Genomic DNA, 209,722 nt, shown 5'->3' with positions numbered 1-209,722 from the left:
CCAGAACAATTTAGCTCTTCATGAAAATCAAGATAACACTGTAAATATTTTACCAGAAACATCTGAATTTTTTTTTAAAGTTTTGGCCATGTAGTTTGAAATAGATTTCAGAAATTCATGTCAAATGCAGAAACTTTCCAAAACAATCTATTTTCCCCCATTCTTTTTTTCTACTTCTTTTTTAAAGAAGTATTTGTTGAGACTTATGAAAAAGTTTGTATAATAATTCAAAATCCACTATAAGTGCTTGAACAGCTATGCTGCTGCTCACAATTACATCCTTTTCAGAATTTTTTTTTCAGAAGATCACAACAGCCGTATTGCTACAATTGAACTAACATTCAATACTTCATCATATAGTTTATAGGCACAAAGCCAAAAGGATGGACAAAAGCTCCTCAAAAAAATGTGTTCTTCATCATATTCTATTCACACACCTTTAAATTGCAATGATTTATCCAGAGGAAGGGTTGACAGAACTAGGACAATTCTGCTTTAAGGACCATTATTCTACCACATCTTTGCAAGGGGCTTAAGAGGTCTTACTCCTTAGCTCTGCCTTTTCAGTTAGGCTGTAACCATTCTGGTTCCCCTTGATGTCACAAGACACTTGTCTGAGCTCTCTGTCCCCCTTGTTGGAGCAGTCAGCTCTTGTCTTTGCCCATGAGAAGGATGATATGTATATGTTGTTATTCTGAAATAATAGGCCTTTTTTCCTCTGTCTTTGAGAGCCTGCAGCAGTTTCAAGCAGCACTCACTGTTTTGAGGGGAGGTCATTTCATGTTTTCCACACATTCTTGTGCCTCTAGACCCATTATATTTGGAGCAAGTCTTTAGAGAGATGTTAGCATGGACACTGCCCTGGCAATCCCAACCACTTTGCAAGCAAATGCCACTGACTGTGAGGAAACAGAAAGCATGACTTACATTCAACAGTCTGATAGCCCTCCTGCTGAAACAATTAATCAAAATAGAGGTCTCAGAAGAAAAAGAGGATTTAGGTGTAGAAAGCAATTCTTACTACAGATTCTTATCTGGCTGTTAAATACCAAATGTCCTATGGCCCTCTTTCTCCAGTGCATTGATTCCTGCAAGGATAATTGGCTGTTCCTTTCACAACAAGTATCTAATTTCTAAACCCTTCAATAATTTCTGACATAGAGTGAGAGCATGAGTATGCTCCATCATTCTCCCTTGCCTCAAGAGTTTCTGAAGGAGTATTTCCCACCAGTACTGCAGACCATGTACCATGTCCAACGAAAGACTATACACCAGTTCTGGATCTCCACTAGTCTCTTCTTCAGGCATTCCTTCAATGTTCTTCCTGAACAATCCCACATGTTTGGAGAAGTTCAATGGTCTCCTGCCCTAAAACTGACTCCCCATCAATCAAGATTTAGTGGAACCAGTTCTCCTTTCTTGAAAGTAAATCCTTTGATTCTGGTGTCTCTTTCCTGTTGCTATACTCGTCTATAAAATCAACCTTCCCAGTATCTTAATTTCTGAAAGACACTAAATACTTCCTTTTAGCATTTGTAAATGAGTAATCCTTGTAATTATTCATAGCACAAATAGACATAAACCTCTTCCTCAAGGTGTATAGTCTATTTGTACCTTTATAACTCTTTGTCATATGCCTCTCCCTGAAAATCCAGTCTAACTTGTAGATTTGATCATTGAAAGGAAACAAGACAACTTGGAGGAAAGAAGAAATTTGATACACTGCTTATGGATACAGGGAAAAACCATTCAATTCTTGTGCAGAAAAAGCTACATTGCAATTGTATCTATGGACAGCCTAAATAACTGTTATTGTCAAGTATTCAGTCTTCTAGACAAATTGCCTAGAACAATATATTTAATCATAAATTCATTCTGTATTTCCAAGAGAGGATGGTATCATTATTCTATCATTATCATTATTACCTTAAAGCTGAAAGTAAGAAACAGGACTGGCAGCAACTTCAAATTTTTTGCTGTGAATTTTGTGTACTATACAGCTATCAAAAGCAGAGAACAGGAAGGAAAAGAGCAGAACACACAAGGGCAACTATCTTTGGCAATTCCTGTTATTGAAAGGTGAGTACATTTAATTTTGTCTTTGTGTGCTTATTCCTGTATACATTTCATTCCATTAAAGATGGAGATCAGTACCATAACATTGTTGCTGTAGAAATCTAGCACAGGACTGCACATAACTCATATTGAGTATTCAAGCCTAAGTAATTTCTCTAATCAAGTCTTCTGCAGGATTAAAAGAGGTCTGGCCAATGAAGACTGGGGTACATTTCATCCTGTTCTAGAGTTGCTGTCATTAGCACATCAGATTAGCAACAACCTTGTATTGTATCTCTTCATAAAAGGTGTGAGATGATTATCATAAATACCTACATTGTTAATGCCTTGGCATAGAGTAAATGAATCACACCTTGAATGAGTGCTCTACTAAAATTAGCATCTTAGATACTGCACTATGTCATGTTTTATAAAAATAGATCCATAAACACTGGCTGCAGCCTTACATTCACTAAGGCAGAGATGTTTTTAATGGAAATACTAGAAATTGTATGAGGCTGTTTTAAAATGTCCTGACATTTAAAGTCACTGATGTTTTAGGTTACTTAAATGTAAATATCATTCTTACATATATATTCTCTGAGTAGAAATAGTATCATTCATTTGCTTATTAAAGGAGACAAATATGTCAAGAATCTTTTTTGAATACACAAACACTTGTTCTAAGATAAAAAAGTGTGGTCCTTACATCATCTAACAAACAGAAATTGTTTTATTTCCATGTTAATTCTGATTTCGTTCTCAAATCACAGATGAAAAAGGCTAAGTAAATCAAGTAAATAACTTGATTAATCCAGGAAAATAATCAGTTCATTATATACAAGATGTTAAAATGAAGCAATGTTGAGGGGAGAAGGAAAGCATATCTATATGATACAGGAACTGTGGGCTCCCACTTACACTTCAAATGCCCATAATTAGGACAGCTTTCATTACAGCAATATATTAAAAAGCCAGGACAGAACTTAGAAAAAATGAAGCTACTACAGAATCATAGAGTGACTTGAGTTGGAGGGGACTTTAAAGAACATCTGGTTCTGTCCCTCTGCAGGGACAACTTCCACTAGCCCAGGCTGTTCAGAGCCCCCTCCAGCCTGGCCTTGAACGCTTCCAGGGATGGGGCATCCACAACTTTTTTGGGCAACATGCTGCCCACCATGTACCTCACCACACTCAGAGTAAGGGTTTTTCCCAGTACCTGATCTAAGCCTGCTTCCTTTCAGTTTGAAGCCATTTCCCCTTGTCCTGTCCCTACATGCCCTTGTAAGCAGTGTGGGTGCACCATGGCCAGCACTATTTACTCTCTTTACTGCAGGGGCTATGACAAGCTCTTTGGTGAACATTGGCACCACACTTTTTTCTTTCTAGGCACTCTTTCCCCAGGATTAACTTCTTCTTACCTTCCCCTTTACATATATGACATTTTCTACAGCTTTCATTTTGGATTTATCAATGTGCTTGCTTATTGTAGAAACTTTTCAGTCATTCTTTGATATACATATATTTGATACTGTTGTAAAGCAATAAATCATTCCCATGTTGTTCAACAAACAAACAAACAAACAAAAAACAAATAAAAATTTTGTACACGTTCCAAGGGAAGAGTAGGAAAAGGCACTATGGAATTATGACAGATTTCTCTATCCATCAGATGAATTCCTAATCTAAATTAAGTTTTCCCAGGATTTTCTTTTGGATAGCTCTACAGAAGATTTATCTATATGTATCCGTCTATTTGTCACTGTAAAAGGAGATGAATTGTTAAAGATCAGAGTTATTTACATATCTGCTGAATCAAAAACAACTTAGACACTACTCCTTATGCATATTAGAGTTGTGAATTACAGTTCTGGATGCTAATACTTTCCTGTTCAGCTTGTTAATGAAGCATACAGCAATCTAGTTTTGCAGATGTTTATAATTTCATTTCCTACAATTTTCTGAGGAGCTTGATAAATAATCTGAAACTTGGTTGCTCACTTTGTGCTTGTATGTAGACATTTGAAGTCTTTCCTCTGAAGATATGATTATTCCTCCTGGCTCTCATTTCCACACTGCTACCTATGAGACTTTAGCTGTAGAAAAAAATGTATGTGATTTCCATCTAAGAATATTTCATTTCAAAATGAAAATAAATTTCAAAATATCTTTCAAAATTTCTCTATAAGTGCTTGGGGAAAATTGAAATGCTAGAAGTAATTTCTGTGATTGAACTTTAACATCAGTTTCCTTTGGGTTCATGATGAAAGGTGTGTATTTTCTTCTTTATTACTCTATTCTATAAATCAACAATTTTTCTTCCTATGGCCATGTCTTTAATTTGCCACATGATGGCCACATTTGTTCAGAAAATGTCTACACTGATTTGCATTATCTTTTTTTTCTTTTTACTTCTTCATGGATGTCTTGTTCTACTCAGTATATGCAGTATTCTTCTAACCTAAACAGCAATGTTCTCTTCCCTGCCTGAGGGATTAGCACATCACATTTGATGTGCATGACATTCACTGCTGCCATGTCCTTTAAAGTCAGAATTCCTAAGACCTAGACTAAGGCAGTAGACACTAACTGCTCTTCCCAGCTTCCACTATGTCAAGCAGACCTGCTGGAGGCAATCCAGGATGGTAGATAAAGTTTATCTCCACATTCAAATCAAAGGCCTTTCATTTATTCTTCCTAATTTAATCTAATTTGTCACAAAACCTATTAAGATAAAGGAGGAGGATAAAGAAGAATCTTCCCATGTAAAAAGTACTTCAGAGTATTACAAGAACAAAGAGGTTTTCATTTAGTCTGGATAATTTGATTCCAGATACAGAGTTTGAGTTACATTTTTTTGAGTGACTTGCTTCTTTAAGAAAAATTTCATTCAACACCACTATCATCCTACACTGAATTTCACATGACCTCTGAATTTTACAGAACTGATATAGGAATTTACAAAATAGGGTATTAAAATGCCACATTTATATTGAAGTGAAACTGTTCACCTGTGAGACAACAGGCATTTTACCACCAACATCAATGTTTTATACTAGGTGAATTTAGTACTGCCTGTTAATAAAAGATAAAAGCATTTCACAGTACCTTGATTTTGCAGCTGTGGACAGGAAATTCAATGTTTGGTTCTATTCAATATTGAACATTAAAACAGATGTTCAATGCACTTTCATATGACCTAAATGAAAAAAATTTCTAAATCATTTAACTGTCTAATTGGTTAAACGGGCTGCAATGAGGACACAGAGATGGTTTATTGCATTACACTGAGAAAATTCTGTTTCTAGGATGAGATTGCTTCACAAGAAGAAAATAATTCTCAATTACACAACAATGACACACATTGTGGGTGAATATGTATGTGTCCAGTAGCAGAAGGAGAAGTGATGAGTCCAATTTCATCTGAACATGAGAAAAAAGTTTATTATTGCGAGGGGGGACGAGCACTGGCACATGTTGCTTAGAGAAGTTGTGGAGTTTACATTCAGATATCCAAAACTAAAATAGTTATGGCCCCAAACTACTTGTCCTACTTGGCCCTGCTTTAGCAAGGCTTTGAACTAGACAGTCTCCAGAGGTGCCTGCCAACTTCAGCCATTCTCTTTTTCTATGCATGAAAAATCGTGGTCAACCATGTGGCTCCAACCCATTAAATATATCCACTCCATATGGTGGCTTTCAGTATGTCAACACCATTCAATACATCACAAATGTATTAAGAAGTAAATAATTATGAAGAAATGCTTGAACAGAACTTCATAGACTTCTGCACAAAGAGTACATAAAGGTCTCCCATGCCTCAAAGATGACTATAACGCAACAAAAGGAATGTTATAGAAATACTTCATGCCTCTGCTGAAAGCCTGAGGCAAGCAATCAGACTTGGGTTGTGTCTGCCAAAGGAGAAAGAGGGTTGTTCTCTCACTCTTACCAACATGCCATCATCTCTAAAAGGACATTGTTTTGACACCTGACAGTAAGCCATGACTTTATTCAGTGTAAGCCAGGGACTGGCAAATCTTTGTTGTTAGGAATTGCAAATAATTAATTACAGGACAGCCACAGGCAGCTGGAGAGTGGATGCTCAGGTACTGCCATGGCTGCTTCTCTCTGCTCTTGGGAGAGCAGCTTTCCCCTCCCCTCTGCCTCCTCATTCTACTGCATTGCTGTAAGACCCTCAAAGGCCACCCTGAGAACTCATAATGAAAGGAAAACACTGAGTTCCTCCAAGTGTTAATGTTCCTCACATTATCAAACCTCATTCTGATCAATTTTTTTTGTTTAATTTTTTTAGCTTTTGTCCCTTCTCAACCAATCCTCTCAAACTCTAAAAGACACCACTGATTTTCTAGATATAAATACAGCCATCCATTAAACTAATTCTAGAGAGAAAATACAGCATAATTTAAAGCTTATTGTAAAACTCTGTGGCAATTTTTTTCTTTATTGGTACATCAGTGAATAATTATTCTAAGATATTTTCCTTACACTCTGATGGGAGAGCTGGAGGAAGGAATAACCAAGTAATAGGAAATTTTTCAGTCGAGTCATGGCTGTTCTTTTTTGTAATAGAGATCTTAAGTGAATGTTCTCTGAAGTTTATTCTAATATTTTGTTAATCTTATTACAAATATTTCACAGAACAGTAGGAATTCAAGTTTTGTTGCATCTTTGAGCTAACATCATTTTATGAGTGAGGGAGCACGTTGCATTTTCCCACCCTAATACCTGTCTGTGCCAGATCACTTGTACTCTTCCTCCATGCCCACATCTTTCCCTCCTCACTGTCCCCTTGCATTCCCCAGTTCTGCACTCCACTGTTCCTTGCACTCCCATTTTGCCACCAGGCCTCCTTGATTTGTAGCCTGGTTTCTCTTCTTCCTGCCACAACTTTCCAGCTCATCCTTTTCCCCCTGATGCTTTCCCTCCTCTGTCAGTGGGTCAGGACCACAGCAGGGTGAGGCACAGTCCAATGCAGAAATCACTGCTGCACATCTCGCTCTGAGGGGACCCTGGGGAGGGATCTCTCACAGCTGGCTTCTTTCAGTGTCATCTCCAAGATTAAAGAAAGAATAGGGAGAAAAGTGCAATGCTAATTCAGATGGTGGCTACCTTTTTCATGGCATTTAGAGTTGGTTTTACACAAGGCTGGAAATTGACACTTGTGATTCTGGCCTTCAGTCCTGTTATGGAATTCTCATCAGGTCTCCATTCAAAGATATGAAAAACATATGAGTTTTCAATAAAATGGTGAGCCATATCTTCTATAATCCCATCTGGTGTCTGTAAGATTTAAAAATACAATCTGTCTCTTAGTGAATCTAGATCTTGTGATATAGGTGTGAATAGCTGCATGATGACACTGGTGCAACTGAAGAACAGCAGTGCCTCCAGCATGGAGTCAGATTATAATCCTGCAAAGTTTCCACATGTCAGCTGTTTTTATAACAGTGGCTAAAGAGATTTTTCATTTTTCTAATATATTTTTGCTGTTGATTTTTTTCTTTTCATTTCTTTTCAGTAGTTTAAAAAAGCATCACAAAGCATGTACAGATGGAGTCCCTTTCTTAAAGAGAATATGGTCTTACAGACCTCATAAACCCAGTGAGAATTACAAACTAAAAGGACAGGTACATGGCAAAAGATCCCCAAGTAAAACACTAAAATACCAAGGTCATGCACATGTGTTTATTTGCATTACATTATGAAGCACCAGTCTTGCCATATTTTTGATCTTTTATCGAAATATCAACAGCATAACCACAAAGCCCAGCAAGTTTTGAAACTCAGAATTCAATAACAACTGTTGCCCACAGAGAACATGTTCCATCTCTTTTTGCTCCAGCTGCCACTGTTACAAGATCTGCTAAGGAGCAACTTTGGGTACCTTCACCAGGCTGCCCAGCTCAACACAGCATCTCTCTTTGGCCCCCCAGTGCTGCTCATTACTCCCATAAGTGATTATCCCTTCTACCTGCCCATCCTCAAGGCACTGCTTGCCAGCCACTTCCTGCCATGAGTGCACTAAACCTGATGTAAGTTTTTCCTCATGGCTCAGAAACAGAAAGACTTTCCCTGTTATTGAGACCAGGACTTGTTTTTGTAGAAAACAAGTGTATGACCTGAGCTTTTTAACTCCACTGCTTCAGGAAGTGTATTCTACATGTTTGAAGATTGAACATGTATTTCCAACAAAATAGAAGCACAGTTTCTGTACATTAATTTATTCCTGGACCAGCAGTGAGCCTTTGCTTTAGTAGCTCCCTCCTATGGGTTTACTTCCCTGTGCTGTTTATAGAAATAATCCTAGATTCTCTCAGATGGCATTTTGCTAGGGAACCAAATTAAGTCATTTTGGTTTTCTCATACAGTATAGGTTTTCACTGATCAAATTTTTTTTCATTTTCTCATATTGTATTTCACATAATTATGGTTCATCTGCTTCTCTTTTTACTGCTCTCCAATATAATTTACTTAATTCTGTAAGATATTCTGGTATTCTTTTGTCCTGGTCTTCTCACTGGTTTTCTCTACTGATCCTCTCAGTTTTGTACCATCAGAAAATTTCATAATCATGAGTATTGTTTGCATGCCCAAGTCATTAATTTAAGTAAGAGCAATAAATCCCAAGACTGAGTGAAGAATTAATGTTGTCAGTTCCCTTGGGTATTATTACATCTCCATGCTGAACACCTCTGTCTTGCTTCAAACTCTTTTTTACCCTACTGTTCTTTTATTACTTCACAACTATTGTTTAATAATTTAACTCATGGCTTTAGGATAAATTGGCATTAATAAAGTCCCAATGGATTATTTTTACTGGGTCTAGCCTCTATAGAAAAAAAAAAAAAAGAGTATCAAAGAAAAATAATTGGGTTAATTCTTTGCTTCCCTAACTCATTACATAATTTATTGCCATTTTTTCAGACTGTTATTTTCTTTAGGATTTGTTTGCAAGCATCCTCTGCTGTTTTTGTAGAGATATAAGTGCAATTTCTCAGGTTACTGTTTCTGTTGTAACAGTTCAGCCCCATGTCTCTATCCACAGTTTGAAAATAATCACTAAAAATCTTTGATACTGAACCAGTATAACGTTGACCAGGTTATTCAATACTCTGGAATAAAGAGTTCATGATCACCATGAGAAGCACTTTCCTTCCTTGCCATTTTTCCTTTCAGGTCAGATGTGGTAATTAAGATACCCCAAATCACATTTGTTACCCTGCTTTTGGCATCATGCACTTTTGTGGGGTATTTTACTGAAAGTTAAGGCTGGGTGACAGTTTCAAGGCCATCCCTGGTGCTATTATAATCTCAATGATTTTTCATTTCCAAGACTCATTAAATGAAAACCCATTGTTGCAGATCTTTTCTCTGTGTGTTCATCTGTAATTACAGGAAGATAAAATTGCTCAGTATATCACAAGTGTGGAGAGGCAGTCAATACATTTTCTTCTACTCTTAGCAAGATCTTTCTTGGGCTTGGATTACTGTGTACAAAAATATTTTATACATCTGCAATGTATTTCAAGGGAAATTTATACATATACACAATGAAAGAAAGGATAATTTCTTGTATGTGCCGGGGTTTTTTGTGTTTGTTTTTTTTCTTCTTTTCAGGTACCAAAAACCAGAAGATGTCATACTGCTGTCAAACAGACTGCTATCAAACAGGCTATATCAGCCAACATCTCTATGGGTATTGCTTTCTTTTTGATACATAAATCATAGATCTTGGCCTTCGGGTATGGAATCATTGTGATACTTTCTAATTTTAATAGAGTTCACAATCCCAAGATTCTTCTGCTTGATGAGACAGCATCAGCTTTGGATACTGAGAGTGACCCAGCAGGGAAGGCAGCACTGGGCCAGGTCAGCATTGGTCAGTGTTGAAGTGCCTTTGCAGTGCCCATGGAATTCAGTTAATGATGTTTTGGGCAGGACTGACCAGCAGCAGGCTCCCCAGACAAGCTCAATGTGTGCTGAGACCTAAATATCCACAAGCAGTTTTGGGGATCCCTGTGGTTTGTGCTCTTATAAACACCCAGAAAAGTAATAGAAAAACAGCTCAGGGGTTTCTGCTAGAGCAGCTGCTACATGCTGACTGCTGTCTAGACCTAACTTGTACTCCTCACTGACAGTTCAAAGCAAAGCCAATCCTGTATTTCTTGCTGTCTGCTCTAAGCATGTCTGTGAGCCATTTACAAAAGTCCCCAGTCTGATCATTTGTTGATTTATTCCCTCCTGTGTTTCTCTACCTTACTGTGCACCTATGCTTATGCTCTGGATGAAGTCAAATTCTCACCATTGCATAAACACTTTCAGCAATGATCACAGCTTCTCTGTGGACAAAATGTTCAGAGAACATTTTTCACAATACACTGTCACAGCAGAAGTACCTAATCTACCTTCTCATTGTCAAAGATCTTTTAACCCCACATGTCTGCTTTGAAACCTAATTGCCATTAATTTCAGCAAAATTTGACTCTGTCCAGTAGTTCTAATTCCTGATAATTCTCACTACTTTGTGAAGCTCAGCTCACTGGCACACTGAGGGACCTTTCTCCCGACCTGTGAAGTGAATCCCAGAGACAGCAGGGCAGAGAGCTGCTGGTGGAGACACATTTGGTGGGATTCCCAACTAAGTGCTGCAATATAAAATTTACAGAGCTTGTTTAAACAAGACACTTAGGCTCTCACCTCCCCCACATAGCTTTGAAATATGTTTTCCTATTGACATTTCTGGCAGAGCATGACAGAAAGGCTTGTTGGGACTAGACTAGCTCTGATTGCTGATGTTGAGCAAGACAAGGCTAACCTGTTGTCTGTCAAGCATTCATTTGTCCTCCTCTTGCCTATTTTTTCTCTTCCTCACTTGCTGACCATGTACCTCCACAGAAGGTCTACATCCAATGCAGACTAGACTCTTTTCCCTGCAGCCTTTACCAAACCTCTGAGGAATCTCTGCTCAATGTTTTTGTGAATGGGATGTTCTGCTTCTTGAAATTAAGGATCTTAACTTGATTTTCTTCTGCATTTTGGTGTGATTTTAACTTTTTAGTATCAGCTCAGACTACCAAGAAAGATCACACATTTTTTATAGGATGGTTTGAATGGCTGTCATTCCCAGTTCTTAAGACCATGTTCCAATACAAAGAGATCAGGTTTATCTAGAAATTCATGGACAACATCCCATACATTACAATTTAATCTTTTATTTTCTGATTCTAAAACACATATTAAAACACTTATATTCCAGCAGTTCAAAATGTTCAGTGAAGATTTTTAAACTGAATTATATAAAGTTTGTATTAATTTCTTGGATCATTGAATATTAATACAAAGTCATCCCAGCAGACACCATGCCTGTAAATACATCTTTGTTGTGACAAACTACATACTTCTAAGATTCATTTTACTATTTTTTTAGTAATTTAAAAGATGGAAAAAACAATATGAGTAACAGAAGTATGACTTTAAGTACAATTTTAGATAAGTATTTTAAACTAATTCAAATTAGTCCTTTAGGGTAAGTAATATTGTTAAGTGATAATATATTCTGTATTTTTGAATTGTTCTGAAATAGAAATATCATGAATTAATGGTAGTCTTTTTTCCAGTGAAAACTCAACACCTACCTGGAGATGATATTCAAGGGGAAGCTCAAAAGTATAACCTTTAGATATTTGTACTTAGAAAGTAATGGGGCATGAAAAAAACAGAGTACCTTAACATATATTTCCATTGAAACTGTATTTTGAAGTATCTGATTAAACTTACATTATTGCTTTAGTCTACCTTGAAGAAACCTGAAACTATTGTGAAGTTCAAATTTCTCAGCTGCCCATTTTGATTTTTACCAGAATACTGTTTTAAAATATTTTGTTCAACTCTAATATGAAGAGAGGAAGTATTATATACTATTATATTATAATAAGTATTATACTATAGTAAGTATAATACTATTATATTATTATATTATATTACCTGAACATTTTTTATCTGGAGCCACAATTTCAGTGTTTCCAGGTCAGCAAAGGATGATACATGTAGCTCAATGGCTCATAATGCAGATTTTATAGCTGCACTTGAAAATTGTGTCATCACAGAATAAGTTCATAATGAATTAATGGAAAAGAATGGAGTTTATTACAAGCTTGTCAATATGCACATAGATTTTCTCATAGCTTTTATCATATTGTGTACCATTGACCTAACTGGATTGAATTGCTCCCAATGGTACTTCCAGTTTTCAAGTGTTTTCTCAGTGAAAAAACTCCAAGGGGAAAAAAGTTCCCTAGAAGAGTGCTAAACTTCAGATTAAGAAAAATTCATATTAAGTAAAATGTTCAAGTCTAATTCAAAGCTGTATATTACAGGAACTCTAAGCAATTTTTTCCCCAGAAAGCATGACATTAAAAATAATGTATTGTGTAGGTAAAAGTTAAGTTTGTAGGTAAAATTAACGTGTAGGTAAAAATTAAGTTTGTGGCAAAAATGAAGTTGATTGCATCTCAGACTACTTTTCCAAATCATAGGATGATTAAAGATTATTAAATTACTCAGGTTGGAAATGCCTGTCTAATCCAAGCCCTGCTGAAGGCAGGGTGCACGCTGAGGCCAGGGCAGAGTGCTCAGGGCTGTGTCCTGTTGACTTTGAAATACTTCCAAAGATGGAGACTCCACACCCTCCTCAAGCCCTTTGCCCCAGTGCCTCCCTTCCTCATTATGAAAATTCAAAATCTTTTATGCAAGTAGCTATTCAAATCCACAGCATCTTAGTGATTCAGGCTCCTGAAGTTTTGTCAATCAGACAGGGTTTATAGTCACTATCTTTATTATCTCCCAAGCTACTTTCTGAACTCCTCAAGCAATTTCTCTCAGGCCTACACTTCAAATAGCTTTAAGCTTCATTTCCTATTCTTCTTGGCTCCCTCCTTACACTTAAAGTTCTTCTCATTGACTTTCTGATTCTCTTTTGAGTGCTTTTTATATAATTATTGCCTTTTAAAGAGACTTTCTGGCAGGTCTCTTCAGTTAACTTAGTTCTGTATATTTCCATAAGAGTTTAACATAATAAAATAATGAGAAAAAAAAAAAATCTGTGGCTAAAAACACACCTACCCCTACCCCCTACACACCCCACTTATGAGTGTCAGTGTAATGTTAAGGTTTTCACCAAATGGACAGAAGACTTATTCAAACTCAGTACTTGATTGAGCTGTGCAAAAATACTCACCTCTTGCCAATCTTTCTTCTTCTTGACAGGAACTGTGGTTTTTATTTAGAATTGTTCATCATCTATCTTATCATACAGGATAAGATATAATCATAGAATTACAGAAAGTTTTGGGTTTGAAGTGACCTCAGAGATCACCTATTTCCAAGGCCCCTGCCATGGGCAGGGACACCTTCCACTAGACCAGGTTGCTCAGAGTCCCCTCCAAGCTGGTCTTGAACACTTCCAGAGATGGGCCAGCCACAGCCTCTCTGGGCAACCTGTGCCAGTGCCTCACCTCAGTTTTCTTCCTACAAATCTACTCTGTACAAATCTACTCTGTTTCACTTTAAAACTGTTACTGCCCATCCCATACCTACACTCCCTCTCCAGCTTTCTTGTAGCCCCCTTTAGCTACTGGAAGGCTCCTACAGGGTCTTTCTACCTTCTCTTCTACAGGCTGAACACAATCAATTTTACCAGTCTTTCCTCATAAGAGAGAGGTTCCAGCCCTCTGATCATGTTTTTGGCCTCCTTTGGATTTATGCAACAGGTCCGTGTCCTTATGCTGGATGCAGGGTTCCAGGTGGGGTCTCACGGGGGCAGAGCAGGGAGCAGAATTCCCTCCCTCCCTGCTGGCCACGCTGCTTTCAGTGCAGCCCAGGCTTCCAGAGCTGCAAGGGCACATTTCTGGGTCTTACCAAGCTTCTTATCAACCACCACCTGCAAGTCCTTCTCCCAGCTGCTCTCAGCCCATTCCCTACCCAGCCCTTATCCATGCTGGATTACCTCAGGGCAGGTGCAGGACCTTGCACTTGGCCTTGCACTGAGCTCCATGAGGTTTGCAGGGGCCCACCTTGAGCCCACCAAGGTCCCAGGATGACATTGTTGAGTCAGGGATGGGAAGAAATGACTCCAGCCTTCAGAAGGTGAATCAGAAACTGTTTAATGAAAGTAGTGAGTCTTTTATAATGTCACTTGCGAAGGTGAGACTTGATTGGTCTCAAAGTAAAAACCTCACACTACTGGTTAACTATGGATAGCACACTCTGGAGAATCATATCTATAAACAACGGCTACAGAAAGAGATAATAATTGTTTTAATTCTTTCTCTGATCTTTCTCACAGCTTCCCAGGGAAACCCTGGGACAGCTATGTCTCTCTCTGTTCAGAGGATATGTGATTACCACATCTCTGGATAGCAGCAAACAACTTTTAGCCCATAATGTGTTTTGTTTCAGGCATCAGCAGCTGAGGATCAGTTACAGAAAGAAGTCAGTGGATCAGCTGTCTCAAGACAAAGCACAGAAGGGATCAATACTGGCTGGACAAAAGCCACCATCCACTCAGAAAAGCACAAAAAGGTTCAGAAAACAGCATCATGACCTTGATGTAAAATCTTATATCTCTGTATTCATACCTGCCTGTGTTTTCCATAACTAATGGGTTAAAAAAGAAAACAAATCCCACTTGAGAGGATGTAACTTTTAAACAAAATGTGTGAAGGCATCCTGTGGGTCTGGGTAAGAACTCATGAATTGACATCATCCTACTAGAGTGCTGTGGAAATGCCCTTTCCTCTGAAGCTAAAATGTTTTGTTGTGATGCTTAAAATAGTTTGATTAATATTTTGAAGCAAAAATACTTTAATATGAGAATAGCCTAAGTAGCAAGTTAATTAATTTAATTATAGAACAGAACCAAAACCATGTAATTAGTCATACAACTGAAATAACACACCCTGAATAGAGAATAATTACTATTTTTGTCTAAATGTTTTGATATCTGTTGTCTAAAATGCCTGTGTTAGCAACTAGATTCCTGGAAATCAAGATATAATTATCAAGCTGTCTAAGGAACTAAACTTGCAAGAGATCATATTCAGCAACAAGAAAGAAAAAATTCTCTCAATATTCAATACTACCAAATGCAAAAAGTGGTTTAAATTCTCAACTTCTATGTCTGGATAGTTCCATGAAAGGTAAGTGACTTAATGTACATCTCATTTATATTTGCTAATTTTTTGTTTATTGCTCAGCTACTTTTTCTAGCCCAAGACTGTAGAGTTGTGAACAACACTTTGCTTCCTTCTGCCTGATGTCTCGAAGAAAATGGTGCCTTTTCAGAAAAGACTTCCAACCCCTGCCCTCTCTTCAGGCAGAAACAGCCTCAAAATTCCCAGTTCTGTGATGCCCTTGGAAAAGAAAAGAAGATGCTGGTACAGCATATCCATAGGTATCTTGTGTTACAGATAATGTCTGTCTGCCTCCCTCATCTCATATCTCATCTCATCTCATCTCATCTCATCTCATCTCATCTCATCTCATCTCATCTCATCTCATCCTCATCTCAATCTCCTCTCCTCTCCTCTCTCTGTACTCTGGCCCTGCACAGCCCTGCCCAGGAGTGAGACATTCACCAGCACCTCCTCGTGCACACAGAGCTGGGCTGTGGTCACTATCTGAGCAGGGTCAGGGGCTTCCTCTAGAAAATCATCAGCAGCACTGTGGGTTTTGATTGTAAGGTCTCAGAGAGAGAGAGAGAGGGAGAAGTCCTTGGTATTTGTACAGTGCCTAAAATGAGCACAGGATCTGGTGGGGCCTGAAGACTGCTACATGATATATTTTATTTCTTAATCTTTACCTTATAGGTGCTAAATTTAGGTTTTAGAAAGTTGGATTACTTCAGTTACAGCTTGAATATTCTTTACATGGTAATATTATTTCTTAATTGTATGCACATAGTCACTTTACTTATCTGAAAAAAAACCCAAAAATATGATAAGGTAATAAAAAAGCCTTTTTTTTTTCCCTCAAACAGGATTTCACATTAGGCAAAACTGGAGAAATCCTTACAATGAGGCTTTGATCCATAGTATTTAAAGCACTTCTGAGTCAGGTAAAAGTATTATATATTTCATTTTCTGGAGCTTTAGAAATGCTTGTTTGTTTATGTGACATAAATTGTCTTTGTGTTTAATTAACCTGTGATCCTAACCATAAAGATAGCACACTGATTCCTTTAGCTCAGTTTAGAAACCAGCTGTGCTCAATCTTCAGAACAGGTCCAGGCAGATATTTAGAATGGGTTTAAAATGTAACTGTAAGTCAAGTGTAGAAAAGCTCAAAGGTAATTGTGGTGTTTATTTAGGTGTTTTAATAAAATCAAAGCACCTTTGGACAGAGGACCAGAGAAAGTAGACTGTCCTCTAAAAGACTGAATCTGAAATTCTGATCAGCCTTCAAGGACAGCTAATTCCATGTACAGACTAGGATCCACAAAAACTTACTAGGGAAGAGTACAGGACCTGGATATGTGACTAACTGCACCCACTGATCTGTGGCTGCTCCTCTGTAGCAGGCACAAAGAGGGTCACAGCAGGGATCGGGGCTAGAAGCAGGGCTCTGCTGTCTGCAGAACAGTCAGCAACACAGGAAATCTGGAAGTCCTCAGCCTGACATGAAGCAGGGCTGACTCCAGTTGCTATGCAGTGAGTAGAACACTGAGACTCCCAAAAGAGTGTGCAACCAGCCCTGGCACTGCTGCTGGAGCTTGACATGGGCTGCTTCCTGCAGCTGCTGCAGTGGTGAGCTGCTCCAGGCCCCTACAGAACCCAGTGGAAACTGCTAAACCCTACCTGGGAGGCACAGCCTGCACTGGTACCTGCCCTGAGGACTGCACACTGCTTATATTTTAGCACAGCTGGAACTAATTCAAATATTTTTATCCTTTTTCTGTTGCCATTCCTACCCTTACCAGTTGACACTCTAACAAGCATTCTTTTTAAGTCATCACGTATTTTAGGGAAATGTTAGTATTCAGCATCTTATTATCAATCCACAGCATAACTTCAATCCTCCTCTGAATTTCTATTAAATTTTACTTTCACCTGACACATTTATAGGCATGTTTGTGACCCCTGAAGCAGCAGAAAGCAGAGCAATGTGATACGAGACCGGTCGCCTCCCTCCCTTGTCATCCTCTCATTACAGACAGTGGTTTATCCCAGCCATGCCAGTCTCACACATCCACAACCCCACCACTCACCAGCCCATGCAGCTGAGTGAAGCTCTCCTGGCCTCCAGAGAGGGTCATTTTCTCCCTGAGAGGTTCCCAGAGCCAACCTGGGTCACATCAGCTTTGTTTGTTAACCCTCTTCCCTGGTGCCCCAGATGGCCCCTCTTTCCAGTTTACATGGGAAGGGATTATAGGTCACCTCCTTGGAAACTAAGTCCCATGAGACTTCTTTGAGCAGCCCAGGAGGAAAGTGAGGTCTCTCAGACCATGCTGAATCTCAACAAAAACTTGAGATTATTTCATGGCAGTGACATTTTAGTTTTGATATTTTGAAAATCTGAGGAAAGATAGAATGAATATTATATGTTTGCTTCCTGGATTTAAATAAGACAAATGTCTTACATTTACTTCAGACACTTCAGTTGTCAAAGATGTATTTTAAAGTCACTAATTAATTGCTCCCTCGGACCAATTAATTTGAATTGCTAATGAGATAGAAAAGTATGTAATTGACAAGACATTTTCCCCCTAAAAATAGTATCTTCCAGATGAGGAAGAGGTGGTGTTGAGAAATCTCCCAGCACTGCACAATATTTCACATATGTGTTCTCAGATGCCACACAGATTTTGCAGCAACCCTCAGAAACACTTCACAGCAGTTACGGTTCTCACAGTACTTGTAACTCACAGAGAATGAAGATTTATTTCTAGTTTTATAACAGGAGAAAGTATCTTGTTTAGTAATCTTTGCAGATGCATGTTATACATCCAAGTAATTGTCCCTGATTGGCAACTTCCATGGCACTATTTACTGAGCATCTGGTTGTCAAAACCATGTTAAATCCACAAGAAAAAATTCTTGTAAAGCTACATTTAATATGACATAATGTGGTTGTGCTGCTGTAAAAAGGAGCTTTATGTTCCTGTATCTTTATTAAACGTTTAGAGGTATTGCATTTATTATTACATGCAATGAAAACCATACTATGTGTGTCATCCTGTTGTAACCTGAAGTGTTTAAGTTCTCTTATGTAACCTAATTAAGTAATGTGCAGACTGAAGTTGTTTTATTAATTAATAATTTATTAAATTTTTATCCAAGTAATATTTATTTGTGTCACAAAAATATATTTTATATATCATTTCCTTCTAGTTCATAATGTTCAATCCAGGTATCACTAGTATGAATGAGTCATCCAAGGAGGATGTTGACCTTAAGTTATTTGTCCAATCTGCTTATATGTGTAGACAGCATTGTGATTTCATGCTAAACATTGCAATTATTAAAAATATTCACAAAATGCTTAATTGTATGCCTCAAAATGGGGATTGTTCTCTTTGCAGCACTGTTTCTCCTCTGTTTAAAGTGGTCACAGAAAAAAAACAGTAATCTCAGACTCCAAGTAAGGAAATGCCATGTTTAAAGTCATGGTTCTACATATTGAAAAAAATGAGATTTATGAAATGCCATTGTGTTTTCTTGCTAAAACCTAAGAACATGGACTGCAAGTCTGAGTGAATATACAGAAGCAGAGGAGGAATACTAGACAAGATTCAGAAGGCTGGAGGGAAACATCTGTACAACTGACAAAAGACAAAGCATCCAATTCTGCAGAATATTTAGGCCAGATTAAGCACTTTCAGATGGCCTCTGGTGAATAAATCTCAATTGTCTAGTAACAAATATTTCCTGTTTAGTTTTCAAATAAACTAAAGTAATTTACAATGGTTTCATTCATTACCAGGCTACAGGTTCCAGACTAGCATTAATTGCCCAAACTGTAGCTATTCCTGGGACTGGGATGTTTTGTTGCTGATTCGTGGCTAGCAGATGATTACTTTGCTTATAGACATTGTGCAAATTATTGCAGTAACAGTAATGACTCAAATGAAGATGCCTGCTGGACATGGGAAAAAAAGATAAGAAGGAACTGTAAATAACAAGAAAAGTAGGTTCTGTGGCATTTTTAGGTTTTTATGTTGTACTAAACTGTGCTGCTTTATAGGGACATTGCTGATGGATGAAGAATATACCCCTCAAACAAGTCAAAGTCCACCTTGTTCTAGTATTATGACAAAGTGGAGACATAGCAAATATGAAGCTGAAATTTGAAAACATGAGTTACTCATTTGTGTCCTCAACGAGTTTGTAGCATACTAAGCATTTTAAAAGTACTGGTTCCCTCATGCCTGTGCCAAACCTGCATCTGAGCTCCCTAGTGGTTTCCAGCACTCTGTTTTCCTTTCTTGTCTTTATTTTTTCAGTTTGCTCCCTTTCAGAGCACCTCACTTCTACCTCTCTTTCTTTCACCTTGCAGTTGTCTGTGGGTTTAAGATGAAAAAACACTGTATAGAAACCATCAGTAACAAGGATGAAAATATGAGAGGGTGAAAATGAGACAGTGTAAAAAAACCATCAGTAACAAGCATGAAAATGAGACAGTGTAGCTGACCATGCCCTGCAATTTCTTGCTCTGATTTTCATTCCTTCCTCTCAGCCAGGAAGAGAAGCAGGAGCCTGGGAACCTGCTTCAAAGGAAAATCCTGAAAGGATTTTAGTGAGGTAGGAATCGGCCTTTCCTCCCACGTAACAAGTGAGAGGACAAGAGGAAAATTAACTCAAGTTGCCACAGGAGAGGTAAAGAATCAGAATCACAGAATTATTAAACGATTTGGATTGGAAGGGACCTTAAAGATTATCCAGTTCCAACCCCTCTGCCATTGGGGAGCACACCTTTCATTCCACCAAATTGCTTCAAGCCCCATCCAACCTGGCCTTAAATACCTCCAGGGATGGGGTATCCACAGCTTTTCTGGGCAACCTGTTCCAGTGCCTCACCATCCTCACGGAATCTTTTCCTCGTATCTAATTTAAACATACTTTTCTTCAGGTTGAAGCCATTCCCCTTCATGCTGTCACTACATGCTCTTGTAAAAAGTCCCTCTCCATCTTTCATGAAGGTTTTCTTCAGGTATTGGAAAGCTGCAATTAGGCCACCCCTCAGCCACCCCTTCCAGGCTGCACAAACCCAATTCTCTCCACCTTTCCTCACAGGAGAGGCTCCCCAGCACTCTGACCATCTCAGTGGCCCTGCTCTGGACCCACTGCAACAGGTCCATGTCCTTCCTGTGCTGGGACCCCAGAGCTGGGTGCCGTGTTCCAGGTGGGGTCTCTCACCCCAGAGCAGAGCAGAGGGACAAAACCTCCCTGTCCTGCTGCCCACGCTGCTCTTGGTGCAGCCCAGGGCACGTTTGGCTCTCTGGGCTCCGAGTGCACATGGCTGGGCCATGTCCAGCCTCTCATCCACCAGCACCCCCAGCTCCTTCTGGGCAGGGCTGCTCTCAATCCCTTCATCCCCAGCCTGTGCTGATACTGGGGGTGACCCCAGCCCAGGTGCAGCACCTTGCACTTGGTCTTGTTGAATCTCGTGAGATTCCCATGGGCCACTTCTTGAGCTTGTCCAGGTCCCTCTGGATGGCATCCAGGTGTCCTTCAGGTGTGTCAGCTGCACCACTCAGCTTGGTGCACCACTGCACTTGTTGAGGGTGCACTCGATGACACTGTGTCATGAATGAAGATATTCAATGACACTGGTACAAATACAGACCCCTGAGGGGCACTGCTGGTCTCCGATTTCCAAAAGGACTGAGCCCTTGGCCACTGCCCTCTTGGATGCATCCATCCAATCAATTTCTTATCCACTTATCCTCTCATCAAATCCATGTCTTGCCAATTTAGAGAGAAGAATGTTTTGGGGGGGTGTGGGGGGTGTGTCTCAAAGGTTTCAGAAGTTCAAATTAATGACATCTGTAGCCCTTTCCTCATCCACTGATGCAACCTCCCCATCCTAAATGGCCACTAGACTGGATAATGGGGAACATTTCTTCACTGAGATTGTTATTGATCATTGGAACAGGCTTCTAACAGAAGTAGTTGAGTCACCAACCCTGAAAGTGTTCAAAACAAATGCAGATGTGAGACTGAGGCATGGTTTAGTGGTGAAAATGGCAATGCTGATTACACCGTTGAACTCAATGACCTCAGAGGTCTTTTCCAACCTTAATTATTCTGTGATTCTATTAGTCTGTTGTGTTTTTTATTTGTAGATTGTCTAAGCATTTGTTCTACTTCTTATGTAGAAGTAGTGATGTGGAAAAAAGGATTTACTAACTGCATGGGTTAAGTTTTTGGAGGTTAGCTCACATATTTAGAGCTTCTCAGCTTTTCCTTCTTCTTACTGAGTTGAAGGTTGAGTCATGTTTACTTCCAAGCTGTTTTTACATTTACAGTAAGGGCTGATGATTCACAAGCCTACAGGTGTTCTGTCACACATTAAAATAAGAAGTTAGAAAGTTTTATTTTTATAAGAATATGTGTTAAAAAAAATAAACATATTCTTCTTTACATGATAGGGTAACAAAGAAAAAAAATTCATAACACTGTCTCTAATTATTCACAAAGTTTTGCCAAATTAGTAACCTTGTTGAGTGCATTCTAATGCACTGAAATATGTCAAAGTTATTTGATAGCCACGTTGTTTACAGCTGATTATCATCTCAGGCCAACTGCCTTGGAGAGTATTTGTAAGAAGAGTAACATGACTGTTAAGCAGTGACCTGAATATCTGGTTTTGGCAGACTATATCAATCAAAACAATTTTTTGCAGATCATCAGTTTCTGGCAATATTTAAAACATGTCTTTCCATAGCAATTCAGCAAAATGTTTTACTCCCAGTATATCAAGCAAACTTGAAGGAAAACAAGTCTCAAGCATCTATTTTTAGCTCTAGGTAGAAATCTACTTTTTCAAAAGTAAGGTTCTTACTGGAATACTGCCTCTCAAGAAATTCCATCTTCACACACCAGAGGGTAAAAATAAACTACTCTCATTAAAAGGCAGTGATGAAAAGACATATTTAAAACAGAGTAAATTAATTTCATGCCTTCTTTATGAGCACCAAATTTGTCATACACTTCTCTGATAAGTATCTCCTGGTACAATCCATGAGCAGCAATTCAGAGGGGTACAGACACTCCGGGGAGCTTCTGTGAAGGCACTGGGATTCCATAGTGCACAAGTCTGACACGGCTGGCAGAAAGTGAGAAAGAATTGAGCTTCAGTCCCACATCCTGACTGGTTTTCTAGATATATCTAGTGATATATTCACATATCCAGTGGATAATTTTTAATTTTCTTCTCCCACAAAACTAGTACTTTGAAACTAAATTACAAGCTGTAGTGAATTTAGTGCTTAATGAATATACTGTACAAAAACTGATTTCCAAGATGCTTTACATATTGAGTTTTGATTGCTAGATTCCTGACCAAGGCTAAACCAACTGCTGCTATTATAAGACTTACTGTTGATATTAATTAGCTGAAAGATTATCTTACTATTTAGGAGCATTAAGAAAATTAAGACATGAACTTCCTCTAGTTTTCAATCATGACTGAGTACCTAGCTTAAAATATTAATAATTTTTGAGAACTCCTACTATTTTTCTTCTATGCAAAACAGGAAGATTTTCAAAGATATAAAATGAATAGGGATTAGATGCCAAACTGCTGTATGAGCCAGGAAAATGTGTCTCTACATTTTAAGGAATGAACAGTGGTTCTCCTTTAGGTGTTTTAAATGGCACTGGATTTAGAATTTCTCCTTTAGGAGTTTGGAAAAACTCCTGATTTCCAAAAAATGCTGAGAATATACCCTGTGAAAGATAATTTCTTTACCCAAATAACTCCAAACCACTGGCTGCTTTTCACAATGTAGGATGTATGTTTACCCTGCAGTTCCAAAAGCCTTTGCAGGTGATGTGGGCTTGTTCAGTGCATCCCAGAGCACTGACAGCCCCATGGCATTATCCTCATGACAGATCACAAAAGACCAATGGAAAATAAGCTCTCATTGCTAAAATGTGTGCTGTCTCCACTTCAATGCTGTAATTCAGTCTAATTAGATATATTGAATAGCAGCATATCCACAAATGTTGTGACTACGCTCTCAACAGGATGCAGACATACTTACACTGCAGTTATCCATTGGATTATGTCTAAAAATATCCATTAAATTATTTCTCTTGTAATAAATTATCTGCTCCCAGACACTGACTGCTTCAGCAGCCATGGAAAATACTTGAATTGTTGTTACTTTGAATCAGGAAAAAAAAATTAGCTTGTATCTGGACAAAGTTTGCAAGCATCATACAGAATGCTTCTTAAAGGTACTGAATGCTTCTTAAAAAATTATTGAAATATTCTTTTTAAAAATTAACATAAACAGCAATAAACTGAGGTCCTGACTGGGTGTTAAGTGTGTATATCGAGTACATCCTTTCTTAGTGCTTAAGACTGAAATACAAAATTATCCAGCATGTTATTTGATTATACGGAACTCTTTGGTAGATTAAGTTGCAATTATTTGGGATTTGGGTTGCAATGAGTGGGACTGAACTTGGAGCAGTTTGTCATGTTGCTAAAAGTGAGCCAGAAAGTGCATGACTTGTCAAATTTGTTTAGGACAATTTCTAAAACTAATCAATTAAGATCTGCTTCAGCAGAAAAGAAGGGTCAGGCTGTGACCCTGGAAAAGTCTGTTTGACCTGATTTCTGGGGCAAATGAAAATACAGTGAGCACTGTCTCCTGTCCCGCAACCCAGATGTACAAACAGGGACCTGAACTAGTCATCAGGATAAAGTTTTTCACTTCCAAGGCCATAGAAGCACCACCTCTGTCATTGCTCTATCACAGATAACAGACTAGAGGCACCACAGGTGAGAACAGCTGCTGTACTAGTTTTTAATTCACCTGTTATTGTGCAGACTGTCAGGAACTGTCAGATAAAGACAGTAAAAGTCACACATGAATCATGACAGCTCACCACCTCTCCACCAGCCAAAAAGCAGACAAGACTGCTGTGGTTCAGAGTGCAAAGTTGCAGAGCAGGAGAATCAGCAGCAGCCCTGGACTGAAAAAATGCACCTATTCTTCTCTGGCCAATGCTCAAAGTGGGAATGAAATGCATGAGAGTGGGCAGTACCAGCTGCTGAAGTGCAGCAACACAGCAGGTTCAGTCTTTTAGATAAAGACTGATAAAGATGTTTTCAATACGTGTGGGTTTGGTACAATTCCATAAACAGTTTTCTAAAAACTCATAACTAATAATGAGGAACATTTGCTTTAAGAATCCAACCCTCTTCCACCAGCACAAAATTCATAGTTCTTCAAATTAAAGAGTACAAAGCAGTCCTGAAAAAGCCTCACTGACTTGCCAAACTGAAAGCTAAGGGCTGGGTGGAGAGCTCCAGGCACTGAGATCAGCACTGCAGCACAGAGCATCTGTGCTCATGGAGAAGGGCACAAAAACAGGGAGGCTTTGAGGGCAGAGGCACTGGAGATGAAATGCTTTACACAACAAGGAAATTAATACCACATTCAAGAATTCATGCTTCCAGAGCACATAACAAGCAGCTCTAACAACTCACAGAATTTACATTTGTTCTCCCTGAATAGTCTTCTGGCTTCAGTTTCTCTAGGCAAGGCTCAGACTGTGTCAGCTGAACAGGAAATTCTGGTTATGCTGGTGATTAAATGCCATTTTCTCAATGATTCATTTACTGAAAAAGTTGTGCTTTTTCTGTATTTCTGTCGGGATTTCTATGTTCCCAGAAATCCTCAGAAAAGCAGGAGTAGGTGTATGGAAAATAAATGCAAATAAATGCAAAATTACACACTGCAGGCTGTTTTGAATGAATGTTCAAAGTAAACTGTCCTTATCACAACTGCAACCAAGTTTACTAACCCAGTTGAAGGGTGAAAGTTTGTGACTATCAGACAGAACTTAATAAAATAAAGAATAAAAATAGTCATGCATAGCTCGATCCAAATTCCTAATCTATCTTACAGAAATCACAGCATCATAAAGACACTGCCCATGAGATTTCAGAAGGTAATTTCAGAAGGTCATTTAGCTCTGAGAAAGAGGCTGGGCTGTTATAAGTATTGCAGAACAGCAATGGATTCTTTCTCTATGTGAGTTTTGGAAAATCTCAAACTATTAAACACTGAATGATTGTCAGATGTAATTGAGACAAGACATACAGGTAGGTCAGGAAAGGCAAGGAAAACAAAGGCAGAAATGAGAAGACCATTTTTTGAGGCAACAAAACACAGTGTAACACACCCTGGACTGCAGAGATGTGTCAGGCATTGAGGGAGGAAACCAAAAGATGGAGTGTTCCTAATACTGTGGACAAAAAGTGTGCAACAGAGCTTCCAGAGGGCAAAGAGAGTGGTTCCATGTTAGCTAAAAATTGAGTTGTTTCTGTAAAATACATAATAGTCCTTGATCTCCCTGAAACTTTAAAAGCTAGAGGAAAAACAATGAGAACTTTAGAATCTCTGTTTCAAATTCACCTGTCACCAAGATCATCTTCCTCTCACAATGTCGCGACACTATGTTAAACAGTCCAACCATAAATTAATTAAGACAAGGTTGATTTTTGGAAAATTTTATTTCTATAACAGGAAAATACAAAGTTGCTCAGAGAAATCAAGTATTAAAATCCTGAGAACTGTATCAAACTGTATTCAGTGCTTAGTTTTATTGTGCATTATTAGTGTAAAGCAGCAGATATTCACAGTTCACTAGAGAACAAAAATTGAAAAATCTGAAACTCGTGCTGCTTTCTGTCTATATTATTGAGTGATTCTTTTTCAAAATACTTCAAACTGTAGTGCTCTCATACTACAAATGTAGTGGGAACATCCCCCTTCATGGATACAATATTTATTTGGTATAATCCTGATAGCAAAAAATGAAAGGGAACTTATAAAATACCACATAACCTGATGGAGGCTTTCTGTTTCATTAACCACTCTGAATAGGAAGCATAATCACATAAGAGGAGAGTGTGGTTACTTTTAAGTACACAATTAAGTGCTGAACTGGCATAAACACTATCAGTAGATTACAAACTATTCTACGTGTGACGACTAAGGTCATAAATACAGGTCTCCCACAATTTCCCACTACAGCATCCCATCCCTAAGTATGTTTGCATTGTTGTGGCATATTTTAATATTGCATAGTTCTAAACAGATAAGGTACTACTGCTTGCATTGCTGTTGCAAATGGCTACATTATTCTTAAATGGGTACTGTTACCCCAGTAAATCTCACAATAATAGATACATGTCACATAGATCATTAAATGCCTTGAATTTAACAGTACTCTTGAGTAGCATTTCGTTTTTAAGTACTACCTACAACTTGTGAGCTTGCAAAGCCTCTTACATTGTTACCAAGCTTACAGCTGAGCTGTAAGTGTTAGCTGCAGCACATCATGGAAACACTGGAACAGAGTTCTGCACAGCACTTCTGCATCAGTCTCTGGACAGGATTTCCAAGAAGAACAGGTAGCAACGATCCTACCAATATAGAAAACAGTGAAGTCACTGTGCTTAATTGTCAAGGTCTAGAATAAAGTTTAATTGTCCTGAAATGTGGAATTATTGACATAAATTCTGAAGTAAATTATTGACATAAATTCTGAAATAAAAATTGTCACTGTCTCAACACTAAAAGATGACTCAGATCCTTAGTGCCTTCAGTAAGCAATAATGTTGACAGATCTTGAAATCAAATATTTTGATTTAAGTACCTGTTAGTACATTGTTACAGTGACAGAGTTACAGTGTTACTACAGTTACAGTGACACAACTTTTCTCCTTATATTTGAAAATGCTGTGAATGATATTTCTTCTTTTTCTACAATTAGTTTAAAGTTTTAGGTACTTTTTTCTATTTATCTAATAAAAGGTATATCTTGATCTAGTTTTATTTATTTAAAGAGAGCCATAGATCAAAGTATTAATGGCTTGTATTCTCAAACTGATTTGAATGGGCACACAAGCCCTGCCTAGCTTTAGGAAGAAGTCATTTGAATTACACCTAAACTAGCAATTTATCTCTACACATTCTAACCCAAATGGTTTTAGATTTCATAAAACAGCAGTAATTTTTTTCCATAAGACCAGTTAAGTCAAAGTTCAATCTTTTCAAATAAAAATTAATTTCAAATCAAAATTAATTTCAAATCAAAATCAATGGAGAAGTGAAGCGAAATGTTTTAGCCTCTCAAGATGTGTGTCACTGCCAAGAATGATGGGCAGTATGCTCACCTGTCCTCTTATCTGCTCTAGCTCAGCCAAAAAAAAATCTTTACATGTTACAAAATGATCCTAAAATGACAGCCTATTTTAAAGTTAACTTATTTTAAAGTCCTTTTGTTGCTCCCTTCTTTCACTTTCCCTACTCGTTATTTCTGCTTATTGTCAGTATCTTGGTACTCACTGCCCTCCACCACTTCCTCCCACGTGTGCTTTCCCAGAATGCCAATGCCTCTACTCTCATGTACCTCACTTCTCAATCTCTTCTGACACATTCAGCTGTATTTCTTCAGTATTTTCCTTTCCTCATTCTACCTGTTAGCTGCCTTTTCCTCTGTGTCAAATGCAGAGCCATATTCAAAAGGAAATTATATCCTTACCTGTCATCTCTAATTGAATAAAAAAAGCCATAGCCATGTTGTACCATAGGGACTGCAGATCCACTAAACCTAGTGTAGCCAGTCAGACTAGTTGAAAGGACAAAATTCCCACCTCCTCCACTGTGAAACAACACAAAACAAAAGCAGCACTGTTGAAAGTAATTTAAAACAAAGTGAACTTTATGAAAGTTATTTTGTCATAGAGATCAAGACATCAGCACACATAGGCCAATGTAGCAAAGGCCTTGGAATCAAGGGATACAACTTCCCATGGGACAAGAATATGAATTACCTGGCTGTGAAGGCCTTATCCCCATACAGTTCTGGCACTGGCAGTCCTTGCTCCTGTGCTATGAGCAGGAGACCCAGAAGATGACGATCAAAGCCTGTCAAAAAAAATGCAAATACTGAATCGTTAACAGCAGCACTCCCAGTTCTTCTGCTTCTTCTGGTCTGGATGGCTAGGAGCTCAAATAGCAGCTGAAGGACAGAAAAACAACAGAATCATATTGTAGCATCCAAAAATATTTTCCACATATTTGATCTAAGAGGTCTTCAACACCTTCAACTTCCAGCACTGAGCTCAAAAGCAAATTACTTCAGTAACAGAGATGCAGCACAGTCCCTGTGGAAAACAAAACCCATGAAAACTCCCACTTCAGTCAAGGAGGAAGAGCTCCTCACAGTGGAAGTGGTCCATGGGCAATTACATCAACACAGTGAAAAGGCTTTCAGGGCCATGACTGCTCCGAGTTGTGATAACACACCAAGAAGGCTGGAGAGTATGGCGTCTACCAGGTTCATTTCCCAGCTGCTCTTTCTTATTCACAGAATAGTGTACAGCACTAACACAGCTAGGTTATAATCTCACCCTAATCTCTCCTGTGTCCTAAGGACCACCCTTTTCACTTTTCAGCCAAGCACATATTTGACTGGAAGGTATTCCAAAGTAATGATTAGCTGGGCAGAAAAACAGAATAAATATTCCAAGTGAACATATTTTTGGGATACAAGGATTGGTACAAGGAACAGGTTTTAGCTCTTCTCCCCAAAATTAAAGTATAAAATGTTAAGTGGTAGTTTTTATTCAGGTTAAATAAGCAGACAAAGAAAATGTACTAGCACACAATGATATTCCCTTTCCACCCACATGAAAAAGACCAAAAATTTTGATCCTAGAGTACCTTTTCCATTTTCGCACTCTTTCCTCATTTTATTGTGCTTTGCAAATGCCTTATGCATCAGTTGTAGCCGTTGGTAATTCTGTAAAGTAGGGCAGGATTAAAAAAAAAAGAAAAAAGAAAAAGAAAATTCAATCCAAATGAGTAACAAGTCAGCAATCACAGATCAGCAGGTTTTCCCTTTCATAGTTCCTAACAATTTTATATAGAAGAAAATGGATGAACTTGAAAGGTACATAAGAACCTCTCTCAAACCCTTTTTCTCAAACCCAAATTCCCTTTTCAGAAAAATGTACTTGTTTGTTTCTTGTATCTCTGTTCTCTTACTCAGATCACTTTTGAACTGAACAGTATTCTAAACCTCATGCTCTTTCCCAAATAATCTGAAACAATGGAAAGGAGCCAGTGTGAACTAGAGTGATCAAACCCAATTTCTACAATACCTTTTATTCAGAAGGACATCAGCTCCTACCAGGTGCATTCCCATATTTTCTCTGCTGATTGCCAATTCTGCCCAACATTACGGTTTTTCCAAGTTTTAATATAAACTTATATAGTAAGTCAGAAAGAATACAAATAACATGGTTTTGGTAAAGGAGACCTTGAGAAACAGTTGTAGATGCTCAAGATCTTGACTTCCAAGACCTTAGATCTTGATATCTCTTTGACTACTTAAGAAGGACTACTTATCCTTTTATTCATCACACAAGAGGCTGCAGCAGAGAATGTGAAACAAGGACAGAAGTCACTTGATTTGGATAAAAATCAAGTTATCAAGCTGACAAGGGGCAAAAGAAAATTTAAGACAAAAGGATTATTTCAAATCATCTGACTTTAAGGTATTAAAAATTACATAAACAAAGACTTTTAAGCACATTAATTTCAATACTATTGAACAGGTTTTTTAAGCTCCAGGAATTAGTATTTAAAAAAAAAACCAAACCAAACAAGGCAACAATAGGGAGATATTTGGAGATGCTATTTAACATTACAAACAAAAAAAGGCTACAGTTAGGGTACACAAAAAGTTACACACTAGTAGTAGTAGTGTAACCACAGAAGCCTGATAATTGGATAGAAGGTAACTGAGGAGCAGGGAAATAATAGAAATCCATATTTGGAATAGGAAAGCACATTTGGAAGATGGCCAGAAAACTGAGTTTTAAAACTGCTGTACATGCCAAAAGAAGCCAGTGAAGACCAGGAAAATGTGCTCTTTAAAGCCAAAATTATTAATCACGCATGCTTTCTGGCAGCAGTCTTCTTCTATGTTTTTTAGATGCATTAATAATATAGAACTTTTGATTATTCAAAAGATGTGTAGCCCTTTGTCTCAGAAACTTTCTCCTTGCTTAATTTCTCAGGCTCTGAGAAATGTACAGTGAGGGCAAGAGAAAGAGCTCTTGCTTGGCAAGCAAGGCATGACCTGCTTTGCCAGCCAAGCACCAGAGGGTAGCTGCTGGGAAAAGAAAAGGTCTCCAGTTCAGCTACTCAGACACAAACTCTGGAATATACCCCTGTTACTGCTAGGACACAAACATCTTTCAATCTTGCTCTCAAATGCAACTGATAAACATTTCCTGATTTCACTTGAAAATTTAAACAACAGAACAACTGCATAGCACAATATTTTGGCTCCAACCCATTAACTTTTTGAGGTGTGAAATTAATCAGTGTGAATGTAATTTGAGACAGTTACATTCTTGAAACCAAAAGGTAAATAGGACACAAAATCAAGCAAGCCCACACATGACAGCACATCTCAGTGACAATGACCAGAATCAGAATTCAAGCAACCCAACATTTAAAATTTGCCTCCCTGCACAGATGCCAATCAATGAGACAACACAAAAACAAGTTTGAAGTGGTTCAGATGACAGGCCTTCTAAATACATAGTAATTGAAGTAGGATTTCAGTATTTACACTGTCAGAAGGATCCAGCATGGACTTGCACCATTCCGCTGCTTCCACAGTACAAGGTCTTATGGTCTCTGTGCGGCCATGATAGAAACGCCTGGTCATGGCAGTTTCGTAACAGCAGCCCGGACTAAGAACAAAAATTAGGGAAGAGTGTCTCATTAACTTAAAACTATTTGCTGTCTCAAGGGCACATCAAGCTCAGTTACATGTACCAGTACCACTAATTTTCTTTAAGTTATGTTTCTGAGAAAGAGCCACAAAGCAACTCTATGTGCTATTATGGAACAGATGACTGAAAAAAGCACCAGTACTATACTCATACCTTGAGAAGACTGCACTGCCATGGATATTTTCTGCAGACTACAGATCTACTAGCCTCTGGCAAAAACAGCTGACATTACACAAGCTTCAGTTTCACCATGTACTTCCACCTACACCATCTAAACCCTCATAAATTAAGAGACACATTTGAAATGAGCAGTGTGTTCCAAAACATTTAGAGGGAAAGGTCAAAACTTTCTCTGCTCTATACTGACATCCATCCAGCTTTTACATGGGGCAACTCCACCTCTACTACAGTCTATCACTTAATATACAACCTACATGAATATACTTGCATGTTTACAACAGACCAAGGCTATTTTAGTCAGATAATTAATGTCCTGATGTTCAGCAAACCAAGATCTACCAACCTTTGTTATGATGAGCTACATCTCAACAGTGACAAAACATCACACTCCTATGATGAAACCCTCCTCTTTCTGAAGCAAGCAATACTCTGCTGGTCAGTAATTACTTACAAAAGCCATAATGAGTGCTAGTTAGCAAAGAGAAATTTGGGAACACCAGTAACAAGAAGAATGACACCTTTGAATCAATAATACAAAATTAAATGTCACATCCAGAAATGCAGAGGCAGGCACTTGAAGGGTCACTATCTTCATCTCTATTATTCTGCCCAAACCTTCACACCCAATATTGTTAAAAAAAGTGAGACACTGAAGTTTGTGAGGCCTTTTACAGGCTTAGAAGACTAAACATTTTACTGGTGGCTGTCACATGCTACAGACAAAACTCTTGTTCTACATTTGAGCAACTATTTGACATTAGAGAATCCTGACCCACTGTGCATTTCGTGTTTGCCCGTGTTTCCTTTGTATGGCCCAAGTTCAAGTTTTCACAGACTGTACTCTACCATCTACTCCATAATATGTATGTGTACTATCCCTATGGGCACAAGAACACAATTTTTCTGAAGCAAGTATGGCTCTATGCAACTGTTACTGTAAAAACACCTTAGTTATTCATTCTTACACCCCCATGGCAAACTGAATACTAGTGTTGCAAAGCCACTGCACACCCCTACTCAAGAAACTAGTTTTTTATTCCTAAGCTGGTATTTTCTTACCGTCCATGGCATTTGTAATAAGCAAGCTGAAGGGCAAGCTGCACAAATGTATCGGGATGAAGTTTCCTCTTTCTAATCAATGCTTTGCCAAAGGATGTGAAGGCATAAGACACCAGCTGCAAGTCAGACACCTGTCATACCATAGGAGAAAAACAACAGAAGTCAAGAAATAGCACAACTTCAACCACTGCAAATAAAACACACTCAACATAAATCACAATGTAACAAATTTAACCATGGTGTTAAATTAATCAATTAATCAGGAACTTATTCATTACTGTTCTCCAGCATGAAAAAAGACCAATTAAAGACATGCAAATAGAATGAAAAAAAAAAATAGTATCATTAACAACTGAGAGAACCAGGAGTAAATTTCACCTTCTTATAATATAATTCTTTAGTATGTCCGATTTCATTCATAATTTTTGAATCCACTGTGAATACAAGTTCCTCTGGCCATGGAATATCCCTCACATTATCTGATCCCTGGGAAGATGAAGACAGAAAGATGCAAAACCAGAAAATGTTATCCATAAGAAAAGATACGTTAACTGATAAGCTTGGAAGTTTATAAAAGATAGATACCTTCCATTTTCCCTCATTTTCAATGATCTTCTTTTCAGCATAAGATAACATGGTAATTAAAGCCATGGCATCAAAAGGAGAATGCTAGAATCAGATAAGAGAAGATATTACATTTCTTTGCATAACAGCAAGAAGATCAAACTCTTCTGCTTTTTTCCCTATCCTGCTCTTTTCCCTGTTGACTAGCAGCTTTACTGGCCAGTGTTGGACTTGTTTTACAGTTCTGCAATAAATACAGGAGTATTTTAAGTCCACCCACCATTTTAACTGTTCTGCAGCTGGACAGGGAGGTACAATGTACTACTGCCATGAAAAGGCAGATTTAAGGAAAAATATAAGCCCTTCTGGCCATGCAATGAGTTTAAAATAACATAGTTTAAAAAACACAGCTACTTAAATGGATACATCAAACAAAGAGTTAATTTAAAGCCTTCTTGCATATTCTATTTCTTCCTTTGGAACTTGTAATTAAATACTTTCAGAAATAAGATTATGACTTCAGATCCTGTTGTTAATTCAAGTATGGATTAATAGTAAACACCATGAGAGAGCAGACTGCTTTTGGAAACTTACCAGACCAGGTGCCAGATAAACAAGGCTATACTAGAGTAACACATTAAGCACATAAAATAATATTCTGAAGGGGAAAATTCAGTAAATAAGTACTCAGAAGATGGAAAAAAAAATTAACTTACATCACAGAATGCACTAGAGGTTCCATTGGAAAAGAATATGCTATTGTAGGATTTATCTCCCCAGCGCACAGTCGGATCACCTGCTAGTCCCAGCCTTGTAAGCTAAAGCAGAAGAAACATATTGTGAAGTCTAAAAAACACCAAGAACACTGCCAGTCTTTGTAAGCTAAACCTAGTCTACATTAAGACGGCAAGACCTCCCTGACAGATGACATTTTCATCCAGTTCAAGATGAAACATGACTAGGGCCAACTTATTAATTAGAAGTGTGATAAAAAGTTAATGACCCTGAAGGATAGAGGACTAAAATGTTATGAAGGTAGATTTCAGCCATTCCCAGTTCCAATGACCTAACAATTAAAATTATTTAAGTTTTCCTATGGATCGAAAAAGCACATTTTTTTAATATTTATCTGCTTTTTTTACTGTTCTGAAAGAGCAAGATGTGCTACTTCTGTATATATGCAGGAGAAATTTTTATGTAACGATTATCAGATATGAATCAAAAATTCTTAGCTACCTCGGTGTAGTCCTCAGGAGTTGCATGAGGACTACAATCATCAAGGCCAACCACAAACAAACTTCTCTGAATTTTTTCCAGAAGAGTTAAGTTCTTTGGATCAAGATGAATCAAATATTCCCGTAACTAGAAGGCATAAAAAGACAAGGCTAAGTGAAATAATGTTCTTCCAGTGATCACAATGCTTTTCCCAGGAACCAGCTGCTGAAGTATTCCTACCTCTGCCCATTTGGTCCTTTCATTGCTTGTTAGGGCTGCCAGTCCTGGTCCATCTGGCTCACTGTAACATTTCTCCTGTATATACCTAAGTTGCCTTTAAGAAGATTTCAAAAACTGAAGTTAACAACAGATGGAGAGAAGGCAAAAGTCACCTTGTGTCTCTCTCTCTTTTTTGCAAAGCTGGAATTTTGGTTCAACATTCACAAGCCAGTGTGAATTTTCAGGAAGCATGAATCAGCTCCCCTAGATTCTAAGGACAATTGAACACCTGCTCAGGTTTCAGTCACTCAGCATCTATGAGCCCAATACAAACACACATAAAAAATTATAGTGCTAAAACACTATTACACACTTAATTTAAAACTAGATTTAAGACTTCAACAGTGCAGGCTGAGACTTCAGAGCAGCAGACATCTGCCATACTGCAGCTTTACAGCTTCTACAGCAGCTCATCACACACAGGGCAAATCTTCCCCTCAAGATAAACCTTAAAGCAGAACACTTGCTACAGTACAGCCTGAATGTAGATTCTGAACTATGCAAGAGCAATTACCTTCCTGCCTCTTCCTTTAGAAGAAAAATTAACAGAGGGGTAAGTTTCAGTTCACAAATTCAGTTTTGCACGCTGTTCTCCATGTTAAAGAAACTCCACAAATTACAAGCACTTAATCTGGCTTGCTCTTTGTTCTAGCACACTTGCCTATTAAATATCACTATTGATCACTAGTTACATAGTATCAAAAACATAAGACACCCATGATGACCTTACAAAAATAAAGCCAAACAAAAAAAGCTCCCCCCAACCAAACCCAACCTTCCCTTCCTATAGACAACAGATTCAGGGGGTTTTGCCTGTATTCCAAGTGTTCATTTCTTTGTTACTGGCTTAACAGGTACAACTACAAAAATTACGAATGCATATGTTAAAATATTAAAAAATATTAAAGTATTAAAAAGTGATTTTTAGCTTCTCTTAGGTTTGTCTTGTCTGAGGAATTTGGCCATCCACTTTTTGCCAATTTTAATTGCAAGCCTTCTGCTGTGCACTCTAAGAGCACTTTGACAATTGCATTAAGTTATTCCCTGGAAAAATTAACAACCCTTTTTTAGTAAGGAAATGCATATAGATACTAAATAAGTCACAAGAGACTTATGCTGAAACTACATCTGTGTGTAACAAGAGAGTTCAACACATCAGAGTGCTTCAACTTTGATAATGATTAAGTAGCAACACATTTTGTACCTGGAAGGAATTATGATAGCTGTAATCCTACTATTTCCATGTAAAGAAACGATAAAAAATGGTATTTCCCACTGAAGTCTCTTCTTTCAGCCCTTTTGTATGATGCTCTACAGATGTATCACAATAGTACACAGAAAGAAAATGCCATCCACTGAACAAGGATTTACTCAAATCTGAAATTTTCAGCTAAAGGAGAAGCTGCAGTCTCCTTCACACCTAATTCTTTGAGGTCAAGGGAATAGAAAAAAAATTCTCTTTTGCACGTAGTTTAAATAAGACAGTTCATTTAAAATAAGCATTCTGAAAACCTGGAAATCTCTGGAGGAGTCAGCATGCTGCCTTCATGCATAGCATCAAATGCAAACACTCGACCTCGACACAGGACTATCAAGTGAGATGGACATTCACCTTCAGCCTCTATAATGAAAAACAGGAATAAATGAAAATCCAACCTTGGGGATAAACTGACAAATACAGAAAAAACTCATCAAGTCCTACAGACTCTTTTTTGTTCAATTCTGCAAACCTGAAGACATTTTAAAAGTCAACAGAGATCACACATAACTTTCACTGTTATAAACTGCTTCAAGTCATTTTCATTATCTAACAAAAAATTTCATTTATTTGTGTCTCTTGTAGGCAGGAACTTCCTCTGCTGAAATGAGTGCTCCTTGCGGAATGCACACATACTTAACTCACAGAATTTGTCTTTCATAAATTCTTAATGCTGGCATATTTATTATAGGCATCAGGTTGGTTATACACAATTTGAAGAAGAGCTTTCTTTTACTCTAATTTGATAAGGAGTAAATATTGGACCAAAAAGATGAGACACCTTCTTTGCTTCATTATATGAACACTCTACAACCAGTAGCTGATTTAGCACTCAAGAAAGCAAGAATTTTATGGTTAAACTGACCACTCCTTTAGCATATTAATAAACATCATTTGCTTATATTAATCCCCAATTTTTATTTGTTTACCAGTTTTAAAATAACTGTCAAGAGAGTCTCTGGTAAGTCCAGGAATTTTGCAAGTGCAGAAGAGCATTCGAAATTGGTTCATGTCCAGAACAGTATTCCCAGATCTCTCTATGGCAACCTTCTCTCTGTAGTAACAAACACAGCAACATTAAGCAAGAGAAATTAAAATGATGGAATTAAATCAAGGTAAGAAAAACCTGGCTATTACAGCAAAGAATGCATGCCAGTGGACATGAACACACATATGCAATTAAGGGATACAGAGACTATCAATATTTATGATCAGTAATTTTTTTTTAAAGTCTTACGCTCGTAGCAGATCCCAGTATTTCAGGGTGTGCCATATATTCAGACAGGCTCTGTCTATCTGAGTGCCCTCTTTTGGTGGCCAGTAGTGCTCAATATAGGGACCAGGGCCTCCCATATTACAGTGTATTTGTGTTGAGATACGAAGATCAAGATAAGCCACATTCAGCCACCAGTCCTCCAGCTGAAATGAAAAATGTTTAATATCAGAACTTATTGTTATTCATTAATTCTTTAATAATTATGTGACTGTTCAACTGCCTGCTTTTTACTATTTTATTTTAATGCTCTGTATAGTAGGTCCTATATAACACAAGGCAGGACAGTGGTTCAAAACTAACTGATGAAGATAAGGACACATTTAACGCTTCTGCTTTCAAGCTTGAAATAAAATTCAATGTTGCTTAAGAATATTAAACTGTCAATTATGATATTTCTTTCCTGATACTCATAATCTTAGATTCTTGCTGATGTCAGTTGTGGCTGCTGTGAATATCACAGACTACTCCATGAAGAATTGAAGGAGACCAAACTTGTGTTGAGAAGGGATCTGAGAAAGACAGTTCGTAATGCACATTTTCTGCCGCCATCTGAAAATCCTCACTCTGGAGTGTGTCTTTTAGGATTTAAAAAGCCCTCATAAATTCCACTTGGTAATGACCTTCCTTGTATCTCTTTCTCTGTTGAAAGACTACTTTAAAATGCTACCACATAGTTTCCTTCTGGGAAGAAAGAAAGCAAAATCTAAATTCCAGGGTTGGTTTTTTTGTGGTTTTGTTTTTGTTGTTGTTGTTTTTGTTTTTTCCCAGGGTGGAGTGAGAAGGGAGAGATATCAAAGAAAGAGAGACGGTCAGATACAGCATCCAAAAACTGGATTTATTTAAATAACTTTAAATTTCAGTTAGTGAGCTCTCTTAGCCACTCAGCTTTGAAAAAAACAAATGACACATATGCAAGTGAATGAGTTCATATCCACAGGTCAAGTGGCAGATGTAAGGAAGATGAAGATTTTAAAAAGTGAAATCATTCTTTAAGTTACATCCTGAATAACCAACTTTCCAACAGTTGAATTAAGATTCCTTACACGGAATTATGATGTCTCACATATCTAAATACGCACCCAATTCCTTCTCATTTTAGCTCTTTCCAGTAATTTCTGATGCAACTCTTTTCCAATGCCATTTTCAAATTTTTTAACTATATCCTCGGTTCTTTGATATTCTTCTTCATTAAGAAACGGCTTCACTGTAAAAAGAACGTGTTTTTATTTTAAAGACAACTGAATACTAAGATTTATTCCAAGATTCAGATATTCACAGGCAAGGAAGTGAATGAGAATTAATTTTTCTAAAACAAGTATTTGAAGGGAAAACACCTTTTAAACATCTCTCAAAAGTCTGTAAATAAAACAGTATGTTCTAATAAAACATAAATACATACTTTTAAATAAATACAAATGATAGCAGACTAAAGCAATTGCTGAAAACCTGAAATACCTAACAGATAACTAAATCAAATATATTTACATCTGTAAATACTATGCAGTTCTTCCAAGTAATTAAATTTACAGGAACTTTGTAAATTAACACATTGAGCACACATCTGCCACCCTGCTGCAGCAACTACAAGCTACTTGTCTGTATTTTCAAGTCTATTCATGGTCTACAAGCCACTTGCCCATCAATTCTCATTCACTGTCCCTGTGTTATTGGGACAATCACCTTTGATTGACAGCAAATGCAGTTACTGGTAGACCGTTTTTCTGTTTTTAAATCCTTTTGGGTTTCTCTCAGATCATGTGCATTACAGGCTGAAGTCCTCCACAAACAGCTGCAAAACTAGCCATTATTTTAATCTAAACACCCCTTAAAGACTTTTTACCATGAAATCTCTGGTCAGTAATGGGCACTGCTGATGTAATTTTCCATTCAGGCACATCTCATTTTTTTTCTATACTCTACCTGGTATATAATGTATTTTCTGTTTTATTTATGCTTAGACTGTGAAGTCAGTGGGAAACAGAATGGAAGGCTGTGTGTGAGGTGTGCTTCTGGTGATTCAACGCCTACACAATGAGACCCAAGTAATTTTTGAGGTCACTGGACACTATCATTAGTTAATTCTTGTTTGTCTTGCTACTGGCAAGTAACAAGTAACCCTGTAATTGACTTGTAGCTGCAAAGAAACAAAGAAAGATACACAATTACAAAAATTTAAACAAGTATCTGCATCATCTCTCATCTTGCTTTTGTGAGCAACCAGCGATTTTCAGCAGGGCAAGGTCTCAAATACTTAGTTAACCCAAGTATTAAATCTTAACTCCATCTTGCTGCAATCACATCTGCTTGCCTGCAACCACTATTTTTCTCTTCTTCACAAATCTAGAGATCATCTTGTCCAACACTTCATCTCTGTAGGGTCAGTTGCAGTAACTTGCTTAGGACTGTGTTGGGTTTTAAGTATCTCCAAGGACAAAGACTCTACAATACCTATTCACTGCTTGACCACAGCTTCAATAAGAGGAGTTTTCTTATGTTTAAAAGAAATTTCTTGTATTTCAGTTTGTGCCCATCACCTCTTATTCTGTCACTGGATATTACTATGATGTCTGGCTCCATCTCCTCCACAACAAGTACTCACACATATATCAAAGATCTGAACAATCCTAGCTTTCTCTGTCTCTTCCTATATGTCAGATAATCCAAGACCTTAATCGCTGTCACAGCCCCTCTCTGGGCTCACTTCACTATGTCCCTATCCCACCTGTACAGGGAGCCCAGAAACAGACACAGAACTGCAGATGTGTCCTCCCCAGCACTGAACCAAGGGCAAGGATCACTTCTCTGTGCCTGCTGGCAACCTTCCTTCCATACAGGGAGCCCTGGAGACTACTGAGATGCCTTGCTGCAAGGCCACATGCTGGTTCATGCTCAACTTCATGTCTACCAGACCCCAGGGCTCCTCTGTATCCAGGCACTAGGCCCCAGCTTGTGCTGCTGTGGCAAGTTATTCTCTCCAGGGTGAATGACTTGGCATTTCCCTGTGTTTGTTGAGCTTCATGAGGCTCCTGTTAGCCTGTTCCTCCAGCCTATCAAGCTCCCTCTGATGGCATAACAACCATCTGGTGTATTAGCTACTCCTTCCAGCTTTGGAAGCTCCCAAACCCAGAGTACAGTCTGTCCCATCATGCATGTCCCATCACCACCAATGACCATATAAAAAATTACTGGAGCCCTGGTGTATACCATCAGACACTGGCCTACAGCTGGCATATGTGTTGCTGATCACACACCTTTGAGCCCAGCAGATGATACAGTTTCCAGCCCATCTGATTGTTCTCTACCTAGCCCATACTTTATTAGTTTCTCTATGAAGATATTTTTAAAAAGCTATTGATATGCCAGAAGCCTTCCTGAAGTCAATATAAACAATATCCACTCTTCTTCCATCATCCATTGAGACAGTCACCTCATCATAAAAGGTGACCATGTTGGTCAAGCAAAATTGGCTCTTCAGAGACCATACTGCCCATTCCCAATCACCGTCTTGTCCTTCATATGCTCAGAAATGGTTTTCATTATTATTTGCCAGGAATTCCCAGGAATTAAAGCAAGATTGATCAGTCTTATCTTTCCTGAAGACAACAGTATCATCTGCTTTCTTCCTTTCCTCAGGAACCTTCACCAGTAATCATGATTTCCCAAAGATTATCAGAAGTGGCCTTTCCAAGACAAAGACCAGCTCCCTCAGCACTCATGGGCACATCTCAACAGGACCCACAGTTTTTCATGTCCAATCTGTTCAGTGCTGATCCTCTTCTATCAAGGGTAAGTCATCCTCACTCATTTTCAAAATAATTCCATTTTAATCCTAATTATATAAGGCATTTCAGTATTTTGCACTACCTGTCCTAAAGTGAAAAGATAAGGATCAATTTTCAAATACATCCTGGTCTCCTTAAGGCACTCCACAACAATAATGCAAGTCCTAGTGATATTTTTTTCTATTCCACAGGACAAACATAGAGAGTGAGGGCCAAATGTTACCTACAAATGTGGTTTTAAGCACATTCTGACAACCTCAGGCAGCAAGACAGAACATCTACTTTCAAGTATTACCATGCAATGCTTGTGTTTAAATTGCATTGGGACCTCCAAAAATTCCACTACAACACCATTGCAACTGGAAAGGTACCAGCATTCCCCTTACACCTCCACCACAGATGATCAGCTTGGACATTCACATAGTGCCTACACACCTAGAACTCATCTTGATGCAGCTTGAATTGCACACCATCAGTTGTGAACACAAATGAAAAAAGAAATAACAGCAACAGAGCCATTCACCTTTATCCTTTTGCAGATTACCATTTTCATCCTGAAGTTGAAAGCCTTCCCTGACTGAGGGTAGTGCAACACTCAGGTTTCCCAGAAAATGACCTTATTATCACACACTATTGAAAGGGAGGATGATTAGCCTCTGTTACTCAGGTTACAACGTCATTACAGAGCAATATTCAAGTAGAAAATGAAAACTAAGAAAAATTATTTGGTTCTGGTCTCAATTCATGGAATCATTTAGGCTGGAAAAGATCTGCCATTAATTTAGTTGAACCATTAAAGGGGTGACTAAGATTGTGAGGGGACTGGAATGCAGAATGAGATGAGGCTGAGAACTGTGTTTGTTGAGCTTATGAAGACAAAGGGAAGACCTGGCTGCCCTCTTCAACTGAATGGAAAGTCCTGGTGAAGATAAAGTATGGTTCCTCTCAGAGATGGAAAGAATTAGGATAAGAGAAAATGGAATAAAGGTGGAATACAGAAAATTTCTCACATGGAAAATGTGAAGTTCTTTGGGTTTTTTTTGGTCATTGCTGGTTTTTTTCATTTGTTGTTTTTCTTCCCCCTCCCACAATCACGAGTGTGATCAAACACCAAAACAGGTTACAACGAAACAGTCTCCACCCTTGTAAGTAAACAAAACCTGGCTAAGCAGGGCCTGAGCAACATGCTGTAGTTGGGCCAGCTTTGAGCAGAAATTTGATCCAGATTGACTCCTCCCAATCTACATGATTCTATGACCACAGGGTCTCTTTCCATTTAAAAACCATGATTGTAGAAGCAGCACTGTTAAGGAGCAGAACTTGGCCTCTTTCTCACCAGAGTTCAGTGAAACACCTCTTGCATTTCTTCAGCCCACAGATCTTGTCTTTTTTTCTGATTAGGGAATCAGCTCTGCCCATGAACAAGAAGTATCCCATGAAAGACACCTTCCGTTGCATAATTAAGGAATCCTCTGGGAAGCTGGAAGTTTGAGTTTTCATACTTTCATGTTGAGTCTATGCTTCTGAATCTCAGCCTCTGGGCTGGAAGGCTAAATAACATGGCTATGGCCACCTTCTCTGCTCAAGGCTTACTTTCAAAACAGGGTTACTCCTTGAAAAGTAGTAACTGTAAAGCCTTAAATAAGGTATATTCTGACACATACTTTGTCCAGCTTTTCTAGTTAGCTGGCTCTAAACAGGCAAGTGCTTCACTAGCAGGCGCCCTGACTAATGTCAACTGCCTGGAATCCTCCTCCAACCAATGGAAGGTTTCCCAGGACTAATTTATAGCCTCTATGAAGAATCATTTAGAGGTTCTGAATTGTTCTTCTGAAGCATCTCCTTTCCTTCACTCACATTTACAGACTAAAATGTCTAGAACTGTGCCCTGCACCCTTTGACTTTAATATATTTGTACAGGGGAAGACTGGCAAATACTGGGCTAACTTTTCTCCACCACCAGTGAGACTAAAGAAGAGCAACAGTGATCAAAATTATGGAATGATTTTGTACACGGAACAGTAAGCAGCAACTAACTTCAGCATGAAAAAGAAAGGGACATGTGATAAGGTTATTTATGAAAACCGATCAGAATCAGAAAACAAGAGCAAACAAATTCACTGTCAGATTTTCTCACTCCATGAGAGAGTTATTTATTAACCTGGAGAGACAGATGAGTTTAAAAAACTAAACAGCAATTTTGTTATTGCAGGTTCTAGTCTCGCAGCACAAGCTTAGTTAATCTGCATTACAGCAAAAAGACAGTGCATTATTTTAGACACACAACCCACTTCAACATTCTGCATCAAAAAACATTTATGTAAAGAACACCAAAGCAGGCCATTTCCAGTACTCAGAATAAATAGGAACTCAAGAGTAAACTTCAGGAATTCTATTTTGGGAAAGGAAAAATTTGGTGTAGTATGTTTCTGCTAAGAAGAGAACTCCAAGTCTTACTTTGTTAGCATTTCTGTAATTCCTGTAAGATGGTAAGATACAAAGTAGATGTTCCAGAAAAAACTCCATGTCTCAGAGTTCTGAAAATTATTGCAGAAATAGAGAAAAGTAATCTCAAGGTACTTCATAATGCATTTTTGCCATTCCCAATACATAATAAAAAATTAACCAGCCATTTCTTCTTTATAAACTATATATTTTAAAAACTAGATACATGTACATGGATGTTGTTTTCAAAACTTTTCTGTGATGTTCTTTAGATTAGTCAACATGTCAAGGCAGAAAGTATCCAAGCTAAATTATGTAAAAATGCTCACCACTGCTTTTGCCTACTACTGTATAGTTAATAAGTGCTCTTTCTCACCAATATTAAGTATTAAAAGTTTTTAAAAGTCTTAAATAACTGTTCTTGTAAAAAGATCCTCTGCAAACACAGTTATAAACAAGGAGTTATGTAAACCAAACTTTTTAAGTGAAGTATCTTTCACTGGACAAGCTTTTTTTTTTTTTTTTGAGAAGAAAAAAAAAAAAAATCCACTCTCAAACCAAAAAGTTAACCAAGTGCCAAATTCCCTTGAAGAAAGGTAATTAGGGATAAATAAGAAACTTTTACTCAAGTTTCTCTGGGCACTTAATTTCCAGTTTAGAGCCTGAAAGAGATCCTTTGGCACACTGAGCTTGTCTGTATTCCACGCCCCAATTACAGTACAAGCTGTGTCTACTTAGCAAACATCTTCAGATTAGCCTGGTTACAACAGCACATGACATGCTACCATTACAACATTAAGTCATTACCTGCATCAAGATATTTACTCAAAGATTCATCAAGAGGAGGTACTGGCAGGGAAGGCAGAGAATCCTGGTACTGAAACGTTCGCTCCTCTGAGGATTCAAGCAGTTGCTTTTCCATGTTGCAGACCTGCAGCACAACCAGACTATTCACCAAGCCCACGTCCGATGACCAATCTCCCCACACTGTTCTCTCCCTCGCTCCGGCCTCCTGCCATTTACACGGAAAAAGACAGAGATCAGGAAACGTTCCCCGACAAAGCACAGACCGAGGGTTTCTTGCTGGCTCGCAGCCATGAGAGGCACACACACAGCAGGGGGAAACGAAGACCAGGCTGCTATTGATGCTTTTCCCCAGCACGGCGCGAATAACCAGCTCGAAGCCTGTCGCTTTCTCTCCCAAGCAGTAACCAGTCAGCCCTGGAACACCCGCCCCAGACTAGAGGATACCTGGGGAAGGGGGAATCACCCCCCAGCCCGGCTGGCGGCCCCTCCGAACCCCCCCGCAGACCCTCCCAAGGTCCCGGCCCGAGCCCCGACCCCAGCGCTCCCCGAGCCGGGCCGGGCGCAAGGCCCGCGACAGCGCAGCAGAGTTTACAGCGGCTGAGGGCCCACATCGAGGAGAGCCCGGGAGAGCCCACGGCGGATGAGGCCTGGGTGCAAGGAGACAGCCCAGCCGAGCACACCCCCGAGGAACGAGAACGGCGAAGACCACCAGTCCCACCCCCTGCCCACCTCCCCGGCCGCCGCCTTTGCTTCTGTCCCACTTCCCAGCGGCTCCGGAAGCGGCGCGGGGCGGGGCGGAGGCGGGAGGGGAGCGGCCTCGCCGTCCCCTGCGCTCCGGAGGCGGCGGTGGAGTTAAAAGGGCAGTGGGTAGAGGTGGCGACTCCCTCAGGGCAGACGAGTTTTGCAGAGAGACCTGGGCCAAAAGGAGGGCTGAGCATTCGCCACTGTGTGAAGTTTTATAAGGGCAAGTGCTGGTCTGCGCCTGGGAGAGGGTAACTCTCGACGTACGTACAGACTGGGGAAGGAGAGGCTGGAGACCTCATTTCCATGATTTATAACCACTGCTGATTTATAACCAATTTTCCTCGCTGATGGAAAATTGGTTATAAATCAGCAGTGCCCTGGCAGGCAGGAGGGCCAGGCATGTATTGTGGGGCATCAGGCCCAGCATCACCAGCCGGCAAGGGAGAGGATTGTCCTGCTCTGCTCTGCACTGGGGTGGCCTCACCTCGAGTGCTGGGGGCAGTTCTGGGTGCTACAATACAAAAAAGGCATTAAACTATTAGAGAGCTTCTAAAGGAGAGCTACGAAAATAGACAAGGGTCTGGAGGGGAAGCCACATGAGGAGCGGCTGAGGTGACCTGGTCTGTTCACCCTGGGGGAGACTGAGGGGAGACGTCACTGCAGTTACAGCTTCATCATGGGGGCAAGCAGAGGGGCAGACACTGATCTCTGCAGTGCACAGTGACAGAAAACAAGGGAATGGCCTGAGGTTGTGTCAGGAGTGTTTTAGGCTGGATATTAGGAAAATGTTTTTTCCCCAGTGAGTGACTGAGCACTGGAGCAGGTTCCCCAGGAACCTGCTCACAGCACCAAGCCTGCTAGAATTCAAGAAGCATTTGGAAGGTGCTCTCTGGCACATGGTGTGATTCTTGGGATGTCCTGTGCAGGCTCAGGAGCTGGACTTCAGTGATCCTTAGAACTCAGTATCTGTGACATGGGGAGAAAGTGCAGCTGGGGCTGCATTGGAGGCAGGGGCTCTTCACAGCTGCTGTTCCTCATGGGCTGTGCTCTTAACTCCTGTGGTGTCCTTAGCAGGACTGAGGCCAGATGCAAGCCCTGGCTGGCCCAGGGGACTCCTCACCCAGGGTACGTGGCCCAGCTGCTTTGTGGGTGGGCAATGGCACAGGAATCTCAAGGGTGTTTCTGTGGAGCAGGTCTGGGCTGGTGGGTTTCTGTGCTGTCTGTTAAAATGTTATGTGGAAGAAATGCTGTGGGATGTGACTTGCAGCTCCACAGGAGTAGGAGTAAGCAGTGGCCAGAGTGATTGGGTGGCATTTGGAGCAGTCTTCACATGCTGGAGCAAACATTTCAACCCATGGTGAAGCTCCACTTGTACTGGGGAGGGCATATGAAGCCCAGTGTAGTGCACAAGCCCTACAAGGAACAACTGAGGGAGCTGGAGTTGTTTAGCCTGGAGAAGAGGAGACTCAGAGGTGACCTTATCAGTCTGTACAACTCCCTGAAAGGTGGTTGTGGTCAGGTGGGGGTCACTCTCTTTCTCCAGGCAACTGACAGAAACACAGGATGCAGTCTTAAGCCACAACGAGGGAAATACAGGTTGGATATTAGGAAAAAGTTTTATACAGAAAGGGTGATACAGTATTGGAATGGTTTGCCTGGGTGGTGGTGGTGTCATTATCTCTGGATGTGCTTAAAAAAAGACTGGATGTGGCACTTGGAGCCATGGTTTAGTTAAGATGTTAGGGCTGGGTTGGGCTCAATGATCTTGAAGGTCTCTTCCAACCTAGTGATTCTGTTCTTTCCTCTTTGCATCTGCAGTAGTGTTTGTTGCTTCTGTCTGTCTTTGTTACTCTGCCTTTGCTGCCAGAATGGCTTCCCATTGCCTACTGTTGTGGTTTAACTCCAGCCAGCAACCAAGCCCCATGCAACAACCTTTCACTCACTCGCCTACCAGTGGGATCAGGGAGAGGATCAGATGAGTAAAAGTTAGAAATCTCGTGTGTAGGGAAATCAAAAGCTACACAGAAAAGCAAATCAAAACAAGGAATTAATTTGCTATTTCCCATGGTCAGGTGTTCAGCCATCCCAAGGAAAGTAGAGCTATGTCATGCAACAACTGCTTGGGAAGACAAACACCCATCACTTAAAACGTCCCTCCATTCCACCTTATTCCCTCCACTTCATATACTGACCTCTTCCTGAAGCCTATAGTGCTGCATGGGGTTATTTTGACCCTGGAGCAAGAATCAGCACTTGGTCTTCTTGAATCTCATATATTGGCCTTGGACCATTGATCCACCCAGTCCAGATCCCTCTGCAGACTCTTTCTGACATCCAGCACATCAACCTCCCACCCAGTTTGGTGTTGTCTGAGAATTTACCGAGGGTGCACTCAATCCCCTCATCCAGATTATCAATAAAGATACTAAACAGGAGGTTGCAATCTCCCAACTTATTTTTTCCCTTGAGATGGTAATTATATTTCCACACTCACATTTCCTCTTGATTGTTGAGCTACTTGCCTAGCGCCATCCCTGTACGCCAGCCTTTATCTCCAATTTCATCTCTCTTACCTTTCACAATTCAACTCTATGGACTGCTTTAGAGCTCTTCTTCTCAACTGAATGATTTCCTCAAACATCTGAGCAAAGGTTAGGTGGTTCTACCGTAGCAGAACTCAGATGACAGCAGCAGTAGGAAAGGAAGGGAGATTATACTGCTCCTTGTATTTGTTTTTGCAGCATCCACATGGTCTGTATATTTGGCAGTTTCAACACCCTGGAAGGTCCAAGTAGTAAAGTCCATGTTGAGAATGCATGTTGTGTGACTTTAATATTTATTTCAAGAATTTTGCATCTGATAAGCTCAAAGCATCCCTAATGCAAGTGTTCCACAAATAATTTATGTCCTAGATTTTTTTTCAAGATGAAGTAAAGGGATGGGTAAACAGCTTTCTGGAGGACATGATTTCAGTTGGTAATGACACAAATTTGTTTTCATCAGCAGCTTTTAGATGTTAGCAATGACATTAACCAATTTCAATTATAGTCTACTGAAAATGTAGCCATGAGATATATGTTATTGGGAAAAATATGACTAATAAGATGGATATGCTCCATACCTTTTTTCCCCCATTAATTTACAGCATCTAGGTTTAAAGGCAAAAAAATTCCCAAAGTCTTTATTTTTCAAGAAGCAAACATCAGTATTTTCCTGAACTCAGGAGCTACTGAGATATGGCTTCCCACTTTTTTTTTTTTCCTGTGGTTTATGCATTTACCTGATTCTTAAATGGAAGATCACACCACTGCTTTTGCTGAGTAAGAAAACTTAGGGATAGAAATCCTCTTTTCATAAATGTGTAATTTTCCAGAAAGTTTAAATGCCTACCCTGAAAAACATATTTTTAAACTTTTTAAAAAATTATTTGAATAATGAATGTAGCCAAATGTATGTGATACAGTAATACATGAGGTACTGATACAGATGCAGAAATAAAAAATTTCAACTGTGTTACAATATTTAGAACACCGAGACGTTGGTGTCTATCAGTTACACAAACTGTGTTTCTCTTGTGAAGATAAAATCAGTAGAGGATTACATTGCCTGTCCTACAGCCTGACAGCTCTGTTATTACAGGATTGCAGATACCGAGTGGTCAATGCCCAGCCAGGTGTCTCAGATACATGCCTAGCTGTGAGCAATCCAGCAGCTTTGATAACAGACTCCATACCTACCATGAAGTTGATAATTTGACTGCCAGGCTCACTATTTTAATTCTGTGCTTGTTGCTGGGAGGTGAATGGACTACCTTAAATCTAAATTTTATGAGATTTTTAGACTTGAATTTACTTGCCACCTGGGAAAGGGTTGCTTTTTCCTTGGCTTCCAGAATCTGCAGACAAGGGGTTAACTCATGTATGTGCAAATGACACAGGTCTCCTAGGTAGGGTTTGCAAGTTCCTGAATACTGGAGAGGCCTCTTAGGTCCTGGACTGCCCTACTGGCAAATACCACACTCCTGAAGTTCACAAAGGTTTCTTCCACAGATTTTTAGACTGTGTGCTATAGGATATATTTTCCTTGGGGAAATATCTTGCAGCCCTGTGCTGCAAGCCCTTGGTGTTTCTTTACCTTTGGCTTTCTGTTCCCTGCAGGGTGGGGCTGTTGGTCCATTTGTCCTGGCAGCTGGTCAGTGTGAAAGCAGTTTTGTTGTTGCTTGTGTTTTCAATTGTGCTTTTCAATTAACGCTTGTCCACCTAGTATGAGGTGATGCCATGACAATAAATAAAGCTCATGTAAAAAGTTTGTAATGCCCTGAAAGCCTGTGTCAAAAACATGTTTGAAAAAGAATCCAAAATTTCTTTCTGGGTCCGTTTTGAATTATGTTGTGTTTGAAGGATATTGAGATTCTGAAGTGAACATGGCACAGTCCCCTGTGATTGTGACTGGAGTGGGTGGTGTACAGGAGAGTCTGAGACAATTGGTTTTGTCTTAAGAGGGGAGTGCCAAATGAAGATGTCTTCACCAGCCTAACAGAAAGATGGGCAGAGCTGGGCTATTCTTGGCTGTACTCAGCAAAAAGAAGACTTGTAGATACAAGGGACAACAAGCATATGGATAGAAAAGTATCCTCACTATGAGCTGTGATTGAACACTGGAGCATGGTTACCAAGGGAGATTGTAGTCTCCATCCTTGGAGATACTCAACACCTAACAAGAGAAGATTTGAACTGCATGATCTCTAAAAGTCCCCTTCAGCCTAAGTTGTTCTGTGATTTAAATCTTAAATCTCTAAATCTTTAAATCTCTTTTAATCTTTTATACAGCTCTCTGTCAAAGTAGAATTTTATTTTCAGCTTATTCTACACGTGAAGAGAAAAAAACCAGGAAATACTTTCTTAAAATTCAATGGATTTTCTTTTTTTCACTGACTGAGCCATTTCTTTGCTGATAGTTCAAGAAATAAACATTATTTTTGATTGTGAACACTGTAAAGTAGATTTTTCTGCCATTAATTCATCAGATCATGCATCTGACTTGAAATTTATAGGGAATAAAATAAAAGCTTGTTTCTCTTGAAAAGCTTACAATCTAGGAAAATCTTGATTTTGCAGAATTCTTATATATCCTCTCTTTGTTATAATAGGGTCAAAGTTAGATCTCAGGTATAAGGCCAATAGGTGGAAGTAGATGAAAATATAAAGACAGTTTGGAAATAATAATAATTTTTTTAAATTGTCTTGTCTTGTAAAAAAAAAAAAAAAGAGAGAAAAAAGACATTTCCCTAACCAGATCTGCTTAGATTTCAAGTAAATTGAGATTCAACTGTACTCCAAAGATTATGTATTAATGTAATAGTTCTTTCTTGTTTGTGACCTTTTTTTTTTTTGTGAATGAAAATTAGATTGGCTGAATGTACCTTTCAAACCAGTAAGACAGACTCTGCAGGTTCTTTATTTCAGGGAGAGTTGTAAAATAATCCTTAAAGGCAAATTACTCCATTAGGTTAGCACAGATGTGTCATTTGCATCCAAACTTTGTGGCTGTGTATGTAATATCAGCATGCACCTGTCCAGCTGGATGAAGTGTGTAAAAGCTTCCAAAAAGGTCATAAAAGGCTCCTTTCATTTTCAACAGGAGGATGGTGAAGCTCATGCAGGTGAAAAGTAAGCTACAGGATTAGTTTACAGCTTGATAAACAATGTGCTCTTCCTACACAGCTATGTAGTTGCTATTGCTGAGTAAAAGAGTGGGTAGAGCATTATGCTCCCAGAAGCTGGGAAGGGACAGATTGTCTCCTCAGCAGCAGATCAGACACAGCTGGTGATGAGTCTGCATCTCAGTTACAGCCTTGACTTAGGTTACTCTCGGAGGCACTAAAACCAAAAAAGGGATTCATTCTTCATGCATCAGACAGTGATGCTGTGCAACTCATTGCAAGAGGATCTTATGGATGCCAACTGTTCAAGGGGAGACTGGAAAAATACATGAAGAGTAATTCATAGACATTTTATATATATACAGAAATGACATCCTACTGTGACTGACATCTGTTTTACCACTGTGATAGAGAGAACATTGAACTAGGTGGTCCTTATGTTTTCTAAGTTCTTCAGATGGACCTTTTATTTTTGTGTATATCCTAAGAGCATATGTTTTGAAATGATCTTCCTAAAATCTCTTAGCAATTTATTTTACTGCTTGTAATGTTTGTTGTGATCAGTGACTGAGCAAATATTAACTAAGGGTATTGCCCAATACTGTTCTACCATCATTTATAAAAGCAGAACTGATTTACAGTGTTGCAGGAAGATTATCTCATATCTAGCAGATAGTTTTTGTAACACAAACAGTTTTGATGACAGAGACCATTGCACCCTGTTGTTTCAATTTAGACTTAATTCACTCTAATTTTCCTAAATCTGAAGAGTCTTGTTCTAGAATGATGGGGTTTTTTGGTTGTTTTTGTTTTGTTTTGGTTTTTTTTTTCTTTTTAAGAAATGGAAAAGCTGGTTGCTTGTGTACAAAAAAAGCCAGATGCTCTTTGTAGACTGATTTGCTTTCCATGGGCTGGAAGTGGAACTTCACAACTTGCTCAATGGGGCAGACTCTTCAACGACTCAATTGAAGGTTAGTCATTTTGTAGTTACAGGAGAAGTTAAGCAATTCTGAAATACACATTAGCCAAAATTTTTAATGGAATATAAGTCTTGAGAGCACCACAATCATTATCCAATGTGTCTTCTCCAGAAAGGAAGGAACTAGCATTCATTAGGAACTAGCATTTCCACTAGGGTACATTTTCTGTACCACCTTGAATCAAATTATATTCGATTGGGTGAAAAAATTATATTCTCAGAGCTATATTTCACAAGATTATAGTGTGCTTGACTGCTTCAGACACTACTGGTATGATTCAGAAACAGAAGTGCACTGAATATTGTTGATAAGCCAGTCTTCAGCAAGGTTAACAGTAAAGATATGAAAACTATTTTTAATTTTGAGAGGCTGAAGAATATCTCTTATCCAGTGTTTGTACTTCTTGTATCAAAACTAAAATTTAATCTATGAATTTTATAACAGTGAAATGATGTTTAGTTACACTATGAAGTAATTCTCATTGCTCACAAGATATATCAGCACTAAAAAGATCTATGCTTGACCTATTTGAAGAGGAACCAAGGCCATTTTCAAAACCTTCCACAAAGAAAAAAGTTTCATATTCGTGAGCATTGCCATTGCAGTTTTACCAGTCCTCTAAATGGAAGTGTACTTTCTGGTAAGCAGTTGAACATTGAGTTTTCCTTGAAATTAGGGGAAAAAAAAAAGAAGAAAGAAAAAGGTTTTGCCCACTGGAACTACTTCCAAGAAAGTTACTAAGGAAATGGCCTAGCACCAAGTGCAGACGCAGATGAATAAAGTCAGGGCACACAGCATGTTCTTTCAGGGATGGTTTCTGCAGAAAGTATAGAAGATGCAAACTTTTCTGTACTGGTATCTATGGTATTAGGTTGTGGTTTAGTCTGTCTCTTCTAGAAGAGTCTGTCTCTTTGTGTCTGACCCATTACCTCTACATAACTAGCAGTATCATGATGTCAAGGAGATTTAAAAAAAAAAAAAAAAACCAACATTTTTTTCTGATCTATTCATTCCTATTACTAAACAGTGAGAAGAAAATCCTCAGTCTTGAAAGGAAAATAGTAAAAGCACGTCAATTTTCTTCTCTATACATAACTATAAATGTAACTATAAACATCTACCAATTTGCACTATGATTCCGGGTTTTCCAATGTGCAGTGCTGAAGAGCTGACAAAGAAGAAAATAGGGATTATACAACTCAAATATAGTTTCACTTACTAATGCTGCCCTTGAAGGGATATATTTTTACACAGCCCTCAAACTTACTATTATTGAAGTTAATGAATTTGTGGTTGTTATTAAAACTTATAACAATAAAGTTGCTTTCAAATCTCAGCTGAAATCAGGATCTTGTGGATTCTGACCCAAGGCATTTATCAATCAGATCAGCTGGAGGAGCAACATTTGAGATTAAATGAAGGGTGGAAACCTAATCTCTTGCAGGATTAAATCACAGTAGCAGCAATAGCAAGCAAGTGCACAACTGTACATCAACTGTAAGAAGGATTAATTAAAATAGTATGTGTATTCTGCAGAATAATTAAAAAAATAAAATTCTTTTACTGTATCTATTTGGAATAACTATAATTCTTTTCCCTCTCTTCCTTCATCTCTTCTGCAGTGTTCTGTATAAGGCTTCCTGGAAGAGAAACTCGTCTTGGGGAGCCTTTTGCAAAAGACATGACAAGTGTAGTTAATGAAATTACAAGTGTTTTGTTAAAAGAATTGAAAGAAAAACCATTTGCATTTTTTGGTCACAGGTAAAAATATATACATTTTTAGATACCCTGGTGAAGGAGCTTCTATTTCTGAGCTCTAGCAGTAGAGAGTTACTTGTTTTTATTTGCAAAGCCTATAGGAAAAATATGCTTCTGCAAGGATCTTCTGTCAAGTCATCCTAAAACATGCAGTTGCATTCAAAGACTCTATTTATTTATTTATACCTTCAGGTGCAACATCTGAACATGTGTTTCTAATCAATTATAATTGCATTTATTGTTAATATTTGTGCCTGTGCTTGATGTATATGAATGCAGGGGGTGAACCATTCATGAAACACAGATTCTAAAGATTGCTGAGTCTCAAGTATTCAAAATAACTGTTCTTATTGAAAATTAAGGAGACTATTAAAAGAAAGAGAATATGAAAAGGTCTTATTTGCAAAATTAGACTGTGTAGGAATTAATGTCAATAAACTAATATCATTATAATCTGCATGTCATATACTGTTTCAGCAATTGTTCAAGATAGCCAGTTAGCACTGAAATTAAAATAATGTTTATATTTTCCATTTTTTATGTATGTGTTTACTTACTTTGCTTTAATTTCTTGTTTTGCTACAGTTTTGGAACTTACACGAGTTTTGCCGTTGCACTTCATTTGAAAGAAAAGTACGGACTGGAGCCAGTCCATCTTTTCATGTCAGCAGCACATTCCCCAAATGTAAGCCACGGAGTCATTAACATTATGAAACAGAACCATAAATTAGCTACTAAGAATAAGAATAATATTTTGCAGTATAGTATGCAGAGTAGTTTTAATTTTTAAAAAAATTAACATTTCTTCAGAATCTATGGAGTGAAAAGTGTTCTGAGGTAGATGCAGAATATGTAATATTCACTGCTGCTAACCTTAGCCTTGGAAGAACAATCTCCTTAAACTAATGCTGGAACTAATTAATGCTTAAACTAACTAATCCTTAAACTAAACTTTTTTGAATATTGTGTTATTTAGTATGGCCATTGGCTTAACACTCAAAAATAATCAAACCAAAATTCTAAGTGGTCCTCCTTACTGTGTAATGTGTCAAGTAACTGTCTTTACCTAGTCTTTCATAAACCTGCTGCATCAGCCCTCAACACATTTGTCCAATTTTTTTTCTCTCTCCTCATTCTTTGTAGGATTTTTAATCAGTTTTTTTCTGAGGTTCTGCTCGTTCTGCTAGTCTTTCTCAGAAAAATAGTAGTGGAGTGGCATTTTTTCAGTCCTGTCCTCAGTCAGCATTTTCTATTTCTGTTCTTCAGTTTCTAAGGCTTTTTAGCCCTGACTATGAGCTAGTGATTAATGGAAGCAATTGTTATTCCCACAAATTTCCATAATCAGTTGGTTTCTTCAATCCTACATTAGCCAGGTTTATGTCCAGTGCTAGTTTTTTCTTTCTCTTAGATTATTTTATTAGTTGTATTTCAATAGTAAGAGTCAAGCTTGAACACAATAATATTAACAGTTACAAGTTTCAGAAGTACAGAGTACTTGGCTCACTCACAGTTTGTAATTTCAGAAAGCACAGTCTACTAACCCCTTCCATGAAGTGTTCTCTGTGAATGTTAAACGAATCAGCCATCGTATTCTAGAGATGGAAAATTATTTGTACTTTTTAGTAAAATAATTTTAATGAAAAAGTTATTTAAAGTATATTATATACAACATCTGATCTGCTTTGTTTGGTACTCACAGTCTGCAGCATATCTTGCCGTCCAAAGCATAGTCCTACCTGATGGAAGCAATGATCTTCTTGCAATTATGGAGATTCTAGGAGGAAATTTTGAGCTCCCACTTGATAAAGACATTTGGAGAGATACGGCGCTTACTTTCAAAGAAGACGCTAGACTTTTTCAGACATTTTCGTAAGTTTTACAACTTTGCATTACTTCTGTATTTGTATTTTATATTTTTATTTCTGTCTGATCATGTTAAGTTTTCTTTTTTCTTTCTTAGTAACTTGTTCTCATTTCTGTTATAAAAAGAATAAGAAACAGTAAACATAGTTTTTTAGCTTTGTGTGCCTTTCTATTTGTTTTCCAGTATTTAAGCCCTAGATGAAACACTGCGTACTACAGCAATCACAACTGTTACTGCAGTAGTGAACCTGTCATGGCAGAATTACAGTTCTACCTATCATCTAAAGTTAGCAGCTACTAAAAGAATATTCTTGTGTCTTTTATTGTTTTCTGAGATTAACAACCTCAGCTTATCATGCTTCAGGAACACTGCATGCAGCCTCCAGATATAAGGTCCTCTAGCCTAACCAGAAAAAAGAATCCCTGTGTTCTGGGCACCCAGACAGCAACCAGCTTCCTGTGTCCTAACTGTGGTCCCCACTAGACATTACATGACAGTCCACGTAGCTGAGTGGTTAAGGCTTCTTACCTTGGCAAAAACAAGGAAACTCTTGGATGTGGGACCCATTTTGGTCTTAGGAATCTGACACTGAAAGATGCTGAAATGTTAGAACTTGTATATAAGTAGGTAATGTCATTATTTATTGTAGGTAAGAATTTTTATTGCAGGATGAAGCTCTTTTTTTTCCCTAACTATTGGGTCATTCTTTCTTTACAATGCTATATCTAATTGCAGTAAGGTAAGGAGCTAAGAAACTTCCAGAGCATTTTCTTTTCCTGATGTTCTGTATAATCTAACTCCTGAAATTTGCTAAGTTTTGGAGAAGAACAAAAAACCTTTTTTGTATGTGTAAGCAAATTTCAAATATACATATCTTATGGTGTTCTATGACTACTTTTATGTTCACAGATTTGAGAAGACAGAAATGAATACCCCCTTCTCTTGTGATATTACCTACTTTTGTGGGTCTGATGATAAAATATATGATGCAAAAGGTACTTTGCTTAAATGGTTTTCCTCTTATACTTACACATTTTCTTGCTGTATTACATCCATTAATTATAATTTTCTAGAGTCTACCTCCTTCTTATAGGAAATAAATCAACAGAGCAGTTTCAATATATGAACCAAAAAGTTGATACGGGATTTAAAATAATTACTAAATTCTAGCTTTTAAATAGTTATAAAAAATGATCACAATAGTTGACATTTCTCTGACACTTTAAATATCTTTTTTAGGTTGGCGAGAATTCACGAGTGGTGATACTTCCTTTTATGAGCTTCCTGGAGATCACCTTTATCTGCTGAAACCATCTAATGAAAGCTTCTTGATAAAACACATCACAAGAAGCATAGAAAATGTTCTATGAGTATTTCCCTCAATTTTAATTAGCAGAATGTGTAAGGTTAGTCCACAGCAATTTGTAATAAGTCACTTCTTTCTCTACATTGCATCAAGTTATGCCTCAAAGTTGTTCTGTTCCTCATCTGTAATTCTTTATAAAGGGGAGTTTTCCTGATGTTTTGAAAACAAACATTGGCTTTGGATCTTAAAAAAATGTTTCATCTTTTCCTTTCATCTTCTTCTCTTGCACATGTACAAACTCTTCACTTAATTCCATAACCTTCTTGGCAAAAATATTAAGTCTATGTTATTTTACTGTTAGAGCTTCTCTGTTTGTCTGCTCCTGTCAAAATGCTAAATATAATTTAATACCCACAAAAATCCATAATTCTCAAAGAAAGCTTCATTTATTCAGTTCAAATTTATTTAGATTAATATACAAGCTAAAAATAGATTGTATATGTAAATACCCTTTACAGTTAAACAGCTTATGCTTAAAAGATATTAGTGTCAGACCTCACAATAAGGAGTTAGTATTGCATTTTTCTCAACAGAGTTAGTTCATTAGCTACTGAAGGGTTAAGTATTAGTGGGAATTATTTTGAATATTCTAGATCCCATATTTTTCTACCATTGCTCTTGCTTTAGAGATATAGGCATTCATGGCATCCTCCTTTGATAAACCTGCAAAGGAAAGTAGGAGTCATTATCTTTCCTCATTTGTCATCCTATAAACTTGACTACAGGATGTAAATTTAATTGGTTTAACACCTTTTTTCAGGTTCCAAGCCTCCCATTTGGCTTTGCCTTTCAAATCTAGCATTCCTGGACATTCTGCCAAAATAAATGCATAACTTTGGTTATCATACAGATTTGCATAACATTAGATTGATTTTATCAAGATATGAGAGTAAATGTGAAGTATACATAGTAATACCAATATTAATATCTCCAACAGTAGCCTGTTTGTAGAATCCATATAGTTCCTTCAGTTCTTCATCAGTTGGTCGTGTTTTTAATTTCTTTACATCTTCTGCAGCACCATCAAAGTCAGCCTGATGAAAGAACAGAAAGGGTTCTCCTCTCAAGGGGTGTTTTTAAAACATGACTTACAAGACACAGCAGTATCATTAGATATTCTCAAGGAATCACTTGAGTTTAGCAATCAGACAAGGCTTCTTCCCATGAAAGAAGCTTCATAAATGTGTACATTGTTAGAAAGGGATATAGGCTTGTATGGCTGATAGGGGCAGCCTCCACAATTTATGTGATGTATATATACAGTCACATTGCAGGTATGAAGCCATTCACTGAACTTTACATCCTACAGTAATCTCTGTATGTTTTGACCCTGCCTACACTGTGTTGGCTCAAGTGGTGGAGCTCAAATCCCCTCTGAGTGGTACTGCCCAATCCACCCTCCATTTCCTCTGCTCTGCTGACAGGGAAGTAGGTACCAACAGCTGGCACAGAGGTAACTCATGGAGATGAGCTACTGCCAGGACCATCTTCCACAGCCAGCTCTGAAACACAGGAGAGCACCAGAGTAAAGTGTAAATTTACTCCTTTCATCACTGTGAATCTCAGGCTAAGAGACACTGTTTCATGCCCGGAACATTTCAGAGAGAGATAAATTTTGTAGAGTGACGACAGACTCATCAGGTCACCTCACTCCTCTAATGCAGAATAATACAAGCATTTTAACATGCTATATGCTGGTTTCAACAATTATTTTAGCTTTTGAGTTGGATCTGCATTTATAGAAGCACAGTATATCCTGCACAAACATTTAAAATGTACAAAACCAGGTGTATTGGTTTTGCATGGCCTGCTTTTTGGAAAGTGGGGTGGGATGGGTGGGAGCTAAAAGGGTGGCTTCCATGAGAAGCTGACCCAATTCCGGGCAACTCCAGAGATGGATGTGCTGCTGGGCAAGGCCAGGCCGATTAGAAATGGTGGTAACACCTCTGTGGTAATAGATTTAAGAAGGACAATAAACAAGAAGTGGTTGCACAGCTGTAGCTACGGCCAGAGAAGAGCACAGTGAGAAGGTGAGAGGAGCAGCCCTGCAGACACCACGGGCAGCACAGGAGGGGCAGGAGATGCTCCAGGCCTGGGGCCGAGATTCCCCTCAGGCCGTGGAGCAGCTGTGGCCCTGCAGCCCATGGAGGCCATGGGGATGCAGGGATCCACCACAGCCCGTGCAGGAGCCCCAGGTTGGAGTACGTGGATGCCTGGGAGGAGGCTGTGATCCTGTGGGAGACCCGAGGAGAGGGGCCCTGCTCCCAGGCTGGAGCTGCCTGTCCTTGAAGGACTGCACCCCGAGGAGGAGTGACCCACACCGCAGCAGTGTGGGGAGGACTGTTCCCCATGGGATGGACTCACATGGCAGCAGGTCACAGGGAGCTGCTGCTCCTGAGATGAGCTCACGCTGGAGAGGTTCACAGAGAACTGTCTCCTGTGCCACCCCACGGTGCAGCAGGGGAATGACTCCTCTCCTGAGCAGCAGGAGAAGCCACAGGTGATGGATTGACCACAACCCCCATTCCCTGTTCCCTTGCACTGCTGGGGTAGGGGGTAGAGCTGAGAAGGGAGGAAGGTGTTTATAAGGGCTTGTTTTATTTCTCATTGTCCTGCTCTGATTTTGTTAGAAATAAATTCACTTTATGTCTCTAAGTTGAGGTTTTGCCCTCAATGGTATTTGATGAGCCATCTCTCTCCTGGTCCTTATCTCAACTCATGAACTGTTTGTAACATTTCCTCTCCTCTGTCCAGCTGCAGAAGAGAGTGAGTGAGTGGCTTTGGTGGTGCCTGGCATCTGGCCAGCATCAACACACTATTTCACCTTAAAAGTTTGTGTAAAAGGCAGCAGTGATTTCAGCATGAGTATGAAAGATTTGATTTTTTTTTTTAAAGAAAACCTAATGCATGTTTGTCTCCTTAATTGATGCCTTTCTCCTTGGCAAGTGACTGTGCTGGGTGGACCAGGTGATGAAAATAAGCGAATACGAATGAGAGGCAAGTTCACTACAGCATTCTGTATTTAAATGGAGAGAAAGTACAAGAGAAAGGTTATTTCTTTTTTTAAATTTCAGGAGGAAAGATGAGTAGTAATTTAATTAGAGAGTGATGTTAAAGCATCTTTCCTCACAGAAAGGCCCCTCTCTGGAATAATGAAACTACATATTCATTGACATAAGGATATGCCAGCTGGTGGCTGCATTAAGGCAGGAACAGCTGGCAAAACAGGATAAGGACAGGTAGCTGTGTGCACTGCAGTTTCCTGCACAGAAACTTGGCCACTCTTCACCAAGTGAGTCATCTCTGCCTCCTGAGATGGAATTCACTTTTTATTTTGGTCTCGAAATTTGGTTTGGTTAATGAGATTTGCCAGATACAAACTTCTGAGGAATTTCTAATTTTTGCAAATTTTGAATTGCTGTATGAAACCCACAAAGGGAAAGCACAAGCCTTCTAAGAACAGAAGTGCTCGCCACAGGAGGATGTACATCTGTAACAACAGTGTTGCAACAAGGAACAGCAGGCAGAGAGGTGCATTTAAAAGGAATGTTTCAAAAAAAATCGTGATGTGTGATTAAAAAGGTGATTCTAGTTCCCTGCAAAACAGCAATTAAATCTTGAATATTCTTTAAACTGTGCCTGTAAATTCACAAAACATTAGATGGAAAGGATTCATGATGACAAAACACATCTCTAGGTCTGTCAGTTCATACCACCCTTGAAGTGAAATGAAAGGAAAATACCAAAATCCTGCAACAATGCAGATTTATCCAACAGTGCTTGGATAAATGACAAGCAGAAGTGTCTGGGAGATACCCACCAAGGCCTCCCTGAACCAACTGCCCAGTAGTGGATGGAGGAGTACAGAGAAGAATTGGTGTGCTGAAATTGATAATGACTCTTTTAGTTTGACAAGTGCTCCTGTTTATTTTGAATACAACCGTTCTTCTGAGAATTAGAGAGATTCCAAGTGCCATTTGTCTTCTTAAAGATCTGACACTTGGTCATTCAATAAAGTATATGATTTGGCAGTTTCTGCACTAAATTCTAGATTAAATTACTTCCAAATTATATTTTTAAATCTAAAACTTTATGTTCTAAAACATGTAATTACTTACGTAGTTTGTTTCTGTTTTAATAAAAATAATTTTCAATGTTACTAAGATGCAACTATACCATAGAACCATAGAAAAACATGAAGCTTTAAGTCCAACTTTTTGTGTCTGATTTCTCTTAAGAAAATCTGTAGATTTTTTTCCCCAAACAAGTATTTGAGAGTCCTGCAAAACAAGTACAAGATTTTTCTAAACCAAATGGCTCAGAATACGTTCATATGCTATGTATATACGTTATATGTAATTTAGATAAACCAAAACTGTGTGCTCTAGAGTACATATAAAAGCTGAATCAAAAATGTTGAAATAGCCTTACAGCATCCCTTCTCAGCTTTTTGGGTTTTTTGTAATATTAATATTTGCTTTTGTGAAAATCTTGAAATCTTATTTTTTCTTCGTATGCTGTATTGTCCCTTGGTCTCCTTCTGCACAGCAACTGTACCTGGATTTGCTACAACCACCTGAAATGCTTCAACAAGTTCAGATGTTATGCTCAGTTTTAATTTTTCACAAAAAATTGCTGAGACCCATAATAAGTAAGTAAATAACGCTGTTGTTCCTTTCAGCAGCAAACCCAGACTGGTGCCTCCATGTGTTTGAGGCCAGGAAGTCACACCAGCACAGGCAGAGAATTTGGGGTCTGGGGCAGAAGCACCTTGCCCTGTGTCTTAGGCACAGCATGAGTGCCTTCAGCCTGGGAGCAGGGATGGGACAGACACACTGCCACAAGCAGGAGTCTGAACTCACACTCCCTGTGAGACTGCTCATTGGGCTTTTTTTGACAGTCAGGTGCCTTACCCTTCCATGAAAACAGGCCTGTTCCACTTGTGCTCACCTCGGGGAAGAGGCAAGGACATGGGGATTGCAGAGGAACTCACATGCTCTGAGTTTACATCCCAGCCAAGCCCTGAGTCTCTCCAGCTGTGCCACACTGCTGGGCAGTGTTCCAGGCACTGCAGCATTAGGATATCAGGGAGTTTTGTACTAAGGTAGCAAGGCAAGTCTAGTTACACAAAATCTCTTATGCACTTTAGTAGATGTACAGCATTTATAATGGAGAAGCATTTAATGAGGGGAAACAAAATCAGCAAAGCATACACCTTACCAAGGAATTAAAAATAATGCTTCAAAGAAACTGGAACTGTACATATTTGATGCTCTTCAAAGCAAAGCATTTAAAGTCACACTATTGGTACAGATGTATAAAAGGGATGGGCATTCACTTATGAAAATAAATGTGATGACCTACTGCTCAAGGGTTTTTTTCAATAGGTACAATTTTATTAAAATAAATATTTCATTATTAATCCAAATATCAGAAATGTGACATTCTTAACTATAACTACGACTGCCTCCTCCATTGCAGACATCTCTTAATATTATCCACACGTGCAAACAAAAGCAGGACTCTGTTAACTGTAAGATTTAAAATTGGTATCAATAATAAACCATAACTAGGTTGCCATATTGTTTAAAGTTTAAATAAGTTACTACTGCATGTGAGCTTCTGCCAGCACTGATGTACAAGGACCATTCAAATCTGTGAAAATCTTTCACAAGTCTGGAATTGTTTTCTGATCTAAACTTCTGTCCTGGTTTTGTCTGAAGTATAGTTGATTTTCTCCCTAGTACCTGCTACAGGACAGTGTTTTGGATGCAGGATAAGAATAATGTTGAATTATTATTTATTGTTGTTTATTTATTTAAAACTGATGTTTTGCTGAGTAGTGCTTGCACTGAGTCAAGGACTTTTCAGTGTCTCACACTCTGAATGTGAGGAGCTACACAAGAATCTGGGGAATTGGGGGGAACACCTCTGGGACAGCTGACCAAACTGGCCAAAGGGATGTTCCACACCACAGAACATCCATGTCCAGTGTAGAAACTGGGAGAAGCTGGCCAAAATGGACTGATTGCTGCTCAGGGATGGGCTTAGCCTTGGTCAATGGGTAGTGATCAATCTGTGCATCACTTGCTTCTCCTGGGTTTAATGGCACACGCACTGTCTCCCTCTCTCATTACTATTCTCACAGGGCTATATTTTACTTCTTAAAAAAAATTATTAAACTATTCTTATCTCAGCCCATGAGTTTTTGCTTTCTTCCCCTTTTCCCCAGCGCCAATTCTCCTCCCCATGCCACTGTAGGCGAAGCAGGTGAGCAAGTGAACTGCATGGCAATTATTTGCTGGGTAGTGTTAAACCACGACAGCGTCACAGTAAGAATGAACCAGAAGCCCTGGTCAATTGTACGAGACAAAAGATAAAAAAGTAAGTTAAGGAAACCATTAAGTTAATAGCCTTATTTTCCTATAATTTTATTCTATTTGCATCTATAGGCAACTATCACAAGATAGTTTAAATATTTGCAAAGGAATGTCTTACAGAGCAAGAAAGGTGCAGAAATGAAATCTAAATACTAAACCTTTTGTTCTTTATCCCCCTCTAGCCAATCATTCTGCACAGACTGTTGCTTAGGATTTGCCTGCTTACACAACATGCTTATGAGCAGCCTGTAAAAACATAATTTCCTTTTAATCATGTGCCGATAAAATTCCCTTTAACTCCTCAAATAAAAAGCATAAAAATATATACAGGCATAAACAAGCACATGGGTCTTAAAGATAAAAGCACAAATTGTCAGACCATTATCAAACACTGCCTTTTTGCAAAGAAAAAAGCTTGAATGAATTCTTCATTTACAGCGGAATATTTTACCATTTTGCAAAACTTATAAATATTTTTCAGCCTCACAAAATAGAACATTATTTTATTCATTTGTCCTCATTCCCATACAGCCAGATTCAGTAAAGTTATGGATATGGTTGGTAACTGACAACCAAACCAATGTGGACAAAAAAGCTCTAGAATGTATAATGCAGAATGTGTACAGCATCTTAAAATTTCAACCACTGATTTTTATGTGAAAGTGTAACTGTATGCAGCTATGGAACAGCATATATACTGCATTCAGCTCTTTCTTATCATAATTTATGGCTCATTGCTTAATCATCAGGCTTCTAAATTCACTTTCTAGACTGAGTTTGAGGCAGAATAAAACAAGCTATAGTTTCAGTATTTATTAATTATGCAAAGGTGGTGTTATGTTTGGGATTTGGCAGTTTTGATCCACTGAAGAAAGAGATTTCTTCTTAGCTGTAACACAGCACAATGAAACCTCTGTGCTGTTCAGCATAATTGCAGCTCAGAAGAAAATTGCTAAGTTGCTGGCAGTGCACTCCCTGTATCTAGGTCAGAGCATTGTGCTGCTCACTCTTTGCAAAATGCACACTAACTAAGCTGAGACAGACATAATGAGACAGGGATAGAAGAGCTTGCAAATCTTGAAAGTGAAAGGGATAATAGGAAAGCCTAAAGAAGAAAATCAGCTTAATCCATCAGGACATGGCCAAGACAAGGGAAGTATTCATAGCTTCCCACAAAGGTAGGAGGCTAAAATCCAGCAATAAAGATAATTTCCTCAACAGCTATTTAAAGCCACTATCAGAGAGTACCTAAAAGGAAGCTCTCTCTCTAGCCAGAAGGTAAGAAAGTAGAAGCTCTCCTACCAAAACACAAACCTATCAAAATGTAGCAGTCCAAAGATACATACACTCTAAAAAATACACACAACTTCCTTAAAAATTATTTACACTTCCCAAATGCACATATAACACTGTCTCAGTGTTAGAAATTTCCCTCCTCCTTTAACAGCTCCAAGCAACCAGCTAGATCCTAAAAACATAAATATGTACCTGCCTTTCCCTCCTAGCAAATTCAGATGCACACCTGAAGAAACATAATTCATGCATACTCTGAAGAGGTAAAATTACATGACCCATTAAAAAAATCCAAAATATTACATGACCCATGAAACAGTTCAAATTAACCAGCTTGCTTCTCATCCTCCACTTGTGAAAACTAATGCACTATTTAACCTCCAAGGGTTGAGGCAGATTTCCCTCGCCACAAGGTAACCTTGATTTTGCAGTAAAAATCCTTATGCGGAAGAAATTCCTCAGTCTCCAGCACGGCATTACACAGAGGCACAGCGCATCCCCCTCCTGTGTCTCCCCAGATGCAGAAGCGCGTACCTGAAGGGTCATGATGCTGCGGGGATGCGCAGGGAACGGCCTCGCTCCTTCTCCGCCGGGGACGCGCCGCGTCTGCCAGCGGGCTCGGGCGGCGCTGGGATGGTGCCCGTGAGCTCGGCCGGGCACGGAGCAGGCTGGCAGCACACCGGGACTCGCTGCCACCGCGCCCCTCGCACCCGCCGGGACAACGGAGCGGCGACAGCGCCGGGAAGGGGCGCGGGGGCGGGAGCAGAGCCCCCAGTGGTTTCCGCTGGAAGCCTGAGCTCCGGCAATGCCACTGAGGATCAGGGCGCCAGGCTGAGAGCAGTGATACAGCAAGATTCCCAAGCCGTTTGCTTCACAAAGGAATTTCTTGAGCGATTTGAACTGCAACCAGTCCAGTTACTGGAACTGTTCCTTCTGCCGCAGTCCCTGCCCATGCCCGTGTCCAGCCAACCTGGGACTCGCATCCTGCAGCTGCAGCTCCGAAAAACACGTGGGTCATCCCAAGGATACCTTACACAAGGGCTACACACACAAAATACTCCGTGAATGCTGGTTTTTAATATGCTCTACTAAGTACAGAATAAAAAGAATATTAAATTAATTGATAAACTACCCTACAAGTGTAACCACTGAAGAAAAAAAAAAATCGATCCCTCTTGTATCAACGAATTATTTATATTCATGCCTCTGTACATTTATGTACATCATTCCCTAAGCACAGTATGATCTCTGGTAGGTACTTCTGCATTTTTTAGCTGCTAACTTCCATAAAACCATAACAAAAAAGTCATTAAGGGGAAACAAATCCAGGTTAAACTAAGTAAGGAATTAACAAGGAAACAATTCATGTAAATGTAAGTAAGTAGGAGATTTTAAAAATGGAAGAATTTCTGAATCACTGGTGCCCTAGCGAAGAAGCTCTGCTCTTTCAGGGCCAAGAAGCTGTGCTTAACCATGCTGTGCACTACGGGAAATGTGGAAAATGAACGCACTTGTGAAGATTTGTTATAGGCTGAGGGCACATTGCTGCAAACACTGAATGGAACCACTCCTTCCTGTCACCTTGGTCACAGCACACCATGTCCGTGCACAGCACGGCGCACACCGCACTGCAGGGAGGGACTCCCCCGCGGCTGTGAAGTCGCTTTGAAGCACCGGGTGACCTGGCCCTGACTGGCTTAGCTGACATGCGACTAAGGAAGTTTGCCATCGCCTATGCGGCAACCTTCGGGAGCGCTCGAGCCCTGGGAACGCCAGCAGTGAGCCTACGGTGAGACCCGCCAAGGGCGGGCCGCCAGCACCAGCACTCACGGCTCTGCATCACCGCTACGGCCGCTGCGCCGTGCGGCCTCGAGCGCAGCGCGGGCACCGCCCGCCGAGCCGCCACCGCAGCGCACACACTGCCCCTGCTAGGCCCGCTCCCGGCTGGGCCCGCTCTCTGCTAGGCTCATTCCCGGCTAGGCCCGCTCCCTGCTAGACCCGCTCCCGGCTGGGCCGGCTGCCTGCTAGGCTCATTCCCGGCTAGGCCCGCTCCCTGCTAGGCCGGCTTGCCGCCCCGCCGCGGAGAGACTCGCCCCGGCGCGCCCGGGGGCGGAGCGGGGCCGGGGGCGGAGCGGGGCCGGGGGCGGAGCGGGGCCGGGGGCGGAGCGGGGCCGGGGGCGGAGCGGGGCCGGGTTGCATCCCGCGGCGTGCTCCTGGAGCGCGGGATGGCTGAGGTAGGACTGGCTTTGCGCCGCCGGGTGCGGAGCAGCTGCGGCCGGGGCCCCGCGGTCGGGCAGCCGGAGGCCGCTCCGCTCCCCGGGCCCGGGCCGGCCCGCAGTGCTTGGCGGGTGAGGGGCGGCGGCCCGCGATGCTGCGGTCCGGGAAGAGGGTGCTGCGGTCTCGGAGCCCCCGCCCCACAGGGCCCCGCAGCGCGCTGTGCCGGGGCCGTGCTCAGCCCGCGCTCCCCGTCGCCGGGAGCGGAGGAGCCCGCGGGCGCGCCGCAGCGGAAGCGGCCGGGCGGGCTCCTGGCGGAGGCGCTGGCGGGCGGCGTTTGTCCATCTCCCTTCCGCCGGAAGCGAGGGGCCGCCACCCTGGTGCCAGGTGGAGGAGCGGTGTTCGTTTGTTCACTCGTTGCTCTGTTTCCTTTTTCCTGCACGCTTGTTTTCCTCAGGAATGCCCATTTTGAAAGGAAAGATGTAATCTTTGAACTGTGAACATGTTCCGTGGTTTTTTTTTCTTCTACATGTCTGTTGCTGATTTTGCTTGTCCAAAGTCATCAGAGCATCCCTAATTGAAAGCTTTAAAAAGTGATAACCCAGAGCTCATTTTTTAAAGGCAATCACAAGCTGCCATTCTAACTGAGTCACACATAAGAATTCTTGTGGTCATTTCCATTTTTTAGTTGTGTTCACTTTTTGGTTGTTGCTACTGTGATGGTAAGCAAAAGGGATTAGATAACTGCACGAATGATAGCTCCATGAAGGACTAATAGGTTAAATCGGCACATCTTTATTCTTCCATCCCAGATGCAGCCATTCTGGGTGCTTGGGAGCTGAGGGGAATGCCAGTCCTGTCCTCCCCAGGTGGTTTCTCGTTTCCACTGTTGCAGCAGATGACTGGATTGGATGGACCATTGCTGATGTGGCCTAGAGTATTCCATAGATTATTCTGACAGTACTGAAGAGTGCCCCAGTGCTTTGTTTTGTATTTTGGAATTCTCTGTTTTACTGTTCTCTGAAAATGCCTTCAGTGGTTTTGACTTTCATTTTGGGTAACAATTCACATTGCACTGATACAGCTGTTCAAGGTGGAATCATAGACCATCCTCAGTTGGACAGAATTCACAAGGATCATCAAATCCAGCTCCTGACCTTTTCAGTCCAACTCGTGGACTGCCCCCAATGTCAGACCATGTGCATCTTTCTCCTGCTGTCCTCCAGACTAGAGTTTAACTGAGTGAAAATCTATCCAGATAGATGTTGCTTGATGGCAGTAGACTTGGGTGAAGATGGTATTTGTCTTTTTATGTCAAGGTAGCTCACTACCAGTACACAGAGAACTGGTATGACTAGTAAAATGGTATCTTTTGGGTGGCAGCTTTTAGGTGTTCATGAGCTGTACATAAATGCAATCTGTATGCCTGCCTGGGTAACTAGGAAACCAAGGAGGGAGTCATGTCATGGTTCCCCTAATTAGAAACTTGAGCTGTGCTTATTCTGTGAGCTTGCCTTTGTAACAGTGGAGATGTTCCCAAGCAGGAGCATGAGAGCTTTGCAATTTACCAGGGACTGTCATCAGGCTTGACCTCATGTATTCACTGATACTCTGGACTAGATCAATCAGAGCAAGAGCAATTACACTTCCTCTGCTCCTGTTCAGTTCTTCTCACCCCTGAAGGCATTGTCCAGGTGAACAAAAGACCCCTTCTGAACTTTTGGAGGCATGCAGGGGATTGCCTTCCTTCCCTGAAAGCATCAACTGTTAAAGAGTCTGCAAGTTTTTAACGTATCTTCCAAATACAGAAAAAATACAAAGGCATGGACTAAAGGTTGAAAAAACAGATGTATAAAATTCCTAAATAAATTCAGGAACTTGTTTTTTCATGTTGTGATTCAGTTTTTGCCTTTTTTTTTTCCCCTCCCATGTCACGGGGGGCAATGCAGCTGTGCAACAGTGAAAATGGAGTGGTCCTTCAACCTGTGATTCTGGGGATGGGCTGTTGTTTGGTTGGGCTTGTGGTTTTTTTACATCTGTAATACCTCCAGCTGCTTTTTTTCTGCTTTAGAAGGGTCTGTTGTCACTGCTGTTGCCATACTGTCCTGTCCAGCTTTTTTTATTTCTTAAAAAAAAACCCAGCTCCACACCTGCCCTGTGGAAGATGTGTGAGGTTGATAGATGCCAGTGTCACTGACATGCAGTGTTTCTCTTCTGCATTCCCAGAAGCAGCTTCTGGTAACAATGTCCACAGCAGACAGTACAGTATTTGAACTAATGTTTTGCTCTTCTTCCCAGGGTGACGAAACACAAAATGACCTCAGGATTTCTGTAATTCAGCAAGGGACGGCAACACTTCGGAAAGCAAAGAAAACCACTGTAAAAACATGTCTAGATAACCCTTTTGTTTTCCAGTGGAAAACCATAGATGGAGAAGATATGCATTTTATACTAGAGACCTTAGAAGAAAGGATTAAACACATTGGACTTAAAAAGATTGAGAGTCCAAGAAAGAAAAAACGTTCCCTTACAAAAAAACAAACAGAAGGAAAGTGTGATGCTGGCACCAATGATTTCCCTAAAGAGGAAGCAGAAAGCCACCAACAAAAACCAGGATGGACTGACATAAGTATCAGAAGACAGCTTGCTATTGGAGTTAATGAAGTTACAAAAGCATTGGAAAAAAATGAACTTCTTCTCTTGCTGGTGTGCAAGTCTGCCAAACCCGCCATGATCACGTCGCACCTGATCGAGCTGAGCGCGAGCCGCGCCACGCCGGCAGGGCAGGTGCCGCGGCTCAGCGACACCGTCGCGCCCCTCCTCGGCCTGACGTCCATCTTAGCACTCGGCTTCAAAAAGCACTCTGACAAATTCACTGAGGCAATAGCAGCCATAATTCCAAAGATACCGGCCTTGGAAGTGCCCTGGTTCCAGTACAGAACTGAAGAACCCGTGGCTTATGCAGATACAGATTCTTCAGACAATCTGGAACCTGAAGAGCTTGCAGAGGTGCTGGAGGATAAGCTCACAAGTCAGAAGCGGAAGCATAAGGAAAGCAATCAGCCTGATCTTTCAAATGTAATTTTGCAGCCTTTGAAAATCAAGAAACTTGTCCCAAATCCCAATAAGATAAAGAAACCACCTCGCAAAAAGAAAAAGGCCTTTTCAGCATAACTGAGTTTGGTTCTTTCTATTAAATAGAGTTTTAAATGCTGGATGGAGTACAGTTCTAACAGTTCTTTTAGGCTTTACAGTGTAAAGGTCTTGAATACAAGGTAAACTTCATGTTGCACTTGAGGTACTTTCTGCTTTAATAAAAAATATTCCTCAGACTTGAGTGTTAGTCTTTACTGGGGGTAAATATTTTCATTTGCAGCTGGAGATCAGAGTTAAAGCCGGTAATGAACATGCCAAAGTAATTTTAAGACATAATTTATACTTCTTTGGAATGAATACAAAGCATTAAATGAACTTTGTCTTTTTACACAGATGAACATGCTTTAAGCAAGAGATTTAAGTATAATTACTCAAACAAATAAATACCAAAAGTGAAAGTTTATTTAAACAAAGGTCCATGCCAGTATAAGTCTCTTAAAGCTGGGTTCAAGTAAATAGCACAGGCAGACTTCCCTTCTGAACTCTTATTATAGTTTGCTCTGCTGAACAACTTGTTTTTGGTCTCAAATGTATGCAGACTTGGGTTCCACCTGATACCTGGTGCATGGTATGCTGAAGGAAAAGCTGTTTCCAAATACAAAACCAAATTACTACTGCTGCGGTATTAAAAAAAATACTTCCATATGCAAACTATTAACACATATCCTGTGAGAAAATGTAAACCTAAACTCCATTAGATCTCTAAATGAAATCTAAAATTATTTCCCAGGAAATTGACATAAGCCATATACTGTTTTATATAAAGTAGATGAGAACTGTTACTGCTACAAGACTGAACATGTAATTTCTGAGTTTCCTTTAATTTTATTGGGGACCATGAACAATTCCCTAATGAGGGAGCTGGGTTGTAGGAAGGAAGGGAGATAGCACTGCAATTCAGGCAATCAACAGCCTAGGAATTTACTTGTAGAAGAAAGCGTAAATAAAATACCTCAACTGACTAACTTTTGTTGTTCCTTAAAAGATATAATTTACATGTATTTTTCAGAGATTTATTAATCCAGACTTCCACTGGATACAGCTCATCTGTATTTTGAATTTATTTAGAGATTACTTTAGTTCATGATACCAATGATGAAGGCAGGCAGTAGCAATGAGCAGTGATTGTGCTTCAAGTTTAAATACAGCATTTAATGCTACAATTTTTGTCCACGTCTGAGAGTGCAAGAAGAGGTGAAATTTCTTTGCCTTAGTTCATAGTCCTTTATACATGGCATTTTTTCTGGATTTCTGTGCATAAAACTTGGAAGGCATGCTAGCAACTAGTGTGTTTCATTCCCAGGCTGGCTAACCATAGCATAAGATCATAGCATTTAGACAGAGCATAAGGATTAGCTTTGGTAAAAAACAAGCACAGCAATCATCTTTCAAGCACTTCACTGCCTACCCAGGTCTATCTCAGTCTTCAGGGATTTGGGTTCCCGCTGCAGACAGGAAGTTACTTTGGGAAAGAAATAACAAATGTTTAAAAAGCCAGGTGGGAATGGTGGTAGAGCAAGCTTTACATTTGCCAATCCTTTGCAAACACCAATTAGGTTCTCAGGAGTCTTACCTTCACAGCAGGACTAATGCACACAGGTTCAACCTTGGAAACAAGAGAAGGGTCTCCTACTGAGCTCCTGACAGTGGCCCCACATAGATCACACAGATATTCACCTTATGTTTAGTACCTGCTTAGGTAGTCAAAGTGAGTTGCCACAATTTTCACCTCTGTAGTCTTATTATGGGGGTGCAAGCTGGGACACCTTCAAGTTCTCTTGATGCTGTGATACTTCAGCAAAACACTACAAGTGAAGAGCACACAGCAGGAGCAGAAGAGGCCACACTTGACACACTCAAGTCCATGAACAGAACTCTTCAAGAGCAGCCCCAACACTCAGGCTTAGATGCCTGCTTCCCTCATGCTCTGGCTGATAAATTTTCTCTCAGCTACAGTGCTGCACAGCTTCTACAGGAGCATGTCTTTGCCCTCCAGCCCCCTAGTGAACATGCAGAGGGAGCCAGACATTACAGTTTAACCCCTGGATTCAGAAGCAAATGGCACTATTTTACTAGAAGAGAGCAAGACTGGCCATGCTTCTTCCTTCATGTGCCCTAACCTGAAGATTTAGCAGAAGCCAGGCTCCAGGAAACCCATGTTCAAGTCTGTCTTCTACCTGGACATACTTGGTCCTATCACGGCCTCAGTTTTACAAAGGACAATACTTGGGAGGATCTGCATTCTGATTTCAGAGGAGAAAAGAAACCATCTGCCTTAACATTTCTTCCACTCACAATTTTTTGAGGGGAAGGAAGGCAGAGAACATGAACATATCCTTCACCTGGGCTGTGATCACTTGGGCTGTAAGGAAGTATCTTAGCCATGAGGACAGAGCTATGTCCTGCTGCCCCACCTCACCTCCGGCTGAGTGAGGACTGCTGAGGCTCTGCCTTTAAGAGTGGAAGCAGAACACAATGAGCTCCTTGGTGAACCTCATCCCACAGCGCTCCAGGAAAATGCCTCCCAAGGGGGCACCATCTTGTCTTCTAGGGGTTAAAAACTGAAGTCTTTGATGGGGTCAAGATTAAATCCTTCTTGTTACTTCAGGTATCACTACAATCAATTACATTTTCAGGCACTTAATTCTGCTCAGGCCTCACACAGAGTCCAAACTGTCTCTGCACCACCTGTTTTGACTGCTACTAGTAGGGAGGTATCAAGAGTGGCCAGAGATGTAAAGCCCAACTGCACCATGAGATTTCCTGTGAAATCCTTTTAAATTCATGAGGTCCTGAGCTGGTGCACAACCAGGGATCAAACAAACCACGTTCAGTCCCTTCCTTTGTTTGAAGGAGGTCGAATGCTTTAATCAGCTGTAACGCAGTAAGGGAAAGTATTTATCACTGTTTCTAGGGCAGAATCCTCTCACCACAATTCAACAAGAAAAAGAAACCAAGCCACAAACCATTCACACAGTGGAAAAGGAGCGTGAAGAAAGAAAAACCCCACTGCTACAAGGTAGTGGGTAGGGCTAACAGTTATGAAGAACAGACAAATTTATCTTCATGTACAGAATTAAACTTTCAGCAAAATCTGCTGTCAGAATTACAGGCATGTTTAAAAGGAAAGTTAGACATTTGCATTTCATGAGATATTCAAGTCACATTCAAAAGATGCTCACAGCACAGAGGCTTCACTACCACAATTTGGCACTTTCAGCTAGAACAGTTTCTTAACACAGATTTTCTCAGTGCTCACGCTGCTGCAGCATCCATGAGCTGACAGAACTGCTATCATCTCTAGCTATGACGCTATGCTGGAATGCATATAAAGTGCTTCAGAAGCCACTCCCATTGCCGAGCATTCAAGAGGGAATTAAAACAGCTCCACCCAACAACAAAGATCAGCCCTTCTACATTTCAGGAAGTGCAGTACAGAGACTTCCAAGGACTGAGGGCAGAGCATTTCTCTCCTGCTAACCAGCCACATATATAGCAAAACTTCTTGTTCCAAAGTCAGGATAAAAACACTACCAGGAACAATTTATGAGTACATATTTACACAAGGTACTTTTCATTAGAATTACAGACTTCATAGGAAATCAGAGTAGACAAAGGAATATGTGCAATTTCGCAGAAGCGTTGAAAACATTCAAACTATAAATATCCTGATAGCACTACTAAAATTCTTAGTTTTACACACAGGCTGATGTTATTCTACTGAGGAAAACTAAGGTATTGTGCCACAACTGTAAATTAAGTACAGTAATGTATTATCATTCTGGCAACATAGATAACACCTGCACTGAACAGTGCGATACTGTTAAATCAATCCACTGATCTATTGAAGATCAAAGTACAAATCTGTATTTTTTATTGATTTGGCAGCGTTGCTTATGGAGAAACAAATGCACTAGTTAAACCAGTACACTGTCATACTGCTCCAGTTACAAAAACATCCAGGACTTTCATATAGCTACAAAGGTATCATACTTCATGATTTTCCCCCAAAGGATATCCATGTTCAGTAAATAAGCAAAGATACTCCAGTTTGTATCCTTCATTCTGTTACACTGACATACATACATCACCACTTAATAAATAGAAATGCAGCAGTTCATCCACATAATAGCAAATATTTTTGTACCCTAATCCACCACTGAAGTTCAGTTTATACAAAACAGTCTTTTCTACAGAGTGGAAAAAATACCTTCTTCTCATCCAGGTGCAAGCTAAGCTTTGAAACTTAAATGAATGTGCTTTTTATTCTTTTCATGGACAATAGGAGACTTTCATGAACCGTCTGATCTATCTGAAAATGCATAAATTTGGTCACATGTGGATGTCTTCGTTGATCAGCTTTAATGGACTATTTCAGTATCACTGACGTTGTGCTTTTACTCCTCTTGAACAATACCATTTCAAGAGTTATGGAGATCAAATTAACTCAAACGATGACCTCAAGAGTTCTAGAAACATAAGGGTTCTCATTGTAATACAAGACCAACCTAAAGGAAGAAGAAAAATATATTATTTTAGTTCAAGTATGGCAGTAAACCTAAACATCAACAGTCTTCTGCATCTCAATTATGGATCATAAACAGGGCCAATTACATTATTTTTAAAACTTCTGCCCATTGTTGGCCAGTGTAAATTAATGTACCATTACATATAACAGAATTCAGGAACTCATTTTTCTCCCTTACCTTTTCAGATTCCATGCCTGGACATCTCCAGTTGTACAAGTAATACTGCAAATTTCCATCTCCAATCCCAAACTTGAGTTTTTCCAGGAATGTCTTGTTTTCCATTAAGTCTAGTGCATTGAACACATCAAATCCTTTCTGGCAACAGCAAAACATTTTTAAAATTTTACTTTTGAAATTTTCAAATGACACATAAATGATACTTTACAGAGTGGCATACGGTATCCAAGAGACTTAGGCTAATTAAAAGGAAAAAACACAAGGGAATAAATCCTGCCTTTTAATTAGGTACACACACGAAGACATTTTCTCAATAAAAATGAAAATATAATGCACAACTGTTCTTGAACATTAGCTCCAACAGGGTATGAATTTTAAGGCCATTTTAAGGGCCTAATGTCCAAAGAGTCCCTAAAGCATTTCCCATTGTTTTATCCTTACAGACATGTATTTTTTACAGTCACACACAGTGTTTTTACACATACGGCCTATTCTAGTTGAAGCTGCATAAATACAGTTACTGTGTTTTTCAGCAATTTATCATTCTGTTAATGATAAATGTATTTTTGTGATTTAGTCCTTTTCTGAAATGCCGTTCTCTTTAGAACTCAAATCTTTCATGTGATTCTCCCTCCCTTACCTATGCACCCTCTACCAACTCCTCTTTTCATAAATGTCCCAAATTCACCACAAAGAGACATTTTTGTCTCAGAAGAGTCACACAGCAAAATCAGTCTCCAGAGTTTTTTCTCCATAAAAACACTCAAATCCTTTCTCCTCACTGGGAACTCTTAACAAGCAACCTAAATGCCAGGTCTGGTAAGCCATTGCAGCAATAACCATCATGTATGAAGAGCTGAATTTGCTCAGGGGTGTAGATATAAAATCCATTTATTTGCAATTTACTTATTAATTAATTACATGGGAGTCTGACCTAAGCTCCTGGAGTCTTAATAGCACAAAGGTACAGCACCAGCAGGACATGATACACTTTTAAGACAAAAGGTACAAAACAATAATGCTCCATTACTTAAGCACAAAAAGATGGGGTATGGAACATTCTTTACTCAGTAAAAAATTAGAAAAAAGGGGTTTGAAGAAAAAGAGCACTTAAGCTCTTCATAAGGACTATTTAAAATAAAGTTGAAAAGCACAGTTTAGTAAGGCTTCCTGCTACCTTACACAAAGATCATTCTGTGCCGATGACTCCATGCTAAGTTAAATGTGCTGTGAAAAACACGCAGAGATAAGACAAATGAGGTGATAGAATTTGACATTTGGCATTGAAAGTAAATTTTGAAACATTCCAAGTTAGTAACAGTAACAGCAATCTCAGAAGGCAGGAAGTGTGGGGAGAATAGAGACACACTCTAGATACAAGCACATCTACAGATGTAGTTTTAATTCAATATCTAAATATCAGCAGATTAGTTTCAGGTTAGTATCTTCGGAGAGGAATAAAAAGGTTTCTGTTTAAAGGTACTTTCTCCACAGCTCTGACATACCACTTAAGCAGACTCAGAAGAGAATTTCTCCCCTGTATTCCAGATCTAGAAACTTTGTGTCAGCTTCAGCAATAAAATATGCAGGGTTTTAGAGGGATTATGCTGATGCAAAATCTCACTCTCCCTCCATGCAGAATATATAGAACATAAGTTAATAACTCCAAATTTCAGATTTTACTTTGAAGATCAGGTGTTTTGTCCTGTAACTACCAAACTAAGTCTAAATGAATTTTATATAGTGTGATATGAAGATAAAAATAAACATTAGCTGGCATGCAAACCATTAAAGCAATTTGCTGAGCTGAATTTGTACCTCCAAAACCCAAGATTTGGAGACAAAGTATGGAAAGGAGAATGTGGTGGTCTGACAAGAGCCAAATACCCACACAGCCTTTGCTTTACTCCTCTCCCACAGGATGGGGAGAAAATAGAAGGAAGGCAACACGTTTTGTGAATTGAAGTAATGACAGTTTAATAGGGAAAGCAAAAGCTGAAGGTACAAGGGAAGCAAAAATAAGAATACATTCACTACTTCCCACTGCCAGACAGATGCCAAATGACTTCCTGGGAAGCAAGATCTCAGTATGCATCATGATTGTTAGGGAACACAAATGCTATCACTGGAAGCATCTTCCCTTCCTCCTCCTTTCCTTCAGCCTTTACTGTGGAGCAGAACATCATATGGTGTGGAACATCTCTTTGGTCAGCTGGGGTCACCTGTCCTGGCTATGTTCCCTCCCAACTTCTTGTCCACCCTCAGCCTCCTCACTGCAGGGGAAAGAGAAAGCCTTGAAGCTGTGCAAGCACTGCTCAGTAACAACCAAAACACTGCTGCGTTATCAGCCCTGCTTCAGTAACCATATGGGCTGCAGGGAACAAAGTTAACCCCATCCCAGCCAGACTCAGTATGTTTGTAAACAAAGGCTGTGAATAGGACTGCAGTATCACCTCTCCTCTGTTGCTTTACCTCTCCTCATATAAAACTCAACTGCCAGGTCTGCAACTGCAATTAGGCATCTAATGATGCATTACAGGCCCAGCAGGTACTTAAGAAATCCACAACAGGTATCAAAATCCCAGTATTGCTAGGGATATGGGATGATCCACTCAAAAGGAAAAAGCTGCATGTCACATTGAGAGAGAAATGTATGCAGGCCAAGGTGCAAAGCCTTGGGGTCAGACCATGGAACTGCCTCCTCACCTGTCCCACCCACAGCCTAGAGAATGGCCAGACACACAGCTTCCTGTGCCAGACTTCTAACTCAGACCAACCTTTTTTCCCCTTAACTTTTAAGAATAATTACCAGTATTTTTAGCCATTCCTGAAAAATATACTGGCTCCTCAAAGTCTGTCTCTGAACTTCCTTTTGGAACACTCTGGAGCCTGAATAACCGTATTTCCTGTAACAATCCAGGAGTTTTCCCTGACAAATAGTTACTGAACTGCTTCTAGGTTAACAAGCTTCAGCAAGCAGTTCCCATCACAGATGGCAGCTGAGCTGCAGTGCTGCATGAACATGGCTGGGACAGACAGGCTGAAGATTGTGTGGCTGCTTTCATGCAGCCAGAAGTTTGAACAGATACAGCCTTTTCAGACCATCAGTGGCTTCATCCAGAAGCAGCACAGAAACCCCTGTGGCAGGTGCAGGCAGCTCCGAGCAGGGCCTGCCTGAGCCTCCCCAGGAGGCTGTAACACCAGCAGCAGTGGGGGAAGGAGGAGCAGAAAACATGCCTGTGCCTGCAGCCTGCTGGGAATGGTGGCAGAGTGGGTGCCCTGGACCACATGAAGCTTGAGCAGTGCTTTGAACCACCCAGGGCAAACAGGTGTTAGCAAATTCATTCAGAGTGCTGGCATGTGCCATTGGTGTTAGCACCGCACTCCCATAAAATCACAGTCCCTAAGAGCTGAGAGACAGATTTTCATTAGACAGTACTAAACTCTCAAAATTCTTCTGTTTAAGAACTTCATTTATAGTCTTTTCCCTTCCAATCAACCAAACACCTATCAGTATAATTCCATTCCTAAGAGTATGCTTAAAAGCTACACCATGACATCATCTACCGAGCTTTACACAGAGCAATGATAAAATGATAAAGCTCACATAAATAAATTTCTCAATTTTTTAGGAATAAATTAATTTTAAAAAGCCAAATGAATTTGACAGCAATTATTAATTAATCTCCAAGGGAAATTATTTTAGTGACACTTTTCATTCTTCTGATACGTAGTGACTATGGTCATCAGTGTGCTCTTGGGTGTATCCACAGTTCAAGCTATTGCAAATACTTTATGCATTTGTCATTCCCCAGCATCACTCAAAGTAAAAAGGAAAAACAAGCATACTGCTTTAAATTTTTATATATGTATTGTATATGTCTCATCAACTGCACTCTGTGCTGTAAATGCACAGGAGCATGGATAAATTACTCCAGTTCTTATCTTGCCACTATTCCTAAGAATCCTTTTGTGAATGAGGCAGAAAAAACTCAACCTACAACTTACCAATTTAGCTATAATGAGTGCATCATTCATTAAGTCCAACAGGGGAGTCTCTGTATGAATATTGTAAAAGGAATAGGCAGCTTTGAGGCTTTTATGAACAGGATGATGCATCACTGTTGAAGGTAATGTGTAGAAACTGAGGAAGTCTGTTAAAATACCATTTGAACCCTATAAAAAACCAAACCAAAACAAAAAAGTCCATTAATAAGTAATCAGTTACTGGTTAGGCTAATGTGACAGTTCTACAGAAAGCAATAAATGCAGCAAGGTTTGTGTACTGTAAGTACTATGGTACAGCAGCTAGTCTTAGCTAAGACGAAACAAACATTTAGATTTTTCTAGTCTATTACAACACTAACATTTTGACAAACAATTGTCAAAGCAGTAGTTTTCTACAGACAAAGCTAACAAAGAACACTTCCACTGAAAGTATTGAAGTTTTTTCTGACTGAACTAATTTTTAATAAAATATTCTTAAAATATCACAGACATTTTAAAAACCTGATGACATTCACATCAAAGAATATTTTTCTCATCTTTCTAAAACCAGAGAAAAAAAATAGTGTGCTGGTATACGAAGTATATTAATAAAAACTCCCCAGAGTATCTCCAAGAAAACAAGGTAAAGGAGACACACAAATACTTCTTGCTTGTTTGCTTTGCTTTTCAATGACTAGTAACCACTAATTAGAGTTCAATGAAGGACCTCACATGGCTCCCTAAATTAATAGTACTTCTACAGTAAAATGTAAAACAGTTGAACATACCACATGCAAAAAATCTTTTTCTTAGAGCAGGTACAGATTCTGTAGTAGAGTAATACTAACTACAAGGAACAGAAAAGTTATTGAGTCACTCACTAAATTTAGCAAGGATAATGAAAATATTAACTCATAAATTATACAGAGTAGTTTAAGGTCTTAGATCTGCACATACAAAGACGACTTAGAAGTCTGACAGTTGCTTCTCCAGGTCACACAGGTCTTAAAAGATTTTAAGCACTAACAAACCTACATTTTGTATAGTAAAAAACTAGTCCAAGAGACAGCATAAAACAAGTGAAGACTGTGCTGCTGAGTTAATATGGCACTGTTAATGTCACATTCATGCTAGTCCTGGTGCTTGTGAATTCTCCTGGAGGCTTCAACTCACAAAGCAAGCCAAAAACCAACTCAGGGATCAGGGCAGAGAGAAGAGGGAGTGGAGAAAGAAGATGGGGCTATAAATTAGACCAATGAAAAGTCCAATGAGCACTAGACCTACTACAAAGCAGAAAGTTAAGTTGGGACAATAAAAACTGATGGGCAGGACCACTCATCTCCAGCAGCTCTAGGTTTCCTAATTCAGCTGAGGCTCCTGCACAAATTCAGGTTATAGTGTGAGAATGCAGAGCTTCACAACCTAGGGCTTGTCTATGAGGAGAAGGTGTAGGGATGTTAGTCCTGATCATTTTAAAATAATGTTATCACTTAAATAAAGTAATACACTGTCTAAATATGCTGTTGACAACTGATGTAGTATGGACTCAAAGAGAAGGGTGTATCTTTCCACTAGCTTTAGTGCACCTATTCCAAACATGTCTGGGAGATTTCCAATCCAGATGCTAATCTAATCTCTTCCTGCACTCCTTATTTTGAGAGAGGCATGACCAACTCTCTTCAGGGTGGTAGATGTGTGTGTGTATATATATATATATATATATATATATATATATATATATATATACACACATGTGCAAATTCATACATATACACATTCTTTAACTGGGAAAAAACACTTTACCAGTGTGTAAAAAAGACCAAACAATCAAAAAACATAACTCCCCCAGCAGGTGCCTCTAAAATTAGTTTTTTTAAAACAGAATTTTTTAATGGTGTATGACAGAAACATGTACACCTGGGAGAATGATAGCCAACTCAAACCAAATCATTGTCTCAGTCATGGTATCATTTTTCCATTTTTCTAGAAAAGGAGGTTTGAAGACCACTGCTTAGTATCATGTCATACCTCTGTAAAAAAGAATCAAGAAATGCAGGTGGAAAAGTTGATCTTAAGACATGTAGGGCTCTTGTCAAGATAGTGATGTTTTGATATTTCAGAATTCTTCTTTAAGATATTGTATTATAAGAGCACTGCAGTTTATCACACGCAAACACTTTTAAATTAACACAATGTAATACAAAGGACAAAGCTTGTACTCATGGTATCAAATTCTATCTGTAACACACATATTTCATATTGCCTGCATTTCAAAACTTGATGCTGATAAGAATTACTGTCTGGCACTCTGAGTGCAGAGTGCTCTGAACTACTGAGTGACACTCACTCACATTAATATACGTTAGTGCATATTTTACCTCCACCACATAAGTGTCAATAATATGATCCCGAGGCAGGAACCAGTGAGCCACCTCTTCTTCATCCATCACAGGAGCAAGATGAAACTGTTTCAAGTAAGTATTGATTAATTCTTGTACTGCTTTAGTATCTTTTTGTTCCATTGGTCTCAAACCTGAAGTCTTTGTGGCCTTAGTGAAAAAAAAAAGTAAAAGAAATGTTAGGATGTTAAAAGGTAAACTGCACACACAGCAAAGGCTGAAAGTAGGTTGCACAGTCACTCCACTTGCTATAATGCATTCATTATTAGCCTACTTTATCCCAGCCACCTAATTCATTATGCTATTTTACAAACTGCTTTCAATCAGAATTCCCTCTCTTCTAATTATTGGGACAGTCTGGGGCACTTCAATCTTTTAATTTCATTATTGAAACAGCTTCATTTCTCCAGAGAAAGACATACCATCGCCAACTGCCTACATTTTGTGCTGTTCATATTTTTTACTTTTTTTAGGTCAATCTATTTATCTTCTTCTAAACTACCTGGGGGCCCAGACACGGAAACCAAACAAAGAAAAATTGCACATCAGAAGTTATCTCAAGCAAACTTATGGAAATTACAGTCAAGCTATACATCAATGCCAGCTGATTAAGTTTAATTATAAATTATTTAACAAAAAAGATTCTACCTATTTTTAGCACTTGTAAACCTCTTTGCTAACAACCTTCTATACAGGCACAACTGCTATTCTGGTGACAAGAAAGATTCTCATAACTTACAGCTCTCTGAAATTAGAGACCTATTTTAACAAATATTTTTCTGACTTTAAACATCAGAAATGGAAAAAAAATACTTTCTAGTATTAGGCAATTATTAAAGTTTTAATTTAATTTAAGTTTAAATTCTGCAACCAATAAAGTTTTCTTCCCATCTTTTGCCAGCCTTCCTGGATAACTCCTTTTGGGGAGGCTAATGCTTGCTGTCTTCAGTGCTCATTTCTCCTGCCTCATCTGTCTGAGCTACATACTTGGGCACGTACCACATTAATCACAGCGAAGTCGATTGCAAGAGCAGCCAGGTAGAGACTTGATTACTGGAAGCCTGAAATTAGTGTAGCTGATTATGCTTTGCCCAAAAGGCATTATTCTGGGGGAGATGTTTATTCACACGCTCTGGGAGCCAGCAGCCAGATGAGAAATCAAGGCACATTTTGTCACAGCTCTGGCCTGTGCATTACATTTCAGTCTTCCTGTTTTTCTAGGCAGGTTTGACTCCACAACAGCACATCATCTGTATTTTTAAATGCTCCCATTCCAGAAGGCTGTACACTTGACATACAGGAAGAATGGAGGAAAAGCAGCTGGGGTGGAAGATCTTTTTCCCCCCAATAATGCTCAGAATCACCATCAGTAAGTGACTATTTGCAATCCCAGAGGTGAGGGAAAGTGTACAGAACTGTGCTAAAATTTGTTTCTCTGGGCACGTAATCATGTGACTGTCCAGCATCAGGATCTCAGCTAGTCAGGAAAAGACAACAGAGACAAACATACTCTTGTCTAAATACTAAATACTCTGAATACTGACAAATTTTACTTCTTCCAGAAAACTCCTTGCTCAAGAAATTAAATACATAGGAAAAAAATGCTTTTATTTTTTTGGGTCTATAGGTACATGCACAGCCTTTAGGGAGGGTGATATTTGTTAATTACAGTAGTTATTTCACCTGAAAACATTTTTAATTTAGGCTGTTCAAGTGATTAGCAATGATTAATTCTCTTAAAGGGAGATGAGCTCCTAGTGGCAATGATATTCCAAGGACATTAAGAAAAGAGATTAAAATGCAAGAAACAGTGTTTGGTGCAGAGGAACATGATAGCATGGACAAATTTGTTTGACAGTAGTGTTTATAACTGCCTGAAACTGAGGAGAAAAACCCTCAAGAGCACTTAATCCCTTTCTCAGGGAAAAAAACCAAAAAAAAATCAAAGCACAAGACCTAAAGAGAAAACATTAGAACAAAGACTAAATCTTTATTTTCCACTGAGAAGCTCCCAAATCCAACCTAAAACTAGCAAAAATTCTGATATATATGGACTCCTCCATCACTTAGCTTTAAAAGCTGATAATGAATGCACTTATTTTCAATTTGTGCTTCTATCTACAGTGTATGGTTGCCTTAGCTATATTTTATGGATGAGATAATGATATATTACTTATTTTCCATAATTCACTTCTCTGTTGAAACTTGGTTTTATGATAAAGGAAAATGATCAGGATACAACTGCTATTTCTAACGATTCTCTGTAGTTACACCTCTGGTACTACAAGTAAGATCCTTATGTTTTAATCACTTCCTCAGTTGTTTCCATAAGCAATGTTACTAGAGTTGCCACCAAAACCTACACTTGAAATTGTATATTACACTCTTCAGACTGTTAAAAATGCCTTCAAGATTTGACGGAAGCTATATTTAGCTGCTCAAGATTACAACCCAATTAATTTGGTTATTAATTCTTAAGCTCTGCAAAGTGCTGCCTGCCCTGCACGCAAGGGAGAAGCTGCATGTGCAGGCACAGGTGGCACCAGGCGGGGCAGGAAACGAGAATCTCCGACAGCAGCAGGAGGACAGATCAAGGCATGGCATGTGCACAATTCCAAGGGCTGCTCAGCCTACTGCTCACATATCTGGGCACTAAGAGAATCTGCAGCATCAAGTCAAATATAGCAACAGACACAATTCTCCAAAATCAGAGAAATCATTATAAATACTGTGAGTGAGGAAAAAAGTATTGTTTTTAACCGAAAGAGAGGGTTTGTTTAAATAAAGAGAGGTTTACTGATAAGGTCCAGGTAAGGAATACTCTGCAATCCCTTCAAAAAAGGTAGCTTTTACAAGCAAATGAACTGTTTTCAGCCATAAAGTTCAGACTAAATTCTAAAGGCTAATAATTACAGCAATGAGAATTTTTAACAGTACACAGCATTTACAGTGACTTGCCCTGTCATGGAAATGCACCCTAAGCCTTTTTGCAAGCTTAACTATTAGCTGAAAATATGAGAAAAAAAAATTTACTAACCTAGCTATGCCAGAATACTTGCTTTTTACTAGACCATGCAAAGTAACAGTGCACAACATTCTGAAGTGGCTTTTACTGAGACTGCTCAATGCAGAACAACACTCTCTGACAGTACAGAAAAAATGTGAATTAGAGTGGAATCAACAATACATCTGTATTCAGCCAAGTTGCTGATGGACTTCTCTGAGAATTTTATGACATGAACTGTTGATTTTCTGTTCCAGTAATCTCTTATCAGATTAAACATACCGAGGATAGTCTTATGCATCTTCAACTCAATCCCATATGTTTGTGAAGTCAAGCTTTCTGGTTTTTTTTCCTTTGCTTAAGGATTTTAGGTTAAAATTTGTATTTTCTCCATAGAGATCCAAATTTCCAGCAATAGTCTCTTCTGTATAGTACAGCTCTTAAGGTCTTTTTCATCAACCAGAGATTATTTTTCTAATGTCCTGCATGCACTGCCTTTACACAGAAAAGCCTGTGCTGTCAGAGACAGATGGAAGGTTATTTTGGGCCTCACAATAACTGTGGGGATTCTCTAGAAGTCATACTGCTTACATCAGGAAGTCTGTAGAGCTTCATTGTTCTTTGTAGAGTCATGTTTCTACTCAAATGTGAAAATTTCACCTCCACCAATTTTCTGGGATTTAGTGATCGATGCCAATACCTGGAAATACAACCAAATCAGGAATTTAAATAGTATTTTAAGTGTCAGTGTCACTTGCATCCATTGCCCTGCTTTCTTGCTTTTTCCTTTTCTACTCTCCAAATTTGTTTCTAAGCAAGCCTGTACTACATCTATAAGAAGGCTGATTAACAAAAAAAAAAAAAAAAAAAAAAAAAGAAAAAAAAAAAAGAAAAGCTATAGCCAAGCAATAGGTTTTAAAACAAGCTTGCTATCACAGTATTTTCAATCTAAGCAAATGCTTTTTGATACAGAATGAATAAGCACAGGGCTACACATTTTAGCATTTGTCACAGCCCTGAAAAATTCACCATACATACACAGCAACATTTATTTTCTTGTGCAGACAGGACCCTCTGCTCATGTCTGAGCTTTTTTTTTTTGAAGGAGCTCTCCCCTTTCCTGGGAAGTCACTGTGCAACTGAGCATCTCGGGTTATTCTAACACAGCACTGCTTTTTATTTCCCCCACCCCCCACATCATTCCTTACAGAAACTCACAGGATCTTTAGTGTTGATAGGTACAAAACAATTTCAAATCAAAAGGTACTCTGTCCTCCAGAAGTCTAAACAGCTGGACTAAAAGTGCAGGAACTGAACTTTTCCAAGTAGAAATAAAATCCATTCCAAGCAAATGAAATTATATTTGACTGTAACTCTTCCTACATGGTAGTGTTCCTGTATTTATCAAATGCCAATAATGTCCTTCTTTCTCTCAGAAAGATGAAAGTATTTCAAAAAAGGAAATCATACAATTACCAGAATCGCTCTGCCATCTCTGGCAAGCAACCAGGTTAACAGGGAAGTGTCCCAGCAGGGACACAGGCCACTTGAAAAACACAGGTATACAATGTTGTCATTGGTAGCATGGCTGCCACCAGAAAGTCAACAGAAACATCTGTTAGCCTATTTAAAGTATGCTAAACAAACCACAAATTAAATTTTAGTCCGAGAAGCTGTTTTATCCGAGGCACTGGGAGGGAAGGGGGATAAAAAACCCCAACACCAAAAATACCAACAGTGACAAACACTCAGGCCTTCAGGTTAGTCAAGGCCACAATAGCTTTGAATTTTATGCTTTTACTGTTTTTAGACAATTACGTTATATTTTCTCTAAAATTACTGTTACAGGAACCAATAATATTAAGAACATCACCTAGGTTACCTGCAAGTGGCCACAGGTTTGGGAAGTACCACTCCAGCAGTGTAAACAGCCTGAAAAATTCCTTCCAAGTTTACTCTTCTGGTTATTTCCCGAATCAATACAGGTGCCACCCGTTTAGACCTCAGTTTCTTATGGACACACAGAAAATTGATTTCTACCATTTTCTTCACACTAAAAAGACATTAAGTAGTGGAAAAATTAAAGAGAGTTACACACTGCATGTTTCCATTTTTTATAATTACAGTTTTCCATATTGTGACAGAAGAATTTGAAGTAAAATAAACTTGCCTGTGACAAAGTACATCTGCAAGGAACACTGATCTATGCCTATGTGACTGCAATGACAAACTGTGCAATATACAAGCTATCTCTAAGAGTTTTGCAATATTCCTTTACCAAAACTCTATCAAGACTTTACTGATTGCTTTACTTTAAGATGCAGTACAGCATCCAAGCAATGCTACGTGGAGTCACAATGTTTTATGTTTGTCAGTGTATGAAGACTTGGCCAAGAATCCCAGTTGATCAACTATAAATACTTTTCAGCAGGGTCAGAAAATTGTATGGCATTATCTGTATCATCAATCACTAAAAAAACTCCTTAAATAAATATTGGTGCTTTTCACCTTGTTCTCCCTTTTTAAGTTCTCTAGAGCTATGAATACCAGTTTAAGGTTTGTTTTGTGGCATTATTCTTTAACAAATACAAAAGAATTGGTGTATTTTACCTTTCATAAATACGAATATTTGCAGGGATGGCACTTATGAATCCTACCAGTTTTTTGTTTGAAGACACTCTAACCCCGCAGTGCCATTGCGGTAACCAGCCCGGAGGACGCAATGCCCTAGAAGTGATGACAGAAATAATTACAAATTACTGCCTAAGAAGATGTAATAAAAACACCCTTCATTGCACTCCAGCCAGAACAGAATGTGGAACTTGCTACTCACCACAGAAGAAATTCAGGTGAATAATCAAACCTAAACATATTATCATCATCTTCTACGTAATTCTCATTTAATAGTGTGTATAACTCCTTCAGCTGAAAACATACACAAAAAAATCCAAAGACTTATCCACATATCAATCAGAAAAAACTTGAATTATTTTAGATACATATAAAAATTGTTCTACTTACAACTTCAGCATTGCTAAGATCCAATGTGTCCCACATAAAACCTTGTGGCAAAGAATATGGCTCTAGGCGGACATTGTCCTTATCTGGTTCAATTGCACCATGTGAAGTTATAACTTCATCTTTTGAGGCAGGAGGAGGAAAAAAAAAACAAACAAACCAAAATACTGTTACATTGCTAGCTTTTCTGATAGTTCTGTAAACTGCATTTAATTCACATCATGTATTTCCTCATAATTATGTAAATGGAACAAGAAGCTTTTAAAAAATGCTGAAAAAATTAGTATTATTAGTTTACACTACTTCTCATTCTCATAAACCACATTCAGACTAATGACTGTCTCATCATAATATTTATAGATATGCACAGACCACTCCATCTCAACTGATATCCTGCATTTCGTAACACAAGAGACAGCAACTTATCAGCACATGCACAGCATTTAGCCAGGCGTAAGATCCACAGCCTCATCATGAGAACATGTACTCACAGCTAACGAGCTATGGCTCAGATCCTGTTTACCACTGACTTGAACAGACCTGAACTCAACAGGATTACTCAGGAGCAGTAACACAGCAAAGCCAGGGCATTTAAGAGATACTGTTGGCATGTCAAATGTATTCCTAAAATGCTACTTGAAAGCATGTTTTCTTCTCCTCCCTTACTTTACAGCACTAGTCCTTAGCATACACTAATAAACTGCAGCTGTTCCTCTTCTAAGAAGCAGCTAAATCACAGAATCATTTAGATTGGAAAAGACCTGTAAGATCAGTCCAATCACTAACCTTACGCTGCCAACCCCACCACTAAAACATGTCCACAGGCATATTTACATATCTTTTCAATACCTCCAGGAATGGTGACCCCACTACTTCCCGAGGGAGCCTCTTCTAATTCTCAGCCATCCATCAGTGAACAGATTTTTCCTAACATCCCATCTTAATCTCCCCTGGCACAGCTCCCCTTGAGGTAGTTTCCCCCTGTCCTAGTGCTTGTTAGCTCTGAGAAGAGGCTGACCCCCAGACGGCCACGACCTCATTTCAGGTAGTTGTAGAGTGATAAGGTCTCCCCTGAGACTCCTTTTCTCCAGGCTAAACAACCCCAGCTCCCTCAGCCACTCCTCATCACACTTGTTTTCCAGATCCTTCACCAGGTTTGTTGTCCTCCCCTGGACTCAGTCCAGCACCTCAATGTCTTTCTTGTAGCATTGTCCATTAAGTCAGATCACACTGTAAGGCTTTGGATCTCCTGATTTTCTCCCTGCATAACCTCAGCATCCTTGCAGTCCCTTTGGTGGTGCATCTCTCCATCCATCCTTGGGCCTGCTCTATGATCTCGAGTTCCTGGTAAGCCTTGACCAAACCAGCTGGGCAGTGAAATGTCCCTTGACTGTTAACAGGAGCTCCTGCACAGTAAAGGCAGGAGTGACACTAACTGTATCAGGATCATCATTCGCCTGAAGAAGGTGGGGAACAAGGGATAATCAGTGATTACCAAATAATCAACTATTCCCTGACAGCCCTGGAACACCATTTACTTGAACTGTAGCCCAAGTGAAATGGTACCATTGTTACAGGATGGGATTTTTCAGCTTTTTTTTTTTTTTTTTTTTCAAAAAGCAGTTACCAATGCTGGTTACCACCAGGATGGAAACTTACTAATGATTAAAGCCAATTATTTGGCAATCCTCTGAAGAGTGGTCCTAAGTCAGGCCCTTTACAATGCCCTGGACCACAGTGGGCTGCACCAGCTCCTCCCTCTGAGAGGGATGTCTTGCATACCCTCAAGTCTGTGATGCTCTGAAGACTTGCTGAGCATGAGGCCTACACTGACACCCTCCACTCCTCAAAGCTCAACCCTTGCCTGCTGAGAAACGCAAGGGACTCAAGGTATGTCACTGGGCTCAAGAGGAATTTTTAACAGGCACCTTTGAACACAGTAGCATGTAAACAACTCTGTGCCTGTGTGCATGTGCATGAGTTGAGCATAGCAGGAATGCTGTTATCTAGAATCTATAATTAAGTCACTTGTAATTGTAGCAAATCCTACGTACGTTGAAGTCCTGATGAGAACAACAGCTAGTGATTGTGAGACTTCTGCCAGATGTTTAAAGAATATTTCCTTTGCCTCTCCATCCTGGCTGGGAAGTCTAGAACTGACTCACACCATGGTATCTGCCCTGTTGTCCTTCCCCCTGATTCTTACCTGTAAACACTCAACAGTATTGTCAGCCATCATCAAACTAGACAGTCAAATGTTCCTTTGAGTATGAATTTTTCCACATGATGCACAATCCTGACTAATAGTTATGGCCTGCCATCCAGTTTGGAAGGTCATAATTGTTAGCATTTTTATGCAAACTTTGAAAAGTATCAACAGCCCAAACATTACTGCCACTAAAGGGCAGGTGTAGCATAACTAAAGGACCTATTGCTAATAATTTTAACTTGAAGGCCAAAGGATTCTGAAGTAAGTTTAATGTAAAGATCCCTACAACATTTTCTTGAACTGACAGATTATTTTTTCCACCTAAACACATAAAGCATATCAACTAGTGATGACTTCCCAATCTGTTAATTCAGCAGATAAAGAAAAGCAAATCTGCGGGATTAAGAAGAAATTCAGAGACACTGTTGGACAAAACCTCACCGATCAAATTCCATGAAACATATTTCTACTGAACAACACTAACAAATCATTTTCTGAGCCACTGTATGGGCCTTTTTAGACTGGCAAGCAACAGACTCTCCTCTCTAAGTGCTGTAAAATACATTTATTAGCCTGAACTGAACTGAACTCCTGGCACTACTGCACAGACACCTGAACTAGCTCTGGAATAGCTTGATTATGGCCAGAGCATTTTTTGACTTACACTTTAACTTATTTTGGCTAGGGTCCTTCTCCCCTTAGGCTGGATTGCTGGTGAGGATTACTACCATAACTTTATGCAGGTATTTGGACAGAGTTTGCACAGAGAAAAGCCATGGCAGGTCAATTCAACCCAATCCAGAGGAAAATACTGTATCCAGGAACTCTGCTCTGGACTTCTCTACGCAAGAAAAGTCAGGAAGAAATGAGCTTGCTGCAGATTAAGCCATAGCCATGGATTAATGTGAAAAGCTGCCTGTGGAGAGAGAGTGAGCAGAGTGCTCCTGTGCTTTAGACTCTACTTTTTTTCTGCTTATTCTATACCAGTCTCCAGTGCAATGGAGAGAAACCTGCAGGACAGAGCAGCACCAGCTACTGTGCTGAGAATGTTTTATTTGTGGGGCCCTTAAGATATGTTCACACAGAAAAGCTGTCACTGCTTATCTTGAAGATAATGAAAGCAGAAAAAGAAGGTTCAGAAAGCAACACAGAAGCAACTACTTTCTCCAACAATGAGAAGATTTACCAACTGCATTATCAGGGATCAGATTAATATAAAAATAATTTGTCAAATTCAGTATAAATTTAAAGGCAAGGAGAGATCATATCATCTCACTTGGCATCAAGAACAGAGAACAGAATCTGAGAAAGCATGTCTTCAAGGTAGTGTACGTTGTGGAGAACATGAACACACAACAGAAAAAGACTCTGTGTATCAGGCAAGTGCCACTGTCTACTTAAAGCTGTATTAAAACAGTGCAACCTATGGCACTGGAGAGTCATTATTTCTGTGGTAGCAAATCCACTTATTGAAAAAAAAATGTAAGGAAATAGAAATAAATAAACAAAACAAATACTACTAATAAAAAAATTAAAGTTTACTCTGTCACCACTTAAGAGTTCTTACTTCTCCTAAAGTGAAAAAGACTTCTACGTTCTATTGTTCAATATTTCAGACCTAAAATACACAAAAGAATGCTATTTCAATAGCATTTCTCATTTTTACAGAGGACATCAGATTGAAATTTATTAACATTGTTATCTTGCATATTATCTGCAGGGAAACCAACCACTTCCCTGGAAAACATCAAGAATTCCACATAAACTACACAAAAGACTAAGGATCCCTACCACATACAGTCCAACTTTATACCCGTTTTAGAGAACATCCCACAGAGCTAGCACACTTCTTTAGTGATCATAAGACAGCACTTTCACACAGATCCAGTTGAACTTACTAAGTTTAGGTACAGGTTGTGTGTCCCAAAACTGGTATTTACGTTTGCTAGCCTCATCAATATTCTTTGCTGGGCCTTGGCATGCAGAGAGCAGCTCCATTGCTCTCTGGATGTCTTGAAGCTTCTGCATTGGAATGGCTGGATTCTGCATAAACAGACAAACAGAGCAGGAAGCTTATTGAGTACATTTACTTCATAAATAGCTGTACAAACATGTTAATTTCTTTTACTGTTACCTATTCTTACAGCTACTCTTCTCATCATGGTTCGTTTAGGTACAACATTTGTAAATAGGAGGGTGGAAATAAGTTAGGTGGGCAACAGGTAAACAAAACAGTTGTCAACAGTACTTTCATTTAACCAAGAAACATCAACATTTTTAACACAAATACAGCAGTATTAAGACAGGAAACTGTATCACAATAAAAAATGTCTCTTATATTCCCTGTTCCTCTGGTAAAACACAATAAAATACCAAGAAAAGGGGTCAGTTTAGGTATTTAACAAAAAAGGCATCATTGGTACATGGAGTTTTTTGATCACTCTTGAGTAAATGTAACAGGAATAAGAATTTTTCCTCCAAAGGACAGTGCAATGGAATAATGGCAACAGGCCTCTAAATCTAAATGGATATTTCCCTCTCTCTTTTTAAATCTCTTTGTTTTGTTATCTTCCTAGTAGTAAGTCCTGTTCTGAGGCATACCAACAGCATGCTTGTGCTCAGGTTTCCCTAGACTGCAGTGCAATAATGCATCTGAAAGAACAGTCTCAAATGTACTGGAAAATTTTAAGCAATTCTGCACAGAGATTTCAAGCCAGACTTTTTTTTTTTTTAACTGAATAGCAAGGGACTACTATTTCCATATTTTGCTTTCTTTCTAGGATTTGTATGTTGAAAAACCACCATAATATAAATGTAAAAATTAAGGTAAAGCTTAATTTGGGTGACCAGGCTCTGGTATCCTCAATCACAAAAAAAGCAAAACTTTGTGCCTGGAGCTCATGCAGCCCATCATTTACTATTTATAATAAACACTTTTATCTAAATTAATGAAACAAAATGAATGCCTAATGTTTAAGTATTGCAAATTTCACCTGTAAGTGTGCCTTAAACACCTGTCAACCGAGTAACTGTGAATTAACATGTTTATAAACCTTAGAACAACACTGTTCCAGCCTAAAAAGCCACCTTATTTCTAGATCAGGATAACAGAGACATAATTAGACATTACTAATACCACTAGATAAATTCTGAAATCTCATCAGTACATCATGAAATCATACATAAATGCTGACACACACTGTAATTTATTCTGTATATTTATTTAAAGTCTATAATATGTCTTCTGCATTAAAAAAGCAGAAAAATCTAAAAAATAAAAGTTCCTAAGAAAGATCTTATTAGCATAATATTAAGTAAGAAATTAATGTTCAGGTACTAAATAGACCATGGCTATGGACATCACAAGGAATCCCTTTCATTTCAAAACACTCAGAGATCGGAAGTTTACTTTAAATACTTTTTGTTTTCCTTCAATAGAAAGCAAGGAAAACCTACACAAAACTTCACAAGAATTAGAAAAACAAAAACCAGCTCTTTTGTTTAATTTCAGTTAAGGGCAAACATCTCATCAGAACACAAGACAGCCCTGTCATGCAAGGGGGTGAGGTAGGAAATGCTGTTTTTGCATCAGTTTTGTTTATGACCTCAGGCTTTTGATGTCCCTGTGCACTGTAGCAGTCTGAGAGAAAGTCAGGGACTGTTGAGCAAACTAATCATGCACAGGTCCCTGAAAACAGACCAAATGCATGTAAGGATGCTAAGGGAGCTGGATGATGCTAGTGCATCTATTAAGTTTAAAATAGTAATTGGTGGAAGTTTCCTATAAATGGATAAAGGAAAATTGTCACACCCATTTTCAAGAATGCAAGGGGGAGGACTCAGGGGTCAACACTGTTTAATGACCTGGACTTGACAAAGAGTACTTTCTCTGCAAGTGAACAGATGATACCTAGAAGAAGAATTTCTAGAACTGTTGATATGCTGAACCACAGAGCAGCTATTCAAAGCTACTTTGACAAGCTGGAAAAAGAAATTTAATCAAGTCTGACAAAGGCAAAAGCAAAGTCCTCCATCTGGGTTAGAAAAAGCCCATTCCAAGGCAGAGGCCAGTATGGACTGGCTAGGAAGCAGCTTGCAGAAAAAAACTTGGGAGGGCCAGGTGGGCAGAGGGCTGGACATGAGCCAGCAGATTGCTGGCCTGCAAAGGACAGCTGCATACTAGGCAGTCCCAGTAACACTGGCCAGGAAGTCTTCCCCTTTATGTGGCATCCCTGAGGTCACACCTTATAGCTTGGGGCTCTCCATTACAAGGAGAACATTGGCAGTGTTATGAGTTCTCTGGAGGGCACCAAGATAAGAGGGGGCTGAAGCACATCACACACAAGAAGAGGATGAGAGACCTTGCTTTGTTCAGCCTTAAGAATGAAGGTTGAGGGAGTAGGAGAAATCTTATTACCGCCTAATGGGAGGATATAAAGAAAGCTAAGCCAAATCTTTTCAGAGGAACAGTGATAGGACAAGAAACAAAGAAGACTAGTTGCAAACCAGCAAAATCCATTTAGATATAAGGAATTACTTTTTTTTTTTTTTACTGAAAACTGTGGTCAAACACCGGAATACATTACCCACAAAGACTGAGGAGCCTCCATTCTTGGAGACCAAGCAACCTGATCTACCTGGACTTGCTCTAAGCAGCAGGCTGGTCAAAACACCTTCAGATGTCCCCTCCAATCTATTATTCTGTGACCAGGTTGTGTAGGCCACCAGTGACTACAATAATGACTGATGAGATTGCAGATATGGCAGGCTTTCTTCGTGTCAGTGTGGACAGCCTACATCACTGGAACTTGTAATAGGAAGAGATGGAAGTCTTGTGAGATGGGCAGTGAAGCGTCCTCAAGGTCACCATAAGCAGACCATAAGCATACAATGCTAATAATCATTTACTGCTATGATTACACTCACACCAGAGTTCAAAAGGTCTACTATCACTACCATCACCTATAAGGAAGGCAGAAGCCAAGGAGACTCATTGTTCTGCTTTACTCATCTCCAGACTGACAGACCTGTTTACAAACTCACGTGACCTCAAAATCCTTCTTCAAAATCCTTTTCAATGAGTTCAAGAGCCCCAATGAGTTCTATCTGATGATCTTGCATATAGTCTCTTAGAGGTAAGGTCTACAATGTCATTCTCCTCTAAAATAAACTCTTTTCAACCAAGAGCAAGCAAACACTAAAAGCCTGTTTTCTATATTAAATTTCATACAGCACATGAACACAAAATCTAACTATTACTTGAGCAGCAGACAAAATAAATATACTTTTCCACACTGATCCAGATCAGCAGTCTAAGATGCTTTCAAAAAATCTGTAACAGAATAGCTGTCTAAGACAGACCTGCAACATAGCAGAGAAGGCAAAATAAGCCCCCAGGCAATGTTGATGCATTTGTAACTAGAGAAAAGTGAAAGCCATAAAAGAAAAGTAAAGTGGTTTAGCTGCTTAGAGTTTGAAAGAAAGACTTACATAAGGACTTTTTCTTTATGCCAATAAAATAGAAAATTTTGTGAGATTGCTAATGAACTGACTAAACTTGTGTCAGTAAAATAATCATGAACAGTGCCACTCTAAGCACACAACTTGGAACAAGGACAGGCTTCCGCATTTGCACCACACATCACATGGTGTGGTGTGAATGTGGATAGGCTTCCACACACACCACGCAGAGAAATGGTGCGCAAGGCTGCAAGGTGCAGGACTAAAATCTTGCACACAAAAGGAAAAAAAAACCATGAAGTAGCTTTCTTTTAATGCAATTAGAGGCAACACATGGAACAATAATCTTGGTCAGCAGAAAATCAAGGAACCCATGGGATACTATAGCAATTAACTATGCCTTTAATTTAACACAAAATTTACCTCATGCCAGCTGTAGGAGTGTGAAGTTACTTGTGCATGATTTGCCAACAGTCTTCCTGTACTAGCAGTTCATTACATGTTTTACAGAAATGCAGTATCAAAACATGTGGCAAAGTACTTAAGATCTCCCTACATATTATAAAGTGTCCCCTGTGCCAAATATGCCCATGCAAAGCAATCAAGGCAGCATGGGACAACATGATCTAAAGGGACAACACAAAAATCTATCACTATGCTAATGAGCCAGAACACAATCTTTTCCCCCTAAAATTACGTGGTAGCCCCAATGTACTTGACAAATCTTACAGGACAAAGATTCCTGTTGGTACAATGGTGTAAGGTTCCCTACAATAATCAGATAAAGCAAAAAAAAAAAAAAAACCTCAATATGCTCAACAGTCCATAAACTTTCTTAGTTTTACAAACTTTAGTTCTTGGACTTAGATTTCTCTTGGGATAAAAGCTGTATGCTAAAAAGGCACCACATCATGTTATTCACTGTTCATTCAGAACACGATCAACAAAAGCACACACAGACAATGCTATTTTATCAGAAAATCCACAATGACTGTACATTCTCCCAAGCAATTCTTAATTATAGTAGAGGCCCTTCTGACAGCAAAATTTTTCTTCAGCCTTTATCTCCATGTTTGAGATTACTGCATTTTATGTACAAATACATGCTGCTTGCTTGCCCTAAAGAGACTCTGTAGCACAGCAGGCCCACCTTCCCTCCTGCTGCTGCTGCTGAGAGAGCTTCATGCTGCACAAGTGACCAAAACTGCACTAAGCCAAGTTAGATGGTGACTAAAAACTAAAGGCAATTCATCAAATATAAAATCTATTTAAAAGCATTACCATCACAGATTATGATTCTATGCAATGAGGTTGCCACTAGCCCAAGCTCTAAGTGCTCAAAGAGAAAGACAAAACTCCTCCTCTGCCTTTCTCACAGTACACCACCGTGGTGGTGACAGCAGCTCTGAAAACACCAGTTCTCGGCTTGCTTCTCTCTGTTCAGGACAGGAAACATTTGCTTAATTTTCACACACTAAAGCAGAACTACCAACTCACTTTAACAACAAGTGACATGCAAATTAAAATTAAATTAGAAAGCACGCACAAATTAAAACAGAACCAGGCTCTCACTTTTGAAGGTTGTTGAATTTTAATTTCCTGGGAGTCAGATGCAGAATCTGATTTGGTGCCTCCAGAATTTGGTTTCTCCTTTTTTCTCTTCTGCTTCTTTTTCTTCTTCTTCGCTCCCAAATCCCCGCCAGGACTTCTGCCAGAGATTCAAAGAATGTGCAATAAGAAAAATCAATACCACTGCGCCTCAAATTTAAAAAAAGTTAAATATGGAAAAGCCAGCATTTTGATATGAAAAATCTAACAGCGTTTTGAATGTAAAGAAAAGGCAGTGGAAAGAAAGCAAGGAAGGGGGGAACTGACAGGATTGATGAAAAACTTCCTGCAAGTGCTGTCTCATTTGTTTAATGCTCTGACACCAGGACAACCAGGCATTCTGACATACTCATGTCAAATTGTGACACTACATAGAGACCAGTGCTCTTCTCCGGACTATTACCCAGCAAAAAAACAAAACTACCACATTCAACAGTTTGGAGAAACACAAGAAAGTATGGGAACTGAGGAAAGTAACCTCCTTGGAAACTCAGTTACTATTAGTGACCCAACACTTTTTCTCCTTCATGCTCAACCATAAGACACATCTGAATTTGAGAAGAATCCAGATGAAACATTCTGTTTTCTGGAAATTTTGTTTCTAACTTAAGCCATAATGAGAGTCTTGCTGAAATCCCAGTAAGAGACAACATAAAACTAACCAAACATTTGTGCTTTAAAACAATAAGCACAATGGGGTCAACTTTAATTAAAAAGCTCCACCCAGCAACAAAGTAAAAATTGCATTTGAAGATTCTGATATATTTTGATTATTGATAACATAAGTTATTCTTAATGGAGATTTTTATTTTAAAAATAATTAAGATATAGAATCAAGATTAGATTAGAATTTGCAAAGTGTGGGATGAGCTCTCAGACAAAATGAAAATACAGAGGCAATGAGTCAATTAACACTAAATTGTCTTCAAGAGGCTAATCTCTCAAAACCATATGTGCATAATGGAACAGAAGACAGATATCAGAGTTTGAGGGGCTTGGGTGTTTTTCACTGGAAAAGAAAAAATGTCAATGCAACAAACAATTGTTTCTTTTAATTCTGCAGGGGGAAAACCCCCAGGTACCATACCGACAAACAAAACGAAAGAAAACTCACAAGAACATAACTAAAGTTATTCCCATCAACGTATTTGCAAGGGATGTATTATTTGCTGTAACATGCTCAATTTTAAGATTATGATGACCAGTCTTAGCATCTATACCTTGCCTGAGCTGGTGTTGTCAAGTAAACACCTTCCCTGCAATTAACCAAACAATACAACTCAGCAAAGACTGATTTTTGTGAGATCCTTACTGTACTTTAGAATAGTCTTTAGAAAGTAGTGAAAGATCAATCTCAAGAATCAATCTCAAGAAGTTCATAACATTCCAAGTTACACTGGGTTATGCTCCCAAAACAAAAGCATTGTAAATGCCGCAGCCTCTAGAACAGGACCAAGCTGCTACTCAATGGACAACAGTAGAGCAGATCAAACACAACGGAGAGACAAGAGAGTTTGAAGCATTTACTCGAAGGCTGCAGAAACAAAAGATGGACTTGTGTAAGTGACGCTGGGAGAAAATCTTTTGTTGCAGAATGAACATACTGCCAGATCACCTACATGATCCACAATGAATCACAATTTTATTCAATCACAGCACGTAGGTTGGAAAACACCTTTAAGATCATTGAGCCCAGCATTAACCCAAGTCCACCACTAAACTATATCCCTCAGTACCACATCGACACATGTTTTCAATACCCACAAGGACGGTGACTCAGCCACTCCCCTGGGGAGCCCCTACCAATACTCAACAACCCCTTTGGTGAAAAGATTTTTCATCACATCCAATCTAAATCTCCCCTGATGCAAGCTGAGGCCATTTTCTCTTGTCCTGTAATTTGTTACCTGGGAGAAGAGGCCGACCCCCACTTGGCTAAAACCTCCTTTCAGGTAGTTCTACAGAGTAACAAGATCCTCCCTGAATCTCCTTTTCTCCAGGTTAAACAACCCCACTTCCCTCAGCCACTCCTCACAGGACTTACTCTTCAGCCCCTTCACAGCTTTGCTGCGGTTCTCTGGATGTGCTCCAGCTCTAGTTTTGAGGCCAGTGAAGGGCTCAAAACAGACTCAAGGTGTGGCTTCACCAGTCCAAGTACAAGGGTATGATCACTGCTCTGGTCCTGCTGGCCACACTCTGTCTGATACAAGCCAGGATGCCACCGGCTTCCTTGGCCACCTGGGCAGCACAGTGTCAACTCATTTAAAATAATAAAATTTAAATCTATCTGAAGGCCTGTATACCAAGCTGACATTTTGTACAGAATTTAAACACAGAACAGACCTAAAAGACACACAAGTGGTTGTAAATATAAAACAGTAAAACCTCACACATGTGTACAAGACCTAAGACTTCACCACCTCTATCTGGCAAAACTGAGATAAAAATACTAGGGGAAGTCATTTCACCTTTGCTGAGATTCATTTAATGAAGTATTTTTTTTACTTTGTGCAGCTCTCCACAAGCTTGTTCTTCCCTGTACCACCTCACATACAGCAAACAAATGATGCCTGTGTGTCCCTGAGCTGGCTCCCAAGGGTTTGTGTGCTGAACACCAGGCTATTTGGAGCTTCAGCAAACACTGTTCTTGAACAGGCATCGAGCCCTGAACAGCACCAGCGCAGCTCACTTGTCTTCTTGTCTTTCAGGAGGATCCAGCGTCACATACACCACAGGGGAATTTTGCTCTCTAGAATTACCTGAGGGTCAATGTTTTATTTAGTTTGGTGAAATAATGAACAATTGAACTAAAAAAAAGCTTAGCAGCTATGGAGAAAAATCAGCTTTGCCAAGCTTTACTAATGTTATCCCCAGTCAAACTGTACTTTTACCAGGACAACTGTAGTTTGTACTTTGACCAATTACAGATCTTTTTCATTTAGAAATGTATAGTCTTCAGCTTGGAAAGAAGGAAGACAGAAGCAAATTGCTGTAAAATATATGTGGCATTTAAAACTACACTACTAGTTTTTAATTTTTTTTTAATGTTCCAAAATCCCAGTCCGTGGTTTATGACCTTCAGGTTTAAATCTTTCACACTGTCTGTTGCAAAATAAATACTGGTATTTTTGTCTGGCAGGTTATCCAGGGATCATTCTGAGCAGTTGTTTATGCAGTCTCCTACTTGGGTCAGTTCATTTTTTACTGTTACAGTCCGCACAATGTAAAAAGAGGATTTAAGTAGATTTCTACTCATCCTACTATTTAGGCACGCCTGCAACCCAGATATTTGGCAGCAGGCAGCACACAGAAACTTTACTCAGTAAACAGGTTTGTCCAACACAAGTTACAACCAGAGATACCAAGCAAATCAGGCCAGAAGCAAAACAAAAACATCACAGGATTTGTTGTCCTTCTCATGCTCTGCCTTGAGAGAGCTGACAGGCTCTAAAACTGGGAGTGAGAATGGCTGGGAAGGGAGGAACTTGGTTGCTCAACTTGTAGTAATTCTGCTGGACTTGACAGCACAAAGGATATGCAAAGGTAACAAGATTGAAACCAAAGGCTGCTGTTAAAAGCTTTTCTCTGACATTCTTGTGTGCTGACTAAGATCTGAATTCTCCTCTATCTGGTTAGATACACCTATATAATGACACATTGAATTATATCTCACACTTAGAATCTGGGACGAAGAAAGTTTCCATTTATATGAAAGTTGACCTTTAACCGTGAAATCTTTTTTTCCAAACTACCCTGCACCTGTAAAGTGACACAACTCCGAGCTCAGGTCCTATGTGGGAAGCAGACAAACCACACAGAGCTCAGGGTGCTGCCATGTCAAGCTGGCAGGTCAGGAAACGCGACCTTTTCACACATCAGATCAACACATCTGCCCCACTCCAGCCTGACACACAGACCACAACAGATGATGCAAATAAAAGCATTCAATGTTAAGACTTCTGGAAGATTTTGCCTATGTCAGTCTAGTGGAGACACACTCATACCAGGAGAACTTTAATGACAGGAGGGCAAGTCTACACACTGAGGTTCAGCTGTATCTAAGTACAGACGCAGTCTAAGATATTTTTAACTGCACCCACAATGACAATTTTGTCAGCCTGATGAATGAGAAAAGGGTGAGGCCAGCATAAAAGTGACATGCAAATGAAATTTCAGTTGAGGCAGAAGAAGGGTCAAAAGACCTTATTCTCCCCCAAAATGACTTAACCTTGCCCCAGAAACAGGCTGTGGACAGGACTCCGAGGTAATCACATAGGCCTACAGTTTTATGATTTTGTCTGCAAGTCACAAATGCAAGCCCATGATCCCACCCACATACCTTTCCACTTATGTACACACATCTGGTGTTTTGCATAGATGTGGGAAAAAATACTTTTGCTTCTCCCTGCATGTGGTGGTGTTTTGGTTGGACTGAGTTTTTTTAAACTGAAAAAATGGGAATACTTGGTGCATTTGGGGAGAAGTGTGGCAAGGGTGGAAAAACTTACTTTATGAGGCTCAGAGCAAATCCATGAAAAGCTGAGATGGAAAAATCCAGAGGAGTATGACAATTACCCTGTTCGGGTGGTCAAACTCTTTTGGTTCCCTTAGTTTGAGATTATCTTTCTCACTGACCAATTGTCATTATTATTTTAATTTCCTTTTTGAACACTAAATTCTGCTTTAGCAGAAACAGACTTTTGTAATGTCAACATCTGTTTTATGTTACACGGAATGGTAATTTTAAGTTAGCAATTTCTCAAATTTAAAACCAAACATGTGCTTCAGATGTTTATTTTTAAACTGCAAAGGCCTGTGTGGGGTTCTTGCCTTCACAGTACTTCTCTCTCTGTGAGTAAGTGAGGTTGCAAAGCTGTCTTTCTGAAGATGTTACACACATCTTTTTGATCACAAAAATCAAGTCTCATGTATATGGGCAAGACTTCAAAAAATTTTAAAGCAGTATTATTTATACTAGGGCTGTCACTGGTTCATAAAGAAAATGGAGGTTTAGGTACAAAGGGCTTTCTCACTGCTGTGAAAAACTACCACCACTCCAAGACAACATAGAAAGGTCTTGACCAGAAGGGTCTATGCCCTTCAAATTCCACTTACTAACAAACTGTCATTACAAAGCATCTATATGCATGAAGATTTAATTTCCATACATTTCAATACTTGATAATGCAAGGTTTTTAGCATGAAAACCTAGCAGCAATACCTTAAACCCTAACCCAAGAGTATTCCTCAGAGCTGCATGTCTCCTCTGCCTCACCCTTCAAGTCTGTAATCTGTACTCTGAGACATAAAACCCACCTGCTAAAACCAAGCACTGCTCCCACTACCTTAAAAATATTTGCTTCTTTTTTAAATCTAGAAGTAGTATTCATTACAAAGCTGGCCTTTTTAAACAATAATCATAGGGGTATACTACTAAAACATTCAAAGCAAATAATTTGTGAGGGCTGGGGGAGTTGTTTAAAGGTCATACCTTTTTCTCATTTGTTTACTAAATGTTTTGTGCCCAAGGCCTTTCTGGCAATGAGCATAAGGAGCTATTTAGAATGTGAGAGACCTTATAAGGCTGGGCTTAGCAGGGTGGATCCAGGTGCAACAAATACACTTTTTTCTACATACACACTAACAAAGATATTTTGAAAACCACACTTTATTACAACAGAGAACAAATACAGCATAATGCGTCTAGCAGGAGCAAACTACAGAACAGGAAAACAGCAATGAGTCACACAACATACATAATCCTGCCTCTAAAAAACAGGAGCAGAATCAGAGGACAAAGACATTTTCACAGTTGAGAGCTACAAAATGGTTATTTTCTGCTGCACTCATTCAGTGCTCAGGCACAAAACACCCTGTAAATTTAAAAAAAAAAAAAAACCACAAAAAAAAAACAAAGAAAAAAGTCGTATCTATCTAAAAATCACGTTTTCCTGTCGGCAATATTGTAAGGACTTATTTTCAAATCTTAAGAAACATCCTGAAAATAAGTTACATGGCAATCCAATAGAGACTGACATACAATATTCTGCCTCTTTCTAAAAAAGCGCAGGTTAAAACAGAATGAGTTTAAATACTCATCAGCACTAATGGAGACCACACAGCATTTAGCAAGTCAGTTGACACAGTCATAGTCTCAACTAGTTGGACTGCTCATAAATTGCTTAAGTATATAAAACCTAATCTAAAACCTTGAAGCAAACTTTAAAGTTACCTCAAGAATTAACATACAATGACAGGGAGAAAACAGGGATTAACTAGGCTCCTATTACTATAGGCTAATCTCTCAGATCAAGAGTAGATCTTGCATGCTCTACTGCGAGATTTTTTCCTTTCTCTTGCTGGAATTTGTTTGAGTATTTCAGCCTGCAGACAAAGAGTAGCAAGCAAGATTTTTCAAGGATTACAGGAAAATAAAGTAATTCAAGAGTCAATATGAGACTTCATGAAGCAGATACTAATACTTAAGAGGCTTTTTGTACTGGAATTATCTACTACTAATTTAACTAAACTTAAAAAACACTCATTAAAATACATCTGGGATATTCAACAGAGACCAGTTTTTTACTGTTACAGTCCGCAGTAGAAGGTAGAAACCACAGAGGCTACAGCTGGTGTCCCTTAGAGAGCAGTGCTGGAGCAGAGCAGCAAGTTGTGACTCAGAACACACTGAAGTGCAATTCTTTGTTCCCTGGTTGCTCCTCACACACTGCACTTGCTGTCACAGCAGCCCAAGCACAGCCACACACAGAGCTACACTGCAGAGGGCAGCTACAGCCTGGACACGCACACAGACAGGAGAGGAAACTGAAGTAGGAATACAATCCAAACAAATTCTGGACAGGCATTACCTGAATCAAACCTGAATCATTACACGGTTATCATTAACTGAATCATTACCTGGCTATCAAACAATCCCAACCAGGATGCCAAGTCAGTTCCTATGAAGAACAATAAATAACAACTCTCTGCTCTTAGGACTTTAGTTTCATGTATTTGGGAATCACCAACTGTGACACATTTACTGAAGGAAATGTAACAAAACCTCCAAAATACCAAAACACTATTTTGTCCCTTTTAATATCCCTGGTTTATATTACTGCAATTATTTCTAACACAATTAGTTTAGTGTGCGTGCCATTAACTCAATGACAGAGCAGCAAGCATCAAAGTTTTCCCCCTTTCTGCCTTCTAGACAAGTCAGCCCCCCAAAGTCCCTTAGATTTCTCTTGCTACATTTAAGATTTCTGTCAACCAAATTCTAGAAGAAGACAACAAACAGTACATCCTCAAACATCCATCACCTACAGAAAAGCTCTCAAGCAGATCAATCACAAACTCACGAGGAAGATATTTGTGTAGCACTGTATAGATTAACCTAGTTCTATTTTAGGTTACTCCAGCCACTCCTGGCTGCGACAACAAAGCTCCTTCTCTGCAATCACGTTTTTAACCCCTCAAAAAAGAAAAAAAATATTAAATGAAACCGACTTTTGAAACACATTCCTCCCACTCCCCTACCCCAAAAGCCTTCAGAGCAAGCTGGAGCCTTGGCACCTCGTGCCTGAACGGAGTCATACTGCACCGGCCGGGTGGCAGGGGCCGTAGCTATGCTGGCCGCCTCTCCCATCAGCTCCCCAGGCAACTGGAAACACCGCCTGATCCTCAGCGTGGGAAGATCTGAGACGCGAGATTAGCGGAGAAGGAACTCCAACCACACAACAGCGTCTGCCCCGGCTACTGCCGCGCTAAAACACGCGCTCTGCTCCCCACAGCGTGTGGCTGCGGAGGTAACATCTCTGGGAGGACAATGGGTGAGGAGGAGTGTCTGCAGGACAGGCTGACACGGCCGAAGCCCGCACCGGAGCCGGGCCGGCAGGGCACGGGCGCTGGGTGTGGATGAGCGCGGCTCGGCCCGCGGGAGCCGCTCAGCCGGAACCGGCGGGAGGACACGGGGGCATCTCCCCGCTACAGGGCACTTCCTGACGGCCAGAAATACGCACAAACGCCCCCAAGCCCTAAAAGCGCCAACAACAAGGCAGGATTTACCCTCGCTTATACAGCATGATTTCAAGGCCGGTGTCCGGCGGGTAAGTGCCAGCCCCGCCGCCCCCTTACCTCGGGCCGGGCCCGGGCTCCCGCCTCTCCCCTTACGGGCAGAAGGGTGCGGGGCTCCGGGCCGGGCGGCAGGGCCGTTCCACGCCCGCATGCTGCGGCGGGAGGCGGCCCGGGCTGGGGCCGCTCGGCCGCCGGCGGCCCGGCGCAGGCGCCGCGGATGAGCCGGGCCGGGCCGCGCAGGCCGCCCGCCGGCGGGCAGGAGCGCCCAGCACACCCGCCCCGCCGAGGGACCTCGCCGGGCACCGGGGGAGCCCGGCCCGGGCACCTCCAGCCCGGCCTCAGCCGCGGCGGAGGACACGGAGCTGCCTCCCCGAGCCATGCGCGCTCCCCAAGCGCGCCCCTACCCCTTGGCGTGCTCGGTCTCCTCCTCATTGTCGCCGTCTATGCCGCAGGTGTCCTGGTCATCCAGCTCCAGGCTCTGCTGGCTGGCCGCGGACTCGCTGTCCTCCGCCATCACGGGGGAAGGAGGAGGGAGGGAAGGGGCGGGGGAGCCTGTGAAAGAACCGGGGCGCACGGGCAGACGCGGTCCGGAGCAGCTCCCTCTAGCTGCGGTCCTTCCCCGCGCCAAGCCGGGGAACGAGGAGGCGGCGGCCGCCGGGGCTGCCCGGCCGCTCCCGCCACCCGCGGGGAGCGGGGCGGGGCCGTGCGGGGAGCGCTCCGCGCCCTGTCCCGCCCGGCCCTGCCCTGCCCTGCCCTGCCCGGCCCTGCCCAGCCCAGCCCGGCTCTGCCCAGCCCGGTACACTCGGGCGGGGCGCTCCTGGGCCCGGCCCTACACCGATCCCCTCATGCCGAATCCGCGCTGCCTCGCCGGCCCTCTGCGGCCTGGGGATCCCGTCCGTGGGCGCTGCCCCCGAGCCGCGGGAGAGCCGAGCGCAGCCCGGTGTGTCCGTCCCGCGGAGCCCCTCGGGCTGGGCCTGCAGCCGCCGGGCCTCGGCCGCAGCGAGGCGCGTTCTGCCGGCTTCCCGTGTTTCCTTCGCACATCCTAAACACTCGGACGCCCAAGTGATTTTCATAGGGCTGCCCGGCCGCTGTCATAGACTCCTTAGAGCTTTAGTAGTGATTCTAGCTGTGCTGCTAGATGTAGACAAAATACCCAGCTGCTTATGGCAACAAATTGGAAGAAAGGAAGAGAGAAAAGCAAATAAATTGCTTCAGATCTAGCTCTGCCTTGTTGCTCCCGCTAAAGTCAGCCACCAAAGAACAGAGCAGTGTGTAGGGGACCCACCACACCACCATAAATCTCAGCTTTCTGGCTCTTTCCCCATTCTGCCTTCCAGGTTGTGTCTCTCCCAGTTCTCCATAAGAGTGGCAGTCCAGGTTCTGTCATGGCTACACAAAATTAACCAGTGTCTAGAATTCAGAGATGCTTTTGAGCCACCTCAAACACATGTATGAGCATAGGTCCAGCAGCACCAATGGACTTTGCCATTGCTGTGTTTAACTTTTTCCTAGCTGACTCCCAGAAGAAGCTCCAGGACTCAAAATGAAGCTCTATGAACAAAATTTGCTGCTGATGGAGGCTGCTGAGGCCGCCAGGACAATCCCAGTACTGTGGATGGTGGGCACTCACGGCACTTGCTCTTTTCCTAATGCCTTTTGTATTTCTACAAGCTCCATGCTAGAAAACCTGGAATTTAATGGTAATGATTTATACCCAGGAAAACAAATAAAGAGCACCTTGTGTTAAGTATTTGAACTGTCATTTCCAGGGTCATATCAAGCTTTCTGGATGAGATCCAGAATTTCTAAGTTCTTGGTTTGGCAGTGCTGCCAAACACCCCATTAAAACATAAGAATAGGGTGCATCAGTTGTAATTTCTCCTTATCTTTGCACCCGTGAAAGCAATTGACTGTGAGGAAGCTATTGCTTCTGCCCTATTTAAGGTTTGATCTGGATTACTTTTTTCCGTTTTTGATTTGAAGTGACATCATATTTTGCTCTGTCGTGTATTGCAGGTGACATGTCAAGTAAAAGATCTTGCTGGCCAAACAGAAGAAAGCTAAATGTCCTTCTAGCTGTCAGACTCTGATCCTCTGTGTACTGAGCACTAGCCTGAAGGGGCTGCCCTTCATCCCACTGCAGTTGGTTCTTTACAACTTGTGAGTTGCCACAAGAACTTGTAATTCAAACATATGAAATGGAATCTGTAATTTACACTTGGCCAAGTAGGACCTCCCAGTGTCAAGCCCATCGCTGTAGTTTAGAGGGAAAATGTATCTATCATGTCACTCCACTTTGAAATGACCTTTAGGAGTAAACCTTCATTCAGTTGTAATGCACAGGAGAGAAATCTCAAAACAAAGGCACAATTCCCAATAGTTTTCAATAACAAAAAGCAATTGTAAAGTTGTCCTGTAGCCTGGAGAGAAGTTAATCCAGTGATTATGAATTATTTTTTTCCCCCTCATAATAATGTGTAAGAGGAAGTGAAGAACAGTAGGTCAATGACTAAACTGCTGTATTGAATCACTCTGTTGGAGAAGCTGTAAAATTCTCTGTCTTCTTTCCTTTACCACAATTTTCCTCATTTCGTTGAGACAAATGGAGTAGAAGAGGCCTGGATCCTGACTCTCCTGGCATTTCATACTGTCATTTAAAGAGGCAATATGAATTTCTCCCAGCAAGCTGCCCTGCTAGGCATTCTCCCTGGAAGGGGGACTATAGCTGCAGAATGGCTGCTGTTCTGTACTTTGTAGCATGTGTGAAGTGAAGAATAACCTTAAGCATAGTGCATTTGATATCCTGAGATTATTATCCAGGTTTGACCATTGCAAGGTCAAAGGATAGCACTGGATTGTGCTTTGCATTCCATGAAAATGTAACTTTTGCTTATAACACAAGTAGAGAAGTTCACCAAAAGTGAGAGTTAAGCATCTGTCCTGCGCTGTGGATATCTGAGGTAGCTTTGCATTTCTGAAATGATGAGACATATTCCCAGAGCATTTAAATTCACTCTGCAGACACTGCTCAGCAGTTACATTACTTGACACATGCTGGCTGTCACATGTGTAGTTGTCCTCTGAAAATAGAGCAGCAAAGTAAAAAAATGTATCTTTGAATTTCAGGACCCCAGATGCTCAGCCACAGAGAATTTTTGTAGTATAAAACATCAGGACAACAAGCAGCAAACATGGTACCTGCAGTGCCCAAAAAGGCTCCCTGTGGGCATCTGTACTTCCAACATCTTTGCTGTTGCTCGTGGGTATATCCAGGAACTCCCCAAAATGCTGCATGCCAGTACTGCAGACAACCCACAGACTCACACCAGTCTAAGCAGACATCAAAAACCATCAGAAATGTTTAAACTTAACCAGGTAAAGAGCTTGTGTTTTTAAAGGTGCAAACTTACTGTTTTTAATTGATAAAAAAGACCTCTTCCTAGATGTACAGGGAAGGCAAAAGCCTTTTATTTTATGAAGATTGAAAAGAAGAAAGCACAGTCATTTTGCACAAAAGCTGAAAAGTTATTAACAAAGGAAAATAGACTTCTTTTGCAGGAGATACACTTCACTTAATACTAAATGGTATATCATGAAATCAGTTAAAATATTTGTGGCATGTCATGAAGTATTCATCAGTTGGGTATTTTCGTAGGTCTCATTAGAGCTTTAGTAGTGATTCTAGCTGTGCTGCTAGATGTAGACAAAATACCCAGCTGCTTATGGCAACAAATTGGAAGAAAGGAAGACGGAAAAGCAAATAAATTACTTCAGATCTAGCTCTGCCTTGTTGCTCCCACTAAAGTCAGCCAGCAAAGAACAGAGCAGTGTGTAGGGGACCCACCACACCACCATAAATCTCAGCTTTCTGGCTCTTTCCCCATTCTACCTTCCAGGTTTTCTGTCTCTCCCAGTTCTCCATAAGAGTGGCAGTCCAGGTTCTGTCATGGCTACACAAAATTAACCAGTGTCTACAATTCAGAGATGCTTTTGAGCCACCTCAAACACATGTATGAGCATAGGTCCAGCAGCACCAATGGACTTTGCCATTGCTGTGTTTAACTTTTTCCTAGCTGACTCCCAGAGGAAACTCCAGGACTCAAAATGAAACCCTACAAGCACTCAAATACTTTGGGCATCTTGGTGGCCAGCATGAGTTCACAAGAACCCCAGGTCACTGAGGGAGGAGCCATCTCTGCTTGGCAGTAAGAAATACTGGGAATAGGGAAGCCTAAATTCCCAGTACAGGGACTGGATGAACCATCAGGTGAGACTGTGCAGTGTGTGGGCAGGGTTTAGCATGCTTCTCCTTGCTCTTCTGTGACTGAATAAAGCCAGCCAGGCACAGGTATTGTTTCCCTCAAGCAGCCAGGCATAACCCAGACTTGTTTACCTGCCTAGCACCACATCAATTACATCCAGTGAGCTGGTGATATATAATCCAGCATTCAGGCTATTGGCATCATCTGGTTAGTCTATGTGTTTTGATTATTAAACACTGCAAAAGAAAAGTATCTAAAATTTTCATGCAGTCATAGGACTGCTCCTGCCTTTACACACAACATTGAAATATTCATGGCATTTATAATTTTAAATGGATTTGCATTGCAAGTAACAACTTGGTGTTAACATTTTTAATCTTGTAAATTGGAAGAAAATAGGTCCAATTTGAAAATTAGCTGGTATTTTAGTGTTTCCCCTGTTTTTCTAATTAACATTAAAAAAGTTATTGAACAAACATTTATTTAGACTTTGGTTCATTCAAGTGTCTACTAGTACTACCTCATATTTTTTTTTCTAATTGGCTGCTCTTTATGGTAAAACTTAAATACTGTCTTCCTCAATTCTGAATGAGAGGCAAGTGTAAAAGAATAAGATTGAAAAGAAACAGAAAAAATGCACCAAAACACTCTGCATAGTTGTTACAGTTAACAACAGCAGAAATGGTTAGGGAAGGAAATGAGCTTGTGATCCCACATTTTGCACACCTGTATCCATGTGAGATCACACTTCTATATTTATGGTTTGTCTCACCCACTCTACCTCTTTCAGCCCCCCTGCCTACCCTGCCTGGGGAGCTGCAGACTTGCCTGTTTCCACAGCCTGCTTGCTGCTGGCCTGTATTGGCTGCAGTGCTCAAACTGGGGACAAGCATTCTCAAAGCATCCCATTCTTTCTGCTGCACTCTCTTTCAACTTTATAAAATTCTATTTTCAAATGCAGCTCGTACCTTATCCCTTCTATTTTACAGCTTACCTTTGCACAGAACCATCTACTTCTCCATGCTGGTGTCTGCATTGGCAAGGGCTGGGGGCTCCACAGTACTGAAGAGGGTTAGGTATTCACATGCATAGTGAAAACATAGCAGAGCATTAAAAAATGTGAATGATAAATACAAACCTTTGTGCTTAAAGGTATGAGTGGTAAGGATAGAAAGACTGTTATTATTGCCAGTAGAGATTTCAATTCTCCAAACCATCTGTTTTTGGTGATTGTTGGAAGCAGGATGTAAGACTTACATCAAACACAGGTTCAGACTGGTTCCAGCACTGCTCAGTTCCTCAGATCCTAGAGTCTCAAGACCCAAAAAGTAGAAAAATCCAATAATAAGAGCCGACAATTAAATAATTATTCCAAATATATAAATATTTTGCCTTTTTATGTCTATTTTTATTCTGAGACCCTTCTCAAACTATGTATGGGAATGAGAATTAGTGGTGACAGAATTTTTAATAAAGACAGTGTTGACACAGGTACTGCAGGAGCTCTGACTGATACTCAGCAATTACTTCTGCCCATCCAATCTCCAAATCAATCCAATTTACTCCCATCAGCTCTGCAATCAGTTCTCCCACTAGCCTTTTACACTTCCCCTATCAATGTGCCTGCTGTTTCCTTTTCTTTGCAGGGAGGCTGCAGGTACAGCCAGGATGCTTTATTTCCCTCATTCTGAATGAAGGGAGTGACACATACATTAATTTTTCTTTATCTCTTGACCATTTCAATAGTTTTTTCAAAACTTATATTTTTAGAGTTTTCTTTTTGCCTGTTTCAGATAGTTGTTTACCCACGAACAAAAATAACTTCCTGTGACAGATGTGCCTTCTGGGTGGTTAGAAACAGATTAACAGCATGTTTCAGGATGCACACCTATGGCATGGAGAATTACACTGAATTAGGAAGTGTCTTATAGACATAGCGTCTTCCCTATGAAAACCATGAAAAATCAGACTCTATTATAACTCTTCAATTTCTATGCAGAGTTATTTTGCATTTTACAGTAAGATTTTACCCTTCAGAATTTTACAACTTTGCACAAAAGACTCTGTCAAATGTGCAACAACTGCAGAGTAACTTACTTAAAATATAGATTCTAGACAAGCTTTAATCACAAAATTTATACATCAGGTCTAGGCTAGAAGGCAAGTGTGAATAAATCTCTTGGAAGTTGGAGGTACAGCAGAAACTCAGCATCAAGCATGGTTTTCACCCTGCAATATCAGACCACAAGGACAATTAAGTTAATTAATACAAGCCTTTATGGGCTCTCATGCTGGTTCTTCCAGTCAGTCTGGGCGAGCAACCCTCACTCTGTCATTACTTGATGTTGAAATGGTGAAAATAGTATTTAAGCCAGCTTTTATATCCAGTGCACTTATATACATACATGTGAATGTGTATCCATGCATGCACACACACACTTATCTAAGCATACTTTCAAGGATTTCAAGGAACGAAAGACCAATCCAGCTGTCAAGAAAAATACACTTCGCATTGGGGGAACCTGGCTATCATGTTTTGCTTCTCTCATTTTTATTTTATTATTTAATGCAGGATTGCAAGGTGTTAAATACGAGTTACAGCAAATAGCATAGATAGAAAGCAAGCTTGCCCTCACCAAAACCTAGAAGTAGTTTCACTGAAAAGTCTAATCTTAGGATGTCACATTGTATGTCCCACTGATGTGTGGCCTCACAGCATGGCACAAAACTTAAAGCAGAATCGGAGAGTTGGGTTTATAGAAGGGGCATTCCGTGAAGAGAGAGGAGACAGAAGCCGAGGCCCATAGCTTCTCTCATCTCCAGCTTTTTAAACTTCCTACAACCAGTAACTCAATAAAACCCCTTAAAAAACAGTGCTTGTAACAGGACCCACTTTAAATAAATTCTTTCAGTTTTGATGCCCAACCTCTCTTGCAGCAGGACCAGTCGTTCCTTTGAAAGCAGCATTATTTTAAGAACCTTTTTATCCCTTTATAATATAAAACTGTCAGGAGCATTCCTCTGTTTGGTTTATTGAGGAGTCTGTCTTTCTAGTCATGTGAACACGAAGTCCTTCTCTACAGAATTACAAAAATAACCTGTAAACAAGTATTTCATTTGTACCTCCCTGTTGTCATCGCATTTTCCTTCCCTGTGCCTGTAAGTTTCTAAGGCAGAATAGCTATTTAATGATCAAACAAACTAACTGGCATTGTTCATTGCTAGAAGAAAAGCACATCAATAAAACAAGAAATAGTTCTGTGATAATAGACCAGGTGCCACAGTTTGCAAAGTAATTACCTGTGGATACCAGGGGACTGCAGCTGAAAAGAACTAGATACCCTTTCTGCTATTACTGACAAATAGAAGACAGTACCTGGTCTCAATTTAACAGCTGGAATTACATGAGTAAATGTAATAAAAAATACTCTATTCTGAAAATTGCACTTGACAGCTGCCTGTTTGTTCACCTGAAGCTCCAATTCCAATTGATTTACAGCATGGAAATGAAAACAGCACATATGATGAAAATATAGTGTATGTATGTATCAATCATGGCGTATGATATAACACACTATTATATATATTATAAATCATGTGTGAATGTGTGTGTATATATACACACAGACACAGAGAACAATAGTAAGGTTAGCATTATGAAGCATTAGTGTTGAACCTGCCAGTTTTTCTGTCTGTTAGCAGAGGAACAGGAAAGAATAATGGAGGTGCTCCTATTTTCCTCAACTTTGGAAACAGCAGTTAAATTTGGTTTTATTTTATTTATTCTAAAGCTAAGGTGCTATTCACAAGGCAGAATACAGAACCATCAGTGATGATGAATTTTGATTTGAATGGAGATGTCATAAGCTGAATACTCTCCCAGCAAAGAGGCTGGGCAAGGTGTCTCAGCTGACAGGGATCTCTGCACTTGGACTGACAGCAGGCCCAGGAAACTACTGATGATTCTGTTCCAGCTGCCTACTGGTGTTACTGAAGTTGTTAACTGTGCTTTTATTGAAATTATAAACTTCCTCACACACAGCACGACTGGAGAAGCAGTTCACCACCAGGTGGCAGATACCACAACATGAATTTCAAATGCTGGAGAGACCAAACGGCAGCACTGATTCAGAGAAACCCTATTTGTTGCACATGTATTTTAGAAAAGTAAACAAACACTCTCCTTCTTTGACCAAGTCCAAGGTTGTACTGCATGGACTCTACTATGCTCCAAGTTACAGACTACTGATAGCTGATTACTGTGTTACAATAAATTTTAATTCCCAGATGAATCTTGTTAAGAAAAAAAGCCTTTTTGGTTCACTACAGACCTTCCTAGAGTAAGAGTAAGTATCTCATCCAACACTTGCTCATTTATACCTGTACTATTTATAGGCTAAAGTCTACATAGGATATTTGATTTCTTACCAATTTCAAACATATTGGTTCAGAATAGTGAGATAAAATTGGTCCCTGAGAGCATTCATGAATAGAATGAAGGGCAGAAAATTAAAATATTGCCAAGGCATTTCAAGAGTTCTTAATTCACTCTACTAAAGCTACTCAGTCCTCCCTGTAACAAAGAAAAGTATTATGAGCCATTTCCAAATGCTGCACCTTCCTTTGTCATCTGTTCATCTCAGATCAGAAGCACAAGTTTCTATAATTTGTCTAATATGTTAGACTGCAAATGCTCCGAGGCAGTAACCAGTTTTTGTCCCTGTATTTGCAGAGGGTTTAGCATGCTGGCACCCTGACAAAGCACTTAATCAAATAGTAAGAAGTCATTATCACAGTAAGTCAAGGTGCTCTAGAGATAGTTTAATAAGCTTTGAGAAGCAAGTATTTGAGCAGGAAGAGAGTGGGTGCTGAGGGACAACCATGAATGAGTGTATTAACTCCCAACAGGGCTAAGATTGTCTGTGATATAAATGAACTTGAAATTTCAACATTTGTTTCTAGTATTTTTTTAAGACAAACATATTTTCATTATTTTTGTAAGCTTTGTCATTACAAACTTGCATTTTTTCCCTACTAATATCTGCCATCATAAAATAAGAAAACAATTGCTTTTCTAGTTTATCTTCTATAGACTTGGAGCTGCTGATGCCAAGACCTATTCAAGTTATACTTTGTTGTTTGTGTTTATAAGCTTTATTAGTACTTGCTTCACTGTGCAAGTACAACATAAAGCAAGAAAATGTCTTTGTATTTTACTGATGTATCTGCGTCAGTAAGTTTTTGAAAATTAAAACACAGAATTTATCACTGGACTTTTAGATTAGGCACAACATACTCTAATCTTAATCTGTTACCTGAACTGCTTTAACTCTGTTCCAGCTTCATTTAGCATATGGCCCAGGTGTGGATATAGAGAACTTCACTTCATAAACTATGTATTTTGCAAAATTAAACTATCACACCAATTAAAAAATGCTATTTTAAAGAAGATTTGAAACATACCCACATTGTGTTTGTTCAAGTATATTTGCTGTATTAGAACCACAAATCATCAAATGAACATAAAACCAACACAATTAAAGAAACAAACCACTGCAATTTAATAGCAACAATCTCACTTTACAAGATAGCAATGATGGAAACTTTGCAAAGGAATGTGAAAAAATAATGTAATTAAAAATGACAGATTTAAGACAACATAAAACTGGAAATTAAATAGCACAATAATTCTAGTATGCGGAAATTTTATTCAGAATGTTTACTTATGCAGCATTCTGATTAATAAGTGACACTGTATTACCAGCACTTACTGACATCTGATAAATACTATGCCCTTAAACTTGTATTTTTCTGTTTAGTGACCTTGCACAAACTGACAATAAGTAAGCCAGAGCCCAAAACCAGTTCACAGGTGGTCAGTACAAAATTCCTAAACAGAACAGGAAAGGACCTGCCACATACACAATGAGTAAAATGTAATTTAGTGCTAATATGGTGGTTTCAATATTCAGTGCACTCCACAATATTTCAGATTCCTTTTACAACATATACCACTTTCAAACATGAACCAAAGCAAAAGGTGATCTGGCTTTGTGGATGAAAAGGAGCATTGACCTGGGAACTAGGAAATCTGGATTCAACTCCTGACTAGAGATCAGGTTCCCAGGTAAGACATAGAGTAATATGGAAATTACAAGACTCACTTTCTATGAAAACCTTGCAATTTACTGAAAATAAAGCAATGAATGTGAGTTGGGGCTTAGAATTACAAATTAAATAGGAACTATATAGCACTTAAATTACTTTGGAGATTACGTATTAACTTTAGTAAGCATGACTGCTGCTAATCTGCATAAAAATAACTGAATGAAACATGATAAACTGAATGCATATGAAGGATTCCACAAAAGTGGAAGTCACATACTTCCTCTTCTTTGAACCCAATTCATGAAAAAGTGAGAAGAGTGCAGTAAGTGTGAGTACCCACAGAAATCTCAGAAAGAAAACTGGCCCACAGGAAGTGTGACTCCACAGGAAATTTTGGTGATACCAGGATTTCATTTCTAATGTCTTCAGTGATACTTAAGCAAATTATTACGTATTTATCAAGATAATGATAAATATGCAGGATGCTTTTCTGAAAAGGGGTCCAAATTTAATTATTGACTGAAGCTCATGAGACCTGCAAAAAAAAGTAAGTCACATGAGCATAAATATGCACAGGAAAAATGAAACCAAAGTATTTTTCTTTTTAAATACCATAAAATAATGTGATGACCACTTAGAGAGGAAAAAAATCCACAAATATACTTTTTGCAGTTTATTTTCAATTATAATTTTTGGATAACCAAGCAGCTCTGTATGGAAAAAGCACAGAAGAGTAATTCTGGCACTTTTGGATAGTACATTTGTTTTTACCCCAAATTTTTCTAGACACATTCAGTCCACTTGCTCGGTCGATAGTCCATTTTATATGAGCATGATTAGCTCATGGGATTCCAGAGGAAACTAACAATATATACAGTCAATGAAACTATCTTCTTGGCTACTCCGGGCCCTTTAAAATGTCTTCTAAGTCTATCCTGGCTAAACAGAATCCACAATATACATGATAGCTACAGAATACACTGTATTGAAATGAGAAATGCTCAGCACAAAATGGGACTCTTGGCATGCAGCTTAAAATAAAAGGTAGAAGTTCAGAAGTTTATAAAATCTCAAATGGGGTCAATTAAAAGGACTTAGCAAAAGAAGGGACTGTTCATTGTTACTGTAAAAAAGGCACTTTGAGAAAATGGTACCAGAATTGGAGGAATCTTAGTTGACACAAAGTTCAGTTTGGTTTCATAAAAAGGCTTCAATGCTAAGGGATGCTACTCAAGTTTCCTGCAGTTGTACATTAAAATAAATTGCTGAGTAGTTTATAATAAAGGACATAATATGTTTACAACCAACTCGTAAAATTAAGAAAAGCATAGTATAAGCAAAATATTACTAAAAGCAGCAATGCATAGCCTTTCATTGAGATAATGCACAATTTTGGACACCATGTGTCAAACTCCTGTTTTTAAGATACTTTCAGTAGCATTATCAACATAAAATTGGCCTACAAAACAAAAGCTTTACCAGCTCCCATTCATAAGGAGATTGAGGTCATAAACCAACCAAAACAATTTGTCAGTATTTTCAACATCCTGGATGACCAATATCAAGTATATGGAATAACAATCACACTCTTTGTTCAGCTATCTCACTGGAGGCAGCTGTTAAATCAGAGGAATGATTTTAATTCTTTTCTAACATTTACACAGTAATGCATTTAAGTTCTTTCAAATGTTGCTCACCACAGTTTGTTTTTCTCTTTTCTCTCCACAATATAAAAAAAAAAGAAGAAGAAAAAAAGAAAAAAAATATCAAGCACTTCCACAGAAAGGATATTTGGCAATTTTATACTCCACTGAAGGGTGGATTTTCATAATAGCTCATTTTAGATTGAAAGTCATTAGTGGTCTTTCCTCTCGTTTCTGCCAAGGACTCTTCTTATCTTCACCTTGGTCATCTTCCTCATCCTCCTCATCTTCATCATCATCATCTTGAACGGATGTTCCATGTTCAGGACTAGTTAATGGCTCTGGTTTGGTATCCACAGTTCTGGTTTCCTCCTGCAGGCTGGGCAGCTGCACACCACTTCTCTTACTGGTGCCTTCTAGGAGGCATCGGAGAGCATTGTCCTCAGGGCTGCAAACTGCTGTTCCACACTCGCTGCCACTTTGGTCCATATCATCCAAGTACACGAGCTGTGTGTAAGCTGTGCTGTCTGAAACCTTCCGCTCTCTCTGCTGGTGCTCCTGCACTGGGGGGTGACTCTGTGGCGCAGACAGATGATCTCCTCTTCCCTTTCGGGCAGATTTCGGTTCATTCATGTCAACGCCAGAGTCCAAACTGGCATCGTTACTCCCGTTCCTACCAGCTCTTTGGAGATCAATGTATGAATGTCTAACGTGAGCATTTGAACGCCCATCTAGAGAGACAAACCATGCTCGAGGATGAGGCAGTGGCTTTCCACCTCCTAATTCCATCAAAGCCTTTTCTGTAAGAAGCTGCACTTCACTATTCATCTGAGCCAGGGATGCATCGTTAAGAGAGGCAGGAATGGAAATAGATTCAGACATGGAAGCATTTTGCTGACTCCACTCAGCCGCACCTGCATCTTGCAAATGTTGCTGAGATATTGCTTGGGATGCCAACTGCTGGGGCTGCAGCTGCTGGGCAGGGTGTGGGAAAAGCCGTGCGTGAGGGTTAGGAAGCTCAGCCTGAAGTCTTTCCAGATCAATCTGCTGGTCAGCTGGGACAACCAGGGGCTGGCTAACGAAAGGGTGCTCTCCGGGCAGCTTCATGTAATGACCTGGGATGACCAGTGCAGGCAAAACCTTTCTGTAAACACTGTCATTGACTTGGTCAACAGAATTGCAGCAGATTAACTGACCTGGTCGAGGGAAAGACGTAGGTCTTTCAAGGTGATCAACTGAACGGGACATCATACAATCAGTAGGTCTGCAGTCCAGCAGCTCTTTTTCAGGGGCTGAAGGTGTGGGGTATATTTGTTCCTGAATATTGTATTTACTTCCAGTAGCAATATGGTTCATAGATACTTGAATTTCTCTCTCTTGCTTTTCAAATAAAGGCTGAGACAGCATAGCATTGTAACTTCTCCTATACTCATCTTTGATAGGGGACTCATAGCCTTCAGCTGTTTCTGTAGATTTTCTTGTCTTTAGAGGAAAACTATCTGCTGACTTATGGTAGTCTTTTCTTAGAGACCCACTGGGAGTCAGGTCATCCAAGGAAATTCTGCTCTTGTCTTTCTCCTTGTCAGAGAGCAGTTCCTCTCGGGAGCTAAACTCCTGGGAAGTACTGAAGGAGTGTTTGAGCATAGGTGTATGCATATCTGCTTCTCCAGTAGGTGATACCATCTCCATGTGGACAGCACTGATTAATTCCTTTGCCCCTGAGTTTTCAGCGTGTCCATTGCTAGCAACAGACAATCCACCTGGAAATTCTGACTCACGACGTGAAAATATTAAATTTATATGGGACATTGAGGTTGCTTGATCCTTCTTAGAAGTGTCCAGTGCTGTCGAAAGTTGCAGTTTCTTATGATGTTGACGTGGTCTGAGACATTTTCTTCTATAAAAGCCAGTAACAAAAGAAGTTATACATTTATGAATGTTGTACACAGAAACAAGAGAAGCAAGTGTGTCTTAACAGAAGACTTTTTAAGCAGTGATTAGTATTAGGGGAATTGAACTTTTATTACATAATCTAAAAATTAAAAGCTTATCTCAGCAGCGAAGATAAAATTAAAGAATAACTAATGTCATTTGGGAAATATCTCAAGTACCAATTACAAACTGGAGTAAATGTCTAGAGAAGGCAAGTATAAAATCACTCATTAGTAGGCATTTGCTGACAATTTAACATTCATTTTAATACCACGCCAATAGAAAGATCATTTGCAAATGCGTAACAGGTAGAGAGATCTTGAACCTGTGCCATGTTTGATAGGAAATTACATGGAGAACACAGGTACAGATGTGTGTGATTCACTCAACTACCATCCTCCCAAAGGCAGGGATTTATACGCTGCATGTAACCAGGAACACAGGAAATTTGATCTCACTGTTTCTTTCTTTTTCAAGTGTTTGCTTGCCTTTCTTTCCCCCCAGAAGGAAAAATGTTTCAATACAGAAGTTTTTAATTTCAAAAGCACAAAAAAGCTTGTATTTTCAACATGCACTAAGTAACCAGATTGGTGAATCTTACCTGCAATAATACAAAAGCAGACACAGCAAGACTAGAAGTATGAGAGCCATGCCTCCTAAAATTGCCAAAAGAAACATTGTGTGATAGCTGGTAATGTCGTGTGTTACAACGGGACCTGGAAGGCCAGAAAAGAGAATTTAGACATGTAATAATTTGTAAATAGGAACAACAGTTGAACAATGAGAGGGACACTTTCCCCTACTATGAGAGTGCTAATCAAGTGCTGCTCATAGCCCTGGTGCCTACTGAACAGACCATCTCTGGACAAGGGAGCAAGCTGTGGAGAAAGCATGTGCTGGTTTTCATGACTGCAAGTCCAGCTAGCTCATTCTGTGGAAAAGCAGTTAGTTTCAATGGGAGCATGCATCAGTGACTGCTGCTTTCCAGGTCCTAAAGCTGACACTGTGTGCCAAAAAGCTCTCACCACTGGAGCAAATCCATCTCAGCATCTCCCAGCACTGTAATGCACAAAGCAACACCGTGGGCAACAACTGCTCTCTAACATCTGTGGCCCTTCACACCAAACAGTGCAGACAGTGCAGTACAGGATTTGCTGGAAGATGTGTTGGTGCTCTGAAGTCTACATCAAGCCAAGCCAAGCAGATCTTCAGTAGCTTTAATGAACAGGCCACTAGTGAAACAGTGTTGTAACTCCGGGTTTAAATAACACTTAGTAAATGTTCTAACACACAAAGGAATGCACACATGTGGACAACATCTGTTCACAATTATGCATGTGTGACCCAGTTGGTTTGTAAAATCCTTATAATGATTTTGAAATAAAGACCCAAATTTTTATCTGCAGGCAAGGAGGTACAGCACCAGCTGGCAGACTAACATGCATGTACTGTGAAGGATAGCAGACTTGGCCAACTTAGAGGGTCCAGGTCATAAAGTTTGCAAAACCTCATTTGTGGGTCTTGAGTGGTCTGTAGAGCCACAGCTAGGAAAACAAAGATCATTTTTGTCCATTTTTGAGACAAGAAATCAAATAGATTCAATTAGGAGATAAAATATGCAAAAATACATTAACTCATTAAAAGTAACATAAATTATATTGCATTTGGGAAATCTAAATATTTATACATTCTGTCCCACCACTACCATTACATAATTGATTTTACTGTTGCTTTAGGACATTAAGCAAAAAGAAGACATGATAAATCACTTGAATTTTTCATGAAAATGTTGTTCCCATTGCAACAGAGTTTTAGAAACTCAGATCTAGCCCTAGAAGGAAGGAAAAGTAAAATTCAAGCAACTCTGCCATACAAGGTAAATCACAAGGACAAATAAGCCTTCTCTTGTTAAGAGTTACAGGCCTTGTAACCTCAGAGTTACAAGCACAATTCCATGTCTAGTGTAACTTCCTTGCAATCTGGGACAGAGCTGTACTGGGAAATGTCTGGCTCATAGCAGTTTCTTTTTCTTCAAGAATAATTATTTTGTAAAATTCTATTAAATTTAATATGATAGCCTATTCAGATCTGCACTTGCCTCTAAATTTTGTTCAGCAATGAATCAGCTGAATAACCCAGCATTTAATTTCTATAATTTAATAGAACCTCAAATAAAAAGCTCACATATTATGAAACAACTTAATGATATGTATGAGTAAACTCTAAAACCTGTCCTCATGTGAGAGTTTGGTTTTGCTGGTTATATTTAGTTTATTGAGCCTGCACAGCCAAGGCATGCATGTTTTCATTTCTACTGCATTAAATTTTTATCAGGAAAACCTAATAAAATCTGTAAGGAGTTCTGGGTTGGGTTGGTTTTTTTTGGTTGGGTGTTTGGTTTTTTTTGGGTTTTTTTTTTTTTGATTGATTGATTGACTGACTGGCTCTTTTTTACACAGAGGTATCTCAGATTATTGGTGACTGAAGAGCTACTACCAAGAAATCTGAGGCAGCTACAGACAGAAAAAAAGGAACCAGAAGTTGCAGTATTAATAATCTCCAAAGCACATATAATTAATGCCTACTTCAAAGTCATTTTTACAGTTATGCCAAGAGGTTTGCAGATGGCAACCAATCAGCTCTGTACTAATGCCACTCTAAAATACCTCCTAGAACTTCTAAGCTAAGTTACTCACAGTGTAAATTAATCAGTCACCAAGATGATGCAAAGCACAACTCAGGGCAAAATGGGCATCTTCAGTGCAAAAGGAACAAAGTGTCAATCCACCCATCCATCAACTAAGTGTCTAACCCAGGATAATGCTGGTTTTAGGTGAATTCATATCTCTGTGAGTTTCTGTAAGAAACTTCACAGCACCTGTTCTTCTACCTGCTGGAACACCAACACACTGATGCTGTGACTCCCATCATTCTCTAGCAATGGCTCTACCAGGCAGTGGTGACACAAATGCATCAAAGCAGGAACACTTTGAAATGTTCCCCATTGAAATGATGCAGATATTTTGAGCACCAGGGTTGACCCACACAATCCTGAAAAGATTTAACCCTTTACTTTCAGAGTTCTGATTTCTAATAATCCATTATTGATCAAGCTGTGGCATCTCAGATGAGGTCATTCTGAAAAATATAAACATTATATATAAATAACTAATTACCCAGTGCTGCAAATAAATCTGAATCCATTTTACCTGGGATAGTAGGTGACATAGCTGCAACCCAGTAGCCCAGCTGAGGTGCAATATAAGTCCAAGTTAACTGATTTCCTTCTTGTTGTACAATGCCCAAACTACTCTTCAGCCATGTCCCTGTAAATGTAGAAGTTGTAGGAAGATGTTACAGATATTCACACATTCCTCTGCAAACAAGAGGAAAATCAAGCAGTAACAAAACCTATCCATGTGCAGTAGGGACTGTGTATGTTGCTGTGAAGTGGGAAGTTGTGCCTTCTGGCCACTGGCATTTGAGAGCACCCACAGCTTTCTCAGAAGCAAAAAACCCAAAACCTTCAAGATTAAATAAAACTAGTAAATCTTCAAAATCTGTCATTATCATATTGGGTTCCCCTGTTTTGAAGATGGATATTCCTGAAGCTGATTATATGCAGACAGCCCACTTAAAAAATGTAGTTCAAGGGACATCACATCTCTCTGACCACACTTGAGTTCTACACAGAACCTTTCTATCAGCCCTGGCTGTCAACTTCTAGAAGACACAGGAAAATGTTTCATCAAAACAGCTTTTCTATACAGAAAGCAAGCTTAGTTACTGCCAATGACCAGAATTACATTGCACCATTGCTGTGATTAACTCCAATAATCATTCAGTATCTGTAGAATACCCCCAAGGAATACTCTTTGGTAACAAAATACTTTTTTATGAATTATGAAATTATAATTTCAAAAGAAGTGAAATTTTGAAAGCAATGTGTTTAAGTCCAGGTTGACAATCTGCACTAGTTGGGAGTGTATCTACTTCATGAAGATTACTTTTATTCCAAGAGTTAGGTTATGAAGGCCTTTAGAACTGAACCAGCTGAATATCTTTTTGTAATTCATTAAGATCCCCGATTCTGGGGCTGTCACCTTAGTTTCTGATGTAATAAATACCCAGAATGGCTTTTAGACTGCTCCTGTATTCATCCTCTTTGAATGAAACTGCTTGCCTTGACATGAAGAGCAATCACTGAGAGGCCACCCTTGGTGCCAGGCAGTGTTTCCCAGACCTGCAGTCCTGGCTTGGCACCTCCAGTGGGTGCCATAACAGAGGGCTTGGCCTCCTTAAGGCCTCACGTGTTTTGATGGCCACTACCAGGATGCTGATCTGTGTTCAGAGAAGGGATAAACTCCTCTGCATTTCTGTAGTGCAGTTCTCTATTTCTGTGCTGAAGGAAGAAGAATGCTGTATTTCCCTTACCCAGCTTCAAACGCTCACTTGAAAGGAAAGCTGCATCATGTACTTGTGATTCCCCTGCCTTTAAATAAGTCTGCTTGTAATTTCAAAAATCGTGCTTTTCATTAGATATCACTTAGGATTAAGCAACAGCATTTTGGATGACAGTCATCTGAACACTCAGAAGTAAGTACAGAACACACTGAAGAGGTGCTGTGGCTGGGTTTGTTGTTTTTATAACACATTAAAGATCCTGATGATTTATTCTGTGTTCCTTAGATTATCCACCTGTGCAAATCGTCTACACATAAGAATGGCTTTTTTGAGTATTTACTTCCTCCCTACTACTGATTTTTCCTATGTAAGACCACCGTCTTAGACTAATATTAAATACACCTGAATACAGTGAAAGTTTTAGAAGAATACATGGTTGAGAGGATTTCTAAATCTAGATGACTACTACTGCCAGATGCCAACTGTATTTGCAACCAAACTGAATTTGTTCAGGGTAAAGGAATTACTGATGTAATTATCAGTTTTCCAAGTATCATTTGCAGTCTGTAGAGGTAGCAATAATATGTTATTTTACAAAGAAAATCACACAAGACAAGTAATTTTGATTTACACACTAAAAGGACCAAAATCTGTGTACACAGATTTGCATATGTGGCATTTATAACTGCTGTAGCAGAACATCTTCATGTAGTCATTAATTTACCTCTCTTAGGGAAACATTTTCAGGAAAAATAGAATGGAATTGTCCACAGTTCTGTGGAGTTTCTGGAAAATCTAGGAAAAGTAGATTTATTTTTCTCCACTAACATGGCCACTAACCCTTCAGATTCTCTATCCATGCTCTTTCAGGGAAGATGTCATACCAATAGCCCTGAAGATGAAAAACAGTCATTAAGGTCACAAATTGCTTTTATCTTGTCTCTAAAAATGCCACTTGGTTAAAAAAATCTGTAACCTTGAATCTTATCATTTTTCTTTTTCTGCAAGATCTGGATGATGAGAATATGCACCAACTACTGAAATACACAACAATGTGAAATAAAACTTCAACAGAGATATAAAGGGCTGATTAAAAATAAAAGGAAGGACCAGGGTGATGAATACATTAAGTTTCCCATATTTTCTTATATTCTCCAACCCCTTTATATTCACACACCAGCAGAGTGCAGACGTATGTAACGCAGCCAAGTTCAGTACCTCCCATGTCTATTTCTACAGCTGCCTCCTTGAGCAGAAGCTGTTGCTGATCCCCTCACTAGGGGGAACTTGTGTCCAGCATGCTCTACCCACACGATGCTGCAGGCCAAGGAAGGCAGCCCTGCTGCCTCCCCAAAAGCCTTTTGCTCAGAAATACTCTGCATAATGCAGCCATCAAGAAGCTCAGAGACGCTGCAGGCTCATTGCCATGAGCAGAGCTCATGTCCTGCCAAACGAGCAGCAGCTCAGATTGCTCACATTTTAGCAAGATCAGGAATCCCCTATTTGCAATGGAGGCAAAAAAGAGTCCATTGCACAAGCCTCAGACAGGTTCCACACTTGTCTGCTGCTCCCTTAGTTCACCCGTTCTTGGTAATCACTGGACATACTCCAGGCAATGTGCTGGTCTGCATAAATTAAGAAGAAATGTAATTCCATCTCTCTGTTATGGATAGTTCAGGTATTTCAGGTATTTCAAATCCATAAAAGATTGGTCATCTTTAAACAAAAGTGATGCAGCTTTTGTTGACCACACCCTACAAATTGGTGTATTATGACAGAAAATAGTAACTTTTAAATGGCACCACCCCATGTTCCTTCATCAGGATGACACCAAGTGTGGGTTCCTGTGAACCATGAGTGCACAATCTCATTGCCAGCCCTTTTTTAATGCTTTTATTGTCCAACATTTCAGTGCTTAATTTGCCTCGTAAAGTTTCACCAGTAGTCTACTAATAAAACAGAGCATCCTCCCACATCATGGGCTGAAAAAAGCAAAGAATTCCATCCTTCACAACAGCAGGAACAAAACAGGTTTGAGTGGAAACAGCTGAAAACACGAAGTCCTGTATTGTTTCTTTTGTGATCAAATAGCTGAAAGCCAACCTGGAGGGAACTCACATACCTCCAGTATTCTGCAAATCCATCAGCATTTCCAGGTCTCTCATATTTCATCCTTTATAGGTTCTAATTTCCTGGTTGCTTTTCAAGTATAATTAAACAAGCAGTGTTCTTGCAGCTCCTTACATGCAATCCCTGCTGTAATGACTAATGTTGGACCTTCTATTGAGCAAAACCCAATTGCTTTAGGTCGTGACTGGCTGTGCTCCTGCCATTTCACACTGCCACGTGACCAGGAGTTCACTGCTGTGCAGCCTTGAGAACGAATTCCCTATCCTGCCTCAGATTCTTCCTTGGAGTGGAAAACAAGATGTTTTCCTGTTCTAAAAATGAAGCTAATTACCCTCTATGTCCTCACACACTCGCTGCTGTAAGCAAGGGAGCACACTGGGGCAGTCAGTAAAGATCTCTGTCCATTTTTCTATCGATTCCTATGTGGTAGCCTGCAAATGGAAGAAGAGCAAGCAGCATTCATTCTTTCTGTGTTGTCAGGATTACAACTGCAGAACTAAGCAGAAGGATTTAGAAAGGAAGAGAGGTCTTACCTCCCTGTATGCTTTGTTCTAATAATTTAATTTATTTTCCAAATATCCTGTAACATCTATTTCTTCCCCCCACCCAAGTCAGCAAAATCAATGAGCTTCACTACTTATCAATATTTATACTTGATTTGTAATAATTGTTAAGTAACAAGCAATACAGGATTATTTTTAAAAAACCCACAACCAAACCAGTAAAAAGAGCTAGATGTAATAGAAGTAATCACTTTTGTTCAAGACTGTGTCGTTCCAAAGAAAACTTGTCCATGCCTCTTTGGAGCAGAAACAGCAAGCTCAGTATCGTTTGTAAGCACTGCATGATTTGGGCCAATTCACCATTAATTCTTAAAGACTTTCTGGTGCTTCATGGAAAACTTCTATATATAGAGACATTCTTGCTTACAGATCATTTTTACATTTCTCTTCCTCTTTTTCCTCTCTTACTGCTCAGTGGAGCCAACACGCTGATCCAAGATTCAAGTCAGGGGAGCTGTCTTCTGGCTCAAACTAACAGCAGGGGGAGAACCTAGACACTTAATGCTTTTCTCACCAAAATTATACTGCCTGTTACTGACTTTTTGGAATAAATGGTGTAACTTAACAAATTTATTCTTAATTTCTTCTTAAAAAGCTTTAGAAGCATCTACCCATCACTCACATACGGAACTCAAAAGCAAGGTAAGAGAACACAGCAAAGAATATAAAAATCAGAGTTCTATAAAGATACACAAATCAAAAAATGATCAGATAGAGAAAGCTGATGTCCATCTGACTGCAAAAATATCAGAGAAGTTCAAGATTTCAGCAGAGTAGGAGAGATAAATTCTGCTAGAGAGAAGCATCTTAATATTTTGCAGTAACTTTGATTGTGATGAACACACTCATTTATCTCAGGCAGCTTTTAGGACTTGCCAATGAAGGCCAAAGAGCAGTTATCATGAACAAATTTAAGAAAAAATGTTTGCACATTAAATTCCTATTTCAAGATACATTCAGCATTAAACAGCATCTTTTTGTAATTTAATTTGGTTTACTTCTGAATCAGACTGAAGGATGGTACTTTCAGCAAGGAGTGCCCAGATGGGCAGCTATTGCAGAGAAGCCACTGAAGAACAGCTGTTCTAGACTGTCCTCCTGCACAGTCAGGTCACTGCAGGTATGGCTGGTTTGCCCAGAAAAGAGACCTCCTGCTGTCTTCAAAGACATCAACTATTCGAAGTGACAGCTTGCTGGAACCAGGCAGCATGAACGGATACGTGATACCTCTGAGTAAGACATTGCTTCCGTATTTTAAAGCTAGGCCTTATTATTTTAAATTGTGAAATCCAGGGAATTGTATGTCCCTCTGGCTTCCAGGTGTGACTGTACATGCTGACAATCCCCTGCTGCTCTAACTCAAGCAAATGACAAACTTCCCACTGGCCTTGGTGAGGCAGGAGTGCCCCACAGCACCATCTGCTCTAGGGAGAGATGCAAGGGACTCTTGCTACAGCCAAGGAGAAGGAGGACAACCTCCCCTCCTGTGATCTGGCTGCAAGGGGAGTTCTCTTGCTGGCACCTCAGCACAGAGCTTGGCTCTCTGGGAGGATGTATAATGCTGCTGGCTTCAGCTTTAACTTCCCAAGCTGACCACTTCAGAGCCTTCCAGATCACCACTGCTGCAGGGACTTCTGCTGACTTTAACTGTGTGTTCTTTCTATCACTGACCAAAATGGTTCTAGTAAATGACTGTCAGATGGGTGTGCTGCAGCCAGCAGCTTCCCTCAAGGACAGCCTAAATATTGCTTGTGTTTAAATATGATGGTTCATTTCCATAAATTATTTTTACATGTGAGCTTTTGATAGAAAATTCTTCCATTGATCAAATACTGTTTGCTTTTCATTTTGTTGCTTTTAACTGGCAATAGTATCATCCAATCCCACTCAAGCAGGGAACCAAAACTGTGTGATTTACAACATGAATTATTTCCATCCAAGAGGTTTGACAAATAAGAGGATTTAATTAGTAAGAGAACAAATTAAACATAATCCCATACAGTATGAATTTATTTTTAGTTACAAGATTATCTTTCCTGGGAAAAAAAGCACTTTGGAAAGAAAGGAAAGGTACTTTCAACTGTACTGCTTAATATCATAGATGTTTTAAATAAATATTCCTTAATGAGAAGCACTTTTCCTTCAGCATGGATCTCTTTTGTGCTGTCTACGATGTCTCATAAGATTGCCCTGCTTAGGCAGAGATTCACAGTTAAACAGAGATCTATGTGTCAAAAGGAATGAAGCAGGTTGTTACCTGACAGTGTAGGACAGCAAAGGATATTCAAAACATACTAAAAGTGCTTCTAGAAGTAATTGATTTAGACACTGCAAATGGCAGTGTTATTATGAAGAGTTTATCAAGGGCAAGTTTGTGAAAAGAACTTCCTAAATCATGTTATGACATACATAAATTGTAGCTTTTCGTTCTACCAGTTGAAAGCTGCTTATCAGATTTCTTCTTCCAACTGAAAATCACCTCTAATCTGCGTCAGGAGGGGAAGTTGTACTTGAGAGGGATGGGATTTTTGGTTTTACTTTTGTTCATTTTCTAAAAAGCTAAAAGCCTGAAATGGAAGTTGAAAATTCCTTCCTGAATATTGCTGGAGCTTACTCTCCTCCTCACCTTCCCCCCAATACACATGGGTTTAAAAATTCACAGTATTTAAGTTAATATTACAATTTTGTTTTCAGGGTTGCTAGGCAACATCAAAAAATAAACGTCCCTGCTCTGAGAGCCCAATACCCTCATTATTCTTCCACTCTTACAGAATTTGTTACACAACCCTTCCAGGGCTAAATCCTGCTCCTGTTCTAGCAGCACCACCATTATTTCGTTAACTAAAAGGGAAATGCTTTTACCATTCTACCTTGAAGATTTTGGCAAGGAAATCAACAAATTCAATTTATTGTTTGTGCCTGAGAAGCTCTGTGGGTTTTTCCATCTCTTCTCATTTTCCCCCTTAAATCACCTGTCAAGTGTTTAACAAAAGAACACACCAGTTTTCATTATTTAATAATGTTAATTATATCTGGGCAGAAGGCAGGGCACATTGTACACAGAACTGCTCACATTGCTTTGGTCCCCTTGGAGTATTTCCTTCTAGAACGCCAGAACAGAAATGACTTATTAAAGAAAATTACTTCCATACATAATTACTGGTTAATAATTGTATTTCAAAAGGAAAAGCTTAGTTATGCCTGTTGGACCACTAGCTACAGGTATACATGAAAGATACTGCCTTTAGAATTTGCTTTACCACATTATTAATCATATTCAGTCATTTACTGACAAAATTATTAGAATGTGTAATAAATAAATGCACATGCACAAAACACTGCATGCCTTTTCCTTCCTTCAGCCTCACATCCAGTTTCTATTTTTCAAACTGGAAGTGGAAGCAGAGGCACACTGGGATTTGATCAAACATTGCACGGCTGCAGAGGGAGGGATTCCCAGGTCCTCAGCCTCTCCAGCCCCATCCCAGCACTGCCCACACCTGCCTGGATTCCTACCAATCTCCAGGTCTTCTTCAACTGAGGCAGTTGCATAAGCACAAAGGTGTTTTCTCCATTTCTGGAGTTTTGATGCCTGCCTCTTCCCACCTTCTCCTGCCATGGCTTCTATAGGTGGAGCTGTAGGGCTGTCTACATGACACTACATTATTAAAACCTGCTCCCAGAAGCCAGGGATCTGTTTCCAGTTTTATTTCCTTGACTACATATTTGTAGATTATTTGCACAAAGATCACTATATTTTGGCACCAACGTGATTCCTTCAAGGTTCCCTTAAGCATCCCCTTCATGCCATACCTCATCTGCTCTGCTGTAAATGCAGCTCACAGGCTGTACTAGGTGGGCAGATGATTAAACAACCCATTCATGCCCTTTCATATGTGTGAGCCACAACATCCATTTTGAAAACACACACTAATAAATAAGCACAACTGTCTCCTATGATTCTCTCCAGAGGAATCATGAGAGTGAGAACATACCTCAGTGAGCTACATTGTGAAGCATCAGAGGAAGAGCTTCTTTTCCTTTCAATGCTGAGGTCTGTCTCATACTCTAAAATGGTATCTGCACCTATTATGTAGACACTGTACATGGTAAAAAGCTGGGTTTGGTAGCTGCCATTTCTATGGCAACATAGAAAATATGAAATTCTTTCAGAGCAGTTAGTTAAGAACCTGTATTTAGTCTTTAAAAATAAGTGCATTTAGTCTTTAAGAATAATTTAAGCTTTCCAGCTGAGATTAAAAAGGACGTAAAATCAAATAGTCAAGGAATTTTTAAATTACAAAAATAGCTTAACCTTGAAATTCTGTGATTTCAAGGTTAAGCTATTTTTCTCCATATCACCACTGAATGTGGTCTAGAACCACGTGTTCTGGATCTGATTATACTAAGCTGAAACCTTTGGGGATGAGAAATGTGATTTCCTGAGCACGTCCATTTCTCATGCATAGGAAACCCACTAAAACTCATGGAGAAGGGTATGAAGTCCCAGGCCATGTGTGCAGCTGCATGCACTCCAACTGCAGACCAAGGTCAGAGGCACAAACTCACACCCAGTGTCAGATCAAGTGACAGGCTGCAAATGTTTCTGTTAAATTTTTATTTTCTGTCAGTCACACAGGGTTATGAATGTGGTGGCAGTCAGAAATTGATCAAATTCACAAAAAAAAGAAATGTTATATTTTTAAACTAAAAGGCAATATTTTTTTGGGGGTGGATTATCACTGCTACCACATGGGAAGCTTAAATCCGAGATTTTAATAAATCATCTTATTTGCAAACAATGCACAGTCAACTAGACCAGTAGATGTACAGTAATCTGCTTACATTTTCTGCCTGACAGTAGCTGTCACTCTCTCCCTATAAACACTATGAACAGAAAACAACCATAAGTTTACCTCTATGAAACTGTAGTCAAGTAGGCACCAATACTGCTTACACATAAGTATATCCTCATGACTTTTTTGAGCACAGAAAACATTATCTTGATTTTGCTGAGGAAGGAACATCTGGAAATTCTGGTTCTACAAAAATCAATACAAATTTTACCACTGAAAGCAGAACGTTACCCAGAAAAAAAAAGCATCAGACTTTTAAATGCATTTAGAAATCTATTTTTATGGCATTAAATGCAGTCAGAAAGCAGCAGCCAAGAAGAGGGGAGTACATAAAGCATTGTTTTTTATGAAGTTACAAGGATTTCCCCAAGATACTTTTCTCCATATTCTGCCATCATTTTACACGAACACATGGCTGAAATTTCAGGCACTGGGGAAAGATCCTCCTCTGCAAAGAAGCCAGTCATTGAAAGACAACAAGGGCACGTCCAAGATGTACAACCAAGTGTTTGGGGAGAAGGGGGAGAAGGAAGAACAGAGACACGGTATTCTGAACTTCATTTACATATAGTGCACAAGAAGTAACATATTTTAAGGAGGATGAACCAAAGGATTAAGGATTAACCCTTGCACTCCAGAGTCCTTTGCCACACAACTGAAAACAGTGTTGAAAATATTTTCCTTTTATTGGATGGGAATAATTAACTAGCAGCTGCATCATATTAGTAAATCTCATTTTCATATTATGCACACTGGAATATTTGGTAGAATTTTGAAGTCCTTCATACAGCTCCAGATGTGGATCTAGAGGTCTAGGTGCAACATAATGCTGTCATACCACATGGAATGAAACAGGGGACTTAAAATGAGAATGCTGGACTTAACAGTTTTGCTCCCTGAATCCAATGAAAACCAGACACCTTAACATAAAACATAAACCATTAAAATGGGGGCTGAGGAGAATACAGCTGAGCAAGTGCTGTGTTATTCAGTCCAGCTGGTGGGAGCTGGAGATGACACAGGAGGCAGAAAGTTTCATTTCTACTGGGATCTGTGGTATTTCTGACTTAAGAGTACAAGGCTAGAAAGAAGTTTTTAACAGAAATTTGGTGTCCAAGAATAGAGAGATTAATTATACTGCTGTAAATCCTACTGACATCAAGGCAAATATACATGGAAGAAGTCATGATCCCAACCATCTGTTTAGAGATAAAGAAAAAATGATTTTTTCAGCCCCCTCAGATTTTGCAAAATCCAACACAGCACTTGTTGGGGGAAAAAAAACAAACCCAAACCCCAGAAAACCCCACTGAGCACTCCTGATTATAGAAATGAGAATCCCTGTCTCTGTGTTGAAACCTTTTAAGTGCATTCCATGAAATGAAACCACTGTCCCACAGTAGTGTGAAACACAAGACGTGGGCATGTCCATAGCATGGAGGGATTAAGTTGCATTTCAGCATGTAATGTCTCTGTAAAATCAATGCATCTGTGTTTATTAATGCCAACACTCAGAAATGCTGCAGGAAACAGTGGTGGACCAACACAAGAACAAGGTTACATGTATTTGCTTACCCTTAAAACACCTCCAGGGCATTGACAGCTGATCTTCATTTTATTAACTATCCAAAATGGTATTATTGCTTTAATTTGCTTGCTGTGCACACAAGGCAGTACGTTTGTTTCATAATGAAAAATCTCATTTGGAACAGTATGAAATAGATGCAGCAGATTGTCTTGTTTTGATGTCAGCCTGTTTTTTCTGGCTGCTTGTTTCATCAGTGTCAGTGGAGCCACTCTCAGCCTTAAGCAGACTATGCTGCTTCTCCTGCTTCTCTCCCAAGGATAGAAAATGGTCATGAAAATACAGATTGTTTATGGTAAACATCCTAAAAAGCCATTAGTTATTTTTGGCTGCCATAAGATGCAAATACGCCTCATTTTTGTGGGAACTACGAAAATTTCTGCACTTCCAGTCAGATGCTCTGGGTTCATATTAGTTCATCATGAGTTCAGCAAAATGTATGAGATACTAAGGATTAAAATATCTCTGTAGTATTTCTGCCACTTCTCTGCATCCTCTAGAAGTGAGAAGTACTTCTGCTTTTTAGAGCAGAAATTGTATTCCATGCAGTAATGATGACAACCACATGGACCCTAAACAAAAGCAATGGCTTGCACGAACAAGTGTCCTCTGTATTGCTAATCCACGAGAGAGAAGTGCTGTAAGTGCCTGGTAAGATAGTCACAGTTTTCTGTCTGTGGCATTTCCTCACTGTTCAGATAAAAGCATGAAAATTTAAGCCACTGGAAATCTATTAAGGAGAGACCAAAACATAACCAGCACTGAAAAAAGCAGCCACGAATGAAAGACAGAATCAGAATAATAAAGCTAGAGGTCCTGTGCTGACGAGGCACAGATCTGGCAGTGCAAATGGGTTACAACAACTTATCTGCCACTAAGGATTTCTCCAGAACGGAGCCATCCCAGTCAGTATCCACCCATCTCCCTTCACAATCCAAGCACAACAGGGATGTGGAATGACAGGATACCACCATGTTCATGCTACATACGGCTAGTTTGACAGAGCTTAGGGTGTTAAAGTAGCTTGCACGAGATAGTGTGGCTGCTCTACTTATTAAATTAAGCTACTCTAAATTGGTTGGGATGTGGCCAAAATTCTACTAGAATTGGCACGCTGCAGTCAGGGCTTAAAATGCATCTTTGTTCAACATCTTTGGTTGCACAGAAAGATGCTTACTTCAGCTGAAGTGTGAGCTGGGGCCTGAGCATATCATCTTCAATACCTTGCTCTCCACCGCTTTGTGAAGCCAAGTGGCCTGACAAAGATGCATTTTGTTTAGCAGTCCTCATGCCTCCTCCTCCCAATAACACAAGTGCTCCCATAGTTTGTCATGAATCAAGCAAGGCTGGACTTGTCTCAAGATTGGGAGCCTCAAGCCTGCAACACTAATTAACTACCTATATTGCTTTATACTAATATATATACTGCACACAATAAGGTAACTAGCTCTTTATATACAAAATTAAAAACTGTATTCCATACCAAGAGAGAGCTTTTGTGGCTTCACTGCAGGGGCATGGAAATTTGACCATAAATAAGAAAGCTACATAATCAAAATCAGAACCATTTACTTGCAATGAGTAACTAGCAATGAGGCAGGCTGCAGCTCTAGCACAGCTGACAGGAAGAACTGGGGAAGGACTGCTTCTTATGGGGAAAATAAACTCAATCTTCCCTGCTTTGTTTTTTTTTGTTTTGTTTTTTTTTTTTTTTTAACAAAGGAAAACAAAATAGTTTCCATAAGAATTATTCCGTTTCAGGAAAAATGTAGTGAAATTTATTGCCAGGTCAGCACAAGAGACGTGTAATTTCCACAGTTAAGGGAAAAGCCAAATCTATTCAAATCCATTCATTGCACTCTTTTTCTATTATTCTACTTTATATCATATTCAAATTTACTCTTCACTAAATCGTACTGCTTTATCCTCTAATACAGGCAACTTCTGACAGAAGATTCATAGGCATGCTGTTGAAAATACGTCCTTTTATTCAGCAAACAGAGGAAGGTAATAAACGAAACCATTATTTCCCCCTTCACCTCTCTCTTCCTTCCTTCCTCCAACATGCTGCTTTCATGCCTGTTCTTCTACTTCTAGGTGTGGTCATCAACTGGCTCAAAACATTTTCTTGCAGGACAAACCCCCCCTGACTGTCTACACAGACCCATATTTCTGGCTCCTTTTTGTCTCAGCATCTACCTTTCCCACCTTCCATTCCCCTTTTTCTTAAAAACCATCTGGTACATACTTCAGAAGGCACAGTACAATAACTGAAGGGGGATCACCCAGACCAAGACATGGGCACCCCTTTGCCCTTAAAAATCTGAAGCTGTAAAGAAGGCCAGTGCAGAGTACCAGCTAGCAACAAAATAAAGAAAATAAATTTTAAAAAGAGCTTAAAACATGTATTTCTGGGAAAAATCCTGTTCAAAATGGCAAACACTATTCTGTAATACTTGAGTCCATTGTACAAATTTCACTAATTACTCATTCTGTCTTTTCAAAATATTTCTTTAGTTTTTCTTTAAAGAAAATTAATTTAAATAATTTACATGTACTTTCCTGTCAGTATTAGAAAATCTCAAAGTGATTTAAAAAGAAATCTGTACTGTATTTCCTATCTGGCAGTCAGGAAACAGAGCCTGAGCCAAGAGGAGGACCCAAGGTCAGACAGCTGGCTGCTGGCAAAGATAAGGCAAGTTTCCATTTGTACACACTTCCAGTTCAATGCTGTACTGAATACGTCTCTCTTCTTCTCAGTCTGTGGGTGAAATGCAGTTCTCTCAAGTTTTTAAATAAAATATTTACTAATTGAAAAATGGTACATCTACAAAAACTTTTGGCTAAAATTGGCAAACAATGCTAAGTATATTTGCATATACACCGTATATTACTTGATCAGTAAAACTCAATTGTCTCTTTTAGGTAGAAAACAAAAGCCATCTAGGGAGCCACAATGAGATGTTACCTACCAAATTTTTGGTCAAACCTCCACGCTGGAACGTGTGCATTGTGTTTCAAGTTGCTGTTTGCTGGCAGAGGCACTGTTACGTAGATGGGGCCGTTGACGGGGACGGGGGTGCCGTCGCTGCTGAGCAGGTGGACGCTGACGGCAGTGACAGGGGTGAGGTCATACCTGGTGCTGTTTCCTAATGAGAGAGTGAAGGACACTGTGACTACAGAATGCACAGAATTGAAGGGATACCTGTGTGGTTCCACACCGCAGGACTGCATCAGTGTAACTCTCAAGGGATGGGAGCAGCAATTTCCTCCCTTCCTTATAAAAGAATTTTAAACCAACCAACCAGCCAGCCAACCAACAACCCTCCCCCTGCCAAAAAGACCAAACCCAAGCCACAAAATTGAAGGAAGATATATATGACTATATATTTCACCAAACTTCACATATTTTTCACCTAATATTGGAAAAACATGAAGAAAAAACCTAAAAATGTAAAAAAGTGTAAAAATCTCCACACAGATTTTTTTCATGTTAATTAATCTTAAATAAACCTGTACGAGTAACACAGTTTCATGGCAAAAATAATTATTTTACAAGTCTTTATTATAACCTCAAATGCCCATATTGTTAACTAACAAAGACCAAAATAACCAGTGGCACCTCACAATTGATCAGTCACATGTTTAAGAATGCCAAGTTGCATTTTCTTTGGCCTTTCACTGAAAACACCCATGCTAAATGGATCATTAGCATATACTCTTTATGTTTAAACTGGGTGCTAATGAATGTTACTTCATGACAATATACTTCTAAAAAGCATTATAACCCTTCAATGATTTAACCAAATGAATCAACGACAGGGATAAATGTCACAGATATATATACACAGGTGAAAAAGATCTTCTTCAGTTTTAAAACCGAGATCTGGAGCCAAAGCAATAGCAAGGTCAAACTGGAAGAGATGGAGCTTCCAGTTTTGCAAGGGGCTTGAGCCCCACAGGCCCAGGCAGATGCCAAGAGCACCATCCCTGCTGCCTCTGTTGGGCTGGCTCCGGGGCTCTGCAGCTGCTCTTCCTGCCAGGGAAGGATCAGGGAGATCAGGGAGAAGGAAGAGGGATGTCTGGCTGGCAGGAATGGGGTAAGCCTGGTGCCTGAGGCTGCACATTGCCTCTGAGGGCATACTCACACCCAGCTGTGGTGGCACACCATGTGGCCTTTGGGTATCCTTAGGTAGCCCAGTAACAGTGCACAGCAGGATGAGTACATTTGAGGGGATGGTGGGAAAGCATTCAGACCTTTATGATTTCTCATAACTCTGGTCAAATCTCAAGGAATGGCATTCATTCAATTTTATGTCTGAGTAACAGCTCACCAAATAAAGAGATCACCTGGAAATGGGTTGGGAAGTGGTAAAACAAAGGGGAAAAAAGGTGACAAAACTTTGACGAATTTTAAATTCCTTGGATTTTGCAAGACTGCCAAACTGAAGAAATGGAAAATAACCAGAAGTAATGTTGCATGTGGCTCATTTATGAAAGCATCTAGTCTGATGCACACTTTGCCCAGATTTCCAGGTGAGTGTCACTGTTACACAGCTGATGTGCAAGGGACACACATGCTGCCTTCACTGACTGTGAACAGAGGGGCAGATGCTGACCTTACAGAGGGATTAAAGTATTGAGAAAACAGGCACTCTGAAGGTGGCCATGTAGGAGAGACACGGAGCTAACAGACTAAAAACAGACAAGTAAGCTTTGAAAATTCAACTAGGGTATAGGGGAAGGTTGCCAGCCTACCCATGCATCTGTACATATAGGCTCCAATGATAAACAATATTGTCCCCTTAACACTTTAGAATAAAAAACAGCAAGACACAGGAACGAATTGGTGAGGGAAAATTTATTTCTTTATTCCTGATCATTCATTACACTGCCTGTGCCATGCTCCTATAACTCTGTCAGATTGATGTTTGACCCCAGGACTTAGGCCACTAATGGTACCAGAGAAATTCCTCTTGCCAAGTACTGTGTCCTGATGACACTCAAGAAACCCCAAACGAAAGATGGTATAAGTTCAGATTTAAGATTCATATAAAGGATTAAATAATGTTTTATATTTTGCATCTTTTTAGATATTGAAAATTTTGAATTTTTCTTTTATTACTGTCTTGATATAGCATACATCTGTAAAAATTACTTTTCAGTCCTAGAAAAAACATTTGGATGGTGAAATACAATTTTTAATTAAGATGCACTAATACTTTGCTCAGCACTGGACTGAACAATTTGTATTAGAAGATGAAAAAATTTCTGAAATCCACTGACCTCCAGCAAGAAGAAACAATTTTCCAGTTTGCCACCTTGTACAGTATGTTAATGCTCATTAAAAAGATAAAATGTTTCTCTTTTTTGTTGTGAAGGCAAATTCAAATCAATGCCTATAAAACTCTTGCATGCTATAAAACTGATAAGCACACACACTGATTAAAGGGGAATGGACTTGGATAAATGTCAGCTTTCATTTATTTCTTGTCATTTTTGACATCTGGTGACCTGGAAAGAGCTTTAAAAATAATCAGATAAAATTCATTGTCAGTTCAAACATGACACTTTATAAAGAAACAAGCAGCCACAAAAAGCAAGAGGAGTAATGGTTATCAGTCATTGGTCCATTGAGGCCAGATGATGGAAAGTTTTGTTTAGTTGGGTTGAAAGGACAAGATTTTGTGAAACCAAGCTCCTGCTCTCCAGCTGGTGATTAATATGAACAATAAGCTAACACTATACAGGCTTGTCAGAACTTGCAGTGAAATTCTTCAAATTTTTATGTTTACAACATGCTGATTCATGCAATGCATTTTCACTGCTCTGTATTACTAATTCAACACCCAGTTGGGATTTTATGAAAAATGCTGAACTCCTAGAGAGTAGTTTTTAGCTAAAACTACTACAAAAGCCACTCTGGACAAATACTGAGGGACCTAACTGGAGGGAACTCACCAAAATGCTACAGACATGTAAATAAACTGTGGAAGAACAGAGAAGTAATTGTAGGGGAAGGAGAGGAAGGAGAGAGGGAAGAGACAGTATTCTGCAGAATTCCAAAATTTTCCATACAAATCAATGCTAAGCTTTTCTAGAATTCTAAAATTTGTAAATATTCTTTTTCTTTTGAGAACAAAATATTTAAAAAATCTTCAGCAGGTGTTGACCTCATTTTTTATGCTTTCAGAAGTCTTCCAGGCCAAGTCTTCACCAAGACACTTGTAGATGTAGAAAAGGATATCAATTCAACTTCAGGATTTTAAAGTTTCATGTTTCCACATCAGGAGAGGCTTCTACTACAGACAGAGAACATTTCACTTCTGCTGTACTGCATAATAAAATACATTGCATTTGCAGTCTGTGTTACACTATACTGAATACCACAGTATTCAGGAAACAAGGCTCTTCTCAGTCTCTTAAACACCATTTCCCATTGCCAATTATTTGGTCTTTTACAACACAGTTTTACCTGAAAACTGAAAGTCAAATCCAGGGTCCCTGTGCTCAAGCAGAAAAGTTTCTGTCATGCAAGAATACAGAAGACTGAAAAACCTAAGGCTGCACTAATCTGTTTTATAGGGAGATAGGAGGTAAAATAGGAGAAAGAAAATACCCCGGTTGTGCAGTTGTTGTGCAGTTCTCATGAAATGGCATCATCTGAAGGCTTGGCAAGACCTGTGATCACTAAATAAATCAAGAATGGGAAGTTGGGTTGCTGAGTACTCAGGTAAGATTTAGAAAAGAGGAATCCCACACACTGCCAGCAGTTTGTTCACTTGGTTTACAGATAAAAACAAAGGAGATGAGGAAGTAGACAAATGAGGGAGATCAAATGCATTCCTTCATTTAAAAAAAGATAAAGAGGTTTTGATCATGTCTGAGTACGAAAAGTCAGAGAAAACTGAAGCTTGAAGATGAGATTAGGAAAATGACAGGGAGGTAGAATGAGATAGGATAAGATGTACTCACTGGAGCAGACAGAAGGACTGGAGTAAGGTTGCAGACACATTTCTTGTTGTAATAGAAAAGGAGATGTGCAGATTTGTACAAAGGGAAGAAGGGGGAAGCTAGCAAGCTACCGTTTACACACATGACCTAGCATTCAAAGTCACTTAGATCAACACATCACAAGTAAATGCATCCTGAGAAACAGCAGGGAGAGACCTCAAGGGGATATTCAGGCCGCTTCAAAGCAGGCTCAGCTATGCCTCTGCCATCCTCACAGGTGACTGTCTAACTCTGTCCAACACCCTCAAACAAGTAATTCTACAGCTTAAACTACCCTCACCAGAGCAAGGTTTTCCTATCACTAGTCTGAATCTCTCTTGATACACTGCATGGCCACTGATATCTTTCTAACCCATTACAGGCACAGAAAACAAATTACTCTGCTTTTCACACCAGCCTTTTAAGAATTTGAAGGCTTCTGCTCTTTATTCTGCTATTCTTCTCTTACCTATGAAACACCAATTATTTCACTCAGGACTGAATGAAAAGTGGAAAAAGACTAGCAGGCAGTTGCAGTCTTAAAAATGTATTGCAACTTTGAATTTAACAGTGATTATGCTTCTACTATGAATATTTATTGTTTTGTCTTTGGTGCTAGACAAATTTACACATTTTGGCTACATTCAAAAGCATCTACAAAGCCATTGAAACAACACAGTATTAAATTCTTGATATCTAGGCATTTTATTTATTTTTAGAAAAAAAAAAGATTAAGAATTTTATTGCATCTTCAGGTTAAATTCTCTCTTGTTCCTTCACATTAATTTCCATCTTTTGTGTGCACATGCAGCGCATTTGGACACTCAGCTCTGAACTAAATGTGTGATCAACTCGTCTGATCTCCCAAGGCCAAGGAGTTTTCATCTTTGTTATTCAGTGGCCCCATTTAAGGGATAGGAAACCTTGCCCTCTTGCTCACTGGAACAGCACATTGCTAGGGAAGTTGAAAATATCATGTCACCCAAATTTGAAAGAATGTTCGCTGGAATGGGGGAAAAAAATATAGGATCAAAAGTCAAGCCCTGGACCAATATGAAATCAGAGCAAAACCAAAGTAGTGGGTTACCTGTTCCATTTCCATCTAATCCCTGCAAATAAGGGAAACTGTCCACTTCCCAGGGTGAACTGGCTGCAGTCAGATATGCTGTCAAATCACTGTAGCTAGTGTTCTCTGGCAATTTCACAGATCTTCTCTGAAAGTGAACTTGTGGCTGAGTCCGTGCACCTAAAAATATTAAAAGTGACTTTATATCCAAGGTGGGCAGAATATTTAGGTGTTCATATTTATGGAAGCAATTTTACATTTTTTTATTATAAATTGCAGTAGCTTGAGAAGGACAGAGACATCAGAAGGCTATTATGAAAGACGGAAAAACAGTATTTTTACATTTATTTTGCAGTTGCCATTATTCCTCTTCAAGTATGCCAGAGCAAAATTGTGGAGGCACCTACTGTCAAGAGCTTTTCTGGCTATATTGTTCCTCCTCCACTTCCACTGTATGCCTCTTTTAATTAGTATAACTGAAACTAAGTTCAGAGGTAGAGTATGTAAAAGCTTAGGAAAGCATCCAGTTCACTACGTTTGTTCAAATTTTGTTTTCCCTGTAATAGCAAGATAAATGCAGTTTATACTTTTTAAAATTATTTTCTAAGAGAGACACTTCTATCTGTAATCTCAATTAAGTTATGTAACTTCTGTAAAGCTTTGGCCATGAAAAGTAACTCTAGAACTGAGACCGGTCACTACTGAAATCACTGGACAAAAATATTCACTTGACAAACCTTGGGTGAAAAGATTTTCCATATTTTCCCATGCAAAGAACACATCTAAAAAGAACCAGATTACTGGCATGTAAGATTTCTCTCTTTTTCTCTGTTTTGTACAGTGTTAGTGTTTCTCTCAAGCTCCCTAGATGTTAATTGAGGGGTCTTTGCTGCAACGTGACTTAAGACTGTTTCATGTACTATGACATTTCATGTCTCATTTAAATCCCAGCTTATAAAGTCAATAGTCTTTTTCAAAGGATACTCACCATTAATACTGTTTAGCAACACACAGCAAGACTCCATCTGCAAGTTTGTGTGCACAACATGCAAATTAATTTTTAAATCAAAAGCTATTGTATTCTCCAGAGCTCATTTTGAATACACACAGAACACTTCCCACACAGCACAAAATCAAGAGGCAAGCAGTTTTCTTCTTAATTCACATTGGACTATGTGATTCAAAGATGTCAACTCAAAACAATTTTGCATCTTTTACCCCATTAGTCTCTGGCAGCACTTTTAGGTTACATGTAGCTTCACTGTGAAAAAGAATAATGAGATTGACTTCCTCCTAAGCTTTGTAACTGCTAGTGTCATTAACCTAGAGACTGGAATCTTTCTTGCATAATTTTCCAGCAAGAGCTCGAGCTGTGAGAAAACAAAACTCAACAGAGCAAAATGTTGTATTGGCTAAGAAAAATGACTGTGTACAGGAGTAAGCACCTCCAAAGAGCTGATCGCTGTTCAGCTGTAATTTCTTTGGTAATTCTGCAAGAAAAAAAGCTATAAAATTGCTTTTATTTTTTAATTTCTGGAACATTTTAGTGTTTACAGAAGGCACTCAAGACTGGCGGTATCCTTAAGTGTTTAATGTAGTCATTATCACCTATGTGAAATGGGAAGAAATCTCCCTAATCTGATTTTTAAGCATAAATGGAAAATTATATAAAAGATTAAGTAAATTGACTGGAACAAACTCAGGCAGGATTTATCTTCTGTGTGCTGTGCAAGTAGCAGTTTGCTGTACCTGATGTGCTCAGGCACTTTGGAACCCTCTGACTGCTCTGCTGAGTGAGTTCCTACAGTCCCTGGGTAGACATATACACAGGAAAAAACAGGAAAAAAAACCCACAACAAAGAAACTAGCTTTAGAATTATCACCAATAGCTCAATGTAAAATTGTAGGATTTTCTGTTGTCTAAATCTCTGGTTAAGATGCATTATTCAAGTTGCCAAGAACTGGGCTTTTATTTCCTAAGATACAAACTAAGCAAAAATTAGAAACCAAGTAACTATTGTTCAGTCTGCAATACAGTAGTTTATGGATTTTCTATGAAAAAAAAAATGATGGATTTTAGCACTGAGAGAGCCATGAGCTGCCAAATTTTAACTAGATAAGGAGGACTCAGAAAGCCAACCTCAGTTCCTTCAATCCTACAAGCAGTACAAAGCCTTCTTATGGCTGAGCCCAAAACCTGGCAGAAAACCTGCACAACCATGGACTCAGCTGTAAGCTTTGAGGGTGAAGAAACAGCCTCCTCTGTGGCAGTGCACACACAGACACTGAATAAATCAGTGCAGAGCAGTTAATTCACACCCTAGAAAAACAAATTCCTCCATATTGATCCTCCAAAAACCTGCCACTCACCCTGACTCTCCCCTCAGTTCCTCAGTTGGGTCTCCTACACCTGGCAAGAGACTCCAAAGGGGCAGAAGATTGGGAGCTTCCAGAGAAAGGCTTGTGAGGGAAGCAGCTACCAAGGCTTTCACCTTCTGTCACCACCTTGCTGGAAGATAATCCAATGTTCTCCTTTATCAGACGCCATAGTGGATTTTGGGGCATATGTCTGGGTACAGATTTATTAAGGAAATTGGAAGTGGTAGAAACTTGTGCTGACCAGACTCTTAAGAGAATTTTTCAACAAGTCATCACTCATCACTGGGGGTGGGATATTAGTATTGCTTCTATTACTGAAGATATATATATATATATATTACTTATAAGATCCAGTTTTTACTTAAAAAACCCAAGCACATTCGAGTTTAAAATGTGCATGTGAGCTCCTCCCACATGATGTGTGCAATGAGGTTAAGACTGCTGAGCACTGATCTTACCTTCTTTAAACAGCCTCTTGTCAACACATCAGCAAGATTTAAACGCTGTCAGCTCCAGTTTGCAAGTACACTCCTGAGGAAGTAACCTCAAGAAGTCCCTGTAAGGCACCTCTTGTCACACTGCATATGTGACATGTGGCACCACACCAGCATTTGAGGTTTAATCTCTGTGAAGTAACATCTGAAGTCTCGCCAGTTCATGCTCTGATTGCTCATGGGTCAGAGACAGAGTCCCCATACAGCCTCCATTCACTGTACACTGAAATTCAGCCCATCACTGTGCTGGCATTAAATAACCTAAATGACCCAGGGGCTGGCAAGCCCCATCCCTCACAATTACTGACAGCACAGCAGTGGATTGTAATGCCATCCTGAAAATTAAGCTGCCTACATCAACTCAAACTTCTCAACTGCATAATACACTGCTTGCTTGATTAATTATTCAAATGCAATTGGTAACTTGGTGTACCAAGACAGGCCTTTCTTTCCCTTTGACTGGTGCTTCAAATACCAGTGTTCCCAGTCTGTTCCTGGTATAATGAGTTCTGGTTTGCTCTCATTTTTGCACTAAGGTAACTCCTGATCAGCTCTTTTGAAACAGTGAGGTTACTGGGAAGTAAATTAGAGAAATAACAGAGAAAAACTAGGTCACAAGGATTTTGGATGGAGACTAGAGAGGCTCTATTCAAATACTGGAACAATGTCTAGGCTGTCTTTCTTTTCGGCTTCATCACAAGAGAAGTCCCCAGAAAAGAGGACTGAACCCATAAAACAGATTTTACTGGGCAAGACTGCAAGTTCAAATCCCAATCCTTAGCATACTCCAGGTACCTCTTTCTTCCTTTATTCTTTTTTCCTGCTATCCCAGTAGAAGCAGTTACATTATTCTAATTCACATATATTGTTAACGTGTTGGATCAATTCACTGAAGGAAAGAATTATGTTGAAAATATTTATGAGTCTCACTCAGCTTTTAAATGTCCCTCTAGTCCTTTAGCATCCCTTGTTTCTTTAAAGGAAGCTGTGAACATGAAAATACTGTTCTTTTCAGTTAATTGCATAATATTAGCAAATTTGCATAAGAATAAGAGTATTTAATGCAGCATGATAGTGGAATATTGTTGGTAAACAATGTTTCATGTCTTGTCTAATGGAATCCCTCGTGTTTTAACACAGTTCACCATCCATCTAATTTACCCCATTAGACAATGTCCAGCTCTCAAACTGCAGAATATACGTACAGCAGCTCTTTCTCCAGCTCCTTCTGAGCATTCCATCAGCCACCTAATTTGTTTAATGCATTTTCAGCTCCAGCCATATCCAGTGCTATCACTAATGAAAAGCCTATTGTGTCTGGATGGATTCTAACTAAAAAATATGTCAGGAAGGCATAACTGTATTATATTCTCTCAGATAAAACAAGGTTATCTTGGAATACTATTGAGGGCACTATTTCCTTGTTTATTAACTATACAGCAGAGTTTAAAATGATGGCAAGCATAAGACTTACTGTGAATAAGAACACCATTTATGCACAATAAGACTGCCCAAAGGAAGGATATGCCTCTGCTCTGGTTCCAAGTATCTTTAAAAACCTCTGTTCTTTTATTAATAGACTTACCTCAGCTGGCACATCAGTTGTACTAATTTATGTCAGACCCCTAAGTCAAATGAACCTTTTATTCTTCACTGTGAAGTTCAGAAAACACTGTTTCTCTAACTGATACTACAGTTACTTTAACATCTGTGTTTGGCCCTACAAAAAGGTTATTACAACTTTATTTTTATAATACAGCGGGTTTCAATGTGTAGGACTTAGGTTTGCAGGCAGTCTGACAAGGGGTCCACAGGAAAAGCGAGTTTATACAGGGTATACAACAATGCAGATACGAGAAATTTTCAGGTTTTTTATGCCCTAAACATCTAAGTCATTCACACTAGGAAGCAAGAAACAGAACCAGAGAAAAATCTTAGACGTTAATAACACCAGAAAATGTCTCCTTCAAGGATGGTTAAATGAGGCTAGATGAAAAGACATCCAACAGATAGTGTAAGAAATTTAATCTCTAGCTCTCAAATGGCACACTAAAGTCCAAACTCATTTATTACCGTGTAACTTGAATTCCCTAGTCACAGCAGTCAGGGATGAATTCAGCTATTAATTTGGTAAAACAATCCCACAGAGAAGCATTCCTCAGGGAACTCAGAACTCCCCACAGAATACCAGTCTCACTCACAGGACAGAGTTCAGAAAGCACTGGGCTGTCAGACTTTTTCTTTAGTGTCCCTCAGATTTCAATTCTGACTTCCCAAAGCCAGCATACCTTGAAATCCTGAGACTATCTGGACTACATCATCATAGACCATCAGAGTAGCTGAGCGTTCAGGAAGAAGGCCGAGGCTCAGTGAAGAGAACACTGTGGGAGAGAAGTGGTTTAAGTGGCATATATTTAAATTCTTATAACATAATCCAATAACAACAGCGCTTACTTTCTTCACATTTTTGCAAAAGCAGGCCACCCAAACTATTAAAATCATATTGTATACATGACAGAAACCACATGCATTTTCTGAACCAAACAGTGAAATTGCCAGAGTAACTACTGAACTAAACAAAATGTTCTATGCTTTGACTCCTGCACGTCACGCATGGTAGCTCAAAGCACTGGAGAGTGCAGTGTAAAGCAGGGTTTCATGAAGCAATTCCCAGCTCCACAGAAAGACAAGAGATACACAAAGAGAACTGAAATGCTTACTCAGTCTGGCTGAGTTATTTTTCTGTGCAACAGCTATACTTCTTACCTCAGGAATAATTTAATGAAATTTAAGTTTTAAGTACTTTGAGATGCTTACGTAAGTTATTCAGAAAGGCAAAGTATGATGATTAAGTCTGAATAATTTGCTTTAAAATGCAGTATGTGCTTACTGAGTCACCACCTACACCAGGAAAATGCTATTTATAGCAGAACTACTGTCATCCTACCAGTGGTGTGAAAGGGGACAGATAGATGGTATTTGCTGCAAGAAGTCTACCTGCAAGGACCTCCCTTCCCACTGGGTACTGACACTCCTTACAGGGGGCTGTGTCAGTATGCACACACATCTCTGCAGGGTGAAAAACAGGATATAATTTAATGCCAAGTTCTTCAGTCCCAGAAGACCCAAAATATGGAAGGAATTAGCCACAGAGCCCACCTGCCTCTTGCAGCTATAAAAACAGTAAGGAGCACGACTGCCTGCAGTCCACATGTGGCTTTCAAAGATGGAAGAAGAGAAGACTAATGCACACTAGTTATTTTTGGTAATAACCTGTTACTACTATTAATAACTAGTAATAACTGGGCAGCATCCCATACCTGGAGAGAACTCATCCTAGTCTGAAGTAAATGCAGCCTAAGGATGGCATTCTCAGAAACAGTCAACAGAAGAAGAACGCAAACTCTTCTGATTTTCTGGAATTTTATTAATTTCCTCTAAATTAATATACATTAATTAATCCAAGAGACCATATAGATGTTAGCTACCAACAGGAAGACTACACCATTTCTGCTTTAAGAAATATATTCTCCTTTTAAAGATCAGAAATTTTAGTGTTTGGGAGAAGTACAGGAGAAAGAAGAAAAAACTACAAGAAACACACTGAAAAAAACCACCATCTGAAAGATGGTCTTAACGATATATATAAACATTAAAATTAAAAAATAAAAATTACATATAATGTTATTACAAGTACAGCTGGGCATTTTCTTTCCAATGCCCAAATGTGAAACAGATCTACACATTAGGCAACATAAGTAAGAAAGCCTAGTGCAAGTAGCACTAAGGCCACACAATTACAAAATTTGTCTTTACTCCAATAACTTAATTTGTATGAAGAAAGCTAATATAATTTAGACACCCTGGGGAGCTCAATACAATCAACCATGCCAACATCTTCTTCCATATGTGCCAGACTATAACGAATATATAACCTCTAAACTTCCCTTGGGTTTTTCTGCACAATCCTTTCTCAGCATGACAATGACAAAGACACAGCTTTTAAGGCCAGAAGGATGACAGTGATGATCCAGCCTTATTCCTGTATAACTACAGCCTTCCCTGAATTAATTATTGCTGCAGATTCAATAGCTGTACCAAAACTTGAAAACATGTTGTAGAAAAACTGCAGTTATATTTTACAGCATCCAGTGTGAAGAAAACAACACAACATCCACGTTCTAATAAATAATTATGAGGGCAGTTAAACAATGTGCCTCTTTACCCATCAAAATTTATAGAGGTTCGATTTCCAGCCATTTGATCTTCTTTTTATACAGACCTGCCAGACAGAAGAATTCTCTTACCCGTTTCCTGTTCTCTATGAGGGTATTGATGGACTATGATCAAATTACCCCATGAACTTTCTCGCTAATGAACAAAATAAATTAGGCACTTCCAAGTCTTTCCCTGTAAACTGCATTTTCCAATCTTTTAATCACCCCTGATAAAAGTCCACAGTTTTAAACATTCTTCTTGAAGAATGGATCCACAGCTGGACATACATTTCCCTGAATGGCTATGCCAAGGACAAGTCCCGAAATACTATACTCTGCTTTCCCAGTTTTTAACCTTATTTTACAGGTAAACGATTCCAGATGAGCTCTCCTCTCCCAGAAATACTATAACCATCATCCTCTGCTCCTAAAACTGCATTCCACCACAGTGAATACCTTAGTTTTCTTTGACTGACTATCCTGGTTTCAGCCAGGATGCAGCTGTTTTGTTCTCTGCTGCTGGTACAGGGCAGTATTCTGGATTCGGATGACAATAATGTCAGTAACACACTGATGGTGTGGGTGCTGCTGAGGAGTGCTTACCCTAAGTCAAGGACTTTGCAGTTTTTCATACCTTGTCAGTGACAAGCTTCAGAAGAAGCTGGGAGGGAGAACAGCCAGGACAGTTGACCCAGACTAGCCAAAGGGAAATTTCATGCCATAGAATATTATAGCCAGTATATAAACTGGGGAGAGTTGTTTGGCAGGGGTCAACTGCTGCTCAGGGATTGACTGGTCACTTGCATTGTGCATCACTTGCTTTAACTGGGTTTTACTCCCCATTCTCTTTTTGTTAAGTCTCATTCTTCTTCTTATTATTATAAAATTTTACTTTATTTCAATTATTATACTGTTCTTATCTCAACCCAGAGTTTTTACCTTTTTGATTCTCCTCCCCACCCCACGGAGGCTGGGGGGGAGGAAGCAGATGGTGGTACTTAGCTGACAAATGGAGTTAAACCATGACACTGCTTCTACCAAAGAATTCTGAACTGTGCTGTCTCAGCAACTCCCTCTCTTCATTGCATACACTGCTCCAATAGAAGTGTCCTTTTAAATAAGGACTACCAAATGTTTTCTTCCAAATTTTTTACAAAGAAAAATCTAAGCTTAGTTAAGAGCAGACAGATGAGCATATCTTCCATCATGAGCACTTCAACAACTCAAGTGATGCTAAATTTATGAACTGTTAATAAGTAGAGTCATGGCTCTGCTGATAAATATTTTAATGGAAGAAGAGATCTTAAATCTTTTCCTCCTACCATTTATCACTATGTAAATAAATAATCCTCCTGCTTAAGCAGTAAAGAGATAGCAATTATTTTCATTAATACAGAAGTTAATTTCTGCCAAATTATAAGAACAGAAAACCCTTGATGTCTACTCCTTGAAGCTACTACAACAGTATCACAAGTTCAGTGGCTGTACAGCTTTTCAGCATAACACTATTACTAATGCATATTGCCTGTGATGGAGGAATCCTGATCCTTTGGCCAAGTTCTGCTACAGCACATTACCACCCTTTAGCTTTCAAACCTACTCCCTGCTCATGGGTATCATTTTCCCATTTGAGGTAAATATGGCCATAGTTCATTTACCACAGCACACAGGATGGCACATCAGCTTAAACACTGCCCTGGGAGGAATGCTTCTCAGAGTGGGGGATCTGCTCTGTGGGGGACAGCTCCTAGGACTGTTAACAAGCATTTTTGGGAAATGAGGAGGCAGCTGTATGGGTGTGCCCAGACTGCACACTGCAGAATGAAGATTGAGATATGCTGCCTGTTCCCCATCATTCAAACCAGCTTAAAAATAACAACAAAACAACTTCACATTTTTCCAAAGTTCTATACCGTGCTAGTTAAAAGCATGATATGCATTTCAACACAGGGAATTTAAATACAAACAGTTCTTAGAAAGTTTTTTAAAGACTACAAGCATCTTAGTCAATGCAAAATATAAAAGCTGAAGTATTTTAACTTGTATGTGATGTACCTTTTCAGGACTAAGTCAAAGAACAAACCTATTAAATCTACATAGGGCATATCAAGTTGTAACTTGTTTCTTTAATGAAAGAAAGGATTAAGTACAAGGTACAGAAAGCAAAATAAAGGACTCTACTTCAAATTAAATCAATGACAAACTATCTACCAGTTTCAGTGGGGGACGATCAAAGGTGAAAGGAATCTACTTTCAGAGCTAAGCTCACATTTCAGCCATGGAAAGAAAGATTTTGTGGAGCGTATACAATTACTGCTCTTTAACTTCAATGATTTACTAAAACAAAAATGCCCCGTTTCATTCCCTCCCCTCAATCAGTATTTAAGAAAAACAACCAGCAAAAAACTAACCAAACAAACTCCAGGCTATGGAAGAGTACATCTCATTCAAAAGACCTAGGGTATAAGTCAGAAAGAGGCAAGACACAAGGCAAGGTTATTGCATACTTTCATGATTTAAAAGCACATGAAGTATCCTGAGAAAGCTGCACTTCCTCTTATTTAAAGAGAACAAAACTCAAAGGAAATTTCTAAACAGAATCACACAACAATTATGGCTGGAAGGGACCTCTGGATGTCACCTCTTTCTCCAGGCAGGGGCTGTCCAGCTGAATTCTGAATGTCTTTAAAGGTGGACATTTCACAACCTTTCTGCATGACCTATTCCCATTTTGCTGCTTGTAACGTGGAAGGGTGGGTAAGGACAGACAGACACACAACCCTGTGGCAATAGCAAGACCTTTATTGTTTGAACCCAGCTTTATACAGCAGGTTTGAAACATCCCAGTCTATAATGCTCTTTGGTTTGCTCTTAACACCTCCCAGTTTCCTGACCAGTGAGATGTCTGCAGCTTAGAAAGTTTGTGGGGTAATTTGATCATAGTCCATTGGTGATTGGTTGAAGTCCCTGTGTGTCAGCCCAGGGGCTGGGTTTCTTATTTACAACTGAATTAATTGCTCAGCCACAGGCCAGCTGTGACAGCTGCTGCTGTAATGAATTGTTGCCTTTTACTTATTTGAAACTCTCCTGGCTGCAACTCTTTTCAGTTGCTTCTTATTCTTTCACCACACCCCAAGAGCTTGACTTAGTCTTTGCTGTTAGCTCCATTACGTAGATGGAAAACATGGTGGAATTCAGTACAGAAAATGTGGAAGAAGGCACTCCTATCTTATCTGAAGCAAGTGAAAGCAGATAAGTAAACAGCACATTGAAATGCCTGAAGCATAATTCTGGGTTTGAAGAGATTCACTTTCCTTTCCCCTTCTGAAAATGCATTTGCTACTCGACCTTGCAGCAAGTCACGCAGCCCTTCTGGCTATGTTGATATTAATAAATAAAATGGAGCCAAGGCATGGAATTCAACACTGCCCTGGGAACATATACACTATTTACATATTAGTGCACTTAAAACCTCCCATGGCTTTGGTCCAGGCTAATTATCAAACCTGAGGCGTGGTTTTTAGGTGTGATTTGGGTATAATACAAGCCTGGGACCATTCCCAAATCACATGGACTCTAATTGTAGCTGAGGATTACAAGAAAGGCAGATGAAACCTGGGATATGATCTTCATATAGATGTTACATCTCAAGGTTTGAAAGCCACCCTCAATCTGTTCTTTTCAGCAGCACAGAAATTTCTCCTCTTGTATAACTAATGTAAGGTTCTGAGGCATTCTGATAAAAACTAACATGCAAGTATTATTGTTATACTTGTTTGCCTGTGGAAGAAGCAAAGCCATACTAATTAAGTTAGTAAAAATCCTTACATCTGGATAACACAACTGCAAATAAAACCATTTTATTGACATGGTTAAGAACTAAAAGACCAGGACATTTTTGGACACTACAGCCTATGGTGCAACAATTGTTGCTACACCTTGGAAGAGAAGCAAGAATACACCAACAGCTGCTGAATAAGAAAAAAATCTGGAATAGATTTATATTTTCTATGGAGCTGTAGGAGCACCAACAGTTGTTTGAAAACTGATGCAGCACTGTATCGAGGACCTCCAGAAGGAGAGTGAATCTCTGCTCAGCCTTGATGCTGCAGTTTAACTGAGGAAGAAATGTTACTATTTTGAAATGTGCAGATGTTTCCCCTCCCACCCAGGATCTTAATCAAGCATTAAAACACATCATACAAAACTGTGTAGCTTCCTTTAGATGCAATATCTTACCTCAGAACAAAAATAAAGATCTCTTACCAGGCAATCTTACAGGTTTCCATGGTGCAGAATTTGGCACATATGCATGTTTACTAGCAGTCACTATCAGCTGATTGCCCAACTTATACTGAAACTTGAGGAAGGCAGTGCCATCTGCTCCTGAGGTTCCAGATGCAATGGAGATCTGGTTGGTAAAAATCTCAATGAAGGCTTCAGTTACTGGCTGATGGGTGCTGGCATCGCTTACATGGACCTTCAGCGTTACTTCTGTAATGACAAACAACCACAGTGATTATTGTCTGCAAAGCTTCTGTGGGAGGCAGCAGTTAGAGCATGCTGACACACCAGTGACTGAAAAGACACCAGCTCTGACATTTTGGTGCCATGTACAACTTATACTGGCCTGAAGCTCTCCACCTCAGGCAGTCACTCTTCAGAGACACTGCAGATTCTGCTACAAGCCAGACCAGGTTCTGAATTATTGCCCGACAGCTAATTTCAGCTGTGGAGGCATCTCTATCTCCACCTGGGACCCACATGCAGCTGGGTAGCACATCTCCAGGGCAGGCAACACTCCCTTTGAGGGGCAACATGTCAATCACAGAGTACTGCTGCACTATGGCAATTCTAAATGTGTGCTATCAAACATCCTCTGTTAGTCACAGACAGCAGGGCAAGGAAACTCTCTGTAAGGTCCCTGCCTTGCCATGCCTCTGCTCCACCCAGCCTTCTCCAGCAGCAGTGAGGAGAGGAAAGGCTGCAAGTGGGGTATGCTCCTCACTCTTTCCCAAAGCAATTCTCTCTGTGTATTAGTGGAATGGAGGAAATCTGCTGTGATGGAAGCCAAGGAAGAAAGCGGGAAATAGAGCAGGCTGTGCTACAGTTGGGTATTTTCAGCTCTGGTGGGAGACAGTACCCCAGCTGGCACAGGACTTCCCTGGTGATGTCTAACCAAGGTGGAGAATTCCCACAGGATCATGTTCATGTCCTCAAAGCACAGGATAACCAGGTGGGATGCAGAGAGCTAGCAGTGACAGCAGCAGTTTGACACCAGGGTATCACCTCTCCCCACACAGTAATGGTGAGAAGTAAAGAAGTGATGATTAAGGCAGTCAGGAGAATCATACATCCTGCAGATATGCAGTCTGAAGCCAACACAATGGACTACATTTTTCTTGAGTAATTTGCCATTTTTCCAGAAAATAATTACTACTTTAAATGTTTCCAGATGTACAATATTTGTCCACTCTGGGCACTCCTATGACTAAACCATGCATTGTGTCACCAGGCTTTTATTACATAAAATGGAGTGGCTTGTGCAAGACAGTCCCTCTGGAAGGCATTCTTCTGTATCTATGATTATTTTTCTGTGCCTACAATAGTTCAATTGCCTCATGTTCTAAAGCAGCAGCTGTTGCCTTTCTGCAACATGACTTAAATGCAATGCTGTGTTGAAGGACCCAGCAATGATCTACTGCTTCCACCAAGACATTCCTTGGGTTCTTTTCACTTCCAGTTGCCTCTTCCTCTTAAATGAACACCTCCCTCCCTCTTTTCTCTCCAACTCTCCCCTTTCTCTCATTCCCATCCCAATATCTGGAAATTCTGTTGTTCTTGCATGAAGTTCCCTATCTCAGCTTACTCCATTCCCTAAGGTAGTAGATGGTATTTTGCAAACTCCCTTTTTGTGTCAGGAAGCTTCAGCCTCTCACAAGCAAGATCCTCTCCTCCCGCTCCATGTGTAAACATTTCTTCATGTGACGTCCGGGAAAGAGGGCATTACCTCCTGTTCACATATATTTTAAAACATTACAGATTTCTACAGAACACTACTGGTGGTACAGTTCTGTTCTATTACTAATGACTTAAAAGACCTTATTTTGGTTTAAGCTCTGACCCAGCAAGACATGACACCAAGAAGGCAACACAGAATTTAACAAAATCTTTGTGGCGAGTTTCAATAGTGAAATGACACAAATGAGTAAGGGGAGAAACACACTCTAACAACCTAGAAGTTTAAAAGGACATGAGAACCTAATACAAAAGTATCAGCACATCTGTCCTAAGGGCATTTCAGCCAGAAAGATCAGTATCTTGGGCCCTTTCATAAGCAGAGACCTTCTCTCTGAATCCTACAGTACTGAAAACACCAATATCAAGCAGCCCTGAACAAAAATCCCATTAGAGAAATTCATCATCATCACAGCCATTCCTTTAGAACTTGGCAATGGAGGGTGCCAATTTAGATGGGATCAGCATGAAATATATTCCAGCTATTAAAGATTCTGGACTTCTTCCCAGTTTTGCATTTAGTAGTCAAAGGAAGCAATGTGCATTGAAGAGCAGTGTCCACATACCCTGGTGTCCAGTACAGAGTGCCTCCTTAGAAACCTTGCCTTGACTATCAAGCAACTTGTGAAATCTTGGTATGCAAAAGGCAGCCACATTAATCAATGAAGGAAAATATATATATTCATGTATTTGCAAACATGAGGTCAACAAACAGTGTAAATTTTAATTTTCAAAGTGGAGGGATATGCTTAGATCTGAAGCCAGATAGCTGCACTCTTTGCATTTCCCACTTTGAATTTCCTAGCAAAGAATGCAAGAATAGATGAAGTTAAGAATAATGGGTGGTGCATTAAAGAAAAAGTAAGAAAATAGGACAAGCTGAACATTGCTGTTACCAATTTCATTAACATGGAAGTTCAGCCTTCTCCAAAAACAACCACATATAAGGAACAAGGCAGCTCTGGAATATTAAATACAAATTAAGGAAAGGGTAAGAAAACAACAAAAGGATCATATCAATTTAATTCCTTACATACATTCAAAATTCTAGAAAGAGATTACTACTAAAATTGATCATGAGAAAAAAAAAAGTATTTTCCTGTATTCACAAATCCATCTTTCTCTTCCCAAATCAGAGAGCTAGCCATCGGTATCTCCAATAGGAAATGTCTTTATCTCCCACTCCATAGCTATGTATGGGCTTCTGTCTGCATGCTTCTCTCTTTCTGCATCTCTCTCTCCTTCTGATAAGGAAGAACAGGGGCTTCCAAATTCCTTCTTCTAAACAGAAATGACAAAGGCAATCACCCAAGACAGAATACTGATGTCCTGAAAGGCAGCAGACTGGAACTGCTATTCCAAACCACACAGTCCCTAGATCAGACACTGGGCTTGTTTTCTCCTTTTAGATATTTAACATGTTTTTTCTGAGCAGATAGAGAAAACCCTAGCAGCCTGAACAATCCTAATTCCCTTTTCATGTGTTATCTTCTCTGACAAACATGTGAAACGTATACAACTTGCTTAATTCAGGGCTCTCTCCCACGCGACAGCTCCTTTTTCTTATCTAATGCAGCAGTGAAGTCACGAACACCAAACCTACGTTATCACTGTAATTTCCACAGCAACTGAAAAGCTTAACACTGGAAAGAAATTGTTGAAGAAAACATCCTCTCAAACAGTGACGTGATGAGAACAACCTATAAAAAGAGACAGTAAGTTTCAGAATTGCTAGGATATATTCAGGCACTTCTTGAGGATCGGGGGAACTGGAGAAGGGAAATAAGACAGCAGAGTAAGGACAACAAGTGACCCAAGATCAGTCTGATCTCAGATTAATAGGGAAGTCTTAGATCAAAAGACTAGGTATACTGGATGAAATAAATTAGAAGCTGTTTACTTTTAGTTTTGCTTAAAGCTGACTTACTTTAAACTAAGGAATAGAATATTTAAAATATCTGGCAAACTTTTTAGTTGGAACTCTCAGCAAACAGTGGGAATAAAACAGGTACATTATTCCTGAGTTTTGCAGCCTACCACAGCAAGGAGCTCGCCCAGAATTAAAGACACATGGACTCAGAGAAGAAGCACAGCTGCAGATGAAGGCAGGGAACTGAAAGCACAGGAAAGCCAAGCCTGCTTCATTCTCACACTATTTTATGTACTTAGGAGTATTTCCTAAGTTCTGGAGGAGCTTTGTTCTGTGCTACTAGTGAGATCCTGGAAATGGGACATAAGGGTGAAGAGTGTGGATGCTTCCTCATTTAGGAGCAAAGCAGAGATGGCTGAGATGATAGCTCCTGGGCTGAGGAACTCACCCAGGGCAGCTGTGGTCTCTCTCACTTCCCCAGACAAGCCAGCCAGACAGGACAGGCTGTGCTTGAGCCATAACCCTGTCTGACCCACCTGGCTCCTGACTGGTGTGGTGGGAATGTGTCTCTTTCAGACCTCATCTGTCTGGCATGTACTTCCCTGTTGGCTGGTAGCACTGGCAGGCACAGGTACAGAGCCACTAGTGTGTGTCCTGCCATTATATTCTGACAGAAAAGATTCAAGTCCAAAACAAGAACCACTTAGGATAACTGCCATTTTCAGGAGATAAACCACAGGCAAAAACACCCTTTCTGGAAGGGCAAAAAGCCTGTGTCTCCCTCTCTAGAAAAGCAGGTTGGAATGGACCATTTGCAGATGTTAAATAGTGCAACCCCTCATCTTGCTTCAAGAATCCCAAAGCAAAGTGGGAAAAGAAAGTGAGAAAAGAACAAATAAAACCTGCAAATGCAGGGCTAAATTCCACAAAAAGATCAAGGCTGATGTATAGGTATGCTCAAGCAGGTCTAGTGTAAATCTGTTCTCTTATAGTCCTTTGTCTTCTTTTAAACACTAAACCTCCTACTTGTTCTTCAAATTAAGAACATTCTTCAAACGAGTGCAAACCAAAACTACTAGTTATTGTGAAAACAGCTGCTTAAGTGCAGAACCCTCCCAGTTTTCTAGTACTAAATTTACTGTAAGCTGTATAAAAAACTCCAGCATCTTCAAGGTTATAATTTCGGAAAGTGAAAAAAGACCAAAAAAAAATCCCTAAATGGTAGCATTCCAATCCAGAATCCCATCTGTCTTCTTAATCTGATTTTTGAGATTTTACTAAGTTTAAACTTTCTCTGAGCAATCCTTCCTGTGCCATCTGCTCTATAGCCCTACTGCCTCTCCTGAAATACAATTAACCTTAAGAAAACCATTTTTTCACTTGTAACCCCTTCTTATACTCACAACTGCTCTTTACATTGCTGAGAACTCTCAGTTTGGGAATGGTTTCCTACAGAACTGCTGTCATCACTGCTGTCTTCTGTAACGGAACTCTTGAAAAGTGAAAAGCACTGGTTTTATGTGGTTTGGGGCTTTGTTTGTTTGTTCGGTTGTTTTTCTTTTAAAGTCAGTAATATAACACAGAAAATAAAATCCTGAGTGACCTGAGCAAAGACAAACTGTCAGATTACACATACTGGAACAAACAGAGAAAAGTTATGACACAGATTGAAAATCAAAGATCACAATCCTATTTAGATCCCAAGCCTGCAATTTGGTTTCTGTGCACACACCCCTCTGTCAGGCAGACTCCTGCTGACGTCTGCTGGACAGATGATCTCTTTTGGGAACAGGCAGCTGTGATCACTTAGCTTTTCCTTTGGGGGTCCCTTATCCATGGACAATGTCAGGATATTACCAAAGAAAGAGATATTTAAATTATCTAGGTTTTGATTAGAAAAAGAAAGCTTCCTGCTCATTTAAAAAAAGCCATTATGAACTTTATGTAAAACTGTGTCCTCTGCTCTGATTGAGCTTACTGGCAACATGCCTAGCTTTGAATCCTACGTGCCAAATGGATAAGCCTTTCTGTCTCTTAACCTTTTGCCCATGTGTGAGGTCAATCCTCAGCCAAACAATAGGATTTTCATTTATCTAAAGGAAAACATTTTCCTAGAAAAAGGAGTGTTCTCCATGCTTTAGCCACAGATGCCAACTCCAGCATTTACATATTGTATCTTCCTAATGTGCTGCATCAAGAAGGCTCTACTGATAATCACACTTCAAAACAGCAGCAGACTAAGTTTGTATGAAGAAAAGGAAATGTGTACGTAACATCCCTCCACAAGCACACAGACTCTGCTCTTCACTGATGTTGTCAGCTGAAAGTAAGTTCTCAAGTAGCACCTCAAACAGCAAACTACACGTGCTTGAACAAGATTCACAGTGAGTATGATGACATCCTCTATTCAGAACCGGCTCTGGCCCTCATTACAGGAAAATCAATAGTGCTACACAACTCTCCCCTCCACCACAGGTGACTCAGGTTTCAGCTGGGCTGAATGTCCAGCACTAATTTCCAGGGAACCCAACCATGCGGAGGATGGGACACAGGAGGTCTGCTCAGTGCCTGTTCAGCAAGTGGGGAATGATACCAAGGCTACTGTTCTCCCTGATATCAAGAAAAAAGTTCCTTACTACACTAGTCAGAAGTAAGGACTACACAACACAGCTTGGTTCTCAGACCCAGATTCCAAAGGGATTTAGAAAGCAGAGGGGTTCAGAGAAGAGACAAATAAAAACCCAGGAGACAGTGAAGCAGCCTTGAGACTGGCCATCTGAAGAGCATGACCTGCTCTTCCTGCAAGAGAAGGCTGGATCACTGTGCATAACAATGGAACTGCAAAAGATCAAGTCAGCTGAGGACCTTTAGTATTGCTGAGAGACTCAGCCAACAGCTGTACCCTGAACCTAAACAAATTCAGGTGTCATTTCTTGGCAACAAGAGAACAGCTTACCAGATAGTAGACTCACTTAGGCTGTGAGAAAAAAAATGGGGTTAACAGCTTTAATTTTAGTTCTAGGTGTTTAATTAAGGCTTACAAAAGAGTTAAGAGAATTAATGTTTGATTCTAGAACATTCATGAAGCCAGCCCAAGTGGTTGCTTGGGGCGCTTCTTTTTAGCACTGCAATCTGAATTTGCTGAACACTTTGTACTTTAGAGGTCAAGGGGATGACTGTCAGTAGGGTCCTCCACACACTGAGTACTTGCAGTGTGATGACCCCACACCTAAGAAGTCAAGCAGGAACTTTCTTCCTCACATGCACAACTGATGGATTTCTGACTTTTTCTTTTATTCCTCTCTCTTGCTCTTCCTCAGAAACAGCAGAGTGCAATAAGAACTGCATATTACACACTTGGCTAACACAGAGAAGTCCCCACATGATGCCTGATCAGAGCTCACCTCACCTTTGCAGACAATCGGGATCCAGGATTGTGGAGGAAGCTACACCCAGGTAGCACTTGAGACTTTTTCACTCTTCTCTGCAGCTCAAGTTGATTCATCAGTATTTCTCATCTAACAATCCTTGCTGCTCCAAGCGCCTCAGGCATTGCTGGCACTGTGGCTGTTTCCCCTAGTGCACAGGAATTTAATTTCCAGGGGATTGAAATAATTTATCTTAACTAAAATAATTAATCTTAATCCTCAGTCTTCAAATACAGCACAGTTGACTGTGATATGAAGGTCAGACAGGTGCCCTACTTACCTCTTCAGTTTTAAAATCCATTAAACAAAGTGTTCATAAACTAAAATGATAAATACATTAATCTCACAATGCATTATGTTCAAAGGACAATGCACACAATTTTTTAGTAACATGTCACAAAAAGAATTCCACTATATGAACTAGAGCAATTTATGGCACATACAAGGAAAACCAGGCTGCTATCCAACCCCTGCTACTATCCAACCCCTGTATTCAAAGGGGAGGGAGGGGCAGTTACAGGATAATAAAATAAAGACATTAATCATGCAACAGTCCAACATGTAAAAGAAGATTTGCATATCCTGACCTGCTAGAGCCTAGAGCATTACCATCAAAATTAATTTCTTGGGAAAAAAGGTAGGAATTTGCTTTAATTAAAAAAAGTGGGAGCCATATGCATTATGCCCAGATGAGACTCCGATACCCTATTGTTAAGTGATTAAACAAGCATTTATAATTAACTTGAAACTCACACGGCTATGAAACTCATGAATAGCAATAGTTGCATTAACAGGTCTGCCTTTGATCTCTACAGGAACTGTGCATGACACAAACTAATTTCATTTCCAAACCTTGTCTCTTAGACATGGAATTAAATAAAATACTGTCATGGAGCGCAGATGGAAGTTGAGTTTCAAAGCTCTAGTTTGCCACACGCATAATGTATTCTTTACAAGACATGAAAAAGTAATCCCTACTTAAACCCCTCTTTTTTTTTCTTTTTTTTTTTTGTAATAGAGTTCTTTGAAACTGTTTGGGGATCAATATGGAATGAGAAGTTAATGCACTGACATTTTCCAGTTGCTCAGCATTAGAGTTCTCCACTGACTCAAGCCCCCAGCTGATTTTGTGACATCAGCTCTGAGGATAACACCACACTGAGCTCAGTGAGCTCAGCCGCTTGGGGTTTTAAGCCAACTTTATACCTACTGCACCATCAGTCTAGTTTGGGGGAGGGTAGAAAGGGAAACCTTGGATTTGCTGAGCCACAAAGGCACATGTTACATTTTCTCAGAACAACTTTATCCTGAGTCTATTAATAAAAGTATGCATCTGATGAAAGTAGTTTAAAGCAGATATATTCTATATTCAATCCAATGTATGTTCAATGGGGTAGTGAGGAGACTTTTTTCCCCCTCATTTTCAAGCAGCTTTATTCTTAGGTTTAATCTCTAATTTCCAAAGCCTGTTGTGAAAGCAAAGCTAGATATTACTTTGGAAGAGGGTATTTTTACTTGGATTGTTTGTTTTTAAACAAACCACTGTAACAATTCAAACAAACCCATCTCAAGAGCTTCTCTACTTTCCCACTGCAGCCTGCAGTGCAAACTTCCACTTTCATCTCAGTAATCCACTGACGTAAGCTCATGCACACACAGAGGTGAACTATTGCGCTGAAATTTTATCTAGGCACTTGCAAATAACTGGGCAGTCAATTTAGAATTGCTTCATTCCTTGAAGAGATTATCCCCAGCTGGCAGACAGGAAAATTAAATCGTAGGTGAAGCTGCACATGGTAACCATCTCAATCCTCCAACCCAGCCAGCCTGAGCAGAGAGCTCTGCAGAGTGATGAGGAGTGCAGCACTCCTGTTCAGTTACTCCACAGTAAACCCAGGAGCAACCCTTCCCTCCCCACCTCTTTGGCCTGGCTGTGGACTCTTACTCCTTCTCTTGGGCTACCCCACTTCTCTTGGACCTGCTGCAGCTTTGGTTGCATTTACTAAACCAGCACTGCACCAGCTAACAAACCGAGTGGCTCAATGCCAGGTTATCAGGCTGAACTGCTGAAGCAACCCAGCCCCCCGTGCCAAAATCAGCAGAACAGGCAGGTGTGGGGGTGGAGAGTGGTGGCCAAGTGCAACACTGGCAGAGGAAAAGCAAGGATTTGGGACCACCCCTGCTGGTTCACAGGCATTTCAGTCAGCTCTGTTGCATCCCTTTGGCAGAGTACCTGCCCGTCTCCTGACCTAGGCAAGCTTAAGGTCAGTATTTGGCATGTACAGTTCTAGTAAATCTTTATTCTGCATTGATTCCAAATCCCATACTGATTCTCCAATAACTTCCCAACCTCTACTGCTGCATACTGGCACCACAGCAGTAAAATCTCCTGGCTCCATAACTACAGGATGCGTGTGACAATGCCAGGAAAGGGTTGGTGTGGAGCAGTAAGGATTTTTGCACAGGCATTACCGACTGTTTACAACAGCTCTTGAACACCCAGAAATCTCTACAGTCAGTTGGTATTTGCTGGGTGGATGGAGGAGGTTACTGTTGCTTCCTCTCAACCCTAAAAAGCTTCCTTTTATTAACATCTCTACATGACACTTCCTGCGACTTCTGTCACAACAGCACCAAGATTAAATGCCACCCAACTTGTCTATATTGAAATGTTCCTATCCTCCAAAATTATTTATTTCCAAGTTTTTGAGATTTTTCTGCTCAAAATAATATTTATATTTCCTCATTTGGAGTAATGTAAAAACTTAAATAACCTGTGATCTAGGTCTTCTTCTAGATAATGAATAAAAACTTTAATTAAAATAGGACCCATTACAGTTCCCTTTATCCTAACACTGTAACCTCAGCTTAATACATGGCCACTCATCACTGCACTTTGCTTCCTCTTTTATCCAATCTCAGTCACAGAGAAGCCAAGTCAATTAACTTTTCAATCAATATTTTTGAACCAGGCTGCTGTACTGTCTATACTTCAGCTATGATGACTGCATATATATGCAGAGCATACATAACTGACTCAGCAACCAAAACTTGTGTCAGTTTAAATTACTGTAATAGCCATGGTGATCTAAATTCTTGGCAGGGGATTATTTTTAAGGACCATTATGATATCATGAGAAAAAAAAATCTAATCAGATTGAAACTGTGAATTTTGAAAAATTACTTTCTATTCCCCTGCCCTGGAAGTCAATTATGTAGATCAGAAATTATTGACTCTTCCACAAATTCACAATCATAATGGAAAGGTACAGTTACACTGGCAACATTCATCTTTCTTAGACTCACTGTATATAAAAACCATAATGTGATAACAAGGGTTTGACATGCTGCTCACACCCCTTATCTTGCCTTCCAAGATGGGAAGAGCACTGGAAAATACCTTTGTGTTTCTTGGTCGCGTTGCAGCTCTGATTTCCATAGCTGCTTATCACAGTCACATGATTACCACTGTAGCTGGAAATGAAGGTTTGGAGGTCCACAATCCAGGCTTTGGGAACGGGTGAATAACTTGGGAGTAGCCTGTTTGTTTAGGTCGTATATATAATTGCTTATCTAAGAGGACATCTGAAAGGGATAACACTCCACTGAAGGACTCATGGGGTTCACAAATCAAAATGATAAAAACCAACAAATCACAGCTGATCAAATAGATCAGTGAATTATCTGTGCTATTTAAAGATCAATCTTGATGTAAAATGCTGTGACTGGCCAATAAATGGCAGAAGAAGGCTGAGTGGAGATGGGAAAGGACTATGTGCCCTGAAGCTCAGGAAATAATGCAGGGTGGGACTGAGCACAGCTGCTGCAAACAGGGCTGACTGTATCTCAACACAAATGGCACCTGAGGGTGGCCTTTGTATTAGATAAGCAGCTATGTCATTTGAGTGAATCAATTGACTACACCACCGCTGAGTGGATCAAATATTTCTCCAGGTTCATTAAAAAAGTGAGAACATCTCCCAGACTAGCACAGGAAAGGCATATATACATGGCTCAGACTAGCAAAGCATGTAAGAATTGAACATTTAGCAACATTAAATAAAATCAAAGATAGTTGTGGGCTGGTTTCAACCCATGTATTCCTTCTCAGCAGCTGGAGATGGCCAGCATCATGATGGTGAGCATATTACACAGACCAAGAACATGTACCACATCTTGGTGTAGTGACTGAATTATTATTGTTGTTAAAGTATTTCATATTAACAAAGTACAAATTACACTGGCATTGTGATTTTGGTATATTTTTTATCATTCTGCTAAATCAAAAATTCCACGTAATGTTAAATGTATCTTCAAATAAGTAAACTTGACATAAACATGTGGCCTACCTAAAAGAGCCCAGTCAGAGCATGTAAGATTCTGGCAAACACTGACATTATTTACTAGTTTGTCCATTTGACAACATAAAAGACTTACTGCTTTTACTCTGGCATGAGCCCATTCTAGATATTTATAGCTGTAAACAGCACTCTGCTCAAGTTCTTTCTCTCAACAAAGAATCCCACAATTTCTTTCATTTTCCCTCATCAGTTTCTTATACTTGTGTTACAAAACAGACATCTACTTAGAGGCAACACCATCACACAGGGTTGCTGGTGTTTTCAGTTCGTTCAGCTGGACAAATGTGGCCACTTTCCCATTGACAAGCAGATATTTACAACTGAAAACACTCCAGCCGCGTGCTCTGCTTCCTTGGCACAGACAGCAACATGAATATTTTGTAGGCTACTTAGTCTATGCATTAAGCAAGCATTATAAACTATTATTATACTGGTTTAAACAAACAGCTGTATGTCTGGAAAGTGATCTACTGTGTGCAAATAATGCTTACAGGAGAAGCAGGAGGAAGGCCTTTCTAAATACCCAAATCATACAGATGCTACACTTATACACAGACATTGCATTACCAGAATGTGTTGGGAAATTTGCTGGGATGCAAATGAAAACGGAGATATATGAGACCAATAATCAACTTCTGAAAGAGTAAAATTTGCTCTATTCTACATTGTGCCCAGAATGTATATAGTGTTAGCACTTGGGAATGTGGTTTTCTGATGAACATGGTAGTGCTTGGTTAATGACTGGACTTGATGATCTTAGAAGACTTTTCCAACCTTACAGATTCTATAATTAACAGATAAAAGGTTCATGTATGTTATGCACATACACATGTATGCTAAGTTAAACTGAAAACACAAGATACATCTAATCACACTAAAAATGACAGCATTGACTTACAAGGTTCCTTGACAGTACCAGTTGTTATCATCTCCTGAAACCCATTCAGAAACCAACTTTACAGATACTTTCTTTAAGTTAAGAAAACATATATTTCATGCAGGGATATCGCCTCTTTGTTAATTTGTAATTTATTCTGTTGTCACGTTTACAAAGGAGCTGCTAAGAAAAAATACAGTATTCAACAGTTAATCATTACTTTAAAGGAATTAGTCCAATAAATTTAAAACATATTCTACCATACTTAGTCATAAATACAAGTCCAGTGAGTAATACTATAGTGCTAACCTTCTAGTAAACATGTAAAATAGAGATAGATTCCTCATCTTTCCTTCTCAAATTTAACAGCTGTAGGAAATCTATAAATACCAATTTTTAGCAACATATTCAGTGTCACTTCAAGTTATGTCTTATTTTGACATTCACTTCTCTAAATCACTATACATTTAAAGTTCACATAATTTCACCATGTCCTGACATTTTGGAAATTAACATTACACAATACAAAAGTAAGGTATTCTTTCTGCTTTGCTGAGCATATGTTCTAAATCAAAATTGCTCTTTACTATTTTTGCCCCTCTTCACACTAAGACTCTGAAAAAAAAACCCCAGCCCACATAACTCAAAGGATGTGTGTATGTATATACACTCCCAATCTGCAGCACACAGTTATACAGGAAGGCTGCTTTATTTATTTCAACAACAGGTCTAACAACACAAGTGGTCAGTTGTTCTCTTGAGGTTGCAAAGTTTCTAAAAGGAAGAGGGAAAAGGGGAGTAGATTGCTATTACTGCTCAAAGCCAGCCTGAATTCCCAGCCAGCCTTGTGCTACCATAACAGCACAGGGGAGACTTCCATCATCAGCTGGCCAAGCACAGTGTGCACCCCTTTAAAGAGCACAGAAAGTGGAGAGGTTAGGAAACCCCACAGCACCCATCTTGAAGGAACCAGGGGTCTACTGCAAGGATGACAAAAACCAGTTCAGTTGCCTTTGATGTTTATAAAGACAAAAGGACTTTGTGTCCACTGCTCCAGTACAGGATCAGCAAAAAATACCACAGCAAAATAGTGACAATTCTATGTAGTTACAATAAAATTCTACAGACACATTAATGTCCTGTACCCACACACATGTGGATGAAATGTATGAGAAACAAAATAATTTAAAAAGCAATCGCCTTAAATGGCAACTTAAAACAGCTTATCTGCAGACTCAAGTTTCTCTCAGAAATGGTGGAGTTACTCTAATGCTAAGATGTTCAAGGTGAACAAGAAGGATTTTAATTTCAGCTTTGGACCATTCAATCAGATACTCCCGTCTGCGTTGGTAGCTAAATAAATAAAAATTGAAGCAAGTAAGAATTATTACCAGCTAATTAATATTTGCACTTAAAGTTCATCTTTCTAGCCATTAAATGAATATTAAAATTAGGCTGAAATTATTTTGCAGTTACGTTCACATGGAGCCCAAAATGCTTGGGTCTCAAACAGCACGTAACAGCAAGATAACAGCTGAGCTAAGTACAGCAACTCATAGTGTATAGCTACTCCTTTAAAACATGATGATTCTTATGTTAGCTGTAATACCAAAGCCAGGCAAAATACATTTCATATGCTTTTCAATGAGTGTTCTACATATAAAACACTGCTGCCTACCTTGGAGTTTGGATTAGAAACTCATTTTTGTTACTGCCATGCTAAAACTGCAGTGAGGTGGGTGGAATTTCTTAAAATCTCTTTTTAACTAGGAACCTCAGCCAAAGAGGTTTCTGAGAGCTACTGCTCCAATTCCCTTGGTAGAAAGGACTTTTAGAAAATCAAATAGGTAACTGTGAGCAGAATGGGTGAGATTTCATGATCCACTTAGGGATGCAGTGCTAAACTTGCTGTCAACACAGAGAGTGGTAGAAGCAGATGGCTCTGCAGGCCATAAGCTACTTTTGTACCATTCCTATCCTCTTCCAGAAATCAGAGGGGTTTTCTGGTAAAATGTCCTGCCTGTTACATTAGCAGAAACAAAGCCTGGACTCTGAAGATGAGGCTTTCGCCTTGATAGCTCTCCTGTTTCTGCTGCCCAGGCTAGACCACGTGCAGAAAGGGTCTGTGAAAGGCAGCTGCACTCCAAGGCAGGAATCCTCTGTCAGGCAAAGCCATTGCACAGCATCTTCCCAGCCTGGGTCCCTGGAGCAGCGTAAGAATGTGCTCAAGCCTGAGGGTCTCCCCCAGGAATCCTGGCCTGGGCTACTTTCTGCTCTTGTGCTAAAGACTCACCTGGCTTAAAATCTGCCACCTCTCTGGCTTGATGACATACTGCTGAAATAACTTGGTTAAGATGATATATTTAGACCCTCAGCTATTAATTTTCAGAACTGCTTGCAAAACACTTTACTTCATATTTAGCTACCTTCGTCCTGCTTTCCTCATGTTCCAAGACTACATCACTCACTAATACACTTTTTTTAAAAAAGAAAAACAGAGAAAGTTTTGCTAAATGCAAGTAACTGTTATAACATGAAATAAATTGATTTATACTGGAACAATATGTCTTGTTTGAACTTCATTTTATTTAAGTAGCAGTGGTAGCAAATATATTTAAGTAGCACACCTGCCAGAGTTTAAGAAACAAAACAACAAAACACATGTACTTTACTTTGGCTCTCTCCACAACAGTTTAGGACAAACCCTTCCAAGTTTCACATGAGAGTGTATCAACATACAGAGGAAAACACGCCTCAGAAGTTCATTTTACAAAACATACAGAGAATTTAGAATTACTTTCTGAAATATGAGTTTTCATTTTTCGACAGCTTCATTACAGCCCTTGCTATATGTATCCTTTTCAGATCACTTGCAGTGACAGCAGGCCCATGGACTTCAGCAACTGTAACAGCTCAGTCTTGAAGTTACCAAACCTTTTTGCCAAATCAACCAAACCCAGAGTTACAGGAAGCCCTAAAGCATGTAGCAAAAAATGTTGAATACCTGAAACGCGATATGACCATGAAGGTCAGAGCAGGAGGAAGGCCCCTTGGTACAGGGGAGTCCTGGAGCTCCTTCCTCCAGGGTGAGGACGCAGGTTCCAGCAGACTCACACAAAAGCAACATCTTCCTGCCACTTTGTGTGGGCAGCCCCAATTGCTCTTGCCTATGACTCAAATGTAACACTTAACAGATAGGACTTGATCTACTCCCTTTTGAAGAAAGCAATCACCTGCCAGTCTGTTTCGGTTTCCCCCTCCCATGGCACTTTTTTCAGGCTCTATACAAGGCCCTTGAACCTAGGCATTACATCAAGACTCACAAATGATACCTGACAAAGAGCAAGTCATGAAGCTTACCAGAGTTATACATATAGTGGATTTTGAAATATATTTTAAATAGTATCCATAAAAGCAAAAAGGTTAATAAATACTGGTGAATGATTGCTGTGTTGCGTTTTTATGTGCTTTTACTGTATTGAGTTGTATACTGGACTGTTCTGTTCCCCTCTGCTGTGATGTTCTGCCCTGGTTCTCTCCTCCCTCCCTGAAGTTGTCAATCACCCTACCTTCTGCCCTGTTACCGTGGTCACCATTGTATCTTTCCTCAAATCCCTCCCCAGTTCCCTGTCCATCACTTGGCAAACCTTCCCTTCTCTCCAGATCCTCCGACTTAGAGTGTTGAGTTCAGGTTCAGGTTCAGGGGCCAGGGCCCCTCCCCGAGGTTGTCCCTATTGGTTTCCCTTTGGTGACAATCTATCTTTCCCCATTCCCCCCTGGGCTCCCATTGGGCTGGAGACCAACTCCTCCGCTGTCTCCTCTTCCCTTATAATCCCCTGCACGACTGCAGTTTGGGGTCTTCAGCCACTGTCTCCCCTGAGGTGCTGTCTCCCTACATGGATTCAGTAAACTCGGATTCACCCCAGCTGCAGTGTGCTCTCCCTCTCTCTCTCCTGCTGCCTGCTGCTGTGTGTCTCGTTCCGAACAAGGTGAGAGCCTTGGACACTTCCCCGACCTGCAAAGGAATGGGAGCGCGTCCGATGCTGCGAGCCGTGCTGGTGTTAGCTGGGAGGTCCTGAGAGACTTCTGGACAGACATCGCTTCAAATGATGAAGGAAGTCTATAAAGATGGCAGTGGGGCTGCTCTTGGTTTAGGGTTCTTAGGAAACAGTCACAGACTCTATTTAGGAAAAGGAGCTCTGAACTCAGAAAAGTAGTACAATAACAGAGTGAAAAATACAATGAAGAGAGAGCAGCATCCAACTTTTGTGTGAGTTTAATGAAAGCCTACAAATAAATTTATTCTAACAATTTTTTAGCTTGCAGAGAATCGACAAAATGTATCACGTTCAGTGGGACTTCCACTTCCTATTAGATAAAAAAAGATGAGTGAATTTTATCCTTGGGGAAGGAAAGGCCTTTGGGCTGAGCTGGCAAGAGCAGTAAAGGGACCTTAACACCAGAGGCACACAGCTGGGCACCTGCCTGGTTACCTGCCACATCTGTCAGCCAGAGTAAGATGGGTGGGGACAGAAGGACAGGGAAAGAGGTGGACAGTCTCCATTCACTGCATAGGGAAACTACAGTGAGGAGAGATGCTTACACAAAAGTCACAGGTCGACAGATGTTGTCGCTCCATGTTCCTGAAGTTTAGAAAAAAAACTGTAAATGGGTTTTTCTCCCTGAACACCGGACTCTCCTTCCTTTTTAAATCCTTATCACATTCCAGTAATTCCTGTCAGCTCTTGACTGACTCTTGCTATTTGCTCTTACTTGGGCAGACCTCAAAAGTGACCTCGAAGTGTTCAGAAAAGCAAAATGCAGAGAAAGCTTTTCCTTGGTGCAGCAGTAAAAGACTAACACCTACATGATGCCACAGGCCCTGCTCACTGACACGGCCTTCACTGCACTTTCCTGATGTGCCAGGGTCTCTGGGATAGAGGTGTAAGGCAGCAAGGGAAGCACACAGCTGTGATCCTGCAAACAGCCAGGAGCTCTGCTGGGGAAGCTGCCCATCCCCCAGCCCTGGGCCTGCACACTTCATTGACATCATCCCAGATTCACTCCCCTTCCAGCACATCCACCCCAGATACTGACAACATCTGCTTTGGGCCAGCATACCCTGGCCTTTTGACTCCCATTTCTGCTTTCTCTTTGCGATCATTTGCTACATTTTATTTATTACAGCAGCTGGATGTTCAGGTTTAAGATCCTCCTATGCATGTGGGCTTTGTACATGTGAAGTATCATCTCCCCCTGGATACGGGGGTGTTGGGTGGGGGAAGGAAGGAAAAAGGAGAGAAGTTGAGTATTTCAAGCCACTCCCTTTGATTTGCAGAGTAAGTACATCACTGCTGTGTGCTGAGAGACTTCGGTCCAAGGGCTGTACACAGCTGTCATGGAGCCAGGGTCACAGAACCAGGGCAGCTCCACTCCAGCACCAGCATATGGGTCACTTCTGCCTCTTCCCTCTCATGGATACCACCCTCAGCCCACCACCTCAGGGCTGTCAGCCCTGGCAAGGAAATGAGGTGGGGAGGGAGACCAAAGAATCACAGGCTCTGCCTTCTCCTGTCACAGCAGTCAAGCTAAGAGATACAAACACTTGCCTACCCACACATTGTGCTGTGATGCTGCTCAGGGCTTGCAGGACTATTACACCCATCCCCTCAGAGACACTCAGTGACTCACAGCAGCACTGACTTCACACCCTGCAAGCATCAAAACCAGCAGCAGGGTTTTGGGGTCAGGGGAACGAATATCGAACAGCGTGCCCCGAAACCATCCGAGCTGTGCAAAACAGTGACTCCAGTCTTGTGCAGTAGGACCCAGGGAAACACCATGGCTCTAGGATCTACCCACTGCTCCAACAGATCCAGTCCCATGCTGGAAGGACACCAAGGAGTATGCCATCCCTCTGACTTCTGCAGTTTGTTCTCCACAAGATGAATTTTGAAATAGCTGTAACCCATCTGGGTCCCACCCTAGCCAGAACTGCAAAGCACATGGTGAACCTCTTCTCCCCCCGAAGCTTTGGCACAGCCTGTGTGACAGCACTCAGCATCTGGGACACTTGCAAGATAACACCAGGGCACACTGCAAGCAGAAAAGCATCTAACACTAGCATGGCTCTTACAAACACTTAAGCAAACCATAGGTTAGGTAGCGACGTAAGTGCTAGAAGATGATCTGCATATTGCTTTACGGGAAAAAAAAAAAGAAAAAAGAGTCAGATGGAAAAGATTTGGCACTCAGGAGAGATAAATGGTGGTGGAGGACATCTATACACATCAGCAATCAGACACAAAGCAGTACCTAAAAATATCCAAAGGGAAAATTGGTAAAATAGTATGCTTAAATGAAATTGTGTGATATATATGCAATATGTATGTTATAAATGCAATATGTGATATAGATGCTCTTTATATCCTGCCTTGCCTCCAAAAATCTTTGTGGGTTCCTTTGAAGTTAAATGTCTACAGATTATTTTTAATTTCCAAAATCAGTTTAATTATGTTCCTTGTGGACAGTAAAATGTTTGCTAGCTTTTAAACAAGAATTTTCCAATAGTTTTATTTGGAATGCTCACAGTTTTTGCAAAGGACAGCTGTAGGACTGTCACTTGCACATTCAGCTACTTCAGAAACTGCAAGCTTTAGCAAGACCAGAAAATGAAGTTTTCTGTGTAGTCTGCATATAGCTCCATCATTCCAAAGGCCCCTGTGACATCAGCATACCTTGGAGAAAAAGTCAAGCAACATTTGGAGTGTAGATTCAGGCTATTTTTGAATGCTCTGCCTTTATATATCTAAAAGACTAGTTCTAAATTGTTCAAAGGTTAGTACAAAAAGAAAATAGTTAGTTCGTAACACTAATACAATTTTACTTTGAAGTATGAGAGATTATACAGGATATAAAGAGTGTTTACCAGGCAGCTGTTTGGTTCTATACCCTATGCATGTCCAGCTGACAGACCATAAAATGAGCACCTAGAAAAGCAAAATTTTAAGGTTCAAGCATATAGACAATACTTCTAAGGCCAACAGCATCAAAAGTGTGAATAGCATTATGTATCATACCTACCTTCTACAGACTTGTAAGCTTCCTTTGCAGTATTTTGGCTTTTATTATACCGTGTTTTTGAGAGATTCAGAAGTACCACTGGTGAGGAGAGCTTATTAATAAACAGAGATTATTCAAGTTTTATATAGAAGATTTAATCAACCTTTGTTTTTAAATGGAACACACACAAAATAAACTCATACTTTACCAAAGAACTCCAAAACCCACACAAAACAGGTATTTAGAATTATTCTTACTTATATCTGGTCTGAAAAATTCTACAATCGTTCACAGAATTGATCTTTAAAAAACAGTAATAAAAAAAACCCTAAATCATGTGATGTGTATGAAACTTGACTTCAAGAACACCACTTTCATAATAGTTTTAATGTAGTAATACGGGCTGTGAAGGTCACCAAGTGACCAGATCTCTCCCATTTTCCGCCTGCATCCTGCCTAGACTTGGAAACAGAGGCAGGTAGGAAGGTGACTGGCTAAAGTTTTGTAAGGAAAAAAGGATGACAAGCACTCCTGGAATTTGAAGGAACAGACAATAGTAGTAAGACATGGGAAAAGTTTCTCAGTTCTGAACATTCCTCATGCCAAGGAAAAGTGGCATGTCTAGCCAAAGTCCCCTTTTCTACATTTCTCCCCTCCAGGGAAGTGCAACAGATGCTCCAGGAAATTGATATTTCTAATAACTTCTTTTTTTGTTTATTTTGTTTGGGGGTGGTTTTTGTGTTGCTTTTTAAAAACAGATTGATAAGAACTTGATATTTTGTGAGCTGTGTGGTGACCACATAGAAGCATTTCTTCATTGTGCTGAAGGGAAGAGTGACTCCCTGGCAAGTAGGTTCACAATGCCTCTTTATTCAAAGCCAGCTCCAGAGCTCACAAGGGGGTGAGTGGGCTGACGATGACAACCTCTTTGCGAGAACAGGCAGGAATCTAGTGACGCACTAATCGCTGCCTTGTTTTTCTCACTGCAGATCCCCTTGTGTGCCTGTTTCAGAAGCCAGCTTTCACCCTGCTTTGCTGCCACAGCAACACAGAAACCATCATGTGGGAGTGCTGAAAACAGATTTCCTTGTGTTACTGAAACCAAGAGATCCAGCAGTAGATGAGGAACCAAGAACCGCTCTTTTACCGTCTTGTGGACTCATCACACTCGAGTCTCAGAGACAAAGCACAATTTGAGGCTCTTCCCCTCACTCAGTCTTCAAACAAACACATGCACACATACTCCTGCCCCCAGAGATAATACTAGACAAGAAAAATACTCCTGACTTTAATTGTTCTTTGAGGAGATGACTGTTTTCTCAGCCTGGCCTTAGGCTGACTCAAAGATCTACGAACCTTCACAGCATCTCAGTGGAAAACAAAGACTAATATTGGGATTTGGGTTTGCTTTGCAAAGATGCTGCTGCCTCTTTTCACTTTACAGAAAAAAAAACACAGTGAAGGAGAAAGAAAGGCTGTGCAGATCACTGAGACATATAATTACACTTCGCTTTTTTAACTTCAGGTGGATTTGCAGCTTTCTGACAAGTCTGTAATGATACAGTTTTTCATTTTGCATTACAAAAGTTAACAGTCAATACCCCGACAGGTACTGAAACAGATAACAGGTTGCTAAAATTCTGTAATGTGGAAAATTCCATCTGTGAGTGGTGTTTTAAAAGTAGCAGTTTCCCTCCTGTGCTCATAGGGAGGTGAAGGTAACAGCAGGACACTCACTAAAAGCCCACTGCTTCTGTCACGCTCTATGCTACAGACAGAGCATTACTTGGCCACCACAGGAATCCAGCACATTTTATTACTATACACCCTTGTATCATTTACAACTATTAGTGATACTACCACGTGGCCTATCTTAAAATTGTATTTTCATACAGGAGAATGAAATGTTTAAGATGAGACACTTATTAAAAAGGAAACAGTTAAATGGGAAGTATGTAATTTCTTTCAGCCAAGCTAGAACTGAAACATTTGAAAATCAGAGTATCACTTAATTTCACTGCCTCAGTGTATTCTCTTACTTGGCTAAGAGAATTTCTCTATTTTCCCACAAAACTTTGTGGGTTTTATGCATTACACTTCTTACGCGTTCCCTCTTTAATAGAAGTACTGGTTCAGAATCATAAAGGAGAGTGAGGACCAACTTCCTTGCAGCTAAATCAAGAAATCAGAGTTTTCACTTCACATGGGCTTTACTTCAGGGCTGGAATAATGCATCAGATGGTATTAATACCAAGCTAAGAAATCCAATCAGAAAGGCCTTAATCATAAATAAATAAATAAATAAATAAAGTTGTAGGCAAACTTTATTACAGTACCATTTAATTTGGTCGTTGTTTAATTCTAAGTGGCAAGCAAAAACTTACAGTGCCTGATATTTTGAGGACTAGAAGATTTCAGCTGTAGCTCAAAACCAGGAAGGATTTATTTATCACCATATGAACTTAATGTTTAAGAACTGAAGTATGTAATCTCAGAAGAGATACAGTAATGTGGAGTAATGGCTGCTGAAATCACCATCCATGCACAGCATGCCCACTGATAAAAAATTACCTCGATGCAAAATCTTACAGTGACAGAGCCGAAGCAGAGCTCTGTGAAGATTCTCCCTTCCCCCTGGCCAACCAGACACCACATCCTGGTGGTTGTCACACAGTGCTGGGAGCAGGACGACTGTACCACGATGGTCTTTGGTGACCTCCAGGTCCACTGAGGTCATTCCCCATGACTGGAACTCCTCAGAGCCTCTGCAGGTTTCACCACCACACGAAAGCAACAGGACTGCCCCATGCAGGACTGCTACTCCCTGACATTTGACTTGCTTTACAGATCTTTCATCTTACTTTGGCTTCTTTTCTTTATGGATCAAGTGCTGCAATTACTCAGACCAAGCTCTAAGAGTATAAAAATGTTGCACTGAGACACATAATGAGGGATTTTATATAATCTATTTTATGTTGCCAGAAGCATTCAAATCCAACAATTCAGGGAAGGTCAATTATTTCTCCAGTGACAATGTGGAACGCAGTATGCTTTTTACAGTACTTCTATTTGCAAGCAAGTTATGCACCCATACTAGCTTAGAATTGAGATGGAAAACCATTTCATATGCCTACATGAAGATTTATCTAAAAAAATCATAAGCCAGTTGGAAAAAAGTTTATGGTCAAACTGTTTCTCCAGGGAGTACTTGGAAAGCAAAGGGAAAAGGAGACTGATGGAGCAGCATTCCCTTTAGTTAATTAAGTTCAGCTGTATTAATTTATTTAACAGATGTCAAAGACAACAAATCATTATTTGTCAGTTTAGAGCAATTTCACAAAGCCATCTTTAAACCTCAGTGGTATTATTTCCCTTTACATTCTGAACACTACAAAGCTGCTAAAAATGTAGTTAATCAGCCTGCTATCAATGCTGATACCACAATGAAAGTGAAAAAATGCATAAACCCCTTAGTTTTCTAGGAAGATTATCCAAAGCAATGCAATTAAGCAATATTATAGTTTCAAATGTTTCAATTCCAGATTTTCTGGAATCTCCAGGAAATCAATCCACAAACACACTGCTTACATATAACATGCCTACAAAATTAAGACTTCTGCATTTGATATGCTCACTTCACCTTTTAATTACACCTAAAAATTAAGAAGGTTGAGATTTTTGTTGAGATGTCCCATGTCTTGCAACTATATGGGGTTTTTTTGCCCACTGTCCACTGTGTTTAAAAGAGAAAGTAAAGTGGATGTTGTTCAATTTTATATAGCAAGAAACACACCTCATTCAAATTGGGCTGCAGTAAGTTATTCTAAACCATAGTGGAAGAGAGAGGTAGCTGAGAGATGTACTTCAAAAAAACACAGCAAGAGTTCTGTGGAGAAGACAGACACTAAAGCAGCCTGGAAACTGATATAAAAAGCAATCTGTTTTTTTCTCCATACTTAACAGAGAACATCCTCATCAAGCCACTTTTTAAAATCAACTGGATTCCATTTCTTCTTTGAGTGCTTTTATTCCTGATGCCTCCTAATGACTGCTTGCATCTCAATTTCCTTTGACATTTAACATGCACATTAAATGCTATCTGAAGGTGAAAGCGTCTTACTTAACTGTTCCTATATATGAATACAAAGGATGTATCACCTGAATTACAGCCAATCCCCCTCCAAAACAACAACCAAAAAAGCTCAGCCACAAGCAGAAGCCAGAGCTGAAACAGTGCATTAATTTACCACAACGTCATAAACAAAGGACAGTAGTGGGCAAGCTTTCAATGTACAAATTTTTCTACTGTGAGAGTCCTCCTGTTTTCAATCTGTTACAGCTAAATGCCCATGCTCATTAAAAGCATGCTTTATACAAACAGGACTTAAAAAGCAATGAAATGCTTACTTTCAAGTAGAAAATGTGGTTGCTCACAAGTCAACATGACACAAGAAAGCAAAGAAAGAAAGATGCAAAAGCAGTTTCACTTACCTGTCAAGAACAATATGAATCAAACAAACCCACATTGCTCAGCTGTAGTTTTTCCAATGCTACCTCTATAATCTTTCACTTTTAGCCAAATTAAATTGACTTAGATGACTACCATAGTTTGTGTGTCCTCAAAGGTTCTTAGTCAATTTAAGCATTACAGTAAATGACCAAAATTGTAGTAATCCATAATTTTGGTAAATATTTAGGAAAGTCATTTGATGCATGCCTTAGACCTCCTTGATGAATGTAGAAAAGGCTTACTACCTACTTTAGTTTGCATTTATGAAATACACAGTACACATGACTTCAGACAACCTACTTATGGAAAACAGGGGGGAAAAGCTACATGAATCAAAAAAGAGCAAATTTAAATATTCAGAAAATGTCCTCAACTAACTGCATGAACATTTGACTGAAGGAATGTTTCTTCCTGAGTATCCAACATACAAGAATATGGCAGCTTCCAACCCTTACCCTCATCTGCCTTTGTGCCCTGGAAGAGAACAAAAGGATCAAATGTACAGAGTTTTCTTCTCAGGACAGAAAGATCCTCTGGCTCACACCACTGGAAAAGAGCACTGATGCAATTATCATATGGAAGGAAAGCACACAGAATTTCAAGGTGTAATTTGACTACTGTCCCATTTTTTTAAATCAGTTTTTTTTTCCTCCAAGATACTAACTTCTGGTAAGTACAAACCTAATTGGCATTAAAAGCATGTTAACTTGTTATGGACAGAACTTCATACTCAGCTGTACCAGAACTGTTCTGAACTCCTTCAGCAACAGCACACAGATGCCACCCATTTTGGGACTCTGGATTAAGCAACACACCCCACAGAAAGGATAACATCAAAGAAATTAAGGGGGGTCCTTTTCTCTAAAGGAACCTTGGTCAGAAAGATCTGGAGGGTCTGCAGATTTGTCCATTCAGTACCTCTCTTGCTCTGTGACTTTATCAGTGCTACTGGAATATCACTATACTGTCTGGATAGGAGAGGAAAACCTCCTGTGGAAACCCAGGGCAGCGGGAATATTTTTTTGTTTGCTCTGGGGTGCCCTGACCCCCAGGGGAGCACTGACTTTGACCCTCATTCATGGAGAAAGTTTCCTAGACTTCAAGATAGACTAGAATCCACAAAAATGTGAAACAGATTGTAGAGAGTAGTGTAGGTGTATCACTTAGTGAGAAATTTAGGTTTTGGGATTTTTAGTACGTTGTGGATGGAAGCAAGATGGAAGACACAGGGTGTCATCCTGGGTTTCTTCTTCATGCTTCTTCTTCCTTCTTCTTCATGGGTTTGGGTGGCATTTTGTAATTGGGCAGAAAGTCCGCATTGCAGTCCACATTTGGGATTAGTTATTGGGTTAAAAGGGAAAATAATCTAGGTGTCAATTCTTAATTGGATAGTTTAGTCTTAAAAGACCTTGTAACAAGAGATTGTTAGCCATTTTGTGCCTTCTAATGAAAAGCTGCTGAACTCACAGCAATGAGACTGTTTTACTGATAAGAAATAACAAACACTTGAGTCCAAACACGAATTACTGTCTCAAGTGCCGTCAATCCAGACCCAGAGAAACCAACAACTGGTACCGTCACAAACTCCATTAAGAATGTTAATACTTCTGGGTACTTGAAGTAAAGTCATTTATATTTTTAGTAGCCTCATGATCCTGTGTAACAATTCTTCAACTTTACAGGAAGTAACACTACAGGGAAAGGTCTCCATCTTGGATTCAGGAATCCCAGTTATTACTTTCTCCAAGCCTTGGCTTGTTGCTAAGAAGAGCGAGTGTGAGCATATGTCTGTGTAGGGGAGGAAAGGAGGGAAACCAGCTATAAATACTGATGCATGATGACCTTCAGAAAGTACCAGATGAGATTCCAACTTGGTCTAAAGCTACTGCATTTAGAGAAAGATATACTTCCTCTCTCTTCTTATGCCTAACTATCAGCTTTTTGACCCTCCCACATCTTAGCAATATCATTTACATTAAAAAGCAGCAAAAAGTCAAGTTCTTCTTTGGTTTTACTCAAATTGCTGCTTCCCAGGTGCTGACTGTACGCATAGTCCTCATGTGTCCACTCTATAGATTTACATCTCTGTGTTAAGTCATGACAGTTGCTTTATTGTCTTTAAACATCTACTTTTCCAAAAATCCATGCTAATTACCTTGCCAGTGAATATATCTGCAGCAGGTTGGAAAGAACACAAAATGAACACATTTGCTGGTATAAAAAGACAACCAGACATAACAGTTCCACCAAGACAAAAGAAGCTTGTAGCCTCTTGAGCCATAAGAATTTTGAAAAGTGCTTTTGCTCAAGATAAGAAAATTATCTAATCAGAAGACTCTTCCCCAGGCAGTTCTAGGAGTGTCTTAAATCAAGTTCAATGTAAGCCACTGTCAAGCATGGTTAAGTTATATCTTGACAGCAAAGGCAAAATCTACAATAGAGCATGAATTACCATCAACCTCCTCAACTAATCACTTAAAATCAGAGAGTCTCTTAACTGGCCAGTCATTTTGTATTTGTTAAGATATCAACAAAAATGATGCAAAATATTAGAAGTCAACCGACTCCACTACTGAATGAACTTTTTGAAAAATAGGACTGTATTGTCCTCAAAAAACCAAACATATCCCAATTATTCCCCTACTACAACACAGGGTACAGTGTCCTTTAACTGACAACAAGCGAGGCAGAGAATTGACTAACCCATTGATTTGTTTGAGATGGGTTTTAGCCACACAAATTTAAGGTTATCCAGAGCCAGAGGGTAGGTACAGTGCACCTGATAGATCCTCTGTGACAGAACTCAGTCAGTGCTTTGACTAAAACCAAGTATCAATGCTGGGAAATGAGGCTGAACCACTAAAATGTGCCTTCAGGCAATTTGGGTGGGTTTTTTTAATGGCAGCTGCAAATGTTACTTTTAAATCACAGTCTCCTGAATGATGTATACAAGCTGAACTCAAACCAGTGATCCTATAAACTGCATTATCTTTTGCTGTGTTCTGCAATTTACTAGTGTGACTACTGAAATAATTAAACCTATTCACCTGATTAAACCATTATATTGACATTCCCAAAGGCCCTACACCCTTTATACTTTTAGACACAGCTTAATCTACACTCAGCCTCAAAACACACAATTATTATAAATTAACAATATTTTATTGTGGTTTGGATTACGTTAATCAGACTTTAAACTAACAGATGTATTTAAAAAATTAAAAGAACTAAAATAGGATTTGCCACACCAGATCAGGCCACTACTGTATCTAACATGGTATTTGCCTTCAGCACTGGCTCAATACTGTGGACTGGCAAGAAAGTGACAATGTCAGTCTAATTAGAAAAAAAAAGTTACATAACAGACATATATGAAAGTAAAAGAATAAAGGATAGTGTAAAGGGCAAAGTGTATTGTCTTAGATAAAATCATGTAATACACCATGCATTTGTCCAAGAGTTAATTCACTGTTCAAGGTTATAACTCTGCAAGCAGTCCAAGGAACAATTAATAACAATGACAAAGTATTCCCACAAGCACTACTAGTGAGAGCAAAATTTAGAATACAACAGACAATGGTAAAATGACAGATAGGGCTCTGTCTGCCAAGCACTTATATTTGATAAAGTAATTTCAAAAGAACTAACAGAGATGAAAATTTTCCAGTGGGTGCAAGAAGAGACACTCTTCAGGTGTCATTCCAGAAGAGACTCACCCTGGGTACAGTTGCACACATATATGTGCATACATATATATATATATATATATATATATATATATATATATATATATATAGGGTGGTTAACAGACTAGCTAAAAAACTTAATTAGGAAGAGAAGGATAATTTCTTTTTTTAATGCAAACCAAGTCACTGACATGGTGTGATGGACAGTGATGGTCCTAGTACAGCCAAATGCTGGTAAAGACAGATGAGTGGTTGAGGACAAAACAGTGGAATTGTACCCTGATTTCTGCATTTGCAGAAGTACCAGTATATTCATTTTTCTTAAGTAGTTTTGCATTTTGTCAGGTGAGAATAGTTGCTCACAATGTACAGACTTTAAGATGTTTCATGGTTACCAAGGAACCTCCCACAAGGGATTTAGATAATCAGGAAATAATTCCCATATCCATGTTACTGGGGGAGGGTTTTTCAGGCAAAAAATTGCTCAGTTCAGACTGAACTAGGTTAAAAATCTACATATCTTGTAAACACACACAACAGCCATGGGATGGCATAGTATGGTCTGTTGAGGTCCAACAAAATTCTTAAGAAAAGGATGAAGAGAGGGGAAAATGAAACCAGAAAGAAAGCAACAACCCAATTCCATTCCCCTGTGCCATCTCCTTCCCTCTCTCCTGACCAAAAAAAAAAAAATCTAGGAAAATACTTGAGAAAACTATCCAGAAACAGATCAGCTTGCCAGTTAAGCCATAGTGGTATAAAATACACACTGGGGCAGCAAGCAAGGCACAAGACAATGCCAGACAGCAGATAAAGAACCTGTGCCTGGCATTAACTTTTATTGCCACTTCACTTTGATGGGTTTTCAACTAACAACCTAACGACAAAGCCAAATGTAAAACCAGAACATTCTTTGATAAAAAAAAAAAGAAGTTAAAACATGAAATATTATTGAAAATAGCTAAATAATTATTTGCAGTAAACTTGGACAGACTTAGCTGTGTGGGGGACTTTGTGAAGAAGAGTATTCCACAACCCAAAACATTCTCACAAAATGCTAATGTACAATTCCCACTAAGAAGCAGACAGAAAAACTGAGGTAAAATAATATATTACATTTTAAATATGGTTATGAAATAAAGGCAAAGGAGCATGCAGAGGGGATTGAATTTTCCAGGCCAACGTACAACATACTGAACAGAAAGCTTGTCATTAGTTATTTCCAAGATCATGATTTTCCACAGACAAGATCTAGAGGTTTCTGTTGCTCTCCTGTGAAACTCAGCAGTATGATGTACTCAAGTTAATACCTGTGCCAAGGTCCTGTTTTTGGCACCATGAAAGGCAAAGAAAAAATACCATATTCTGGCAGCTTTACAAGCTTCTTGAAACAAATCAGACCACTTCCTCTCTACAGCAATTTGATTTGTATACTAAATGAGCTGAGATTCATTAAAAATTTATATATTTCGCACAAAGAAAAATTCTAATGTTTCTAAAATTCTGAATTATTTCAGCTGTTGGTCAAAACATCACACTGTAGCCAAATAAGAATCAATTATCTCTCTAAACTAAGAGTATCCCTCTATCCTCATCCAAGTGGTAAGAATACTTGGATAATCTTTTTAAAGCTTCCACTCATGCTGCTTCATCACCCAAGTCTTTCACAGTAAAACGAGCACACAAAGAAACCCACAGACCAAGGTTTTGCAAGCAGATTTGCTGGGGAACACAGGCACCATTACATAGATTTCATTCCATCAACTCAAAAGGCAAGATGTGCAGTAGTCACACCTTTGTGTGATCCTAGAATAGGCATTTAACAGACATTAAACTCTTCCCAAAATTAGGAGCTACATTTACAAGTTTCCTTTGCTTTTCAGTTGCTCTTGCTGTCCAGTGGTGGTTTTGTATTAGTGTTTCTAACAACCAAATCCACCACAAACAAGAAAGCAAATTCTTCCATATTCAACAGTCATTCACATCAGCCCTGAAATGCAGTTACATGTTTTGCCCTTCAATTCCTTATCTAAAATATTAATTACTTTCCATGTGCCCTTAGAATAAAACTGAAACTACCTTCAATTGAGTACAAGTTCTTTTGCAGCAAGAATGGAAAAAATTACTTTGAAAATAGTAATCTGTATAAAAATTGTCAAGGAATACTAACATACAATTCCTAACTGCAATGTAAGTACAAAAGAAACTGTAAATCTCAAGAAATTAGAGAGTCACTTTTTCCACTCCTTGTGTTGACTTTGGTTTATAATTTAAATACTGAGTTACCTCAGGCCATTTTTAGAACAGGGGTTTTTGTTGCATTCCACTGAAAAGCAAAAACTAAAACCAAAGGAAGATATTTTCGCTGGACCTTCACTGTACTGTTACCTTTTTTTGTGCTTCTATTCTTCTCACTTGTTCTTAGTAGGAGTGTTTTACATTAGAATAAAGAACATAAAGGAATCTTGGGGGTAGTCAGATCCAGGCCTCTGTTATGAGAAGAAACATGCATTATAAAAAGTCAAGAATTTCAAGCTCTGTCTTAAAAGAGGTAATTTCTTATCTTCCCCACCCACACAACTGGCTGCCTGCCAGAACCCCACTCCTCAATGGCTATTTCTTTTACCTGCATACTTTTCTCAAGGCCAAACTGTCAAGTGCTATTCCTTCCTTAAACAGGTCTTTTCTATACCTGCAGAAAGAATCACTGTTTAGTTTATTTGATGTCTTATAAAATAAGCTGTGATTGACCAACGCTCTTGTATCTGTTTCTTCCTCTGTAACTAAGAGCTGGTAAGCCTCCAACTTAGAAATTAATGACCCTAAATACACAAATTTATACTGTAATATAGTTGTTTCATTTTGGAAAGACTCTCAGAAAAATCTAAGTTTTGTAAGTGTTATTATTAGAAAGGTGAATGAAAACCTACTAATACAAATATTCCACATCTGTTCACAGGCTACTGTGTTTGGTCACACATTAATACTTCAACAATGCCAAATGTAAAGCAAGATCCTTACAAAACACTACTAACAGCTTTGTTACTACAGTTTTGGGGACAAAATCTGAAGAGGAACAACACTATTATCTCATTCAATACTCACAGGAGCTTATGTGCAATGTTAGAGAAAAAAGATCCAAAATAGCTTTTGCAACAGTCTATCCATCAAAATCTCAGCTTTGTAGAAAACAACTAAAACAGTCCTGAATGTTCTTCACAACAACCATTTCGCACCTCTTACAAACAAAGAGCAAAAGTAGCATAAAATAACAGACAATTTCCCTAACAAAACAAACTGTCAAGAAACACAAACAACAAATCCCAACAAATGCAATTCAAGCAAGGTAGGGCAGCAGGTCATACAGATGAACGTGGGGATGGCAGAGTCCAGCCTTCAAATAACCAGCTTGAGTAAAAAACATCAGGAAATCTTCCCCAAGCCCTCCTTTTTTTCTTTTTTTTTCCTTTCCCTTCCTTGAGAGTTTTAAAAGTACCAGGATGAAGTGTTAGGTCACACACAGAAAGCTGAAATTCAAAAAAGAACACAGCAATCTGTACTAGACAAAAACTGAGTTAATTATGCCACAAGGAGAAAAAAAATACATGGTTCAGCAAGTTCATGTGTAGTTCAAAAGCTAGGTAGGAATGAACATAATATAAACAAAACATAACATTTAATAATTTATTTATTATCTCTAATCATCACACAGTGATGTTTAGATGAGTATTCAGGGCCCAAAGTGTCTATTTCCTCCTTTCTGGGAAAAGAGGAAAAAATTGAATGTAATGGAGCTGTGCCAGGTGGCACAAACTGATAGCAAGACAATAAAAAGTTGCACATGGCTACCAAGCTGGGAGCTCAGGCTAGCTATGACAACCTTTTCTGTATAGGTAAATAACACTGACCTCTGATTAAGTAAAAGAGTAAGACTGCTTTTTGATTGGGATCAAATACTGCCAGAAGGGCTGTTCACTGCAGATACCAAAGCTGCATGAAAGTGTAACCACAAACAGCAGCAGCTGATGAAGATGCTCAAGCTCAAGCTGCCCAGCACCATCCCTCATCTGAATATTATTTCTCCTCCAGCAGAAGGACTGCAGAGTGTTAGGTGAGCACAACTCATCCCTGTCTGTGCAGCCAGGCAGTGACTCCATGCACCAGCACTGCTCAATGGTTTTGGTGAAAACCAATTGCAGTTATCCCACATGCTGAATGGGGATCCTGCAGTAACTGCTGCAACATCCAAAGCTGACTATGCTCGATCTGAAACAGAAATATGGTTATATTTTAAATGTAAGGAGGAAATAGTACAAGGAGAATGTTATAAACTGCTTATCAAGTACATTATAGATGCCAACACATACAGAACTAAAATCATACAAGCAGGGCACTACCACAGCTCAGCATATATTAAATTCTACACAGCCAGAGCACTGAATAGACAGATGAAGAGCGAAATCAGTGTTCCTGAGGCCACAGGCAAAGGTAAACATCCAAAATTTCTGGCAGTTCACTGGAATCACTGCTGTTTGTATTTAAACAACAAAGGGTATGAAAGCAATACAACTCTACTCAAAATAACCTGGCATACTGTGTACTTCTTGGCTGTGGTATGGAATTAATTTTGAGGAAACATGCAAGGTTTGATTTCCCAGACAGGTATCCTTGTACCGAAAGAATAATTAGTAACAGTCTGACAATTCTCTCAAACACAGAAGTCTTTCCACTCTTTCTGGTCTCAATCAGTAGCAGCACCTTCCAGCCAAGTGCAACTTGGAAAAATCAGCTTTGAATGTGGCATAATCATACTAGGTCACAGTTTTTCCTCACTTCCTTTTTCACTAGAAAGATGATGGAGCCAGGCACTTTCAGTGGCGCTCAGTGACAGAACAGAGGCAGTGAGCACCAACTGAAATAAAGGAGGTTCCCTCTGAACATCAAGAAACACTTTTACACTGTGAGGGTGACTGAGCACTGGCACAGGCTGCCCAGGGAGTTTGTGGAGTCTCCATCCATGGAAATACTCAAAAGCTGTCTGGAAATAGTCCTGGGCTACCAGCCAGATGGCCCTGGCTAAGCAGGGAGATTGGTCTAGAGGTACCTTTCAAACTCGACCATTATGTGATCCTATCTCCACACTATTTCAATGCCTTTCTCCAGTTTGATGGATATTATCCATCCTTACTTCCCTCCTTCGACTTATCTCGATATTAACTTAACAAAGCTAAAGTCAGAACAATTGTACTGAGGTATGCACAAGTTGAAAAACCAACTTTGTCAGAGAAATGGATAAAATCTTCATGCCTGCAAGCTTCTCTCTTTTTCAATTTTCCAAGTTGGTCTAAAATGTTATTGTTCTAAGAAATAGGACCATGTGCACACTACATTCATTTGGATAATACTAGAGAAGGAAAATATGAGGGATTATCAGGTTCTCATTTCCTTACCATCTGAATAAAAATTAATTGGTTTATTTTCTGAACACTTGTGGTTCTGTACTGCTAAGTGTTTTCAGCACCTCTGTTGGTAATGACCCCATGTACCCAATCTTTGGTTTGTAAATTTTAAATTACCTATTCTTCCCTTTTTTTTTTATTTTAACTGGGTATTTGTGGAACTGCAACTTTCACTGAACTCAGCTAGATGGATCAAGCTGTTGGGTTACAACCCTGTCTATGCACATGGCAGTAAAGGCCAGCAAAATACCATATTTCATGGACTTTAATAGTTCAGTTGCTGTAGCAGATAAAAAGTATTGAAAAATTTGCACAATATTACTAATAACAGTGAAATGCTTGGAAACATCCTCTGACTCATAATGATGAAGTCAAGCAGAACTCAGTTTTAAGATGAGGTCAGCGAGATTCAAAAAACGCTTAGAAGGTACTTGCTAAAGAGATGAAAATCCAGTCTGTTCCAGTACCATACTCCTACACTTTCATAGGGTTCATGATTCATATTCAGAACTGCACTCCAGACGTTTTTAATCAAACACAGAAGTTAACATATTGCTGCACTTCATTATCTTTCCCTACAAAGCGAGTTGTGGGCACATCTTACACACCACCTGTAATTTCTGCAGCATTACATTCACAGATTGCAGGGCAGAAGGGCCACTTGGTATGATCCACAATATAATAGCAAGGAATTTCACCTAGCCCCCACTTCTGTTCTACATACAAGCACCAACTGCAACCATGCAGACCAAGCTACTCACTCTGAGAATAACACACAGTCATTCTGTACACCAGAAAAGAGAAAGGAGACAACCTCCCTTTACTTTCAGCTCGCAAATATTTGCTTTCTATGTTCAGCAGGTAACAATTATCCTGCTCCAGGCTGAAAGCAAAGCAGACAAGGTAGACTTATGAGATCAAAGCAGGGGGAAAAAAAAGTTGAAAAATAAAAAAAATCAGTAATCCAAGAATCAAATACAGGCTATTGCTGGTGCCTATAATAGCTCTCAGAAAGTCAAATAAACACAGATGACTAACAAGGAAATCTGAAGTTTATGTAACACACAAAATCTTGAGACTATTAGCAAAAGTTATTAAGTGCTCCAAAGTCTGCAAATGGCCCCCATGGAAACAACGATAAAATAATATAATAAAAATTAACCAGAAATCACAAATTGCATATATTCTGGCATAAGACCTGTATATTTCTTGGAATTAAATAGCTGTCTTTCTATGAAAAACATCCATGTGTGTTCAAGCTGGGTTTAAAACATGACCAGAAGACATTTACTAGATTAACATCCTTGCTATCGTGTTTTAATTCTTTAAAGATTCACACAATAAAAAGTCAGCATCTGATTCTTAACAGTTAACAATAAGGTCAATTTTTTTTTTTTTCATTTTAAGAAACCCCTAACTTTATTCCTTACTCATAATATAAACCAAGAAAGAAACTAAGGAGTTAAAGCTGTTTGGCAGCAGTTATTTTAAACTCCTTTGGGTTTTACAATTTGCAGAGCATGTCAGTTCCTCCACATTGGAACTTTTTTTAAAAAACACCCGAGCAGAGCAATGTCACAGCACCATCATCTGCTATAAGTACAATAGTCAGAGATATGATACAGCAGAGGACCTCCTCCTCCAAATCTGTCACTTGTAATAAATTATGGTGTAGCCAAGAGCTGGTTGAGACCAGACAGACAGAGAAATCAAAATTAAGAGAATATGTAGAATCAGACATGACCTATATAGAAGTGACAGGTAAGGCTGAAGAGAGCAGTATGATTTCTTAGAGGGAGAAGATCTCTATGGACAAGGGACAAGGACAGAGCCAATGACTACTCGGTGAAAAGGACAAACAAGAGCATAAAACTTTGAGTACTGTTATTAAAAAGTAGCAGTTTGAGGCAGTATTCAAGCACACAACACACTGGTTTCTTGTTAAAAGTGCTCAGAAAGTAAAGACCAAATATGGCACCAAAGCCCAGCCACAGCAAATTTAGCTCAAAGTCTGCATTGCAAGACCTGCTGGGCAAGTGCCACACAGCAATCAGATACTGTCTTTGACCAGAATACCTAGAATAGGTTTTGCACAAGTAAGAAAAATAAATGCTTATGTTTATAATTCTTCAAACAAATGCCCTTTTTCCCATAAGCTCATCTTTTCCATATTTATTGAGAAAAGCTATTCCATCATACAAACATCCCCTCACTACATCAAGTCCCTATATCTGGGCAATACAAACCTTCTCTCAAAGAGAGATCCAGTGAGAATTGAATAGAATTAGCATTTAAAGATAGATAAAATGCTACCCCATCATTTCATAACCTTGCACTAAGTTTACTTCCTCTACTAGTACCCATTTCCATTAAGTCCAAGCTATCAACATGAACTAGTAAACACTGAACTCCCCCCCAGCTCATACTCAGTACTGCGTGACAGCAGCTCTGAATCCCTCCTGAGCATGCCAGCCTTTGGCAAATAAAGGAGGACACCTTGTTCACTTACCAGCTTAGAACAAGCAGCCAAGGCCAGTAAGACAGCAGTTAAGCACCTTTCATGTTTTCTATTATGTTTACCTCTCTCAACTATTTGCATTTTCAGATGAACTTGTTTCCTCTTTCTACATTACTTGCTTTTCTCTGTTGTACAGCTTACAGCATTAGAAGGGGTGACAAAGCAGAACTTCTAGTATTTAGCTCCCTGGCAATGGAAAACATTAGAAACCACAACACCCTGACAGATTACAGCCCAGCAGAACCCCCATCACAACCTGGGGCCCTCTTGCACTACTGTTATCTACAGATATCTAACAGCCAAGCAAGAACACAGTGGTAAGCAGGGAAAGCCCAGCATCTACAAGTACTGAGAGCAAAACAATGAGACATCTGTTCCAAGCTCATCCAGCAAGGCAAAAACAACTGCACAGCAGCCACCATTCTTCTGAACAGGAGCCAGTAAGATGAACGTTTCTTCATTTTCCCCAATGAGTTCACAAAATGTTTGTAAGAACCATCCTTTTATTTTACTTATTGCACAGATGCATACAATCTGGATGCTTTTCCCAAAAAATAGCAGCAGTGGGGTGTGGATGGGGATGAAGAACAGCCTGCTCACTGCTCTACATTCAGCCACACCAGCCCACACTGAAGAAGTTGCAGTTGAGGATCCTCAGCTGACAGAAAGCCAACAAAACAGACCACCTAAGTCTGGATGCAACATGTCAAGAACACAAAGGACTGGCCAACACGACAGCAGTTGGTAGCCATCAGATACTGCTACAGCTGTCAAGACAACCAAGCTTCCCTCAAGTATGACCAACAAAGAAACACAGTGCTCACTACAGCCTCCTCCCTGCACATCCCTCTGTGGTACTGAAGGTCAGCAAAATGCCTCACTCCACCTACACACTGAGCATCTCTCACATTGAGCACCAGGAAGTACTGAGCAACCAAATCCTTCTCAGTCTCTTCTGATGGGGATTAAGAATCTGGGAAAGGAACCAGACACATGGATTAGAGTCCTGCAGAAGCTAAAATGCAGTTGTATTTCAAGCAACTGGAACAACAAGTTGAAAACACTGCCAAGCTGTCAGGGACTTAAAGTTATTAGAAGTAACACAACTAAGTCCTTTATGAGATGCAGATGTGACACTTAAGGACATGGTTTAGTGATGGACTTTGCATGGTTTAATGATGGACTTTGCATGGTTTAGTGATGGACTGCTGTACTAGGTGATCTTAAAGGTATTTTCCAAATGATTTTATGATTCTTCAAGTAAACATCAGGTAGGAGAACTTCTGCAAAACGCAGCAAGTTTCCTGTTGGAAATACAGGTCAGAGGCAAGTTCAAGTGAACCTGACAATGCATAAAATGTCTCCAGAATAGACACAAGGATGTGTCTGGACAGCCTCCAGAAAAAAAGAATCAGGAAATAACTAAGCAACTCTTAGCAAAACTCCCTGATGAACTATTCATCTCCTTTGTACTTTGGCCTGAGCATGCTCCTTGCTCTAAGACAACACAGCAGCACACTGAGGATGACATGTTCATCTCCTCTGAAAGTCAAGGTCATCATGACTATGTGAAAAAATTACTGGCCACTCCACAAGGTGATTATCTACACGGGAACTGCTGGAGATTGAAGTCCTGTTGTCAAAAATTACAAGTATAGCAGAATATTCAGCTACCAGACATATTCTAAAGGGATGGCTTGGAGTGTTTACAAACCATTAAAAAAAAATCAATGCACAAGACACATCATGTTACCTAAACATGTATAACTTTTTGTTGTTTGATATTCCTGATAGAGAAAAATGACAGCATATCAGTTATGAACAAGTATACTGGAACAGTTAGAACTCAAGGACCTACCATGACTACCAAAGAGAAAAATCTACCAGTATTTTTGATTTTCAGTAATGTCATTTACAGACTAAGACATCTGATTCAGCATCTGGTCAATATTTAGGGTATCTTAACCACCCTACTTATCTTAATACAAATAAAAATATAAACAGTAGGTCAGTTCTCCATTTTAATGCTAAGTGTATTTGTGTGTCTAGAAAGGATAATTTTAATAGTATCAAAGGCACTATCACAAGCTAAAGGCTGAATTGTCTTGAGCTACTAGAATGAGAGAAAAAATTCTAAGTGCTATAGTTTTACATAAAAGATATAAAGATCTAATACTAAAATTCAGTTTTTCTGATAAAGTTGGAAATTTCTAAACACTCCCAATAATAGTATGAGATACCATGAAAATGGTAGGAAAAAAAAAAAAAAAGCAGGAGCCAGAAATGTTTAACTAGAGGTCTCAGATTGTTTAAAAATCCCAAACAAGGGAGTACACGTACTCATATATTCCATTAGTTCACATACTTTCTATCTGCTAGCAAGGGTTTGTTGCAAATCTACCTGCCATGAACAAGAAGGAACAAACACATCTGTATGCATTTGCAAGCCAAAACTGCTTTGAACAAAGCCAGTAAGCAGAAAAGATGACACAACTTCTGGTGTTGTGTGGTGCTGTGGAAATATCCACAGCAATCCAAGGACAAAATTGAAACTAAGTATCCTGGAGAACACATTAATTTCACAGAATAATGACCATTTACAAAGGACAATCTCTGTAAGTTGTTCAAAGTACAGAGTATCATGCCATGAACACATAACTGAAAATGGTGGAAAATGCATTACAGTTTTACTACTGTGAGGTAAGCTTTGATTCATACCATATGGCCTCAAGACAAGCATATGTGCACATCTGCACATGTGTGCATAAATGCCGAGGTCTCCAACCAACTGCAGCCAGCCCAGTTTCCTAGCAGAAGCAAGAAGACAGGATTCCAACAAACAAATATACAGTTTTCCAAGAGTTACTTAAAAAAACTAATTTTACTGACTCACAATTTTTGTCTCAGAAACCTGGTAAAAAACTGAGACAAACAAAGGTGTGAAGATAACTAGGTATTATAGCAATACTATATTATTACTCTATTATTGAAATACTAATTATTATGCTTATATTTGTTTTACTCCTTACAAGGCTTAAAAACCCCCTAAACAAAACCAATCACACTAATATTTGAATAATTCATGACTATTGTAAGCAGAGAGAAGATTGAAAAATGTAATTGGTTATCAGAAAAATTCCTGAAATCAACATTTATCAGTGTTGTCTCCTCTGAATTAAAATAGTTGCTTCCTATGGTATTTTCTGCATTGTAACTACAGACAAGTATTGACTTTTTAAAAGCACCTTGATTTTGAGGTGTTTTATAGTCCTGCTGCTTCAGAGCATGAAATGAATCTCTGATGTTATCTGCAATGTCAAGTTCTGAGTATGTTTGAAATACACATTTGTTTACAAGACTATGTTTTAAAATGTAGGTTATCTTCTGTCAAAATGAAATAAAGTTAAAAATTAAGCTCAACTCAGAAGAAAAGGGAAGGTGAAGCAAAGTGCAAGAAAAAAGGAAGCAGGATCTTAGTAATTGTAGCTGGAATCCATTCAAACTTCATTTCCTATATAGGAACTTTCATGCCATCTATCACCTTTACACTTTTTATTTTTGCCCCCTTTTTAAAATCTTCCTCATTTCTTTACATACGTATATTCAGAAAAAAAAGCTTGCCATTCATTTTGGGGACAAGTTGCTGTGTACACAGAAAAACTCCCTCAGAACTAAACATCAGTATAACAGGTGGGGGCTCTCTGCCTTCCCAGGAGGCTGAAAGCAAGCCCAGACTGCTGACACACCACCATGCTGCCCACTGCCAGGCAACTTTCTAGCTTTACCCTTTACATCCATGCAAGTGTGACAAAGAAAAGCATAGAACTGCAAGAAGAGGAGGAATAAATCTGAGCATTATTTCACAAGGGTCCAAGTAGATGCTTCATTACTAAGTATCACTTAATTCATTAAAAGTTCCCTAACCGCTGAAGTAAAAATGACATGAATTAAGAACGAATTCTTGTGTGGGCTTGATTTACTTCCCAGCCCTGACCTAGACAGTGTATTGTCATGGTCACTGCACTTCCTCTTTACTCCTGACCTTATTTTATGCACAACAGACATGCCCTCCTCATCCAGTGACTAGAGAACAAGCAACAAGCCTTTCTTTTCCAAGGAAGACACACATTTTTATTAATTTGAACTTTTATTACTTTTATTATACACTCAAGAAGTTGTAAGAATTACTTAATAAGATTAAACTCAGCATGAGAAAGTGCTGTTCTTTTTGGCAAACATATCCATCTCCTTCAAAGCCTTTGGGCTGTTAGAAGCTCTTCTGAATTTTAACATTTGGAGTAATGAAGGCTGCATTTTACTATCTCCACAAAGACACACCAGAAAGTAAGCAACGACCTGCAACCCAATAATGTCAGATACCATTTGTTTATAGTCAGCCCCATGATGCACCAAGGCTCTGTCAGGAGGGACTGTTTCGAGAATATTCTTAGTAGCTGTTAACCTGTACAGCATTAGACAGAATGGCATGAAGTTACAGCGAGGCCATAAGATTTTCTGCCCCATGTCAGCATCATGGTAAAGAAACAGTGTCGTGCATTTACTTTTCCTCCCATTCAATATCTTCCTTCTTGGAAATGCTAACATCACCACAGCACACAGAGTACATGAGAGAGCTTGGCCAGAAGAATTTAAGCTTTAATATTTTCCCCTGTGCAATCAGGCTAGGGGTAAGGGAACATGACATTTGATTACCCCAAGCAGCTAATTGATGCAAGACTTGATCTTCAAATGCCTCACATATTAAAAAGCATCTTTATGTGCAATCATCTGTGGTAAGCAAAGATTCTCTACCACTCTGAAGGAACCTACAGGTCTATCACTTATTAACAAGTTACATCTTCAGAGCTTATATGCATTTTTCTAAACATTTTTTCACCACTTTAAAGTATACTTTAAAGCATGCATTAACTTGCACTTGGGAATAACCATTACCTTCCTAGGAGTCCACCACAAAAACTACTCTACTCTGTTTGCCTAGCCCCTCACCCATCAAAACTCAAGGCTATTTTTCTGTGCATAGAAAGAGACATGAGACATGACACTACTCTGACCCCCTCTCTAATGACAACATCTGCTGAGAGGGCTGGCTCAGCTCTTTATGCAGCAATAGTAAACCATGCTTTAAAAAAAGCTCAAACAAATGAAACAACCCCTCCAAGATTCTCTGAGAGATTACACATAGGTAAAATTACTAATTAAAACAACATCTTCACCAAGCTTCTGAACATAGCTAAAGAATGGCAAGCAGTTTTTGCTGAGGTAAAGCTTCATAGAGCAGGTAAGTATTAATATCTGACCTTAAGAAGGATGGCCTTATCAAACATCTGGAAAAACTAATGGTTTTTAATAAGAACTTTAGTATGGCAGATTCTCTTCCTTCAACAACTTATTTTTAAAGTACTTTTACTAATTTAATATTCTAAAGCCCACTGCAGTTATAGCTTACAGCAATAAGCAAACTTGAAATTCAACCCATTTTAAGTTCTACTGCTGCAGGCTGCTTGAAGCAACTGTATATTTAATTCTCATGTAAAATGCTAACAACAATATTTACATTGACTAAGTTTAATGCCATAGTTCCCTCTAAAAAGTTTTAACTAGCAGTATACTAAAGAATGAAATAAAAATTCCTTTGTTCTTACAGGACTGTTCACTTTTGAAGAAAATCAGTGCCTTCAAATTAAGATTTTTATGGTAGGGAAAACGTAACAGTCCCCACACACAGGTTCACCATGAAACAACAAAAATACAGCTCTCATTTCAAACATGTGTTCCTGGGTCCTCTAAATCATACATCATGAACCTAGAGACTGGCCCAAGTTTGAGTTACTTGCCAGGACTTCAAATGCTGAAATAAGATGTGAATACTGCAAGAATATTCTGGGTAATAGCAATAAAGATAAAAGAGCAAGTATATTGTTGTGCTTCACTGTGTCTGTCAATGTTATTATCCCAAGTAGCCTTTTTAACTGCTGTAATATTTGTCCAGGTCAGCATACTACTCAGCCAGTTTCAAAACTTGTCGGGACCAGAATGCAGAGAGAAGTAAAGAAAGCTCCCATCTTGAGCTCACAGCTCCCATTCTGCAGACACAACACAAAGCCTGGACAAGTTTATCCCCTGCTGCCTGATAGTGAGCTCCTGCCCGTGTCCACCTCAACCCCTGCAGACCATCAGTCCTGTCTCCAGAGCTCCTGGATACATTTATTTCCCTAGCAATGCTTGCCCAATTCAAACAGAAACAAGAAAAGGCCATGAACACTCCCTAGCACACTTGCCTGCCTGTCATCACCAAAAACAAACCAAGCCTTTCAAGATACGAGAGGGCCAACACAGGGACAGAAAGAGGAAGGGCAGGATGAAAAGTTAAAAGTTCTTGTCTCTCAGCTGACCCTCTAGTCTTGGAGACATCAATGCAAAAGTGCAGTAGCTAAAGAAAGTAAGGCAATTAGCTGAAGGAAGGTGGGAATCACTCTGGCTGGCAGACAGATCAGAGAGGAGTGACCAGGCATCATGTACCAACCATGTCAAATCCTGTGCTGACAACTTGCTGGCAAAACTTACTCTACCAGAAGACTATGGTAAGTGCCAGTACTGCCCCCACATTTCTTCAGCAGTCAAATGAACTAAAATATATAATCTTCTCTCAAGCCATTTAGAACATCCAGAAAATAGATGACTCAGGTACTAACTCACCTGCTGCACTACAACTGGGAGAAACACTTGTGAGCACTTGAATCGTCACAGTACGTGTCACAGGACACTTGAGCTGAAACTGTGGATGGAAGTCTGTTTAAACTTCCATCCACAGGGTACAAACTGGAAATCCAGAGCAGGGACAAAAACCTGTTCTGACAAGACACAGTTGCAACTGAAAGTGCCTCAAATAATCTGCCAGTATCCAGGTCCAGGTCTGCCAGTATTAACTGTATGATGCAGGTTTTTTCCCACTGTAAGCAAATTAGTTTTTCAAAAAATTCTTTATGCTTTTACTTTGAGCAATGGGATGGGATCATATTTCCAGGTAAGAGCAGTTTCCTTTAAGTAGTACCTTTTAAAACAGTTACCTTTCTAAATGCTGTGCCTTACGTCTTACGCTTTAGTTCTACAAAAAAATGTAATCCTGCATCAAGTGGCACTGCTGCCATGAAGTCCTTGTCTCCCCTTACCAGCTCCTCCCAGCCCTTTTGGCTGCACCAGCAAGAGCATTTGTGTGATTTCTGATGAATACAGTCAGGGAAATGATCCAGGTGAAGACTGAGCTGAGGCATACAGAAGTTTTCAGTTGGATAACTTCCTTGATCTGGTTTACCACATTGCTACACAAATGCCAGTGTGAGAAAACAAAGATGAGAGTAACGATGCAATTTAATTCAGAATAAATCAACCCCTGGGAATACAAAGCTAATTAAAAACATGGCAAAAACATATAGGCAAGTCCAAACAACTCTACAAGCCTCGTTACTTGTTTCTAAACTTTTCTTTTTGTTTATTTACTCTTGGGAGTGAAACACTTAGGTTCATAAGCATAATGCTACAAAGACAAATGGTTTAGAAATGTAAATAGACAATAACTCTTGTTTGAGTCTTGAAAAGCACATAACCCAGCCAGGTAATCCAAGAGTGTGTTCCTTCACATGGTTTATTACACTGTATATATTCAGTAGCTCAAGGCCAAGCCAGAGGGCAACGCAGAGGGAGGCAACAATGAGGGAGAACTCATCTGACTAAATGGGAATTCAAATTGTGTTGTGTAGGCTGCCATGCTCTGCAGACAAGATTCACACAGTGGATATCCATCAACCCAAATGTGCTTATCCAGGTGACAGGAATGATACTTGGCTCCATTAGCTGAGATTACAACTTGTCTGCAAAAGGACCATGAGTGACTCACTGCAATGCAGACACTTGAGGACTGCAGACACCCAAGTCAGATGAGATGCCTCCTACCCTGGATGCAAACTGCATATCCCTCACGTGAGGAGTACTCGATTTGTACAGACTGAGATATGAGCTATTTGGATCTTAACCTGTCACAACTTTTCACAGCATGGTGAAAAGCAAGAGGGCCGGACAAAACTGCTGATACATTAATTTCCTTGCAGCAGCAGTACAAATGCAGATTTTACCTTAATTTGGTGCTGTTCTCTTAGCAAGTCTCACAAAATCACCTGAGAAATACTTGTTGTTGTGCATATGCCTTTGCTTATAAAGGATGAAAGACACCATGTTTCAATAATGACAATCACAAAGGTGGGATGAAACAACAGGAAGAACCCAATACCACTATCACTCCTGTTCATCAATGCAGGAAGAAGGGCTCTGTTTTCTTTAACAAAGCAGGAGTACTTTATCTACTTCTACCTCCTGTTTATCCCAGCATTCATGGACTGTCATGGTGAGCTCCCCTTAACTGCTAAACACTATTACTGTATTATACCTACCATGTAGTACAGCAGCTCTCAGCAGTCCTGCAGCTACAACTAACTGGAAGAATTATGCACCACATTGGATTCAGCTTCTTTGTTGTCCCCAAGTTGAAAGGATGCTGCTACTTCCTTCCCCTTGGCTTCCGCTCCATGCTCCATTTCCTCTCTGCTAACTTCAGCTGCCACTGTGTCTCCTCCAAGCCCTCAGGGCAGAGAGGCTAAGGGTGGCTCCTACAAGTGACTCCAGCTCCAGCAAGGCTTCTGTGGTGCCCTCTACACTGTAATGTGCTCTTGCCTCCCTATCTGAAAAGCTCCCATGACAGCAGCACTTTGCCATGGTGCAGTTCCCACTCACAGTGACAGGAAGGCTTCCCCGGCCCATGAGGTGTACAGATAATGAACAAAGACAGGAATTCACTCCTAGGATGCCACCACTGAGTGGCACAGGCAGTGACAGCTCAAAGAACTGCAAAAAGTAACAGCAGGAACAATTAAAAGATAGCTTTGGTGTTGGATTACCAGGGACTTTTGTGCCATGCCTGCATAAACTGCTTGTACTCAAAACATGCTTTTATATCCACTGCAGCTCTGTTTAAATATAACCAATCCCCCAAGTAGCTAGTGATGATCCCTAAGTAATAGGGAGTCAAATTTAGAGACTATACTGTACATAAATGAATTTTTCCTTCAGTTTTTCCTCAGGATCTGCTGCTCTTCAAGCTACCAAGAGTGGCATGGGCATGTTTGAATCAGAACATCACCATTTTACAGAAATGAAAATGCTGCTCTATGTTGGAACATACTTAAAAATACTCCTTTCAAGGGCTCAGACATGTCATTATGTCAACTGTGATTCTGTCATACTATTTTAAAGTGGAAGATTCAATGCCCTTAGAAAACACAGCAAAAAATTACAGTATGTTCACATTCTTATGGCTCTGTACAAAAAATGCATATATATTTTCCAGTTTCTAATAAAACTAAAAATGGTATTTGTAAAAAGCATGTGTATAATGCTTATTATCCATGCACAGCAAGCCAGATATTGCATTAACTGAAAGCTTAATGTAAACCAGCCTTCATAATAACGTTTCTGGAATCTCTGAAGGAAAAAAAAAAAGCACTCAGTTCTCTCTGGCACCTCCTAAAACAAAATGTTTTAATGTACATTATTAACATGTATTATATTAGTATCATTACACTGATTTTTTTTTCTAGTAAATATAACCACTTACACAAACTTCTTGCCTCCCTTATTTTTGCTCCCTGGCATGTATGTGGTAAAACTATTGGGACCCGTGCGAGAAGCAGAATACCAACACCACGGTTCTCTCAGAAGTTGCCTTTCCTTGTATCTAAAGGCAGAACAGATCTGTATACTGGAGCAAAGGAAAACTGATCTTACAAAAAATGCAGCTTGCATAAGGTAATGAATATATAAGCCAACAGAAATACTGAAAGTGCATTATTTTGATTTCAAGTTGCATGTATTTCTGAGAGGTTACTTAGTTTGCCTTTGGCTGACTGGAAGAAGAACATTCCCTGAACTATAAACTTGAGGTTCACAACAACTGTACTGATCCAATGTACTGGCACTGGAGATGTGGAACAGAAGCATCACTTCCAACCACACTGCTATTCAATTCAAACTTCAAGGAAGGCTGTAAGCTCAAGCTACAACCTGCCAGGTACAGCACATTCCTATAATGACATGACCAAAGCATTGCATTTCCTTGACATGCATTTCTTCTTGGTTTTCTTCCTGTGCCAAGCCTGGCTTTGCCCACAGAAGACAAGAGTAAAAAACTAATCTGAAGTTTGTAATAACATGAAGTGGAGTGACATTTCTGTTCCTCCATTTACCAAAACCACTGGAGATTTCTGATATTAAAAAAAAAATAAAATCTAAATGCACAATTCTTCTTCCTCCCCAGCACACAAATACATACAGCCAAGCTTCTGTTAAACATTACAATTAAAAACTCTAAAATTGCATTTAATTGTTACAAGAAACCTTTATTTGAAACCATTCACTTAGCCAGAAGTTGACACAGGATCTGTAAAAGCTTCATGAACCCAGTTTTACTCTCAGGCAGGAAAAGGCATCAGTGTGGTGTTAAAAAAAAAAAAAGGACGAAAAATAAAGAGAGAGGGAGAAACGCATGGAAATTAACACTACCTCAAGACACAAGTAGGCAAAAAAGACACAAAACACAAGTGGGCCTGCAGGGAAAGCCAGAATATGAATTTGTCACTTCAGAAGTGCATACACACATTATTAAAGGTACCTTGAATCACTTAGTGCAAGGTATTACAAGACAAAAGGGTGAACACAAATGCTCAGAAGGAAAAAGACTGCAGTTTTAAACCCGCAGATCACCTAGGTAACTTGTTCATCTGACTGAGGGAATTCAGTTACTAGGCATTTGCAGGCATAAGTAGTTCAAGACAAACATGGAAAAAACCCAACCAAAACCCAGTGCTTACCTGGATCTGATAAGTGATAAAATCAATAAACACCTCATCTTCATTAACATTTTACAACACAATCTAGTACTGAGTAAGCAACTGGCTCCTCCACTAAAATAAAGCAATGTCTTTTTTGCTGCTTTAGAGCAATTTAGCTTTTACTCTGAGGAGTCCATTTGTGATTGCAATGAAATAAACCTTTGGATTTGATGGTCATTAGTAATTTGCAGCTGAATGAGAAGAGACAGTATGGCAGGGCAAGAAGAAAGACAGAAAGACACTAAAGACTATTTCTGCATCATCTAAACTTTAGCATCATGGTTAAAACTGCAAGCATGGGATACCAGTTTGAAAATAAACAAAAAAGCAAAACAACCCAGCCCAGAACTGGAGGATGTTCTCAGAGCTGTGGCTGTGCTGTCCAGAAAAGCAGACTTTGCAGAATGTCCAGCTGAAATGGCTGTGGAGTTAGCTTCCACAAAGTAAGGGAATGGCAGCTTGCAGGAAGGCAATTCCAAACAGCAGCACTCAAGCATCAACCCTCCTGTCCTCCATGCATGCAGAGGGAAAAAACACTGCAGATTCTGACTAAGCAGCAACATCTGAATTTTTACTCACCATCACACTGGAAAATAATTCTACCTAATCTCATTCTGGGATTGTGAAGATGAGATATCCTGAGCATATTCATCTACTGGTAGGCAATATTTGAATTGGGTGCTATTTATTACTCAAATGTTATTTTATTATTCATAACTTCTTAATTTTAAAAAACTAATAAAATAGGAAGATCAACTGAAATACGAGTTAAAACAAATACACCCTGCAGTAGACAAATACAATGCCAGATTTCAGCACTAAAACAGAATATTCTAGGATTTCTCTAAAAAGACCTTCCTAGCAGCTACAAATGAATGATCCTCATCTTCTACTGAGAACAAAGTTTACAGGTGATAAAGAAATTTAATCCCTTCCCAAATTTTATGCTTCCCACTGTTTATGCTTACATTCTCCCTGGCTTAATGTTACACCTTCATATAAGTCTTAAATTCCCATTTTCCAGAGGTCTGTTGTTAGGTTTTACACAAGACTATTCATGTGAAAAAACATGCACCATGTATTTTGTGTACTCGCCAAACAAATCATCAGTGCCAACAGGAATTCAGCTTAAGAGTTAGTTTGGGGGTTTATTTGTTTGTTTTAATATTTGCACACATTAATTTCAGCACTAAAAGAAACTGAAGTTCTAGAATACCTGTTAGAACAATTACAAAATCTAAACAAAACCAAAACAAACCCCACAAAACCATAATTTAGTCCTCATCTGAAATACCTGTCAGGTTTTACATACTTGAGAGAAGTTACAGAGGTAAAGATTCCAAAGGGCACCTTCATGGACATCCAATACCCTCACTGCTGGGGCACCAACACGGACAAAAGCAAACTCATCTGTGAGAATTTTATCCTATCAAAGCAAGTACCTTACTGAGACTTAGAGGGTACCTCTGTGACCTTCAGAGGCCACAAGAGATCTGCATAAAGAAGTCATTCAATTTTTTAAACATGGTGCTAAGTGCAGAGCTTAATAACCAGTACTTCCACATTCACAAATTACATAATCAGTCTGGCTGAGGAGAATTTGAAGCTGGGACTGTCTGAACATATGTCTGAGACCAATAAAGAAGAGAAAAGCTTGATGCAAAGCATCCTTCCTCATCCTTTCCTAATCAGAACACTGACTACAAATCCCACCTTCAAAAAGCTCCAAATCCAAGACCTATTTATTTGGTTTGTTAACACAGAACATCTTAACTAGGTCTCATTTGATCTGTCCCACCATGAGGAGGGCTCTCCACCCTAGTCTCATGTAATCTGTCCAACAACAAATACTGTGGCTGAAGCAATTATTCCCTAAAGGTATGCTCTGGCTTTCTAACCTCTACCTTTATTTCAGTCACTTGGTTTTTAACTAGTCCATTCACAGCTGAAGGAAAAGACAGTCATATGCAAACATCTCTGAACTTCAGTAATGGCCCTTTACTTGTACCTATAACTGTCACCATGGTACTAAAAGGGCAAGAGGGAAAACCAGCTAGCTTAGGTTTTACAACCATTTAGCACTTACTATGCTGTGCGCATACAAACTGGGAAGTACCCAGTACTAAAACTTTTCCCTAGAAAATCATCTGTCGTTCAGGAAGTTATTCAAGGCTACAAGCTGGCATCACATAAACTTTCAAAAAAAGATTCACAGTAAGGAGGTGGTGATTAGGAAGCAGAATACACTTTGGTATAAGATCAGCTCTACATATCCCCTTGTACCAATGTACATGACCAAAAAATAAAGACCGGGCTTCTAATCGGGCTTTGGAAAGTGATATTATGAAAACTCTGATGTTGTTACATGGAAAACAAAATGAGACATTTATAATATCTTTAGGATAAAGATATTCTTAACTCACTGACATATCTGTTATTACTCAAATAATCAGCCATCAGTCTTGATGTAGATGTAGCAGCTACAGACAAGTCTTTCCATGCCATCTGAATTGAGCTTGACAATAGAAGACAAGATCAGCAAGACAGCTGAAAGGCACTGATTCTGCCAATACCTCACCACTTTGAGTACATGAAGAAGATTTTCCATATGATACAAAAATTATAGTCGATTTTGATGTTAGTTTGGTATCTGAAGTACTAGCTCCATGGGCCACACATAGCTCTGGTTTTCTGGCATGCTTATCAATAAATTCAGTATATCCCAAGTTTAGTGACCTTTGAATTTTAGTTAGTGGTTCGTATTTCAGAACAGCTATTTTTTTTTGTCCTTTAAAAAAGGCAGAATCTGATATTACATTTGATGTCAGATTGCCTGGCATGGTAGGTTTTCCTACAGGACACATTTGCCTTTTGACTATTCTGTGTGTGAACACATGCCCGCCTAGATTCTACTTAGGATACCTAAATCCAGCCATGAAATAAGGAAATCAAAAAGGTTACTTTCAATGTTTTATTTCTTGCAGCAAGCATCGCTTGCTGATTGTTACGACCTGTGTGAGATAAGGAAAGCTCTGAGGAAAGAGGACATAAGCATACCCTTCACAAGGTGCACATCCGCCCCAGGGCAGCGGGAAGGATGCTGCCAGGCTCAGCCGGTGCATGATCACTCGTCCCAGATGACACATTTAGCCATTTGACAATACATACCACTAGGCCCACGCTGACCACAGGGGAGGATGCATTTCCATCTAACACGTCTTGTACCCCCATGTACACAAGTTTTCTGCATCCTGACATACCCGTGGTCCCGGCAGGCGCGATGCCGCCGCAGGATCCCTGTTGGAGCCCGACGGAAGGGTTGCCCTTCTGCCACCAAACCCAAGGCCAAGGGTGAGGAGGGCACAGCGGTGTTTCCCCCCTCGCCGGGACTCCACACGGGGGAGGGCTGGAGGGCAGGTGCAGCTCGCCGGCCGAGGGGCTGTCACACCACGGCACAGGTGAAGATCAGACTTGCGCAGCCCAGGGCAGGACCAGCAGCCCGGCACAGGAGCATCAGGAGCTGCTCCAGGTGCCCCCGGGGCGCTCGGGCACTGGCTCGGTGCGGCTTCTGAGCCCACCCGGGCGAAGGCGGAGGACGACCCTGCCCGGCTGGGGAGCGTCTGTGCCCGGCTGCCCAGGGGCAGCGGTGACAGACCCCGCCCGGCCGGCGGGAGCCACCGCGCCGAACAAAAGGCCCGGCGGAGGCCCGGAAACGTCCCGGGGCCGCGGCCGAGCCGCGCCGCCAGCCCGGGGGGCGAACCCCAGCCTGGCCGCCCGCACGGCCTGCGGTGCCCCCCACCCGCCTCTCACCGCCGCGTCGGGCCCTGCAGCGGGCACCGTGAGGAGACGGGAAACCGGGGGGAAAGGACGCAATGCAACAGCTCCGGCGGCGCCGAGGGACGGAGGGAGGAACGGGGGGCAGCACAATGAGGCCAGCGCAGCCCCTACCCCTGCCAGTAACAAAAGCTCCCCAGCCGCGGGGTTGCCTGCGCTTCTCCGGGCTGCAGGGTCTGCGGCGGCCGGTGGAAGCCAGGAGAGGTCTCACATCACCGACCCGCTTCCCCGCCGTACCCTCGGTCCGGCCCCCCGCACAAAGCAGCCCCCGCCGCCCCGGGGACCGCCGCACAAAGCGGGCCAGTCCCGCCGCCCATCCCGCACCGACCTTGAGCCGCCTCGGGCGCCCCTAAGGTTTTGGTCACCGCCTTCCACACGTTGCAGCCCAGCAGGCAGAGGAGAAGCGCCGCCGACCTGCTCATTTCCACCCGCCGCCGCCAGCCGCCGCCAGGGAGAGAATCGCCGCCGGAGCCGCTGCCCGGAGGAGGAGGAGAAAGAGCCGCATCAGGGGCTGGCCCGCTCCGCGCCTCCCTCCATGTTGCCGTGCGCTGCCCCTCCTGCTTTCTCCGCCTGCTGCATTGTCGTCCCGCCGCTGCGCCCCGGCTCCGCGTCCCGCGCTGTCCCCCCAGGCGGGCGGGCGGCGGAGGCGAGCGGGAAGGAAGGGGAGGCGGGAGAGCTCCGCGGCCCCGCTGCCTGTCCGCTCAGGTTTATTCCTTAATTCCGCTCCCGTTTATCCCCCCGCTCTCCCCGCGGGAGCGGCCCGGACTCCCCGCCCGCCCCTTAACCCTTGGCGGCACCCCCTGCCCTGCCCGCGCCCGGCGGCGCAGCGCCCCCTGCCGCCCGCGCCCCGCCCTGCCCCGCCGCGGGGCTCCTCGGCAGCGCCGGCGCTGCCCCGGCCGCAGGGGAGCCGCGTGTCCCGCGGGGCAGCCGGGCCGGCCCCGCGCCCGCCGCAGCCCCCTCACCTGCCGCGGGGGCCGGGTCCCGCCCGGCCGCGCCCGCCGCCCGCTCTCCCTCCCTGAACGGCTGCAAAATGGCCTCCCCAGCCGTGCCGGCCCCGCTCGCCTCCCACCGCAGGCAGCGGGAGGGACGAGGGGGAGGCGGGCGCGGTGACCGGCTCTCCGCACGGCTGGGACGTGGCGGGTCGCAGGGTCCCCCGCGCCCCCGCTGCCACGCGTGACCTCCGGCCGGGCCCCCGCCGCTGCTGGAGTGTTTAAAGCGAATTTCAAAAACGGAACGAACCAACCAACTACAAAGCTGCAGCGAATGCATCCATCTACTGGTTTTAATACAAAATATATTTTTTAAAATGCTATAACAAACTGCACAGGAACGGCGAACTCCGGGTTGGAAATCCTGGCATGGAGGGCTGAGACCGGGCACGGTGCCCCGCGCCCCGCCCCGTGCTGGTAGCGCTGGGGTCATTCTGCCGGGGGCAGGGTACTCTCCCCGGGGGCTTTCTCACTGGGGTGGTTTGCATCTTCCCTAAGAGCATCTCTCGGCTTGCCTTCCTTCAGGCCAGCGGAGGCAGAGCACAAGGGCACAGCAGTCACTCCTCCCTTCCCGGTCTCTGCTGAGCATTACGCGTCCTAAGGGAGGGAGAACAGGCGCTCCTCATGTTTCCTCCAGCACGGAGATTGCTGCTGCAGACAGCTATTATAGCAAGTCTTTACACAGCTGTGCAAAGCAAAGCCTCTGCCCCACTGCCTCGCGGATTTCCCACGATCTGCTCCCAAACACTGCCAGTGCTTCACTTGGCCACTAAGACTGAAGTTTGTATACCTACAAATTTAATCTCTCACTGAGGTGCCGTAAAGTTTAGTGATTTATTTGTAAATCTATTTTTAAATAAAATTTTCCAATAAAAATGTGATGCATTATAGATCGATTTCTGGAAAGCAGTACAGTTGTTTATTTTGTCTTTTCAGTATTTCACCAGAGTAGCTACATCACAAGCTACAGGTTGTTTATTTTATGAATTTTATGAAATTCTGGTACCCCCCAGAAGTGTTAAAAGGGGTTTAATAGATCATTTTCAGACACACTCCAGTTGATTACAACATATTTCACTTTGGTTTTACTGTTTTCAAATACATTTTCTGAGAGTTGATAAATACTGTGTAGACACTGCAACTTCATCCTTTTATCCCAAGAATTTGGAGGATTTATTTGTAAAGTTCAATCCCATAAGAAAATGAAGTACAAAAAGGCCATTCAGTTCACAGAGAAGACTAAATGAGCAAATGCAGATCATGTGATCTTACTCCTGCTTGTCATAAACAAAGATTTCAATATTGTAAACTCATGGCATGTCTAAAGTGTGAGGCTACTTGTTCCTAAAGAAAGAAGTCATGTGGCAAATAATAGACTTTTTTGCCATGTGGCAAATAATATAGATTTTTTTCTCCCTTTCTCTGGATGTTCATGAACTTAAATTAGCATATGTGGGATGAGCTCAGAGCTAGAAACTTATTTAAAACCTAATTCTGTCTATAAGGAAAGGTAGAGCATTTTGTTACAAAGAGGAAAATGCATTTTCCTGAATATAGTTGTATTATTTTCACAAAAAAACCAGATACAATAATTCTTGCAACATCAATGAATAAGGCATAGCGACTAAGGCTGGAAAGAAATGAGATTTGCACAGAGAAATCACAGAATTCAAATGGTTTGGTCTGGAAGGGACTTTAAAGATCACCTGATTTCAATTCCCCCTGCATAAGCAGGGACACCTTCCACTAGACCAGCTTAAAGTCTTAAAGTCTCATCTAATCTGGCTTTGAACATTTCCAGGGATGGGACATCCAAAACTTCCCTGGGCACTGGGTTCCAGTGTCCCACCATGCTCGCAGTAAAGAATTTCCTCCTGCTGTCTCATCTCAGCCTGCCCTCTTTCCATTTAAAGCCATTCTCCCTTGTTTTATGATTACATGCCCTTGTAAAAAGTCCTTCTCCAGCTCTCCCTTGCAGCTCCCTTTAGGTACTGGAAGGTGCTATACGGTTCCCCCAGAGCCTTCTCTAGCTGAACCACCCCAGCTCTCTCAGCCTGTCTTTACAGGAGAGGTGCTGCAGTCCTGTGATCATCTTCATACCCCTCCTCTGCACTCCTTATCTGGAGCCCCCAGGGCTGTCCACAGTACTCCAGGCTGTCAAGGTCCTGTGAAAGGAGAGGGCAGAATCATCTCCCTCACTCAATCTCCTGGTCACTTCTGGTGATGCAGCCCAAGGTACAGCTGAACCTCTGAGCTGCAGATTTTGAAAACACAAGCTGTGTATAGTTCCACACACTCCCCACATTTCTGTTTATTTCAACCCAGAAAAATATTTTTATCCTTGCAAACTGTACTGGGCACACAGTACTTGTCTCTTACCTGAAAAGGCTAAATTTATCTGTATAATTACATGGTAACACTCTCATAAATACTGCTATTCATGTAATGAAACTGAGTTGTTCCTCCAAATAGCTTCTCTTGAAATGATCTTTTCTTTGTTGTCCCAGTGAGCACTGAAGCATCTAAGACTGACATACTGGTAATGCCATTGATTCCTGGGTGAAAACTCCCTGTGACACAAGGGATAGTTGATATCTTATAGCTCAGTTCAAATCCTCTTCAGACTTAAGCAAGTGTAAGTTATACCCCAGGCACGTTTCCATGCCTTGTTTGCTGACACTCATTGGCTAGACACCCTTAAGGAAAAAAAGGACACAATTTACTGTAGCCTGAGAAAAAATGCCACAGGACCAGTGTCAATAAATAACATTAATACAATAAAATGACCTAAGTCAGGCAGTAGTGAGAGCTCAGTTCTAATTTGGGTCATACATGAGCCAGCAGAGTGCTCTTAGAGCAAGGAAGGTGAATGGTGTCCCAGGCTTCATTATTCAAAGCTTTGCCTCAAGAGAGGTGATCCCTCTACTCAGCACTGGTGTGCCCACACCTGGAGTGCTGTGTCCAGTTCTGAAATCCTCAGTCCAGGAGAGACACAGACACACTGGGGAGAGTCTACTGAAGGGTTGTGAAGATGATAAAGGGACTGGAGCATCTCTCCTATGAGGAAAGGCTGGTGAGCCTGGAGAAGGAGAGGCTCAGAGGAAATCTGATCAATGTGTAAAAATACCTGAAGGGAGCCCAGAAAGAGGATGGAGCAAGGCTTTTGTTGGTTGTGGCCAGTGACAGGACCAGAGGCAATGGGCACAAACAAATACAGGTAGTACCCTCTGACCATCAGGAGCCACTTTTATTCTGAGTGTTGGAGAGCTGACACAGGCTTCCCAGCAATGTTGTGCACTCTCCATCCATGGATATATTCAAAAACCACCTGAACACAATCCTGGGCAACTGGCTCTATGAGGCCTTGCCTAAACAGGCAGGTTGGACAAGATGACTTGCAGAAGCTCCTTCCAACCTCAACCATTCTGTGATTTCTATTCAGAAAGGATACTTGAGCCCTAGCACTGGAAGTGCAGTGGTCACTAGATGGCTGGGCCTATTCCTAACCCAATGTGGGTACTTTTTCCTTTCTGCAGCATTTCTTATTTGTCCAGTCCATGCTGATGCTAAGCACAGTACATTTTTACATTGTACAAACAATGTAAATTATATTTTAAATTGTACAAACACATTTTCAAATTGCTGACTATTCAAGTAATGAATACTAACATACTTAGAATATGAGTACCTATTAATGAGGCACTCTGCACCTATCATTAGTAGACAGACACATGCAATGAGTGCCTTGGAGACTATATGGATTAGTTTACAGGTAGGCTTACAGTTAACATTTCCAATTTTTAATTCTACAATATTCAGACACCCTCGAAAAGCATGCTGGATATGCTTAAGCAAAAGGTTGGGCTAATTAGATCTTTTCTGTTCTTTCTCACAGTGTCTACTACTCTATTTCTTGTGGTATTATTTCCACATAGGCAAATAAAAGTTATGAAAGCACTGCTTAGACAGCCAATGACAAATCTATAAAGGAGGATTAACAGTTAAATATTTCATGTATAGCAAATGAATTCAGTGAACCAGAAGGTGCAAATATTTATGATAAAGACATAGCTCTAGCAGGCTGTTATTTAGCCTTTCTGGTTGGCAGTAGCAGCATGTGCATTTGATAATTGCTTTGAAGTACTTCTATAATTTCTAGAAGAGTCCTTGTTTACTAGTGCACCAGTTACTTTACGTATGGAAGATCACACAAACCTAAATCTAAAACAAAACAAAAAAAAAAGAGTGAACATCAGATATAAAGCCCTGAAGATTATTTTGCAGTGCTCCTGGCAGTAGAGCCAACTACAGATTATGTGGTATTAAACATTTAACATGAAAATTATAGAAGGTATTTAGTCCTGGATCTTACAAAGAAAAAAATCAAAGTTTTATGACCAGGACAACAATTATTAAATATCCTTTTGAGAAATCTAGCAGTGATTGAGTACTACTGTTGTTTTAGTTTTAGCCATGCTGAGCATGGATACTAAAACATAATGCTGTCTTTGGCATAAATGCCTTTCACCCTGAAGATCTCAGATCATTTCAATATTGACATACACATGCTGTGCTATTAATATGAGACTCGACTACCGCCTATATGTGCTCGTAAGGTGAAGAAATGTTTGGCTCAGAAGACCTAAGTACTTGTTTACATAGGGAAGCCAGTGTGAAACAGTTATGTGTGAAATATATTCCCATACCTGACTGCACACTAAATCCCTTAGTAGGCAACTAGATGTGGACCAGCTTGAGACTTCAATAAATATTAGAACCAAAAGTAGCTTTTACTGCCCTATTTCTATATTAAATAAAATTATATTTATCTTATGGGAGCTGCCAGAATAGAACTAGGCTGACATTTAAAAAAAAAATAAATCTGTAAGCATTGCATAAAGGTTGCGGAGAAAAAGCTAGGAGGGAGTCTTGAAGTAAATATGAGGGTTTAGGGAGGCCAGGCTCAGCAGCTGAGAAGGGACTGGGAGATCTGAAGTAGGGATGAAAGGACAACTGAGGAGTCAGTGGGTTTGGGGACAGGGGAAGAAAGGATGAAGGAAGGGTTGTGTGGGGCCTCTAGAGCTTGTGGGAGCTATGGGAGCTATTTTGTGACAGGCAAGGAGGTTTTTCAGTCTCTAAGGTAGTTCTGTTTTCTAAATTTTCCTGCATTTCTGAAAGGTGAATTTAAAACAAACAAAAACATTTGGGTTTTTTTTTGAAATCCTTGACTCTGAGAGTTAAGGATTTAGTAAGAACACCAACATAACAAAATTCTGAATATAATAAGAAAAGGTGGCAACATTTATACTAAGGATTATTATAAGGTTAATATAGATTATAATTAAGAGGAAGTTGTTATTCAGCATTAAAATCCTTCTTTGCCCTTTTCTGTTATTTATGGCTCTATTCAGCTGAAAGGATGTCTGTCATTTGGATATCAGTTAAGTGAACTTGAAACTTTTTCTGAAGAAGGTTTGATTTCAAGTCTGCTGGATATTATTTACATGATTGTCTGAGCTGCCACACAGCTCTTATGATACAACTAAAAGAAAAGTCAGATTAAGACAAACCAAACTTTCATTATGCTACAGCAAGTGACGACAAAATATACCAGTAAAATAGAAGCTTTCTAAAGTATATTTTGGTATAAAGCCTTACTAAAACCACTGTCTTCCCTAAACCTCTTGATAACTAAATCTAAGAGCCTTCCCTGTCTGGTTAATCACTGATGAAATACGCTCAAAGCAGTTTAGATCTGAGCTCCTCACCACCAAGTCCCACCGTTGCTCTCAGCTCTCTCCTGGAGACCACACAGCAGTACAGCTCTTGTGGAAGTTGATAGTGACACAAACACCCATCCAGGCACAGCTCTGTTCACAGAGTTTGTGAGTGTTTGTGCTTCCTTGTGCCTCCTGGTGACAGTTCATTTGAGTCAGCAAAAATAAAATGCAAAAGGAGTCTTGCTTAATGGCCTTGAGCTGTCATTACAAGTCCTGGACTAAAATCTTTGGGGATGAAAAAAAAAATGAAACCACTTTATAAATCAATACAAAACTGGCAAGCATTGTTCTCAGAAGCCATAATATTACTGAGATTTAAAAGAAAGATTTTCACTGAAATTCTAAAGTCAATTATGGCTTTCTGTGTTACCCCCTTCCTCTTCTCTGCTTGTTACCTCTGCTCTTACATCTCCTGTCATCCAGGACACTTCATTTATTCTCATGGTTTCAGCTACTACCTATATTAACCAAAATCTAATTTATCTTTCTGCTCCAAATTTTATTTACTCCAAAATTTAGTTTCAATGATATCAGTATTACAATTGGAACATTATTATAACATTCTACTTGAAAATGTTGAATTTTCTTTACCATTTAAAACCAGATTACTGTTCCTTCTCACCCAAACTTCTAAACAGCACTTACTTTTTATTTCTTTGTCTTTTCTTCCATTTGTTTTATCTCATGCATTTATATCAGTTTATATTTCTAAACTTTGCCATACTTACTGCCATAGTCTTGTCCAAGCAGTTTTACATAATCTCTATTACTACAGGTGCTCCCACCTTCCTACTTCAACCTCTTTCCTCCCTTAATCTAAACTGAGGAATGGGGATTTTTTTACTGATCAGAACCCATCCCTTAGCTTTGGTTGGTGTCAATACACCTGCTGAGTCACACAGACAATGCTGCATTGGTATGAATCATTGTTTTTTCATAAGAGGTAGGGACTTTCAATTTTTAAAGCTCAGTGTTTTTTTTTTTCCCAAATGCAATTATGCAGCAGCTTTAAAATAGCTCAAAGTTATTGGCAATTTGCAAATACCTCTGTTCCAGAATAGAACAGAATAGGATATCCTGGGTTGGAAGGGACCCACAAGGATCATCAAGTCTAACTCTACCTAAAAATCTCAACTTTTAAAATATTTCAGGTATTCCTTTCACCATACTATGGCACCAGTTCTTACTGGAATTTTAAGAATATTTTAATTACCTAGTTAAAACCCCCAAAACCTTGTGGCACTTACTGATATAACTTTTCTCAGGTGACTGTTCTGCTGCATCTGACAGCCACACACATCCCATCACGCCTTAGTAATCCCTTCGACAGCCACAGCTGTGCCAGCAAATACAAGGAGTTTCTTAGCTCCCAAGGGCCCAGCTTTGAATTAGTGAGTGCTAAACGCTGTCCCTCCCACAACTATTTATATGGTGCATTTTGTGATGGTTTTTGTTTTCCTTCTGTCACAAAACTCAAGTTCAGAGTTTGCTACCAAGCTGTTTCACATGACACGTAAGTTATTAAATTCTACAATATTAGTATGTGGAAATTGCTTGGGTTTTCACATGTGTTTATACTTATAAATGGTTCTGATGGTTTACTTGCTACTATTCTGTGTCTTATGGGTCCCAGGATGTCTCAGTGTCTCAGGATACATCTTGGTGTACTTGTGCTTTTTTTTCTTGTCCTGCCATTTCCCAGTATTTTGAAAATAACCAAAAGCTAAATGCAATATCCTTAAGATTTTTGTCATTCCCTGCAACCTTTATGCCTGAAAGTAAAGACAATCACAGTCCTGCTGTTTTCAGGTTGCTCCTGAAGACCTGGAATGCACTTGCTCTTTGTGCATAGTACAG

At 40.0% G+C, this 209,722-nt stretch overlaps 6 protein-coding genes and 2 long non-coding RNA genes across 21 annotated transcripts; 4 read left to right on the top strand and 4 right to left on the bottom strand.

Annotated features, from left to right (window-relative positions):
- Window positions 1–25,808: 25,808 nt before the first annotated feature.
- On the bottom strand, window positions 25,809–44,839 carry CROT (carnitine O-octanoyltransferase). 3 transcript variants are annotated; one of them, XM_064408940.1, is made up of 17 exons: window positions 44,729–44,839; window positions 44,000–44,204; window positions 38,045–38,169; window positions 36,927–37,108; window positions 36,619–36,743; window positions 35,944–36,052; window positions 34,393–34,486; window positions 34,174–34,299; window positions 33,654–33,755; window positions 32,959–33,042; window positions 32,752–32,859; window positions 32,374–32,504; window positions 30,969–31,092; window positions 29,048–29,126; window positions 28,156–28,249; window positions 27,864–27,983; window positions 25,809–26,742 (listed from the first exon to the last, which is right to left on the bottom strand). In XM_064408940.1, exons 2-17 carry the CDS (start codon window positions 44,112–44,114, stop codon window positions 26,622–26,624), a joined length of 1,839 nt encoding a protein of 612 aa, XP_064265010.1. In that variant the 5' UTR covers window positions 44,115–44,204; window positions 44,729–44,839; the 3' UTR covers window positions 25,809–26,621. The 3 variants fall into 3 exon arrangements, with proteins under 3 accessions (XP_064265010.1, XP_064265022.1, XP_064265015.1); XM_064408952.1 differs by lacking the exon at window positions 44,729–44,839 and adding an exon at window positions 44,680–44,703; XM_064408945.1 differs by lacking the exon at window positions 44,729–44,839 and adding an exon at window positions 44,592–44,696.
- OLAH (oleoyl-ACP hydrolase) lies at window positions 44,823–58,259 on the top strand. 7 transcript variants are annotated; one of them, XM_064409012.1, is made up of 8 exons: window positions 44,846–45,003; window positions 51,245–51,376; window positions 53,008–53,146; window positions 53,729–53,828; window positions 54,843–55,012; window positions 55,917–56,002; window positions 56,247–56,413; window positions 57,798–58,259. In XM_064409012.1, the coding sequence occupies exons 2-7, from the start codon at window positions 51,247–51,249 to the stop codon at window positions 56,375–56,377; spliced, it is 756 nt and encodes a 251-aa protein (XP_064265082.1). In that variant the 5' UTR covers window positions 44,846–45,003; window positions 51,245–51,246; the 3' UTR covers window positions 56,378–56,413; window positions 57,798–58,259. The 7 variants fall into 7 exon arrangements, with proteins under 7 accessions (XP_064265091.1, XP_064265098.1, XP_064265082.1 ...); XM_064409021.1 differs by lacking the exon at window positions 57,798–58,259 and having other exon boundaries at window positions 44,823–44,963; window positions 56,247–56,740; XM_064409028.1 differs by lacking the exon at window positions 57,798–58,259 and having other exon boundaries at window positions 44,838–44,991; window positions 56,247–56,740.
- On the bottom strand, window positions 56,755–64,918 carry ACBD7 (acyl-CoA binding domain containing 7). Its single transcript, XM_064409058.1, has 4 exons — window positions 64,581–64,918; window positions 57,290–57,407; window positions 57,124–57,186; window positions 56,755–57,036 (listed from the first exon to the last, which is right to left on the bottom strand). Exons 1-4 carry the CDS (start codon window positions 64,590–64,592, stop codon window positions 56,963–56,965), a joined length of 267 nt encoding a protein of 88 aa, XP_064265128.1. The 5' UTR covers window positions 64,593–64,918; the 3' UTR covers window positions 56,755–56,962.
- Window positions 64,919–65,700: 782 nt separating this feature from the next.
- Window positions 65,701–69,592, top strand: RPP38 (ribonuclease P/MRP subunit p38). Of its 2 annotated transcripts, none has more exons than XM_064408992.1 (2): window positions 65,701–65,835; window positions 68,559–69,592. In XM_064408992.1, the coding sequence occupies exon 2, from the start codon at window positions 68,700–68,702 to the stop codon at window positions 69,432–69,434; it is 735 nt and encodes a 244-aa protein (XP_064265062.1). In that variant the 5' UTR covers window positions 65,701–65,835; window positions 68,559–68,699; the 3' UTR covers window positions 69,435–69,592. The 2 variants fall into 2 exon arrangements, with proteins under 2 accessions (XP_064265062.1, XP_064265055.1); XM_064408985.1 differs by lacking the exon at window positions 65,701–65,835 and adding an exon at window positions 66,182–66,280.
- Window positions 69,593–73,267: 3,675 nt separating this feature from the next.
- NMT2 (N-myristoyltransferase 2) lies at window positions 73,268–104,611 on the bottom strand. 2 transcript variants are annotated; one of them, XM_064408965.1, is made up of 12 exons: window positions 104,288–104,611; window positions 95,772–95,907; window positions 90,638–90,782; window positions 86,534–86,652; window positions 86,346–86,437; window positions 86,123–86,239; window positions 85,395–85,565; window positions 84,104–84,212; window positions 80,488–80,658; window positions 78,131–78,298; window positions 74,123–74,260; window positions 73,268–73,924 (listed from the first exon to the last, which is right to left on the bottom strand). In XM_064408965.1, exons 1-12 carry the CDS (start codon window positions 104,395–104,397, stop codon window positions 73,904–73,906), a joined length of 1,497 nt encoding a protein of 498 aa, XP_064265035.1. In that variant the 5' UTR covers window positions 104,398–104,611; the 3' UTR covers window positions 73,268–73,903. The 2 variants fall into 2 exon arrangements, with proteins under 2 accessions (XP_064265035.1, XP_064265043.1); XM_064408973.1 differs by lacking the exon at window positions 95,772–95,907 and having other exon boundaries at window positions 104,288–104,396.
- LOC135294164 (uncharacterized) lies at window positions 103,356–114,736 on the top strand. Of its 4 annotated transcripts, none has more exons than XR_010356329.1 (5): window positions 103,356–103,915; window positions 105,396–105,583; window positions 105,900–106,043; window positions 107,010–108,150; window positions 112,188–114,736. It is a non-coding gene; the product is annotated as an uncharacterized LOC135294164 (long non-coding RNA). The 4 variants fall into 4 exon arrangements; XR_010356323.1 differs by lacking the exon at window positions 112,188–114,736 and having other exon boundaries at window positions 103,362–103,915; window positions 107,010–107,258; window positions 107,957–111,586; XR_010356321.1 differs by lacking the exon at window positions 112,188–114,736 and having other exon boundaries at window positions 103,364–103,915; window positions 107,010–111,586.
- FAM171A1 (family with sequence similarity 171 member A1) lies at window positions 113,683–202,207 on the bottom strand. Its single transcript, XM_064408929.1, has 9 exons — window positions 202,059–202,207; window positions 201,425–201,570; window positions 150,782–151,009; window positions 144,587–144,679; window positions 139,447–139,605; window positions 134,339–134,515; window positions 121,038–121,154; window positions 118,430–118,544; window positions 113,683–117,793 (listed from the first exon to the last, which is right to left on the bottom strand). The coding sequence occupies exons 2-9, from the start codon at window positions 201,516–201,518 to the stop codon at window positions 116,089–116,091; spliced, it is 2,688 nt and encodes an 895-aa protein (XP_064264999.1). The 5' UTR covers window positions 201,519–201,570; window positions 202,059–202,207; the 3' UTR covers window positions 113,683–116,088.
- LOC135294174 (uncharacterized) lies at window positions 118,542–120,566 on the top strand. The gene is made up of 2 exons (XR_010356330.1): window positions 118,542–119,704; window positions 120,288–120,566. It is a non-coding gene; the product is annotated as an uncharacterized LOC135294174 (long non-coding RNA).
- Window positions 202,208–209,722: the final 7,515 nt, after the last annotated feature.

This window comes from Passer domesticus, chromosome 1 (genome assembly GCF_036417665.1).
Source record: "Passer domesticus isolate bPasDom1 chromosome 1, bPasDom1.hap1, whole genome shotgun sequence".
In the NCBI taxonomy this organism is placed as follows: Eukaryota; Metazoa; Chordata; class Aves; order Passeriformes; family Passeridae; genus Passer; species Passer domesticus.
This window is presented reverse-complemented; position numbering and strand designations above follow the sequence as displayed.

Excerpts from the sequence above, each read along its gene's own strand:
- CROT (XM_064408940.1), bottom strand. The coding sequence starts at position 44,114 with ATGGAAAAGCAACTGCTTGAATCCTCAGAGGAGCGAACGTTTCAGTAC. Across the intron at positions 38,170-43,999 it reads GAGTAAATATCTTGATGCAG|TGAAGCCGTTTCTTAATGAA; the intron begins GTAATGACTTAA and ends TTCTTTTTACAG. Across the intron at positions 33,756-34,173 it reads CTCCTGAGGACTACACCGAG|CTTACAAGGCTGGGACTAGC; the intron begins GTAGCTAAGAAT and ends CTTCTGCTTTAG.
- OLAH (XM_064409012.1), top strand. The coding sequence starts at position 51,247 with ATGGAAAAGCTGGTTGCTTGTGTACAAAAAAAGCCAGATGCTCTTTGT. Across the intron at positions 55,013-55,916 it reads AGACTTTTTCAGACATTTTC|ATTTGAGAAGACAGAAATGA; the intron begins GTAAGTTTTACA and ends TTATGTTCACAG. Across the intron at positions 56,003-56,246 it reads TAAAATATATGATGCAAAAG|GTTGGCGAGAATTCACGAGT; the intron begins GTACTTTGCTTA and ends TATCTTTTTTAG.
- ACBD7 (XM_064409058.1), bottom strand. Across the intron at positions 57,187-57,289 it reads TGTTGGAGATATTAATATTG|AATGTCCAGGAATGCTAGAT; the intron begins GTATTACTATGT and ends TTATTTTGGCAG. Across the intron at positions 57,037-57,123 it reads GGCTTGGAACCTGAAAAAAG|GTTTATCAAAGGAGGATGCC; the intron begins GTGTTAAACCAA and ends TTTCCTTTGCAG.
- NMT2 (XM_064408965.1), bottom strand. The coding sequence starts at position 104,397 with ATGGCGGAGGACAGCGAGTCCGCGGCCAGCCAGCAGAGCCTGGAGCTG. Across the intron at positions 80,659-84,103 it reads AGCTCTACAGACTTCCTGAT|GCCACAAAGACTTCAGGTTT; the intron begins GTAAGCAGTATG and ends TTTTTCACTAAG. Across the intron at positions 74,261-78,130 it reads CACTCATTATAGCTAAATTG|AAAGGATTTGATGTGTTCAA; the intron begins GTAAGTTGTAGG and ends TGCTGTTGCCAG.
- FAM171A1 (XM_064408929.1), bottom strand. The coding sequence starts at position 201,518 with ATGAGCAGGTCGGCGGCGCTTCTCCTCTGCCTGCTGGGCTGCAACGTG. Across the intron at positions 144,680-150,781 it reads GAAACCTGTAAGATTGCCTG|TGTTCTCTTCACTGAGCCTC; the intron begins GTAAGAGATCTT and ends TCTCTCCCACAG. Across the intron at positions 117,794-118,429 it reads CTGCTTTTGTATTATTGCAG|AAGAAAATGTCTCAGACCAC; the intron begins GTAAGATTCACC and ends TGGCTTTTATAG.